General features: G+C 38.6%; 1 protein-coding gene and 1 pseudogene across 1 annotated transcript; one reads left to right on the top strand and one right to left on the bottom strand.

The window, feature by feature from the left end:
- Positions 1 to 14,472: 14,472 nt before the first annotated feature.
- Megf9 (multiple EGF like domains 9) lies at positions 14,473 to 112,037 on the bottom strand. Its single transcript, XM_034502157.2, has 6 exons — positions 111,307 to 112,037; positions 66,647 to 66,848; positions 43,308 to 43,447; positions 29,699 to 29,842; positions 20,837 to 21,106; positions 14,473 to 19,148 (listed from the first exon to the last, which is right to left on the bottom strand). The coding sequence occupies exons 1-6, from the start codon at positions 111,902 to 111,904 to the stop codon at positions 18,697 to 18,699; spliced, it is 1,806 nt and encodes a 601-aa protein (XP_034358048.1). The 5' UTR covers positions 111,905 to 112,037; the 3' UTR covers positions 14,473 to 18,696.
- LOC117708484 (large ribosomal subunit protein eL19 pseudogene) lies at positions 55,744 to 56,342 on the top strand (annotated as a pseudogene).
- Positions 112,038 to 243,793: the final 131,756 nt, after the last annotated feature.

Below are 243,793 nucleotides of genomic sequence, written 5' to 3'. Positions count from 1 at the left end.
TGTTTTCTATTTTACTTAACTAGCTTAAATCTAACTAGGTACTCATATTTCAGCATGAACAGAAAAACACTTCCCTCACTTCTAAAAGCTTTCTAGTGGCCCAGTGGAAATGTTTCCCTATTCATGTTAAGGATTTGAGTGTTCAAGTAACTGGAATGGCACCATATGTTCTCTTTTGTGTTGGTCCCCTGTGAAGAGAAGGGTCTTTTATTTCTTCATCCTAGGGTTTACTATAGTGCTTGGCATATGGTGGGTGAATGTTGATTGAAAAGTGGATGATTCTATCTTAACCAGAAGTACTGATCTTACCCTACAAACAGTCTCTTACTCTCATAAAACATGAATCAGAAACATAAAGGCCCCCTTGAAAAACACCAACTCTGTCTCATGATATACCTTGGGTAAGCTGAATTAGTTCCAGATAGGATCAGTAGTTTGCCCAGGCTCACCACAAACTTAGGGCATAGACCAGACTCAAAGTGTGCAGACTCTCAAGCATGTATCCTCCTCACTTCACAACCACACATGTGTACACACATCCATTCTATCAGGTTAGCCCAGTGATTCCCACAGTGCCATAGGATGCTCAGCCTCTTGGCTCATCTACAGAAAACATAGAAACAGCAACAACTTATCCTGGAAAAGTATCTCAAGCCATTCCAAATGTTTCCCAAACCTAGCAATGGGCTGACTGTGTGTTGGGCTTTCTCATCAGTGATCCAGTTCTTCTCTCACTAGAGAAAGAATCACAGTGTATTTTTCTGTAATGTTCCCCTTGAAAACTTCTTAAGTAGAAGGGACGGGGGAGGGAACTGTTGTGCACTATTGACCGAAAGTCTTCCCATTTTTTTCTTGAGCCTTATTGCAATACATGAAGCTAAGCATCCTTACCCTTCTTACAGATTGACACCACAGGATAAAAGCCATATCAAGATGACTGCCTTAAAATCCTGCAGCTGGCAAGCCTGCATTGGAAGCCGTATTTCTCTGCTTCAAAGAAAATGTTCTTTGTCATGTGGCCTATTATGTAGAACCTAGACAAATAGCTTTTCTGTTAGCATTCTAGGACTCAGCTTTTATGTGCTGTGGTTGCTAGGAAGCTCAGGACAATGCTAGGCATTAATTCATAACAGACTTTTTAGCATGAGTTTTCTTCTTGAAAGACACAGAAACAGAGACAGACACAGGCAGATAAACAGACGTAGAGATTAGTTTTATTTTTGCTTATATGTATTTGCCAGGTTCCATCAGCTCCCATGGAGATGGAATTACAGGTAGTTGTGAGCCATAGAGCCATCTGACCTGGGTGCTGGGTATTGAACTTGAGCTTTCTTGAAAATCAGCAAATTCCTTTAACCACTGAACTATCTTCCCTATTTATCGAGGATTAGAAGGTGTAGCCTTAATGGAAAAAGTTATGTCACTAAGGGGCAGGCTTTGAGATTTCAATAGACTTGTGCCCTCTCTACTTCCTGGTTATGGTTTAAGATGGAGTTGCTCTTTCAGCTGCCTGCCACCTCCTACTTCTGCCCCATCATGAACTCTAACCCTCTGGAACCATAAGTCTCAAATGACTTCTTTGTTATATAAGTTGCTTTGGCCATGGTGTTTTGTCACATCAGTAGAAAAGTAAACAATATAGATGTTGGTGTTGGGAAATGGGCTATTGCTGTGAAAACCCTGACCATGTTGGGTTTTTGGAGGAATGTTAAGACTTTGGAACGTTGGACTAGAAAATGGTTGAATGCTGCAAGCAGAGCTCTAGGGCCTAGAAAGATCTTAGAAGACAGTAGTACCAAGAGCAACATGGACTGTGAGGTCCTAACTCAAGAGATTTCAGGAGGCAACAATATTAACAATTAGGCTAGAGACCATTCTTGTAATATTTTTGGGAAAAATATTACTGCTTTTTTCCCTTGTTGTAGTAATTTCCTGGAGCTAAATTAAAAGGCAATAGGCATTTTTTTTTTGATGGAGGATATGTCAAGACAGCCTAATATTGGCTCCATTGTGTGGTTATTAATAATCACTTCTTTGCAGGTCTATGATGAAAAAGAGTAAATGGGGCAGAAAGAAATACAGGATGTAGTTTGGAGAGGAATAGAACACTAGAAAACAATGTTACTGTCAAGGTTTGTGATGGAAGAGAGGTCGGGATTGCTAAAGATATTATTATATTATATTATTTTATATCATGTTATATTATATGATATGATTAGTTCCATTATGCAGATGGCAAATTATGCAGAAGGAATAATAGGAAAGGGTACCCTCAGTACAAGAACCCACTTAAGTTTCCAACTTGTAAAAGAAAAAAGCCTAAGAAAGGAACAGCAAATAAAATCTGATACAAATGTGATTAAAAGAGGCCCATGTTCATCCCATTTTGGTAGCCAAATTTAACAGCACTGTCAACATGGTGCTAGCTTTGGAGTCAGGACAGATATACAAGTAAAAGGGTCAGGAAATCTTCCTCGATAGTTATGTAGAGCCCCTGAGTCCAGGTGTATAGCTGTGAATTCCATACATGGACTTCCTGAGAGGCAATTGTATGAAGTTGTGAAAGTGAAAGATAATTTGTTTTAGAGACTCCAAGATGTTAAAGGTTCCAGAATCAGGAGACATCTCACACAGGGAGTAGACCATTTCACACAGGGATTAGAATCAACCCAAGGAAGATTTGTGTCTTTCAGGCAACAAAGCCAGAGGGGCAGAGCCATCTATGCCCTTTGATATATTGGATCTGGAGCAACAGGGTTTGGAATTTATCCTGCTGGGATTTTGGTCTTGCTTTGCTATTTCCTCATTGTGCCTCAGTTCCCCCTGTTCAGAATGGTAATGTATTTTATGTGACATTGTATGTTGGAAGTATTTGATCTGCTTTTGATTTTACAACATTATAATTAAGAGGTCACCACCCGGAGTCTTTGAAGAGACATTAGGCTTTCAAACACCTTTGAGACCGTGAAAGACTATGGGACTTTCGAGAAGTTGGACTAAATGCATTTTAAATGCATTTTAAATAATATTTTAATATGGCTACAAGACTATTGAAATGTGTAATGACAATTTTGGAATTTTGGTTTATTTAAAAACACAGAAATATTATTAGAATGTGTTTTCATTTTAATCCCAGGAGTGAGATATGGGTCTGCTTCAAATTGTCCAAAGTGGCTGACACAAATCTGTGGAGGCCTCGTGTTGGGAGCCTGGAGTTTGGGGTTGTGGTTAAACATCTGCTGTCCCTCAGGGTCACTGGGGTTTTCATCCTGTGATTGACCAGAAACCAGGCTGCCTTTCACAGTCCTACAGGGTGGGATATGGGGCTGCTTCAGATTGTCCAAAGCAGCTATGAATGGCCTTGTGCTATAACAGAGGCATGATTTTGCCAGCTGCAGATAATTTCCATGATTTTATGAAATTTGGAATTCTGGGGATTTTTCAAGGGGTACATAAATGCTAGGTAGGCTGTTGGGTGGTTGCTGTTGGCTGCGGTTTGTTAAGTAATAGTCCACCAAGAAGAAAGAACAAGAAGAAATGATGGTGAAGATCAAACTTGCCCCTGAAGTGAGTGATGCCCTTAATCACCAGGAAGGAGTCTACTGATAATGTTGCCTCCTTTCTGACTCCTGACTTTATTCAGGGAGTTCTTTCCCTTCCCTCAGGTCCTTTTTTCTCTCTAATTTAGTATAGGAGGTTTAAAGGGTGGAAGAAAGAAGAATCATCAAAGAAAACACTAGTTACAGAGACTAGTGAATGAAATGTGGCAGTGTGAATAAAATATCCCCCCCCCCCCCATATCTTGTGCACTTGAATGTCTGACTCCTAGTTGGTGGCTGTTTGGGGAGTATTAGGAGGTGTGGCCCTGTGGAGAAAGTATGTCACTGGGGGTGGGCTTCGAGGTTTCCAAAGACTCTTGCCATTTTGAGTTTGAACTCTGCTCCCATTTGTGCTTCCATGCTAGGCAAGCTTTCCACCACTTAGCTCTTACACTTGCTCAAGCCTTATCTTTTATTTTGAGATAGTGTATTAGTAAATTACCCAAGCTGGTATTGAGAGGGATAACTAGAATGACAGGCATTCCTGCATCTACAATTTCACCAGGAAACTCAAAAGGTAACTGCTGCCTAACTCTGATTTGTTCTTTCAGCATTTAAAGTCTTCTGCATCTCAGACAATCCCTCTGGGTATTCACGGCCCATTGGTCTCTATACAATTTGCTTAATTATCTCCAGATTATTATCTCAACTAAAGTAGACTCTTAATCGACGGTCCTTAATGTCTTTATCCTTGTGTAGATGAACCTCATTTCTTGGCAAGAAAATAAAATTTCCTCTAAGCAAGACTGGATAATACCTTTGCCATTGTGATTAAAACAATGGCTCATTTAGAAAATTTTGTGGTGTGTGTGTGTGTGTGTGAGAGAGAGAGAGAGAGAGAGAGAGAGAGAGAGAGAAGAGGAGAGGAGAGGAGAGGAGAGGAGAGGAGAGGAGAGGAGAGGAGAGGAGAGGAGAGGAGAGGAGAGAGGGGGAGAGAGGGAGAGAGGAGAGGAGAGGAGAGGAGAGGAGAGAGAGAGAGAGAGAGAGAGAGAGAGAGAGAGAGAGAGAGAGAGAGGAAGGAATGGAAAGAAGAAGAGGAGAAAGAAGAAGAGGAAAAAGAAAAAAAAAGAAGTTATTATTGTTGTTGTTGGAATGAAACCTGTCCTGCATATTTCTGAAGATAAAGGCATACTGGGGAGGGTACCCAAAGCATCTACACTTCAGAAGAGGTTTGTTTCCTACCTTGAAGTGTGAGGTGTGTGAGGATTCTTAGCTCAGGCCACAGAGGAGGCCTCACTGAGGAGTGTGCTGCATCAGCATCATTCTTCAAGATGGAAGGCTTATACTGTTCCCAGGGTTCCTTACAAACATCTCTATTTACAGGGGACTTAATGACTACCCAAACAACAACCTGTTTGGTCTCTGAATCCAGCACCAGTTCAAAATCCCAGGATGAAGTATATAGGTAGTGTCTACTACATTTACCCAGGATTCCCTTTCCACTTATTAGCACTCTCTGAGCTTCTTGAAAACAAAGGGCACTAGCCCTGTGCTTGGTCATGGGATGCAGAACTGAAAATAGGCCTTACCAACAACTTGCACACCTCTTCTCACAGGAGAAAAAAAAAAGAGTGTGGAAAGACAATTCTGATGCTCTCACAAATTTAACCTCTGACACTGTGGTGGTTTGAATAGGAATGGTCCCTATAGGCTCATAGATTTCAATGCTTGATCACCATGGAGGAGCAATATTAGAAAGTAAGGCTTTCTTTGAGTATGTGAAGCCTTGTTGGAGGGAGTGGGAAAGTCACTGGGCTTTGAGGCTTCAAATATTCAAGCCAGGCCCAGTGTCTAGTTTTACTGCTACCTGCCTAGCTATAGTATTCTCAGCTACCTCTCCAGAACCATGTCTGCTTGCATGCTGCCATGCTTACTGCCAAGATGATAATGGGCTAAACTGAATCTGTAAGCCAGCCCTAATTAAATTGTTTTTCTTTATACGAGTTGCCAAGGTAATGGTATCACTTTATAGCAATAGAAACCCTAACACAGACGCCAAATGTGTATACATGCTATCCCCCCAGTTCTGTGTAGACACCAATAGGGTCTCTCACAATTCATTGCTATCTGACAGTATATATATATATATATATATATATATATATATATATATATATATATATATGGAGGTAGTAATAGATATTGTAGTCTCAGGTTATAGTCTCATTAAAATATGCCCGATGTCAGATATAGATCAAAAGCCCACATCTCCTGTGTTGACTCTTACTGACTGCTTCTATGATTCATCTCTCTGATTTGCTACTGTGCTAGAATGGACTACAGAATTTAGGAAGACCCCCTACTTGTTTTTACATGTTTACTACAGAGGCTACCATTCAGAAGTGCCAAGTGGGTGGGATGAACTGGTTAACGTACAGGTAGCAGGAATTCTAGGAGCTGTCTTGGTGCATTCATCTCTGCATTTCTTCATGATCATGGTCACCAATTTGAAAGCTATCCAAACTCCTCCAGTTGGAGTTTTGTGGAGACATAATTACATGAGCCCAAATGATGAAGTCACTGGCTACAGTTAATTAAAATCATTCTCAGCCTTTTTCCCCTCCCAAGATCTTGAGGCAGACTAAAAGTTCTGACCCTCTGGAATCCTATGTTTGATTCACTTGGGGCTCTATGCCATATTTAAAGACTTTCAGATGCAGATATGGTAGACAAAGGGCTTCTTAGGATTACCAAAAGGTGTTCCTTTTGCCTTTCAAAAGCAAGAGACAAAATCCAAATTTTTCAAACAAGAGGGGATGTCAGGGGTTGGTCTGGTGCTATGTATTCAAATGTTAAATACTGGCTCCTAAGATCTAGTTGTGCCTAAAAGCACTTGCCTCACATACACCAAGTGATGCTATGTAAACCTTGCTCTCCAATTGAAAACTATTGGATAAAGAAAAGTATAGTGGTAAACTGTTAAAAGTTTATTCTATGCTCCTGGTGGGTGCACGACCCTCCTCTGCACCCACCCAAGAGCTCTGGATTCAGTAATGAATGACAGGTACACGCAAACTTTATATTTTAATATGCCTTAACTACCTCAGTGACTGGGCACTTCCAAACCTCCCTGCAGCTAGCACAGTCACCTTCGATATTCCTGAGTTAAATCTTTCTAAATCTATATTTTTGCTTTTGCTGTCCTGGTTCCTTCTGGGCAGCCCTCCCATGGGGTCCGTTTTCCTTTTGCATCTACATTTCAGCTGTTTCATCCTCCTGCTCCTTCTGATGTGGTCTGTCTTATGCCCCTCTCATGGCAGACCCCTGCCTTCCCTCTCCTGCCTTTCTTTCCTGGGTATCTTCAAATACCCTCTGCCCCGATCCTCAGCCATTGGCCATTGACTCTTTTTTGACCAGTTGAAAAACCAATCATTGGCAGGGACCTGCAAATTCCCATGTAAGCACAAATCAAATCCCGCAAATAAAAGTGGCTACAGCCAATTATTGAGGAGACTAGAGGTAGGTGGGGTTTCAGCTAATGGGCTGCGGTCTCATGTAGGGACCAGGAGGAGAGAGAGGAGAAGGAAGAGAAAGAGAGAAGGAAAAAGGAAAGAAGAGGAAGGAGAAAGAAGACAAAGAGAACAGGAGGTCTCCATTAGAAGTAATGGACCAGGAGCATGCAGCCGAGTGAAATGCCCCCTGAGGATGAACTGATAGAGCAGAAATAACCTGGGTGAGACTCACACAGCAAGTACTTGGGGACTGCAGCTGGGGAATTAACAGTCTAGAGTATGGAAAAATAGATTAGGGCAGTAATTGTGTTAAAGCTGATTTTAAAAATTCATAGGAGTCTGCCTGAATTATTAGGGTGCTGTCTAGGTCCTATTAATAGCTAATAAAATTATTAAATAAGTTAAAAATGTCATTTATCAGGTGATATTTCTATAGCTCTTTACCACTATTGTGATTATTAGTTTGTGTTTCTTTGTTTGTTTGTTTTGAGAGAGAATTTTGCCATGTAACCCTGGCTTGCCTGGAACTCCCTGTGTAGATCAGGCTGGCCTTGGACTCACAGAAATCCACTTATCTCTGTCTTCCCAGCACTGTGATTAAAAGCATTCAGTACAATGCAGGGCAATGGTGGTTAATTTTGAGTGATAACTTGATTAAATTGAAAACAAAACACTTTGTGGCTGTAAGATAGCTCTTCAGGTAAAGCGTTCTCATTTGTGCCTGGTGACCTGAGTTCCATTCCCAGAAACAAAAAATGGTGGAAGGGGAGAAGTGTCTCATAAAAGTTGTTCTTTGACTTCCTCACAGAATCAATCTGTCTCTCTGTGACACACACACACACACACACACACACACACACACACACCCCTTTTATTAAAAAGAACACTACTCTGTGTGATGGTGTATGCAGGAGGCCCAGGCAGGCAGATCTCTGAGTTTGAAGCTAACCTGGTCTATAGACAGAGTTTCAGAACAGCTAGGACTACACAGAGAAACCCTGTGTTAAAAACAACAACAAAACAAACAAACAAAAAACAAAAAACAAAAAACAAAAAGAAAGGAAGAAGAAGAACAACAACAGGCTGGAGGGCTCAGTGGTTTAATTTGATTCCCAACACTCACATTGCAGCTTATAATGATCTATAACTCAGTTCCAGAGAATCTGATGTTGTCTTCTGACCTCCTTAGACACAAGGCATACATGTGGTACATAGATATAAATAGGTAAAACATCCATGAACCACGAGAACAAATCAATAAATCTTAAAACAAATAAAACTAATGAATGAATAAAACCACCTTGGGCAGTAGTGAGGCACACCTTTGGGTATGTCTGTGAGGATGTCTGTGAAAGAAAGAAGCATGGTGAAGGTACCATCTTGTGGGCTTGGATCTTGAACTAAATAATAAAAAGGAAGTCATCTGCAGGCCAGTGCTTTCCTTTCTCTGCTTCTTGATCTGCTAAAATGTGAACATGCATGTTACCAAGCACATGTAGAAGGATCTGTTCTTTCCTTTTATCTTTACATAGGTTCTGGAGATCAAAACTAAGGTCATCAGGCTTAGGCACCAAATGCTTTTACCTGGTGATTCATCTTGCTGTCCCTGATTTGATATTGTAAGTTTATTTGATTTTGTTTTACAGTTCAGTGTCTGGCCTATCTTGATAAGTGTTCTATACATAGCGTGCTGTTGATTGTAGTACTCTACGTTATCAAGGGGAGAATATTTTCTAGTTTGTACAACATTACTGTTTTTCTGTCTGCTTGTTCTTTGCATTGAGAGGAATATCATAACCTCCAATCATAATTATGGATTGTCCATGTATTTAAAGATGTGTTGGTTTTTCTTCATCTGTTTTGAGGCCATATTATTAGGTACATTTATCTTAATTGAGAAAATGTCTCCATGAGATCCAGTTGTAAGGCATCTTCTTAGTGATTGATGGGGGAGGGCCAGGTGTATTGTGGGCAGTTCCATCCTAGGGCTGATGATTCTTGGTTCTATAAGAAATCAGGCTGAGAAAGCTATGGGAACCAAGCCAGTAAGCAGCATCCCTCCATGGCCTCTTCATCAACTCCTGCCTTCTGGTTCCTCTCCTGTTTGAGTTCCTGTCCTGGCTTCCTTCAGTGATGAACAAAAATGTAGAAGTGTAAGCTGAATAAACCCTTTCCTCCCCAACTTGCTTTTTTGTCATGGTGTTTTGTTGAAGCACTAGAAACCCAAACTAAGACAACTATGTTACATATATAACAATATCTGTTTTATACTCTGGTGTATAAAGAGTGGTCAGCCCTCCCTGTCCTTAGTTCTTATATCCATTGATTCAAGCATCCACGGGTCAGAAAGCTTTCAAAGACATGTGATGGAGAAAATATGGACAGTGTCCTTGTTATTACCTCCAAACTGTTTAGCAACTATTTACCTTTATATTACAGTAGATATTAGAAGTCAGAGATTGTGGGTGCTGTACACAAGGGTAGGTTATTTGCAAACACAACACCAGTTTACACTAGGGGCAGAAGCATCTGCAGATTTTGACATGCTCAGAGTCCTGAAACCAATTCCCTGTGAGTATGAAGAAGAGCATGAGAACACATAGATGCACGGCTTCTGAAATGAGCATCTCCAATACCTTCACAGCCATCAGTGCAGCTCCCACTTCCTTCTAAAGTTACACATTTGTACTGATCATCACCCTATTTTCATACACATATACTTCTGAACAACACATCTTATTTCCCAATTCTTGGCTCTTTTATAAGACAAATTATACTATATCCACATTCCCTGAGACAAGCTTTTCTTTTCTCCTCCTCAATGTTGTTTTTGGACATACTAATCAAGCTGATTAATAGCTATTATTCATGCATCTCTCACTACTGCATAGAATTCTATGAGACTATAAAGAGACTATAATCTATTAATCCTCATACTGACAGCCATATGGCTATTTCTATTTATCTTCTATAACAATCTTGCAACACTGAATCTGACACTTGGCTTCTGGTGCATATACATACGTGGTTCTTTAATCTAGTTCCCAGAAGTAGAATGTCATACTTGTCTTTAAATTTCCCATTTTTCTTAATCTTTATCCCTTTTTAAACAATTCATCTTAGTCAATTACTGGCTATATATTATCACAAGTGTATGAATTCCTCTCTGTTGTTGAACAAATATAATTTTCTCCGATTTTAAGAAACTTTGCCCACAAGCCTGGAAAATAAAATAATACCTATGTAAAGTCTCTGCTTTTTTGGTCCCAAATTTTGTGCTTTTGTTTTGAGGTCTAGATTTCTAAGAGTGGATATTTTTGTCAAGAACAATTTACCAACTGAACTAATTTACATTCTATGGGAGGTTTTCTATTGCTAAAAAATGTGAAACAATCCCCATCTAAGCAGTTGTTAATCCTTATGAGAGTATAATTAAAGATACTTTCTACTAAGAGAAAAAAAAAAAGAAAAATGAATAAGAAATACTATCCGCTTAGTCCATCTGTGTTGCTATAATAAAATACACAAGGCAAAGTACTTTATTAAAAAAGTTTTATTTAGCTCACATTTCAGGAAACTCAAGAGTATGATTGGCTTTTGCTTGCTTCTAGGGAATGCTTCACAGTAGATGGCATTAAAATGGTGGCAGAACATTCAAGAGTGGCCAGCAGCACCATGGAGAAAGAATAAGAGTACCTGCTCTCTTGGGAGCTCCCTGTGAGAGGAAGCAAATACTCCCATGACAAAGGCATCAATCTCTCTTAAGACCTGGTCACCTCCCACTGGGCCCCATCTCTTAAAAGATTTCACTACTTCCATATTACTAGCCTGGGGCCCAAGACAGTATAAGAATACCTAGAGAAGCCCTATCTGCATGCATGTAAGTTTACCATACTTTTCCTGGAAAGTTCATTAACCAATTATGTTGGTATCATCAAGTACCATCTGTTGTAAACCACCACATAGTAAGAGTTCATGAAGTATCAGCAATATGGCAGATACCAGGTTTCCTTAAAACCTCCAAGTTGTAAGGAAAACAGAGTCTACAAAGAAAGGCAGAAGGTAACATGTGCAGCAAGAAGTGTTCATTAGGCAAATAGAGGTTATATTATGAAACAATAAACTGACTTTACCAAAGAGCTATAAAGAACAAACATTCTCAAGATGTTAGAGGTAACAGAAACAGTACTGGTGAAGGAAACATTCTGAATATGCACATGAAATTTCATATATATATATATATATACATATATATGTGTGTGTATATATATATGCATATATATATACACACACACATATATATGTATGTGTGTGTGTGTGTGTGTGTTTATTGAAAGTGGTAGAATTGAAATGGTAATGAACAGGAGAAAGAGCTGAGAGGAACAGAGGAACTTCTTATTTGGGACAAAATTTAAAGTATCATGCTAAAATCAATACATGATTTTAGCAGTTGATCTGACAGCACAAAGGAAACCACAAAAATTCTCCTCTCAATTTATTGCATGTAGAGGCATGTACATGTGTTTCATAGTTTGTGTGTGCATGTCCATGCCTACAGACATATGTATTCAGGAGTGTGTGTGGAGGCCTAGAGGTTAGTATCATGTGTCTCTACTGTTTTTCCTGTTTTTGAGACATGATCTCTCACTGATCCTGTAGGCCACTGATTTGGCTGCATTGACTGGCCAGAGATCTACTGAGATCTGCCTACTCTGACTGTACAACACTGGTATCACAGACATATACTGCCATTTGTGGCTTTTTATGTGAGTTCTGGGAATCTGAACCCAAGTACTCATTCATGTACAACAAACACGGAAGGAACCATCTTCCCAGCCCTAACACAAAAGTTTTAAAATTATTTATTAATACAACGAAGTGTATTATTAAAACAATACCTTTTAACATTGTCCAATTTCTTTAATTTTATAAATAGAAATATTAGAAAACCTGAAAAGTACTTACTGCTTTTGCTACTTTGTGTGTTCTTCTTTCCTCTGCCCTCTTCTAACCCTTTTCTTTCACCCTTTCAACCCCTTAACATTAGATAGGAGAGAAAAAAAGATAACAGGTGTCAGAAAGGGGGAAACAATGTTATAATCCTGTTGAATTCCTTTGTACAACTTTTCTTCCATGTTAGGATATCTCATTTCTTCTTTGCACATGATTACTTAACAAGTCACAACCAACCACCACCACCACCAACAACTCAACCCACTTCTAGGGGCCTGAACTTTTATATATCCTCTAAATAGAGTCCCTGGAACTCCAAAAACCACAGAATCACAGAAACTATCTGGAGCTGGTAAAAATCCATTCCCTGCTGGAGCATGAGGCAAATCATAGTCAGCTGCTGTGGACAATTTTAAACAGTCCCATATTCCATACCTGGGATTAAATGAAAACATATTCTTATACTATTTGTGATGGTTTGTATAGCGTTGACCCAGAAAGTGGCACTATTTGGAGGTGTTTCCTTTTTGGAAGAAGTATGTCACTGTGGGTGTGTGCTTTAAGACCCTCATCCTACCTGCCTGGAAGCCAGTCTTCTCCTAGCTGTCTTCAGAACAAGAGGTGGAACTCTCAGCTTCTCCAGCCCTACATCTGCTTGGACACTGCCATGCTCCTGCCTTGATGATAATGGACTGAACCTCTGAACCTGTGAGCCAGCCTCAATTAAGTGTTTTACTTTATAAGAGTTGCCTTGGTCATGGTGTTTGTTCAGAGTAGTAAAACCCTAATACTTGTGTGTGTGTGTTAAGAAATAAAAATAAAAAATTGTCATTACATACTGTAATTTTTCTTATGTCTTTAAAAATTTTACAAGTAAAACTGATTTTTAATATTGACATAGATTGCAGCTTTTCTGCCTGTTAGTTTACACTCCTAACACTATCAATTTGTGTAAAAATTGTTTTTAATAAAAATATTATTTTGTGTATGGGTTGGAGTCAAGAGGACAACTTGGTGGAGTCAGTTCTCTGCCTCCATCTTTACTGGGGTTCTGGTGACTGAACTCCAGTCTCCCAGTTTGTGAAATAAGCACCGCTATCAGCTGATTGAGCCATCTCACCATTTCTAGCTTAATTTTGAAGTAGAGATGAAGCTCTAGAGAGTTTGTTTAGCATGTATGAAGCTCAGAGTCTTCTGAAGTCCTCCACCATAAGAAAAATCAGTAAGACAAAACTGATTATAATGGTTTTATTTACAATTATTGTCACATTTTAATTACAGTAGAGCATTTATTTTTTTGTAACATGTCCTCCTTCCCTGCAGAAAAATAATACAATCAGTTGTGATAATGCAATGGAGATGTCTTTATAGACTTTCATCAGAAGTATAAAAATACTTTATACTTTTAGTGGTATTTCTCCTAGTGTGGTTTGTATACATTTTTTCTTGAAACTTAATTTGTTTAGCTTCCTGGCATAATTATTTTGTTCCCTTAACATACCAAATATATACCATACAGACATATATGATGTTAATTATTTAAGGTTTGTTTATAAAGCATATTTTAAATTTTAGCTTAATCAACTGAAATATATTTTCGTTTTAAGATAAGAGTCTCATGTAGCTCATGCTGACCTAGAATTCACTATGTAGTAAGGGATAACCTTGAACTCCTGATCGTCCTGCTTTCACCTCCCAAGTGCTGAGATCACAGGTGTGAGCTATCATGAACAGCTGAGGTAGAATAAATTGACTTAAGGTTCTAAAGTTCTCAGTGCAAAGAGATGACTGACTTCTTGCTGCATATTTTTAAAATACCCCCTTGGATGTTTAATGGGATAATCAGATGGCATCTCATTAAATATGGTTTAACAGCAAAAAGAAAACTTCATCAATGGAACCTTAAAATAATAGCCTTAAAATAATAACCTTAAAACATGCACTTTTTTATGGGTTACCTAATATACATAGAATGTACTTCACTTTCAGAGTTCAGAAAATCTTCACATGTATAAGTTAGAAATCCAAAGGGAATCAGTCTCAACACATTTTGATAGAAATCTCAGTGAATGGCAACACAAATTTGATAGAAATCTCAGGGAGTGGCACAGAAGACAGAAAATGCTGTGAACAAAAATATATGCTATTGTTTATTATAAGTGCTGAGGATGGATCTTGGGGCCTTGGGCTTGGTGTGCAAGTGACCTACACCTAGCCTTATCCCCAGCCCAATAATAAATGCTCATATATACTTTCATCTCTGGTGTGAATCTGCTGTATGAGAATGCATTGTCCCATGTGGTATCTTCTCCCCAAGTGGTAGACACTCTTTTGATGAACTTAACAAAACACTGATCAGTACAGAAAGGATGTAAAGACTTCCATGGAATGAACTGACAAGTGATCTTTAGCACTTACCTGCAGACTTCTAAAATCTCTCACTACATAAAAAATTGAAACAATCTACAGTAGGTACAAATTATATACATTTATTAATAATTTTAAATAACACTCTTGTATAAATTCTTTCATATATTCAAATCATACACAAATTTAGAAATGCATCATGAAGCCTAGTACAGCACACATATGAGACATGTTTTTAAATTTTGGGTTAGGATTTTAGTGACATAATTGCAAGTTTAATTTTTAGAAACATACCCTAATTGATTGGGCTGATATTTAAGAGAAGAAAATGCTTGTGCCTAGCATTAAAAGTGGAATAGAAGTCCTTTAGCTTTGAGCAAGCTTGAATTTGAAGCTCTGGGTTCATTCCAGGGCTGCTGAAGTTTCTGTGTCTGCATAAGTAACAAGGAAGATCCTTAATGTCTCTGAAAAAGTATCATTCAAACCACTAATGTTTTAATGACCCACAATCTTTAGCCATTTGATATTATTTGACTTCTTCAGATTGATCTTGTGTTCTTCCTGCTTCGCCATTTGCTCAGAGTGAAAGCAAACAACAAATTAACCTTCTGTCACCTCCCCCAGCTCTACAACACAGACACCAAACCCCTTTCAACTCCTAAACCATTTGCTATGAAAAGTACCAACAGACTAAAGGTATTTATTTGTTTGTTTGATTGATTGTGTATGGATGAGGTCACAACTTCTGTTGCCCTAATGATTGCACAGGATTCTTTTAACTTATTCTGAATATTGAATATTTTGTTAGCGAGTTTCCTTGAATGATGCAGAGACGCAACTACTACCCACAAACCACTTCAAACTATAAAAAGCCATAGAGAATCATCAGAATTAATTTTATGTTTATAAACATAAAAAAAAACCCCAAAGGACCAGGGCAAATGATGAATAATAAAGCTCTAAGTGTCTCTCTTATTCTAAAACACATCTTGACGATCAGATAACCCAAATTAACTGGTAGATCAGTAAGTATTGCTTGGATGATTAAGAATTCTGGAAATATAAGGACTAGGGAAAAGTCCTATCATTTGGGATTTAGATAGTCTTGTTAAAAAACAAAATGAAACAAAAACAACAACAACAACAAAAACCAAACCAAAACAACAATAAAGACCTATCCTCCCAGCCCATGTCTGCCCTGTTGCCCTCCCTTAGAATCTAAGTATCCCTGGGAAAAAATAATGTACTGGGTCCACAGCATGTTCATATAAATAAGAGAATTTTATTATCATTTTGCTTTCTCTATAACTGGAGAGGCTGTAAATAAGAGAGTCCTTGGAGGCAATGTAAGGGTTAGTGGTGATAAGGGAGGTCAAAGACATGGTTGCCACTGACTACAACATCCACCGATCAGAAATGCACAGGGCTTTTAAGGTGCAAACATCAGTTTCTTCATAGCACTGACATTCAATTCTCATTAAGGTTCATGAATGTAGTATATTTTAAAAACATTTTCTCCTGTTCTTAGACAAAAATTGCTCCAGCATTAGGCTTTGCAGAGGACTTGTGACACTGGGTGGTGATGCCTCCAGAGGAATGAAAACCCTGCAGTATGTTTTACTCTGGTTTCCTACTCTACTTTCAAGGAGAGATCACCTCATGGTCGACCTTTATAGCAAAAATATTTCTACAAGCAGAGCACTGGGGTCACTAAATAATGTTATTTAAAACACATTTTAAGGCTATACTTTTTCTTTATTGTTAAAAACATGATTTAGGAGCAATTAACAGATACTTGATAACTTTGTGGTTTAGTTTCCGTGTTATCTTTTAAGTTCTGTATCATGGAATCTCTATTTAACTGGAATTTTGACTACTTTTGGCTAAATGCAAACATTTAGTTATTGGGTGAACATCTCTTTAACCAATGTTTGGTTTTTATCTCCTTCCCATTATTTTAGCAAGAAATGGGGTATCAAGGGAGGCAGCCCCTGTGCTCAGTGCTTTGGAACTGTGTGATGTACAGTCAATATAAACCTGTGCTGCAACTGCTAGGAAAAGTCTGCCTGCTCCCCTCCTCAATTCAGAAATTCACTCCTTTTAATGAACTTAATAGGCAGTTTTGCCTCCTCATCATTAATCCTGTCTTTAGGTAGAAATACACGTCTGTTCTTTCAACAAAGTCCTTAGTAGCTATGTGACCCTGAATTGTGCCTGTGAGTTACATACTTTCCCTTCTTCCACACACATGGTGGGAGGAGTACACTCGAGAGGACACAAGGAGTCGATTAGAAACATCTGCAAATGGAATGCTCACTCAAGCCTTCTAGGGCTCATGGCTAGTAGATTTATATGTTATCACATAGCAAAATGACAATAAAGTAGAGGTGAAAATTGATTCCGGAAATAATAATAATGATGTGCATTGTATAGTGCTAAACAACTTAGACTCTCTGTGCCACGGTTACTTCATCTATGAAATGAAAACAAGACTACTTCCTAAGGAGGCTACGGTGAGGATCAAAGAACACACATGGAAAGGTGTTTTGTAAATGACAAAGGTCAATAGAATATTAATATATTTTGTAATTCTAAGGATTAAACCCATAGACTCATATGCTAGGCAATCAATCAGCCGCTTGTAAATTGTTTTGGTATGATGAGATGTAATGTCTACCTTTATAAAGACAGCCAAGTATGCAGAGCACACTCAGGTTACATGGATCCTCTAGTGTACAGTCATTTCTAAACCCTGAGAAAAAGGTGGGTCTCCTACAGAGGCTGACCAGAGTCTACATTTTTCTGAGCAAGTATGCAAAGGAGTCTGAGTTTCCTAGGTCTAGTCTCTTGGTTTGTTTTCCCCTAACTACTTCATAGTCTGAGTCACCTTTCTTGGCTCTCAATCCACAACCTGTGATACATAACAAATGAAAGCACTTGGCCTCAGGGAAAAATGGCATCAAAAAGCAAGGACTAAATACACAATCAATCATAGTGACCCTCTGCCCAGAAATGAAGATGGATGAACTCTAGCACTGAAGAAGCCAAACATTCCTCATGATGCATGGGTGACAGGTTATGCTCTAATGTCAGAGGCCTTTATTATGGCAGATATGGGAGGCACATAAATATTTCATGGGCATAAAAAACGCGGGACCCAAAGTGATGTAATGGCTTTTCTTTTTAATTTAAAATTTCTATCCTTTGGAAGACTGTCTTTTACATTCAGGAAAGAAGTCTTTTCCTGAGGATGTTTACACTGGGCATTGTAAAACAGAGTGGCTAATTAGGTGTGTCTGGAGAATGCAGCCTGTGTTCCAGTTTCACAATTGCAGACTTCAAAATCTATTGCTTGAATCTATGGTAAGTCAAAGAGCACATGACTCTAGGTTGAGAGAAGAAAGATTAGAAATATTTGACCTCTTATAAATTTCAACAGTGTCCAAGTAGGGACTAAAATGACTGATGCTCACCAGAGTCCCAGCTCTAGCAATATTGTCACCTATTTTACAGTATTTTAACCAACTTCCCATATCTTCTTTTTACAACACCAGTAACTGCTATACAGATAAAGTCTAGATGATAAAATAGGACATGATTTTTTTACAAATAGATACAAGTACAATGTTGACCAGATAATGCTACATTAATTATGTACACCTTGTTTCTTAGAGGCAGGAACCTCTCCAAGGAGGACCACCAGCTTTCTGCTCTCTGGGTGCTGTGCCTGCCCTCACCATGGAAGCTTATCCTGTGCTTTAACTCCATTCTTGAAGGAGACTCTTGGGAGGAAAGCCAAACCCTTTTACAGAACTTCTTGGGACCTTTCTATCCTTAGTCTATACACAACCAAGATTTTTTTTTAAACTGTGGTATAGCCTAGATATCATCTCTTCCTCAGTTATATCTCTTAGTACAGTAAAATGAACATAATCCCTGCCTCTCTTTTATAAAATATGTTTCCAAAATGGAGATGAAGTCTTCCATCAGTCTTTCCCCTCCACATCAACATTCTGTCATACCTGGTGAGGTTAAGACTTTCTGAGCAGTCCTTTGAGAGGTCAGGTAGACTTAGGCTGCTCTGTGGGAGTCAGCCTTTCCATACACACATGTGGTTTGCTACAAAAATATACTTTACTTCAAGTCCTCAATGATGACAAGTGCTTCAGATCTTCATTGGAAAATTAAGAGCAACAGACAGGCAAAGCGCACTACAGTTTGTACCTGAACATTTGCACAATACCCTTTTCAGCAAACTCTACCCAGGCTCTGTGCTGTTTTAGTGAGCACTGTGTTCTGACAATCCAGGAGGACAACTCAGCTTCTCAGGCTTTGTAGTTATGAATGGGCGTTGTCAGGGTCAGCTGCCCATTGGGAGTCACTTCATTGGCATCATCCTCTAACAATCCCGACACATCTGCATTGGGGATGCTGTCATGGTAGCTGCTGAAACTGATATTGTCTTCTTTCAGCTCGATGGTCCAAAAGGGAGCATTGAGTTTCCGATTTTGGTACTCTCGGTACATGTACACAGCTCCTACAAATCCCATCAGCAGCACTACCACAATGATGATGACTGTCAAAATGATGATGTTAAACTGGGTCCATGATACATCAGCAAGAGCTGAGGTGCTGTTTTCAGAAGAGCTTACTGAAAAGATAGTCTGCAGGGTTGTGGGGGCAAATGTACTATTTATAACAGGGGTGGGCACTGATGTGGTCAAAGAGGCATTGGAAACCAAAATGGTAGAACCTTCAGGAGTTGGAACAATAACTTCTGAAAATAAAAACAGAGAATGAAATGTAAAAGACAAAATTATCTAGTTTTGAGAAATTATAAAAGAAATACACATGAGAGTGAAAGTTGATATGGAATGTTGACATGGTATTCTGCTTACAGGAATGCAAGTTAAAAATAATTTTTAAATAAATTCGATGATAAAAATGAAGTCTGGATAGATCATTTATTACATCGTAATCCATGTCTGATCTTCAATGTGTGTAACACACTAAAACTTTAGAAAAATTCTAACACAGAAGTTTTCCATCCCTTCCTATACATGTATAATCATGAACATTTCTGCAAAGGCTGAGAAATGTGTCACCACCAAATTCTAAACCACATGGTTTAAAATGACAATTATCTGACTTAAAATATATCCAGCACATATGATGCCTTTTTATGAAAGTAAAATTCGCCTTAAAGGAAGTATAAACATCTATTCCAGCAAACAGAATTTAATGCTTAGAGTTGCTGTCAGACAAAAGAGAAAGGAGGTTTCCTTTAATTCCATGTGTGTAGAGAGTTCTTGCTTTGTTGTTGAATTATTTTATAATCAAGGAGCTACATTTTAGACTTCTTATGATAGCATAGCTCAGTGGAAGGATGAAAAGCTTTGGACTAGGTTAGAACTAGGTTTGGACTATAGGTAAGTCAATCTCTTAGAATTTTAGATTCTTCATCTGTTAAATACAAATAGTAATGTCTACTTCACAGAGTTCTTGAAAAACTTTTTGTGTACTTTAGTGAACATTATGGGTACTCAATAAAATTATAAGAAACATAGCTATTACTATTCATCACTGCAGTCTACTACATCAATTAACATTAAAACAGACAAAGCTTGTATTCCTTCATGGCTAAAAACATCCCATCACAATCCTATCTTCTTGGCACTTTTGTCTGGCCACATGGTGCAATGCTAAGTGACAGCACTTTTAGCTAGTGATGTGATTCAATCTTATCACTATAGCAGAATACCAAAATATGGCAGAAAGATGCCACTGGTCAGAGGCTAATGGTACCTCAGTTCAGTAATCAGTGTATACTGGAATTTCAAGAATTTTATACAGAGCCGGATTTAATCTTTTTGTGGAATACTAGTCCCTGAATATCCCTAGCCCCTTTTGAATTCATAACTTAACCTTTTCTAAATTCTCACTGAACACTCCTACAAGAAACACTCAATCATATGCTTTTTATTTTAAAATTCAAAGGGAATATTAATAAGATTTCATCTACCACACATGGAGCCATGTCAGCTCAAAGTGTGAAGAGGCTAGAAAGAACTCCAGTTTCCCAGATGGAACTTCAAAATAGACTTGAATATAGGTTCGTTTCAGAAAAGGTCTTTGATGATCACTGAAATAATGTGTCAAGAAGCAAAAGAAAAGAACTTTCAGGACTTTTCAATTCTAACAGACAGATAGAAGAAGGGAAACATGACCGCACTTGGTCTTATTATCACAATGACTTGGTCTTGGTCTTCAAATTTCTGGAATTGATGCTGGAGGATCAGGAGACAATAAGAAAGGAAAGAAACCTCTTTAGGCAAATACCTATCAAAATTTATTTCCAGAAACTCCTCTGGTGGACAGGAAGGTTTACAAAGCTAACGACAGCTGTCTTCAAACATTCAATGCTAGTCTCAGATAATCAATGTGTAATCTTAGTTGGAGTTTTACCTTGCTTGATGCAGTTTCTCTGAAGGTCTCGAACATAGCCTTCTAGGCATTTCTCGCACCAGAACCCAGTGGTGTTATGAAGGCAGTTGATGCACTCACCACTCTCAGGCTTGCAAATCTTTGGAGTTTTAATTGGGTCCACATGGCCATGACATTCACACCGTGTGCAGATGCTGTCAGAATTGTAATAGCCATTTTCACATTTATTGCAGTTCTGGCCTGTGTAACCATCTTTACACTGGTCACATGTAGGCTCCAACTTACCAGATTCTAATAGAATAACAGAAATAGAAATAGAAAGAACATTAAAATAATTTAGTAAAGTCTCAAGCTACATTTTAAAAAAAAACAGTAAACTATTTGCTCTCCAAAAATTTTTAAAATCTTCCCTGGTATCTTCTCTCAAGAGACATACAGAACCAATAGTCTATATAGTTTATTAACTTTCCAATGTATTGAAGGAATGATGGGCCTGTCCACAAAGCCTACTGAAGTAGGGGATAAAAGAAATATGCTTTCACTAGATGTTTCAATGACGATGATATTACATAGAGTGTGAGTGTGTGTATACTGCACATGCACTGATCCATATGGGCAACACTGTGTGTTTGTATGTCAGAGGACAACTTGCTTGTGTACTCTCCATCCATCATGTAGGTTCTGGGGATCAAACTCAAAGATTGTCAGTTTTGCTAGCTTGTATCTTTACCCACTGAACTATCTCGCAGGTCCTTACAAAGTTTTAGTTTGTTTGCATGTTTATTTGTTATTTTTAAAATTTTTTTCCTTTGAGGCATGAAAGACTACATAAAATATGGCTTAAGAAAAAACTTTATTTCTTGCTTCCCTAAATGTTGATACTCATAGGTGCCTTTTTCTTTTCTGTGGTGCTGGGTATTAATCTTGGACCTCTTCCATGGAGGGCAAGTACCCTCTGTCACTGAGCTACACCCAAGACCATTATTCTCAGAGTGCTATGCTTGGTTTCTTTCACCTTTCATTCTATGTATTTTCCTTGGGTATGTTCACTTGTTTAATCAACAATAGAAAATGTGTATCTCCAGTCCATCTCTCTCTTAAATTACAAACTGCATATGATATACAAATTGCTTGTATAACTGGGTCTACAAACATTTCAAATTAGATGACTGTCCTCAAACAAGTTTCGTGTATTTTAGTGAATGGTCCCAACATCCATCCACTTGCCTAGGTACCCAGACTAAGAAGGAACTCTCAGTCCTCCATCTCCTACCTGCCTTTGGGCAGTTATCAGTTCATTCAGTGATACATTAAAATATTCCTAATCTACTGATGTGTCTCAACTCCAGTGTTATGCTCCTGGTTAAGGGTGTCATCATTTCTTACTTCTAGTTCTCTCAATACTTCCCAAGGCTTCTTTACTACAGTATATTCCTACAGTCTTTATGATCTTCAAAGTAAACCCTAATACACATATTGCCTCCCTAGAGAAGTTGCTACAATTTTAATGGCTTCAGAACTAAGTGAAAATTTAATAGAATTTTCTACTGAAAATTTTCTAAGCCCTGCCTACTTTTCTTAGCTCTTCTCATTTTTCTTCACACTTCATCATTTACTTTGTTTCAAGCTTGTCAGATGACTTAGGACATTCCCAAAGAATGCCTGTTTTCTTCTCTCTAAAATGTCATCTATACTGTTTGCCTACATGGAGCATCCTCTTGCTTACCTCTAGTCATTTTACAGATACAGACTGAAACAATTTAGGTATTACTTCTCAGAAGCGCGAGAGTTTGTACCTGATTTTCTGTTTAGGTTAGAGTTATTCTATGTTCACCCATACCACTTAACATTTAAGATGTAATAATTGGATTAGTTGTTTATTTCACCAATTAAACTATAAGCTACTTGTGTTCCATTACTTTCCGTATTTTTGTAGTATCTGACATACAGTATCTGTTCAACAAATGTTTGCTACTTACATAATTTTATCTTACATAGTGGGAACATACTTGTTCATACTTATCTGCTCTTTTCAAGTCTCTATATGATTTTTGTTTGGGCTTCTCAATTAGATTTGACAAGTGATTTTTAATAGGAAATTGTAAGTTAATTTCTTAGAATTTATAAACTTACTAACAGAATAATAATGTTCTCTAAACACAGTATTTCATTACAGAAAGAATAATTTACAGTGAGGATGAAAGCTGCAGCAAGGACTCCTCCTCAGACTTTGGATAAAACATGAATCAATTTGTCCATGTTATTAAGAGTTTTATTTGAAAAACAATTCATAATTTGTCGTCTAAAGTATATAAGTCAAGTGTTTTGAGTATAAGCCACAAATGTTTTGAGTATAAGTGATAAACTAATTTAGCAATTATAGTCTCAGTTGGTCATGTGGCATCAAGTTAAGCTAATAAACTCAGAACTTTGATTATCTGTATTTCAAACAAGGACTTTAAACCAGAAATTCTTAATTTGCATAAAAACAATGACAACAGAATGAATTCAGAACTCTTGCAACAAATGATATATAAGAAAAATACTCAACAAAAGATTTATACTTTTTTAAAGAAGCTTGTAACTCACTATGGTGCCATGTTCTCACTTTTATAGGTAACAAAAACTCATTTCAAAAAATTGTAGATAGATTGAAGGGTTGAAATTGAGGCTTGTGAGAGTATTTCATTTTCTAATATTTATACTCTGTAGACCTCATGAGATGATATTCAAAATCTGCCTCCTGTTTTATTCCTCTTCCCTTCCCTTTGCTTCTGCCACACTTAAATTCTTTGCTCAGATCAGTGATTTTTAACATTCATGTTATGCTTTTGTTCTTGTTTGTCTGTTTTTAGAGAGTGTCACACTGTGCAATCAATGAAATATACCCTTCTCCAAGTTCCTTTTGGTAATGGTGTTTTATCATAGCAATAGAAATCCTTAGACACTCTCTTAGTGCACTCATTGTATTATAGACTTACTCATTATAGTGAACTTATTTGTATGTTGTTTGAGCATTAGACCAAGTGATCTGTAGTGGTAGTTTAGCTAAACTGCTTTGTGTTCCAATGGGTTGCATACATGTACCTACCCAAGCATTATCTGGATTCTCGGAAAAGATACACACACACACACGTCAGTTAATTTTAAATATTTCTTGACTAGCTCAAATTCAGGTATAGAATTATAAGCTTTTTAGTTAGTATAGGTAATTGAGTACTTTATCTGATTGACAAATATGATGGACTAGATGTTAATTGTATATTATACTTTATAATTTATAATTGTTATAGTTATGTTCAATTTATCTAAGAGAAGAGGCTTTTTAAAAATTTAGACAGAAAAGGTGAGGTGTTAGGGATTGATTCTAATGTATTAATCTGGCCTCCCAAATCAAAAATTTATGTGTTCAAATGCTAAAGGTCCTTGTCCCCAGTTAGTTTTTGATTGCTCAATAAATAGCCAAAAGTAAAACCATGCTTTTGGGCAGTTATCAGTTCATTCAGCGATACATTAAAATATTCCTAATCTACTGATGTGTCTCAACTCCAGTGTTATGCTCCTGATTAAGGGTGTCATCATTTCTTACTTCTAGCTCTCTCAATACTTCTCAAGGCTTCTTTACTGCAGTATATTCCTACAGTCTTTATGATCTTCAAAGTAAACCTGAATACACATATTGTGTATTCACAATACACAATATATTATATTATGGTGGTTCCTCAGGAAATTGGAAATAGTTCTACCTGAAGACCCAGCTATACCACTTTTAGGCATATACTCAAATGATGCTACAGCATATAACAAGGACACAAGCTCCACTATGTTTATAGTAGCCTCATTTATAATAGCCAGAAGCTAGAAACACCCCAGATGTATCTCAACAGAAGACATGGATACAGAAAATGTGATATATTTACACAATGGAGTACTACTTAGCTAGTAAAAACTTCTAGCCTTAGAAACAGTGATCATGGTAGTGTTCATGGAATTGTGTTTAATTCCTTGCTTGTTCTTTGACTATTTGTGTTTATTGTCTTGCTGTTCCTTGACTATTTGCATCTATTGTATTGCTAGAACCTCAACCTAGAACTGACCTTAATACATGCATGTAGTTAAAATGGTATAAAAGCAAAAAGGAGGGTGAATGGGATAGTGGGTTCTAGGGAGGGGAAATGGGGAAAGGAGATGACATCTGAAATGTAAATAAATAAAATATCCAATTAAAACAACAACAACAAAAAACCCCAATGACTTCATAAAATTTACAGGCAAATGGATGGAACTAGAAAATACCTTCCTGAGTGAGGTAACCCAGTCACAAAAGAACACACATGGAATGTACTCACTGATAAGTGAATTTTAGCCCCAAAGCTCAGAATACCCATGATACAACCTACAAACCATATGGAGCTTAAAAAGAAGGAAGACCAAAGTGTGGATGCTTCAATCCTACACAGAAGGAAGAACAAAATAATCACAGGAGGTAGAGGGAGGGAGGGACAGAGGAGGAAGAGAGAGAGGAGGGAAAGGAAAAAGGGAGTGGGGTCAGGTATTGGAAGGGACAGGAGAGAAGTACAAAGGGTCAGGAAATTGAATAGAAATATGTAGTAGTGGAGGATGGGGAACTGGGGTAGCCACTAGAAAGTCCCAGACACCAGGAAAGTGAGAGGCTGCCAGGACCCAACAGGGATGACTTTAGCTGAAATACCCAACAAAGGGGAGACCACCTCCAGTAGATAGACACAGACCCCAGTTGAGGATAGGGCCACTCACCCATCTCAAATTTTTTAACCCAGAAATGTTCCTGTCCAAAGGAAAGACAGGGGCAAAAAAAAAAAAAAAAAAAAAAAAAAAAAAAAAAAAAAAAAAAAAATGGAACAGACATTGAAAGAAAGGCCATCCAGAGACCGCCCACCTAGGAATCCATCCTATGTGCAGACACCAGACCCAAACACTATTGCTGATGCCAAGAAATGCTTGCTGACAGGAGCCTGGTATGGTTCCTGCCAGCACCTGAGCAATACAGATGCAGATACAGCCAACAATTGGACTGAGCCAGGAGACCCCAATGGAAGAGATAGAGAAAGGATGAAGGGAGCTGAAGGGGATTACATCCCCATAGGAAGAACAATATCAATTAACTAGACCATCCAGAGCTCCCAGGGGCTAAACCACTAACCAAAGAGTATACATGGAAAGATCTATGGCTCCAGAAACATATATTGCAGAAGATGGCCTTATCTGATGTCAATGGGAGGGGAGCCCCTTGTTCCTGTGGAGGCTTGATACCACAGCATAGGGGGATGTTTGGGCAGTGGGGCAAGAGTGGATGGGTGGGTGGGAGAGCACCCTCATAGAGGCAAATGGAATGGGGGAGAGGGTAAATGGGATGGGAGGTTTGTGGAAGGGGAACTGGGAAAGGGGATATCATTTGAAATGTAAACAAATGAAATAATAAAAATAAACAAACAAACAAATAAATAAATAGCCAACAGCCAATGGCTAGACAGATAGACTAAGACAAGACTTTTAGATTTGTGTGGGCTAAGAACTAGAAGAGAAGAAGATCTCCAGGGTTTGGAGTGAGGAGGATCAGACTTAGAGCTTAAAAAAAAAAAAAATCCAAAATGTGTAGATGAGCAGGAATGCGGCACCAGAAGAATCTTGGGCAGCAAAGACTAGGGGGCCACCCAGAAGGAGCCAGGGCAACAGAGATAAAATATAGAATAATTAGAGCCAGGAATACTGGAGGGAAATGTGTGCTAGCCTCAGGGAGGATTAAAACTGCTCAGCCTTTGAGCTAGTGAAGATATATTTAAAATTAACTGACATATGAGTGTATCTTTCATTTGTAAATCCAGATAGCTATTGGGTGGGTGTGCACATGCAACCTGTCAGGAACACAAAGCAGTTTAGCTAACTCACCACTACAGTGGTTCCTGAAAGTATCAAACGGAACTGGCTTAGTACTTTCTACCCCTATAGGCACATGCATGCCTAATTGGATTGCTCATGTCCCAATTTAGTCTCCGGCTGTGATCTATTACCTCTACATGGATACATCTCTAAGTGTCCCAGTCCTTACTTTTCAAGGCTCCATTTTGATGTAAGCTGTTCCATAAAGACTTTTCTGTGTTTCCCAGTAAGAACTATAAGGCTCTGCAAAGGTCTCCCAATCCAGTTTTACATATCTAATTCCTCCCTCCCCTGAGATGGTTATCTCCCTTTCTACTCACCCAACACGTACTATTGGCATATACAATACACTGGGACTAGAGATTAAATGATTAGAAATATAGATATCATCTCTATTGTAGTGCAGTGTATAGAAAAGGTATATAAAAACAAAGTCTTTCAAGCACATTACTTTTTACAGGGATTTTTCTTTCTACAGAGAACTTCTATATTTTAAATTCATTGTATGAAAGAGAACCCAGTGAGTCACTCTACTGAAGAATTATAAAACAACTCCAAAAGCAAAGCCCTACGTTTAAAAGAAATATTACTCAAGATGAGCCAAGAACTTGAGCAGCCAATGTTCTGATATACAAATCTTATAAAGGTCTTAAATTGCTACTAACAGCATGCTAATGTAGAGAATTCTTATATTTTCTAGAATTCTTTTATTGCAGATGCAAATTTAGATATTAACATGTAATTTTCATATTCTTGACTCAAAATGACAATGCTAACTTATTCTAAATATTTAATATATGCATACTTATACAGTGATAAATAACAATGTATGCTGTGTGGAAGTATCATCTTCTTCAGGAAAAACAAGAGAAAAACATCTCATCCCAGGGATAATAATACATCTTCACATTCTGTAAGTTCATACCCATAAGTTTACATACTACTTTTGACATTTTGTGTGTTTTTTCTATTACACTGAATGCTAATTAGAATCCATATCTTAGTTTCTAGACTTTTGTATTCTTTGTCTATCATAACAAAAAGCATGTACTAGGTGGTTATTCACCTATTTGTGGAATAAATTAATGATTTTTAATAGTTTCCTATGAAAAGGGAAACATACCAGTTCCTATTACTAGGCATAACAACGGACTTCCCAGATGCTGTCAAATGCTCCCAACTCCTGGTAATCACATGTTCATGCTTGGTAGAATAGGCATGAGTAAGTTAGTGGGGTATTGCAAACAGCTCTACAGCTTTAAAGACTAGATGATAAAATCCACCACGGCTTGCATTTTTCCTGTTTTTGGATCATTTACTTGTAGTAGATGCCAGCTACCATGTTGCAAGAATATTAAGAAGCTTAATGAAGAAGTCCATGTGATGACTGACAGAATCTTTTTGCCCCTAGCAGGCTGTATGAGTTAGCCATATTGAAAGCAGATTCTACAGTCCCAATTAAGCCTTCAAACTGCTGACTACAGTCCTAACATCTTGACTTCAGTCTCATGGGAAATACCAAGCCAACATAAACAATGAAAGAAATTTAAACTGAATGCCTCTGAAATTAAGCAAGTAAACAACAAAAATCATTTGTGATAAGAAGGAGATGAATCAAGGGAAAAATTGGGTCATGGGAATATTTATAAATTTTTAAAAAACCTTTTTGTTTAAATTTTAATAATATTTAAATAGAGATCAAACCTGGGGTGTTCTATTTACTAGGAAATAGCTTTCCCATGGAGCTTTATACTTGTTTCTTACAAATCAAATATCTAATAAGTGATTTGCATATATTACTCTATAAACACAATGATAACAAAATACAACTTTAAGATGAACAAAAAAATACCAAAAGGTATTTTCTTAACAGAAACAGTAAACTGGTCAATAACCATATAATTAGCCATCAGAGACAGACGAATTAAAACCACAATGCAATGAATGCCATTTCATATCCATTAGGATGGCCTTAGGTATAAAAAAGATAGCTAATAAGTGGTTTTTGAGTCTGTTGACAATTTAAAATCCTCATTTATACTTTCTAAAAATAATAATGTCAGGAGACAAGAAGCCATCTTGACCCAGAGGATTGGATGCTCTCTTCTGGTCTCCACCAGTACTGCACTTATGATATACACATGATTATGCACATGATATTCCACAGACACACCTGTATACTCATAATTAAAAACAAAAATATCTTAAAAATATAGGGTGGAGGGAGCCTGAAGACATATGATGTTCATCTCTGCTTTTAATACACAACATGCTTTGTCCACACAAACTCATATACAATATACATATTCTACCCCCACAAAATAATAACATAAAATTATGTTCTTATTTTGGAAAATCATCTGATACTTCCTTGTAGAGTTCAACAGAATTGATATATGACACAGAAAATTCCACTCCTGGTAACATGCCCCAGAGAAATTAAACCCATGTACACACAAACACTGGGGAATGTAGTTCAGAGGCAGAGTGCTTTGCTAGCACACACAAATACGTTCCCAAGCTCAATCTCCTGTAGTGGGGAAGGCATCCAACAACCACTGACTTGAGGATGTCTTAGCAAAATTTCTATACACAAAAATGAACAAAAATGTTAATAGCTGCATTACTTATACCAGGTAGCTTTTAAATGTCCACTAATTTAGGAAAGAATAAATAAAATGTGGCTTCTATTCCATTTACAACAAGAAGTATACTGTTAACTGATACCTGTTTCAATACGCATGAACATTGAAAATATGCTATATGAGAGAATCCAGACACATGCACAGTGTTGCCTAAGACATCTGAATTCTTATTTTATATATGGATTAGAATTTGATTGTAAATTCATAGAGAGTAAACTGTTGTAATTTTTTATAATTCACTTTCACTTATATCCTCTAGAACCTAATTCATCAATACAGTTTATTTCAGAGAAGGAAGTGACCTAGAAAAAGACCTTACCTATGGTGCAATTGCCTGTAGAAGTCACTGCTGAACACGGGCATCGACGGCATTCTTTTGCAGCATCAGGACTCTGATAAAATCCTTCTTTGCACTCTTCACAGTGTTCCCCTTTACTGTTTTCCTGGCAGTTTAAACAAGCACCTAAAAGAATCAAATTATTGTTTCAAAGTTAAGGAACTTTCAGAAATCCTGCATACATTAGGAAGACCATAGATTATACAAAAAAAAAAATAGCAGGAGTACTGTATAGTTTTTATTCTGTGTTATTTCTTAAAAGGAAGAAAGAAAGGAAGGGAGGGAGAAGAGAGGAAAGGAGAGGAGAGGAGAGGAGAGGAGAGGAGAGGAGAGGAGAGGAGAGGAGATTTAGAGATGGAGACAGCTCAGCTGTTAAAAACCTTTGCTGCTCTCACAGACAATCTGGGATCCCTAGCACCTGTGTGCCCCCTCACAACTGTCACTGCAGTTCAAGGGGGCACTATACCCTCTTCTGACCTCTTTGTGTACTAGGCACACATGCATACATGGAGACAAAACACTCATACACATAAACAAATAAAATAAGTAAATCTATTTTTAAAAAAGATTTATTACTTGTGTGTATGTGCCTAAGTGTGTTTCTGTGCAACATGTATGTGCAAGTGCCCTTGGAGACCAGCAGTGGGAATGGGAATAGGAAATCTATGAACTGGAGTTCCAGGTGCTTGTGAGCTGCCAATACAGGTGTTGGGAACCCAACGTGGAGCCTCTGCAAGAAGAGCAAATGCTTTTAATTGCTAAGTCATCTTTCCAGCCCCTCCTGATCTATTTCTATGAATTCAATGTTCTATGAGAGAAAAGTTGGGTATGTGATTCTAGTCACAACATGGCCTCATTGGTTGATTGTCTATATACTATATACCGATTAGCTTTGTGCAAAGAAAAAAATAAGATAATATATATAAATAGAAGAGTAAATAAATTGTGGTACTTTCATAGTTTGGATACTACTATGAACAATAATGAGCTACTCATGCATATAAACATGAATCTTAAAGACAGCATTGGTTAAAAAGAATGTCATATATAGGGAATATTTACTTTGTAGCATTTCAGAAAGCCACAATAGGGGTTGGAGAGATGGCTCAGTGGTTAAGAGCACTCTTAACCACTCTTTCAGAGGCCCCCATTTCAATTCCCATCACCACGTGGTAGCTCACATCATCTTTCTCTAGACCCAGGAGATCTGGCACCCTCTTCTGGCCTCCAAGGGCACTGCACAGACATGCATTCAGACAAAACAGTCATACACATAAAATAAAGTATATATAAAAAAGCAATACTAAGCTTATAGAAAAATACATAATATATTAAACCAAAAATACATACATAGTAAAAACTTTAAATATGGACAGAGACAGTTAAGGAATATTATGGATTATTGTCTCTGTGAATTGGGGGAAAGAATATATGTCTGAGAAAACAAGTGCTCAATTTCTTTTGAAATTTTTCATTTCACATATGTGTTGTAATGGCTATTCTTGTTTTTCACCTTAAGTACATCTGGAATTAACTAAAACTCAAGTGGCTGCATATACTTTTGAGAGATTTTCTTAATTAAATGATTTGAAGTGGGAAGATCCACCTTTAATCTGGACTATATATTCTGGTAGCAACATATATGAAGAACATGGAAGGACTTTTTTCTTCTTTACTTGCTTGCCCTTGCTCTTGTTAGCAGGTCCATTTCTTTACTGCTGTTAAAATCTACTTCTTCAGGATTCTGGTGTATACTGAAGACCAGCTGACACATCCAGCATTGTGGACTTTGCATTAGCGGACAGCCAATGCATGTGGCATTCTTTTCAACTGGACTATAGTCTGTAAACCACTATAATAAATCCCATATATTCATATACATATATATTCATTCATTCATACACATTTATTCCATCAATTATTTTCCTCTAGAGAACTCTGACAAATATAATAATTATATTATATGGATAAATATGAGGCAAAATGGTGGCAAAATATTTACAGGTGGATATATGAGTGTGCACATTAGTGTTTGTTAATTGATACCAGCTAGAGTCATTTGAGAAGAGAGAAACCTCAGTTGAGAAAATGCCTTTATCAGATTAGCTGTGTGGTGGTGTGAATTTCCATTGAAATATACTTCATAGGCCCCAGTGCTTGAATTCTTGGTCTAAAGTTGGTGAAACTGCTTGAGAAGGAGTAGGAGAAATAGCCTTATTTGAAGACATATATCACCTAGTTTTAAAAGACTCCAGCTATTCTCTGTGTGTCCTCTCTGCCTACTGCTTGAGGGCTGGACTGAGATATGAGCTCTCAGATGCTGCTTGCTGTTTGCTACTATACTACCCCAAATCAAGATGGACTCCAACTCCCTGAAACTATAAGGCCAATTAAATATTTTCTTCTATAAATTGCCTTGCTTATGGTGTTTTTACCAAAGAACTAAAAAGAAATCAATAAAAGACTCTAGGCAAGTTTCTATGACATTTTCTTTATTAATGATTGATATGGGAGGTTCCAGCCCACTGTGCAGGTAGCGACCCTTGGAAGTGATCTTGAGTTGCATAAGAAAGCAGGAGGACTCTTTTGAAGGGAAACGGGGGGGGGGGGGGGGGGGGGGAGGGAGAGGAGTGGATAGGGAGGAAGGAAATAGGGGGAGGGACTGGGAGGAGAGGAAGGAGGAGAAACTGTGATTGAAATGTAATATATGAAAGAATAGATTAAAAACAAAACAAAACAAAAACCTCAAACAACAAAAAAAGAAGAAAGCAGACTGAGCAAGCCAGGAAGAACAAACAAGTAAGCAGCGTTCCTCTTCGTTGGCCTCTGCTTCAGTTCCTGCCCCCAGGGTCCTGCCTGGTCTCTGCCTTGAATTGCTTCTCTGACTTCCCTCAGTGACAGAGTGTGACCTGAGATGTGAAAATGAAATAAACCATTTCTTCTTCTCCAAGTTGCTTTTGGTCATGGGGTTCATCACAGCAATAGAAAGCAAACTAGGACAATGAAAAGTGAAAACTAAAGAAACGGGGAAAAAGAAGGCAGAGTCCTGTGTTTTGGGACAACACTCCTTTGGCACTCTATGACAAAGGATTCTTGAAAGAGGCACCGCAGCACCACATCTACAATCAGACTTACAACTACTGCTACATAAGTAAATACACAAAAAACCAGGAATGTGTTGAAATTTTACAACAAGCTAAAAACAGCTGATGTTGACATTCATGAAGTCTTTCTGGATATACTTCTCTAACTTATGTAAAAATTTCAAAACTGAGTGTGGCAGAAAGGATAGGACTATAAGATAAAATGATATGACAACTGGGGCAAGATTTGAAAGTCAAAACATTGAAAATGTTAATAATAATGTGTGCTCTCAATTCTTAAAGGATTACAGGAAATTCTCTCACATCTCATGACTTACTAGGAAAGATATTTTTATGTTATTTGTACACTTAACTTTGATTCAACTGAATTTTTATGTAGATATCATCATTTAAAGTCACATAAAATATATTTAGTTATAAATGATGTTTCATAGCTCAAGCTAGTCTCGAATTTACTATTTAGTTGAAGCTGGATTTGAATACCTCTTGACTCCATCTCTAAATTCTGGGATTATCGGCAGGTGCTATCATGCCTGGGTAAAATCATGTAACTTTTTACACTTATGACAGTGTTGAAAGGTATTTTTCACTATATAGCACAATAGAATGTACTCGCACAGTGATAAAAACACTCTGAGACTGCTTTCTTTCTAAATCTTATATTCTGATGACTCTATAGCTATGAATTCTATAACAGTAAGTTTGCTTTTAAAAAAGTTTGCTTAACACTGGTCCCTTCCGATCTAGGCCAGAGCACTGGGCAGATCTTGGGTGGCAGCTCTGCCCCCAACCTCCAAGAACCCAGAGGAAGCGGGGATCCCAGGCGCTCTAACTCAGGCAGTATCTTAGGTAAGCAGACAGCAGGGCCCGCCCTAAACAGGGAGTAACTGGGACCCACAAGGACCCGGGAAGTCACTCTTGTCCTGGAACACTGGTTCCTTCTGGTCTGGGCCAGAGCACTGAGCAGATCTTGGGTGGCAGCTCTGTCCCCAACCTCCAAGAACCCAGAGGAAGCAGGGATCCCAGGCGCTCTAACTTGGACAGTGTCTTAGAAACTAGTTCTCAGATCTGAGGCCTGGATCAGACCTCTGCCAGGTCTGCTATTGTGTGGACCCCAGATTCCACCTGAGACATACTGGAAGTTCCACTCAACCCAGAGCCACAGAGGAACAACTGAACTCAGAGTGTCAGACAACATATCCTGAGATATTCTAGAGGAGACACTGCACCCAGAACAGCAGACACCTAGCTGGACTACTACCTTGGAGGCACCATATCCTGAGGCATCCTAGAGGTACCACTATAATCAGTGCAGCTGGAAAAGATCACAGAGACATCTGGGCCCCTAGGAGATCAGACACAAGCTAGATAACTGGAAAGACAGGCTTCAGTCAGAGACAGCAAGTACAGGCAGCACTGGAGTTAACCAGATGGCAAAAGGCAAGAGCAAGAACATAAGCAACAGAAACCAAAGTTACATGGCATCATCAGAACCCAGCTCCCCCATCAGAGCAAGCCCTGAACACCCCATCACACCAGAAAAGCAGGAATCAGAATTAAAATCACTTCTCATGATGATGATAGAGGGCTTTAAGAAAGACAGACATAAATAACACTCTCAAAGAACTTAAGGAGAGCACTGGTAGACAGATAGAAACCCTTAAAGAGGAAACCCAAAAATCCCTTAAGGAATTGCAAGAAAATGCAACCAAACGGGAAAAGGAATTAAACAGAACCATGCAGGATCTAAAAATGGAAGTAGAAACAATAAAGAAATCACAAAGGGACAATACCCTGGAGATAGAAAACCTAAAAAAAAAGGATCAGGAGTCATAGACACAAGTATCACCAACAGAATACAAGAGATGGAAGAGAGAATCTCATGTGCAGATGGAAAACATTGAAACAACTGTCAAAGAAAATGCAAAATACAAAAAGCTACTAACCCAAAATATACAAGAAATCCAAGACACAATGAGAAGGCCAAACCTAAGGATAATAGGTATAGATGAGGGGGAAGACACCCAACTTAAAGGACCAGTAAATATCCTCAACAAAATTATAGAGGAAAACTTCCCTAACCTAAAGAAAGAGATGTCCATAAATATACAAGAAGCCTACAGAACTCCAAATAGTTTAGACCAGAAAAGAAATACTTCCCGCCATATAATAGTCAAAACATCAAATGTACAAAACAAAGAAAAAATACTAAGAGCAGTAAGGGAAAAAGGCAAAGTAACATATAAAGGCAGACCTATAAGAATTACACCAGACTTCTCACCAGAGACCATAAAAGCCAGAAGATCCTGGACCGATATCATACAGACCCTAAGAGAACACAAATGCCAGCCCAGACTACTATACCCAGCAAAACTCTCAATCATTATTGATGGAGAAACCAAAATATTCCATGACAAATCCAAATTTACACAGTATCTCAACACAAATCCAGCACTTCAAAGAATAATTGGTGGAAAACTCCAACACAAGGAGGGAAACTACAACCTAGAAAAAGCAAGAAAGTAATCTTCCAAAAACCCCAAAAGAAGATAGTTATACAAACATATCTCCACGAATGTTAGCCCAAAAGCTTGCATTAGCGAAGACTCAACCCACAGACCACATGAAGCTCATGAAGAAGGAAGACCAAGAGGGGATGCCTCAGTTCTACTTAGAACGAGAAACAAAAATGCTCAAGGGAGCAAATAGGGAAACAAAACATGGAACAGAAACTGAAGGAGGGGCCATCAGGAGACCATTTCACCTGGGTATTCACCCCATGTACAGCCACCTAATCTAAACACTGTTGTGGATGGCTGGAAGTGCATAATGTGAGGAACATGATATAGCTGTCTCCTTAGAGGTCTGCCAAAGACTAACACACTCAGAGGACAATGCTCACAGTTAACCACTGACATGATCAGGGGTTTCCCAATGGAGAACTTAGTGAGAGGATTGAAGGAGCAGAAAGGGTTAGTGACACCAGGTGGAAAGCAACAATACCAAACAACCAGAGCCCCCCAGGGTCTAAACCACCAGCCTGGGAACACATAGGGAGGGACCCAAGACTCCAGAGGTATATGTAGGGGAGGATGGCCTTGTCGGACATAGGTGGGAGAGGAGTTTCTTGGTCCCATAAAAAAAAAAAATGAACACACAGTGGGGGGGGGATGTGAGGGCTGGGAGGGGATAGTGAGGGGGAGTAGGTGCAGTCACTGTCTCATAGAAGCATGAGGAGGGGGATGGGATAGGAGGTTTCTGGGTGGTGGGAGGAAGTAGGGTAAGGGGATAAAATCTGAAATGTAAATACTACAACCAATTTTAACAAGCGGAAAAAAAAAAGTCGTCAGAACCAACATCTTTAAAAAAAAATGTCAGCCCCCTGGGGGTGGGAAATTATTTTTTTCTTGATACTAAAACTTGTTCTGAGAATTGTATATTGCAGAATACACAGCCTTGGTGTATCTACTCATCAAGCATACTGAGCAGACCTGCCCAAACCTCTGATGTCCTGGAATTCCATCTGGATTCAGTGAAGACACAGCATCAGAGGCTTATCAACTTACTCTTCCCCCACCCCTCTTCTAAAATGTCAACGCCCTTAATCAGCTTGAAGAAGTTAAAGAAGAGTCAGCGCCCCTAATCCCTGAGCTTGGGGACTAATGTGGTTAATAGTGGTCTGTCTTTCTAGGGAAAAGTAGTGGTTTTGTTGGAACAGGGGGGATTAGCTAGGACTTATTGCATAGCCATAACCTATTGGTAGAAATCTGTATAATTATTATCAAGATGAAGTTATAATTTCTTAAATGGTACAAAATTTACTTTGATTTCAAATTTAAGGTTTTCATTGGTATGAGCCTCTTATTAATATAAAAATGAGATGAATATTGATACTCTCATGGGCATTGTGCCTGTATAACACATTTAGGAATACAAGGCCTAGACTCAGCCCTCTTTTAACTTTTTTAACTGATTTGGGATGGTTAACCTATGAGTTAAGGGACTATAGCAAATTCATGGTTTTGAGTTTATTGTTAGGGTGTTTTCTATATTTTATTTAGAAATAGCTGAGAGGAGTGAACAGACAACAGTCCAGGTTACCTTACATGGATAGCTGGTTTCAGAAGTCCATAGAACTGACGCTACAAATATTTATATATTAATGTTCATTTTGATTAGAGACCTGTCTGCTCCTGACAGCTTCCTGTTGTGGATTCTAAGAAGAAATTGAGCATCCTTGGAGATACTCCAGTTGTGTGGTGACAGCCACTAGGCAAGAATTGCCTCTCTCCATCTACAGACAAATTACTGTCCAGAAAAGGACACACATGCAGAATAGTCGACTGATTATATCTGCCTAGACAGAGTAATCAGCCCTTAATAATCCTGCATCATTAAGGTCTATCAGATGATTCTGGGCCAGAAGGCTGAAGACTTGATGCTCCAACGTTCGGTAGTATAGGGGCTTTTCAGGTGTTCAGTGGTCTCTATAAATTGGCTAAGTTTTAGAAGCTATGCTTAGTGCTTCCCATAACTTCAGTTAACTCAGTCATTCTGGATTTCTGATGGGGTTGAAGACCTATAGTCTCATAACGAATCCTGGCTATTCACTTTGAGAGAAAATATTTGAGTAGATGGTTTTCAGCTGACATTCATTCTAAAGCCAAAAAGCCAGGATCAAAAGTAATTGTTTTAGTTAGAAGAGATGACAGAGGTTCAGGTTAGTCAACAGAATGATGGACTGGGTATTAGGACTATCTTGTACCTCACTGGTACAATTAGGAATAAGTATGCTCTAATTGTATTTTGAGAGAAAAGTTCTACTTTAACAGGAAGAGTGATATGTAGGAGGAGCTAAGTGGGAAGGAGTACTGAGAGGAAGAGATGGAACAAGGAGAGAAGATGAAGAAGAGGAGAAGCTAGGTGATGAGAGAGAGAAAGAGAGGGGGGGCATGGAGGCAGATGTTCACATGTCTCCACCAGTCAAAGATATTTTTTATATCGAGGTTGGGTATTGGGTTCCGATTCTGATTGAGCATTACCAAGCTTATAAATCCTTTGATTAACATTTTAAAAAAATTGTATAAAAGCAAAAAGGAAAGGGGGGGCATGGGACAAGGGTGTTCTAGGGAGGGGAAATGTGGAAAGGGGATGGCATCTTAAATGTAAATAAAATATAAAATAATAAAAAAAGTTTGCTTAAAATATCACAGATAACTGTGAATTTGGTTTTAAAACAAAATCTATTTTAATTTTAGCTTTTATTATTTTTGTTTTAGGCCATAGAAATACCTTTTAATATTACTCCAGGAATAACGTAAGATACTGCAGGGTTTTAGCAGGGAAATGTCATAATTAAATTTTGTAATTTTAAAAATTCTTACATGGAGACTGGACTGTGGTAGGATAGAGACCTAGGGAGGAGGCAATAGACAGGCAGAAAGATCAGGTAAGAAAAGGCCAACTAGTTCATATAGTGATAATGGCTGGGGCAAGGATGCACTATCGGTGGTTGGTTCAAGGAAAGAAGAGACAGCTATTGGTGGGAAATAAGAGTTTTGGATGTTAGGATTTTAATGTTAGTCAAAGCATTCAAACAAAGCATCCTGTTGAATGTTTGAGCATGGAGATCAAGGGAGAAATGCAAACCTGACAATAAACATGTATATCAGTAGCATTTCAACTAAATCTTGGGCCTGAGTGAAATCACTCGAAGGGAAAGTTCAAGTGGAGGGGACAAATATGCTAAGCTCTCTGAGTTCTGAGGAGGCAGCAGTATAGAACTGACCTAGGGAGATGCAGCACAACTGACAGAAAAGGAAATGCATCCACATAGGAAGGAAGCCAGGAAGGAGAGTGTGGCATCCTGAGGCAAAGCAGCCAAGGAGCAGTCAAGGCAGTCAGTGAATCAGGCTGCTGGAGTCTCACTTTCATGGGATAGGACCAAAACACAAAAGCGCGTTGACTTCTTAAAAATAAGTCTGCTATCAGAAGACAAAGTTTGCAGTTAAAAATTAATTGCCTGTCTTACATGTCATTTAAGAAAAATGTGTTCAATAATGAAAATTTGAAAAACATGTAAAGACGTGAAAAGTGCCTTGACAATCTCATTAACATTTGGGATACCTTCCTTGAAGTCTTGCCTTATTTATAAAGATTTGGGTTTTGTCACTGAAACAATCTAATTATATGGTACTTGTCGTTTTAAAGCCTGAATATTTACATATGCCAGTCGTGAAAACACTGTAATGAAATCATTCTAATAGCTATCATTTCAAGACTGCTTATGGTGATCAAGGAAATGTAGAGAAGTACAAATGTTTTTGATTTTACAGCAAACTACTAGGTAGTTTATGGATACAGAAACACAATAAATAAATATCTTGCCCAAGATACAGTAAAAATTTGATTTTCTGGGGTTCTAACCATATATTGTCTATGTAACAGTATTAATTACATATTGTTATAAATTATGGTGTCTAAGTGTTTTTTTGTGATCATAACTATCATTCTGGTGAGCATTTTTTAACATAAAGTTTTTTATGAATTTAGAATTATTTTCTCAGAAGGTTCCTGAAACTAGAATTTCTATATTAAATATTTTTAAAGAGGCTTTTTATATCTACTGTCAAATTTTTCCCTCTGATATTTTCTCCAATATATTTTCCTACAAACAAGAACTTTGAAACTCTAAATCTATCTAAAACAGAAATTCCAGCCATACTGGGAAGAATAACTATGCAAGCATACAAAGTGGCCACCAGAGGGCGATGGTATCACAGCACTCTTGAAAACTCATCTGTGATAAAAATGTATAAGAACTGGTTGTTTTCCTTCACATTTGATTCCACCTTATTATACTTTTCATATGGTAAACTGTTTTTAAACAGAACATGTGCAGGCCAGTGTGATAGCTGCTACCTGCTATGAAGAAAAAAAGTCATGTAAATGGCTTTCTGGTATTTTAAACCACCCAGGGAATAACTGGTGATTTGATGCAATAAAATATTCTTCGTGTTATTCAGTGTTGAACTCACAATTCTTTTTCATATTTTACCATTAGTTTGTTCATTTATCCAACAAAGACTAAGCTCCCTATATGCTCTACCTGTGGTAGAGATTGTATAAACAAGGATGAAGCTGATCCTGTTCTGTCCTGATAGAAGTTACCATGTAGTGAGTGTGCACATGAGAGTAATGGCCACCAGTAAACATATAAACATCAACGGTGACAAGTGCTCTGAAAACTTGCAAGTGCATGTGACAGTGTGTAGCCAGGGCTTTGCATTTAATGAGGAGCAACAGGAAATGCTAATGAGATCACCTTTTGTTGAGGACCTGAAAGAAGTCTATGACTTAATAAGGCAAAGGGGTCTGTGGTGTGGGTGGAGGTGAGTTGGAAAGGCCAGGAGAAAGAGCATGCATAGTAACTTTAGGACACAAACAACAGTAAAGATAAAGAACAATAGGCAAGTAGCTACAGACAGATGACACAATGACTCCTATCAGATTGCTCTCCACACACTTCACTGGAGTGTAGAGAGTTAAGTATAAAGAACAAGCTTCCAGTGCAGATTCTTCTGAGGATCCGTTCAGATTAGATTTATTCTGGTGCTCTATTCTCATAAAAACTTGTGCACTTATCAAAATCATATGTCCTGATTTTTTCCCTGTTGATGTTAAAAGACTTTCCAGAAGGTCCTCTAATCTTACATTTAGGGAATTTGAAGATCAGTGGTACTTGTGTTTAATTTGTGACAATTTGACTGAGTTTGCTTAGATGTGGTTTTCTGTTGTTATATGGCTTGGTGTTTGCTGAGCTTTCCCACCTGTAGGTTGAATTTTTTTTTAAATCATTTAGAAAATTCTTGGCCAAAAATTCCTGAGCTCCCTTACACTTACATTAGATGATGGTTGTACCCTATTCATCTCTCCTGCCATTTTTCTACTACCCTGTTATAAAGATGCTACAGTTTAATTCGATTTTATTGTATTCTATTTGGTTCTTATCTTGCCTTCATTGGGTAAAGCCTGCTCTTAGCTCATGCAATAAGTTATTAACTTCAAATACCATAATTTTTAGCTTTAGGTTGCTTCTACTTTAAAATTTTTACTTATCTATGTATTCTTTTTTAATGCACGAGTGTTCTGTCTGCATGTATACCTGCATGCCGGAAGAGGACATCAGATCCCTTTATGCCATGGTTATGAGCCACCATGTGGTTGCTGGGAATTGAACTCAGGACCTCTGGTAGAATAGCTAGTGTTCTTAACCACTGAGCCATCTCACTGGCCCATTGCTTGCTTTTTTTTTTTTTTTTTTAAATGCATGTGTATGAGTTTGTAGCTTTATATGCATGCAAGTACATATGTATGTGTATAAGTCAGAGGATAATCTCATGTTTCATCCTTAAGAATGCTGCCCAGTTCTTTTGAGAGGACAGTCTCTAAATGGCCTGGAGTTTAGCAATTAGGGTAGACTGGATGACCAGCTAGTCTCAGAAATCCTCCTGTCTCTGTTTCCTGAGCACTCAGATTACAACTGCATGCCACTGGGGCTGGAGAGATAGAAGGTTCCATGTTTAAGAATAGTGGCTGCACTTCTAGAGGACCCACATTCACCTCCTAGCACCTACAATGGCTCAAACTGTTTGTAACTTCAGTTATAGGGGATCAGATGCCCCAATAGACACCGGTACACAGACATACGTGAGATGTATATACCCATATGTATAAAACTATGCTCAACATTTTAACATGGGATTAAAACTCAAGTGTCTATGCTTGTATAGTAAACACTTTATTAACTGAGCTATCTCCCGAGTCCGCATGATCTCCTCCTGCCCCCCATGTGTGTGTGTGTACACGCGCTCATGTGCATGTGCAGTGTAGTGCTATTCTCTAGTGAAATTTTATCTCTTTACTCATTTTGTCTTATTTTTCCTCTAATTCCTGAATATATGAGTTTTAGTTATTTTGAAATTTCAATCATAATTCTAACAGTATTACTTGTTCTGATTCCATCTTTTATATTTTCATTACAAGACATATGTTTCCATTTTTGTAGTCTCTGATTTTTATTGTATATCATACTTGATATATAAAAGAATTAGCTGAGCGTGGTGCTATACATTTTTAGTGCCACCAGTGGAAGTCAGATCTCTGGGGCTTTGAGACCGGCCTAGTCTACAGTTGGTTCCAGGACATCAAGGACTATTATACAGAGAAACTCTGTCTTGAAAAACAAAACTAACTTAAACTAAACTAAACTAAACTAGAACTGAAGAGGGTCCTCATTTCCTCTAATAGGCAAATATGAGAAAATGATGCCTCAATTCAATCAGGTAGGACGGTGGGTTGAAGATAGACTCAGTTTTCTTATCTGCCAGCTCAACACTAGTTCTTCTCTATTTCTTGGCATGACCTTTTGGATTAAGAATGTGGTAGACCTTTGTTTTGACATTGGGAGTTTGACCATTCAGACCCATTCCATGTACCTTTAGAGTTTGGCAGTGTCTTAAGAAAGAGCTGGCTACATGTTATAACAAGCCCTCTTCTCTTTAAAAGGATTTTGTCTCCTCAGCATAAAACATTTTCTGGCCCAGATGTCTTAGTCAGGGTTGGGAAAACTGGCATTGGTGTTGGGCTCTTCTGGTTCCCCCTATCATGCAGCCTCCAGATGGCTGTCAAAAGCTCTCCTTCAAGTACAAATCCTTTCCTTTGGCCAACCCTTACTCCTTAGCCTGTGCTCAGAATCAGCGAATCTCCACTGGAAAGAAAGCATGTGGTGTATAGATGCAGCCTAACTTAAGTGCAGACATCTTGAGCCATAACTTTTGTGACTATGCCTAAGTAATCCTACACCCTTTCCTTACATAGCTTTTCTGCACACTAAAGATTAAAAGAAAAAAGCATGGTACGGTAATGGAACTTTATGACTAGAACTTTTCTACTAGCACCAGAAACATGCTTGACATCTCTAATGTTAGCTTGAGATAAATTAACTACATTCTAGGTTTGATAAAAGTCACTTTTGACCTTTAAAACCACACAATTCTCTATTTGCTGTTTCAAGTTGTGAGGACTGGCCGATGTAGCTAACACCCTTGACTCTAGTTGTGTAAGCAACCCCACAGTAAATTGTACTCTGCAATCCTGGGTCTGCCTCATTCTTCCTAAGTCATATGGAGTCTCATTTCTTTCACACAGGAATTCCCAAGTGATCACGGCTTGCTTGCAAGAGCTCTAATGTACTTTGCAAAGTCTGACACTCCACTTTGTATTGTTCTCCAATCTTCAATTTATACAATTTTTGAAACTCATGAAATATTTTAAGTTGTTGTAACAGTTCGACTTGTCATATGTTTTATTATATCTACTTAAAAGTTCAAGGCCTTATAAACCTTTTGAAAAGAATCAATATATTAAGGCTTCAAGAGTAAAAGAATAAAGAATAATTTCATGATGCTATTAAGAAAACTACATACCTGTGAGAACATCACAATTATCAGACCGGTTGTTGCACTGGCAGGGCAAGCAGCCTGTTTTATCAAAACCATAATGTCCGTCTTGGCATTGGTCACACATGGAGCCGGTGACACCCACTTTGCATTGGCAATTCCCAGAACTGCAAATAAAAACAAAGACAGTGAATAAAAGTGATTTTGAAAACTGTAGTTTAATGCTCCATATATTATGTTAACACAAGCAAAATTTTCTACTAGATTCTACTTCCAAGAATCATAAAAGGGGGCTTGAGAGATGGCTTAGTGGTTAAGAACATTGGCTGTTATTCCAGAGGACCCATGTTCAGTTCCTAGCACCCACATGGCAGCTCACAACTGTCTGTAACTCCTATTCTGGGGGATCTGACACCCTCAAACAGATACATGCAGTCAAACCACTAGTGCACATGAAACAACAACAATATATTTTAAGCATAAAAGGGATTTTTTTTTTTTTTTTTCGAGACAGGGTTTCTCTGTGTAGCCCTGGCTGTCCTGGAACTCGCTCTGTAGACCAGGCTGGCCTCAAATTCAGAAATCTGCCTGCCTCTGCCTCCCAAGTGCTGGGATTAAAGGTGTGTGCCACCACTGCCCGGCATAAAAGGGATTTTTAAAAAGGCTTTTTGTTTGGTTGGTTTTGTTTTCTGGAGTCCTAGTCTCACTTGCCTGGAACTCCCCATGTAGCTTAGGCTGTCCTCAAATTCATAATACCATTGCCCCAGCCACTTAAACTAGAGAAACTTATGGATATATTTCAGCTAATAGTATTGATAACAATTTGTGATAAATTCTATCCCCTGTGCTGGGGAAGTTTAAAACACATAACAGAGGACCCATGGAGAACAAAAGTTCCTAGTGTAAAACCTTTCTTTAGGGAACACTGGAGCTTAGAATATGTATCACTGCTGTGTTTCATTCCAGGATTATCCCACAGCTCTGCAGATATCTGTTCCAATCTAGAGAAAAAGAACCAGACTTCACCTAGTTCCTGTCTCACAAGAGATCCACTTACCTTTGTCTCCTAAATTCTGGGATTAAGAAAATGTGCTACCAAACCGAGTTGGTTTTTTTTTTTTTTTTTTTTTTTTTTTAAATTAGGAACTCCCATTAAATGAATAAAAACAGAACTCAAAAGGCAAGAACATCCATTGCTGTGACCTGTATAAAACAGTCTTCATCATACACAGTAGAACATTCATTGCTGTGACCCAATGTAAAGAGCCTCCCACCATACACAGGCAGAGCAGGGTTAACAGTGAACAAAAGAGATGTCCTGTGGTTGTCATCTATATAAACATTTAGCAGAGAAGGCTCATACGGGTTTCTTTTTCAGTTCTGAGGAATTAAATCGAAGGCATGATATATGCCAGGCAAACACTCTACCATTGAACTACATCACAACCCTTAAAGAAACAGTTCATAGCAGCATATCATGGAATTATTCAAATACACAATCTCTTACTTTATTTCCCTGATGGAATCTAGGTTGCTTTAAACATCTGACTATTACAAGTGTTGGGAACCCCAGTTGGGTCTTGTTGTATTCCTATGGCAAAAAAATAGGAAGGAGGTTCAACAAAGGCTTCTGTGGCTCATGAAGAAATGAAGACATGGGTTTTAGGAAGACCATAACTAATTGGGGCAGAAATATACAAAGTATATTTAACTTAACCCTCTTTCAGCCTTCTGACTGCTGTAAGTAGAGGTGTACACCACAACACTCAGAGGAAAACGCCTTTTTTTACATGGCTTAAATATTTTAAATGTTTCCTTACATGTCCATTCTAGAGCTCACAAGTTTAGACTTTATGCAATCTTGGCAGCAGTCACACTAGATAGGAGATGATTAATTTGAATGCTGCATTTAAAAATATTTTTCTTAAAGATTTAGTTGCTAATAGTGACTCCCTAAAGGACCTGATTCAGTTCAGGAGGAAAAGCTTAAACTATTAATACTTAAATGGCTCTTAACATATCACTTAATGCAATTTCCTGTCATTCCCCACTTTCTATTACTATAATAAAAATAGAAGTTCTAAATTTGAAGATTATTGGTACTCTGAATTGAATTTTGCAGATGGAATAGAACTTTTATCCATGTATACTCTAGTTGCAGTTTGAAAATCTACTTGTATTTTACAAATCCAAGTTTTTTTGTGATTTTTTGATTTTTGTTTGTTTTTTAAACTGAGATATGCTTCACAGTTTACTATACCACTAGTGTAATCAATAAGTTTTATGTTCTACCCCTAAGAAAATATTTCAGGAGTGGATGGTTTCCAGCTGACATTCATTCTAAAGCCAAGAAAAAAAAGCCAGGTTCAAAACTAAGTGTTTTAGTTAGGAGAGATGACAGAGGTTCTGGTTAGTCAACAAAATGATGGACTGGGTATTAGGACTATCTTGTACCTCACTGGTACAATAGGAATAATTATGCTTTAATTGCATTTTGAGAGAAAAAAATTTTATTTTAACAGGAAGGGTGAAGCTAGGTGATGAGAGAGAGAAAGAGAAAGGGGGGGGGGAGCATGGAGACAGATGTTCACGTGTCTCCACCAGTCAAAGATAGTTTATATATTTAGGTTGGGTATTGGGTTATACTTCTGATTGAGCATTACCAAACTTAGAAAGCTTTTGATTAACATTTAAAAAAATGTATAAAAGCAAAAAGGAAAAAGGGGCATGGGATAGTGGTTTTCTAGGGAGGGGAAATGGGGAAAGGGGATGGCATCTGAAATGTAAATAAAATATAAAAATAAATAAAAAAGAAAATGAAAAAACAAATAAACAAACAAACAAAAAAAGAAAATATTTCAGAGTTGAACTTTGCTCTGTGATGGTTAATGTTGACTGTCAACTTGATAGGATCTGGAATCATCTAGAAGGCAAAATTTGAGGCACTGCCATGGGAGATTATCTACAATAGGTTATTTGAGGTGAAAAGATCCTAAAAATGGGTTGAGTTCTGGAATGCAGAAAAGGGAGAAAGGCAGCCATGCATGAGCATTCATTTTCCTCTGCTTCCTGGCAGGTGATGCAATAAGACCAGGAGTCTGCTATCAGAACATTCCCACTGTGAAGGGTTGTACCTTGGAACTGTAAGCCAAAATAAAGCCTTTTGACCATAAGCTGCTTTTGCCTGTGTATTTTATCACAACAACAGGAAGAGTAGCTGAGACAGCTTCCCTCTTCTTTTCCTCTTGGTTATCTGAAGAATTGTCAAAAAGGAGTAAAAAAATCCACTCAGTTTTACATGGAAAGTTATTACAGCTTTACTCAAATAAATCTAATCTAGAAAGGGAAGAAAGGCAGTCTTGTGTTAATAGTATATACTTACCACCTCTAAAATATTGTATCTTAAATAAAAATCATGTACTGCACTGAATTTCTATTCAAAGCTACCTAGTCTATTCAACCATGTAATTTCCTGGCAAATTAGTGTACTTACAGATAAAAAAAAAAGGCTTGAAACGGAGATACCCTAAAAGCAGAAACAATATAGCAATAATAATAATGATGATGATGATAAACAATGAACCTCTGTGTTGAAGAACTATGTTAATAAATAATATCTTCATTAATTCTCTGGATGACTCTTCTAGTGGAAGTCACAATCTTTAATTTGCTATTGGGAAGGTAAGAGTTATTATCTACAGTCAGTGAGTTAGGTTTGTTTTTCATAGCTTACCACTCCTACAGGTTCTGAAAATTGGTTCTTTTCTTCATGATCTAGAATAAATAACATCTGTTTTTCACTGCTGGTAAAAGTCAAATGTTCCCCAAGAGAAGCTGAACAATCTGATAATCTGATAGCTGTCATAGGGTAACAAAGTACAAGGTTCTCAGAGAATACCCCATCAAGTATTTATATATTCAAGTTAGAGTTTAAATTTTGTACTGTCCATATAGAGGGTGAGCACTACTTTTTTAAAAATTTCAATAGACATTTACCAAGCATGCCTCTTAAGTGACTTTGCAAAACAGAAAAGATGCTCTGATAGCTATCTAGTCTTACACAGGAATACCACAAAGCCACTACATGATCTGGCAAAGAAGATGAACATTCTTCATGTCTGAAACAAACGAAAATATTAGGATTCAGTAAGAAGGGATCATAAGTTCTTCTACCTATGGGAAACCTACAAAGAAAATCACTCTTACTGCAGATTGCTAACTGAACTTTATGCTTGCTCTTCACTCCTTTAAATCATTACTTAGTATTCAAATGGGTCAAGAATAACTTCTGAGATCTACCAAGTCTACCATGGGACACTGAATCACAAACACCCTGTAGCTATGCTAGAGCCATGTTTCCTGAGTTGTTGCTGGCTATGTTTTCCCTTTAGAATTCTGTTCTGGGCACTCAAAACACTGATGTCACCTGGCATATTTTTCCCTGAAGAATATATTCCTTAGTTGCTTATTTTAAAACCAACCAGAGTAATTTCAGGAATCCCAATGAAGCCAATGACAGACTCTAGATATAACAATTCACTTTTCCTGAGTACATTTTTTTTTTTTTAAATAACAGAAAAGGAAGTGCTTTCTTTTCACTTAAAACAAAACAAACAAAAAACCAAAACTCCCCAATGGAGTAGAGTGGGAATTTTGCTTGTGATATTGCACTAAAAGTGCTTTTTCATCATGTTATTCATGGTCCACAACCAATTTCAGCATGTATAAGAATTAAATCACTCAGCAAACATAAAGCTTTGCCTGTGTGATTCTTTTATAGGATAAAGCTGTACAACACTCTCTTTCATGGGCTCCCTGTTACAGACTGCTGCTTTCTGAAGCAAAGGTCAGTGATATGGGGGGAGGGGGCTGAAAAAGACTGTGCTCATCCACAGATTTGAAAGGAAATAACTGAGGATTCAGTTTCATCTCTGTAGAGGAAGAGCACAGCACTGCAGTATGAATAGAAATCAGAAATCTGTAAGATATGCTAGAAAGACATTTAAAGTAGAATTTGTTTCTCCGGTGTCATTTCCTAAAGACTTGAAGTTCTAGCAAACTCTGAACACTGTATAGAGCATAAGCTTATTATATGTAGGGAATCTATGCATATACTCCACATTTCTTAAACTATCCAAATGGGTTTTGAGATTTTCTCATAGTGCCAATGTTTATACAGGTTACACAATCATTGGTATAATAAATATTATAAGGCCTTAATACTTAAAAATTTTTTCTTTGAGAAGGCTTAATAATCAGAATCCACATTATACATGAATGATCTATTCAAAAAACAAAGTCAGTAAAAGTGTTATAGTAAGTTATTTCTTAGAGCTGGTGTTATAGCTCAATCTGGAGAGCATGCGAACATGTGCAAAGCCCTGGGTTTAATCTGTACCCCAAAAGTGTATTTCTTTAAAGCAAATGTTGTCTTCCAACATGAATAATTACTCATTTAAAAAAATCCTCACAAGTCTGCCATCTCAAGATATGACACATATCTTTGCAAAAAAAGTGCTATCCAATCTTTTTTTTTTTTTAAGGTTTTGCTCTGCTTTAGATGTATGGATAGAGAACATTTAGAATTTCCATTATTTTATAACCATATTGATTAACTGGGAGGAGTGGAAGAAAGAAGGTATCAGAGTTTATGGAAAAACATCCCAAAGAGCCACACCTTGGTTCTCATCCAGCTTTGCTGGTGAGTTCTTGGCACAAAACATGTACTCTCCCATTAGCCTAGCTACTCTTTATGCAGTGAAGATAACTACAACTTTTGTAGGGTTATTGTGAAAACTATAAATTATATATACGCCCTAAGCACAAACTTCAACTCAAACAAGATAGCAACTGTGACTATAGTAATGATATTCTTAAATCATGTTTTCCTCCTAGGACTCACTAGAATAGAGTAGAATGCACAGTGTTTAAATACAGGAAAGGCTTGGAGTTATTTACTTATTAGATTCTATTTTTAAGATCCTCTTTTAAGAATTGGAATGGATGAAATTAAGGGGTAACCAGTTAATATTTTTTTACTAGTTTGGAGCAACAGCTAGCTAGGTAAAGAACATATGAACACATCTTACAATGAAAGAATATTTTGCAAGTGAGAAGGAAAAAGTCTGGAAGGTCTTACATTATGCAAGATCAAAGCCAGCTAGACTACTTTTATCAACTAGCTAATGATTTAATTTATTTTTAAAATATCAAATATTTTGGTATGTTTTTGTCATTAAAACATTTGTCTAGATGATTCTTAAGATTTGCAGGATATAAATTACCCATTTGTGTACATGTTTAGATATACTGTCATTAACTTTAAGTAAATATATATTAATTGATGTATTTTTGTTCAGTAGGATCTGGAGAGACCTTTCAATGGTTAAGAACATTTGCTGTTCTTGTAGGAGAACAGAGTTTGTTTCCCAGCACCTATATTAGGCAGTTTACAAGTACCTATAATGCCAGGTTCAGGGGATTCAGTGCCCTCTCAGCCTTCATGGGCAGCCTTAAACACAGGTGTATGTATACACACATTCACAACATAAATACATGTTTTTGGCCACTAAAGAGCCTTACTCATGTTTCTTTGTCAGATAGGTTTCTTGTTGGCACTTAGACATAGAGAACAAGAAACAGAAAAATTTCATTAACTAAAAATTCCATCTATCAATTTTCTTTTTTCTTGCTTTAACTTGGGAGAACAATTTAGTTTGGCAAGACACTGAGATGGCTAATTAAAATAAAGTCTGAAGAAAAAACCTTGTTGATTATAATAAGCTCTTTCAAATGATTAAAATAATGTTTAATAGGTAGTAAGGAAGTATAGCCACCAGAAAAGCTTTTACATAGGAACATAAAATGAAAAGTTACTGACAATTCTTCATTTCATGTTTGAGCTATGATTTTGTAAAAGTGATGAAAAATACTGCTTCGTTTCTTATTACCAAGAATACTCAAGAATTGGACAATTTGGCTAAAGACTGTCTGTTCCCTATCTTTCTAGTCATGGAAAAGGCCATTATACAATGAGAAAAGCTCCTTTTTCTTGAGGAAAAAAAGGATAGCTTTATTGTTGAAAACACTGGGCTATTATGCCAAACATTCCTTGTACTTTTTGAGGACATATAGTACACAATACATTAGAGAAAAGTCAAATTCAGACAGAAATTCCTAATAATACAAGAGTATTGCCTAAGTACAAAAATATTTTTGATAACTAATCTTACCATTATCAAATTTAAAAACTTATTTGAAAAGTTAGAAGCAAATTAGAGGCAAATCACAAAAAACTACTGTATTCCCAGAGCTATAACTCGGAAGCTTGACTTATTTCAGATGGGAAAGTTATTTCTCATTCCCTTTACTTTTTTTTTCTTCAACAGAAGAAACAGGCCTTTAAGAATTCTCAGCCTATTCAAATACTCCATTATTTGGACAGTGATTTCTTTATTTTTTTTGAGACAGGGTCTCATTATGTAGCTGCAATTGACCTTGAACTTACTATGCAAACCAGGCTGGCCCTGAATTCATAGAGATCCCTCTGCCTCTGCCTCCCAAGTGATAGAATCAAACGTGTGTGCCAGCATGCTTGGCTTGTTTTCAACCTTTTAACTGTTGTGCATTGCATTCTGTGAACCTCTTATATATCTATTGTGCTCCTGAGTATAATTTTCCCTAAGGAACATACCAAGGACTAAATTCCTAGGCAACTGGCTTCACCAGGCAGCGCATGTTTTGCAATGGAGGAAGGTGCTCTGAGCTTTACCAACACTTGGCATTCTTGTGATTACTAAAGTGATGAAGTATGTATTCATAATTGCAGGTCATGTGACTTTGCTCTTCTGTAAAGGGTCTCCCATGTATTTTTCACATTTATTTCTAGAAACTCTTGAAATGTTTCTAGGAAAGGAGTCCTGCCTTGTTCAAATATGTAATTGCCCTTTCCGAGTATGTAGTTTGTCTTTACCTTTTAATAAGATCTTTTCATAAATCAAAATCTCTACTTTTAATAGCTAAATTGTTAAGAATTTTCATTTTTATATTTTAAAGAACTGTTTAGCAAAATTAAGAACATAAACATCATGACAATAAAGCTTTATACATTTATAAAATAACTAAAGGGGCTGGTGAGATGGCTCAGTAGTTACAAGCACTGGCTGCTTCTCTAGGGAATCCAAGTTCCATTCTCAGCACTTGTATGGTGGCTCACAAACCTCATATAACTCCAGTCCCAGGGAGTTGGATGCTCCCATCTCTGGCCTTGAGAACACTGAATGCAAGTGGTGCATGTATATATACCTATAGGTAAAACACCCATACACATAAAAATTTAATTAAAAAAACTGAAAGAATTTTGAAAAGAATTACCATAAAGAAACAAATATATATTTGAGGAGACATATATTTAACCATATTTAAACAAAAATCAAAGTGAACATGCACTAATATATTACATGTATTACATTAATTTTTATATTTTATATATCAATGAAAAATAATCATAAAAATAATAAAAACTCTGGAATTAGAATGCTTGAATTCAAATCCTCATTTTCTCATTAGTTATAAGTCTATGTAAACTATATTTGAAAGTTGTTTTTTACGAGGCTGGAGAGATGGTTCTGCAGGCATCAGGATGTACTTCTTGTTGCTCTTGCAGAGGAGCTGGAATAAATTTCCAGTATGCACTGGTTTACGAATATGCTTTTGCTCCAGTTCCAAGAGATCCAATATTCTCTTCTAAACTCTATGGAATCTAGAAACACATATGGTGCACATACATACATGCAAGAAAAATATTCATATATATAAAATCAATAAACATAAAACATATTGAAGATTTTATTTTTAATTCATGTGTATACATGCACATGGGTACCTACAAAAGTCAGAAAATAGTGTGTGATCCCCTGGGGCTGGAATTACATGCAGCTCATTCATAGGTGTTGGAATCTAAATTCAAGTCCTCTGGAAGGACAGTGTGGTGGTTTTAATGAGAATGCTCCCTATAGACTCATATATTTGAATTCTTGGTCACTAGGGAGTGGTACTATTTGAAAAGATTAAGAGGTATGGATTTGGTGGAGCAAGTGTGTCATTGTGGGTGGGCTTTGAGGTTTCAAAAGGCCAAGCCCAGCCCAGAGGCTCTCTCTCCCTTCCTGCTGTCTATGGATCCTGATGTAGAACTCTCAGCTACTTCTCCAGCACCAAGTTTGCCTGAGTACTGAAATGCTTCCTGCCATGATGATAATAAATTAAACCTTTGAAACTGTAAACAAGATCCAATTAAATGTTTTCCTTTATAAGAGTTGCCAAGGTCATGTTGTCTTTTTACAGTGGAACAAAGACTAAAACAAACAACAAGTGATCTTAGCTGCTGAGCCATCTCTCTAGCACTAATTATTTAGCCTCCTTTCTAAACTCTGTGTAAATTACTTAACCCCTTTTCTTACCAGTAAGATGGAGAAACATCTCATATGAATGCCATAAAGCTTAATTTAGTAAACGTATTGGATAGGCATGTAAGCAGAATAGTTTCTGACACAGTAAAAAACATATGTGTTATCATTATTTTTATATTGCAGTTGAAGCAATCTCTCTGTGCTTCAGGTCATGAAGATGCTTTCCTACACGTTTATGTTTGCTTTCACATTTATGTCTTTAATCCACCTGAAACTTATTTTGTGTATGTTAAAAAAACAAACAAACCAGTGGTCCAACTATATACTCTCTTCCACATAGTATCAGTTAACCAAAGCTATAGTAAGATCCATGGAGAAGTAAACCCCTTTGCCTCTACACCTGAGGATCTGTTCAGTCACATTTGTTTTCTTGTGTACTTAATCTGTCTTGGGGCTCAGGCTGTTTTATCTATATACTTGTCTCTGGGCCTGGGCCACACTGTTATCTTATTTCTGACCATTGTTCTTATAGGAATCTTGAAAGTATAGCTGCACTATGCAAATATCTGAAATATACTTTCTGAACACCCCACCTCCCTAATGTCTGCTTCTAACTTTCTACCACTGTAGCCACAATGACACTAGACTGCTCAGATACTAAGCACACTCCTTCAAAGACACTGCAATACTCTTCCACAAGGGATACATATTACATACCCCTATTTTATTGTGCTCCTTATTCAAATCCTGTATACTCCACAAGGACTTATCTAAGTACACTAACATTTCTAATTTTTCATACCACTTTACATAAATACATATTTTATTTTCTTTATTGTTACCTTGTTCACTTTCCTCCTCTATAAAATAAGTTTTGTGAAGTCAAGCAGTTCTATGTGCTTTCTCCCTTGGATCTCCAGTGCATAGTTTAGTATGTAGCACCAGCTGGGTATGCAAACTTCATTTGGCTCTAAAATTCATGTAATTTCTTTAATAACTCATGCCATTTTCTAAATTCTTCATGGTAAGAATTGTATCTACTTCTAGCCTTTTCCTTTCAAATGCTTCTTAATATATACTCTCACTACTTTATGTTACCATCTTTGAAATACTCATTTTCATTGTGGTCCAAAAATGATTTCTAAATTTATCTCTCCAATGACCAACCCCTACATCAATGAATCATGCTCACCCACACCCAACCAAGCACTTACATGAGATACCCACACTGCCATATATAGTCTTGCCCTGTTCTATTTCAGTGTACAGTAGAAAGAGCCTCAGGGCCAAACAGAACTGAGTTCAACTATTTTTTTTTAACTGTAAGATTTCATTTATACACTTCAAAAGCAGTTGTCTAACATGAGTAAATCCTTGTTTTTTTCCCCACAGCTCAAATATAAATTCTGCTATTTATTATTTAGTCTATGTTGCTAAATAACTTAGCTTCCAAGAGAATGATTTGAATTGTCTGAAATCAGAGAACGTGTATGTATAAAGTATCAAATGCAGACGTTTAACTACATTCACTAACATTCATCTCTTTATCCTCCTGATGCCTTTCCTGGATTATGCTGCTTCTTTTAACAAATAGGTCAGGAAAGGAAAGTGACATATTTCTCGGTCAAATAGTTGTAGTATTCATTTTGTTGTACATCCTATTCATTTTATGATTTGTTTAAAAATTACTTCAAGGTTAAAAAGTGAAAATGAATAAAACGGTCAAAGTATGTGTTGAAAATGAGACACAGGAGAAAGGGGCTTGTCACGAAATCAGAAGCTATTTCATTATAGTTTTTGACAACATGGAAATTATGTGTATGCTCTCTCTGTGTAATAATTATAATAAAATTTCACCCTTGTTGTATCTTTGAGAATCTATTCAATATTATGAAACATCTCTACTGAAAAGTCTATTTACTCATTCCTACATCTCTTCTGTTTTCTTCTTCATTGAGAACTCTCAGGCTAGAGAACAGAGACACATGCTAACCCAGTATTAAGTGCCATGAATGTCTTTAGGGTTTTGTTACTTTTTTCTTTTTTAGGTTATTGTTACTTACATTTTTGTTGTTCTTCCCTGAGACTGGGGCTTGCTATTTAGCCCAGGTTACCCTGAAACTTGTGGTCTCCTCCTTCATCAGCAACCTGTGTGCCACCATAGCTAGCTAAACTTCACGAGACTTTAAAGTAGTAAAAGAACATGCAATCAGATCGATTCTTTTCATTCTAGTAGTTAATAAACACACAACCTTGGGCTTATATAACCTTTCAATTGTTATTTCTTATCTGTAATTTGCTGTATAATCACACTTACCTATTTCTTAGGGTTGATATTAAATCAAATTAGAAATACTATTAACTGTAAATTACTTTGATGATAAATTAACATTCTTACAAAACCTACTATGATAAGTGGAAGCTTTAACACCTCAATGGAACAAGTGAAGCACTGCATTATTGATGGCAATGTATCCTAATTCAGCTATGAAAAAAGAGTCCAGGAGTTCCTCAAAATACTTTTTATAAAGCAACTATACGATCCAGCAATCCAACTACAGGGTTCATAACTAAAGGAAAGGAAATCAACATGCTGAAGCAGCATCTATACTCTCATGTTTATTGTGGCACCATTCACAAGAGTCAGGAAAAGCAAAGAACTCAACTGTCCATCAGGACAAAGAAGTATGCACAATAGAACCCTACTCAGCTATAGAAATGAATAAAATTTGGTCATTTGTGGCAATATACAAGATCACTATGTTAAATGAAATAAGCCACTCACAGAAAGATAATACTGCATAATCTCATTCATATGTAAAATAAAAGTTGATCTTACTGAAGTTGAAAATAGAATTGTAGTTTCCAGAGTCCTGGAAGAGTAGAAGGCCAAGAAGGTGAGGAGGACAGAATGTGTAGGTGGGTAGGAACTAGAAGTAAGAATTTCTGGTGGGCCACTGCACTGTAAGGTGACTACAGATTTCAAGTATGTGCTTTAAAAAAGGGTTTTGAAATTTTTTACCATAAAGAAATGATAGGCTGCTGCGTCCACAGCCATGAGTATGCTCAAGCTACAGAAGAGGTTTGCCTTCTTCTATAGTGTCCTCCGCTGTGGTAAAAAGAAGGTCTGGTTGGATCCCAGTGAGACCAATGAAATCGCCAATCAATGCCAAATCCCTTCAGCAGATTAGGAAGCTGATCAAAGATGGGCTGGTCATCCGAAAGCCTGTGACTGTCCATTCCCGGGCTCGCTGCTGGAAAAACATGTTGGCCCGACGGAAGGGCAGGCATATGGGCATAGGGAAGAGGAAGGGTACTGCCAATGCTTGGATGCCTGAGAAGCTGACCTGGATGAGAAGGATGAGGATCCTGCGCTGGCCTCTCAGGAGATATCGGGAATCTAAAAAGATTGACCGCCATATATATCATGGCCTGTACCTGAAGGTCAAAGGGAATGTATTCAAAATCAAGCGGATTCTCATGGAACATATCCACAAACTGAAGGCAGACAAGGCCCGCACGAAGCTACTGGCTGACCAGGCTGAGGCTCTCAGGTCAAAGACCAAGGAAGCACAGAAGCGCAGGGAAGAGCGCCTCCAGGCCAAGAAGGAAGAGATCATCAAGACTGTCCAAGGAGGAAGAAACCAAGAAATAAAGCTTCCCTCATGTCTGTACATAGTGGCCTGGCTGTAGCCTCACATGGATCAGTCATTAAATTAAAATAAGCCTTTAAAAAAAAAAGAAAAAAAAAGAGAAATATTTGAGGAAAACATATGTTCAATGTTAATAGAACAATATATACATGTATTTTATAATTTTTGTTTTTATATGAGTAAAAATGTAATAAAGTAAATAATTGCCAAAGTGCATTGTATCATATCAGAGAACTACTGAGCAACTTTTAGATTTTGACCCAACCGTACATGCTGAAGGCCAAAGCATCCTGCTGATGGACTTAAGCTTTTCTCTTGGGGAATCTGAAGAAATGTCAGATCCAAATCCTTCTGGGTTGGCAAATTTAGGCATTTGGAGTGGAAATTACATTCTGGTAGAACAAAAAAGCTCTGCAGCCAAGTATTTCTGCCTGGTAGGACAAATTTTTTTTTCTATGTCTGATGGAAAAAAAAAATCAGAGATGGAAAAAGTCATGCTGCTTTCAGACACAGGGTAAGACAAAGCCTTCTCTGTAGCAACAAAAGTCCTTCTATTTCAAACTAAGTCTATTAGCATAGTTTTAGAAAGTCTTCTTTTACAATCTCAAGGGAGGACACTGAATCAGGCCGTCAGCTTAACTGTATATTCTACCACAACATCATAAGTCTAAACCTGCAAGTGCTCATGCACCAGTGTTTCTCCTTAACCTATGAAGTATCACTAGGACCAATTCTCATGAAAAGGCAGCAATACTACCCATATTGCCTTTTTTTGGCTGCCCCCAATAATGATTTTATTGACTTTTAATCATAAAATGTGAGATTTAAGGAAGAGTCTTTAAAGTATAGAGAGCTCTCATATGGCTTTCATCCAATTTCACCTAATGTTTAACTTTTTATATAAGTACAGCACATTTATAAAAACTGGGAAGGATATATATATATATATATATATATATATATATATATATATATCTGTAATAACTATTCTTGTTTATCAACCTGTGTACTATAAAATTAACTAAAACCCAAGCAGCTGGGTACAACTATGAGGGATTTTTTTCTTAAATAAATCATTTGAAGTAGTAAGATCCACTTTTATCTGGATCTTGTCGGGTGAGAGGATATACCTTTAATTTGAGCCACACCTTCTGCTGGAAGGCTATATAAAGGATATAGAAGAAAGCTCTCTCTGTCTGCTTGCCTTTGTTTTTTTTTTAGCAAGTCCGTTCCTTCACTGGCTTTAGGACTTATTTGTCTTAGCTAAGGTTATTACTCCTATGATATAACACCATAACCAAAGCAAACTGGGGAGGAATGGATTTGTTTGGCTTATACTTCCATATCACTATTCATCATTGAAGAAAGTCAGGATAGTAACTCAAATAGAGCAGGAGCTAACAAAGAAGCCATGTTGCTTATCGGCTTATTCCACAAGACCTTTCATCCCGCTTTCTTATAGAAACCAGAACTACCTCCCCAGAAATTGTCCTACCCATAATGGACACGACCTCCCCCATCAAACACTAATTAAGAAAATGCCCTATAGGCTTACCTCCAGCCTGATCTTATGGATGCATTTTCTCAATTGAGATTTTCTCTTTTCCAGTGACTATGGCTTAGGTCAAGTTGACTTAAAACTAGTCAGCACACTACTTTTTCAGGATTATAGTGAATACTGAAGACCAGCTGAGATATTTGGCCTCATGGACCGAAAAGGTACTGGATTATTGGAATTTCTAGCAGTAGATAGCCATTGCTGGATTGGCTGGACCAGTCAATAAAGCATTCTAATAAATCACTTTTAAATGTATATGTTCTGTAAGTACTGTTCCTCTAGAGAATCCTAACCAATACCACTGCTGTGAACTACAGACTTCACTTAAATTTTCTTAAACTTTCCAATTATCTCCTTCTGTTTCAGGTTCTTGGGCTTGCATTTACTAGTCATATCCCAAAGACATCTCTTCAATTTTGTAACTTCAAGGTCCTTCCTTATCAATTGTGAACTTGAAGCTTTTGAATGGCTTTGTTTAGAAATTCTGTACCAGATTTTGAATTTCTAGACTATGGTTGCTCAAATGGTAATGGTTATAGAAATATCTAATATGTAAAACAGTTTTCTGGCTCTAAGTATTTTAGAAGGGTTAGATGGCATGAAGGTAGTATTTTCTAAGTTATGTGGTATTCTCATTTTAGAATAAGTCAAACACAGATTAAAACTACTATATGTTTATAAGGCTTTAGCCTTTTAAAGTATAATGAAATTGCCTATAAGAAATATATTTACCTAGAAACTTGTTTATAGATTCTTCTTATGCAAGAGAAACTGATGGCTGCTTTGCCATTTAAATACAAATTGAAAATAGCCTTGAGTCTGCCTAAACTGAATTATTTAAATTAGTTTTCCCTGGATGATGTGAATGTGAACTGAACTTGTTCCATTATTAGAAGAAATGAGTCTAACAAAACCCTTTGCAGTTTAAATGTCAATGAAAAGTTCCTCACCCTTAGGGAAGAAAGTGGCTTTCAGGTTTGCTATCGAAGATTCTAAAAAATGTTTTTGACTCTGCCATACAACAAAGGGATACTGCATCATGTGTAAACTGATGAAGCTTATTTTTAAGATCTGTAACTTATGAAGTCCAGTTTAGAGCATCCTTATGAGAGTTTGGTGCTGAGGGAGTAAATTCATCATCCCTCAAAACTATAACAACAACAACAGAAAAATGACTGTTACTTGTAAGAATATAGACAGATGGTAAAGTACCATCAAAGCAGTGAGTACACATAAGACATCCAGATGTTTAGGGACCAGGCTCTCACAAATAATTTCATGTAACAGGAAAATCAGCATTAGTGAACTGATAGAATCATTCCCTTTACTGTCATAGGAGAACTGACACCAGAGTTGTTGAACAATGAGTGACCTCAAAAGGAGAATACTGTACTTTCTCCTACTACAAATGAGGGTCAGAGTAATTAAGTAGAAATATGATTTTATTGAAATTTTATGAAAACTCTCAACTACACAAGCTTTTGACTTCCCCTCAATCTATTATGTTTGTACTCCAAGGGCCTCTTTACAATAACAACTCTTAAAACTCTTAAAAGGTGAAGGGCCCTTGGATTTATACTCAGCAGCAGAGAATGAACATAGGTATGAAAGCTGTTTGATACTCAAAAGCAAGACTTGGAGAGATTAAAATCCCATGGGGTGTAGCCATCCAACTCTTGCAGCTGGCAACAACAGAATCAAAAGCATACACAGAGAGTATAGATCTGAGAAGGAGGCTGGAGCTGCTGCACATTTCTATAAATTCAGTTTTGGAACATGAACTACCCTTACATTTGTTTGAGTTAACGCAAAGCATTAATTTCTAGAGATTATATACAGAAACATGGCTATTACAGCACCTTTTTTCTTTATTTTCCTACTTTTCTCTCATTCCGGTTACACGTATTTTGATCCTTATTAACTCTCACTCTGCCTTTAACAATTTACTATCATATATACCCACATTGGATATTGCTATAATACAGTGCTGATTTTATTCCTGCTGTTGAAAATAGCTTGCTAAGGAGCTGGTGAGAAGGCTCAACAGTTACAAGCAATTACTGTTCTTCCAGGGGACTCATGTTCATTTCCCAGCATCAATGAAGGCCAGCTCACACCCACGTGTAACTTTAACTCCAGGGAATTCAATCCCCTTTTCTGGCCTCTATGAACACTGCACTCCAGTGCCCGAACTACACAGATACATACATATATATAATTAAAAAGATAAGTCTTTAAAAAGTTATATCGTGAGTAAATTTAAATTTATATGGCTTTTAATGTTCTCTATGACTTGACCCCAGGAGAACTTACCAGATTCATCTCTTAATCCTGCTCCTTTTTTACTTCACATCTATATTGAGTGCATCTGTCAGTCATTAATCCTCTTTCCTCTTCTAAAAACGTTTTTTCTACTTTTTTTACCCTGTATGTCTAAATCCTTTCTTTTCTTCAAAACAGGCCAAATGTTACTACCTTGTTGAATTCAGTTCTGGTTTTCATTGGTTTCAGCTATAATACTGATCTCTCCCAGTTTCTCATCTTAAGTTTATCATCATACTTTGTGCAACTTAATTTTACCATTAGCATGTAGATGGAATAGACTATTAGAAGCAAAATAAATGATTATTTAATATTACTAATGACAAAACATTAAAATACTACTTTCAAAAACTGTCCTAAAGTGACTTAAAACTAAACAAGAGAAGTCTATGATAAGATTTAGAACCAGTGACATATTTGTGCAACAACAATATCAACTCACTGTGACTCCTTGTCACAAAGGTCAGGAGTAGCTGGAAAGAGGGTTTTTTTCCATTCATTTGCCTACAGTTGCTATCTAGTTAATAATTAGATGACTAGGAGGGCAAATTGTGCCTGATATGAAATGGAATCTTTAGATACAAAACAGATAACACTTTCCAGACTACTTTAGACATGCTTTATTTCCATAAAAATCTCAGTATTCTCAGTGCCCGTTTTTGAACAAAACCATCTCTGACCACTTAAGAGTCACTGTTTATTCGAAGCTCTCTTTCCATAAGCCAGTTGGTATAATGACCTTAATATACCTTAAGATACAAACTATCTAGCAATGTATACATCCTTATTGCAACAAATAAACCATGATTAAGGCTGAGCTACATGCCTACTTTTGAGCACTATGATTATCTTTAAAAATTCAACTTCTAAGGAAAGGTATATTGAAGGATTAAAAAAAACCTTTAAACTTTGAGGTTGTTGACTTTCAAGAATAATTATTGATATATGGAATCAAATTATAAAGTGATGTCATATTTTTCTATGGAACAGCACAAAATATAGTATTTTAGGTACATAGTTATTTGCAAAGGACCTGAATTCAATTCTTTTTTTTTTTTTTTTTTTTTTTTTTTTTTTTTTGGTTTTTCGAGACAGGGTTTCTCTGTGTAGTCTTCCTGGCTGTCCTGGAACTCACTCTGTAGACCAGGCTGGCCTCGAACTCAGAAATCCGCCTGCCTCTGCCTCCCAAATGCTGGGATTAAAGGTGTGCACCACCACCGCCCGGCCTGAATTCAGTTCTAAGGACCCATGTTACATCATGTGGCCCTGTTCCAACTCCCTGTTCCAACTCTTGAGGATCTTTTTTTAAATCCCCTTTTCCCATTTCCCCTCCCTGGAAACCCCCTATTCCATCCCCCCTCTTCCTTTTTGCTTTTATACCGTTTTAATTACATGCAAGTATTAAAGTCAGTTCTAGGTTGAGGAACTAGCAATACAATAGATGCAAATAGTCAAGGAACAAGCAAGACAATAAACACAAATAGTCAAAGAACAAGCAAGGCAATAAGCAAAGTCCTGTGATCCCTCCCATGATCACTGTTTCTAAGGGCTTATCAGGACAATACCCTTTTCTGAATTTCACAAGCACTTGTACTCACATGAACACAGACACATGCTTACATATATAATTTAAAATAAACCTTCTTTAAAAAAATAACAGAGTATTTCTTGAGCTTGTTAGAAAACATATCAGAATGTATCAACAAAAAATATGAGAATGTATCAACAAGACAGCTCTACCAGTCATTTCAATATCTACATGATTAAAACTGAACACCATCACTTATTTCCTTCAACCTAACTTAAACCATTATTTTTTCATCTCGCTAATGAAGTATTTTTTTTCTTCTAATTCTATGGTCAAGCCAGAAAGACACCTAGTTGTCATTTCTCTCCAATTTACTTCATACACTTAGGGCACCCATTTAACCCTTAACCTGGTTCTCTTTACTGTGCTTTAGATAAGGCCTTATCTCCTCTTGATTAAATTGTTAAGGTTTTCATACTGGTCTCTTTGCCTGAGCACATTCTTTCTGTTCACCAGACAGATGATTTTTCTGTTATCACATCCTAGTCAAGCATATTTACTGAATTTGATAGCACACTGGCCCCTTTATGGTCTGGCTGTTTATTCTTCATTCATCTAGTCTGTTCACTCACCAAATGCTTACCGAATTTCTACTATAGCCAAACTTCCAGATACAACACAAAACAAACACACAAGAGTCTTATTTCCTATTCTCTGTTAGTCCTGCCTCACTGCCATTACTAATCTTTGCCTTCTAGAAACAGTGAACATTTCTTTTCATACAAATTTCTACTCACTTTTCAAACTCCATTTCCAACGTAAATTGCCTCCTAAGAACTTCCTGAAATAACTTGTATACTTTACAAGCTCTAACATTTGGTTTTCACAGGTATTCTTCTTCTAGCCTATGAGTTTCTTGAGAACAGGGATAATATCTTTTGATATGGGTTACAAATGCAATGCCTGAATTACATGAAAAATGAGTGGTTGAAATGACAAAGCTTCCCACATTACTGTTTCTAGCAATTAAATAGCTTTCCTTTTAAATCTTTGAAAGCTGCATTCACAAAGCATGATTTTATACCAGCTGTTGCTCCTAAACACTACACAAAAAAAATTTTTAGTGCCCTATATAGGCAAATGTCTTGAAAGCGTCTGTAATTTTTCTATTTAAGATAAATTTTGGCCTTTGTTTATGACATACTTATAATCTGCCTTCTGATCTGGAACATCATCCAATAACTGAAAAAGCAAAGTAATATATATTCCAAGATACTCTATATTGTACATAAAATGGATTTTCAGGAGAGGAATATTAGATTACCATAGAAATTACCTTATTAACATAATTTAAAATACAGAATTATGTATTCTAATTTATTATGAATATTTTGATACTTTTCATTAATGCATTAAAGTTAGATATGACAATATCTTTTTTGGATATGACAATATCTTAAGAAATATATCTGACATTCAGGACATTGCGAGCAGACTTCTTTTGGGATAAAACATTGTGTCTTTAATTAATGAAAGATCAAAATCTGAATCAGGAAAACACTAGGAATGTGACCCAAAAGCAAAAATATAAAAGTTCAAATGGTGCAGACCAACTTTTTCCAGTTAAACAGACTAGAACACCAAAACTAACACAGGGTACGACCTTCTATCAGTACATAGAGAACTTTGTGTTTGCACACAAAGACATTGCTCAACCCACATCTGGCTCCTAGAGCCAAAATCTACCCTCACAGGAGCAACTCCCACTAAAACATATGGACAGAGAGAATGAGAAAATGAATTTTTAAAGTCAGTTGTTTGTTCAATAGACCTTCAATGTGTGAGTCAGAACAGAACTCTTATTTCTATTCATTTTTAATGAGAACAGAAAGATCAAGACAAAAGATTTTAGCTACCATAAAGGGAAGAGATCTCACATCTTCTTGGATTATTTTAGAAAATTCTCTAGAATTCTGGGCCTCCCTCCCTGCATATGTCTTATTTATCTACTTCCCTATATCATACCCAAAATCACACATCTCAGTGCCTTCGGTAGTTAAAATGCTTTGCTTACAAACCAGGCATGTATTTAGACACTTGTTTGTGTTATTTTCTAGTAGTCTATACCTTTAGTCTTACAGATTATACATTTCCTGGTAAGAGAAAAAGTCATTTTTCTTCTACTCCAAGGTGCTAATGCAATGAGAAAGCAATTAAACATCACATAAGACACACCCATTCACAGGGCTGATCTTTAAGTCCTAACTCTACTAACAACACACTGAGATTAGCTCTGATTTAGCATGAGTTATCTTACCAGGGTCAGGATCTGATTATCAGAAGACAACTGGAAGAAATTCTTTAATAATACAAGTGCTCTGAGTGCTTTAGTCAAACATCAGATCTAACAAACGCTATGCTCACTCTTTTGGTTCAGCACTTGACTTTCTGAGAAAAGATGTATCATCACAGTAGACAGGAATATGTACTCTAGCTCTAGAATGCAGGTATTCTGGCAGCAACTTTCTGTCTTACCAATTACTACCCATGTAAATGTTCCAACCTGCAATGTAATAAGAATAGCAATGTTGTTTACTTCATATGCTTGATAGCATCCTGCCGTTTAAAATGGTAGGTGTGTTGACCTGAGGATGTAACTCTGTGCCAGAGTACTGTTTAGCATGTACAACACCCTGTGTTCAGTTGCCAGTACCACAATAAAAGTAAGTGAATATAACTTGTATGCCTATGTATTTGGGGGATGGTAAGGAAGTACTACATGGGGCCAGGGAAAGTAGCACACAATTTTAATGCTAGCACTTGAGGGGCAGAGGCAGAAGTGGCAGATATAGAGACAACAAAGTCAGATATAGCTCCATGAGTTTGAGGACATCTTGTTTTCAGAGTTCTAAACCAGCCAGGGTTACATAGTGGAATCTTTTCTCAAAAAAAAAAAAAAAAAAAAAAAAAAAGGTACTATAGTCTCAATATCAAAAAAGACTATCAATCCTCTCATTATAGGTGACATATAGCATGGTGGTAAATCCAGGACTTGGACTTGGAAAGCCTAACTTGAAATTCTTTTTCTGCCACTTAATATTTTGGTGACCTATTAACTTACATATAAAGAGTTGCTGTGAAGATTAAGACCAACTTTGAAGTTACTAAAAATCATAAACATTCATCATTGTTTCATTTCAAATTGTAAACTTCTCAGTCAAATTCTTTCTATGTTTTAATTCAAGTACATTATGTAATATTACACAATAACACAATAGGATTTATAAAGCATCTAAAATACCTATTGGTAAAATCTAATGCACTTTACCAATGTGTTTTGTTTTTTTGTATTTCGAGTCAGGGTTTCTCTCTGTAGCCCTAGCTGTCCTAGAATTCACTATGTCGAGCAAGCTGGCCTCAAATCTGGAGATCTGCTTGCCTCTGCCTCCTAAGTGCTGGAATTAAAAGCATGTGCCACCACCACCTACTTACTCTAAAGCACATTTTTAACCAAGGAGCTATAAAAGTTCCTTTAAATATTCCATCACAAGGAGTGGGTGATAAATATAATAAAAATATATTGCATGCATGTATAAAATTTTCCATTAATTAAAATATCTTAAAATTAAATTTTTTTAAAAAAATTCTTACTTAATTCAACAATATGCCTTAGAAATAAAGACAGGTCTCCATTTCTTGATTTGTCTGTGCCACACCCATTTGTAACATATGGAACATTTATAACGTATGTAACAACCCATTCAGCTTTTACAGGTCTCCATCTCTTGATTTGTCTGTGCCACACCCATTTGTAACATATGGAACATTTATAACATATATAACAACCCATTCAGCTTTTACATCAACCTTGAGAAGAAACTGAGTCACTGAAATGAGAGAATCTGCCAATAGCACAGTGCAGTTCAGAAGAGGTACCAGATCTTGGGTCTGTATTCAGGTTACATTAACTCTAAATTTCTTGCCCTTGTCATTATGTAAGGCTGTCTCTTCAGCTTTTTGGCTTGAGGTCCACAAAGAGCTAGGTATTCACTTAGATAAAATCAAAGAATAACTACTTTCATAATGTGGTATGGTACCAGGAGATTAAGTCACTTCCAAATAGAAGATAATTTAATTTGATCTCTCTCTCTCTTTCTCTTGTCTTCCTTCCCTTTCCCCAAATAAAGTTAACTTTCCACTCACTTAAAAAAAAATAGGTACAGTCCAGTAGGTACAGGTCCTTCCCACAAAGCCTTATGACTTAAGCTCAGTTCCCAGGACCCATATGGTAGAAGCAGAGATCTGACTCCTGTAAGTTGTTTTCAGACCTCCATGAGTGCAACGGTAGGCACCCCCCTTCCCCTACATACAATGAATATTTTTCAAAAAGAAAGCAAAATAAAAACAAACAAACAATAAAGAGTATATGAAATTTCAGACTTCTGATAATAGAATAACGTAAACCAAGTATATGTGTCCTTAATATCCAGTCATATGTTAAGAGATATAATAAAGATATTCCAGTGGAAATGCCTGAAAGGGAACCCCTTCCAGTGAACAGAATACTTCAGCAAGATTTATTTCAAAAAAACCTTACAGAACCTATCAAAAAGCAAATAAACAAAAGCTTTATAATCCTGACAATAAGTATAATGTCCAAAGTCACAGAATTAAAGTATACAAAACATTGTATAAATCAATAGATAGCACAGTGGTTTTCTCTTGTAATTAACTAACTGATTCTCCACAGGGTAGCCTTTTTTATGTTCTTTGATATATATGAAGTCTTAGTCATACCACCTTCTATTCTCTTCTTCCAACTCCTCCAAGTTTCCCAGCACAGTTTTTCCTTACGAGATTAGAAAAGACTGACTTCACACCCACACTCTGCTGCTTACCTGTTACAGAGGATGCCAACGGCTCCATGTGGATTGCAGTGACATGGCAGGCAAAGACCAACAGTGTGATTCAGGTAAAAGCCCTCTTTGCAGGTGTCACAGTGAAGACCCTGATAACCCACATGACAATCACACTGCCCTGTGGTCTGGTTGCAGTGCTTTACATCCAAACTGCCAACCTCAGAACAGTTACACATATATCCTGAAAACAAAAGAAAGCCATCATCAAACTCTAGTTTTTGTTTTAAAAAAAAAAAAAAAAAAAAAAAAAAAAAATTTGTGATAGATTGTTAGGACTAGAAAAAAAATAACTCTAGTTTTGGTTTCTTAGACTATGCAGTTTATTTAAATTAGGAAATACATACAGCAGAATTCATAACACATGTATAGTTCATAATTATAAAGCTGACATTCTCAATTTCCTCTCCAGTTCTCTTCACTATCTACTGCTTATTCTAAGCCTGTGTTGTGTGTGTGTGTGTGTGTGTGTGTGTGTGTGTGTGTGTGGTGTGTTTGCAGTGTACTCATGCATGCTTCTGAACTAAAGGCCTCTAAGAGCAGGCTTATTTGCATGGTGCTTGGAGGACATGCTGGAAATGACAACATGGTAAATAATAAATTACCCTACCATGAGCAGCAAAGGCCTATGGTGCAGGTAACTAAATCCAGTAAGTTATACAAGGTCGTATAAAACTGTGTCGCAGCTGGAAGTTCAATGTTCCATCAAAGAAGAAATGGAGAATTAAACTATAAGTGGAGGAAAGTGAACAATAAGCCCAGAGAAGAAAGTACCAGTTCACCCTGATCAGAAACCAATCACAATTCAGTTCTCTTTTCTAAATTAAGTTATTAAGAACCTAAATGTTTTAAGTAGATTTCAAACAGTTTTTTGGATGAAAATGATTTAGAAGCCCCCAGGTTTAGCCTTTGAATGCAAACACTCATTTAGAAGGTTTTTACTAGTACTTCTACTCATATTAGCAAAGAAAAAATATTTTTAACAGAGTTTAATACAATATTAACAGAAGACTTTGCAAGCTTGTACAAAAGATGTCCCTTAAACGAACTGTAGGAGAAAAAAAATGTTGTATATATTCTACAGATCAGCTTCTTTCATTCAAAAATAGGGACAAGCTGGGTCAAAAACAACTTATATTTGTTAATAGTTAAAGCATTAAGAAAATGGCATACTCATAAAAATTTAATTTAGGAAAGTAATCTTAATATTACTCTTAATTATTTCAAAAAAAATTTACCAGGTAGCAGCAAATCCAGAGTCTTACGCAGAGAGTTATAAAGGTGTTTAGTTTTGTACCTTATAGAACGAAATAGAATTTAAAAATAGTATGTCTACACAAGTAAAAACAAAAGATTCCACACAAAAGTCACATTTGGCCAACCTCCCATATATTCTCAGTTTCTAAGCTTTGATATCAGTTCATTTCTTCCATTTCCTTTTAATCTGTAGATGTAATGAATATACTAGTGGATAATTTGTTTTCTTTTTTTATATTTCAAGCATGGGTAGTCAACTATAAAACTTAATAGAGTGTTCAAACATTTTTTAGTTCCAAGATTAAGGAAAGGAATAAGCTTTACCTAAAAATTGGGATTTTTGGAATTTTTACTTTTAGCTTGGGGGTTGTAACTCAGTGGAACATTTTCCTAGCTGGATGAAAGCCACAGTAAAAACACACACACACACACACACTTTGTTATCTGGGTAATCTTTTTATATATAATGAAGCTATATTTAGTGGTTTGCAAACCTATCATGGCAAGACCTCTGCTAGACCGAAATTCAAGAAAAAGCTGAAATTTACTTCAACACAGAAAGAAAATATGACCTACTTCCTGTAACTCTCATACAAATGTAGTTTAAAGAGGCAATAAAACAAAGAGACTGTAGAAGTCAGCTAACATTTAACATATTGTCTAAGAACTTACTAACTTTATGGCCTTAGGCAAGTTAGTTACTCTCCTTTGCTTTTCTTTCTCATCTGTAGACAATGTGGAGTGATTGTGTCACAGTCCCAGAATGGGGTCTAAAGTACTATAAAGTGAATGTAAGAGTGGTGATACCACACAAAATAGCACAAATGTAATTCAGATTGTAAATTCATAGGCCACAGCTTTGATATGCTCTATGGGTGAGATCATTTATGAATAATATCTAGAAAACAAAATTAGTACTTTTACAATATCCTATATATAGTGAGTTACATGCAGCACTCATATGTATATTTATGATATAGTGATGTGAAGAGTAGGATTTAAGACAGAAGTTTCAAGAATAAGAAATGATACACCCTGGATTTGATTAGAAACCCTTGGTATTGTGTTATTAGGTCATCCTAACATTAACAGGGTGAATAAAATATTTGAGCAAAAAAAAAAAAAACCCAATCCAATGATAGGGAATGGCAATGATGTAATATCACGATAATCTTTCCAAAATAATAAAGGAAAGAAAGCTAGAGCAAGTGTGTGTGGGGGGGTATATGCATCTTTTATAGTTCAAAATTTTGGGCTCTATTTCAGTGACAGTCTTCAAATAAAACAGCCAACAATAAATGAGATATAAACAACTACAATAAATATAAAACAGTGTGAGCATCCATTATATTATGTCAAGGTAGTTTGTTAGCTTGTAAGGAAATTCTCAGACCTTTCACAATTCTAGACATTCATGTGGAACTAGATAGGAGTCCATACAGAAATAGTGCAAACAACTTAGTGGAAAATTTTATGAAATGAAAAAAAATGCAATTTGAGTTGATAAACGTAATATGAAGAACTTTTGGATGCCCAAGGCAACAGGGGAAGTACTGACTTTTAATGAGGTGAAATCAAAGACACCAGAACAATACAAAACAATACATTAATAACACATTAATGGTAAGTCACCAGGGCAGACAGTATGGAAGTGAAGTCACAGAAGCTAATCATGAATAGTATGGATGATATGCCAAAAGCTCATTCCACTTCTGAGAACTGAATATAGAATACTATTTATCAAGTGAGTAGCAGGTTATCTTGCAAAGCCTTCAAGTTTTAGGGGAAAAACTCTACACACCCAACAGCATATTTCTTCAAGTGTCCCTTTATCAAAGATCAAGAGATGAAACTTCCTTGGCTTTGCGGGGGTGGGAGGGGTGTCTTGGAGGTCCTGTAACTCTTCTTTTTGTGCAAACACGTATTCTGGGAGGACATTATCCTCATGAATATATAACTGACCTTTTGGAGGCCCACTACATACTTGCATTTTCTTTCTCTCCATTCAACTTTTATCATCTATGTTTTTGTTCAGCTAGAAGTGGTACCACATGCCTATAACCCAAGCTGTTCTACGTGCAGGAGGATCATGAATCTGAGGCCAACCTAGGCAACTTATTGGAACCTAGTAAATGTATGCTCTTTTTATGTGCTTCCTTTTAAAGTCCTTTCTGAACGTTATAAATCTTAGAATTACCAGTGATGTTCAAAGGTTCAAGCAACTTTGTAGAGCAGTGTGTTAGGACTTTATAGAATAGAAATAACTATAAACGCAGTAAATCAAAGATTTGAATAATGAAATGAAGAGCTGCCCTTGGTCTATTTACTATGTAAATTTCTGAGAAAGGAAATGTTAAGTTGATAATAGTAAAATAATTGTCATAAAGTAAACATTTCATTCAAACATAGATACTAAGAAATATACTTGAAGTAAAAAGTCTTAAGTTTTAGATTATAATGGCTAGTATGTAGAGAGAGGATAAGGTGAAAGACAAAGATCCATAGGATTACTGTCCCACTTTTTATACATTTATTTCCTTTTGAGATTTTTTTTAAAAAGTCTAACTCAGTTCATACAAAGACTAGGAAAATCATTTTAGTATAACAACTCAGAGTATATTCAGTGTGTCCTACACACAATGTCACCATTTCCCAAGAGCCTACAATAACCATTTCTCCAGTTTCTCAAACTGAGGAGGGAGGGAAAAGGACTGACAAAAATAAAAAAAATACTACATCCCACACCTGTACATCAAGCGTTTCTTTATTATTATTGTTATTATTAATTTATTTATTCACTTTGCATTCTGATCACAACCTCCCTCCTCCTCTTCTTCAAGTCCCAACCTCAGACCCCTCTTCCCACTTCTCAGAGAAGGCTAGGTCCCCCATAGGTATCAACCACTCTGCGACATCAACTCCCAGCAGGGCTAGGACACAGCCTCTCCCACTGAAGCCAGACAAAGCAGCTGAGCTAGCTGAAAGGCATCCAAAGGCAGGCAAATAAAATGAGAAACAGCCTCCCCTCCAGTTGTTAGGGGATCCACATGAAGACTTAGCTGACATCTGCTGCCTATGTGTATGGGACCTAGGTCCAACTGATGCATGCTCTTTGGTGGTAGTTCAGTCTCTGCAAGCCCCCATAGACCCAAGTTAGTTGATTCCATAGGTCTTCTTTTGATGACTTGGACCCCTCTGGATCCCTCAACTCTTTCCCCTGACTCTTCCACAAGATTCCCTAAGCTACACCCAAAGTTTGACTACAGGTTTCTGCAACTATTTCCATCAGTTGCTGGATTAAGTCTCTTAGAAAAGGCTCCTGTCTGCAAGTATAGCAGAGTATTATTAATAGTGTCGGGGGTTGGTTCTCACCCATGGGATGGGTCTCAAGTTGGGCTAGTCATTAGTTGGCCATTCCCTCAATCTCTGCTTCATCTTTGTGCACATCTTGTAGATAGGACAAATTTTTGACCAAAGATTTTGTAGGGGGGTTGGTGTCCTTCTTCCACTGGCTACAAGAGCTGGCCATTTCAGGCTCCATATCTCTATCCCCCACAGATAGGAGTCTCAGGTAGGGTCACTTCCATAGATTCCCAGGAGCCTTCCTGTCACAGGTCTCTGGCTTCTTCTAGAGATGCACCCCCCACAACTAATTTCCATTCTCTTGCCAGCTCTCTCTCTCCACACATCTAAAGGCCATTTCCCTTCTCTACCTCTGTCTCATCCAGTTCTCTCCCTGCATCCATCTCTGATGTCTATTTTATTTCCCCTTTTAAGTGAGATTCAAGCATCATCCCTTGGGACCCTTGTTACTTCTTTGGGTCTGTGGATTGAACCATGGTTATCCTGTACTTTATGGCTAATATCCACTTATAAGTGAGTACATACCATGTGTGTTTTTCTGGGTCTGGGTAATCTCACTCGGGACTATCTTTTCTAGTTTTACCCATTTGTCTGCAAATTTCATGATGTTCTTGTTTTTAATACCTGAGTAGTATTCCACTGTGCAATGTACCACATTTTCTTTATCCATTCTTTAGGTGAGGAATATCTAGGTTGTTTCCAGTTTTTGGCTATTACAAATAAAGATGCTACAAACACAGTTGAACAAGTGTCCCTGTCTTTTGGATATATTCCTAGGAGTGGTATAGCTGGGTCTTGAGATAGAACTATTCCCAATTTTCTGAGAATCTTCCAAGTTGATTTGTACAGTACAAGTTTGCACTCCCACCAGCAATGGAGCAGTTCAACTCCCTTGCTCCACATCCTTGCCACCATGAACTAGCTGTCCTCTGAGGTTTTGGTCTTAGTCATTCTTACAGATGTACGTTAGAATCTTAGAGTCATTTTGATTTGTATTTCCCTGATGACTAAGGATATTGAACTTTTTTTTAAGTGCTTCTTGGCCATTAAAGATCTCACTATTGAGAAATCTCTGTTTAGATGTGTACACCATTTTTTAATTGGGTTATTTGGTTTGTTGGTGTCTAACTTCTTAACTTCTTTATGTATTTTGGATATTAGTTCTCTGTTGGATGTAGAGTTGGTAAAGATCTTTTCCCTTTCTGTAGTCTGATGTTTTGTCCTATTGGTAGTGGTGTCCTTTGCCTTACAGAAGCTTTTCAGTTTTATAGGTCCCATTTATTAATTGGTGATCTTAGTGCTGGAGTCATTGGTGTTCTGTTTAGGAACTTGACTCCTGTACCTATAAGTTGAAGGCTATTCCTCACTTTCTCTTCTATGAGATTTAGTGTATCTGGTTTTATGTTGGGGTCTTCGATCCACTTGGGTTTGAGTTTTGTGCAGGGTGATAAGTATGGATCTACTTGCATTCTTCTACACACAGCTATCCAATTAGACTAGCACCATTTCTTGAAGATGCTCCTTTTTTCCATTGTAGAGTTTTGTCTTCTTTGTCAAAAATTAAGTGTGCATAGGTATGTGGGATAATTTCTAGGTCTTCAATCCTTTTCCATTGATCAACCTGTCTGTTTTTATGCGAATACCATCCCTATTGTTCTGTAGTACAGCTTGGGATCAGGGATGGTGATGTATCCAGAAGTTCTTATATTGTACAGGACTGTATTCGCGATCCTGAAGGTTTTTTTTTTTTTTTTTTTTTAACTTTTCCATTTGAAAGTGAGAATTGCTCCTTAATGATCTGTAAAGAATTATGTTGAAATATTGATGGGAATTGCATTGAATCTGTAGACTGCTTTTAATAAGATGACCATTTTTTGTTTTTATTTATTTATTTATTTTTACTATGTAAACCTGAAAGCTTATATTTTGACCACAGGCCTGATTTCTTATAGGTATCCTGGGCTTCAAACTGTACTTTTTATTAGGACTATGTTTCCTTTTTGTATATTTAAAAAAAATAAACCTTGGAAAGTCTTCATTCTAAGGAAAAGTAACAATCACCAGATTTTTCTTTAATAAAGTATCTTACTTTAACATAGCACTGATACTCAAATTCCATTTCATGTTTATGTTATGCTAGGGTAGGGTCATAAATATTTGAAAGTCTGGCAAACAATCTTAAAGCTGATGAGTCTCTTGAGTAAAACAGGCGTCACGGAAATGTAAAAGTTTAAAAGCCACTACTTGTAAAGAAATCCTCCAAAATTTCCTTTTAAAAATAAAGATGTAGCCACAAAACTTCCCAACCATAAATTTTTATAGCAAAACATTTAATTTATTTTACTGTAGACATTTGTGAATAAAGGAGTGAACTTTTTGTAGAAATTTTTCTGTTTCATGCTAAGGTTATGTTATTAGTGTGTCTTACCTCTGGCTCACTCTCAGAATTCCACAGTTCAAGGAAAATTCATCTAATCAATGGGACAAGATGACAAGGTCTAAAAAGGTAAAAGCTAGCCTTTACTACCAATAATGAAAATGATATCACCAGTCATTGAGTATCTGCTATATGTATAAGACATAATCTTGGAAATAACACCAATGGTCTCCTTTGTTATCTACTGCAATCTTGAGATATGGGGATTTTGAATGAGAAATTTGATACCATGAAAAAGAAAAAAATCATATAACTATCCAGGACCAGAGAAATTAACAAATATTATTAGAAAAAACCATAACCAGTTAAAGTCATATGTCTAAAGTCATTCTTCCTCTGTGGTCTTTCATAAGTCTTACATTCTCTCTCTCTCTCTCTCTCTCTCTCTCTCTCTCTCTGTGTGTGTGTGTGTGTGTGCATGCATTTGTGTTTATGTGTGTGACCTGAGCATAATCATAAATCATTACAAAATAAGTAAATAAAAGATATTATCTCTGGCTACATGTACCGCTTTTGGACTATAAAACCTTACTATATAATTGAGAAAATGACTTACATAGTAATCCTAGAAAGTCTAAAAATACTGTTATGAAATGCAAATAATTTTATTTCCAGTGTCATGGACATAGACTATTTCTCTTCCTCTGATTGTCTACTTACCTTTATCTGCAGTTTCAGACTGTCCAGCTCCTTCAAGATGAACTAGCTGATTCCTTAACTGTGCTCTTTATCACACTCTCTCCCAGCTCTTCCATGATGCTAGCCTCTCTTCCCTGCCTCCAATTACACATTTCAATCTCTTACTTTTTAACAGATTCTACCTTTAAATATGTATTCTAAGAACCTAAAACATATTTTTGTTAATCTCTCGGCCCATATAACAAACATTTATCTTTCAAATAAAATTTCTCAAACTAAAATACAGACTTGTTTCTTTTTCTTCATCACATGTTCTTTCTTTAATGCTCTATAATCTTTTCTGAACTACTGAAAATGTTCTCTCAAAAAATATTGATGCAAAACATAAGCCTTTTTCAGTCATATACCTCTTTAACCTTTTGTTATTTCTTCTTTTGCAGGGGGTGGATGTGGGTAGTGAACCAAGAATTTCAAGGTTAAGTACATGAACCATCACAGGTTAAGTACATACTAACCTAAATTCTCACACCTGCTCTTTTCAACGGTTCTTTGATTATTTACGGAGGACTTATTATATAAATTCCTACCCTTTCTTTGTGTTCCTATCATTGTAGATCCTTATAATAATGATTCCTAATGAATTCTTCCTGTGTCCACACCTCTTTTGCAAGGTGATGTTGCTGTAATTACTCATCAAAAGACAGAGTCTATTTGAAACCCCTATCTGGCCTTATAAATGTAGTATAAGTAAGGTGACAATTCCAAACCTGGTCTTGGTGCATCTTACATCTTCTCCTTCATTAATTTATGACAGATTAAATTAGCTCAGATATCTGAGCTAAACAATTATCCAATAAGAAATTCTACAAACGGGGGCTATAGAGATATCACAACAGTTAAGAGCATGTGTTACTCTGGCAGAGGAGCCAGGTTCAATTCTCAGCATCTGCAAGGGAAGTTCACAACCATTCCTAACCTCAATTTCCAGGGATCTGATGTCCTCTTTTGACCTCTGCAGTCACCAGTCACACACAGTGCATATACACACACTAAAGCAAAAGACAGATAAAATAAAATGAATAAATCTAATTTAAAAAAAATTAAGAAAATTTGACAGATTAAATAGCTGGCTATCCACTCATCCCTAGTGGGGCACCAAACATGAATAAGGCCATTTTAGACTATTTCTACTAAACTCAACAATGCAACAACATGAGTATACTGTTTTTCATTTGTTTTTATTTTCACACAAATCAGGGAAAAGAGACCCTCAACTGACAAAATGTCTCCTTCACACTGTCCTAATTGATGTGGGAAGACCTAGCCCATTGTGGGAAGAATCATCTCTAGGCAAGTGGGCCTTGGCTATGTAAGAAAAGCAGCTAAGCAAGTCACTGAAGCAAAACATAAGCAAACCAGTAATCTATACTCCTCTATAGTCCCTGATTCAGTTTCTGCCTTCAGGTTCCTAATTGAACTCCTGTCCTAACTTCCCTCAGTGATGGATTGTGACCTGGGAGCTGTAAAACAAAATAAACTCTCCCATCCTTAAGTTCATTTTGGTCAGTATTCTATCACAACAACAGAAAAGCAAACTAAAATATTGAGTAAGCCCAAAAGAAACTAGCAAACTCATCCAGAAACAGAAATAAATCACTAATTATGTTTGAAGACTGATGTTTGTGGTGATTTGCTATCACACAGTAATAGATAGCTGACACCCAGCTATCTAAATAAGATGCTTTCAGCAAAGCCAGCCATATTAAAATGGCTTCAGGTCTGAAGATGTAATTCAGTGGTAGAACACTTATCTCCAATATATAGGTTCCACCCCCAGTACCACATACAGCAATATATTTAAAAGAACTTACTGTTTTTTTCTGGTTATAGATGCCAAACTAGACTCTATGGATTCATCAATTCACTGCTTTCTTAGCAAGGTCAGTATGTCCTGAAATCCCAGGACTAGGGAGATCAAGGCAGAAACTTCACAATTTGCAGCTCATTTTGGACTACATGACAGAATCTTGTACAAAAAAAGAAAGGGGCTTGTAGAGGTGGCTTATGCCTTCAATTTTAGCACTCTACAGGCAAAGTTAAGAGACCACCGTGATCTACATAGTGAGTTCCAAAAAAACCGAGAGCTATATAGTGAGATGTGGTCTCACAAAAGGGGCAAGGAGGGTGAATAATAAAAGAAGTGTCTTAATTACACTTTCTAGGTTTGTTTTCATTTTTATTTTCTCAAAAGGCACCTTATACACTGACTAGTCAGCAACATGGTGACCTGAGTTTGATACCCAGAAGCCACATGAAGTTGGAAGGAGATAATTGGCCACAAGGCTGTCCTCTGGACTGCAGACACCATTACACAGATGCCCACACACATATGAGAGAGGGAGAGACAGAGAGAGAAAGGGAGGGAGGGAGGGAGGGAAGGAGAAAAAGAGAAGGAAGAAGATAAGAAGGAGGAGGAAAAGAAAGAGAAAGAGGAAGAAGATGAAGAAGGAGAAGAAATACCCTTATGGGGCTATATAAAACAATCTTTTTACTATAGAACATCATAGAAAATGAATCACCATGTTATTTAACCTTTATAATACCAATAAATTATACAATACAATTAGAGTTTAACTAAAAATTAATTTGAATTATATTTAGAAAAACCCAAGGCTAAATATTTATTCAAAGTTGATAAAAGTGTAAAGTATAAAGAGGTAACTGTCACTAGATGGATATTAGAGACATTTTTCTTACTTATTGGTTTCTTAGTTCCTTGATATAAAGTTTTTTCTCTAATTGTGGCAAAATAGATATAATAAAACTTGCATTTTAACATTTTAAAATCTAGAATTAGGCAATGTTATGTACAGTTACACTATTTGTACAATTACAAATAACTCTCTCTGTCCTTACTACATTTTAATTTTTTACTGGCTTGTGTCTTTACTCCAAAATCCCAACATATAAAAAGAGATTTGAAAGAACTAGCAGTTTAGAAACAACTAAATGTTACGGGCCAAAGTGATCTAAATGAATAACTAAATAAGTTTTAAAAAATAGGTCGAAGGCAGAGCTCTTGCTTACAGGAAAGTTCTAATTAATAAGGTAGGATGATAGAAAACATCACGATGTGGAACTTGGCATTAGAAGGGGGCTCAGCAGTGGTGGAGAAACTCGGCAGCTGAGTCAGCAGGATAAGTCTAGAGATTCTTTTCTGTGTTTACCAGGAGCTCTTCTGGCAAAAGCAAGGCTGGTACAGTTTGTTCTTACAAGACTAGCAAATTTAGAAGGGGAATCCAGATTGGGGGCTTCATGACTAAACTCAATAGGTACAGTGAGTGCCTCTCAAGGACCTGGGAGGAATATGTGTAGCTTTCTGCCTCCATTCAAGGAAATAGATGCTAAAGATTATATATATATACGTATATATATATATATATATATATATACGTATATATATATATATATGATTCCCCCAGAAGTTCTTTATTGTTGAGAATATTTCTCGCTATCATAGGTTTTTTTGTTATTCTAAATAAATTTGTAAATTGCTCTTTCTATCTCGATGAAGAATTGATTTGAATTTTGATGGGGATTGCATTGAATCTGTAGATTACTTTTGGCAGGATGGCCATTTTTACTAAGTTAATCCTGCCAATCCAGGAGCAAGGGAGATCTTTCCATCTTCTGAGATCTTCTTTGATTTCTTTCTTCAGAGACTTGAAGTTCTTGTCATACAGACCTTTTACTTGCTTGGTTAGATTCACTCCAAGATATTTTATTTTATTTTTGGCTACTGTGAAGGGTGTCATTTCCCTAATTTCTTTCTCAGCCTGTTTATCCTTTGAGTAAAGGAAGGCTACTGATTTGTTTGAGTTGATTTTATATCCAGCCACTTTGCTAAAGTTGTTAATCAGGTTTAGGGGTTCTCTGGTGGAAGTTTTAGGGTCACTTAAGTATACTATCATATCATCTGCAAATAGTGAAATTTTGACTTTTTCGTTTCCTATTTGTATATATATAAAGATTATATATATATAATCTTTACATATATATATATATATATATATATATATATATATATATATTATATTCAGAAGAGCTGGCCATAACACAGAAGGTACCCAGCTTAAAGCATAATACCAATAGTCTTTTGTCCATGGCTTCAAATTATCTACAAAGCCAATTTAGAAATAAACTTTTCAACTTAAAAAAAAAATCACAGGGCCTGGAGACAGCACAACATCAGGAGCACTTACCTAGCTAGCATGTATGAGACTCTAGGTTCAATCCCCAGTATGAAAATTAAAACAATAGAAACTTTATTATTTAGCTAGGGTAATGATTAAAAATAAGAATGGAAATAAAATTAGTGAGTGACAGTTACTTTGACAACTAGGATAGCTACATAGGCTGTGCCCATAAGACTGAGGAAGTCTTATGAATATGAATCTCTGGCCTACACACACACACACACACACACACACACACACACGCACACACACACTTGTGTACACACATGCATACACATAATCTCAAACTCAAATATTGGACAAGTTAGCGATCAGTAGTATTTGAAAATATCTGGGTCATAATAGATAAAGAATATCTCAGATAGAACTATTTCTTATTGGTGGTATCTAAGAAGAGACACATAACACAATGTGAGATGCTGTGTTGGAACTATGACCAAATAAGGAACCTGGTAGGAAACACTAAAATTCAAATAACATTTATAATATTAGTGAATATTGGTAAATATTATTGTTATTAGTATTAATTCTTCATCTCAATTTTAACAGTATTATTATAAAAATAAACAAAAGTAGGGTACTCAGTAAGGGAATTTTTAAATTTTATGTAAAAATAAAAAGTTTCTTTCAAATAATATTTGAAGGTACAGGAAATAACAACTTATAAGTTTAATAATTCAAAATCAGAGCAATCTTCATCATATGATAAGAAAGTCAAATCACATATTGTTCACTCAGGAAAAGGTCAACATTAAACATCTAAAATACAGTTTCTATAGATGCATACTGCTTTCATACCATCATAAAGTCAGAAAGCATCAAGTCAGGGACTATCCATAATATCAAGAGATAATTCAATACCAGAAACCAAACTCTTTTTATATTACTGATCCTATGCTGGACATAGTATCATGTGCATACTGTCTCAGCTACTCTGGAGAATCACCTGAGTCCACAAATGTAGGGTCAGCCTGGGAAACAAACACTACCACCACTCACAAAGACATTAGGAAAGAATACATAATACAAAGTCAACAATGATTCGAAATCAGGTAGACTGGAGAAGTGACTGAACAGGCAAGAGCACTTGCTGATCTTCCAGTAGACCCAAACATGGGTCCTAGCACCCACATTGTGTGGCTCACAACTGCCTATAACTCTAGCTCCAAGGAATCCACAGTCCTTTTATGGTCTTCACAGAACCCACAGAGACATATCCTCTCACAGATACACACATACCTAAATATAAATCCTAAAAAAATATTCATATTAAAAAACATTTTTATTTCCTCATGTTATTAATAAACAATTAGAATTCAATTTTAAGATACTCTTAAGAATAATACCTAATATGTAATATTAGGTATACATTTAATAATGTTCATAGCATTTAGGCTTAAAGCTACAAACGCTACAAACCATAAGCTGTTGGTGTTCTGTTCCTGAACACTGAATGCTCTAAGATCAAGAATCAACAAATGGGACCTCATCAAATTGCAAAGATTCTGTAAGGCAAAGGACACTGTCAACAAGACAGAATGGCAACCAACAGATTGGGAAAAGATCATTACCAATCCTACATCCGATAGAGGGCTAATATCGAATATATACAAAGAACTCAAGAAATTAGACGCCAAACAACAAAATAACCCCATTAAAAATGGGGTACAGAGCTAAACAAAGAATTCTCAACTGAGGAAACTCGAATGGCTGAGAAGCACCTTAAGAAATGTTCAACATCCTTTGTCATCAGGGAAATGCAAATCAAAACAACACTGAGATACCACCTGACACCAGTCAGAATGGCTAAGATCAAAATCTCAGATGATAGTAGATGCTGGCGAGGATGTGAAGAAAGAGGAACACTCCTTCATTGTTGGTGAGGTTGCAAGCTGGTACAACCACTCTGGAAATCAGTCTGGCAGTTCCTCAGAAAATTGGACATACCACTCCTGGGCATATACCCAGAAAATGCCCCAACAAATAACAAAGACATATGCTCCACTATGTTCATAACAGGTTCACTTTTCAACTAATGTATTCAAAATTTTTATCACCTAATACAATTTTGACTAAATATTATCTAAGGTTCACATAAATCTTGTGGAAATTACTTGTAAACAACTTAATTATTATCAGCAGAAGTAAAAACTGATCTTTTCCCATCATACCTTCTATCAAGCATTAGTAAGTAGTAATTGTTTACATAGGTTTTCAGATACTCAGAAACCTTCGGATGAACTTATTCCAGTAACTTCAATGGAGTTATCTACTGATGAGTCACTCAATGGTATTATTGAGGGAGGGTGTCATAGAATATTTCAGAGTTGGGGCCAAAATGGGGATATGGTCTTGGCACTGTGTCTTATCCCAGGCCTCTTTGCTCCTTTGCTGAATATTCCTATGATCATGTATTTTCTTAGCACAGACCACCCCCCCCCAAAAAAAAACCCAGCAGCTAATTGATCATGGACTAAAATCTCTAAAACTAGGATCCAAAAAAATCCTTCTGCCTTTTATTTTACTTCTCCCAGGAATTTGTCATAGTAATAAAAACCATGCTAGCATTGTTAGCCTTATCATTATTAATTACAGTGAGAAAAATTACCATTCACTATTACCAACAATGTTCCAAACTTTGTTGAACATTTTATTTATTAACATTTAGCTCACACAAACTTTAATGGCCAGGATTACAAGCCTAAGTTTATTATCAGAAAAACTGAAACGTAAAGAAGTGCAGTAATTGCCTAAGTCCACAGTTGCAGTAAGTGGCTGACGCAGTAGGCACATTTACACTTGTTTTACTCTGATGTTCTTGTTCATTTCACTTTGCTAGGAAACTTTTTACTTCAGATAAGAGATGGACCATTTACCTAGTACTGTTCAATATATCTCTTTCATTTACTTTCCCTATGTAAGCAAGTGACATCAAGTCGAATAATTACCAAATGGTGGGTGGGAGGAAACAGTTGCTCAAGAAACAAAATTAATTCTCAACTGGTGACACAGAGCATCTTGCATTTGCTTTTGACTTATGAGTCTTAATATATTGTACAGAAAGCCAAAGACACACATTCTTGTTTTACTATCTGTCATTGCTTTATTTTATTTAAATGCATCCTCATTTTATTAGCTGGACTAACAACCTGCTACTGAAACTAGACACTCATTTTTTTTCTACGATTTCTCTAACTGTACACATTTTAAAAGCCTATTTGAAAACTTTTCTATTTAATAAGAATTTATTTTATTCTAGTTAATCTTATATGCCATTATCAAATGTAAAATGCACTAAAAAGATTAACCTAGTACTTACTGCCTGAGGCCTGAAAGAGTATTCAATCTTACTATCTGCAGGGTTACTATTCCATCTTAGTAATCATTTTTGAATGTACATGGGCCTTTTCTTTGACAGCATGATCGCAGTAGTTCTGAGTGTAATGAGTTTGAAGTAGTTGCTGAAAGTAAACACAGAAATTGAATTTGAACAGCAATTCAGACTCAGACAACACTGAAAAGAAATGAGTCTATGAGGTTAAGGGACTTGGGGTCAAATCTGAAACCACTGTTTATTGCTCTCTAATCTTGAGTTTCATGCCTGCTTGTAAGTTAAGATACTTGATACTTAATTGTGGAGTGGCTTGACAACCAGAAGACACAGTCAAAAGAAAATCTACAGTAGTAGTTTTTTCTCTACCTTATATTTTTATTATAAGGAACCTTTCTGAACAGCAGCATCTTTAGTTACAACTATAAACAGCAAGAATTGTAGACTAAAAAGATCACCAGAGATATTTAAATATACTTAAAATCCTCTAAATAATTTCATGAATGTCTTAATCTTATTAACATAACAGAAAATAAACATGACAAAAAAAGAATTTCAATTTTAAGTACTACTTATTGGTTCTGTTATTGGACTGAATTTGCCTTAGTCTCTTTGTTTACAGAAGCCAGCTGAGCAACTAAAGGCCTGGAACTATTTACTCACTGTAATGCCTGGAAAAGTCATTCAGAGGAGTGCAAAGAAAACAAAAAGACAGGTCAATTAAAAGCTCTGTTCTAAAACAGCTGGTTATGTAACCTAAAGAAGACTATATAAGTATAGCTGAGCACTCACATGCAACCAATTGTTAAACTTATTATTAAACGAATAGCTTACTGAGGAAATATGTATTTGATACCAAAATTAGATCATATAATCCTAAGAGACCCCAGGAGTTATAGTGGTAAACAACTGAGCAAGGAGAAAATTTACTTACCATGGCTGCAGCAAAAAGTAAGGAATAACAGAGGGAGAAAGTTACCTGGGACTCTGAATCTAGGATAAGTTTGCATTTGATCATATAATTATTTGCCACTGAAGTTCCCAGCATCACAAGCTAGAGAACACTCCTGGGGTTCATCAGATCTGGTTGAAGTACTTGGGATTATACACGATTACAATATAATCACTAGAAAGTACTTGAAAGGTTTGTCATAAGCAAAGGAAAATTCAAAATTCTTGATCAGTGTAATAAGGTCATGTCTTAGTTTGGTTTTCTATTGCTGTGATGAAACATTATGACCAAAAGAAAGCTGGGGAGGAAAGGATTTATTTGTCTTGCACTAATATCATAGTCCATCATGGAAGGGAATCAGGACAGGGACTCAGTAAGACAGGAATCTGAAGGCAGGAGCTAGTGTAGATGAAATGGAATTGTGCTGCTCACTGACTTGCTCCTCATGGCTCACTCAGCCTGCTTTTTTATCTAGTCCAGGAATGGTACCATTCATAATGAGTCCTTCCCCAAAAATTACTAATTACGAAAATGCTACAGGGTTGTCTATAGCCAAATCTTATGGAGATATTTTCTCAATTGAGGCTCCCTCCTCTCAGAAGACTTGTGTCAAGTTGACATAAAATTGAAACAGGTAGCCAGAGTTCTACTTTAAAAGCAAAACCAAATAATATAAGCAAAAACAACAGGAACTATCTCTACTACTATTTACTATTTTATTTACTCCCTTATTACATACCATACATTGTATTATATATTCTACATGCACTAAGTTATTGTTAATTTACCAGGAAATTAAAAGATGGGAACAATCTTTATCTTAGGATAAAACAATGAAATAGTGTCACAGAGAAAATAATTTTCCCAAGACATGATGGCCACAGAGTCCAGAAGAGATTAGATTAATTTAAGGAGCACTGCAAGGAAAGGACTGGATAAAAGAGACTAGAGGCAATATGTTTATTAGTAAATTACTTCAGCTGTCTAAAGGACAATTCAGGTTTGGATAGAACCAACAGCAAAAAACATTTTTTGAAATATGGATTTGGCACAGTAGTAGTTTCTCTTTTGTGTTATACAATATAATCAAGTCTATTTGCTTGATTTCTGAATGAATAAATACTGCAAAGTGGAAAGGATACCTCTATAGTCATCAAAGTGGATACAAGTTTAATTGCTGTGAAGTTAAGATAAGAAAACATGAGCTTTGAGTCATTACAAAGAACATTTAAATAGATCTACTTTTTCTACTTTTTGGAACTGGAAGAGGGCTATCCTTATGTTGTATTCTCTATCTAATCCTCTTAATTCCCCAAACTAGCTGAAAAATTCTTCCCACTCTGCTGCCACCCTCCAGTATTATCAAACACTCAGTATGATCATTGTTGGCAGTGTTCTACTGTACAAACTGCAAAGTGTTTTGCTTTATCATCATGACTAAGCATTTGGGTAACACTTCATATTAAAAAAGAAAGCCCCTTTCTTACTGCATTACTTGCTCCTCATCTTGCATACATTGATGGAATTCAACCACTTCCTAAGCAACACACACAGAATCTTGAAGAGGAAGCTAAGATTTAAGAAGTCATAATGTTAAGTTTTAGCAGCTAAAACATAGATTACAATAGAATACAATTCAAAAATAAGTAAGAATTTGGAATCACAAAGACATCAAAAGTCTTAAAAAGGCTTCATGTCACCATCATTCTATATAAACTCCTTCAGAGAACAATGCAAAACACAACCCTCAAGCTCCCCCTAATAATTGGTAAGGCACTATCAAAGTTCGTAATTTTAGAAATTCTCAGTGAACAATGGTGGATAACCATAACTTAAAATGGTTCTCTTCCTGAAATAATAGCCCTGGAAACAGAGAATGTTAGAAGAAAAATCAAAAAGAAGTAAATTGGCTAAGTGATATTGTCCTTCATACTAACAAAACTGTCTATTCTTTATTTCTGCTTTCATTTCTCCTATTTTCTATCACGTGTATCAACAGTCTCAGTAGGACTATAAAACAGTGCAACACTATAGAAATAGTATGACAGGCTGGGCATGGTGGCACTGTTCTGTAATTCTAGAACTTAGCAGCAAGAAGCATAAGCTCCACAAGTATAAGCCCAATCTGGGCTACATAGATAGATTCTCTCTAAAAGAGGTTGGGGGCAGGTGAATATAGCTCAGTAATAAAAGGCTTGTCCACTGAACAGGAGGACTGGAGCCATTACAAGGTCCCCTTTAATTACTGGAGGTCAGGCCTCTATCCCCACCTTGGCAAGATTAGAATCATCACGGCCCTTCTATGCTTGGAGAAAGGAGGAGATGTCAGGGGCAGTCCTGCTTATACACTGAAGGCCTAAAATCAGTCATAAGCCTAAAATCAGCAATTGGCCTGGCAAACATGCCTGCCAACACAAAGTCTTGGGTCTCTTTGAAAAAACACTAAAAATGATGGCTATAAGCTATTGTAAACAGGCAGCTTTTGTGGAAACTTACCAGCCCAAGTAGTCATAGGCCTTGTAAATAGGCAGCCTTGGTGGATAGTACCAACTTAGATAAGGACAAGTGAATCATAGGCAGAGTCATAGTGACCTGTCCCCTGAACCTTCACCCATCTGATACCCTGTTCTGAAAGATATCTGTACTCCCCCTGAACACCTATGCTCCTATGTCCTATGTCATCCCCTTCCCCACATCCTGCTTTTTTGTGTTTATAACCCCTGTGTTAAAAAGTAAAAATTATGATTTGATTAGAAAAAAAAGGGCTTGTCCAACATGCTCAAGGCCCCAGATTTGATTCCCAGCATCAGAGAGAGTAAGAGGGAGGAGGAAGAAAATATTATGTATATTAGTTATGCTTCTTTATTTCTATTGTCAAATACTGTCAAAGCAAAGTAAAGCAAGAAGCATTTATTTTGATCTGTTGTTTTGAGGGATTGCAATGTATTATAGTAAGGAAATTGAAGCAGCTGGTCAGCACTACCCTTGCAACAGGAAGCAAAGAGTTGTGAATGGTGCAGCTTAACTTGCCTTCAGTTAGGTACCCCAGCCACCTACCATTTAGAATGGTTCTTTCCTGCTCAGTTAAACCTTTCTGAAATCACCCGAACAGAAGTGTTTCCATAGTGATTCTAAATTCCATCAAGTTGACAATAAAAATTAGCCATCACAGTATGGCAGTTCCTCAAGAAATTAAAAATAGATCTTCCATATGACCATCTGAACAGGGTTCCACAAAGAAGATTCCTTCCCTCGTCACTCTTACAAACTACTTGACAGAAGCAACTTGAGGAAGTGGGGATTTATTTTAGAGTCTGGTTCAGTAAATACAGCCTATCATGGAAAAGCATGGCAACAATGAGCTCAATCCATGGGCACATGAGGCCACATGTCTCCCGATATCTCAGTGGATCAGGAAGCATAGTGTGTGGGCCAGAAGAGGCATTAGGTGTATCCCTAAACACTTATACTACAGTGATCCACTAAGCTCCATCTCTTAAAGGTTCCCAAGACAGTGTATCAAGTCCTCAAACACATGTGACTGTGGAAGATGCTTCACTTTCAAAGCATAAGAATTCAACTGTTCATTGATAAGTAAATGGATTTTTAAAACAAGGTATAAGATGAAAAGGTTCTTGAGATAATACTACTGAATTGTACTTTAGCAAATTCCAAGGGTTTTAGTGGAAAACTAACATTTTACAGTATGTTTATATGCACATCTTAGCCAACCAAAGATTTGAGGGAGTCTCAATGCTGCCACTTGAGTATCTGCTCACCTCTACCACTTTCTTTTTTCCCTACTCTTAAGTGAAGCTTAAGCCAAGAGAATTATGCTTATTTTCCAGACCAGTTTTGAAGCTAGGATGTCTAAAATCCAGACAACATTTCTAACACTTAACTGTGAGCCTCAGTTGTCTTATTTTTACAAAATGTAGAAATTAAACAAAACAATGCAATAACATGCCATGATCCAGGAAGGACAGTTCATCTGGTAGCTAAAAAATTGCCAAATGCTAAGGTAGAAAAGCAGTGTAGGAAAAGGGGCTGAGCAGGGGCTTCCTTCTGTTGCAGGAGTCCAATATTGCATAGTCACAATTTTCCTAAGAAGGCATGGTGGTTCAAAAAGTTTAAAGTAATATTTACTTGAGTAAATGGGTATCTCAGTTTCTTTTCCTGTTGCTATGATAAAATACCCTGACAAAATCAACTTAGAGAAGGAAGGATTTATTTTGGCTCACAGTTGTATACTATGTATAATAGTATAATATGGTAGGGAAAAAATAGCAGCAGAAGCTTGACATAGCTGGTCATGCTGTTTCTGTACTCAGGAAGTGAAGAATGAGAAGCTCAGCTCACTTTTCTTTTTTTTTGTAATATAGGACCCAACCTATGGAATGGTACCACCCACAGTGGGTGGGTTTTTCCATCTCAATTAACCTAATCAAGATAATTCCTTACAGGCTAGGCCAGAGGTTAACCTAGCCTATTAATCAAGATAATTCCTCACAGGTGTGCCTGGAATCTTATTATTTTTTTTTTTATATAGGTGATTCCAGATTCTGCCAAACTGACAGTGAGTGAAAAAATGAATATTAATAGAACATAAGGAAGAAAAGATCAAGAACAGAGGGCTAAAATATTCTCTGCATTTACCAAAGAAAGGATTCTCAGCAAACCAAAAATTTATTAATTCAATCACATTGTGCTAGAAAATAGGGCCTATAATTTCTAGGTAATGTAGATACAACAAAGAAGGTAGACACGGTCCCTGTTCTCCAAACACTTACTGTCTTGTGGAAAAAAAGAAAAACAAATAAATAATATATTCTGTTAAATACCATATGGAGATATTCACATGGTGTTAAAGGAAAGTACAGTATAGCCCAGTCTTTCTGAAGGAGAAACATTTAACTTGGAAACAAAGAATGAGAAGGTATGATTAAGGTGAGGAGACAGCATGTATATGATTTGGGGACAAGAAAAAGTACCCTAGAGATTTTAAAACAGTTTATTGTAACTAGGGCAAGAAGAAAAAGCAGAAGTGGTGACATGTGAGGGCTGAGTAGCCATGGGAGAATTTTATATAAGAATCACAGATCTGCATTATAAAATTATACTTCTGGAGACAATGTGGAAAATGTCTGGGAAAGAATGAAGGCAAAGAAATTTTAGCAGTCTGCTAAAATAATTCACTTAAGAGACAACTACAACCAAAGAAAATGGCCAAGAATATGTTCCTGCTAATCTGGCCACAGGAAATTCATCATCATCACCTGTACCTGAAGACAGCCTGTGTCTTAAAAACCTAGGGTTCTTTTTATGGCAGTAAAAACAAATAAATTGTGTCAGTAAGTTATCAGTGCATCTAATCCAAAAGGTAAGAAGGTATATAAAAGCAAAGACCCTAATATAGCAGCTCAGAAAAATGTTTTCAGATTCAGGCTGCATAATTCACAAAAATCATTACACTTTTTCACATAAGAAAGTACCTTCACTTGTACAGTATGTCAATGTCCAATAACAATTTTCATATTTTCTCTTTCCCAAACAATTTTCCTACCCACTTTAATAGCTTTTGAGACCTGGAGATTCGTGCCTGGCTATGTAGAGGCAAGTACTGCTTTTCAGCTGAATAAACAAAGACAGACAATGAGGGTAATGTGGCAAACAGGCCTGCCCACTCAGATATTTTCCAAAGTAGGAGTTCATGCTGGGCTCCCTCAGTTGGAAAGCTCTGGGGAATAAACATTACAGATATAAAACTGAGCTGATCTCAAAGTCATACTCCATCAGTCCTACATTCTTATTAAATGGATAGTATGCAAAGTGTTGGGGGTAATTATGAGATTCAAGGGCTTGAAAATTCAACAGAAATAAAAAGATAGGCAAAGTGCAAATTTTCTGACAACACCAGACCTAGCATACATAAACCAATTTTGTTTACCTAGAGAGACAAGAAAAAATAAGCCCATTCACAATGAAACCTATTTGTATCTGAGGTTACACTCTAAGATCAATGGCTTTTTTCAAACAAATAGAATACTTGGCTTGGATGATGCAATGTTTGAGGCAGCTTCTCTATCCTTTTCTCTCATTCAAAACGAACAGTACATTCCTATCCAGGTCTGCTCAGACACCCAGGGTGCTAATGAATGGCAGTCCAGACTCTTCTGTGACCGAGCAACCAATATCCCAGACTTTAAAAAGAACATTTTGTAATAAGAAGTTCTTCCACCAATAGACTATTTGCTTGAGTTGTTTTCATAGTTGTGAATGGTTCTCTGTTGTAGATCAATTTTTCTTCTTTATTAGCTCTAAAGTCACTCAAGTTAGAATAAGACAAAGGAAGAAGAACATAAAAAATTAGATATTTAAAGAAAATACATAATTGTAAAAATTTATGTGTATAATAAGCATTTGAAAAGAAATATAAGGGACTGGGAAGATGGCTCCGTGGTTAAGCATCTGGGTGCTCTTATAGAGTACCTGGGTTTGATTCTCAGCATCCACATTGCTACTCACAACCTTCTGTAATTCCAGTTAATGGGAAAACAATACCTTCTTCTGACATGAGGAGGCACACATGTGGTGCTCTTAGATACATGCAGGCAAAACATCTATGCACATTTAGTAATGTCTCAAAAAAGGAATATAAATAGTTTCTCACATTTAATATATATTTATGGATAAGCATTGTTCACCTAACAAATTTCAACAACTATTTAAGTTTCATATTGATAAATCAACTATTTGAAACAGATTCCTTACATTCAGAAAGTGTATTATAATCTGTACCTAACACTATCAAAACAGTCCCAGGGTTCCTTGTCACCTCTATCCTCAATTGGGCTATACTAGATATTTAACAGTCTGAGAGAGACAATGCCATAAAGCCATCAATTTACATTACAAAAGTAAATTAAACAAGCAGCCCAGCTTAATCTTTAGCAAGGTAAATAAGTGGAAGTGTTGATAAGGCAGTGCTCAACATGGGGTAATGGCAGTCCAGATGGGTAGCAGGTACAAGAAGGGTCACTATTTTGTGCATTTTTTCTAGATTCAAAATCAAGTCTCTAAATTTATCCAACAGCAAGCAAACAAAAAAAATTTTTTAGTCAAAAAAAGAAAACGATTTCCTGAATCTCCACTAAATTATATTTAAAAAAAATTGTTAGTTTTTGTTTAAATATGATTTGGAATGGAGAACCCATATCTCTCAATAATACATCCTGAAATATTCATAGATCATAGAATGACTGGCATTTATTTCAAAACAACTTCAAAATAAGGTAATCAGATGGAGGTATCTATGAGACAATGCCTTGTCCAGGTGGCCCAAGTAGACAATAGACACAAAAGAAGTCAGGATCCTATTATGTTAATTTTGGCATAAGCCCGGAATTTTCCACAATAAAGAAGTGTTTAAGCTACTCTCACGCCATAGTTTATTGGATGTGTATTTGTGATGACAAGGTTTCTCAGAACTTGAATGAGAAACCAGAGTTCAAATATGTGCCGATAAAAGGCTCTTTACCAAGATTAATTTGAATATAATAAAACAGTTTAAAAAGATTTTATCATGTTTCCTAAGTGTTTGGAACATAGAAAAGTTGCTATTCCAATGGTGATTCTAACAATTAATGTCTTTAAGGTCTCTCTCTGAGCTCTTACTGTTTAAGTGCTTTGCTAACATTTTCTCATAATATTAGTTTGTTTGGTTGGCACTGGAAATAATTAAGAGTGGGGAAACAGTTACAGCTGAAAGTACAGAAATACTGACTAGTCGGGGAAAGTGATGAAATGTGATAGGAGTAAATGAATAAAAAAGATCAATTATTGAATTGTGCTTATTTACTTCTCATAATTAAGTATACATGACTCTGAGAAACCTCACTATTTCTCCTTGGTCCCCTTACCAGATCCTGCAAGCTTACAATAAGGCTAGAAAGTAAAATGTATATAAAAGAATATAGTAATAATTAAGTACCTAGAATATTCAAATTAGTGTCCAAGCCTATTCCTCTACAAAGCCACAAATGCCTAAATAATCTAACATCTCTCCTCAGCCCCTAACACAAATGCCTGGCACACAGGAGATATTTTCACTTGGCCAGACAAACACCAAGCCCTTGCAAGATCCAGCATGAATTGCTAATTTTATTGGTTTTATTTAATTTACTTTAATCATCTAAGGCTGAAATTATACCAACAAGCCAAATAGGTTTTAAATATTTTTTTTAACAAGAGAAGCTAGACAATGAATTCATGCTCCCTCCATTATTATGTTATAGTATAAGCCCTTTAATCCACAATTAGAGCCAGAAAAGAAGAAAAGAAATAGCCAGTGGTTTCTTCTATGTTTGCTGGGTGTCAGCACACTTTTGGAAGAACAACGCATTTTCCACAATGTTTCCAAAGCAAAAACCTTACCATATCACTTTCTGGCTTATACAGAAACTTGTCATTGCCTTCAGGATAAATATCTGAATATGACCTGGGAAGTAGTTGATGATGTGACACAGCTGACCCATTACAAATTCAGGCTTTACCGTTCCCTGTACCACCCTGACAATGTCTTAGCTATTCGAGCTTCCCAAATGCTCCATCCATGTGCTCTCTTACCTCGACTTTTTCCCATGTACTTTCCCTAGATTCACCTTCTCTATCATCTGAACAATTCCTATTTATTTTCAAGATTCAGCTCATAAAAAATTTCCTTCAGAATGCTTTCCGCATCATCCTTCTCAACCTAAAAGTCTGAGTAGGGAGTCCCTTCTTTGCTCCTCTAATTTCTCTGCCCATACTAGCCTGTGATCTAATTTTCTTTATCCTCCACTGTGTTCTCAAGGACACAAATCCTGTCTTATTTGTCCCTCCAGCAACTAGGTTAACAGGCATTCAGTGCCAGTGGAAAACTAACAGACCCTAATAATGGACAAAAGAACTGCCAAAAATAACTATGAGTAAGGCAAATGTGAAGTTACTAACAAAAGTGACCACTTTATAACATAAATAAAAATAAATGCATCACTGGACATGTAGCTGAATGGTAGAATCCAGAGCATTTTGAAGACCCTGGGTTCAGTTGTCAGAGTGACAATAAATGAGAATGTAATGTGGAGTTTAATCATGTTAATGAAGTATAGCTGAGCATAGATATAAAGAAAGAAAAGAAGATCTAAAAAATTGTAGCTAACAAGCAAAGAAGGAAGATAGCATCAAAAATTGGTTAAATAATAAGGAAACAACTTAATTACATCCTGACGCTTGTGACTTTAGTCCTGAAAAACTAGTGACCACTGACTTTGATTGTATGTTTTTATAAATGCATACTCTGTTACATAGATTATAAATTGAAAGACGTACAGCAAATACAAATGTTGGCTTTCTGATAAGCCACTAAAAGACTTGCTAAAAACTAATCTGGAGTATGCTATGCAAAGTAAGTCTCCAGAACAGCAACAGCAAATTTAAAACACTCTTTCCCCCACTTTTTTTTCTTTTTTCTCTTCTCTTCTCTTCTCTTCTCTTCTCTTCTCTTTCTTTTCTTTCCCTTTCCTTTCTCTTCTCTCTTTTCTTCCCTTCCCTTCTCTTCTTTTTCTTTTCTACAAATATCTAGAATCTACTTGAAATTTGTCAAGTGTCTTGTGCACAAGCTTTAAGAAAGATGAATGCACACAAAATTCCATGCCGAGGTTGCAAAATAAGTAAGTATCTTTATTGGTACTGTCTCCCACTCTGAGAAACTTATGTCTCATCTTTTATACCAGCTAAAATGGCCCTGAGTGCTTGGATGTATGATATTTTTTCTTAATTGACATCCTGGATAATGTATGTTTACTTATCTGACTCATACCAGCTCCTCTGGAAACAAATCCACTATACAAACCAGTTAGGCTAACAATGACAATGACAACAGCAGCAGCAACAACAAGAGGAAAGCAAAATAAAACCAATGTAGTGTTGGACAATGTTTTGTTTTCTCAGATAATGTGCAAATTTTCTACTACAAATACAAAGGATCATGAGAAAAGCCAAAGAGGGTAGTAAACAGATTCTTAATATAGACAGAATAAAAGACTACAAAAATGAGAAAAGAGAAGTAGATATGTGAGGGAGTGAATGAATCATTTAAAACTAACAGGAGTGGAAGGAAGAATATAATAGAGCATTATGTTTAATCTATTTCTAGCATGTAAATTTGCCACAATAGAATGACTTCAAAAATATGATATATCTGCATTTGAATCCCGTAACTAGCACTTCCCAGCCACGTGATTATTGGGTAAGCAACCTAACCTCACTTTAGATTTTGCTCTCCATTGTAAAAGATAGTACATTATTAATCAACAGATTTGGAAGAATTAGAAGTACAGAAAAATTGAGAATTGGAAGTACTAAAGGGAGACAGGTATTCAAAATATAGCAGTAAAAGGAACATCTAACACAGGCCAATTTATGTCAAAAATCATAAGTGCTGTATAAATTATTGTTTAATCCATACAATAACTCCCATTACATCCACTATATAGGTGACAAAACTAGGTATGTAGCACAGCCCAAATTACAATTGGACAGCTTTGATCCAGAGATAGTAGTTGTCATTGACAATAATTATCAAACTGAAAACTCTCTTTCAGTCTAACTAAATTATACTTTTATTCATTATAAAACACTAACAACTAAAATTTCTAGACTGTATTTCTACTATCCCACTACTCTTATGCAAATTAATTTCAGCATTATTAAACTTCCTTTTTTCAAACTGAGTTTTTACTTTTACTGTTTGTGTGTATATACATGTTCTTCTAGGGTGTGTGTGTGTGTGTGTGTGTGTATCTGCCAGAGGCTGATGTTTTGATCACTCTCAACATTACTTTTTGAGACAGATAGTCCCTCTATGAACTTGGAGCTAAATGATTCAGCTAAAGTGCTAGCAGTAAGCCACAGGAATTCTCTATCACTCCTGGGTTTTCACATTGATACTGGGTATCACATTCAGGTTGCATCCTTGCACAGCAAGCATTTTACTGAGACATCTCTCTATTTATTTTTAATTTTCTAATGGATTATTTTTTAAAACACAAAAATCCAAGGCAGTCTGCCTAACAGCTTTTCTTCCCCCCACCCCCCAAAAAATGATAATCACAGATATGTTGGTTATAATGAAGAAAGAAAAAATGCGTTCATAAAGTGCAAATATAGTATCCTCAGGTCATTCTGTGGCTACTCACCATAGTAGCAGATCTGGGGAAGTTCCCAATTACTTTTCTGATTATGCTTCTGGATAAGAGGAAGAGGTGACCAAAGATAAATAAGACTGTTTCCACCCACGTATTGTTTAGAGTCTAACTGGAAACTATGACACAATGCTCTGAACTGGCCACTCATTCAAAAGTCTCTCTGACTACTGTTTCATTCTCAGAGGTAAATAATTTATTTCAGGAGTTTTCTCCTATTCAACAGTTATTGAGGAACTACCACACACTAGGACCTACTCTGGGAGCCTGTATTTGACAGGGGGCCTGCCTTTGTAGAACTTACTTTCTAGAGGTGGTAGGCAGTGCAATGAACCTTTCATACTAAAGATGAGATGTGTCAAAGCACAAACATCAATAAAGCACAAAACTTTAAATAAGAAGACAGAGAGCCAGCACAGAGACAACTGGCACTTAAAACAAGAATCTCTTAAAAGCAAGTAATCACAGCATACATTCAATAATGTTAGAACAAATAATGCGCAATAGCAGTAAAACACAGCATGAATGGTGTTTTCCAAAGACAAATAAGTCTGTTAGGTGGCTGAAAGACATGTTTGATTCTGGCATTCTTTTCAACAGACTGCTATTAAAATTTCTTGGTATTTCAGAATCCCTTTCTATGTAGAGGATTTACGCATACTGTAGCTCCAATTCCTCATCAAATTGTTTAAGTCCAAGTCTTACATCTCTGGCCTTCCCTGCAATCAGGACATGCATAGTGACTGAAGATAAAACAATCAGATGTACTTTCCTTGTCTTTAAATTAGAAATTAAGGGTCAAAGGAAATAGCATAAGGTCCTCTCTGGTGGCTGAGATTGTGATGTAGTATGACAATGGGCAGAAGGGCCTCCTATTATGCTCAGTAGGTACTAGTGTTCTCACCAAGCTCTTTCCAATTCTCCGTAGCAATGTCAGCAGCCCATTTGGTGGCAGCATCAGGCATCACTGCTAGCTTTATGGCCTACATTGGGTTCCCCTGGCAATTTTCTGACTCCCTCTAAATTCTTGCAGTAAACTCAATTTCTGATTAAATCGGTGTGTTAATTTCTGATACTTACAATTAAAACTCCTATTTAAACTGAAAAGAAAGACACTCCAGGCAGAAGAATGGAATAAAAAAAGTAAAATAGTCTAGTTAGCTTAAATGATTAGGAAAACAGGCTTTGAGGCTAGAAAGAGCTGAATGTAAATCAAGGTTCTAAATTTTAATAGCTATGAAATTTTGTTCATTCTCTTTAAAGTCTTAAAACTTCAATTCTAGCATAACAGAGCAAGGATGTTAATGCATATTTCTTATTATACTTTCTGAGTATTAAATGAGGTCACACAACTCACCTAAAGCTTAGTGACTGACATAGAAAAAGACCTTCACAGATAATTGCTTCCTTCAGCACGACTAGTGATCACAGTAAGTATGTATATGCTGGAAAGTATGGCGGTCAGATTCTACTAGAGTCTAAAGCACAAGCTGAAGAATGAAGGAAATGAGGACAAAGATAATGAAGACTTTTAAGTCATATTAAACAACTTGGGCTTTATGGGCTGGGCTGGGATTACTTACTGTGCTTAACAGGACCATTATATTAATCTAAATATTAAATTATTAAGGAGACTGACATGATTAGGTTATTCATTGTATATGTGTGCCCTATATCTAAAGTTGGACCTGACCACTGCTCTTGTCCACTTGCAGGTGTGATAGTGTTATTGCTGAATATGGATTCCCCACACGCTGAAGCTATTTGTTCCTTCTTTTTAACACACAAACCCTCTAAAATTTTACACATCATGTGTCAATGTCCTTTGAGTGGATCAGATTGAGCTGGGTCTATAGTTGAAATAATAATTCTTCCTTTGATTGAGAGAAACTAACTTTCCGCTAAGAAGTTGATTAGATAGGGACAGGGCTGCAATCTAAGGTGATTGGCAGAAGTCTGACTCACATTTGCACATCTGGCCTTTTAGGCCTTTTGTATAGTGTTATTATACATCAGCATCATGATCTTAGAGTTCATATTAAGTTAGTTATGAAAGGTCCTATTGTCAGTCAAGAACAATCAATACTTCCATTTCACAGTGTGTGGTTTCACTTGCCAAATTCTAACAAGCACTACATGGTCATCTGTCAGCCCCAACCATCTGGTGCTAAAGGGCAAGCTCACAGTCACTCTTTGGTTCTATTTTACGTTTCCCATGCTCATCCACCTGTTTGTCCTCATCTTATTCTTACCACAACCTCCTCTCTTTACTCCTACTCCACCCACATCTGCCTTTGAGAAAGACTCTTTGATCTAATTTTGATTTTTGTAGGAGCTACTGAAAGCAAACATGGATCACTATGTACAAATGGATCCAAGTGCTGAAGAAGAAAAAAAAAATATGAGCTTGCTGGAGGAGGCTAGGAAAGGTGAGAAAATCAGAAGCCAAAATGAGTTCTGTGCCCACTGGATGCTCTATTCCATTTTCTGCTGCTCCCATCTGCTTTGGCAATGCGACACAATTTAGTCAGAGGAAAAGTGTATAGCCTTTGGAGTCAGGAAGAGCTGGGTTTCCATGATAGGGCTATTAAGTAAGTATTATTATACTCATGTTACAGGGGTACTACTGAAGGCCAGGTAGCTTGTATAACTTGCACTTGAACATGCATAGTCTATTTGGTATCCTCTACGAAAGAACCATGTACTACCAATACAGAATTGAACACACAGACTCTCACTTTGCTAGGTCATTTGTGTCAGCCTGGTACTGACAAAAGAACCCAGAGGCATGCATATTTAACAGACTGCCCATTGCTATTCCAGAAATTCCTGAAAGTTTGTATTTATTGCTGCTGGTTCTCCCTCTCCCTCTTCTTCCCTCTTTCCCTCCCTCCCCCAACTGGTCATGGCATCCTGATCCTCCTGCCCCTTACTACTGAGTGTTTACATTTGCCTTTTGAAGTGGCTTTCAGGTGGCCCAGTGCTGTCGTGTCTGGTGATGTTTCTCACTTGAACTGGACTCCTCTAAAGGACAGGGCATAACCTTTGCAACAACACTGGTCTTACCCTACATAATAAAAAACACTTATTAGAGAAGTTTGGTCTGTGACAATGTATGTCTTTCTAATTATAAAGTCATGTCAGACTGTCAAGGAAGATGATATGTTTATTAACCAAATTACAATTTTCTTCCGATGTTACTCTAACATTATTGATAGGTAATAAAGCAATATAAATAATAATGACAGCTAATTTGGAGTGTTTAGTATGTGATATCTATTAATTTAAATGCTGACTATTTAATACTGACATACACATTAAATAATTTAATTCTTTCTCAACAGCATTATGATTCACTACAGATTTCACAGTTCAAAATTCAGAAAGTACAGACCATGGTATAGGACACATACCAGTTTTTGGAAGGCCATGGCTATTTTTTAAGCCATGTCCTCAACATAGAACCTAAACATTTTGGCAGTGCATGAGCTGGGCAGATGGGCACCCTGGTCTCTTACCCCAGGACTGAAAATATTACATTCCAGGCTTGGTGCCAGAATGCTTTAGGTTTTCAAGGACCCCTTTAACCCAGAAAAAGCATGTTTGTATTGGAGAGACACACAAGAGCGAGTCACTGATCTGGTTCTACCAGAGAAACCAAGCAAATCATCATAGGTCACTATGTAAAGTAGCTTTGTACTCTTTGTGGAGATCAGATAAAATCATGGTGAATTTTTTCATGTGGATCTGTCATATATTTGACTGCAGAGTGCTAAATTCAACTTGAATTTTTGTTCTCTTAACAAATAAGTGATCTCATTTACTGCTGTGAAAAAGGAGTGATATGCATAGCAATAAAATACTAAAGTTGGTGATAAAAAGATTTATGGGATAATTTTTCCCCTGAAAGTATTAGGAAATGCCTAATATGGTAATTTGAACGTACCAAAGTCTCTACTTACAACTTCAATTGGAAGCCATCCCATTTTAAAATACTGACATCTGTGAAGTCATCTGAAAGAATGGTTTTTATGCATTGTATACATACAGAATTATATTAGTGGCAAGGAAAGGGAGGAAAACAATGTTGATATAAAAATATCTATAATTACCACTAAAATGTCACTTTTATTATGTCTGAGTTTACTTTTTAACTTTGTAATTGTTTTCATATTCTAAAACATATATTTATACATTTGAACATAAAAATGGTGAAGCAGAATCCATTAAAAAAAGCACAACCATGATCCAGGCCTAGTGGCAAAAGCCTATAATCCTAGAACATAAGAGGCTGGAGAAGTAAGATCATAAGCTCAAGGCCACCCTACAATTAAATTTCAGGCTAGATAATGAGGCCCTGTCCCAAAACTGAAATGAGCAAGCAAACAAAAATCAATTAAAATAATATTAAAGATTTATAAAGTCTGGTTTATTATGTTTTATTTAATCAAGGTAATCAACAAAGAATGGCACTAAAGTGTCCAAAATTTTAAAAATAACAGCACAATTTATTATAAAAGAAAGTAAATAAAAAATATTATAAAATATAACACATATAAACTCACATATAAATTTGTGTCTGTTTAAAAAGCTATCTTATTCACAGTATATTATGACCAAATATAAACCACATAATCTGAAAAAAACCATGAGAAAACAGTTTGAACTCTATAAAACCTTTTTTCTTTGAGAAAAACCCAAATTAAGCTATATGTTACTTCCCAAAAACCCTGGGAGACTGGAAAAATATATTTCATTTTATAGATAGGGAATCTGACATAAGACCATTAGAAATTATGTTCAATAACACATAAAATCAATGAAAGAAGAACTGGAATTTAATTCTGAATGCCATTCCACTGATTAGCTGAACCTTTCAGTCCTGTATTTGTGGACAAGTTGAAGCAACAAACTAACAAAGAAATTAAAACCAGTTAAACAGGATAGGTTTACAGGCAATACACCAACAATTCAGTATAATAATACCCAACAGCCAAATTGCTTTGTGTGTTTGGTATACTGTCTAGCTAGTCATTATCCCACACATTGTTAGTGGGTGGTGGGTTTGTACTATTAATGCTGTACACTCAGAACTAGGACTGTAAGGAACATAAAGCCAAATAAAAAATGTACAGCAGTAAAGGCCTGATATCTTTTAACTAATCATCAACAGGAAAATGATACAAAAACAGCATATTGGAAACCATTCCTATTGCCCCTCATTATTCCCAGTAACCCTTCCCACACCTGGACATTTCTATAAATGACTGACAAGAAAACCTAAAAAGCTATTCAGTTCACCCAGCTTTTTTCAGACTGGCCAACATCCAAAAATTTCCTAGAATACACGTGTGTGTGTGTATGTGTGTGTGTGTGTGTGTGTGTGTGTGTGTGTGTGTGTATGTGTGTGTGTACATACACACATATCTTTAATGAGCACTAAAATTAAAAGGAACTCAGGATTATCATGTCCTGCTTACTGCTCACCTCTTTGCTCACATTCATGAGGTAAAAGCAGTAGATTTAAACTAAACCATGAAAATATAAAGATTTCTGGAAATATGCTAGTTGCTAGGAACAACACAATACTAAAACAAGCTTTCAAAATCAGTTATCTCAAGGGCATAACGTTAGCTAACTAAAATTTATTTAACATTCCTCTTGTAAGCTGAAAACATTCCTGCTCCTTATCACTTTCTCTTTGATTAGGCAGAACACATTCCTTCTTCCAAATGAATAAATTTCTCCTTTCCTTAGAGCTTAGCTGTCTCCCTGGCAAGGCATCACATAGAACAGCTGTTCTATTACCAGTATAAAAGCAACCCCATCTGATCTAATTACAAAACATATGGGCAGATTGAAACCAAACTTCTAGTGTGCACTGTGTCTTTAAGGAGAAAAAAACAAATCAGATTTCTGCTGGTAAAATACAGTGAAAAGTGCATGCATTCAAATATTGTTCAGTTTAAACAGTGTCTATTTAAATAAATTAAGTTTAAATTTTTCTTATTTTATATTTTATTATGTATTTCAAAAATGCAAATAAAAAAAGCACACACCAAAATTAACCAGACCTTAAAACTGTATAACTTAATGAACTTCTATACAGTTACAATAGTATTGAGAATGGAAGCTCTGGAGCTTCACTCTGGATTTTACAGTCTTACTACCAAATGTATTTTTATGCATTTATCTATCAAAAATGAAAAATACATGACAAAATCGGAACTAGAAAAACAATTAGCTTTCTATCCTCTTTCATAACTTGTGTCCATTACCTGCATTCTATCTTTCCCCATCTCCTAATATAATATTTAGCCATTCTTGTTTTCTTTTCTACATGGTATACTGAACACACAGCACATTGATTTACATATATTATTGGCTAGATTCTGGAGATGAGGCAGAACATGTTTTACTTTTCTTTCTGAGATTTGTGACCTCACTTAAAAACATAGATTCTAAGTCCATTCATTTTCCTGCTAATCTGTGATTTCAGTTTTCTTTTCAGCTAAATAGTAGTCAATATATATAGGGAATTTTCTTTATACAGTCATTTGTTTATTGACAACTAGGCTGATTACTATAGTGAATAAAGTAGCAATAAACATGAGGGTGCAAATATCTCTATGATAGGATGTGGAATTCTCTGAGTAATATGCCCAGGAATAAAGTAGTGGGATCATGTGGTAGTTCTATTTCTAATTTTTTGAGAAATCTTCAAACTAATTTTTACAATGGTTCCATTAGTTTTTACCACTGGTGAATAAAATTTTTTTCTCCTCACATCCTGTCCAATATTTGATGTCATATTTATTTATGTGATCCATTCTGACAAGGCTGAGGTGGTATTTCAAAATGTAAAGTTGAATTTACATTTTTCCAGTGGCTAGAGATGCTGAGCATTTTTAAAAATAGTTACTTGCTATTTCTGTTTCTTTTTTTGAAAAGTATATATTTTCATTTGCCCCTTTGTTGATTGGCAGTTTTATTTCCTTGGCATTTAATTTCAGCAATTCTTTGTAAATTCTGGATTTTAGCCCCTTGTTTGATGTGCAGCTGGTAAAAATTTTTCTCCCATTATGTGAGTTGTTTGCTCTGCTGTTTCCTTTGTTGTACAGAAACTTTTAATTTTCACAAAACCCCTGTCTACTGATACTTGAAGTTAGTTTTTGTGGTATTAATGTTCTATTAAAATGTTCTTGCCTATATGTTCTTCTAGAAACTTCTTCTAGATGTTTCAGGTTTTAAATTAAGGTCTTTGGTCCATTTTAAATTGATTTTTATAGAAGGTGAAAGATAAGAATTGAATCTCAAGTCTGGAGAGATGGCTCAGTGGTTTAAGCGTGCTAGCTGCTCTTCCAGAGGACCTGGATTCAATTCTGAGCACCAACATGACCCCTCAGGACTCTCCATAGCTCTAATTCCAGGGAGTCTGGCATCTTGATGCCCATGCAGACAAACCAGCAATATACATAAAATAAAAATGAATAAACATTTTAAAAAGAAAAGAATCGAATCTCCTCTTTAGGTACATTAATTAAAATTAAAGGGTTTGTTTTAAATCCTTTAGACTAGATAAAATGGAAAAAAGACACAATATTCTATGTTCAGTTTTTATCAAAGACTGCAGTTAATCTTTTCTAAAGAAAAAATACATTTAATCCATCATCTCTGCCTGCCAAAATTTTGTAGTTTTGTCAGGCCTCAGGAGGTTTCTATCTCAGAGAGTATCTTCTACAGATGCTTTCTTCAGAATGGCATCTCCCTGACACTGAGCAACTATCTCAGATGCTGATCAAACTTTCTAAGCCAATTACATGACTCTGTATCCTATCATCTGACTTAATTTCATGTACATAGAGATTTACCATGCTTATCACAACTTTTGTCCATTGTTTTCATTTTATAGTATGACATAAAAATCAAAATTGGATATAGTAAATGAAAAAAAACTTGAAGTTCAAATACCCAAATAACACAGAGTTCTCATCTCATTTTATAAATGAAATTATTTTCCCAAATCATGAGATTAGTAAAATGACCTCAAAGCCCATATCTTATATACAAGAACTCAGCTTTCTAACTTAGCTATTTTTTCCCCAAATTATCAGATTCTCATTTGTCATTTTTGTTTTTTCTTTTAGCTAAGAAAAATAGAAAGGACAAAGTCATGTAATAAAAGGGAATAATTAGTGTAATATATAAGATCTCAGAATTCCATATGCTCTATTTATAAGGAGCAAAAGGAAAAGCTAGAGAGAAGCTCATGATTATATTATATTCCTCAAGAATTACTGCATGCCTACTCTCGTAATTACCTACCACATTTTCTCCATTTATTTGGTCACTAAATACTGAAAATCTATTTGGGGTTATTCAATGGTGATACAAATGTAGATTACTTCTTTAAAATTGCATGTATTTATTTTGTGTATATGAACTATGGCAAGTGTGTGAGAGGACAACTGTAGGAGTTTATTCTCTCTTCCTCTCTTCTTATGTTTATTACTGGAAAGGTAAATGTGTTGTGTAAGCATGCTTACACATGACAGTGCACTTGCATACACATTTGAAGTCAGAAGAAAACTTATGAGAGCAGTACTCTCCTTTTGCCATGTGGGTTCAAGGGAATGAACCCAAGTTATTGTGTGGTGAGGGACATCTTTACCAGCTGAGTCATTTCACTGGTCTCCTTTCTTCCTAAGCTTTCTGAGTCCCAGTATTTGTCATCTATACAATGGGGATGATGACATTTAACTCCTTCATTGTTTAAGGACAAATGATATATATTTTAAAAGCCTGACAAGAAATTGTCCATATAAGTACTCAGTTATATTTGTTGCCACAGTGTTAAATATCAGACTAGAAAGGAAAGCTGAAATGATTCTCTTTTCTTCCAGCAAATTCAATTGGGGTAAAGCAACTGAAGAGGTAGGTAGATTAAGATATTCCCAAACAGATTCTTACTATACCTATTTCTAAATAAAAAATTTTAAGGTAGCCAGGCAGTGGTGGCGCACGCCTTTAATCCCAGCACTTGGGAGGCAGAGGCAGGCGGATTTCTGAGTTCGAGGCCAGCCTGGTCTACAGAGTGAGTTCCAGGACAGCCAGGGCTACACAGAGAAACCCTGTCTCGAAAAACCAAAAAAAAAAAAAAAATTTAAGGTAAAGAAGAGAAATTTATTTGAGCTTCCTAATCAATTTCCATAGCTTAACTTGTTATTTTCCATACCATTTATTTTTAATTATGACTAGGTTCTTTTTATTACATTAAGCCCCAGGTAATGTCTAGGAAAGAAATATAGACAATCCTAATCTTTAATCACCATCTTTCTGCTATTTAAATATGAGCAGTTAAACCAGCCAAAGGATTGAACTCATCAAATAAACTCCAAGGACAACAGCTAGAAATAAAAATGATCAAATGTGAAACCTACCAACTTACTAATAACAGAATCAATAGAGGACAGAAGCTAAGCCTTTTTACACTCATATAATACACAGAAATTAACCTTGAGGTAGATAGAAAGCTCTAGAAGATTCTAAGAGCACTTTAAAGCCCATACTTGTTAATTATTAGAAGCATTCTGTTCACTATTAACTTTAATTGTATTTCTACAAGGAAAATTCTGTCAGTCGAAAGATCAAAATATTTGTTTCTCAACACAATTAAGTCTCATATACCAAAGTAGTATATCAAACATAGCCAATCTTATTCATAACAGAAAAAGGAAATTGCTTCTTGAAATACTTGATATTTTGTTGCTTAAAATGTATATATACAGGAAAAAGTCAGTTATAGAAAAAAGAGAGGTTTTGTTCTGCATATAAAGCATTCAACTCCATGTACCCTGATACCAAGACATCTTCAAGGACTTTTTGTTCATTAGAAAGATCTTTTGGAAGAATCAGGCTTTGAGGATGCATTGAAGGAGGACAAAGTGGTAAATTGTTCACTAGAGAGTGTAATTTGGCTTCTTAAATAACAGGGAAAGAGGGGTAGGGCTCAAGAATGAGACAGTAAGAGGAACACATGGAGGAGTTTGCAATGGAAACATGAGCAAATACAGAAAGTAGAAAAGTTCTTTGACAGTTACCAGGGGAAGAGTGGCATTACTAGAAAGAGTATTTTGACATAAATTTATTGGATATATTTGACCAAAAAGACATGATAGGTTACTACTTTTAAGCAAACATTTACAGTGATTCAAGCACATACGGATCCTTGCATGGCCTTTATTTTCTTTATCACAATTAAACAAAATCTCTTTTTAAAGTTGCAAGTGCAGATAGTATAGTTGTTTCTACTAAGGAAATGGTAAACTAAAATCTATATGTTAAAAAGACTTAAATGTATCCACAGAAATACCTGTAATATAATGCTGATATTAACAATGTTTTTATATCTAAAGAAAACACACAAAAAACAAGACCAAGGCAAAAGGCATAAAATAAAGGTATATGTAATTTAAAATACCATCTAATTTTTTTTCAACTAAACAAGATCCTCTCTCTCTATTTGCTTCTGCTCTATGAAGTACTCTCAAGCAGTAATCCTCTATCCACAATTTACCCATCAGTAAAATCTGCACTGTAATACTTCGGTCCATTATTTTTAAGAGGGTGCCAGGACGTCTGGAAGGATAATGCACACATGTTTAGAATGCTAAGATGAAAAGTAATGCACTTTAATTTTATGAGTCTTTAGTTAAATCAAGATAAAATGACCTAGTCAGATTATTTCAATATGTAAATTTTCAACTAGCCAGAAGGCTTCCTGGAGACATTATTCAAAAGACTTGAAACTAATGTTATAAAGTTTATGCTATTTTAGAAACTCATCAGACTAAGGAATTTCTACACAAAAGTAGATGCTAAGGCCAGGAATAAGATACATTGAATATCAGAAGTCTTCATGACTGATCTTAAAGATAATTCATATACATACATACATACATACATACATACATACATACATCAAAGCAAGATATGCCTTAATCAAAAGGATAAGCTATAGTTTAATATCATAGTCATAAACCATTATAAAACAAAAAGTTAAATATGGATGAGTAACACACAATACAGGAAATACCAAAGAGCATTGGGCCTCAGTTTCCTTATTTATAAAACAGTGTTGAAGTTACAGCTCAAAGGAGAAGTATGCATCATATGAAAGGGCCTGGATTTAATGCCCAACACCATAAAAAATGAGGATCATACTATATAATAGTACCTCACTGTTCTAAGGATGAAATAACTCAATGCATGTAAGACATTTTGTGCTGCTAGAAGCACAGCATGTTTGCAATTACTATTATAGTAGTCCATAATCCTCAAACCTAATGTGAAATAGTAGAAGAACCAAAATCAAATATTTTTTTCTGCTACTCTTAGTAGCAAAAGATACCATGATTTAGAACAGATACCAAAGGGGGTTTAAGCATTATAAATAAGCCTTAGGTGGACCCCTTCTTACAAAAGCATGGTGAGGTCCTCATCACTGGTAATCTTTTCATGGTGTTAACATTTACTCTCCTGTCTCTAAGGCAGGAGAGACACAGAACCCACTGGACTCTCATATTGTCTTCAGTTAAGAAGGGTGTGTAGGATGTTCTCAGTGTCCACCTCTCTTAACACAAATGCCCATGTTTTCCCTCTAACCTACTCCATTTATTGGGATGCACAGGGGTAAGGAGGGCAACTCAAGTTTAGGACCAAGCTACAACTGATCTAGGGAAGGGACAGGATTTAGGATGGACACCCAAACTGCAGCTCTGATGAGCAGTAACACATAAGCTTTAAAACAGTGTTCACAGGGAAACTCCCAGCTTTTATTATCAGTGGACTAGACTCCATCTCTCAAAACATAAGAGCCTGACCTGGACCACCTAGTTCCTGTCCCAGGCAGGCATAAAGAAATATTGACCACAGGATTCTTCTGTACTCTTTAGAAGGGTTGAGCCAGGACCTTGCTTCACCCTCCTTTTGCTAAATGCCCACAAGCAAAGCTTTGGCTCAAGTGTGTTTTATAAGTACTGACCACCTGATGCAAGGTCTGGACTTAACAAATACTGAAGAAAATTATTAAGAATCCAGACATGATGGTGATTCCTGTAATTCCAGTTACTTAGACTGAAACAGAAGGATGTCTTAAGCCCATGAATATAAAGACAACCTAGGTAACATAATGAAACTTATCCAAGGTGGGAAGGAAGTACTTGTCTGTATCCCAAGATAGGTAAAGAACCAGACTGTCCTGCAAGCCCTACCTTGAATATGCATGACAATAAAGCCTGACTTGATCAAAGGCAAGACCACTCATGATTCTTATCCCACTGAGTTGTTGATATTGAGCATGTTAATATGAATGTTTTCATAAGTCTAATTACTAGATATTCTCCCAGCTTCACCAGGATGGATTGGCTAACTTCCTAAAATCCGAAAAGTTCTCCAATATATCTATACACATAGGTTTTTGATAAAAGACTTTGGACCTGTCTTCTCTTTGGAGCCTACACTGTTTTTATTTCCATAAAATAAATATTAGTTAGTCGCAAATAACTACGTGTAATAAGACTCTGGCTTTAACAGTAGAGAAAGTTGGGCTAAAGAAACCATCTTCTGGTCTAGCTAAGAGGATCATGCATTTCTAGAATGTTCTTTTCAAATGAACTCTAAAGTATTAGGCATGATGGCACCTCCAACCATCCAGGGGGTATCAGCAAGAGGATGACAAGCAAGAGGTCAGCCTGAGCCTATATAGCAAGTTCTAGGTCAGCTTGAGCTATACAGCTAGACTCTATCTTAAACAAATCCAAGCAAATAAAGCAAATCAAATAGAATCTATTTGTAATATTGCATTCATACCTCATAGTAGTTAGCGATTTCAAACTGGATTCTGAGGCTTGCTTAAACAAAGTCTCTTCTTGTAGTCTGGACCACAAGTAAATAATTAAGACTCCTTATAAGGTATAAATTGCCTTGAATCATTCATGTTTAATCATCACAGAACTTAAGAGCTGAAGGAGACCCTTGAGAACTAACAACTATTATCCCTTCCCTTCCAAACTGTTTTAACATCCATGAATTTCTTCTTCCCAGTGAGGCAAGAATAACCTGCCCTGACTTGTCCTTAGACTTAGTTTGTAGGAACACCCTGCAAGTCATGTGAACAACCTGGGTGGAGTACAATTTGAGCTCTAAAAAACATCCGAATTTAACATAATCAATCTTAGAGCATGGCAAAATTTTCAGATATTTTAGAAAAATCACAAACATTTCTAAGTCCAGATAAAAGAAGATTTATTTAACACATATCTTTTAAATACATAAGTTAAAATAGTCAGATATCTTGATGTATTCAATGAGTCAACCACATAATTTGGCTGCCAAAAAAAAAAAAAAAAAAATGCTGTGCTTAGGGGACTAAATACAAAACCAGTACTGTACCTAGAAAGAACAAGGTAGCCACTCTCTCTGCTATGAGGTATACTGGACTATATCTAGACTATTGGGTTCAGCTCGATTCTGTGTTTTAGGGACGTTATACAAAACTGAGAATAGAGGTGACCAGGACAGTTGGGAAATATGAAGCCATGTCAAGTAAGGAAGGATTGAAGAAGCTGAAGTTATTGTTATTGTTATTGTTATTGTTATTGAAGTTATTGGACTCATAATACAACTACATCCCCCAAATTTGAAGACATGCACTGAGAAAACAGATTTATACATGTTTCCAAAGGCCACAATCCACCTAGTCAAATGTTAGCTAAGGCAGAGATGTTTCAGCTAAGCCTACAGAAGTATTTCTTAAAATGTAGAGCCATGCTGGGCTTCAGTGGCTTCTAAGATCCTATTAGTCCATGTTAAAAAACAAACAAACAAACAAACAAACAAAAAAACCAAGGAAGCATTTGTCATTACCTCAGGGTTTTACTTACCGCTGATTATTACCCTCTAGTAAGATCACAGCATTTCGATCCACCCTTTATCCAACCAATCAGTATCATGTTTGTACCAGGTTTGTGAGAGGAAAGTGTTTGCTTGCTGGGTAACTAGTTTAAGTTTGCAGATCAGTGTCCCTATGTAAACAATACGATCCCAACTGACTGGTAGGTAGGAGAGAGCTTTCAGCTAAATCTCTAGGAAGGAAATTTTTACTGATTCATATAGCACTTTCAAAGACCTTCCCAATCAAATGATATATTAAACGGTAACCAGTTCTAATAGAAATGTCGAAATGAAATTCCACAACCATCTTTCCCAATGGAAGGAAATTCAGCTTTGCAAGCCAAATGAGCTCTTTCAAATTCATATAGAAGTTTTTCTCTTTTGAAGAGCTATGCTTACTATCTAAAGTAGGTTGGAGCTCATGCTATAATTAAAAAGTTCCACTTGAACATATCACTATAAGGCTAAAATTGCATACCCAGTGGGCCACAAAGTCAGTCAACTACCGAGAACTAAACAGACAATTCTGTGAATGAATTCACAGAAGACTATAAATTACACACTACTTACATAAAGGTGAATGACCTCAGTTTGATATCCTGAAGTGTTTGCTGCAAAAATACAGCCATACAGATGTTATCCTATAGAAACTACAAGAAACACTTCAAATGGTAAATATTCATAAATCCAATTTTGTTTCACTTAAAATTGATTTGAATTCTAAGTACTGATTTGGTATCAAACTATCAGAGAATATAATAAATACATGATGGATTTAACAAGGATACATCCTTTGTGCTTTTCAACGCAATCTATTTACGTATAAATTAGGAACTGGTTAAATGAATTAATAAGGAACTTTTTAAAGAAGTCTAACTTTCTGTGTTCATACTTACAATGAAAAATACTATTGGAAGGAACACAGTAGATCCAAGGTATTGAAATGAAAACAATTAAGTTTGATGTTACACAGTTAAGTGAATAAATCAAGATGATATATATACATATATGATATATGTGTGTGTATAATTCCATTTTAATTTTTCAAATTACTAATTAGTTAAGTTTTTATGGTGATTGGTGATTATTCACACTAAACAAGTCTCTACCCTTAAGCCTTAAATATTATTTTAAAACAATATTGTGCTGATATATGCCCAGAAAAAGATTTTTTTTAAGATGGAACAAACTGCTCTGAGGAGTGACCTCTAGGTCCTCTAGGAACCAGAATTAGAGAGCAGTGAAGGACTGACTATTGTTCTTTTCTTGTAGGCTTCTGATTATCTCTTTTGGCAGTAAGGATTATCTTTATGTTCTTAAAATGTCAAAAGTGAAGTGACATTAATTGTATATTTATTTATCAGATACTAACAAAAGGAAGCAATTGCTAGATAAATATCATGTGCTTTTTAAACTCCAGAAATTGTGACTCATCCTTTTTCTGTTTACTAAAACAAGGTATAAAAGTCACAAATCCCCACTTGGCTTCTCAATATTTTTCTAATCAGAAAACAGAGCTGATCATAAATAAAACACAAGGTCCAGGTGGTGCTTCTCAAGCACTAGTTAGTTATGCATTTTCTTAGTGAATTTTTTCTTTCCTCTCCTAATGTCTCTTTGCTGTTTTTCTTTCTTTCTTGATAGAGTCTTGCTATGTAGTTCAGGTTGCCTATAATGTAGTATGTAGCCAAGGCTGGCTTTGAACTCCTGATCCTCTTGTCTTTGCTTCCTCAGAACGCCAGTAGTATACACACTCGGTCCATTTTACATAATTTGCACAGCAAACCTGTAAGGACTATGATAACCTTCATCTCGAGGTTGAAGAAAGTGAGATCACAGGGACTCGTCCATACTTATGTTGACAAAGGGAGGCAAGAAGCTGGAATTCAAACCTAAACATGGCCTCTAGAGTCTACACATAGCTACTAGTCTAACTTTTAGTACTATGTCAATCTCTCTTTATAAAAAGCTCAAAAGCACCAAAGGTTTAAAGAATAGCTAGTTAGTACATTCTTTGAAGCTAGAAGAGATCCAACTGTGGCTTTCGGGGGATGAATAATCTGCACTCTTACTTATGCCTTTGCCAAGCTCCGAAATACGATTCAAGACTTAACCATCTGGGAAAATCCTCTACCAACTCAATTATAGTCCAAAGTCCATACCTGACTCCACAGTAAACCACTGAGCCTAATAATTAGGTCAACAATCAGATCAAGCTAGACAAGTAAGTGCTCTGGGCAAAGCTCCACCCCAACACAAAGCAAAAGATCTCAGAAACTTGCTGAATTTCTTAAAGAGGTAAGCCTTATTGGTTGAGTTCCTGGCCTACTTAAGATGCAAAAGGGTGAAAGAACAGCAGTTGTATCTTAACTTTGCTTGAACACTTTCACCAGCAGAAGAGTTGCATTTCCTCTTGTGAGCTCAGACAGAAATTGGCATGTCAGTTATCAGCAGTAAGGAACATCCCAGTTATAAAAAGGGTAAAAATGGCCATTCCTACTTAAATGCCATTTGCCCAAGCACTGACCTTGGAATTGAGACAGAATAAGTGGTGCAAGGAGGGGATTTAACCTAATTTATAAACTTGCTCAACCTAGATAAACAAACACCTGTCCCAAATGACCTACCAGTGAAAACACCGACTACAATTCGGTTTGTATTTTCAATTTCAGGCCTGAAGTGGCCTGTTTGTAAGCAAAATACATTCTGTCTTTTCCAACACACACACACACACACACACACACACACACACACACACACCAGCATCTATTAACTACACCAATAGAAAGAAACAAACAAGGAAACTAGAGCTTTTGGGGAATATCTTAATGGTTTTTACCTGGGCATTGATAAAGCACCGTTCTAGCTTTCAAACTTTCCCCCCAAAATCGCAGGTGGGGTGGCCTTCTGGGCGGATCCAATACAAAAGTTTGCGTCCATTCTGGGACTCTGACAAAGGCCAGAAACCCCTGTTTTAGGAAGAGACCCTAAGCTTTCCATACACCAGCAGCTCCTTCTGGATGGAGCACCGCACTAGGTTAGGGGACAAAAGACTTTCTAGATTTGGAGGGATTGGGGGTTTACTTTAGCTGGAGTTCGGATCTTCCCCTGGGAAGCTCTTGGGCAAGAAGCGTCCAGGGTGACCGAGGCTGGTGTGTAAATAGGCAGTGTCTGGGGAAGGTCCAGAGGACTCGGAAGCTCTGAGACTCACCTGGGAGAGGAGGAGCAGGGGTTTCGGTGACAGGTGCGGTGGGCGGGACTCTGCTGCTGTTGCTGCTTCTGTCCGGGGACTCGGCAGTTGGGGTCCCTGGAGTGCTGGACGCCTGAGCGGTGGTGACTATAGATACAGAGGTGGTCGGCAGCTGGCCAGTTGTGCTCGCAAGGGTGGTGGGCGCGGGTCTGGAGGGTGGTGATTCGGTGGTGGGAGTGTGTCCGTCTTCGGAAGGGGTGGCGGGCGAGAGGTCCAGAACCGGGAAGGAGGTGGCAGCGGTTTGTGCGCTGGTGCGCAGAGAGATGATCTCCGGGGAGCCGGTTGATGGGGTCGCAGCCCCGGTTCTGAGGACTGTGGCGCGCTGGGGACCTGTCCGCGGGGCCTGCGCCGTGGGAATCGCGGCCTTAGGGAAGGGGCTGCTGGCTTGGTCCCGAAGCCCCGGGCTCGGCGACGGGACCACCTGCCCCTCCGCCCCGCCGCCACCGGTGACATTCCCTGCCGAGGCTGTTGAAGCGGCTGCGGCGGCCGCGCAGCACAACAGGGCGAGGCCGCCCAGGCTCGGCAGGCTCCTCATGGCGCGCTCCGCTCCGCCATTCATTCATTCATCCAGTCGATCGGTCAGTCATCTTCTCTTCCCTGCCGTCCGACCAAGGAAAGCGTTGCCGCCGCTGCCGCCACCAAGAGCACCATCGCCACCTCCCTCTGACAGGCGGCCGGCCCCGCGGGCGGGCCTCAACGCGGAGGGAGCGACTGGGCGGAGCGCGCACTGCCCGCCCTCTTCGATAGGCAGCGGGGTCTGACCAATCGGAAGCCGCGTTTGCCCACGTGATCCGCCCGCTTCTCGGCCTCTTTGTAACGGCGCAGACCAATCAGAGGACTCAAAGGGAAGAGGGCGGGACGTCAGGAGGCGCGAGAGGTGGTGGAGCCGGCTGGGTTCGCCGCGGCTCCGGCTTTGTCTACCCACAGAGTGGGGCGCGGGCCTTGGGCACCCAACGCCGCCGAGCAGACAAAGGACGCGGCCTGCGCGGCAGACACCGGGCCAAATCATCTGTTCCACTGGGCTGCGAGCTGGACCCGGGGCGGGGAGTCCCCTATGGGTAGCGTCTCCACCCTTCTGAACAATGGGGGCGCCGGAGCCGCACCCGGATTCGGGCGGGGGCTGGGTTACATCCCCGCAATGGGCGACGATAGTGGCAGCTATGATCTAGATGGAGCTCCCTTCTCATTCTGTTGCTTAAGACTGCTGGCCTCGGCCCTGCGGGCTCGGCGCTGCCGTCCCCATTTCGGAGATGGGGAAACTAAAGCTCTTGCTGACAGCAAGCCAACCACTGTGCCCCCAGTAAGCACCTGCTGATGGCCTGGCCCTGCACTTAGCCGGATGGGACGGCCTGGAGCCCCATCATGAGCACAAGAGGGTATGGAGGAGACTAACTCTTTATGCACACTTTATGCCCAGAACCTCGAAAAGAATAGAATAGGACCAGGTTGAATTTCAGTTCCTTGTCTCTTGCTGAGTGGTTTTGTGGCTCAAGCAGTTTTCTTAACCACTTAAATGGTGAGATTAGACGGCACACCCCATCCCCCTCACAGAGTTGTGAAAATGAAATCATGTACTTGAAGGGCTTAACCCAATGCTTGGCCCCGCCGTTGTAAACCGTCATTAATGCTAACCACTTGGGGTTGCACTGTGTCAGGACAAGTCTACTGTTGGAAAGCAGCCTGCACTGCCTCTGGGTCCCCAGAGATTCCTGCCTGTTGCCAGCATTGGGGCTGGGCTGATAACAGAGGTTGACCCTGGATGACATTAAACTCTGCAGGAAGTTGGAAATCAGGCAGGCAAACTTGCACCATAACCCAGGATCCAGTGCTGCCTGACATTGTAGCCTCAGCCGATCAACTTTTAGGTGTAGCCTGACAGGACAAGTTTGTCATCTGATGGCTTAATTCCATCCCATCAGCCTTACTATAAACCCAGTCCTGGCCTCTCCTAGGATGTTTGCTTGCCTTTGTGCATGATTTCCCATTAGTCATTCTCCTCTAACCAGACAGGCAGGATGAGATTTGTGTGTGAACTCCTATGTGTTAACAAAAGCATGCATTTATTTGCCTGAGTGAGTAGTGGGTGGGGAGAAGATATGTTCGAGCTTTCATATGAAAGCATAAACACATTTGTAAGTCTCTCTGTGAAGATTGTATGTACCTATGAGTCTGCAAATATAAGAACTTGTATTTTCATGTAATATGTTTAGATATTAATGCATACAAACCAGTGTGTTTTGTGTGAATTTTCTGCTTTTGAATTCGAGGTGGTCTCTGGGTGTGTCTTTATAGGCCTACCTATGTAAGAAACAGGGGGCAAAAGTGAGAGGGACATGTAACTGTTCCGAAGACAAATATTTAGCAAGAATTGACCAAGGTTCTATTTTTACTTGTCTTTAGGAAGGGAGTGGACATGGCATGCCCTTCCCCTGTATTCTTTTGGTTCCTTAGCCCTAACCAAAATGCCACATCCTCTAGGACTTGGATTTCTGAGTGGGAGTTCATCCCTCTCTAGTTCCCTACCAGCCTTTGTTTATAGCCCTGATCTATCAACCCCTGCCTCTTCCTTAAAGGATTAATGATGGCTTTTAGACATAAGTACTACAAATAAAATGAACCACCCACATGACTTAATTACTTCTCCTGGGCACTCATCAACCTTAGGACTAGAACTTGTGATTAATACCCCTGCCTGTCTATTTCATCCAGTTCTATGTTCCAGTGCCTAGCAGTGAGGACTAATACATGCTGATTAATCTGAAAGAGATCCTGTTGTGCTCACTGGGAAAGCTTGTGTTTTCAGAGCCACAGACTTGGATCAAGTTTCCTTGGAGGAAAACTTTACCCTCTCTGAACCTCAGTTTCCTTGTCTTTCAAATGAGGCCATTAATTCTTCAAACAGATCAAACAGAATTTTTTTTTTAACAGCCCTTTTGGACACACCAATTATACTCTATTGTCACATCATGCTTCCATTGCTATTGCTAACTCTGAGTTTTGTTAGCTGAAAGACTGCAGCAGAAACCTCTGGCCCAAAAACTCCTGATCAGGTGACATGGCTTGACATTTGCTCTACTGGATATTTCCAAATGGCATCTGAAAACTGCTGGATTGGCCTTAGCTGTGCTGGATCAGAGACTCTTCCCCCGCTAGAGGGAAACGCTGATCTGGCTTTTTTTTTTTTTTTTTTTTTTTTTTTTTTTTTTCCAGGAGGATCCCAGAGCAAAGGCCTAGAAGCCCTTGCAGAGTGACTCAGGGCTGCTGTGCCTCGGACAAGGACATTTCATGCAGGACTTCTCAGGTGGTACAATTAGCCAAAAATAGGTCTAGGAAATGTTACCTTTTTTTAAGATAATATTTTTGAGACAGTCTCCCTTTGTAGCTTAGACTGGCCTCAGCTGGCCTTTCAAGTGCTAGGATCCCAGAAATAACCATCAATCAAGGCCTGTAAGACAACTTAAATATACTATTATTACTTCAACAGTGATTCTTTTTATTACTTTTTAATTTTTTTTTTTAATTTTGCTTGTGGTTGTGTACACATGCATGCTTGGCTCACATGTAGAAGTCAGAGACGTTTGGGGGAAGCTGGTTTTCTCCTTTGCCTTGGGTTTCATATATTAAACTCAGGTTGCCGGGCATAGTAGTGATTACCTTTATCTTCTGAGCCATCTAACCAGCCCAAAGTTTTAAATTCACTGCTTTACTTTTATCTCTATACCACAAACTACAAGATGACTAGCTTTATTGTGTTTTCTGAAACAGTGCTTTATTCTACAAATCTGGGTTGGCCTAAAACTCTCTGTGTAGTCCAGTTTAGCCTAGAGTTCATAACAGTCCCCTATCTTAGCTTCCTAAATACTGGAATTGCATCAAGGCCAACATGACTTATTTTGTAAGTTTATATTTAAAAATGGAAAAATACCATAAATATCTAACATCACAGATAGGAATACATCTGTTCAATTTATATAACATCACTATCAGGATGGCTATCATGGAAGTGTAACAGATATCAATAATAGGTAGTAGAATTTGCAAGTTCCAGGCACTGTACTAAGAAATCCCCATGAATTACTTCATTTAACTCTTAGAACCTCCCACACCCAAGTATATGTCCTAGACTGTTTGGACTATTATAACAAAAACTAGGAGACTTACAAGCAATGCCGATAAATTTCTCACAGTTTTGCTGGCTAAGAAACCCAAGATCAAGATACCAGCTTGTTGAGTGTCTGGGAAGAGACTTCCAAGTGCACAGATTCCATCCTTTTACTGTCTTCTTGTGATTGAAAGGACAAAGCAGCTGTCTGGGGTCTTCTTATAAGGACACTGATCCCATTCACAAGGGCTTTGCCCTCTGACCTATTGCCTTCTAAAGGCCTCCAAATACCATCTAGGCATAGTGTTAGTATTTCAACACACAAGTTATAGAGAGGCACAGATTCACGTTACAGCATTTTATTATCTGTATTTTACAGACAAAAAAAGCTAGGACACAGAAGAGTTAAGCAGCTGGCCTAAGGTTTCTTAGCAAGTAAGAGTGGCTGGATTCAGACTGATATCAAACTGTAAAGGGAAAATGCTCATGGTATTACGTTCTAAAGAGAAGACAAAAGTGATGGCCCTGACATTATGTATCAGAACGAGGTCTGGTACTTTTCCTGTTGCTCCAGAAGAGAGCTGCCTTCCACCATGGGAGTAATGGCAGCTAAGAGTCAGAGAAGGTCTGCTTGCAATCTGTTTAAGTAGTAATCACAAATACTCTAGAAGGTTTAGTCTGATTCCAGTTTGTGCTAGGCACCAGCTCAGCACGAAATCCAAAGAATCAGCTTAGGCATCCTGGAGATAAGATGAATCTTGTGATGGGACAAGCACTTTTTACTGTTTTACACTCTGGAAGCTGAATAGAGTGATTGCTTGCATGCATGGGACTTTGGGTTTGATCATAAACACCACAAAACAGGAACACATTCATTCCTTATGGTTAGAACTATCACATATGCTGGGGAAAATAAAAAGAAGAACAGGAAAGTAAACTTCTAAAAGGTTAAGACTTGCCCAAGATCTGCCTGACATCAAAGCCAGTTCTCGTCCCAATAGTCCAGTCTGTTAATGTGACTATTGGTGTTGCACCTAACAGTGGGCCAAAAGCAAATAATGAAGAAAGGTCAGACACATTTATTCCTCCTGCTAGAACTGCATTTAAGAAAAAAGGCTTTGGGAGTCACAAAGCATAAAAATATGTTAGCAGAGGCTCATCCATACAGCTTCATCCCTATTGTAATAAAGCATAGACACTCTGCCCTTTCTTTTCTTTTCTTTCTTTTTTTTTTTTTCTGAAACATCAGAGCTGACACAGACTCCTATAAATGTTGCAGGAACCTGGTCTCCTATTAGATGTAGCTGAATGCAAGGTTTGGCATCTTTTGCTGTAGGGTTAGCTCGACCTCCATTAATCAAGTCTGCCTAACAAAGAACTTAGGCAGACTACTCCCAGGAAAGGAAACACAAGTGACTAAAAAGCATGAAGTGCTGCCTGTAGTCAGCATTGCAAATCAATGCTTTCCTTTTAAACCTACTGATTTGCATGGAATCAACAAGTTCTACCAGTTATACTTGGTACTCAGCAGAGAGTGTCACTCAACAGCTGTTAGGACTGTAGAAACTGATACATTGAAGCCTTCTAGGAAGTCTTGAACTTGTCCATTCTCTTTGAATCTTATTTCTCACTTTTAAGATTATACTCAAAGAAAACAAATAATTAGATATACATATTGACATACAAAAATGGAATCCTGGGCATGATGGCAGATGCTCATGATTCCAAGACAGTGGGGATAGAGGCAGAAGTTAAGGCCAGCCTAGAGATTCTGCCTCGGGGGTGGGGGGGTGGGGGGAAAGGTTAGTAAGAATTAGAAAAACCTAAATAATTAAAAGGAATAGACTAAGTATGTTGTTCTCTATGCTTCCTTTTTGGAATATGAAGCATCTACAGAAAGCATCTATGGGCTGCAGAAATGGCTCAATAATTAAGAGCACGTGCTGCTCTTCTACAGGAACAAGTTCTGTTCCCAGCACTACCTATAACTTCAGCTCCAAGGGATTAAACATTTTCCTCTGGGCTTAGAAACACAGGAGAAAGAGAGAGAGAGAGAGAGAGAGAGAGAGAGAGAGAGAGAGAGAGAGAGAGAGAGAACAGAGAGAACAGAGAGAACAGAGAGAACAGAGAGAGACAGAGGAATAAAGATAAAAACTGAATATAAAACAGAACATGAAATGAAGTCATTTATGGAAACCATGAATTACATGACTGGTATGATCAAAATTATGTAATACATGTACAAGGATAATACAGAATAAAGGACTAAGTCAAAATACACTGAATTATAAGCATTCTTTGTTTTTACTTGACTGCACTATGGATGTTCTATTTTTTTCTACAGATATTCTGCATTTTCCCATATTTTTTTCAAGGCACATCCACTGTTTTCAATATCAGCTAGCAACCAACAGCAGAATCAGCTTGCACCTAAGGTCGTGTTTTCCCACCATGCCCTAAGTCACAAACCTATATTCATTGAAAAGCACTATCTCTGAATACTGATGTTAAATGTTAAAACCCAGCTTCAAAGTCCCTCTGATGTTAAAATAAGCTCAGAAAAAGCATTTGCTGCACAGTTCTTTGAGATGTTGAAGGACGTCATTCACAGTGGGCACTGAGTCAAACCCTTGCTCGTCATCAGTGTTGGCAGCAGAGCAAAGAATTTGAACCATTTTGAGGAGGAATGGGGTATGAGCTTCTGGAATAAATCTTTCCCGTAGACTTCTATAATTGTAACAAACGGGATTGCTGACAAGCACACAGCAAGTAGAACCTTCCCCGTCTGTCCTTCTGTCAGCTTTGTAACAATCCTGGAAGGAAGATAGAAGTAGTACCAATAGCAATAATACCAACCGGTGACTTTTACTAAGAATTTATTACATGTTAGGTACCAACAGGAAGTGCTTGCTATACATAGTCCCTTAACACTATGCTGTGAAATAAAGATTGATTGTTCTCTTGTCATGAAAAAATATACTGTCACTCAAAGTAGTCAAATAGTTTGCACAAGGTTACCAAGGCAATAAATTGGAAGACTTTACACCTCAGGTCCAAAGTGGTTTCCATCACTTCTTACTGATTCCCTCCACTTTGGTTATTATTATTTTTTATGGCTGTTGCTGTTAATACAGACAACAATTTTATAATAAAGAGTCCTAGATTCAACCCTAGTCATTCCAGCTATGTAGGTTCAGTTAAGGTATTTTGGCTCACTGTCCTGATTTCCTTCTTGGGAGGAAAAGCATCACCAAGCAAAACCAATTTTATAAAGCATTGAGCCAAAACCTTATTAGCCATGACCAGTCAAAAACCATTGTTATACATCTGCTTTTCCTCAACTGTCTTTCTTCATGAAAAGAGCAGGAGAGTACAATGTCCTTGAGACTCCACTTCTAGAATTTCTAGACAGGCAGCAAAGTCACATTCCTTCCACTCTGTGCCCTCTGATGAGTCTCCTCACCACAGCCTGGACTTGCCAGAGGGCAGCACCAGGACTGAGGAGCATTTGGCACAGTGGGCACCTGACTCTGATCTCTATTTAAGGTGCCTTTGAATGTATGTAGTCCTTTCAGACTATGATGACTTCTGATTGACTATTTTATGGTAACTGTATTAATTTCTTGCTGGCTTCTGAGTGATAGGCAAACACCATTTAAAAGAAATAAGCAATTCTCTGAATACTACAAAAGGAAAAAAATATCAAAACAAGACAGGTCACTATTGAATGGTCATTATTAGGAAGGTTTGGCTCAATGCTTTATGTATTTGTTTTTGTTTGGTAATGAAGTAGCTTAACAGAACCTACACAGTTAGAATGACCTCAAGCCCCAGCACCTCAAAACATATCATGTGTGGATGATAAACCAAGAGTTACAGAAATAAAGGGTCTTGATAGGTTCTCACACTGTAAAATAGCAGCTGAATCAGGGTTCAGTTGAATCCCAACTCCCAAGTCACCATCAAACTCAAATCACTCCTTACATGGGAGGCAGCTGTGGGCCAGTAAGAGCCCTTAAGTCTGGCTGGATGCCCAGGGGCCTTCCCGCTTCTGACTTCTGTTTCAGGGCTCTCTTCACATCACCAGAATCATAGAAATGGCTTCTGGCTGCCAGCTTATTATCAGTGGAGAAGGCAGTATTTTAAATGGGAAAAAAAGTGAGGGCTGCTTGCGGGCAGCAGTAGGGGCCTGAGAAATGACAAAACCTTCCAAATCCGGCCACATTGTGTAAAGGAAGTAGAGAAGGTTTTGTCATTCCTTCAGTCCCAAATTAGAGCAACCTCTGAAGAAGGTCCTAAAATACCAGGCCTTCTCTCAAGCTTATGGGTATCCTTTTTTGCCTGAACAATCATGACACTGTTCTGATGATCACTGGGTATTTACCAGTTGTGTGCAATGCCCCAAGTGCAGTCTGGAATTTGGAATTCCATGTAATCCTTAGCCACATGCTGGCAGGACTACCTCTTTAAGAGGTAGGAATACTGGAATCTCTGTCATCTAGTTTTCCATTGGGGACTTAGTCTATTATTCAGCCAAGCTGCATTTGCTGCCCAAAACCATTTCCCTTCAAGATGAAATATTCTGGTGAGGAAAGTCCACAATTTTGTGGGCCCAGCTGTACTGCTCCCAGCCTATGGTGCTGAAGACATAACTCAGTCTCTCTTAATGTATGTATGGAACCTGTAAAATGTCCATTAAATGTCTGGTGGAGGATAATTTGTTCATTCATTCATTCATTCATTCACTTGCTCACCAAAAATGTATAAGCACTGACCTAAAGACTCCTTATAAAACAAGCAAAATGGAACTTTTCATTCATGGTACTTGGAGCAAAACAAGAGTTGCCAGTGATGAATACAAAACCGAGAAAGTAACCCAGTATTCAGAGATGATAGATAGTCAATATCACAAGGAAATAACACAAGATTTTGAAGAGATATCCTTTTACCGTGTTCAGGCAAAGCCTCTCTGAGGATTGACTATTGTTTCTGAAATCAGAGGGACGATATATATATTTTTTTTCACACAAATAAGTATAAACACATATACATACATAAACATGTACACACATAAATATATACATGTTCACATACATGAATATGTACATATACACATGTAAGTTTACACATAAACATATAGCTGTGTGTACACTTAAATATATATAAGTATAAACCCTTATGAATATACATATATACACACATAAACATACACATGCATACATAAAGAAACATGTATATGTACACACATACATATAATATGTACACAGACATAAATATACACATGAACACACACAGAAAACATATGTACATACAAAACCAAATGCATACAAGTGTATCCACAAAATAAATATGTATAAAACCACATAAACATACACACATATACATGCATAAATATACATATGTACACAAATAACATGTACATGTGTACAAATATAATTACATACATTTACACAGACATAAAATACACATGTACACACACAAATATACAAATATATACATACACATGAACATTTATATAAACACATAAACATACATATGAACATACACATAAATATACACATGTGCACACATATAAATGTCTGCATATACACACATAAATTTACAAATGTATACACACATAAATATCTACATATACACACACAAATAAATGTGTACCATGTAAACACGTATATAAAATGTTCATGTCTAAACAGGGATTAATATACCCATGTACACATACCAACATGAGCATACTAATTTGTAAACACACAAAAATATACACATGTCCATACATAAACATAAATATACCCCTGTACACATGTACACATATAAACAGACAATATGCACACATAACATACTAATGTATACACAAATAAATATATACATATACACATGAACATGCACATAAATACACATGTATACAAGATAACAATACACATGTATATACATAATCTGTATGTATACATTTATGATTTTGTGTGTATATTGTTATATTCATCAGTATACATGTGTATATGGGTGCATATGTATATATTTATACATTTTACATGTGTATGGTTTTTGTGTGTGTACATGTTAGCTAACAGTTTTCTCCATGGCTGAGACATTCCATTCTTCAGGGCAGCTCCTCAAGCAGGAAAGTAAACAACTCAAAAGAGTTTCAGAAAGTCCTGGAAACTGACCAGATTCTGTAGGTCCCTTCTTGTCTTAGTAAACAGTAAAAGTAGAGAGTCCCTCTAAGATGAAAGGAAACTGAGCTGCAAAGAGTACTCTCAAAGGAGAAAAGCAGCAAGGAAGACTCTGAGATCAGGTAGAGCTGCCTTGAAGAACCAGAAACCAGATGGGCTGCTGGAGATCAACTAAAGCCCCTGGAGAACACTCTTCAACCTGGTGAGCTGCTTGTAGACTATGAAATGTGCTTCAGGTGTCCATGCTCAGATGGGATTTGGTGATACAGCTGCCTCTGAGTAACTTCTGCTCATGTAAGTAACCCATGTTTTTGTATGTAACCCCAATAAAACTCATGGTTCTCCAAGTTGGACTGTGGTGGTATCTGTACTTTGGTCTGTCATGAGACGCCTAGCTGCAGTGAGTAGACATTTGTATTGTGTCTTGCTAGGAAAAGGTTTGTCAGATAACAAATAGTTGGTGCCTAAATAGGAACCTGACAGAACCAAAGATGGGTTGAAGTGGAATGGTTACACTTGTCCTGGCTATAGGTAGCAAGGCATGTTGACAGGGAAAGGTATCGGCTCAGGATACCCCAAGACAAAGTTCTCATCACAATGGAGATTTATTTGTCTCAGGGGACAAATCACATGGAATAAAAGACAAAAACAGGAGATAAAAGATGAGAAAGAAATGGAAGAGAACAAGGGAGAGGGGGAAGAAGTATTTGTCTAGAAGGAGGTCCAAGGACTGCCTCTGGATAAAGAGAAAGCTGACGTGGCCCATAGGCAAATGGTGGTCAATAAACGTAAAAGGGGAAACCCTGTGTTAGGATGAGGTGTTTAATTTTAATTGGACATATTTTAATTAGGTGAGCCAAAGGGGGCTTTTGATTTCTGGAATTAATACTTTAATAGGTGGACCTTGGTAATTAGCCTCAGGAGGAGGAGGAAATGGCCAAATAAGGGAACAGATTTTGGTGGCTAGCCTTAGGAATGCAATCTAACAGTTTATAGCAAGGCAAGGAAATGAGGGTGAAGGGAAAGGCCTGCAAGAGCCATGTTTGCTATAGTCCCTTCACATGTTACTAATGCTGAGAAACCTGATGTGGGAACATCCATGGAGGAAATTTGGATACAGTTGTCCTTTTCTGTATCGTGTATGTTAATGTGCCTGTGAGCTATGAGAGCAATTGAGTAGTTCATACTATGGGTAATGAGAAACACAACTAATGCTGAGCTATAAGACTAAAGATTATCTGTGGAAGGAATACTAGGATGCAGTATTCATCTGTATAATATAGGGTGGCATACCTGCTTTATGAGTGTGGTCCACCACATGAATACAGAGATGCCCTGACAGCAGTTAAAGGTTTAGAATATATTTTCCTGTCTTTGAGATTAGTGCACAAGAGGCAAGAGTGCCAAGAAGCAGTGATAGAGTTTGCTGGGACAATGTTGTGTGTAGTTGAAAATGCATCTGAGACTGAGATGGAGGCCAAGCAGGAACTTGTTTGTGTAAAGCAGGAACTTGTTCAAGTAAAGGAGAAATTGCAACAATAAAGGAAGATGTGGCTAGCATCCTCTGTGCTAACCTCTCTGGTGTGGCAACTAAATTATATAAACAAGAAGATGAAAGAGAGATGGTGAAAGCAATAAAAGATACCTCTCAAGTCCAAACTTTAGTAGGAAAAGAGGGAAAACCTGTAATCCAGTATGCAGATGAGGCACTAATCATGGGCCAATGCAAGTAACAAGGATGATTAGGAAATACTCAGTGCTTCAACTGCTGAAATTAGGGAAGACTTAAACAAACAATGAAAGAGCGTGTCTCAGCCTGGCTTCTGAAACTGTGGGAAACAGGCACAGATGGGATCAGTCTGACTGTTCTGGAGGCAGAATAACTGTAATGAGTTGTAACTATCCATCCACCCTCAAGGCAAATGCAGGATAACCTAAGAAGGTATGAAGGACGTCCTTCAGTTCCGGAAGGACGGATTATCAAAGCCACTAGGAACACTTAGTTATCAAATACCAGAGGCTGGAGGACCACAGCAGAGTGAAAGGTGCTATTGAGGGGAACTAGGAAGAAGGAAAATTGTGTTCAAACCCCCTGTTCTCTGGACCAGATAGAACTGTGTTCACAGAGAAGTTAAAGAAAAAGTTGCCTTGAGACTGGCATGGAGCTTTAGCAGCTTTGCTGAGCACTTTGTTGGGGTAGGATCTTTATAAAGTAGGAAAAACTTTGACAGTTCTCAGTGATTTAGACCAGCATGTAGAGTGTTTATAAAGTAAAAGACCAAGATAGAGGAAAGACGAAAAAGGTAAAACAGAGGAAGAGGTGTGTCAGGGTTACTTGAAGACAAACATGGGAGGATTTTTGTCATGCTGGTGTTGCTAAGAAAAGAACTGATAGAAAGCCAAACTGTCTGCTAAGGAGCTGGACAATATTTTTTTTATTGGATATTATGTTTACATTTTAGATTTTATTCCCTTAACCCTTTCCTTGCACCACCCAGGAACCCCCTATCCTATCCCCCCTCCTGCCTCCACAAGGGTGTGCCCCCACCTACCCTCTTCTCCCCCCTCCCCACCATCAAATTCCTCCCCACTTGGTGTTCAGCCTTCAAGGGACCAAGAATCTCCTCTCCTACCCATGCCCGACAAGGCCATCCTCTCCTAAGTACACAGCTGAAGTCATGGTTGCCTCCCTTTGTGCTCCCAGGCTGGTGGTTTAGACCCTGGGGAGCTCTGGTTGGTGGAGCTGGACAGTTTTAAAGTAGTAGCTCTCAAACTTCCCAATGCTGTAGCCCTTTAATACAGTTCCTCATGTTGTGGGGACTTAGACCATAAAGTTATTTTGTTGCTACTTCATAACTATAATTTTGCTACTGTTATGAATCCAAATGTATATATGTGATATATAAGATATCTGATATATGACTGTGTGGGGTCTCAACTCACAGGTTGAGAACTACTCCTTTAAAGCTTGAGCCCCTGTTCACAGAGGACATCAATGATAGAACAATACAGGTGAAGACAATCAAGCCTGTTCCATGGGTGTGTGATTATATCTGTGACTAAGGAAAAAATTTTTCTCTCAAAAAAAAGGTATCCTAGGTGTTGAAATGGTTTTCCCAGCCAAGAGCATCTCTAATACCCAGCTATGGTGGATGGCAGGGCAATAGCTTCAAGGGAAGTGCCAATTCAGAGTTTCTCTGACCTAGGGAGCAAGCAGATGAAGCAAGGGAAAGCAAGACCACATTCACTTTTGGTCCTGAGTAGGACTGAACAGTTAGGCTCATTGAATTTATCAGATATAGAGAAATGTAGTGAAGCTCCATGGAAGAGCTCTAGGATATGAAAACAGAATGGCTCAGAAAAAACTGACTGAGGATTACAGGAAGCTATTTAAGTTGGAACCTCTATCCATGCTTTGTACCCACCTTTGATCTGTAGAGGAAGCAACTTATACAACTGAATGGAATCTTTCCATGCTGTATTAACTCTGGCTTACATTTGACTTCTGTATCTTCTTAGTTGTAAACCTCTGGGATTATCTAACACTTGCTTAGAACAGATGACTTTCAGAGTGTTTCAGCAAGATTACCTTTGTGACCCCTATTTGGAATGGCTTCTGGATGTTGCCTTGTCTTGCCTATCCTCTGGAAAAAGTTTTGTTATATAGCTGACATAATGTTAATGAATTCCTTCTGCTTTTTTTTCCTATTGATAATTAATCAGGGGTCAGGAAAGAGGGTGACATTATCCTTAGACTACTTCCTGCTAAGTCATTGGAGTGAGCCTCTGATTCCACAGCCAGGGGCTGATAATCCTGTAATAACAACCGATTAAAGGGGTGGTTAGAAATTTTTTGAATTTGCTGTTGAAGAAATCTAGACAGGAAGTTTATAAGACAAGGAACAATTAGTAACATTAAGAAAAGGAGGAGAAAGGGAGGCTAAAAGGGCCAAATTCCATTCTGTATTAGACCATCAACTACCCACTGGCCAGAAGCATCAAGATGTTTTTGTAGATCTGTCCGGAGTTGTTGGTTCTTGTCCTTTACTATACCCAATTGCTTAACATAGAAGCAACATTTCTCCCCAAGAAAGAAGCAAATATCACCCTTTGACACTGTTAGTAGACTAATCCTTGTGAATTTTATAGTCCTACAGTAGCCCATGTGTCTTTCGGCTCTGAAGGTTGAGGATGGTCTGAGCCACCCATTGAAGGTCTTGGAGGAAGTAAGTAACTAGTAACTGTTCTTCACTGGATATCAGCCCTAACTTAAGAAAGAGGAACATCAGAGCACACGTTCCAGTCTACCTGGCGGGTAAGCAGCAGTAAATCTGAGTACCACAAAGGGTACGGTCATTATGAACTTTCAGGCATAGAGGCTGGGAAGTAGTGCTAAGGATTAGGGTATTATTACAGTCTAAAAAGTCCTGTGTGACCATAAATCTAGTGTCCTCGGGTCCCTGAAAAGTTAAAGCAGTCTAAGATATTTGGTTCAGAGCAATTAATGAGCAGTGGAGTTGAAAGTCTAATAGACCATTGGGTAAGGCCATGAATGGTAGCCATGGGTTTGACATGGGAGAAACACACAACCATCATTCTCCAAAGTGGCCAGAGAGAGTATTATTTAGTAGCTGATATGCAGAGGTTAAGGTCTGAAACAAAAGATGGAGTAGTGAACAAGAGGACAGAGAAGTAGGATCAGTCAGTCATCCAAGTGGGAAGGTATTAGGGAGAAAAGAGACTTTGATGAATGTTAGATCACATCTATTTTTTCTATACCTAGAAGTTTGAACAGTGGGATGTATACTCTTTGTATTTTGATCATGCCCATGAGGCACCAGATGAACAAATCACAATACAGTTTGCTGGTGACACTCTCTTCCCATCAAGTGTCACATGGGTCTTGAATATAGAAGCAGGAAGACCCCTCCTGTATATAAAAAATAGATTTTATATATCAGATTTGTCCTCTATAAGTTTTGGACCACTGTTTACAGTATTTTTTGTCAAGTGTATGATACTTGGCAATGTTATTGACAAAACCCACAACAGTCAGTGCTTATAAATGTAAGGAAGCTACAAACACTGGGGGACTCTTATGATATTAGCAGATCTTCATACCATATCTAGCTTATACTGTCTATCCTCTGCATAAATTGTATATGGAATTGGGACAGAAAAGCTCAGAAGGATTTTGAACAGTCGAAGATTCTTGTAGGACAGGTCAAACGGCTGTGTGTCCCACTGCCCCAGTGTCTCTTCCTGTTAGAAATCAGCAGTTCAGACAGTATAGCTGGGGGCTATGCCTTAAGTAACCTGTTCCACTACTATTTTTGAAAGGAACAGAATCTTTGTATATAGCACTAGAACAGCAATTGTGAGAGGCATATAAAGCATTGCAATAGGTGAAACTCATAACTAGTTCCACCTCAGTGGCTGTATAGATTGGAGGCCTCCGAGCAAAATTACTTTCTGGTGTGACGCAGAATCAATTGTACAAAGGTGGCTTGCATACGTACAGCAGTGAGATGTGATGGAGGCAAGTTCTGAGACCAATGCTATGCAAGCTGTCCTAGGACCAGTGTCCTTTACCACTTCTGAGTGTCCCCTAAGTCCCCGTGAATGAAAAAAAAAAAAAAATAGCTAAATGGCTTTAAATCCAAAGGTTACCTGTGGAGGTTTGAATAAGAATGGCCCTTATGGGCACATATATTTGAATGGTTAGTCACCAGGAAGTAGAACTTGGATAGGATTAAGATTAGGAGGTATGGGCTTGTTGGAGGAAATATTTCATGGGGGGTGGGGTGGGGTTTGAAGTTTCAAAAGCTTATGTCAGGTCTATCATCTCTACCACTCTCTCTGCCTGCAATTTAGAATGTAGCTTTCAAGTACTTCTTCAGCATCGTGTCTGCCCTGCCTTGATGATAATGAACTATGAAGTGGAAACTTGAGAGTTCTTTGGAAAGTCAGTTGTGTTGGATTCCTCCCCTCTTCCCCCCCCCCCCCGCCCCCGGGCAAAGACATGAAGGAACATTTTGCTGAAGCAGACACAGGTGAAAGGTTAAGGCAGACTTTTTTTTTTTTTTTTTTTTTTTTTATGTTTTTAGCTATAGTAATTATGCTTTTTTTGATTTTATTCTTTTTTTCATTGAATATTTTATTTACATTTCAGATGCCATCCCCTTTCCCCATTTCCCCTCCCTAGAAAACCCCTATCCCATGCCCCCTTTTCCTTTCTGCTTTTATACAATTTTTTTAAAATGTTAATCAAAGGCTTTATAAGTTTGATATTGCTCAATCAGAAGTGTAACACAGGTGAGAGGATGTTCTGCTAAAACAAACAAGTGGAAGGACACACAATGAAGGATTCTTCCCTAACAACATGCATATATCGGTCCACCTTACATTGCATAGTGGAGTTCCATTTACCTGAACTCCATAGAGAAAGGAGGCCTTTTTTTTTTTGCAGTTTTTTTTTTTTTTTTTTTTTTTTTTTTTTTTTTTTGCAGTTTTCTCAGACTTGGGCTGATTGGCAGAGTGTTGTCAGAGACTCGTGGAATTTTGCTAAGTCAGACTCACATGCTCAGACGAGAAGCCTGTTAAAAGAAGACCCGTGGAGGACATGTGATGTTTGGAGAGACTATAAAAAGAACTGGACAGACAGTGATGGAGGCTGAGCTTGGCTTGCTTACATAGCTAAATGCTTTTTGGTTTCACATCTTCACTGATCTTCACTTTGGTGAAAGGGACACAGCCAGAACTTCTCCTGGCATTCCTGCTGGTACCTCCTGCTGAGTCATACATACCTTGCCAAGGCTGAGGTCTGGCTGTCTCTACTAGGTTGTGCCACCACTGCTGCTAACCCAACACTACTGATATCTGTATATCTGTGATGTGTTTGAGAGTGGGTCAAGCTGCCACTGCTGACTCCTGTAAACTGAACTACTAATTTACTGGTAACACAGATAAGATTTGCTCCAAAGAACCATTTCTAAACAGGTCCATTTTCCCTGTATCCTTTCCTTTCCACTACCTCTGGTGGATGGGGGGGGGGGGGGGGGGGGGAGGCTAGAAGAGTGGTTAAAACATTTCAGAACCATCATTAAAAGTAGGCCTTGAAAAAAATTAAAGTTACAGACTAGGCCTCTAAAACTGTAAGCAAGTCCCCGGTTAAATGTTTTGTTTTATAAAAGTTGCAATGGTCATGGTGTCTGTTCACATCAATAGGACAGTTGCTAAGACAAAAGTAGGCATCAGGATGTGGTATATTGGTATGACAAGCCTGACCATGCTGATTGTTGGAGGAGCTTTAAAGATTTTGTGGACTTTGGACTAGATAAATGGTTAGACACTTTAAGTGGGGCTTAACGGACCATCATTGTAGAAGCATGGAAGACAATTCTTAGTGTTAATTTGAACTGACTGGGTCAATCTCAAGAGGTTTTTAGCCAGAAAGAATATTAATGAGTGGTCTAGAGACCATTTATGTAACATTTTGGAAAAGAATGTGGCTGTTTTTTAGCTTTGTTTTAAAATCTGAGGCAAAATTGAAGAGTTTTTGGATCAATGGCATTAGCAGAGGAGATTTCAAGACAACCTAGTATTGATCGTGTCACATGGTGGCCACTTGTATGGATATCTACAATGAAAAAGAATAAGCTGAGCAAGGAAAAATACAAAATACACAGTTTGAGGGGAAAAGAAAGCACCATGAACTATATTGGAACTAAGTACAGTGTTCAAGGGGATAAAAAGTTTAAAGAAAAACTTGATGCTCAATGGGATAAAGGGAGTGGTGACTTCAGGGTAAGGTCACACTCAGCTAAGCTTCCAACTTGTGAAGAGGAATTTTAAAAAAAACTTAATCAGTGAAACAAACCACCTCCAACAGAAAGATGATACAAATGTACCTGAATGAAGGGGCCAAGTTCCAGCCCCATCAAGTACCAGAATTTGTCCACTCTGACCACATGATTCTGACTTTAGAGTCAAGAATACAAAAAAGAGATTATGGAATCTCCCTCTGTGGCTAAGGAAAGCCACCAAGAATGGGCATGTGTCAGGAGTGTCTTTACTTAGGGGCCCAAACAGGCCATTTTAGGAAGCTGTAAAAGTGAAGCTTGGATTTCATTGGAGACCCCAAGATGTTGGAGATGCTAGAATCATTGAATATCTGCTGAGGAAAGCTGAAGACTGAGCTTTGAATCTTGGACTTTCAACCAGTGTTGAGGCTATGATAGACACTGGAAAAGGTTCTGTATGTAGATGAGATAATGTGAACTTCCTAATATTTTACAGATTTGAGAGCCATTGGAAGGACAATTAGGTGAAATGGTACTTCCATCTACCCTATAACCCTAGAGAAAGAGGCTGGTTTAATGAAAAGAAAGGAAATATTCACAATATAGTCTACATGGCTGGAAAGGGACACTCTTAAAGGTCGTAAGATTATTAATGAAAACCCCAGTGCCAGGGTTATGCTACCTCCTGGTCCAGCCCCACAAACTCATAAAGGCTATTGTACTACTAGTGGTTATATCCCACGATTTGACTACATGACCCTATTGCCGGAGATACAGAATACTTTGCCTGCAGGAAATTGAGAAATTAAACTTGGACTTCATTGGAAACTCCCACCCTGCTTTTTGGCTTTCATAATGCTGGATGGTGCCCTGTAGGCTACTGGTAGAGAACTGTCACCAACATTCCTGCTTGACTGTGGAACCTGTGGGCTAAAATACTGACATGCAGGCATGAGGTGCCAACTGTAACCACAGGCTTTATAACACCTGTAAGACTGAATTACAGATGAATAAAAGCCCAAGCCAAAAGCGTTGGTTCAGTCCCACTAGCTCATAACTTAGTTATTACATTTACTCTATTTGATGTCCTACCACACAGTTAGTTATCCATCCTCAGGTTTATACAACCATCTTCCTCAGAGTCCAAGGAGAATCATCTTTTTCTATCCCAGAAATCTAATCTCTCTGTCAGATGTCCCACCTTCTGATCCTGCCTCAGCTAATTAGCCATAGGCTTTTCTATTTACAGGTGATGTTTCCACATTGTATGGAAGAAATTCTCTCTACAGCCTACATGTGCAAGGGTGGCTTTGCTATTTTTGGTAACATGAATAACCTTTCAATTGGATTTAAGGCTTACTCCACAAGAGTGAATTCAAGCTTGATACTATAAACCAGGACAAAAAAAACTGTGTCTGGGTAGGTTATAGGTCCTATTTGGGAAGCAGCTTCTCTGGTTTTTCTAAATGGATGTGGTTTGTCTAGCACATTACATTCTAAACATGTGTGTTTGTACTTATAGATCACTGTTGTTATCAACTTCAACTCATAACTCCCTGGAAGCTTCTACGAATAAGTAGTTGTTACTGTGGCATGATGGTCTATTTCTGAGTCAAAGATAGACATCTACAGTCACTCTCTTTAAGGCTCAATGATCACTGTGGAAGAGGGAAACAGAAAGACTGTAAGGACTGGAGGAAATAGGAGGGAGTGGCATAACGACTTCCTTTGATATTGAAATATTCCATCCCACAGGGAAGCTCCTTAAGATAGAACCTAAATAACTCAAAAGAGCTTCAGAAAGTTCCTGAAGCTGACTAGAGTCACTAGGTCCCTCTCTTTCAAAGTAAACAACGGGATATTTGATCATACTGTGAACCACAAGATAGTGTTAATTACTGAAAATACCTGGTTTTAGTTGTGGTGTGGTTCAGTCCTTGGTGAATACCTTTAATACTTTTGGCTGGAACCCAGGCACATCCCAAACAATGAAGATAAAATTAGTTTCTAGAAGGGAGCACCAATGTTTAAAAGCAATGTCCAATTCAGTGGCAAAGTGATGAATCAGAGAAAGATTTGACAGAATAAGATGAAGTTGAAATTTTTCATTTCTTTAGAGACTCAGGTCATAATGTTTTGCTGGGCAGACAGGTGAAAGAATGTTTTGCTAAAGCAGACTCATGAAAGAATGTTGAAACAGACATGTGAAAGCATGTTTTCTGAAGCAGACACAGGTAAAAGGATATTTTCCTAAAACAGACTTATGAAAGAATGTTTTGCTGAAGCAGACATGTGAAAGAACATTCAATATTTAGAAAGAATACAAATATGACCACAGATGGTGGGAAAGCTTATGTTCTGGTTTGCCTTGTACTGCTTCATGAGTCTCTGCTGCTGCTGCTCTGGTACTGGTTGGCCACATTAAATTGGTGACCTTTGCTTGTTGTGACTTTGTAGAGAGTAACTTGCCAAATAACTTCTCATAATATTCCAGTGGTTTCTTGCCACTTTCACAGACTTGCCCAATTGGCAGAGCCTTGTGGTTTCTTCTAGCCTGGACTGCCCCTGCTCATTTGTGTGTGATGTCTATTGAATGGACCTGACACAATTGTAATTGCTCCCAAAGAACTATTTCTAAATAGATCCACTTGCTCTGTGACCTAATAACCTTTCTTTTCTACTACTTCTGGTTGGTGGTGGGCTAGAGGAAGGTTAAAGCATTTAAGAATGCTTATTAAAGTAGGTTTTGAAAAATCTAAGCTTATACGTGGTGCCCAACATGGCTTAGGCATAATGGATAATTCTGTTTCTAATGTGCAAGAAAAAAAGGCAGGTTATGAGGGGGCAGTGTTGTTTTAAGGAGGTTGCCAAAATGGCAGCTACTGTTGCTACATGGTCTCCTTCCATGTTCCCAGACGGAGTTTTCTGGTTTTGCTACATAGTCTTCATGTATACTATTTTGAAAAAGAATGGGGAAAAGCTGAAAACTCAGAAGGTTCACTAAATTCTCTTGTGTTAGAAAGGATTGCAGAGTTGGCTGTCCATGTAGAAAGTTTTTTGAATAGACATTAAAATGCTAAGAAAGCAAAATGAGCTAGTGGGAGAACAACAATGTTCAGGCTTGGTGTCTGATACTGGGACTTTACCACATGATGAAAGCAGGAAGCAAACTAGGCTGGAAGATAAACTTTCACCTTGCCTTGCTCTACTGACTTTCACAGCCAGGTGCCTAATGCACTTCAGTAAGACAAGGGGTCGGGAAGGGTAGGAGGAGGCACAGGTACAATGGGTTAATGTACACAAAGAACAGCATCAGAAGATTTGTTTGGGGCTACAGGACCCCTCAGCTTTCCCAGTCTTTGTGCAGCATATGCCTGCTAATGATAGTGGGCATGATTCTAATGAGTTGATATGGCATGGAATAGAAATGCTATATCTGAAGCATTTAAAAGAGGCTATTGTATTATATGGCTTACATTCTCCATTTGTTAAAGGAAATAATTAAATAAAGGAAATAATAAATGTTAAATAATTGGCCTACTCAGAATATAGTTATTTCTCAAAATTAAAGAAATTGGTGTCAATTGTACTAGAAGCTGCTCAGCAATTTAAATGGCTGTTGTGGTCCAGGCACAAAGCCACAAAAATACGAAACTATAATAAATCAAGGGGGATAACGACCAACTGCTTAAGGAATGGCATTATGCTGACTTACAAGAGCAAATCTGATCTGATGATAGTGTAATTGAAAAATGTCATGTTGCAGCTTTAAGTTCTTGAGATATGATTGAGGAACCTGGGAAAAATTCACCTCATTTATTAGGTAATACAGGATTCTGCAGAAGCTTTTACAAATTTCTTACAGAGACTGGGATTGGCTTTTTAGAAAGCCATATCAGAGTTTGAAACAAGACAGTCATTGGTAGAAATTTTGGCTTCTGAGAATGCGAACACTAAATGTAAGAGAGTAATCAGACCATTGATAGCACGAGGAACCTGATAGACAAATGGAAAAGAGAAATGACTTGTATTGGTTCTCAAGAGCATAATGCCAACATCATAGGGTAAATCATAGTTAGAAATATCAGGCATGAAAATGTCTAATGTTTTAATTGTGAACTTGGTCATTTTCAAAGAAACTGTAAGGCTAAAAGATTCAGAGCTCATAATAACAGGTACACAGACTCTAGAGAATATGGTATTCAGAAAAGAGATAAAGCAGGTCCTGTTTGCTATGAACCTCAAAAACTTCCACCCTGGAAGTATTGTAGCTGCTGTAGAAAGGGCAAACGTTGATCTAAGGATTGTCAGTCCAAGACAGATGTATGAGGTAATGTCTTGCCTATCAGCTCAAGGCCCTTCAGCAGACAATATGAGCCACCTTCCTTTATTCAGCCAGGAGGTTTCAAGCAGGCAAGAAAATATAAATTAAATATTTCTGATATTATACATGCTACAGAACCAAGTGCAGCTTTGGATCTGGCCACAGATACCCCTCTTACATTATCCCCCAAAGTTGCATGTTACAAGTTAATCACTTGTATTTATGGTCCCTTAACTTCAGGGACAGTGGGAATAATCTTGGGAAGAAGTTGATTAACTTTTCAAGGATTTATTGTACTTTCAGGTGTAGTAGATGGGGATAGCAAGGAAGAAATAAAAATCGTGGCAAATGTGAAAAGGAAGTGCAAATTGAAGAAAAGGATAGAATTGCTCAATTATTGTTGTTTCCTTACATCAAGGGCAAGCCTGCTCAAATTGAATGAACAGGGGCTTATGGGAGCACTGAAAAGCATGTGTTCTGGCAAACAATGGTCAATGATCAGATACCCAAATTAATGGTACAAATGAATGGTGTTGACATAGAAGGTGTGGTGTATACAGGAAGTGGTGTTAGTATACTTTGCCAAAAGTCTTGCAATCCAGGTTAGCCACAACAGATTTACACACATTTTATACAAATTGATAAATTATTATTAGTAATACAACATATCCAACAGATTACCTGTGTGGTACCAGAAAGACAAACAGGAAAATTAAACCTTATCTGGCTGACATACCCATAAATTTATGGGGGAGGGATCTTTTACAATATGGTACTCAAATTAATATTCATGCAATTATGCAAATAAAAAAATAGAGATGGTATGGTAGATGCTGCTGGAAGAAGGTATTGAAGGTGACCCAGTAAAATCATAAGTTGTCTCATGGTCCAAAACCAGTACATCATAGGGATCAAATTTCCAATTTTATAAAAGGGGCCAATGCTGATATACCAACAGCCATGACCCTAAAATGATTATCACACAGACCTGTATGACAAGAGCAGTGGCCCATAACAAAAGAATAATTACAGGTACTTGAACAACTGATAAATGCTCAACAGCAGGAGGCTCAACATATAGAAGAGTCTACCAGCCCATGAAATCCCCCTGGATTTGTTATAAAAACTAAACCAGGTAAATGGAGAATAATAACAGATTTATGAGCCATTAACAAAGTAATTCAATCAATGGGTCCTGGACTTCCTTTTCCATCTTTGTCACCAAAATTATGGCATGTAATAATAGTTGACTTGAAAGATTTTTTTTTTCATAATACACTTACATGGGCAAGATAGGGGAAAGTTTGCTTTTTTAATATCTACTCTGAACCACAGTCATCCACTAAAGAGATACCACTGAAAGGTGTACCACAGAGAATGTTAAATATTCCATCTTTATGTTAATATTTTGTTCAATAACCATTAGAAATAATTCATAAGCAATTTCTTTGATCTATCATTTGTCATTATATGAATTACACTTTTTGGCTGTTTTTGACAAAGTTGTTTTAGAGACTATGTTTAAGGTAACACAAAGACTTGTTCCATGCTGAGGGTTACAGATGCTCTAGAAGAAATAAAAAGAGGAGGTATACTTTGTTATTTGGGTTATAAAATCAAGAAAAATTTGACCAAAAATGTTACAGATCTGCAGGGACCAGTTATAAACGCTTGATGATTTTCAAAAATTAATGGGAGATATTAACTGGCTGAGGCCTACAATTCGATTAATTATATATCAGTTAAGTAATTTGTTTCAAATATTACTTAACTGATATATAATTAATTTCAATTAATTATATATTAATTTCAATTTAAACAGTTCAGGATATCTAACAGCTGAAGAAAAAGAATTAACTCTTGTAGAACAAAAGACTGCAAGAGGCATATGTGAATTGAATAGATCCTAACCTTGATTATATTTTGATCACTTTGCCTAACTCATTCTTCTACTGGACTATTTATGCAAAAGTAAGATAGTATTGTAATGGTTTGTATATGCTTGGCCCAGGGAGTGACACTATTAGGAGGTGTGGCCTTCTTGCAATAGGAGTATCCCTGTGGGTGTGGGCTTAAGACTCTCACCCTAGCTGCCTGGAAGTCAGTCTTCCACTAGCAGCCTTTAAATGAAGACATAGAATTCTAAACTCTGCCTGCACCATCCCTGCCTAGATGTTGCCATGCTCCCACCTTGATGATAATGGACTGAGCCTTTGAACCTGTAAGCCAGCCCCAATTAAATGTTGTCCTTTATAGGACTTGCCTTGGTCATGAGTCTGTTCACAGCAGTAAAACTCTAAGACAAGTATTATGGAATAAATTTATTTATCTCATAAACAAAGTAAAAAATTAAAGATATATATTGAAAAGATTTCCAAACTAATTATAAAATGTAGAACAAGACTACATTAATTGTCAGGAACAGATCTGACCAAAATTGTAGTATCTCTTACAAATGCTGAGATTATGTCATTATGGATGATCATTGAAGATTGGCAAAAAGCTAGGAGAAACTACTTGAGCAAATTTAATAACAAGTATCTGAAAAGCAAACATATGTAGCTTATAAAAAATTGGATTTATCCACATAGTGTTGTTGGGGGCTGACTTTTAGCAGAAAGCGGCTATCAGCTTTGCAGCCATCTTGAGCCATATACCCTGACATGAGATTTAAATTACAATAGCCTACAACAGCTGAGAACACTCCGATAATCTTGGTTTAGATACCTTGAGATTAAAGGTGTGTGAGATTAAAGGTGTGTGACTTAATAGTATACTTAGAAGTATAGAGATCAGAGTTAGAGACAAGACCTAAGGGCATGATTAAAGGTGTAACTTAGAGGCGTGGCTTAGAAGTGAGACATATAAAAGGCAGAGACAGAACAGATCAGAATTGAGGCGATAGAAGACATTAGTCAGACTATAGAAGACAGAACCAGAGATCAGAGAATATATAGACGGAGATCAGAGACTATAGAGGGATCATCAGAGACGAATATCAGATATTAGGTAGAATCTGCCGTCACCCTCGCTCTTGCTGAACCCCCGACCTGAAGACCGGAGCGGCAGCTTGGGCCGGGATACAGTGGCCGCCCAAACGTGGGTCGGCCCGGGCCTCAACATTTTGCCTGGGCTGCAACATTTATTTTGGCCACCCCAACTTGGGGCTAGTGCGGTCCCCAACATAGTGTAAAGAGATCACCAATTTTAGAGGCAATAACCTTTCATACTGATGCAAACAAGGTGGGAATGGTAGGTTATAGTCAGATAAAATAAGCAAGGTGATCAAAAGTCCATACACCTCAGTTCAAAAATCTGAATTATATGCAACCCTTATGATATTATTAGACTATCATGAACCTCTTAACATAATTCCTGGTTCTTTACATGCAGAAAGAGTTGTTTTGCATATAAAGACTGCTAAATTTGTACCTGACAAATAAGAATTAGCTTTGTTATTTATAAAATTGCAACAGGCCATCAGAAGAAGAAACTATCCATTATATGTTACTCATATATACATATGAGTTTTATACATGTTTGCCTGGTCCATTATCACGAGAAAATATTGAAATTGACCAATTACTGATAGGAAATGGATTAGAAGCATCAACAATTCATGGAAAACATTATATTAATGGAAAAGGTTTAAAGAAAAAAAATTCTACAACTTGGCAATAAGCCAAAGATATAATAAAAAATGTCCTATGCGTTCTCTATACAACTAAACTCTGTTAACTGCTGGTAGTAACCCTAGGAGTACCAAAAGAAATGACAACTGGCAGTTGGATGCTTTGCATTTTACAGAATTTGGAAAACAAAGGTATATACACAATACCATTGGCACACACTCAGGGTTTCAATGGACAAGTGCTTTAAATTCCTAAAAAGATGATTGTGCAATTACACACTTAATGGAAATAATGGCAATTATGAGTATACCTTCACAAATTAAAACTGCTAATGCTCCTGCATATGTATTGAATAAGATAAAACAATTCTTTGCATATTACATGTTGCCATGCTTCTGCCTTGATGATAATGGACTGAATCTCTGAATCTGTAAGCCAGCCCAAATAAACATTGTCCTTACAAGAATTGCTTTGGTCATGGTGTCTGTTCACAACAGTAAAACCCTAACTAAGACACAAGTTGGTACCAGGGACTCCAGTATTACTGTCATAGGCCTGACCACGTTTTTGTTTGGAAGAATGTAGATTTTGAACTTTGTATTCAGCAAGCCATGGAGTGCATTAAGGGGTGCTTAATAGGGCCATCCTAGTAGGAATATGGAAGACAGTGTTGCTGAGGGTGATTTAAACTGTGTAAGCTTGCTGACCCAAGAGGTTTCAATGAAACCTGTATATGGCCTAGAGATTGTCTTTGTGATATTTTGGTCAAGAACATGGTGGCTTTTTACCATTTTCCAAAGAGTCTGCTTGAGGCTAAGGTGAAGAGATTTAGATTAATTGCATTGACAAAGGAAGTATTAAAGCAGCCTGGTATATTCTGTTGTGTGGTTACTAAGGTTCAATCTTATGAAGAGTATTTTAATGAAAGGAATCAAGCTGAGAAAAGAAAAATATAAAATGTATAATTCAAGTAACAAAGGAACACCAGGAAGTGAAATGGAGCTGAATTCTATTTTCTTTCTTTTTTTTGACAATAACTTTTATTTATGCTTTGACAGTTACATACATGGTCATCCTCACACTCTTGGCCTTATGACATCTCCTAGCACATACCACCATGTCTTCTTCTTCTGTTTTTTATCTATTTATTTATTTACATTTCAGATACCTTCTCCCTTTCCCCCTTTCCCCCTTCCCCCCTTTCTCCCTTTCCCCCTTTCCCCCTTCCCCCCTTTCTCCCTTTCCCCCTTCCCCCCTTCCCCCCTTCCCCCCTTTCCCCCTTCTCCCCTTCCCCCCTTCCCCCCTTTCTCCTTTTCCCCCTTTCCCCCTTTCCCCCTTTCCCCCTTTCCCCCTTTTCCCCCCTTTCTCCTCCCTAGAACCCCCTATCCTATCCCCCTTTCTTCTTTTTGTTTTATACCATTTTAATTACATGCAAGTATTAAGGTCAGTTATAGGTTGAGGAACTAGCAATACAATAGATGCACACAGTCAAGGAACAAGCAAGACAATAAACATAAATAGTCAAAGAACAAGCAAGGAAATAAACAAAGTTCTGTGAACACTCCCATGAAAGCTGTTTCTAAGGGCTTATCAGGATGCCCAAAATATCTGAGCCTACTTCCCTGTCCTAGCCCAAAGTCATTTTCATGTCTGAAGCCTACTTCCTTGTTTTATCCTAAAATCTAGATTCCTGCTTTAAATTACTTTTTTGTTCTAAAGAGATAAATAGATTAAGGGAATGGTTATTTGGGGGCAAGATACCATCCAGCTAAGCTTAGGTCCAAGCTGTAGAGAACCTCGGTGAGCGGTGACAACATTCGCCATTACAAGATGGCGCTGGCATCCGGTGCTCTCGCAAGTAATAAGTGGACTGCGCATGTGCAAGTGGTGAAAGTGCGCCAAGTCATTGCCCAACCCGGGGCGTAATATGAGGCAATGAGCAAGCAGCCAATCAGAAGTGAACACACCACTCTAGGGCGTATATAGGCAGCGCCTTTTCAGGGCTCGGGGTCTTCCTCTTTCCATCGCAATAAACGCTTGCTGCAGAAGGATCCTGATGCCCGTGTGCATTCTTGCTGGCGAGATGATTGCGCGGGTCACAGCTGGTGCCGAAACCCGGGTCGCCCACCATTGCCGGCGCCGAGGAGACCCCCATCCACGGGGAGGATTCAGAACTGCAGGACAAAGGTAAGCTCTGAGAGGCATATTTGGTCTTGATTTGTCTCATCTCTCTCTCCAGTTGTCAGGAGCTCTTGAAGCTTTCGCTATTGTGCTAGCAGCGCTCGTTCTCTCCCTTTTGGTTTCATTTTGCTTCCACAAATATTCTTGTTAAAAGGCTTGCCACCGTTGGGCACGGTTAGATGGACGTAGATAAAGTCGTGGTGCCCCTCTCTGTGTGTCAGCTTCTCTCGTAGATAAGAGAGCAGCATGGGAGCTTCACATTCGGTGATCACGGCGCTTCAGTCGGTCTTGCGACAGCATGAATTAAAAGTTTCTACAAAAACGTTGGAGGGGTTTGTGAAGGAGGTAGACCACGTGGCGCCCTGGTATATATGCTCAGGGTCGTTAACGCTCGCCTCCTGGAACAAATTGGAGGGTGACTTGATTAGAGAACATCAGAATAGGAAATTAAAGCCTGGAACTAGACCACTTTGGAAGCTAGTGAGATCGTGTTTACAGGATGAGAAATGCCGCTCGACTGTAGCGGCTGGCCAGGGAGTGTTAGAGGAGTTGCAAGACAGCATGTCAGAAACAGAGCAGGATAAAAGGTTGGGAGCTCACAAAGAAAAAAAGAAAAGGCATGCCTAAGAAAAAAGACCCTTCCAAAGACGCCCAGTCTGCGGAAGCAAAAGATAAGGGAAAGGATGCCCTGGGAGAGAAGCGTAAGGAGGGAGAAAAGGCCCCGGAAAAGAAACCTCTTTATCTGGTAAAAGAATTGGAGGCCTTAGGGCTTGATAGCTCTGAGTCGGAGGAACTAAGCCCCTCTGAGGAGGAAGACTTAGATGAAGAGGCAGCCCGCTATGAGGAGGAAAGGTACCATCCAGATGAGCGGCCGCTGCTGCAAAATTGAAAGCAAAAGAAAACAGGAGATAGGAACCACACAGTCTCTCAGCCTGTTGCGCCCTCCCGACCTATTGTCCCCAGCGCCCCTGCGCCTTATGCGGACAAGTGCTGCTCAGACTCCTTCCTTTCAAAGGGAGATAAAAGAAAGTTATTACAAGCCTTTCTGGTGTTTGAGGCTGAGGAGGGAGGTCGCGTCCATGCACTGGTAGAATATACCCCTATTAAGAAACTTGCTGAATCAGTTAACAGATATGGAGTTGATGCTAATTTTACAGTCATGAAGCTTGAGAGACTTGACACTATGTCGATGACTCCGAATGACTGGCAAAATACAGTAAAAGATGCTCTCCCTAATATGGGACAGTACATGGAATGGAAAGCCTTATGGCATGATGCTTCTCAAGTACAGGCAAGGGCCAACGCCAATATGAAAGGCAATCAAAGACAGTGGACGTTTGAATTGTTAACAGGGCAAGGACGGTTTGTTAATAATCAGACAGACTACGATCGGGGAGCATACGGCCAGATCTCCGCTGCCGCTATTAAAGCATGAAAAGCCCTCTCAAAGAAAGGTGAGGCTGGGGGACACCTAACAAAAATATTACAAGGCCCCCAAGAGCCATTCTCAGACTTTGTGGCTAGGATGACAGAAGCAGTAGGCAGGATTTTTGGAGACCCGGAGCGAGTTAAACCACTGATAGAACAACTGGTGTATGAAAATGCCTCACCAGAGTGCAAGGCAGTCATTACCCCAGAAGAAGCAAAGGGTTGACAGACTGGATAAAGGTTTGCTGAGGACTTGGAGGCCCACTTACCAATGCCGGCCTTGCAGCAGCTATCTTACAAAGCCAAAACCACCCAAGTCCTGGCGGCCGTAAAGTCTGCTATAACTGTGGCAAACCGGGTCATTTGAAACAAGAATGTCATGCTTCCACGCAAAAAAAAAAAAAAAAAACTCCAGGGCTTTGTACCAAATGCAGAAAAGGTTATCATTGGGGTAATGAGTGTCACTCAGTTAGAGATATTCAAGGAAAGCTTATTCAACATGATTCCCCACCAGTGGGAAGAGATGAAGGTATTCCAAAAAACAGGTTTCTGGGCCCCAGATCCCACGGCCCTCAAAAATATGGGACACAAGTTGGCAACCGGAGGACACCTCTAGCCGCAGAGCTACAAGAGGCTCCACAGGACCTCTGTTCCACCTCCCAATTCTTACTAATGCCACATGTGGGCGTGCAGCCTATCCCGGTTGATTTTAAAGGTCCCCTGCCTGAGGGCAGTGTTGGCCTTATTCTAGGTCGCTCCTCTCTTACCTTGAAGGGGCTTGTGGTTCATCCTGGTGTGATAGACCAAGACTATACCGGGGAACTTCAAGTTCTCTGCTCTTGTCCACAAGGCATATCTCACAAGAGTGTAATACAGGAAGACAAGGTTTGGGTTTTCCCTAGTTGCCATTGAGGGTTCTATGCCATACCCTGGCTTATGGAGGAGGCCGTGTGGGTTCCTCAATGGCCCCTATCCTCTGAGAAATTGGAAGCTGCTACAGGCTGATTAAAGAACAAGTACAGCTTGGTCATTTAGAGCCTTCCACCTCTCCTTGGAATACACCTATTTTTGTCACAAAAAAGAAGTCAGGAAAATGGAGACTTCTCCAAGATCTGAGGGCCATTAATGTGCAGATGCGGCTATTTGGCTCCATGCAACAAGGCCTACCTCTGCTCTCTGCTTTACCTAAGCAATGGAGGATTATAATTATAGACATTAAAGATAGTTTTTTCTCCATTCCTTTATGCCAGCAAGACAGGCAAAGATTTGCATTTACCTTACCTGCTGTTAATCACCTTGAACCAGACAAAAGATATCAGTGGAAAGTTTTGCCTCAAGGCATGGCCACTAGCCCCACCATGTGTCAGCTGTATGTACAAATGGCCCTTGAGCCAGTTAGGAAACAATTTCCCTCCTTGTTACTGATCCATTATATGGATGACATTCTTATGGATGCCATAAGGAATTAGTTATTTTGCAGACCTCATACCCTTTATTACTAAAACCCTGGGACAATGGGGCCTGCATATTGCTACTGAGAAAGTTCAAATATCAGAAATAGGCTCCTTTCTAGGAACAGCCATTTACGCAGAAAAAATAGTTCCTCAGAAATTAGAGATTCGCAGAGACCATTTGCACACTTTGAATGATTTTCAAAAATTATTGGGTGATATAAATTGGTTGAGACCATTCCTGAAAATTCCCTCTGCTGAATTAAAACCTTTGTTTGATATTTTGGAAGGGGATGCTCATATTTCCTCGCCAAGAGCCTTAACACCGGCTGCAAGCCACGCCCTACAAGTGGTAGAAAATGCCTTACAAGATGCCCAGCTAAAACGCATAGATGAAACCAAAGCCTTTGACTTATGTGTTTTTAAAACTAGACACTTACCAACTGCTGTGTTGTGGCAGGATGGGCCCTTGTTATGGATTCATCCCAATGCTTCTCCCGCAAAGATTATTGAATGGTATCCAGATGCAATTGCTCAGCTTGCCCTTCGTGGGCTAAAAGCAGCCATTACCCATTTTGGAAGGGAACCTAAGGTTTTAATAGTGCCATATACTGCCCATCAAGTCCAAATATTAACTGCTACCTCTGATGTTTGGGCGGTGTTGGTCACTTCCTTTAATGGTCAGATAGATAATCACTATCCCAAACATCCCATTTTACAATTTGCCTTAACTCAAGCTATTGTATTTCCACGCATTGTATCTCAGGAACCACTCCTAGATGGAGTGGTAGTTTCTACAGATGGGTCAAAAACAGGGGTGGGTACCTATGTGGTTAATAACAAAGTCACATCCAAACAATACCATGAAACCTCACCTCAAATTGTGGAATGTTTAGTGGTGTTAGAGGTTCTGGAAATTTTTCCAGGTCCCTTAAATATTGTTTCAGATTCCTTTTATGTAGTAAACGCAGTTAAAGTTTTAGAAGTGGCTGGACCAATTAGGACATCCAGTAGACTTGTAGAAGTTTTTCAAAAGATTCAGTTTACCTTGGTTAATAGAAGATTCCCTGTTTTTATTACACATATTAGGGCTCACTCAGGTCTACCAGGACCCATGTCCCATGAAAATGATCTGGCAGATCGAGCCACAAAGTTGATTACGATAGCCCTCTTGCCAAAATTGGACTTGGCTAAAGGCTTTCATAAAAGATTTCATGTGACAGCTGAGACGTTACGTTGTTGATTTGACATAATTAGAAAAGAGGCTAGAGATATAGTGACTCAATGTCAGAATTGCTGTCAATTCTTACCTGTGCCTCATGTTGGAATTAACCCTCGAGGAATCCAGCCACTACAGATTTGGCAAATGGATGTTACTCACATCCCATCCTTTGGCAAATTGCAATATTTACATGTTTCCACTGATACTTGTTCTGGAATTATATTTGCTTCTCCATTAGCCAGAGAAAAAGCAGCTCATGTCATTCAGCATTGTCTTGAGGCATGGAGTGCCTGGGGAAAGCCTAAAATCCTTAAAACTGACAATGGACCAGCTTACACTTCTCAAAAGTTTGGACAATTCTGTCGCCAAATGGGGGTGACCCATCTGACGGGTCTCCCTTATAACCCTCAAGGACAAGGCATTATAGAACGGGCTCATCACACTCTCAAGTCTTATTTAATAAAACAAAAAGGGGGAGTCGAGGAGGCTCTACCCTCAGTGCCACGAGTAACCATCTCTATAGCACTCTTTACTTTTAATTTTTAAAATCTGGACAGTCAGGGCCATACGGTGGCTGACCGTCATTGTTTAGAGCCTGACAGGTCAAAGGAGATGGTCAAATGGAAAGATGTCTTGACTGGTCAATGGAAAGGCCCGGATCCCATTTTAATAAGATCCAGGGGAGCTGTTTGTGTTTTTCCACAGGAAGAAGACAACCCATTTTGGCTATCAGAGTGACTGACACGATGACTCGTGGCACCTGAAGATGACCCCCCGAAGGATTCATCTGCAGATGTTTTCAGTCCTTATTTGAATCCTCCAAATTTGGATCCCTAGTATATGGGGGGAACAACGATGGGCTATGTTATCTGCCTATCCAAAGCCTATGCCAATCAGACATAATTCAGTTGTTTTCTTTAAGTTTTTTATAACTAACAAAACTGTGAAATTGCCATATCTCCCATATGACCCTGTGTGGGCACCTTTAGGAGAGAATCGTTCCCTGATAGAGAAAGGCTCTCTCTGCTTCCAATTTGAGAAAGATGGAGGCTGTATCAAATTAGTAAGCCAGGCCTTGGGAATGTTTGATGACCAACAGGGAGGCTGGTTGCACACTACCCAGAATACCAGTAACTCTGATATAACCATTACAAGCAAAACTTTTGGCAAGAGACAATTTGGATCAATGGTACCTTTATATCGCCTGGAGCCACTTATAAGGAACATCCTCCTCAACCTAGGATAGCTCCCCATTGTAGTCTAAATAATGAGGAAAACATTCCTCCTTGGTCTGATTGTCAGTCCTCTCTTACTAGCTGGGCAAACCAGGATAAGACCTTTTCCTTCTCCCCTAATATGAGGTCCGACCCAGGGGGAGAATGGGATATGAAACAGGGGATGTTCAAAGAAGATTTCGGGACACATCCTTTCCATAAATGGCTACTGTGTGGAATTAATGGTAGTTGTACAGATCTCAGTCCATTGGTTTTTATTCAGGGTGGAACCACAGGAAAGGCCTTCTTCAATGGCATTTCCAAATTTTATCAGTATCATAAGATACTAACTCAGGGACCTGATGGAACCTCAGGTGTACACGTTAATTCTACTACAGAAATTACTGGGGTTAATAAAACTCAAAAGCAAATTGACTTCTCACCTACCCCGGTATGTGTCTATCCTCTCTTTCTGTTTATTCTTTCAAATTCCTCATTTGAAAATTGCACTAATGATTCTTGCATAATGTCTCAGTGTTGGGCTGCCGAACAAGCAAGGCGTGCCATGATTGCTAGAGTGCCACGATGGATCCCTGTTCCCGTGGAAACCCCATCTACTTTGTCATTATTCAGACAAAAAAGAGATTTTGGGATAACTGCAGCTATTATAACGGCGATCTCCATTAGTGCGGTTGCAGCTACAGCCGCCAGAATCGCTATGTCAACCACAGTCCAAACAGGTGCAGTTTTAAGTCAACTATCCACAACAGTGGCAGACGCAGTTGACCTTCATACTTCTGCTAGTGCCCAGTTAAAAGGCGGGTTGATAGAGGTCAATCAGCGCATTGATTTAGTAGAAGAAAGATTAGATATTCTCTTATCAGCCCAATTGCGGTACGAAAGAAGGTTAGGCGCCCTGTGTATTACTAGTGTACAATATGATAATTACACACGAGCAGCTAACTTGTCTAGAAAATTATCTTTGTACCTTGCAGGAAAGTGGTTGGAAGGATTTGATGAGACTCTTGAATCATTGCGAGCGGCAGTGATAGCCATCAACTCGACACGAGTGGACCTGTCATTGACTGAAGGACTCTCCTCCTGGATTTCTTCAGCCTTTTCTTTCTTTAAAGAGTGGGTGGGGGTAGGGCTGTTTGGTGCAGCCCTATGTTGTGGATTAGTGCTTATGCTATGGTTGGTCTGCAAACTCTGAGCCCAACAAAAACGTGACAAGGTCATTATTACCCAAGCACTCGTAGCCTTGGAACAAGGATCATCCCCTGAAATTTGGCTATCTATGCTAAGAAAGTAACTGATGACTGAGACCCTCAGTCGATGCACCCCAAGGGTTCAGCACATTGCACTGGGTCGATGAGAGGTCTAAGTCTAGCCAGCCCTTGCCTGAATAGCTGTGGTACCTGAATAGTAGGTTGACAGCCCTTGCACTCCTGGGAACTATATTCTATTGCACAGGGATGGGTGTCAATTCCTCTTTACATCCCCTTAGCCCTTGCACCCAGAGGATTTGTTTCCATTGCACCTGGTAGGGTAAGGGAGAATCTTCGGGCTGTAACCTCTTGATCGCTTATTCCCCCAAGATGGAGTTTGCTTGATCGGGCTTGAGTTCGAATCTTGATTGGTGCCGTGCTAGATAGGCCAAAGGCAGTTCCATCTTTATAAAACAAAAAGGGGGAGATGTAGAGAGCCGCGGTGAGCGGTGACAATGTTTGCCATTACAAGATGGAGCTGGCATCCGGTGCTCCCGCAAGTAATAAGTGGACTGCGCATGTGCAAGTGGTGAAAGCGCGCCAAGTCACTGCCCAACCCAGGGCGTAATATGAGGTAATGAGCAAGCAGCCAATCAGAAGTGAACACGCCACTCTAGGGCATATATAGGCAGCGCCTTTTCAGGGCTCGGATCTTCCTCTTTCCATCGCAATAAACGCTTGCTGCAGAAGGATCCTGGTGCCTGCGTGCGTTCTTGCTGGCGAGATGATTGTGCGGGTCACACCAAGCATGGTAGTACATTCATTAATCCCAGGAGACAGATGCAGGCAAATCTCTGAGTTCAAGGCCAGGCTGGTATAGAGCAAGTTCCAAGTAGAGAAAAGCTTAAATACAGGTGGGGCAGTATAGTCTTTGATCCTAGCATTCAGGATGTCAATCTACAGAGCAAGTTCCAGGTTTGCCAAGCATAGGCACAAATAAAGTTATAAAACAGAAAGCTGGTGATAATGTAATACAACAAGGGGGGCATGTTCCTTCTCCAGAAAGCAACAGAACTCGGCCATGTGGCTCAGGCTTTACGGTCAAAAATAGAAAGGATTTTGGGGACAATTGATGCTGGTTAGCTGGAGCTAAGAAATTAGTAGTGACTCAAAAGAGACTAGCATCATCTAAATCTAGCTGAAATCTAGCTGAAATCTGGGAAGTGTTTTCTACGAGCACAGAGAAGCTATTTTCAAGAGATAGCTAAGGTCGTTCCTCATGCTGCAGCTGGACTTTCTCAAGTGTAAGAATCATCCAGGTGGTACTGGTTTTGAAAGTACACAGGAGTCATGGAGAACAGCTAAAGCTTGGCACTGTGAGAGGTCCCAGAAGGCCACTGGTGAAGGTGCATCCTGAGTTGCAGTTGATGTTCCAGAACTGAATGGGTCATGCAAAGTTGATGCTTGGCACCATGAAGAGAGCCTATGAGAGGTTATTGGTAAAGCCTAATTGCAGTGGAAGACCATGGTATATTGGAGATATCAGTACCATAGGATGATTACCAGGAACAGCTGCATCAGTGGAGTAGATTCAGCCAAAGCCTAGATTGCTACAGAGGGCGGAGCTGGAGATGTGACTCAAGCCTTTTGGAGGAGCCCAGAAGATCATGTATGGATCCCAGACATTGGAACAAGAAACTGTAACACTGAAGTTGCCTTGGAGACACCAAGATGTTTGAGATGCCAGAGCTATGAGATATCTGCTGAGGAAAGCTGTTAATAGGGAGTAGAACTAGTCCATGAGAATGAAGTTTATTGCAGTCAGCAAAGATGAAAAAGGAGTTGGAGATATAAAGACTGCTTTGACATCAGACATGAAGATGCAGAGTTTGGAGTTTGCTGAGATGGTTTCCTGCTTTGCTTTGAGGATTACTGTTAAGTGACTGGCTGAATCTCTGAGGAGACTTTGAACTTTGGACTTTTAACATTGTTGAGGTTGCTATAGACCATGGGGACTTTGGAAGTTGGACTAAATGTATTTTTATTGTGGTATGGCTAGGTATGGCCACAGAAGACTCATATATTTGAATAAGCCTATGGGACCAGGGAGAGAAATGTGGTTTGAACATGCTTGGCCTATTAGGATGTGTGATCTTCTTGGAGAAAAAGTGTCACTGTGGGGGTGAGCAATGAGACCCTCCTCCTAAACACATGGGAGCCAGTCTTCTCTTAGCTGCCTTCAGATGAAGATGTAGAACTCAGCTCATCCTGCACCATGCCTGCCTGGAAGCTGCCATGCTTCTGCCTTGATGATAATGGACTGAACCTCTGAACCTGTATGCCAGCCCTAAGTAAACGTTGTTCTTAAAAGAGTTGCCTTTGTCATGGCGTCTGTTCACAGTAGTAAAACAAGACAAAAGAGCTAGCCATAATGATCAATCACATAGAGACTTGACAGACAATACAGAGACTGGACAAACAATACAGAGACTGGATAAACACAGAGAATGGGCAACAAATGGTACAGCTAGTTTTTTCAGACTAACCATTTTCCCCCTTGGTCCCCAAACAGGTATTCTTTCCCCCATCCAGCAGGAAGCAATTACAAGAAGACTGTTGTTCCAGTCTCTTAAGTTGGAGTGGATAGATTTGGTTGTTTGATTTATTATGGCTATTATCATCTAGGGTAGAAAGTTGTTATTGGTTATAATCAGGGATTGATAACAATTTAAAGTTGTTTTGTTTCATTATTATATATTGATAAAAATCTAAGGATTTTGTTGAATTATTGTATGTTGGTAGAAATTGAAGGTTTTTGGTAATTATTGCATATTGATGAGAATTTAAGGTTTTGTTTATTGTAGATTGATAGAAACTTACAATTTTGTCTAATATTCATAGAAATATAAGGTTTAATATTGATAGAAAGGAGATTTAAGTAGTTAAGAACTCTAATTAAAGTAGGTTTTGAAAAATCTAAGCCTACAATAGGATATGCTCTACTCTTTAAAGAAGAGAGAGGAAAGGAAAGCTATTTAGAGAGAGCACAAAGGGAGGAAAAAATGGGGAAAGAAAGAAGTTTTACCAGAAGAGTTTCACAGAGACAAGGTGAAGAAAGAACACACTAGACACAGGTGAAGACAGAATGAGCTGGAGAATGAGAAGGAGCCAGAAGATTAATACAGATTGTCAGAGTCAGTTTGAGGTCACCAGAGGAATTCTGGAAAGGCAAAGAGAGTCTATGCATGTGTATCTTTAGGTATGTAAGTATATATGTTAATCTGTGTGTAGATGAGTATTTATGTATATTTATATGTGAAAATTATTGTTTGTACATGTGCATATCTATGTGTGTGCATATTAGTGTTGTACATGTATATATCTGTATTTGTACTTTTCATGTTTATGTGTATATTTATGTATCATGTGTTTCTTTACATGTGTATGAAAGGTCCGGGACTCCCCAAAAAGGGGTCCACTTAAGTCACAGGATAACACGCACCCAAAGGACACACGAGAGACCGTCTTGCTGTAAAATACATGAGGTGGTTTATTATATCAGAGCTCTGGGCCAGCCCATATCCCCATATCTCACATAGGGGATAGAGGGACTGACCTCGTGGCTCAGGGGCATAGCACTTATATATGGGCGGGGTAGGGAAAAATCAAACTTTCGCGCGGGTGCACAGGATTGGTTGTTTTATCTCTTTTGAACACTAGTAGGCCGTACCATGGGGCAGGGTGTAGTTCTTCCCTTGGCCAGTCAGTTTCTGGGATGTTCTTAACAGGCCTTTGTACTGTAACTCCCCCCTCCTCTGTAACTAATTAGATGGACCCAAACCTGCTGGCAGGTGCTTTTCTGCCCAAGGTCTAAGGCGAAAAATTTACACATATTTCATAAGATGGCCTTTATAATTTTTCACTCTACATCCCCACCTCTTCCAATTTGGTTATGTTTTTAATCATAAAAACTCAATTATTAATAAGTCTATTTTCAACTCTATTTTTCTTAGAGCAGCACACAGACTTTTTCCTTTAAGAAACAGCAAATCTAGTAACAACTTAACTTTGTTGCTGACTATTCTAGGGCTCTCAAATCTATATCAGTGGTAGCTCTCAGCTGATGAAAATAATGAGGTGTCTGTATCAATGTAGTTACACCTGTCTCTATACCTATGGCCACTCCTAGTCACAATGTAACAGCTAGAGTCAAGGAAAATAGGCTCTCTGCAGAATCATCTAGGGTGTATCTCAAACTCAGTTCAAGAGTACCTGCCGGAACTAGCTGGACAAGTATATGATAATCTTTGACTGCAAGCTCACCATTTATCAATCTTAGGAACTAAGTATCTGTTAACAGGGCTTCTCGGGCTCTATTTTATTTGCTAGGTGTCTCGAAACATTTCTATTGCTTTGGAACACACTCTCAAAGTTGTCCTCTGACTTTTACACATTTTGTGGCACAAAGCTGTCTACATATATATAAAATCACATATATAATAAAGAGAAATTGTAAAAGGAACAAATCTATATAACTCTAGATTCACATTTCAACTTCAATCTTGTAATTATAAGCTGTCATTTAACCTTGGGTGTATATACCCTAAGCCCTACCCTCTAAGGCAGCATTACCCCAGTGTCTCTAGGGTGGGATGTCTCAGGAGTCAAGGCCTGCAGTTCTTTAGTCTTGTAGGATAGCAGGCAACCTTGAGCTAAACAGCAGGAGGTTGATCTGACATCTGGATGTTCAGGCACGTGCGTTGGTAGATTCCAAGGAGGTCGGATGGTCAGCAGCACCAGGAAGTCTCTTAGTAGCCTGAAGAATCATTTTTTATACAAAAGGGACATTCTGGGCGTGGAACAAGGACAAGGGACACTCTAGCCAGCGCCAGTTCCCAAGGGTAGTTTAATTTTAGGGTCCTGTATATTTTTTCTACCTGTCCTGAGCTTTAAAGACAATATAAACATTGGATCTTTAATTCCTGACTTATCTTAAAACTGCTCTCTGATCTAATTACCTAGGACACTTGAAACCTCGGGAAGGTCCCTATGCTAGGCTGTTTTCTCCTAGGTATTTCTTATCTACTCTAAGTCTTATTATTTTTCTTATACGCTTTAAGTCTCTTGGCTGCTTGGTTGCACTCATATCTTAAGAGTCCATCTGTGTGTTTAGCCTGGTAAATCCTTTGCTTTCTGGGGAGTATAGTTCTCCCTTCTTGTGTGCACCATTGTCTCTTTTTCTCTAGATAGTATCTGGCAGGATGGCTAGCAATCTGAGTTCTTTTTCTTACTCTGTGCTTTAAGTGAGGCCATCTCTTAGGCCCACAACTGGAACAGGCTGCCGTATCAAGACACTTGATCTGTCCGGTTATTGTCTCAGGCCACTGAGTCTCCTCCCTTTTGGTGTCCTGGGCAACGAGTACTCACAGTTGCTGGCTTCATCAGGGTTTCCTCTCTTGGCATATAGCCTTGCAGGCATGGACTGTGGCAAAAGCATACCTGTTGTCCATGCAGATGTTGGTCTTCTTGTCAGCCCCAAGTTCCAAGGTTGTTCTCTGCACCGATGATCTCAGGGGTGGGGAGTCAGTCCAGATGACATTTGTGTCCACCACAGTAGTGCTGGCTTGCCTCTGACCAGCATGGAGGAAAGTGCTCCCGTCTGTAAAGCACGTTACCTCGGCTCCCGGATGGAGTCAGTAGGAGGAGCCTTTCCTCTACCCATGAGTTCTTGTCAGTTAGTTGCAGCCTGTCTGGACCCCAATCCTGGGGAGTAAGTCTCAACCCGACAGAGGGTAGAAACAGTCTAGGATGACCATAAATGAATGGGATACCCAGCCCATCTCTTAGTCCACCATTTTCGGGTAGTCCATAAATATATTTTGGCCCATTGGCCTGGAGGAGGACCCTGTCTATCTTAATCACTGTCTTCACACAGAGCTAATATCTTCACCATCTGGGATGTTTTTCAAGGCCTGGGATTTCTGGCCCTGGCTTCTATTTGTTAGGACCCTCTTGGACTCTGAAGCTGGCTCCTTTACTTGCAATGCACACACTGGTCTTTTTCAAAGAGTTTTATCTCTCTTTGATTGGAATCCCTTTTTTCTGCTTTCTGTAAATTCTTTCCTGTCACCTTTCTCTTTCTTCACCTCTCTCTAGTCTCCTCTATTCCTCTCTATTCCTGTGGACTCACAGCAACTGATCTCTATTCTTCTTCTCTACTCTTTTCTTCTAGACTTACACTAAACCTTCTCTATTCCTCTTCTCTATTCCTTTCTTTTAAATCTTCTCTCACTTGCTATTACCATCAATCATTTTAATATGTAGTATATTTCCTAAATCTTTCAATGACTTATCTTGTAGTCTCTGTAGCCTCTGGAGCCTTGTCTACACTGACAGAATGTCTCTATGAGCTAGTCTAGAAAGGCTGTGGGTAACTTATCTGATCTCTGCTTAACCTCATGTGTCCTGATCAAACTTAGTGGGGTCTCATATAATCTTCTCTCTCAAGACCTATCAGCGGAATCTGGCGTGGGCCTCTGGGTGTCCCTTACCTTCTGTCACATGGAGGTCTCAGTCAAATCTGCTCCAAATTGACCTGCTGCTGACCACGGCCTGATCAATTGGCGGGGTCCCCAATCTGAAGACCAGAACCTGCAAAGGTCTTGTGAAAGCAAGGCTTTTACCTTATTTATTGCTTTGAACTCTGTGTAGACTGATGCATTTGTGAGGCTGCATGACTGCTGTTCACATCACACTAGAGACCACAATCTAATTCAGTCTGCAAACAGTACCTTGTCCACAGGTGTAATGTGAGCTCACCTCTGAAGCTCTAAGAAAGAAACCAAATCAGAATGAATAGCCTTATCTATAGCATTTCACAGCAAGGATTATTAAGATGTTGAAGGTTCATACAGTTATTAACAATTTTTAAAAGGCAACTTGAGTTACATTTGACACTTATTTGAATTTAACTTTTAACAAAATAGAAACTTTGGTCATAGTTCTATAAAAACCTTTTAAAGAGTTATTTCTGATTACAATAAGAACAATAAAGTAAACATTTTTATGTCTAACGTAAGAGCACAAGTCTTTATCACTTCTTTAATTTTATCTTGTCAGAACTCTCATCTTTGAACCAAATCTTAATGAAAATCTCATATAAATAATGAAATTGTCTCAAACAGTAATGGCTAAAAAATTTATCAAAACTGAAGGAGATATATATATATATATATATATATATTCCTGACTCATATATATATATTCCTGACTCATATATATATATTTCTGACTCAGGGCAGCCTATAACTTTTAAGCTGTAATTTTAGAAAAAAGCACTCCTTTATTTATAAAACTGGGAAAAATCATTATCAACTTCCTTATTATATACAGAAGCTAAAAAACTGCTGGCCCCTTTTTTTTTTCTGCTTTCTGCTGGTGTCCTTCTCCTAGCCACAGAGCAGGGCGAATTATCAGTTTTTCTTGTGTAAATCAAGACTGCCTCACAAGTAAGTTTTAAACTAAATTAAGTAAGCGGTTTTAACCAGTTTTTTTCTTCTTTCCCTTTTTTTTTTTTTTTTTTTTTCTACCCCGGCGACAGGGGAGGGGCCGGCAGCCATCTTGGCTGTAGTTACCTAAGCCACAGGGCCTGCTGGGTAACGTAGTTTTTAGGTTGGACACCATCTTGGAAGTGTCTCTAGCAGACAATCACTCGCGACCCGTGACGTGAAGAATGGCCTGAAGGGCCGGCGCAAACCGCCTGTTTTCCCCGCCTATCCGTGTTTACACAGCCTGCCCTGCCCGCGTTCATTGTCAGCCCACTGGTCCTCTCGGCGGCGGGAGGGCGTCTCTCCGTGCCGCACATGCGGTGCCACGTGGCGCACGGTGATTGTTTAAAGCTCGGCTCTTTCTCCCCAGCGTGCAGCTGCGGGGAGAGGCTGCCACATCGCATTAAAAAGAAACTCAAAACAACATATAGACAACATATAGACAAAGGACATTAACATTAAAACATAGTCATCCGCGTCTAGACTTAAACAACCAGCTAAACTCGAGTCACAACGGGAAAAGCGTCCACAACCATCTCCCGTGCAGGGAGCACTCCAGCTCCTTCCTACTGGGACGTCTCCCAGATATTTGCAGCTTCAGGCCATTGGACCTCACGGTCTCACAACGGCAGCTGATAAACACTAGAATCAAACCAGAAAACAGAATCGGCAGCACACCCATTGGACCTCACGATCACACAATGGCAGCTGCCAGAAAAACGGAACCAGAACAGAAAACAGAAGCAGCGGCGGGTGCACCCAAATATATCTCACTCACACAGACACACAGACAGTATACAGACTTAAACCCACCTCCAAGGGGTCTTCGGAAGTCCTGGGGTAGCTGCGTAAGCCTGGACGAAAGTTTCCCGGTCAGGGAACCAAGATGAAAGGTCCGGGACTCCCCCAAAAGGGGTCCACTTAAGTCACAGGATAACACGCACCCAAAGGACACACGAGAGACCGTCTTGCTGTAAAATACATGAGGTGGTTTATTATATCAGAGCTCTGGGCCAGCCCATATCCCCATATCTCACATAGGGGATAGAGGGACTGACCTCGTGGCTCAGGGGCATAGCACTTATATATGGGCGGGGTAGGGAAAAATCGAACTTTCGCGCGGGTGCACAGGATTGGTTGTTTTATCTCTTTTGAACACTAGTAGGCCGTACCATGGGGCAGGGTGTAGTTCTTCCCTTGGCCAGTCAGTTTCTGGGATGTTCTTAACAGGCCTTTGTACTGTAACTCCCCCCTCCTCTGTAACTAATTAGATGGACCCAAACCTGCTGGCAGGTGCTTTTCTGCCCAAGGTCTAAGGCGAAAAATTTACACATATTTCATAAGATGGCCTTTATAATTTTTCACTCTACATCTACATGTGTATATTTTGTGTGTATACATCTGCATATTTACATGAATGTACATGTGCATGTGTATATGTTCACATTTATATAGCTTTATATGTCTGTATGTGTATATTTATAAATATGTACATGAATATATTCATGTATGTGAATATGTGAATATTAAATGGGTATATATGTGTATATTCATGTGCTTTTTTCATGTTTATATTTAAGGCATGTATACTTGTGTTTACATTTTTATGTGTACATGTTTATGTTTGTGTGATTCCATGTGTATGTTTATGTATATACACATGTAAGCATACATGCATATGTTCATATGTGACCATGTGTATATTTTTGTGTGAATATATGTATATTCATGTCTATACATGTGCACATTTTTGTGTGTATGTGTATATTTATGTTTGTGTAAGTATATGTATATAGTTATGTATATGTACATTTATGTGTGTCCATGCACATTTTACTTTTGTGTTTATATGTGAATGTTTATGTATGTGTTCTTGATGTATATACATATGTGCAGGCATATATTTATGTTTGTATATGGACATTTTTGTGTTTGTATGTATATGTGTATATTTATGTGTGTACATATGTATGTTTATGTGGTATAATACAAGTGCATATCTATGCATTGTGGGGTATTACCCTTAGTTGACACACCTCAGGTAGCAAGAATAATTAGCCATAAGTAGAAATTACAGAAGCCAAAAAACAAGGTTATTACATTTAGGGCCTTTCCTAGAACTATGGGCTTTGATGGATTAGATATTTGTTCTGTATTTTGCAGGTATTTCTGCTTATGTGTTGGGTTATAATGACTACCATGGCATAAGTTGTGCTAAGGTCTGGGGGCCCACTACATTCTCCAATGGTTGCCTTGGCATGACTCAAATCATGAACTCATCTGGGGTCAGGGGTTTTATTTTCTTTGCATCACTAGTAGTTTTACTGAATTCTCTGTATTACATTGTTAAGTAGTTAGCTGTATAGGCAGGGTCCTACAGTGAGAGCTAAGAGCAAATTAATTGATAACCTAGCTGTAACCATTCAGACTTTTCTATGCCAAATTTCTTAGTCAAATATTGAAACAAAGATTCTATTTTTATTTATTTATGCCTTTGCCTTAACTTAGGCTTGTTCCCACTAGCTCAATTATCTCATTTATACTAATCTAAGTTCTGCCCTATAGCTGGTTACCACATCTCAGTTTCATTTTTTTTTTTTTTAGGTTTATTTTCTTTACATTTCAGATGTTATTCCCTTTCCTCATTTCCCCCACCCAGAAATCCCCTATCCCACCCCTCCTGCTTCTATGAGGATGTGCCCCCACCAACCCACCACTCCCTCCTCCTCACCCTTGAAATCCCCCACACTGGGGTGTCCAGCCTTTACTTCTTTGCATCTTTGTGGTGAATCTTCCACATCTCTCTTCCCCAGAATTCCTTTCTCCCTGCGACTTGTTCCACCTTCTATTTTACCTTTTGCTATAGGCTATAGGCCTTTTATTTTAACCAATCAGAATGTGTCTTAGGCAGGCAAGGAAGGACTGAGACACATCTTCACACAATGCATTTAAATATTATCCCTCCACCTCACCATGGCTGTGAGCACTTAACCAGAGGGACCAAAAGAACAAAAAATCTGGTAGTTTTTAGATTCTTGATATTTCACTTTTCTGAAAGTTGTTTCTGACCATGTCTAAACTTTCTCTAATTATCCCTGACTGATTGACATAGAAACAACAGGCTTCTCTCATAAAGAGAAGGTCTAGTTCTCTTTGATTCTGAAGAACAGTCTCAGCTATAGACTCTAACTGGGCTTCCAGATGGAAAGAATTTTCTAGGTGGTCCAGATCCACATCTATTTCAGCATTGTTAAGTTATTAAACTTTAAACCTCATAAGTCGTGTTGTGGCCCAAGCTGCCCCACTTTGGGTGCCAAAAATGTTGAGAAATGTTCTGCCCCATGTTTGGGGGCCAAAATGTCACAGACCGCTCTGTCAGTGTTAGAACACACACTGCTAAAAGCCTTGGGAGCTAAATTGTTCTGGCTGTACTGCCCCAAGCTGCTCCAGTCCATGGGTCGGGGTTCAGCAAGAGAGAGAGTGAGGACAGACTCAGAGAATGGAGACCAGACAGTGTGATTCAATCCCATTTATTCTTTAGTCTCTCTTCCTAGTCTAAGTCCCAAGTCTTGAATTCCTAGTCCCTAGTTCCTAGTCCCTAGTGCCTCCAAGTTCCAAGTTTCCCAGTCCTAAGTTTTAGTCTCATCCAAGTGTCTAATCCCTAGTTGCCCGTCTTGAGTCTCAAGTGCCTACTGTCTAATGCCAAGTTCTTCCTCCAAGTGCCAAGTGCCTAATACCTAATAATAATTTCTTCTGTCTACCTCTCACCTTTTATATGTCTTACTTCCAAACTATGCCTTTAAGTAACACCTTTAAGTCATGCCCTTAGGTCTTGTCTCTAAATCTGATCTCTAAGTCACACCCTTAAGTCACACACCTTTAAGTCTCACACACCCAAGGGAAAATCCTGGGTATCTAAACAAGATGTTATCAGAGTGTGCTCAGCTGTTGTAGGCTATTGTAATCAAGTCTCTTATCAGGGTATATGGCTCAAGATGACTGCAAGGATGGCTGCAAAGATGACTGCAAGGATGGCTGCAAGATGGCTGCAAAGATGGCTGCAAGGTATACGGCTCAAGATGGCTGTAAGCCTACTGTCGGCTCCCCACAAGTAGGACTACAGTGCAGCCCTTGATGCCTGCAACAGGGGAATGAGAAAGGGGACAGCTTGCTGTGCATGGAGAAGCCCAGAATATAAATTTAGGTGAGCCTTGCCCTCTTCTCATTTATGAACAAACACTTGTGGTATAACATTCATAAGAATATAAAGGAGTGGGTTCTCCTCTGGTGCAAACAATTCAGAAGATGCACACTTGGTTAAGCCATTAGTGCAAGCAATGGTAGTCTCTGGGATCTGGAATTAATTTAATTAATTTAAATCAACCTCCATTCCTAGAATTGATCTTTTGTGTATGGCTACAGAAATATGTTTAGGGGGAACTAATTAGGGCAGTGGTTCTCAGTCTATGGGTTGTGATCACTTTTCCGGTCCAGTGACTCTTTTACAGGGGTCCCACAGATCAGATATCTTGCATATCGCATATTTACATTCTGATTCACAACTGTAGAAAAATTACAGTTAAGAAGTAGCAACAAAAATAATTTTATGATTGGGGGCCACCCCAACAGGAGGAACTGTATTAAAAAGACCACAGCATTAGGAATTTTGAGAACTACTGATCTACGTGGTATCTTGGTGACATTAAACAGGCACCCTTCCTTTGGAGGTCCTCCAGTGTGAGCTTAGGTTAGTCCTATTTACAGAAGTTAGGGTTAAAAGCGAAGCTTATAGTTTATTAGTTTTACTTAAAACACCATATGGGGATTAGAGCCATATGAACATAGGCATAGGAACAGCCAGCCAACTATGAGAATAACTAAGCTATGAGCATAACCAAGGGACTGATATTAGGCTAGTATTTTTCTGTCATCTTAAACACTGAGAGAGACTGGCTTTGAAGCCTCCTGGACATTTGTCTTTGAGGTTACCAAAGGAATTCTTGAGGAAACTGGAGTTTTTGGATTTCCTATCTTAGGAGGATCATATTCCAATGGTGCCAGGATGAGTCATTTGGGGAAGATGGGGCAGATGACTCTAGGTACAGGTTTCCTTTGCACCTAGAAAAATGATCTAGATCATTTAGGTATAACTTGATTTCCCAGGTTCTACTGGTTTCCCAATGATGATCTTCAACTTCCTGCTACGTCCTAACCTTTATGGATATGAGATTGTATTGCCTGTGACCACAGGTAGATGATGATTAATAAAAATTATCATCAGTGTGTCCTCAATAAAAATGGCATTTTCCTGGCTTCTGGCAATTCAGGGGCTCATCAACTGGGCAGGCATAGTACTGGATAGATTGAAGCCCATTCTTTTAACAAATAGACTCACCACTCCAGTGGCATGTTCTTTCTGGGAGTGGGTGAATCATTACCCAGTAGTCTCTAAATGCAAACATTTACAGAAATCTACTTGGATTGTGTCTCAGTGGATAGATTGGATAGTTCCAGCCTTTCTTAATTCCTGTACCAAAAAATCCTGGGTTATGTTTGGAGACTTTCCTTATGGGATGACAAAAAAGCATAGCCATAATTATACATCTCATTTTGGCCTCATAATTAGGGCATTGGAGGACCTGGTGACAACCCATCTGTCATTATATTCTGTGCCTTCTTTAACTGGATATAGTAGGTCCATGGGGGTAACACGGGGTAACAAGGGGGTAACCTTCACTGCTCTACAGATAGTAAGTACCATAGGTTATGGGACTTTTTAAGACTTTTTACTATGTTCAAGGTTTGGACCCTCTTTACCCATGCAAAGTTGCCAGACTGGAACTTGTGGGCAGACTCAGACATGAGAAAAGGCAGTTTCTCTAACTGTCTGATGAATAGTCCTCTTGGTCTGTTGCAGGCCTACAAGGCCTTGAGGAGGGAGTGGTTAGTAATTTTTGCCTTATGAGTGTCTTGATATGGGATCTACCCAGCCCTTAAGAGGGCAAAAGTTAGGAACTTGGCTCAATTCTCTTTGGTCTCAAGGAGATATTTAGGTAATCTGTTGTTTTACTTGGGGTTTTCATTGTTGTGAAGAGACACAAGGACCAAGGCAATTTTTATAAAACACAACATTTAATTAGGACTGTCTTACAGTTTCATTACCTTCATGAGGAGAAGCATGGAAGTGTGCAGGCAGACATGGTGCTAGAGAAGGAGCTGAGAGTTCTACATCTCGATCTGAAGGCAGCCAGGAGAAGACTACTTCTACTGGGCAGAGCTTGAACTTAGGACTGTTAAAGACCACCTCACAGTGAGACACTTCCTCTAACAAGGTCACACCTATTCCAATAAGGCCACACTTTCCAATAATGTTACTCCCAGTAGGCTAAGCATTCAAATACATGACTTTATGGGACAAACCTATTCTAACCACTAACACTTGTCTTGAGCTTTGTGGCCTCTAGGCACAAAGGAGTTTCCAATAAATATTTAGGATCTTTGCTAGATTTAGGGAAACTTTGGTTCTAAAGGCAAAGCTGTTGCCCAAATGTAGTTCATCTGGAATATCTGGAATATCTGGGTCTGAGTAACTCATTCATTTTTGTTGCTCTCAGATTGCTGACCTGATGGAGTTTGGCAATCATCACTAATGGCAGTGAGTACAAATTTCTCATCTGGCAAGAACCAGCATCCATTGTCTTCAGGTTGGCACCTTCCCTTTTGCCTACTTGTTTTATTGTACATAAGTTGGGCTCTTGAGCAATCTAGGTTCAGGCAGGCTAACCAAGATCTGGAGAGGCATGACTGGTGCTAGGGCTGCTTTCCAGGTGGTTAAGTCTGCTGCCCTGTTCCATTGGCCCTTTTGTGGTGAACAGTGGCTATCTCTCTTGTCAGCTGTATGCTTTCTAGTAGGGCCAGAGTTTTTTTCTGTTTTTTTTTTTTTTTTATTTTTATTTCCTTTCTGGCTGAGATGAGAAGTCCCCTCACCATATAGAGAGAGCACCATGGCCATGGGCTGTGGCAAATGCATACCAACTGCTCATGAATACAGTGATAGCTTTTTTTTTTTTTCCCAGCAAGGTGCCCAGGAAATGCCTGAAGCTCAGGCCTTTGTGTTGGAAGTCCCTTGACTGACAGACTGGGCCCCCACCAGCCAGTCTATACTTACTAATCTTGTGTCAGCTTGACAGAAGCTAGAGTCATCTGAAAGGAGGAAACCTCAATTGAGAAATTGCTCCACATAAGATCTGATCGTAAGGCATTTTCTTAATTAGTGATGGTGGAGAGAGCCCAGTTCATTGTGGGTGGTGCTATCCATGGGCTGGCGGTCTTGGGTTTTTATAAGAAAGCAGGCTAAGCAAGGAATGTGGAACAAGGCAGTAAGCAGCATTCAACCATGGCTTCCAGATCCCTAATCTGTTTGAGTTGCTGTTCTGACTTTTAGATGATGAACAACGTTATGGAAGTATAACTTATTTTGGTTTGGTCATGGTATTTCATTGCAACAGTAGAAACCTATCTAAGACATAGGTGACAACTTTGGCCTCAGCATACCTTAATTGATCTTGAACAAAACTGCTCCTGACAGTATGTCTTCAGGTCTCATGTACTGAACTGCCCAGAGCAGAGGCAGGAGGCTCCAGACCTGCCAGCCCCAGAGTAGACAGTGCAATTTCTGTAGTTGCAAAGGCAGCAACAGTCTGGAATGGGTCCCTGCCTGAAGTGGGGGCTGGAGCTGCTGAATCTGTCCTTCAGCATGGCCACAAGTGCTTCTGCATTGCCAATGCCAGCTTGGACAAGCTGAACTATAAGTTCTTGCTGACTTGAGTCAGACTGGCTAGTGAAGCACCTGGACCACATCTCTCTTTGGGTTTTCATGCCAGGGGACCTTTTCTGTATCCACTGAATCATCACAGAACACCTGCTGTGTCCCACATCTGGTCAATGGAATCTGAAGACCCTAATTTGGCTATTATCTTGGAATCGCTCTGTTGGTTTATCATCTGACAGCAGGCTGGCTGGGGTGATGAATAAAGATTTCCAAAATTGGATATATGGCTGGTCCAAGGGAAGTGTCTAATAATGCATTATGTGGGCATTGTATACCCTCAATAAAGCACAGGGTCGTAGGGTCAGTCAGGTTCGTTTCCTGTTTGTTTTTAAACTAACATGGCTGTAGTAGCAAGTGCCCACAAGTAAACTGGTCAACCAGCAGAAACAGGATCAAGTCTTTTGAACAGATAAGCCACTGGCTTCTTCCAAGGTCTAAGTACCTGATTGAGGACCCCTTTTCAGTCACTTACATAGGACAGGATGTTCTATTTTCCTCTGCTGTTTCCAGAGTCTCTGGCTTCCCCAACTGAGATCTCTCTTATAGTTTGTTTTGTTTTGGTTCTACAGAGTCATGCTTATTGTAAACCTTTTAAGCAATCCACAAATGGAGCCGATTTATACTCTCAAACCATTCTAACTTCTTGTTTTGTTTTGTCTTTGTAAAATGTGAGGCCAACTGAATAACAAAAGCAATATATATTTTTTAACAGCTATCTTTAAGCCTTCTAAAAATGGACCTGGCAAAAATTGTCCAAAGCATCCTCACCTTGGTCAGGGTTTGGGTCCCAGTCAGTTCAGACAGAAGGGAAGATCCATTCTATCCAGGCTGCCCTGTCCAGCAACAATACTTTGACTCAGCCTAGTGGCCGCTTTTCTACTCTTTGTAGAGAGTGATAGGTTCTGAGTTTTCTAATTACATAAATTATTGCTTGAAAACGAGACAAACCATGAAAGGGGAAGGTGAGAAACTTCCTCTTCTCCCCTGGGCCCCAACCAGAGGAACTGCTTTCCCCTCCCCCTGGCACAACTAGCTGCTTAGAGTCAGAGCTGGGAGACAGCGGCTCTGGGATCAGGAGGGTAGGGCAGAGAGAACTGGTGGGTGGTTTGTGTTTCTTGTTTCTCTGGGTGACCTGGCTGAGCCAAAGAGATTTGGGGTTTCCACAGGCCTTAAGCCAAGGGGTCTCTCTCTCACTAAAGAGAACCACTGGTCAATACAGGGAAATTTGTCAGTGTGGGTGGCGTTTCCCAGTCACCGGTGATCTAGATGGCCTGAATTGTCACTGGACTACCTGTCTCCAAAAGAGACAATTTTATACGTTTGACATTTTCTAGGCAGGAAACAAACGTTACATCTGTCCTTATCTTCAAAATTTTTCCTTGGGGTGCTGTGGTCCCCTCTGGCTGTCACTGCTTGGGAGCCCACTCTGACATCACCATTCCAATATCAATCACAGCAGCAACAGCCACAATCACTGCAGAAAGCAGGGTAGGGGAGGGAGGAGCACAGCACAAGTGGGCTGCTCAGCGTGACTCTTGAGCCTGCAGAAAATTGTGCGCTGTGTCTGGGGCAGTAGAATCCAGGGTTCTGGGGCAGCTCACTCCCACTTCCATTTTAGATCAGTTTCTCTAACCAACAAAACTTACAGAAACATCAAAAGATGCATATTAAGGACAACCAGGGGTGGCCCGCACACATTCCTACAGCTGAAAAGACCTGTGGAATTTGATGACTTCTCACATGGATCCTGGACATTGCATCAGCGGCTGTGTCTGGTCTCTTCTTTGTGTATTACACAAGTGGCACCACAACCAGTTTTACCTCTGAGGGTGACAGAGAAGGTGGCATTCAATTTTTTTTCCCTTTTGGGGTGGGGAATGAATTCTGTCAAGCCTTAATCAGTGATTGATCAAAGGGAGTACAAGAGCCCTGGAAAGCCTCAGGTTGCACATCCCTTAGGAGTCTTGAGCGCTACAGTTTTCCCTCCCACAAGGGCTTTAAGCCCCCTGGTATCTTGAGGTCTGGTCTTTGGGGATCTTGCTGGAGTCTCCATAAATGTTGTGAGATATCTGCCAGAGATGATCATTTGGACACACCTTCAAGTCAGTGAAGTCTTTATTAGCTGGCCAGCGGCTACCCTGGGTGCTTGGGTCCTAAGCCTTTTTTAGCATGAACCTTTAAACACAAAACTCCCAGTTCCACTTTTGTAGCTGGCAGACATGAAACCAAGAGCTGTTCCTGGCTAGCTCAAAATCCATACCAGGGCACAGGATAGGCTACTGCTAGGTGCTAATGTCAGGAGGGGGAAAAAAAAATCCCCTATGTCCAGTGTTATCAGGTTACAAACCACGCTACACAAAGACTGGACCTGGAAGAACTCATTCCTCTGATAGCAAGTCTCTGCCCTCTTGTGGCAAGGATCCATATCACAGGCACTGTCGGAGCAGAGGTGGGCAAAGAGAACTGTTCTGAGATGGTCAGGGACAAGGCAAGGAGAGGGCTCTGTCATTTGTAAAGACATAGTTGCAGCTCGGCTGGGGGCTGTGAAATAATAGCAGGGGATTCTAGTAAAGAAATGAAGTGATCCACAAAGCAGGGAAAGGTGCAAGAGAAAGGCATGGTGAGCAAAGGAAGATTTCAAGAGCATGTGTTTTCTGTAATTTAGAATTAGGAATCTGGAGAGATAGATTACCAATTTATGAACACTTTTTGCTCATCTAGACACCTGGGTTCAGTTCTCAGCAACCACATAGTAACACACAGCCACCTGGAACTCCAGTTTCACCAGACCCAAGACAACGTTTTTAAAATTAGAATTTAGAATTAGACACAAAAAATAAAACAAACCACATATTTATATTTAACACTGTCAACCTGAAGCCACTTGTCCACAGGGAGGTAGAACTTTCTGTATATTTAGTGTATACGTTATGCCAGAGCCACTGGGGATATTGCCTTGGAAGGACAGAGTTCTGTGTGCAGGTGGTAGTGTCGTCTGAGAACAGGGTCACATAGCATTTATCATACACTTGTACCATGTGTGCACATCCACACCCCAAATCACCCTTCCACTCCATCCCCATTCCCCCACAGAAATAACAAATTAAAATTAAAAATAAAATACATCCAGTCTTTTTGTTAAGTATTTTTAGATATACTTTTGCTTATCCCCCAATAGTTTAAATACAATAATTGAAGCTTCATCAGCTTGAAACTTTTCCATAACATTAATGGTGGCTTTTTCTTTCTTTTTGCTTTTGCTGTTCAGTAAAATTTATTTTAGGGCACTGTACAGCATGAACTTTACTACTTCCTTCATATTTGCTTTAATACCTATGTATCTAGAGCTGAAGATTTGACTGGCTAGATTTACTTTCCAATGATATGGAGTTATAATAGGAATACTAAAGGAAGAATTTTTTAAATATCAAAGACTGGATTAATTAAGGATCAAAGTGGAATACTCTCAAAGGGTGACAGTGGACAACGGCCAAAGAGATAATTGTACCAACCTACTTTTCTTTCTTTTTATTGAAAATAGATTCTTTTCTCACATAGTATGTTCTGATTATGTTTTTTTAACCACCTCTACTCCTCCTAGTTCCTTCTCACTCCCTCTTTCATCCATATCCACTTCTTCTCTGTCTCTCATTAAAAAAAATAGGCTTCTAAGAGATAATTATAAAATACAACAAAATAAAACATGATGAGAAAAAAAAACAACACCTCAAAGTTGGACAAGATAAACCAATAAAAGGAAATGAGCCAAAGAGAAGGCACAGGAATCAGAGTCCCTCTCATTCATATCCTTAGGTACCCATGAAAACACTAAGCTGGAAGCCATAATATGTATGTGGAAAATCTGGTGCAGACCTTTGCAGACTCTGGGCATGCTGTCTCAGTGTTTGTGAGTCCATAAGAGCTTTCGCTTATGTTGATTTAAAAGAGTTTGTTTTCTTGGTGTCCTTTACCCACCCTGGCTCTGACACACTTTCTGCCTCCACATCTGCTAGGTTGCCTGAGCTCTGAGCAGAGGAATTTAATGGAGACCTCGAATTTACAGATGTGTATTAGAAGGTCTCTCACTCTCTATGCGATGTCTGGCTGTGGGTCTCTGTATTTGTTCCCATCTGCTGCAGGAGGAAGCTCCTCTGATGATGACTCTCCAAGGCACTGATCTATGAATATCATTACCTTTATATTTTATCACTACCGTTTCTTTTTTAGACCAGTAATTTTACCCTAGATCCCTGGGCAATCTAGACTTCGGTTCTTGATCACCCACTCAGTGTCAGGTATGGGTTCCATCTCATGGAGTGGGCTTTAAGTCAAATCAGTTATTGGTTGGTTACTCCCATAAAATTTGTTCCTCCATTGCTCTAGCATATTTTGCCCAAAGTATACTATTATAGTGTTTTAAAAAGTTTGTGGCTGGCTTGGTGTTTATGTTAGTCTTTTGGTAGAGAAGAGAGTGCCTTATACCTAAGGTGGTATCATGTAGGGGTATCACGGAGGCACCAACTCCACTTCTCCATATTCAATGAGTTGTGTGTGTGTTGCCTTCAACAATGGAGCTTTGTTATCAGGTTGTAAATAGGAGCCTATTATCTTGGCAACATATGGGGTTATTTGGGCATTCCCATGAAATGCCTTTGGCCAACAGTTCAATTAGATGTAACTTAGATCCAGATAGATAAATATGGTATATATTCACTTATAAAGGGATATTAGCTGTTAAATAAATGATAACCAAGCTGCTATCTGTAGACTCAGTGAAGTTAGGTAAAGAGTAAAGGACTAGAAAGAACAAATAGATCTTCTTAGAAAAGAAAAATAAAATAGATGGTTATGGATGGGTGGGAGGGATAAAATGAAGGATGCAGTGGAGACAGGGAGGAGATAAGTATGTGAGGGGAGAGATTCAGGATGATTTTTTTCTAGTTCTTTTCATTTGCCTGGATGAAAATGAATTTCATCCAGGATGAAATTCATTTTCATCCAGGCAAATGAAATTTCAGGATTTTTTTAAAAAATCCTGAAATTTCAGGATGTCATTTTTTAAAAGCCGGAGTAATGCTCCAAATATAGCACATTTTCCCTAATTGGTTCTTGATTCTTTCTATAAAGATGGTGGGAGGAGCTAATTGCCGGGCAAAGGAAAAAAAGATTGGATTTTCTAGTTCCAGGTGGAAGAGGAGGGGACAAGACAGAGAGGTGCCTGGTTGGCCAGGCTTTGGGGTGAGGAGCATGAATGCCATGTAAGGCCTGGGTGTAACTAGAACCAGTGGTGGCCTCTGCCACCAGGAATTCCGATATAGGAAAGCTGACAAGTTTAGGGCAATAGATTCTGCCCCTGGCATTTGTGTTATCTGGCTGCTTTTAAAGTGTTAGAACTGTCTAGTGTTTTCCATCCTCAGAACAAAGGTGGACAGAGAATGGGCACAGCCTAGGCAGTTGTTAGAGGATTGGCAGAGCCAGCCATGGGGTGGTTGGCCAGTGGAGAGAAATCTCATTTCCCATTTAGGTAACCAGCTGGCCGTTGGTGGAACTATGTTAAGAGTGGGACCAGTGGCAACATGTTCTTGGAGCCAAGCCGAGAGCAGGAATCTGGGAAGGCAATAGCATGGGTTTTTTAAAATACATGCAACATCTACATTGTTCCAATTTCTAGCTATTATGAACACAGCAACAGTAGAACAAAATTATCATGACTGAGCTTATCTCTAGGGTAGAATATAGTATCAATTAGATGAGTCCAAGAATGGTATATCTGGATCTTGAGGTAGATCAGTTTCTATCTTCCCAAGAAACTACCTTACTGATTTCCATAGTGGCTGTACATGTTTGCATTCCTATCACCAATGGAGAAGTGTTCCTCTCACTCCACATACTTGCAAGCACAAGGCATCACTAGATTTGTTCATTTAGTCATTCTGACTGGAGTAAGATGAAATCTCAACATAGTTTTGATTTGCATTCCATGATACATAAGGATGTTGAACATTTAAGTTCAACCATTTGAGTTTTCTCTATTAAGATTTCTAATTATATCCTTCCACCCCTCTCCCAGATCTGAGGCCTGGACCCAACCTCTGCCCAGTCTGCTCTTGTGTGGACCCCGGATTTTGCCTGAGACATTCCGGAAGGTCCACTCAACCCAGAGCCATAGAGGAACAACTGAACTTATAGCATCAGACAACATATCCTGAGATATCCTAGAGGAGCCACTGCACTCAGATCAGTGGGCACCTTATCCTGAGACATCCTAGAGGAGACACTGCACCCAGAACAGCAGACACCTAGCTGGACTGCTACCTTGGAGGCACCATATTCTGAGGCATCCTAGAGGTACCACTGTACTCAGTGCAGCTAGAGAAGATGACAGAGACATCTGGACCCGAGAAGATCAGACACTGGCAAGATAACTGGAAAGGCAGGCTTCAGTCAGAGACAGCAAGTACAGGCAGCACTAGAGTTAACCAGATGGCGAAAGGCAAGTGCAAGAACGTAAGCAACAGAATCCGAAGTTACATGGCATCATCAGAACCCAGTTCCCCCATCATAGCAAGCCCTGAACACCCCATCACATCAGAAAAGTAGGATTCAGAATTACTTATGTCATGAGAATCACTTCTCATGACGATGATAGAGGACTTTAAGAAAGACATAAATAACACTCTCAAAGAACTTAAGGAGAACACTGGTATACAGATAGAAACCCTTAAAGAGGAAACACAAAAATCCCTTAAGGAATTGCAAGAAAACACAACCAAACAGGAGAAGGAATTAAATAAAACCATCCAGATCTAAAAATGGAAGTAGAAACAATAAAGTAATCACAAAGGGAGACTACCCTGGAGATAGAAAACCTAAAAAAAAAAAAAAAAAGATTAGGAGTCATAGACACAAGTATCACCAACAGAATACAAGAGATAGAAGAGAGAATCTCATGTGCAGAAGATACCATGGAAAACATTCACACAACTGTCAAAGAAAATGCAAAATACAAAAAGCTACTAACCCAAAATATACAAGAAATCCAAGACACAATGAGAAGGCCAAACCTAAGGATAATAGGTATAAATGAGGAGGAAGACTCCCAACTTAAAGGAAAAGTAAATATCCTCAACAAAATTATAGAGGAAAACTTCCCTAACCTAAAGAAAGAGATGTCCTTAAATATACAAGAAGCCTACAGAACTCCAAATAGTTTAGACCAGAAAAGAAATACTTCCCACCACATAATAGTCAAAACATCAAATGTACAAAACAAAGAAAAAATACTAAAAGCAGTAAGGGAAAAAGGTAAAGTATCATATAAAGGCAGACCTATAAGAATTACACCAGACTTCTTACCAGAGACTATAAAAGCCAGAAGATCCTGGACTGATATCATACAGACCCTAAGAGAACACAAATGCCAGCCAGACTACTATACCCAGAAAAACTCTCAATCAATATTGATGGAGAAACCAAAATATTCCATGACAAATCCAAATTTACACAATATCTCACCACAAATCTAGCACTTCAAAGGATAATTGGTGGAAAACTCCAACACAAGGAGGGAAACTACAATCTAGAAAAAGCAAGAAAGTAATCTTCCAACAACCCTAAAGGAAGGTACCTATACAAACATATCTCCACTGCCAATAACAAAAATAACAGGAAAGAACATTCATTTTTCCTTAATATCTCTTAATATCAATGGAATCAATTCTCCAATAAAAAGACATAGACTATCAGACTGGATACGTAAGCAGGACCCAACATTTTGCTGCATTCAGGAAACTCACCTTTGTGAAAAAGACAGGCACTACCTCAGAGTAAAAGGTTGGAAAACAATCTTCCAAGCAAATGGTCCCAAGAAACAAGCTGGATTAGCGATTCTAATATCAAATAAAATCATTTTTCAACCAAAAGTAATCAAAAAAGATAAAGAAGGACACTTCATATTCATCAAAGGAAAAAATGTACCAAGAGGAACTCGCAATTCTGAACATCTATGCCCCAAATCCAAGGACACCCACATACATAAAAGAAATTTTAGTAAAGCTTAAAGCCTACATTGCACCCTACACAATAATAGTGGGAGATTTCAACACCCCATTCTCAGCTATGGACAGATCATAGAAATAGAAACTAAACCGAGACACAATGAAACTAACAGAAGTTATGAACCAATTGGACTTAACTGACATCTATAGAACATTTCATCCTAAAACAAAAGAATATACTTTCTTCTCAGCACCTCATGGTACCTTCTCCAAAATAGACCATATAATTGGTCACAAAACAGGTCTCAACAGATACACAAAGATTGAAATAATCCCTTGTACCCTATCAGATCACTATGGACTAAGACTCGTCTTTGACATGGACAAAAACAACGGAAAGCCCACATACACTTGGAAACTGAACAATGCTCTACTCAATGATAACTTAATCAAGGAAGAAATAAAGAAAGAAATTAGAGACTTTTTAGAATTAAATGAAAATGAGGACACATCATATCAAAACTCCTGGGACTCCCTGAAAGCAGCACTAAGAGGAAAACTCATAGCTCTAAGTGCCCACAAAAAGAAAATGGAAAGAGCATACATTAACAACTTGACAGCACACCTGAAAGAGTTAGAACAAAAAGAAGCTAATATACCCAAGAGGAGTAGACGACAGGAAATAATCAAACTCAGGGCTGAAATCAACCAAGTTGAAACAAAAAGAACTATACAAAATATCAACAAAACCAGGAGCTGGCTCTTTGAGAAAATCAACAAGATAGACAAACCCTTAGCCAGACTAACCAAAGGGCGCAGAGACAATACTCAAATTAACAAAATCAGAACTGAAAAGGGAGACATAACAACAGAAACAGAGGAAATTTAAAAAAATCATCAGATCCTACTACAAAGGCCTATACTCAACAAAATTGGAAAATCTGGAGGAAATGGACAATTTTCTAGACAGATACCAGGTACCAAAGTTAAATGAGGAACAGATAAACCATCTAAACAGTCACATAACTCCTAAAGAAATAGAAGCAATCATTAAAAATCTTCCCACCAAAACAAGTCCGGGGCCAGATGGTTTCAATGCATAATTCTATCAGACCTTCAAAGAAGACCTAATACCAATCCTCTTCAAGCTATTCCATCGAATAGAAACAGAAGGAACACTACTCAATTCGTTCTATGAAGTTACCATTACACTCATACCTAAACCACAGAAAGACCCAACAAAGAAAGAGAACTACAGACCAATCTCTCTTGTGAATATTGATGCAAAAATACTCAATAAAATTCTTGCAAACCGAATCCAACAACACATAAAGACAATTATCCATCAAGATCAAGTAGGCTTTATCCCAGGAATGCAGAGATGGTTCAATATTCAGAAATCCATCAATGTAATTCACTACATAAATAATCTCAAAGAAAAATACCACATGGTCATCTCACTAGATGCTGAGAAAGCATTTGACAAAATTCAACATCCCTTCATATTAAAAGTCTTGGAAAGATCAGGAATTCAAGGCCCATACCTAAACATAGTAAAAGCAATATACAGCAAGCCAGTAGCCAACATCAAACTAAATGTAGAGAAACTTGAAGCAATCCCGCTAAGATCAGGGACTAGACAAGGTTGCCCACTCTCAACTTACCTTTTTAATATAGTACTGGAAGTCCTAGCTAGAGCAATTAGACAACAAAAGGAAGTCAAAGGGATACAAATAGGAAAGGAAGAAGTCAAAATTTCACTATTTGCAGATGATATGATAGTATACTTAAGTGACCCTAAAACTTCCACCAGCGAACTCCTAAACCTGATAAACAACTTTAGCAAAGTGGCTGGATATAAAATCAACTCAAACAAATCAGTAGCCTTCCTCTACTCAAAGGATAAACAGGCTGAGAAAGAAATTAGGGGAATGACACCCTTCAAAATAGCCACAAATAAAATAAAATATCTTGGAGTGAATCTAACCAAGCAAGTGAAAGATCTGTATGGCAAGAACTTCAGGTCTCTGAAGAAAGAAATCGAAGAAGATCTCAGAAGATGGAAAGATCTCCCATGCTCCTGGATTGGCAGGATTAACTTAGTAAAAATGGCTATCCTGCCAAAAGTAATCTACAGATTCAATGCCATCCCCATCAAAATTCCAAATCAATTCTTCATAGAGATAGAAAGAGCAATTTACAAATTCATTTGGAATAACAAAAAACCTAGGATAGCGAGAACTATTCTCAACAATAAAAGAACTTCAGGGGGAATCACCATCCCTGACCTCAAACTGTACTACAGAGCAGTAGTGATAAAAACTGCATGGTATTGGTACAGAGACAGGCAGGAAGATCAATGCAATAGAATTGAAGACCCAGAAATGAACCCACACACCTATGGTCACTTGATCTTTGACAAGGGAGCTAAAATCATCCAGTGGAAAAAGGTCAGCATTTTCAACAAGTGGTGCTGGCTCAACTGAAGGTCAACATGTAGAAGAATGCAAATTAATCCTTTCTTATCCCTGTGTACAAAGCTCAACTCCAAGTGGATACAAAGAACATACCTCAACATAATACATGTATTTTACCACAATCCCATAGGCAACTACCTAAATGGAGAGAAACTCAAATCAATTCCACTAAACTCAAGAACAGGACAAGGTTGTCCACTCTCTCCATATCTATTCAATATAATGCTTGAAGTCTTAGCTATAGCAATAAGACAGTTAAAGGAGATCAAAAGGATACAAATTGGAAAAGTAGGACTCATTGGGTTTTTTATTTGAATATGATATTGAATATGATATGGTAGTATACATAAGTGACAGAAAAGGTTCCATCAGAAAACTCTTACAGCTGATAAACACTTTCAAAAAAAGTAGCTGAATACAAAATTAAGTTTAAAAAAATAAAGAAGGGAATCAAGAAAGCAACACTATTCACAGTCATAACACTCAGACCTTGATTTATTTATTTGGTTCTGGCAGTCACTAGAGTATTACCACTAGTCTAATATAATAATAGCTATTTCTCTAACTGTGCTCCCCAAATACTTACTTTTTGCATCTTCCTGGGTTCTTTCTACTCCACCAGCCTGTCCTCAGCATCCATTTTTCTCAAGAAAATACTCCTGGTCCATCATATCTAATGATGGACCAGGAGTACCTTCTTCCTCCTTCACCCTCATCTTTCACTCTCCCCATGGTTCCTACCTGTGATCCCCCCCACACCCCACCCCCAGCCAGGTAACTGAAAACCTGCCTACCTCTATTCCCTCCAGTAATCAGCTATAGTCTTCTTTATTTAACCAATAGTTTTAAATTGGAGAGCGCGGTTTGTACAACAAAAGCTGTTATACATGGGAATTCTCTCATCTTGGGGTAACCAGATCTTCAGGTATAGAATTTAACATTAGAATATATAGCAGCATCAGACCAGTCCCCAACATTTCCTCCATTTTGTATGAATAAAAAGACACTTTCTCTCACAATAATAAATATCATACCATAAGAATTAAAATGAAATAATTATGAAAACTATTAGGTACAATGTGTATTTATAAAGGCTAGTCCATCTGAATTTGGCAAATTTAAGTAAATTATTCTATTATCTATTATATCTTGATGAGTTTAGAGTTTGGCGTAAATAATTTTCTATCATAACTTGTATTACTTACTCAAAAAACCATTTTTTAGATTTAAAAACATCTTCTTAAATAATAAAACGACTTAACCTTAATTATGAGACTATCATGATCTAGTATTCAACCCCATCAGAGATCTGAGAAGAAATAAATATTACCAGAGTAAGCAGAAAACACAGAGCAAATGGTCTCCAAAATTATAGAAATGGTAGACATAGTTGGGTGCCTGAACAGTTCCCCAGAAATATCTTTATAATATTGCAGTATCCACCTTTAGCCTTTTGGCCCAGTATATCTGACAGACCTTTTGTGAAGTAGAAATTATGAAGGGCTGTTTGCCTTGTCTTGGCAAAGCTTAGTAGTCAACTTTTCTGTGTCAACTTTGTCCTTTCAGACATCATTTTGTCTGCAGTCAGAGTAACGACAGTTTTTGCTCTGTGGAAGCTTGCCACATTTGAAATAACTTCATATGGAGGTTTTTTTTTTTTTATGTTCATCATCTTCTTTGAAGTAGAAAGTCAGGAGATAACATATCTCATTGCCAAAATGACTTAAATTAATAAAAGCATCCTTAAATGGCATATTCTGTAAGTCTCTGAGGTTTTTGAAGAACATGTATCTATCCATAGCAAATCTGAATAGCAAAACTTTATTTTTAGCTACTTCTGTTTAACCTTGGAAACAATTTTGTGATAAACTAATCTAGTATTTAGCATGGCAATGAGTTTGATTGTCTATCAACTTTTGTTTCCTAATTATCCTAAACAGTTTGGAAGATTAGCTGTGACGGGACTAGACCCTTACATTGTGTTTTCAAATGACTTGTATAGGTCCAATGCCTTATATAAGAGTTGAAACATAATATATATAGTATATTGTAACACAAAATCCTCAAATTTTATATCAGTATATAAAGATCTATACAAAAGTAACAAAATATAACCTTAATATGTATCAATATTCAAAAATCTATGTTAATGTAAGATTATGACAATAAAATGTTGTTTTAGTTTAAGAGTAGATTCAATAGTCTATTATTCCTATATTCCTCCCCACTTTTTTTTACAACCCCTACTCCAGAAAACCAAACAACCCTATTAAAAATGGGGTACAAAGCTAAACAAAGAAATCTCAACTGAGAATACTAGAATGGCCGAGAAGCACCTAAAGAAATGTTCAGCATCCTTAGTCATCAAGTAAATTCAAATCAAAACAACCCTGAGATTCCACTTCACACCAGTCAGAATGGCTAAGATCAAAAACTCAGGTGATAGCTGATGATGGTGGCGAGGATGTGGAGAAAGAGGAATACTCCTCCATTGTTGGTGTGATTGTAAGCTGGTACAACCACTCTGTAAAGTAGTCTGGTGGTTCCTCAGAAAATTGGACATAGCATTACCTGAGGACCCAGATATACCACTCCTGGGCATATACCTAAAAGATGCTCCTACATATAACAAGGACACATGCTCCATTATGTTCATAGCAGCCTTATTCATAATAGCCAGAAGCTGGAAAGAACCCAGATTTCCTTCAACAGAGGAATGGATACAGAAAATGTGCTACATTTATACAATGGAGTATCACTCAGCCATTAAAAACAATGAATTCATGAAATTCTTAGGCAAATGGATGAAACTAGAAAATACCATCCTGAGTGAGGTAACCCAATCACAAAAGAACCCACATGGTATTCACTCACTGATAAGTGGATATTATCTCCAAATCTCAATATCTAAGATACAACACACTGACCACATGAAGCTCAAGAAGAAGGAAGAATAAAGTGTTGATGCTTAGGTCTTTCTTAGAAGGAGTAACAAAATACTCATGGGAGCAAGTACAGATACAAAGTGTAGAGCAGAGACTGGAGGAGGGACCCTCTGGAAACTGCCTCACCTGGGGATCTATCCCATGTGCATGCACCAAATTCAGACAGTGTTGTGGATTCCAGGAAGTGCATGGTGACAGGAGCATGATATACCTTTCCTGAGAGGCTCTACCAGAGCCTGACATATACAGAGGTGGGTGCTCACAGGTAACACTTAAACTGATCAAGGTGTTCCCAATGGAGGAGTTAGAGAGAGGACTGAAGGAGCTGAAGAGGCTTGAGGCCCCATACAGAGATCAACCATACCAACCAATCAGAGCTCCCAGGGTCTAAACTCACACTGAAGGACCCATGGCTCCAGCTGTATATGTAGTGGAGGATGGCCTTTTCCAGCATCAGTGGGAAAGGAAGGCCTTGGTCCTGTGAAGGCTGGATGCTCCAGTGTGGGGGAATTCAAAGGCAGGGAGGTGGAAGTGGGTGGAAGGGTGGTGGCACACCCTCATAGAAGAGGAGGTGGGATGGGATAAAAAATTTTTGAGCTGGGGAGGAATGGTGTAAGTAGATAACATCTGAAATGTAAAGAAATAAAACATGCAATAATAATAAAAACAGATAATGTAACTGGCTATTGTAGTTGAGCATTTGAGACTTTTTGTCAAGATTACTTGGATTCCTTATAATCTTCAAGGACAAGGGATTGTTGAAGAGGCCCATGGAACTTTAAAACAATATCTTCATAAAATAAAAAAAAAGGTGGAGGTATATCTCCATACACCACAAATTTATTTCAATCATGCTCTTTTTATTTATTTCTTTTTTAAAAAAATTGGATGCCAATAAAATTTCTACTGAGTGTCTATGGCACCCTACAGACCCTACCTTAGAGTAAAAGGCTGGAAAACAAATTTTCAAGCAAATGGTCCTAAGAAACAAGCCTGAATTGCCATTCTAAAATCTCCAGCCTGAGGGAGAGACTCATGGCTCCACCTGTATAGGTAGTTGAGGGTGGCCTTGCCAAGCATCAGTGGAAGTGGATGGCCTTGGTGCCCGAAGGTTTGGATACCCTAGTGTTGGGGAATTCGAGATCAGAGAGGTGGGAATGGGAGGATGGTGGGAGCACACCCTCATAGAAACTCCCAGAATTATACGGATTAGACATGAAAGAGGCAGGCCAACAGAAGACTAGATTCCAGAATTCAAACAAAAAAAATTATCTTGATACTAAAATTTGTTTTGAGAACTGTATATTGCAGAATACACAGCCTTGGTGTATCTACTCATCAACCAAGTTGAGCAGACCTGCTTGAACCTCTGATATTCTGGAATTCCAGCTGGATGCAATAAAGACACAGTGTCAGAGGCTTATCAATTTACTCTTCCCCCTGCCCTTCTTCTAATATCTCAATGCCTGTAATCAGCTTGAAGAAGTTAATGAAGAGTTGGTGCCCCTATTCCCTGGGCTTGGGGACTGAGGTGCTTAATATTGGGCTGTCTTTCTAGGGAAAAGTAGTGGTTTTGTTGGAACAGGAAGGATTCGCTAGGATTTATTGCATAGCCATAACCTATTGGTAGAAATCTGTATAATTGTTATTAAGATGAAACTATAATTTCTTAAATAGTACAAAATTTAGTTTGATTTCAAATGTAAGGTTTTCATTGGTACAAGTTTCTTTTTTTTTTTTGTTTGTTTGTTTTTTGAGACAGGGTTTCTCTGTGTAGTCCTGGCTATCCTGGAACTCACTCTGTAGACCAGGCTAGCCTCGAACTCAGAAATCTGCCTGCCTCTGCCTCCCAAGTGCTGGGATTAAAGGCGTGTGCCACCACCACCTGGCTAAGTTTCTTATACTGATAGAAAAGTGAGATTAATATTGTTACTCTCATAGACATTGTGCCTATATAACACATTTAGGAATACAAGACTTAGACCCAGTCCTTCTTTAACTTTTTTAACTGATTTGAGATGGTTAGCCTGTGAGTTAAGGGCCTATAGCAAATTCATGTTTTTAATTAATTATTGTTAGGGTGTTTTCTATATTTTATTTAGAAATAGCTGAGAGGAGTTAACAGACAACAGTCCAGATTGCCTTACATGGATAGTTGGTTTTCAAAACGTCAGAAGTCCACAGAATTGATGTTACAAACATTTCTGTAGTAATGTTCATCTTGATTAGAGACCTGTCTGCTCCTGACAGCTTTTTGTCTTGGATTCTAAGAAGAAATTGAGCATCTTTGGAGTTACTCCAGTTGTGGTGCGACAGCCACTAGGCAAGCATAGCCTCTTTTCATCTACAGACAGATTCTGTTCAGAAAAGGACACACTTGTGGAATAGTCAACTGATTATTTCTGCCAATACAGAGTAATCAACCTTTAATAATTCTGCATCACTAGGTCTGTCAGATGATCCTGGGCCAGAAGGCTGAAGATCAGATGCTCCAACATTCTGTAGTATAGGGACTGTCCAAGTGTTCAGCGGTCTCTATAAATTGGCTAAGTTTTAGAAGGTATGCTTTGTGCTTCTCATAATTTCAGTTAACTCAGTCATTCTGGATTTCTGATGGGGTTGAAGACTTATAGTCTCATAGCCAATCCTGGCTATTTACTTTGAGAGAAAAGATTTGAGAGGATGGTTTTCAGCTGACATTCATTCTAGAGCCAAGAAAAGAGCCAGGTTCAGAACTAAGTCTTTTAATTGGGAGAGATGAGATGACAGAGGTTCTGGTTAGTCAACAAAATGATGGACTGGGTATTAGATCTATCTTGTACCTTACTGACACAAATTGGTATAGTTATGCTCTAATTGTATTTTGAGAGAAAAGTTTTAGTTTAGCAGGAAGGGTGATATGTAGGAGAAGCTAAGGTGGGAGAAGTAAGGAGAGGAAGAGGAGGAGTAGAGTGGAGGAGGAGAAGGAGAGAAGGAGCTAGGTGACAAGGGGGTGGGGGGACATTGAGGCAGATGTTCACGTGTCTCAGACAGTCAAAGATTGTTGATATATCTAGGTTTGGTATTGGGTTACACTTCTGATTATATGGCCTTCTTGTTATTGAGCATTACCAAAGTTATAAAGCCCTTGATTAACATTAAAAAAATTATATAAAAGCAAAAAGGAGGAAGGGGTATGAGATAGGGGTTTCCTAGGGAGGGGAAATGGGGAAAGGGAATGGCATCTGAAACGTAAATTAAACATCCAATAAAAAACTCTCTAGTCTAGATTTTGTCCTGTGGTTCACTCTTCTGAGAAGTGTTTTGATCAAGTGTAGCAAGCTTAGAAAGAAAAAAATATACCAATGTCTGTTCAAGTATAAAAAAGTGGAATAGAGTTAAATCCTATGTTCAAGGATAAAATGGAATTAAGGGAGGGATGACCTCTGGACAAAATCCCACCTAACTCTGCTTACTATTTATGCCTGTGCAGTTGAACAAGGGATAATTATATTATGCTTGGCATTATTATGGCCTGGTTATTGTTTTCATTTGGATATAAGGAGATATGATTATGGGTCAAATTGACAAGGAATGGATTATGATGGCTATTTTCAGTTGTTGATTAAACTATATCTGGAATGAACTACAACCTAAAACCCATAAAGATCTTGTGAAAAGGTAAGGAAAGGCTCTGAGTTCAATGTCGGTCTACAGACCATTCAGGACAGCCAAGCTTCAGCAGTGAAGAACTTGAAAAACAGAAAGAGTGTAATGATGTAACAGAAAAATGGTGGGGGCATGTTCCAGCTCCAGCAAGCAGCAGAATTCAGCAGCTTTAGCCATGTGTCTTTGGCTTTAGAGTCAAGAGTATAAAGGGGTACTGGAAAAATTGATGCTGCTTAGCTGGAAGTAAGAAATTAGCAGTGATGAAGAAGAGACCAGAGTTACTGAGGTGAAATCTTGTGGGAAGTGTTTTCTGAGAGAACAAAGAAGCTGTGTTCAAGAGATAGACATCATGCTGGTAGCTCATGGTAATATGTAATAATCATGCAGGTGGTACTGGTTTTCAAGGCATGAAGGGGTTATGGATAGCAGCTGAGGCTTGGTATTATCAGAGGCCAGGAAAAGTCATTGGTGAAAGTGCAGCCTCAGTTGCAGTTGACCCCTAAGACTGAAGGGGTCATGCAAAGACGTTGAGGATTAACACCATGAATTAAACCTATGAGAAGCTATTGGTGTTGCCTAGTTGCAGCAGAAGACTCCAGCATATTAGAGATGCAGTACCATAGGGTGGCCACCAAGAACAGCAACAGTAGTGGAGTGGAGTCAACCAGAGCTTAGGGTGCTACAGAGGGCAGAGGTGTAGAAAGGACCCAAGCTCTTTGGAGAAACCCAGAAGATTTTCTGTGGATCCCAGAAATTGGAATAAAAAGTTGTAAAGTTGAAGTTGTCTTGGATACCCCCAAGATGTTGGAAATGCCAGAGCTGTGGGACACCTGCCAAGGAAAGTTGCTAAATGGGAGTGGAATCAGCCCAAGAAAAAGATGTTTGTTGCAGTCAACAAAGATGAATGGAGTTAGAGATCTGAAGAATGCTTTGACATTAGACTTGGAGATACAGAATTTGGAATTTGCCCAGCTGGTTTTCTATCTTGCTTTGGTCCAGTATTTTCACACTATGATGTTTTGGAATTGTAATGTATATCCTGTGATGTTGGAAATGTGTGATCTGCTTTTTTATTTTGATTTTATAAGAGATTACAGTTAAGAAATTGTATGACTTTCAGAATAGACTTGAACTTTAGACATTTAAACATTGTTTGAGACTGTGAGAAACTATGGGGACTTTTGAAGTTGGACTAAATGTATTTTGCTATGGTTACATATGGTGCTCCCTAAACTCATATGTTTGAGTAAACCTATGGGGACAAGGGAGTGTAATGCGGGTGGTTTAAAAATGCTTTTGCACATGGGAGTGGCACTATTAGGAGGTGTTTCCTTGCTAGAATATGTGTGGCCTTCTGGGAGGAAGTATGTAACTGTGAAGGCAGTCTGGGAGAGTGGAGCTAGGATGCCCTGCTCATGTCAAGATGTAGGGGCACAGTTGGGGAGGTTGGGTCAAGAGCTATGAGGAGAGGAGATGTTTCAGATGGGTCAAGCTATGCCCTCCTCTGGTAAGTGCATTGGTTCAGCTGCTTTTTCCAGCTAGGTTGGCTTGGGAAATGTAGCAGCAACTCAAGTGGGGAGGGAGTCCCCTAGTTAGCTTTCTCTATCTAGGGGTTTGACCCTTTAGAACCATAAAGCTTTCAGCACTATTGAGACTGTCCAATAGCATCTGTTCCACTCTGTGGTAGCTTCAAAGCACTAACCTAGTCTGTTCTAGCAGCTGCATTTTTTGGGGGGAGTGCTGTGTCTCTACCTGATATTGTTTCAGGTTAAATTGAGTTTTACATCCCAAGTAAGATATGTTAACTGTAAATTAGCAGAATTATTTCTATTCCCCTCTAACCGTGGCCTTCAAATGAATGAGATTCAGCCATTTATTCATATGGCTCTGGCAGTTACTGGGATTACCATTAATCTGATTTTCTAATGCTAGACTAGCTACTTCCCCAACTGTGCTCCCCAAATACTTGCTGTTTGTGTTTTCCTGGCTTATTTCTATCCCACCAGCCTGTCCCCAGGGTCCAAATTTCTCAGGAAGATGGGTACCTCCTGTTCTCTCCTTTTCTTTTTTCTTCACTCTCCTCATACACTGTACCTGTGACCTTCAGCCATGTCAGTGAAAACCTGCCTACTTCTATTCTCTCTAGTAATTGGTTGTAGCTACCTTTGTTTAACCAATAGTTTTAAATTGAGGAGCAAGGTTTGCACAACAAAAGCTGGTATTCTTGGGAATTCTCTCATGTGCATCTCGGAGCAACAAGATCTTGGGGGTATAGCATTTAGCATTTGAATACATAGTAGCATCAGATCAACCCCCAACACTGGAATATTCAGTGTCTTTTGTGATAGGGTTGCTGGGCTCTAATGGAGACCAATTGTCCTGGCTGTTATTGATTTTGTTTTTATGCTGGTGTATAGGCATCTGGTATTGGAAAATTTTAATTCTAGGTACTGATGTCTTGTCTTGTCTTTCTGGTGTGGGTGTTTATTTCTTGGTTTCTGTTTCCTCTCTGGTTTTTAGGAGAGTGTGTTGGCTGTGTGTTGCCATTTAGGAAATTCTTCTGCTGTTCCAAAAGGTGTGGCCAGAAGAGGTCAAAGCAGAAACAGTACCATTCACTCCCCCAACCTGTTTAGTGACACTACCATGACCACCTAAGTGGATGATATTTATACATAACACAAAGCTGTGGTCAGAATGGAAGAAAGTAATATTTTAAGCTATTTCATGGGACCCTAATATATCACATAATGTTGTATTAAAAGCATTAACTAATACCTCCTTATATAGAGGCACAAGAATAGAAAAAAAAGAAGTAAATAATTTTTATGTACAGATTGCATAACATTTAAACTTCAAGACCATCAAGTGAAAAACTCTGTTGGCCAAGGAAGCAGGTGGACTAACCCAAGACCTTTATCTCTTCCTCTGCTCCTTGAGATGCAATTGTAGTCTTATCTCTGCAGCATACCACCTGTGAATGTGCATGTCAGATGCAGGTTGCCACCTTGTGGAACTAAGAATTCACTGCACATGAGCCGTGTTTGCAATAGTTGCCTTGCTTTGTCCCAAAACCGAGAACACACACACACACACACACACACACACACACACACACACACACACACACATTTCCTCTCTCAAACAGAAACACAACACTAGTCAAGGAAACTCACACTTGCTTTTCTATGGGTGCCACACCAACCTCTCAGCCTGAAAAAAGTCCAAAAGCCTTTTAGACCAAGGTATGGTTAGGGAACCACAAAGCACTGAATGTCATTCGATAATTAAGGCCAGTGTCTCTTGACTAGTTCAATGGGACCCTGACCTCCAGATACCCAGATAAGTTTTCACTTTACAAACCATGTCAGATGTCAGGTCAGAATCCAGTCATTATCCTGAATCACATGGATAAATAAGTCATAGGAACTTCACCATTTGTGTTTGTGGGATGTCAAAAAAAAATTGCCTGGCATGGTGGTTCCAATACTACTTCCAGTACTCAAGAAGGAGGGCAGGGGATAGCAGATTTATGATAGTAGACCTGTCTCATCTACATCAATAGTTACAGGCTAACACAAACAGAAAAACAAAAACAAAACCTCTTCTTCCAAAGATAGATTTCTTAATAAAGGGACACCCAAGATTATCTTGTCATTGCAGATATTAAGAGTGCTGTGTTACTTCTGAGTAGAGTGTAAGATCAAACCAGTGCAGTACAGACAAAACCTAAGTGAATAAACAGTATAAAAGTGTAGAGCCTACAAAAATTGAACTTTACATGTGATATTTTGTAAGCCACACTAAAAAAAAAATTATAATGATGTCAGGAGAAATGAGTGGGGTAGAAAATCCTCATGTATTTGGCTTAGATACATAACTGTTTACACCCACTTCAGCATTGTTTTACATAGGCACCATTTTTCCTTATGAAATATCCTACTGCATCCCCTGGTTTATAAACTTCCACCACTCTACTTTCTGGGACAACTGATATTTATACGCAGGAGTATAATGCCATTGACTAAAATAGGAGCGTATCTTTGCACACTAAACTAAAAATACGTATCAAAGTTTAAAATTCCATGATTAGACTTACAGGAAGAATCCTCTTGTAGGTTAAGGTGAACAGCATTGCCTAGCATTTCCCAACAAGGTATTCCTGCTGTGTTAATGAAGGTATTTCTCTGTTATTGGGATTAAAGTATTTATGATTAGCTATGTAATTGGGACATACAGTGGCTCTAGTTGAATAAAGAGTAATCCTTACTTTTCTGCCTAGGGAAAGCTTTTTGCACCTTGATTAAAAGGACCTGTACCTGTATTCCATCCGTGTGCATGTATGTTCTCTCCCCACCTAATTTTATTTTATTTTTATGTCTATGGGTATTTTGCCTGTTTGTATATGTGGGTGCACCACATACATGCCAGGTGTGGGTAGAGACCAGAAGTGGAGCATTGCATATCCTGGAACTGGAACTTAGCTAGGTGGTTGTTAGCCTTTATATGGGTACTGAAAAACAAACGCACACACAGTGCTTAGATTAACTACTTAGATAATTTTCCAGCTTCAATCCCCATCCCTAACCCTGCTCTCTTAACCACAACCCTTCTACTACACTTCTTTCTCTTTAGCCTATTTAACTTCACCTGATGTATACTGCTGGTGTTTCCCATGCAGAAGAATGTATGTAACATTCATGATATGTAGGAAGTCTAACAAAATGATTCCCAATGTTACATCATTCACTTAAAAAATGAAACATTATTGTAACTGAGGGCTCCCTCTAGATGTAGCTATGGTTGTGAATATGTACCCATATAATTTTCTTTGTACAAATGACAGGAAAGAGTCAAGTGGAAGTAGTAAGGTTATCTTGCAGGTTAGTGCTCAGGAAAAATGTATGAAGACCCATCTGCCAGGAGAGGTCGCCCAAACCCCACCTTTAGTTTTTCACCAGTTGACTTGGAACATTTTTTTACACATGAAACAAAGCTGTGATCAACACATTTCTGTGAAGTCCCTCTATAAAATAAATAAAATTCATGTGCACATGGTGAGAAAGGGTATTCTATAGTATGTATGTGAAAGTCAGAAGATAAATTAAGATGTCCTTTCTCTCCTTCTGAGGGTCCAGTGGTGTAACTTAGGTGGTCAGGTTCACTGACAAACAGTTTTATTCTGTAAGCCATCTCATCTCATTGGCCCAAGGTGATTTATTTATTTATTTATTTTGTTGTTGTTTGTTTGTTTGTTTTCAGTTTTGTTTTGTTTCAGATATAGATGGTCTATGCTGGCCTGGAACTTACCAGGTGAAATAGTCTGGTCTCAAGCTTATAGATATCTACCTGCTTCTGTCTCCCTAGTCCTCAGTTTAAAATCATGAATCACCATCCTCAGCCCAGGTCCTGGATATTTTGGAACCTCCTTGATAGACCAGGATGGCCATGAACTCAGAGACCTCCTTGCCCCGACCCTTAAGTGCTGGGAGTAAAGTTGTGTATCACCAAACCTGGCCCAAGTACTAGAAGAGTAGTGCACTTTTGTGTTAGTAGATCATTGTACCTCAGTGTTCTAATGTGTCAATGAATATGAATGTACACATACAGCAGCAAAGTCAGATGGGCTGCACCTGTACTGCACATGGATCAATTGGATCTGAGGTGACCATAGATTAAGTAGTAAAGAAGATCAACTGAATAAACTGTTCCTGCCCTGCACACGAACCTACATGTGCTGATACAGAAGGAAAGCAGTTCACAATGATATCCTAATCAACATGCCCACACATTTGCCAGTACACAAGAACATATGGATGTCCATGAATGGCAGTGCATTTGGAAAAGAGGTAATGAAGTACACATTGAATTTAGTATTACAGGAGTAATCATGCATGTTCTTGCAAAGCAGCACATGTAGGTGCACTAGTACAGCTATACCCAGACATTATAGAAACCCTCAAAGGTAATACCTACAGCAGGACTCCTGGATGTACTGCATCAGCATGCATGGAAGTGCTAGACAGGAACACCCAAGACTATACTAAGACATAGAGACATGCAGATGCATCAGTAGACCAGGGATCTATTATTAGAGCAATACACAATGGCATCTTTACAAAAGAAAAAAAATGATATGCCACAAGTGCTATGCAAACTGATGTGCATTTAAAACAAAGGTGTACTTGAGTGGCAGTACATATTCCTGAACTGGAAAGGCAATGAACACCTTTACAGGGGTAGAGCAGTGCAATTGAATTGGTGAGTAGACAGTGCTCGCGGATGTAAAGCACAGGAAACACGGTTGTATTACAAGAGTACCATACAGAGAAATACTGAAATAGCAAGGATCATAGAATTGCCTGAAAATTATGCACATGGGTATATTTGGGGGACATGAAATTATTAGTGCAGGAGGACAGATATGCAAATTGATGATCTAGCACAAGTCTTCACATTTACATACGAGCACAGCAGTGCAGATGGAGATCTGTGAGCATCAGTGTGCATGGGTGTTCTCTCACCACAGCAGAATGGATGCACTATGACATCTATTCACATAGATGTACCATTACAAAAACATACATACATACACTGTTAAAGGACAGAAGGATGTTTTAGTAAACCAGGACACAAGTGGCTACAATGCGAGAGCACACACAGATAAACTATTGCAGCTGTGCACTTGAATGTACTGCTACAAAAGCAAACATCAGTGTGCTAGCTACTACAGTGCACACTAATGTACTGTGACAACGGCGATCACGACTGTGCTGCTACAGTAACAGACTTGACTATAGCTACCTTCATATACTTTAAAAAAAATGGATGAACGAATACAGAAGTATAGTGCTGCACACTGATGTCCTAGTATAGCCCGTTATATGCATCTCTGTGAAAACCAAAGCAAAACAGATATGTAAACAGTTGTATAGTATATGAAAATGCTGACATAAATATATTATTAATGCAGTGCACATGATAGGACTTGTATTCTGCTACACATTGAGGTACAAGTGACAAAGTACAGACAAATATATTTTTACCACACTGTATATGGATGTATTCAGTAATCGCACAGATAGATACAATGTTACACAGTCATGTAGTAACATATAAGTGAACAAGGATGAACTGTGCATATGAAGACATGATTGTACTACAGCAAAACAAAGATTGTACCAACACTGAAAGATATCTGCAGGTCCCACTATGGCAGTGCACATTTATAATGGTTCACATAGATGCAATAATTTTAGAAGTATTCATTGATACACTAGTACAGGAGTGCCCACAATTTACTATAGTATAGAAGTGCACTTGAATATAGTAATACAGCAATGTTCATGGTTGTAATTGTTGGGCTGTACATGCACATGGGTCCTGTGGGTTGAGTTGTGGGTCTCGCATGTCTGCCACCCTAAGGGGCTGGGGCCGTAGCTCAGGAGAACAGAGGTGCAGGAATTCAACTGTGCTCATGCCACACATGCAGGGTGGACATCGGGCTGTGGGAAGCCACAGGACTCTGCTCTGGGGTGAAGAGAACAAAGTCTGAGACCCCATGCAGGATGGGGCTTTTGGGTTGGAAATCCCCGGGGCCAAGGCGGCGACTGGGGACTGATTGGTCTTAAGCTCTTGGGATCTCAGGTGCTGCTGAGAGACTCCAGTGGGGAAGAGAGACGCTTGGTCATGGCGACTAGCTTGGCTGGGTCTTGGCTGGCTCTCTGTAGCTGGAACATAGAGAGGTCGTTGGTGGGAGGTTAGACAGCAGCTCAGTAGTTGAAGACCTTCTTCATGGTTCCCCACGGTGGGCCCCAAAGATGAGAGGTAGTCCATGGTCTTAAAATGTTTATTGTCATGATAGAAAATGGATGAAGCTACACCCCGTATTCTCAGGGTGGGCCTGAGGTTAAATACCTTTTGCCAAGGAGGAGGGTCTGGGAAGAAAAGCTTAACTGGCTATGCCCTCTGGCCTTTAGGTATCATGAATATGGAGATGTCTTGAAGCTCTGTGGCTTGTCAATCATGCCCTCTACCTGTGGAGGGGCTAGAAGGGGCATTGTCCTACATGCCTGAAAGGTGCAGAATCGATGGAGGGTTTCTGCCTCATGTCAGGAGCCTGGAGTGTGGGAGAGTGGTGAAATGCATGCAATCTCTTGCAGGGAAATCTGTGAGGTCTCCAACCTGCTGGGTCTCTGGCCATCTCTAGCCAGTGCTCAACCAGAAACCATGCTGTCCTTTCACGGTCCTATACGTAACAGTAAAGACAGTGACAGTGACATGAATTTAATAGTAGAGCAATGATTAGGGACACAGTCATAGAGCTTCACACATGCATGTACTATTAAACTCTATAAACAGATGTTCTATTATAGAGGCACGTAGAAATATCCTATCATAGCAGGACATAATTAATGTTCTAGTAAATTAACACTAATGGAAGCACTAAATAGGAACACACAAGTACGGCACTGAACATGGTGGATGCAATAGTATTTAGCATACAGGTATCTTTTACTAATGTACTTCATACCAGTGTCTTAGCCAAAAAGAAAATCCTATTCGTGCAGTGTAAATAGGTGAACATTAGCCAAGACAACAGAACATACTGGTGCAGGGGAGCACATGCCTATACAAGCACATCAGTGCACATATTATTTCGTAGTAGATCAGTTCATCTTGATGTTAGACTACAGTACCGAATATGAATGTACTTGTACAGCAGCAAACATGGGTGTACCATTATGGCACCAGACGTAGAGCTACACAAACAACAGTGAAAATCTGTTCAACTGTAAAGAAGTACACTTAAACTTACCATTGCTGCACTGCACGTGCACATAGCTGCACTGATGCCGAAGTAGAAAGTGCACATTGATATCCTGGTCAGTATGTCCATGCATTTGTCAGTAGACTAGAACTCATGGATGTCTGTGGACAGAAGTGCACATGCATATATATATTAGTACTGCGGCATACATTAAGATACACAGAGATTCAATATTACACTATCACAGGAGTGATTATGCTTGTTCTTCTGAAGCTCCTCATATGGCAGTGTGAGTAGAACATGGAAATACAAATAGTAACATGTGCAAAGTTCAACATTACAGTAGTGCCTACAAAGCAGCATACTTGGAAAATATGAGTACAGTCCTACGCAGATGTATTATTACAGAAATGCATGTGGATACGTCTACCTCTCACTCCCCTCACTGCTCCTCTCTTCTCTTCTCTTCTCTCCTTTTCTTTTTGCTCTCTTTCTCAACACATATATACCCATTTTTGTTCATTCTCATGTTTTTCACTTTTCTTCCTCACTTCTCCTTTTCTCACTTTCTCTGCTACCATGTTCTTTACTTCTCTTTTTTCTAGCTCACCTTCCCTCTTTCTCTGTCTCTTTCCCTGTTATCCTTCCTCTCTCTTCTCTCTGACTCTTTCTTTCTCTCTCTCTCTTGAATTTCCCATTGCTTTTGCTCTGTTACTCTCACTACCTTTTCCTGTCTTTCTCTTCCTTCCACCCTCATTTCTCTTTCCTCACTCGTTTCTTCCTGCCATTGTTCTTCTCTCACAGATATTTTCTCTCAACTTATGCCTTTTATTCCCCATCTATCTACTTTTTTTTGTCTCTGTCTTAGTTTCCTTCGCCCCATCTCTCTCCTCTATCTCTCACTATTACTATATCTCCATTTTCTTTTCTCTCCCTCAATATCTCCTCCACTCTCACTCTCATTTTTCTCTCCTACTCACTGTTTCTCTCACTCTTCTACTTTGTTTTTCTCTCTCATCTTCCATTTCTATCCTCTCATGCTTTTTAAAATCACACACTCTCTCTGTCCCATCTCTATCTTTCTCCTCCTATCCCTCTCTTTTCCTTTCTCTTTGTTTTCTCTTTTTGTTTTAGATAGGTTGCATGTACCCAAAGTTACCCTCAAAGTTAAACTTGCTATGTTGCTGAAGATAACAAGCATTCTTTATCTTTATGCTTAATATATATATATGCTTTTTACTTCTTGAGTGCTAGAATTATAGGCACACCACTATGCTAGTTTATGTACTTTCAATTGTGGCCAGAACCCCCTGCTTCTTTCGGGCCAGATTAACAGTCTTGCAAGTGTATTATATCTATCTCCTCTTTCTTTTCTTTAGTCAGTATCTCACTCTATAGGTCTGGTTGCCTTCAGGCTTGCTGAAAACTTTATTCCTCTGGCTCCTAACTGCTGGGCTTATAGTCACACATCATCTTTGCCAGCTGATGGTGTACATTCCTTAAGTAGCCTTCGTGTTGACCTCTGTGTTGTGAATGTAATATAGTGGTTGTGTTCTTGAAATCAGAGTAGCCGTGAATAGCTGCAGATGACTCCTACATCTTGGGCTGGCTAACTCCTCCCTGGGAGGGAGGAGTGGTGCTTACACAGCAGTAAATAATGTTTCTAAGAAGTCTCCACACTCTTCTAGGATATGTGCATATATAACAATTATTTGGAAAAGAGACTCTTTTTAGTTGGTACAGCTGTATATCAGCTGTCCATGTGTCTGTTAATAGCTCATCTATCATCATCCTGAAAGTAGCTTCAATTATGTTAATTGTTATAACAAGCTAGATTTGGGTACAATCATCTCTTTGGCCTGCTCTTTAGTGCCAGAACATGTACCAGACAGTACTAAGCATCTGTTTTTCAAAGACTGTTGTCCCTGATATGGATGATAACACATAAAAGTTAAGTTAAGCTATCTGAGTGTGGGAGTCTGAGGCAGTAGTTTCAATATGGTTAGTTTCCCATACGTAGTGTGGAATGGCATATATTCCTGCTGTATTAGCAGTTGCATCAGCCCTACCAGGAGTGCCACAATGTGTAGTTATGATGCTCTATTGGAAAATGTAGTGTCTGTCATGGGGTACCCAGGATCCCATCCACATAAGTATGGGGGTACCCTCAAAATACAGGTGAATCCATGTTTCAGTGTGAGACAAGACTTTAACAAAGGTTCACTACAGAAAAATAGAGTACCTGGAAGATTTCACATCTGAACAGCTCGAATGAGAAAAGATTTTGATACACAGTGAAGGAGTCTCACTGTGGCCAGCTTGTGATGCTATAGAGACAAGGGTAGATGATATTCATCTGAATGCCATGAAACTGGTAAAAACAAGTGATTTAACCACACACCCCTCCTGCTGAAAAAGGCTGCATGATCTAAGGCAATATGTGGGATTAGTTATCATTAGTCACTTGGTTACTGCTGGCTGAGGTTCTAAAAAAATATTGGAGACTAGAGGGATTGGACATGTGTGAGGAAGCATTTGGTACACAGCTCACCTGGACCTATAAGATGATATTTGTAGGTATTCATAGGTATTCATAGATGGTTAATTCATCAGGTAATTCAGGACCAATATTGACCTTCAATGGATTTGCTGAGCTGTGTGATGGTCAAAGTCTTAATAAGTTAGGAGAGATAGATCTAAATAATTTAAACCAGCACATGAATTGGATTTGTTTTGAGGCAATGGTCCCAATATGGTAGTTCAATATGAAAATTGCTAAAAGCACTCACAGGGAGATGAAAAAGCAAGACAAATGTTGGAGTCTGCCTGGGTCACATAAATAGAAGTGTGGCAAGATTTGTAAGCCCATATGGGAAAAATTGATAGCCGAATTCTTCATTATGAGTCATTGGAAAGCTTTAAAACCAAACAAAAGTTCACCAAAGAATTGAAAAGGGCATCAGTAGATGTATATAGAGCTAGAACAGTGCAGTTAAAAAGTAAAATTTATAGGTACAATACACAACTTCCTAAACAGATCACCAATAGCTCAGGCACTAAGATCAACAATTAATAAATGGGTTCTTATGAAACTGAAAAGCTTCTATAAATTAAAGAACACCATCTATAGGACAAAACACCAGTATATAGAATGGGCAAAGATCTTCATCAACCCTGTATCTAGCAGAGGGTTAATACCCAAAATATATAAGGAACTCAAGGAACACCAACAAACCAAATAACCCAATAAAAAATGGGATACAAATCTAAATAGAGAATTCTTGACAGAGGACTCTCTAGTGGCTGAGAAACACTTAAAAAGAAGTATTTAACATCCTTAATCATCAGGTAAATTCAAATGATGACCACTCTGTGATTCCATCTTACATCGTCACCTGTCAGAATGGTGACGATCAAGTAATACCACGTGCTGGTGAGGACATAGAACAAGAGAGATGTACATACATTGATGGCGGGAATGCAAACATGTACAACCACTTTACAAATCAATGTGACAGTTTCTCATAAAATTGAGAATAGTTCTACCTCAAGACTTAACTATATCACTCCTGGGCATATACTCAAAAGGTGTTCCACCATACCAGAAGGACACTTGCTCAACTATTCTCATAGCAGCTTTATTCATAATAACCAGAAACTGGTAACAATCTCGATACTCCTCACCTTAAGAATACATAAAGAAAATGTGGTACATTTACACAATACTACTCAGAACATCATAAAATTTGTAGGCAAATGGATGAAACTAGAAAAGATAATCCTGAGTTAGATAACTCAGATCCAGAAACTCACATATGGTATTTACTCACTTTTAAGTGGACATTATCCATAAACTATAGGATAACCATACTACAATCCACAAAACCAAAGAAGCTAAGAATCAAAGAGGACCTAAGGGAGGATGCTTGAATCCCACTGAGAAAGGGAAATAAAGTAGACATCAGGGGTGGATAGAGGGAGGGATCTTGGTGGGGCAAGTATTTAGAAAGAAACAGAAGGAATCAGGTGTGAGGAAGACTTATAGAGAGAGAACTGGAATTGGTTCATGAAAGAGGCATCTCTGGGAAAAACTGGAAACCTAGGAAGAGAAACTCCCAGGAACCTATGAGAGTGGCCCTAGCTAAGACTCCTAATAAGAGGGGATATAGAACCTGAAATGCCCATCTCCTGTAACCATGCAAGACCTCCAAAAATGGAAGGATGGGGATACCAACCCACCCTCAAAACCTTTGAACCACAATTTGTCCCTTCTTCAAGACATGCAGGGATAAAGATGGAACAGAAACTAAAGGAATGGCTAACAAATGATGGGCCCAACTTGAGTCCTACACCATAAGAGAGAGCCTACCCTTGACACTACTAATGATATTATTTTGTACTTCCTGACAGGAATGTATCATAGCTTTCCTCTGAGAGGCTTCACTCAGGAGCTGATGGAAACAGATGTTGTAGGTCCATGGAGCCACAGAGCCATGGGGAATTGGCCTGGAGCAAGAGTAGGGTTGAGGTGTTTCCAAACCTTGGAAATCTCATACTGAGATCGGCAGGAATAGGAACGTTCCCCTTACCCTGCCCTGGACCTGCATACCCTGGCCCATGCAGTCCTGTGCCCCACCTTTGCCCCTCAGAGGTCACATAGCCTGGAAGGCTGGAAGCCTGGGTGGACCTCCTCTCCTTATAAGGTTATTAGGCAGAACTCAGAAAATCTTGTGGGAGAAGGGGAGGGAGGGTTGAAGGAGTCAGATGGGTCAAGGTCACCACTGGAAAACCTACAACATCAGCTAACCTGGGCTCATAGGTGCTTACGGAGACTGAAGCACTAACCAAGAGTAAGCATGTGATTAACCTAGGACCTCTACACATATATAACAGATATATCTCTGACTCTGCTGCTTTGTTTTGGATCCCTTTTCTCTAACTGCATGTTTAGGCTCAATAGGAGAGGATGCACCTAGCCTCACAGAAACTTGATGTGGCAGGGTAGGGGGGATACCCAAGGGAGTCCCCACCCACTCAGAGGAGAAGGAAATGAGGGGTGGAGGAAGGACTGTGAAAGGAGAAGGGCTGAAAGGAAGCAGGGAACAAGATGTAAAGTGAATATGTTAAGAGAGAGAGAGAGAGAGAGAGAGAGAGAGAGAGAGAGAGAGAGAGAGAGAGAGAGAGAAAGACAGCAGCAAGGTAAGACAGGGTGGCACTATGTAGTCCTGGCTGGCTGTTGCTATGTAGATGTTATGGAAATCTGTCTGTCTCAGCTTCCAGAGTTCTGGAAGTAATGGTGTGTGGCACCATGCCCAGCTCACACTTGGCTTCCCCTTTTGCTTTCCTGATAAAATGTTTACCTCTATTTCTTTCTTACAGAAATGTTTATCTTCTATTTATACTTCTAGCCATGTGTCCCTGGTACTGTTATTTACCCTGGGACACAAGAAATCCAAATAGGTGCCTGTTGGACTTTGATCTATGTCCATCATATCATCTTCTCACACTTAATAAAGAAATGATAGCATTTTCAATTTAAATATGGGTCAGATTTGCAAATTTCCTCTCTTAGCATTCTAAACATACTGTTTTTCTTTCATAAAAAGAGCGTTACATGTACAACTTACATGACTGAGTTTTCATTTAACTTCACAATTTGAAGTGCACTGTTGAATGAGCATTGCCAACACAAGTGTAGACGTAATGAACACTGCAATCAAGGTACAAAACAATCAGGAGTGGGGGCACATGTCTTTATTCCCCAGCTCTCAAGAGGCAAGCCTGATCTACATACTGAGTTTCAGGCCAGCCAGGGCTATATAGTAAGACTTTGTCTCCAAAGAAATAAGAGAAAATCAATCACAAAACCAAAACCTTTCATCATTCGGAAATTTCACTCAATCTCCTTTGTATCCAGCCTCTTCTCTACCAGCAGCCATTTTTCTCATTTCTGATTCCACAATGTCCCCTGTCTTCTGAACTCTCTTGTTTCCACCCTATCTCTCCTGTTCCCACTGGCCTGAAGCTCACTTTGTCAGCAAACAACAGCAGTGACTTTCACACTAAACCTACAAACTCCCCAGCCACAGGTTTGCCCAAGCTTATAAACTTCCTTTCTGTGGTTACACAAGGTGGAATATGAAAATGCAGCAGTATCCCAGGAGCCCTCAAAATGCCATCAGCTGTTTATATTTATAGGTAAAGTTTGTAACTATGTTAGGTGTCATACATATTTTACTTGACCATAATAGGCCCAATTATCTTGGTTCTTTTGTAAGGAATGATCCCTACCTGGAGGTACACTTATATGTCTAATGGATGCTTGCTCAATCTGTGAGTAATTCAGATGTAAGAACTGATGTGTATGCCATTCCATTACAAATAGAAGCACAAAGAAAGTAACTGACTGTGTGAGTGGATTCAAGGAAGGTGCACTGCTAACATTCCAGGTTAATTTGAGTTGGTTTTGGAATCCAGGAGCTAAAGGAGCACAGGAAAATCTTTATTTGATCAGGATGTATTGTATGAAAAAAGAATATATTTAAAAATATAAAAACCAAACAAACAGAGATTGGGCCTGAAAAAGAAGGAGAGAGAGAGAGAGAGAGAGAGAGAGAGACAGAGACAGAGACAGAGACAGAGAAAGACAGAGATAGAGAGGGAGACAGAGCAAAAGAAGCAAAATGCCCCCACACACTTCCCTACTGGCAAATCTGATGGCCTCTCTTATTTGAGGTTCCTCCCCCCTTCTCAGACATGTCGAAGAGCATGTCAAGTTAACAAAAACAAACACAACAAGGTTTTCTTCTCTACTTAAATCTTTAAGTGCATTGACATTACAGAAAGGCTGTCTCTGTTTAGGTGATGGTTTCTCTCGCATTTCTTTTAAGGGAAAAGTTTAGGGTCATCAATAACACATTTGTGCACCTTAAAACAAACAAAGGAACAAGCAAACAAATAAAAACCAAAAACATGGGTGGCATCATCTGCTGTTGGTCCAGGTTAACGAAGGTCCGAAGAGAAAGTTCTTGCTGTTGACCTGCTTGTTTTCCTGCACAGCTGGTGAGTTCAACTACAGTGGTAATTGATGCAGAGGCTGTTGTCACAGCTGCTTTCTTCTGCTGCTATCAAACTGCAGCTTCTTCACCCTTCCAACATATATGTAATTTTCCTCCAACGCCAGACTGGAACTCCCGAGATACCCAGCTTTGTTGGCCAAAAAATTCTGGACTCTCAGTTTTTTTTCCCCCTCCGGAAAGTCACTGTAAGACAACCCAACTTGTATCATATAAGCTAATATAACAACCCCCATTTGTGGTATAAATTCATTCTATTGTTTTTGTTCCTTTAGAACAAAACACAGGAGCCAAGCATAACCTTGGAATCTTGATTCATCTTTCCCACATTCCACATACTGGCATTACAGGCATCCACCACCATACTCTCAGTTTATGTAGTGCTGAGGATTGAACCCAGAGCTTCATGCATGCTAGACAAGCACTTTATCAACTTAACTATATCCTCAGCAATTTATTTATTGAAATTTGCATGTGTATGTGGTATGAATCTGTGAATACAAGTGCAGATATGCATGCATGTGTATGTGTACATATGGATTGCCAAAGATTGGCATTAATATGCCATATTACACATAATTATACATATGCCAAAGTTTGGCATTAATTATCTTCTTTAACCTTATATTTTGAGGCAGGATCTCTTACTTGATTCCAGGCCTCACCTGTCTGGCTAGTTTATAGGTACCCAGTTTGCACCCAGAGATCACCTGTCTCTGGATCCTGATGTTGAGATTATTAAAAGTAACTTTTGTTCACCAGAAGTAACTGTCATCTCAAAGGCTCACTGTTGAGTGAGAACACTTTTTCAGGTTTTGTTCTGAACTTTGGACTAGTTTAACTCAGCTGTTCTGGCATAAAACTCTCCAAGCTGACTGATTTAACCTGGTTTCTCTTGGTTTCTTACTGAATTGCTTTGTTTGGAAAAACTGCCTCTGAATTCTAGGAACTAAACTGTACTTTGTGAACTGACTCAACTGAACTGAACAGAACTGAATGTAACTTCACAAACTCAATTAAATTTAATTGCATTCAACTGAACTGCATTGAACTGTACTGAACTTAACTCGGCTGCATTCATCTGAACTGTACTGAACTGCACTCAACTGAATTCAACTGAGCTCTACTGCATTACCTGAACTCAGCTGAATTGCACTCACTGAACTGCCTCTCCACTGCTCTTAGTAGCCTCTCTTTCCCCTCTGTTCTCCTGAGTGTTGGCTATATTCAATCTCTGACTTATTCTATCAAACCTTTCTCTAAATCATCACTTTAGTTCACTTCAACTAGATATCTCGTTCAAACATGGGTGTGTCCTTTTACAAACTAACTTTACCTTCATTGTTTGGATTAAAGGTGTGTCTGTAATCCAGCCAGAGTCATTAGAGTCGTGTCATTCCTGCAGGATCATGAATCTTAAAGACTTAGAAGGATTTTAGATGTGATCCTTTGTCAGAGCAGCCATGTTGCTGTATTACAATTCCTCTGCAGGATAAAAAGCATTCTATCAATCACACCTATTCATCATTTATATGGATTTTGGAAAACAGAACTCTGGTCTTAATGCTGGAGTGGCAAATGGTTTATTGGCTGAGCCATCTCCTCAACCTTGTTTGTTTGTTTGAAGTAGTGTCTTGGTATGTATTCCAGGCAGGCCTCAGATTTACGTCAATTCTTTTGCTTGAGCCCCTTGACTGCTGACATTAGTTATGTACTACCTTGACTATCTGAAAACACATGTTTTGGAAAAGAAAATAAACAAAAGTTTTGCCCCTGGGGTCATGCTATCTTCGTAAAAGATGTGGCTAATACCTGATTGTTTTAATACAAAAGAAAACCCTCACCTCCTGACACAAGCAGCATCCGGGAGAAGCAATTAAGTGAAATCCTATACCCACTGCTCCCATGTGTCCCTGGTGCTTGGATAGAATTTGTCACTGATGTATACTTGCTCAGTGATTTGTTAACCTGCCCCCACCTCCCAACACACACACACATACACACACACACCACCACCACCACCACCACCACCACCACCAACAACAACAACTGCAAACAAGGCAGGTATGTGGAGTATTTTAGCAGACCAAGAGAATCTGAATTATGTATGTAATGTAAGAGGGAGGAACTGCCCCTCCCAGGTTGCACTAGGAAGGCAGAAGTATGCTGGCCCTAATAAAATAAGTCCCAAATATTCCTCAACAGACTTCCAAAAGTGTCTGCTCTTTTTTTTTTTTTTTTTTTTTTTTTTTGGTTAAAGGCTGTAATGCCTACTGACAAGAAAACTCAGAGTAAGGTTTCCATTTCTTGAGTTGGTTGTGATGATTTTCAGAATGTTCTAGGACCCTTTGCAGCCTTTGTACCGTGAACCACTGCTCCTGAGTTCATGTGTGGCAATAAAGTTTCAATGCCTTGTGTTGGGATGAGACTTTTTATTCTTGATCCAGCAATAGGGACATATGTACTCATTAAAAACATGTGATATAGGGCTGGGGAGAGATTGCTCAGTGAATTAAGTGTTTGTCATTTTAGCATGAGGATGTGAGTGAAAGTCCTCAACACCACACAGCAAACTGAGAATGATTATAACTTGATATAAGTACAGTGAAGTGGGGCTGGGGGTGAGACAGGAGGACTCGTGGAACATGCTGGCTGGGTGTCAGTCTGACTGAAAAAAACATGAATTCCAGGTTTAATAAGGGACACTGTCTCAAGGGACAGTCTCCACCTTACAGATGGAGAGAGATAGAAAACACCCTTTCCTAGCTGCACACACTGTGTAGTCAGTCACATATATTTAATACACACACACACACACACACACACACACACACACACACACACACACAGAAACACATACACACCACAGCACTCATACTAAGGTGAAGAGTGGGTTGAGGAAGATTCCTGACATAAACCTCATGCATGTACATACACATCCATACCCCTCCTTCAAAAAAATGTGACTTGTAATAGCATGTTTTTGTTTGTCTGTGACAGAAATTAAGTTGAAACCAGTTTCAAGAAGATGAATGAATATTGTTGATATAACCAAAAAAAGTCAAGATATCAGGTATGGCTGAATCAGACATGGCTAGATCAAGACACTCAAGAGTGTCAGGAAGACATCTCTTCTCATCTGTTGGTTATGATTTCTTTGGAGTTAGCTTTATTATCAGGTGAGAGCTTGAACATGTCAGGTACAACATGTGATGTAAAAGATCCCGGCAGCTCAGGATGGTAGTGCCAAGGGTTCAGAGAAGCTGTAAAAGTAATCCTATTCACTGTCCAAGTATAAATTTCAGTGTTTTCGGGGTGTGTGTCACTTGCTTATGTGGTCCTAGGTCAGGTGTGGTTGTGCTTTTCTGTAATGTTAGCACTCAGGAGGAAGTTGAGGCAAGAGGATCAGAAGTTCAAAGATATCTTCATCTACACAGTTAGAGGCCAGCCTATAGGCAATCTTATCTCAAATAAAAAAACGATAGTAAACAAACAAATAAAAACAGCATGGTAACAAACATCTCTGATCTCAGCACTTGGGATGAAGAGGCAGTTGGAGCTCTCTGAATTGCAGACAGGTTTGGACTCCATAGTGAGTTGCTAGCCATGGGCTACACAGTGAGACCCTGTCTGAAAAAAACAACAAACAAAACAAAAAAGAAGGAGATAAGGAGGAGAAGGGAGGCTCCTTGCTCCTATAGTGAGAGTTACATCTGTCCAGGAGACCATGTTTAGATCACATGACTCTTTATGGATTGTTTAATGCTGCCACTACATCTGGTTTTTATAGTGTTTCTTCATCCATGGGGAAGGAACATGCTACCAAATGAGTGAAATCTCCAGCCACCACACCCATTTCTTGTTTTACTTTTCATTACAATTTTCTATCATAGACATGTTTACATGATTCTGTCTCAATACAAAACACAAAAACAAATATTAAACAACCAAAGGCATATCTGTTCTCTCAACACTTCAGAGGTCATGGCAGGAGGATCAGGAGTTTGAGGTCAGCCTAAGCTACACCTCAAATTCTAGGCAAGCTTGGATGACAGCCTTGTCTCAAAAGCAAACAAGAAAGCAAGCCAGCTTGCAAACAAGAAAGCAAAACAAACAGAATACCGCTCACATCACTTATTTATTAAAGCAGCAAAGGGAAAATAGAAGAAAAAAAGTCACATTCCTTCACAAGAAAAAAATGCCAATGATCACTTTGTAACACTGCTCCAATAGTACAGTCTCTTGCTGGCTGATGGATAAGAGTTTGATTCTGCTTCCCTACATCAACTCCAAGACCACAGAAGAAACTGACTGAAATGGCTGGAGGGTAGTAAGGTTAATACCCAATCATTTGAACAGAAACCACCTTTGACAAGTATCAAATGTCTTGTGTTCTTTCTTTTTTTCTGGACATCAGAAGCTTGATAGTTTTATTTATAGACAGCAGGATTGTTAAATTGGTACCATCTGGCTCCTGATGACACCCACTCCTGTTCTTCTGTTAGCACAGTAGAAGCAATGTGGGCATCCAGACACCTGCTGAGTAATGTAATTGTAAAACTAGAGAAATTTAAAGACAAGGCCTTAAAAACTGGCTTTACTTATTTCATATGCATGAATATTTTGCTTGCATTTTTGTATGTATGTAGACCCATGCCGGCCTAGTGTCCTCAGAAGTTAGAAGAGAATACCAGCTTCCTGAGAACTGGAGGCAGGGTTTATGTGTGGGTTCTGGGAACTGAATCCATAGTCTCTGCAAGTCACAGATGTTCTAAGCCAAGAAGTCATCTACCTCCAACCCTGAACCTTTTTAGAGAAAAAAAATCACAGTGTGGCCCTGGCTTGTCTGCATTTTTTTTTTTTCATGTAGACCAGGCTAGCCTCAAACTCATAGAGATCCACCTGATTTTGCCCATTGAGTACTGAAAGGTCTCATGTATCCCAAGGTGTTTTCAATCTCACTGTGTAGCCAAGAATGACCTTGAACTCCTGCTTCTTCTGCTTTCACCTCTCCAGTGCTGGCATCAGAGGCATACACTGTCACACATTACAGACAGTGACAGTGAGAGACTTCATGGCTTCGCGCATGCTAGGTAATACTCTACTGCCAGCTGAGCTACATTTGTAGCCTCAACTATACTTTAATGTAATCAATGGTGCATTAACTCCTCATTTAAGATAAATTCTAATTTTGCAAATGGAATCAAAAAGTTGTTTTTGAGAGGCAAAAAACCAGAAATGCATTGTTGCTATATAACCTAAAAAACAATTATAGATGGATGTAGTGTCATATACCATAATCCCAACACTCTGGGACCTGAGGCAGGAGGACAGAGAGTTAAAATGCAGCCCTAGAAAGTAACTAAACAAACAAGAAAAAAAATAAGGAAAAAAAAATGAAAAGAAAATGACACAACTCTCAGTACAGTGTTTACTTTGTGCTCCTCACCAATGTTTCATAGATAAATAAAACTGAGACAGAAGTATACATTGTGGGTTTAAGACTGTGTTTAGGGACTGAAACAAATGGCTTAGTGTGAAAAAGCAAAGAAACAAACAACCCCAAGAAAACATTGCTGCTCTTTAAGAGGACCCAAGTTTAAATCCCAGCACCTATGCCAGTGGCACACAATGCCTGTAACTCCAGCTTTAGGGGATATAACACCTCATTATGGCCTCTGCATGTACCTGAACACACATTCTCCTACATGCCTCAAAAGTGTATTCTAAAACAGACAAAAAAAAAAAAAACAAAAAAACAAAACAACAAAAAAAAAACCACTGTTGTTATAGTGATTATGGTAGTAAGGCAATGTTCCTCGAAGGAAATTTTACTTTTACCTAAAGATTGGAGGCCTGGGAATCTGGATCAGTTTGCAGCGTGCTTGTCTGGCATGTACAAAGCCAACACTGCAGAACCAGCATGGAGGTATCTACCTGCTAACCCAGCACTTAGGAAAGATCAGAAATTGAAGATACATCTCAGCTATACAGAAAGTTTTGGGCTTTCTTAGGATACAAGAAATCTTGTGTAATAAAAGAAATTTAACACCAGAGTATACATTTTATACTTTTGTCAATCTGCAAAACAGGTGACTGCAGATTACACTTCTTAGGTTCTATTGCCACCTAGTGGTTTATTGATGTTATCTTGCAAACTCTCTCTCTCTCTCTCTCTCTCTCTCTCTCTCTCTCTCTCTCTCTCTCTCTCTCTCTCTCTCTCCTCCCTCCCTCCCTCCCTCCCTTCCTCCCCTCCTTAGATTGCTATTGCTTTGAGAAGATACTATGACCAAAAGCAACTTGGGGAGAAAAATGATTTATTTTGCTTACAATTCCATGTCACATTTCATCACAGAAAGCAGGCATGTCAGGAACTTGGAGGCAGGAGCTGATGCAGAGGCATTGGAGGATTACTGTCTTCTAGCTTCTTCAGTCTGCTTTCTTATAGAATCCAGGACCACCAGCCCAAGAGTGGAACTATTCACAAATTGGAATGGCCCTCCCAAATCACTAAATAAGAAAATTTCCTGAAGGCTTGTCTAATGGAGATTCTCTTCTCTCCAATAGACTAGTTTTATGCATGCCAAGTTGACATAAAACTACCCAGCATAGAAACTAAATAGAAAATCTTGGCCCTCTTTGGGGGTAATTGCCACAGTGCCTCATTTTTTCCTCATACAAGGCTTTTGTGCTTTTAATTTTCTTTGCCAAGAATAATATATCAGTCATGATCATCCCACTGAAGGAAAAAAAAAAGGGTTTGGGTGAGTTTAACTGGAGAACCAATTACTATGTTGCAGACAAGTTATCCACACCCTTGGGCCTTAATTCCCCCTACTTTTCGATGAGAATAATACCAACTGACTAAAGTTTTTTTTTTTTTTTTTTTCTCTTTAAATCAGTTAATAGAGGATCTGGGCAGATAATTTGGTGGGCATGGTGGTTTGAATAGGAGTGGTCCCCATAGATTTATATGTTAGAATGCTTGACCATAGGAAGTGGTACTATTATGATGTATGGCTTTGTTGGAGTAGATATGGCCTAGTTAAAGAACATGTGTCACTGTGGGGGTAGGCTTTGAGGTCTCATAAAGTCAAGTCATGTCCAGTGTGGAGGACAGTCTCCTGCTGCCTGTGGATTCAGATGTAAAACTCCCACCTCCAGTACCATGCCTGCCTGCACCTGCCATGCTTTTTGCAGTAATGATAATGGACTAAACTTCTGAACCTGTAAACCAGCCCCAATTAAATGTTTATTTTATTTATTTTCTTTTATTTTATAAGAGTTGCTGTGGTCATGATGCCTCTTCATAGCAACAACACCCTAACTAAGACAGTGGGTAAAATATTTGTCTCACAAGCATGACCAATAGCACCGACATAATAAATAAGGTGTGACAGACAGCACATGGTTGAAAATGCAGCACTGGGGAACCAAGAGAGGTAGTTCCATAGGAGTCACAGGCTACTCATACTAGGTAAAATGCTGAGCTTAGGAAATAATATTCAGGGCTGGAGAGATGACTCAGCAGGGAAAAGCGCTCATCTTACAAGTCTCCAGAGCTGAGGTTAACACCTCCCTCCCTTACTGCCTCCCAAAGCTGCATAGCATAGAAACCTATGTAGTAACATGCATCTATAATCCTAGCACTTATATAGTGAAACAGGAGGCAGAGATAGGAGACTCACTTGAAGCTTTGGGCTAGGTAGGCTGAACAACACAACACAGCTAGCTGGGAGTACACAGCACAGTAGAAACAAGGGATACTATGACTTAGAAAGTACTTAACCAATTCCTAAAAGCTGTTCTCCTCAATCCCCCTAACACACACACACACACACACACACACAGAGAGAGAGAGAGAGAGAGAGAGAGAGAGAGAGAGAGAGAGAGAGAGAGAGAGAGAATAAGCACTGGTCTGTGCTCACTACAGTATCTGACACAAACATTACCTGGTATAAAACATTATACGCTATGATCACATACTTTCTATCATACAAAAGCATAAGTGCTTACACGGGAGCTCAAGGTTTCAAAGTACTTCATATGATTATCCTATATTTTGATAAAGTCTCTCGTATGCCAGTCCAGACTTAAGTCACTACATAGCTAGGATGATCTTGAACTTTGTGTCCTCTTGCCTCCACCATGACTGTCTTAGTTACAGTTTTATTGCTGGGAAGAGACACCTTGACTGTAGCAACTCTTATACAAGAAAACATTTAATTGGTACTGTTTTACAGTTATCACCATGATGAGAAGGCACGGTGCTGCAGAGATATCTGAGAGTTCTACATCTGATTGGCAGGCAGCAGGAAGAGAGAGTGAAAGCTACTGGGCCTGCCTTGAACATTTGAAACCTGAAAGTCCACTCCCAGTGACACACTTCCTTCAAAAAAGCCTCACCTACACTGACAAGGTTACAGGTCCTGATCCTTCCAAAGGGTGCCATTCCCTCTGAGCCAATGGGGGTCATTTTCATTCAAACCACCACGACAACTGATTTGTACTGCTGAGGATGAACTCCGGGGATTCAAGCTGATCTCCAGTCCATTTTTTCTTTTTTGTTTTGAAACAGATTCTGCTGTGTAATCCAGGCTAGTCTCAAAACTCTCTTTCCTTCTACCTCATCTTCCTGAGAATTACAGATATGCAGCACCATGCCCAGCAATGAATAATGTAAATTTATGTTGTAATGGTGGCACAATGAAGCGATGTGATGGAGTATTTAAGGACTGTGGTATCACTATACTTCAGTTTGGTGTTACAATGGTGGTCTGTGATGTCACAGTTCATCATTGTGATGGCATAATTCAGAATTGTGGTGACACAACTACATGGTGATGACATAGTGGAGCATTGTGTTGGCTCCGTGGAGCACCGAAATGCCATACTCCAGTACTGTAAAGCAAAATGGAGCATTATTTCAGTCCAGTTGAACATGTAATGTAATAATTCTGGTCTGTGGTGTCATAATGGATCATTTGGATGACACAATTCAGTATTATGAGAGCACAACTGAGTATTTTGATGGCACGGCCATAATCTACAGTAGCATGCTGTGGAACAGTGCCCTGTCAGAGTTCTGGTGTTTGTTGGGCATTGCAATATTGTAATAACCCTGTGTTGTCACAATGCCACATGATTACACAGTGGAGCCTTAGTTATCTCAGCTTACCCTTGTGACATAGCAATGAGTCACCACGTGTTGTCACATTTGAGTGTTGTGATGGAATAATGGTACAATGCGATGGCCCACAGAAACAATGAGATGGCAAATGGTTAGTATGATGTCACAATTCAAATTGTGATGGTCTTGTTTAATTTTATATGTGTCATGACCTACTGACATCAACATGACAGGATGGCTGCAGCTTAGACCACAGACATCTGCTTGGCCTTTCATAGTAACATAGGGCCATTGAAATCGATTCCAGTTGCAACAAAACCTTGAACTCATCATGGCCCTTTGTAGCAACACATTCCTTGATATCAGAATGGCCCCATGTGGCAGTCAGTATAGGCCTCTCAGATCAGTATGTCCCCTGGTGGTAGCATGGCCCATGGCCTTCAATATAATCACTCATGGCAACACAGATGATAGACATCCATATGGCCTTCAGGGGTAACACGGGCCATGGGTATCAACATAGACCCCAGCTGCAGTAGAACCATAGTCCCAGATATGGCCATCAGCAGAAGCACAGACCTGGACATCATCATGGCCTCAGATAGCAGTGCAGGCCTCCTACATCAACATGGCCTCTGGTGGCAGCACGGTCTAGGGACAACAAGATGGCTTTAGGTGTTCACACAGACCAAGGATATCTATGTATTTTGTATCTATGTATTTTGTATTTATGTATTTTTGGTGGTAACTTGGGCCAGGGACATTAGTTTTTTGGGAAGGTCCAATCTAGAAACGGAACCATTGTTCAACTTGGACATACTGTTTTTGCTTAGAACTAGGGTGATCATATGGCTGGGCAGATCATGTGGCTGGGCAGAGTGTTTGGGGGCTGAGTCAGAGTATAAGCTCCAGGCTACTGAAGATCCCTTATTGGTCCCACTCAGGAATCCCCAGTTCACCACAGATCTCTCTTATACCTGTCACTGCTGCAATTCACTGCTCATTCACTGTTCCCTCCCTCCATCTTTCCGACATCTTCATTTCATATTTGTTCACCATAGTATCATTAGAAATTGTAATGCGTCACACAGTATACTTTTTGTCCAAACAGTTTTACATGCAAATATTCATTGCAGTGTCATTGGTTTGGTTCAAGGTTTCCAGTTTATGACACACCATAAATACTGGACCACTGCTGAATCTCATCTTAAATATCCTGCTGTTGCCCCAAATCAGAGTGATCCGTGGCTAGACAAGGTATCTGAGGACAGGTTCGCTTCAAGGATGTGCCACATACATCCCTACCATCTATGTCTATGGTACTGCTTTGAGCCTTGTCCAATGACCTTCATGCTTGTAAGCTACAAGTAGTACCACTGCCCAGTGCTCTCTGTCTCCCTGCAGAGAAAGCATCTTGGGCTGAAGTCCAAGATTGCCTAGATTGCCTAAGGTTGAAGCCTGACACATTCTTTTGAATTCTATGTGTACAACCACATCACAAACAGCCAAATAGCTGGTAAGGCCATTTAATACAAGGCACTTAAGCTTGTAATATCAAGCAGATTGAGTAAACCAAAGAGAGCGATGGAATCTGAACAGATATCTAGGACCAGGAGAGAGCAGAGCAGCTAAGGTTCTGATGGCTTTCCTCATGAGTGTGAAGAAATATGTGTTTTTCCTCCAAAACTTGTCAGTACTAGGTGGTTCTGCACCTAGTAATATATAGTAGCCCTTTATAATAAAATCCCATTTTCCTCAAATCTGCCATGCAGAAGGCTTTCAATATCAACGTCTCTGGAAATGTTAAAGTACAACTGGTGTGGAACCCTGAAACCAACAAGTACATTGTAATCCAAGGCTGAGAAAGGGTATCAGGAATGACTACCCAAACATCCTAGTTTTAGGTTGTATTTGTGATCTATTTTAAGCCCAATTTTATGTCTTGTTATGACAACTGAAGACATTGAAGAGTTTAGAAACTTACAAATTCAGTATGCAAATGCATCCTGAAAATGCATATAAAAAAGGTATTAGATGCAAAATTGTTAAATCACTAGTTAGGGATTTACCCAAATGTCTCAAAGCCAGGTATTGTGATGCATACCTTTCATCCCAGAACTCAGGAAGCAGAGGCAGGTTGATCTCATTGAGTTTGAGGCCCATCTGGCCTACAGAGCAAGCTCTAAGATAGCCAGTGCTACATAGGAAGACTGTGTCTCAAAAAACAAACAAACGACAAAAGTCTCAAGGTTTAATCTGGAATCTAGATAGATTGATGGTTTACCTTTGTAACGTCAATTTTCATAAGTGGAGGCAAGAAGACCAGGAGTTTGTCCAGCCTGGCCTAAAATGAATTGTAGGCCAGCTTCAACTACATGAGGTCCTATATCAGAGGATCAAGACCAGAAACCTCAAAAACTTACCCAGTCCTGCTGAATGAAATAGTGGAGACTGCTTTTCTTCCCTTAAGTATTTACATATACATTTAAGCATTAAGTAATTGGTACTTAGAATACAAGAACACACTCATCTGGTTGTCCATTCTTCTCAGGTGACTTAGGAGTATCATTGGAAACTTCCTCCTCCCTTTTCCCACCCCCTTAGGCATAACTGAAACCTTTATTCCTGTGTGAGGCAAAACCTAAAAATAAATGTCAAAGGTTTAATAATTTGCATATTTCTTAGTCATTTGCATATGCTACAGCTGTATGCCTATCCTGAACCTTCACTGGCAAACTGCCATATTGTTCACATGCTAACAGAGTTAAAGAATTTGCTATAACTCGAGTGTGATTGTACATGACTGTAACCCTAGATTTTGGGAAGCCGAGTCAGAAGGATCAACAGTTCATGGACAGCCTGGATGACATATCATACCTTGTCTCATAAACAACTGGAAACATTGCTTCCATGACTGGTAAAGACTGGGACTGGGGCTGTGTGTGCACGAAGTATAGAAAAAGAGGTGACATGTATCTAGATTCTGAGAAAGGTCTCAGTAGATACCATAGCTTATCAACTAATTAGTATTTTGCAAAAAAAAAAAAATGGTGACAAGTTCTACAGAAGATGGAAAACACTTTCAAGATTCAGCAAAAAAGAGGTAAGACCTTTGACAACTCTCACTACACCCTATGATATACTTTATTGTTAACAGTGAAAGACTCCTGTGCACTCCTGTGGTAGTTTGAATGAAAATGTTCCCTACAGGCTCATAGCAAATGACATTATTGGAAAGGATAAGGACATGTGACATTGTTGGAGTAGGTGTGACCTTGTTGGAGAAAGTGAGTCACTGGGGCTAGATTTTGAGGTATCAGAAGTTTAATCCAGGCCCAGTGGCCCTCTCTCTCATCTTGCTGCCTGTCGTCTATATGTAGAACTCTCAGCTACATCTCCTACAACATGTCTGCTGTGTGCCACCATGTTTCCTGTCATGATGACAGTGGCCTAAACCTTTGAACCTGTTAGCAAGGCCCAATTAAAAGCTTTTCTTTGTAAGAGTTGTCTTGTTCATGGTCTCTTCACAGTAATAAAAACTAAGACAACTTCTTTTGCAACAAAGGGAGGAAACTACAAGGATTCCCTAGTCTTATTTCCTGATTAGCAAAAACCTCAGAATAATTTCTGCTAACTTCTTCCTGTTTCTGGGATTGATGTAGTCCAATCTATGCACATCAAAATTATGGACTGGTATTCACTGAATCATTTTGATACAGATTTTACTAATATTTGTGGCTTAAAAACAGGAAACAAGATATTAACTGGAATAGCATAAAAATGAAGATCAAAGTGCTGGAGAGATGGATTAGTGTTTAAGAGTACTGGCTGCTCTCCCAGAGGATCTGGGTTCAATTTGCAGCACCCACATGGTAGCTCATAAATCTCTGTGTATGCAAGCGTGCAGAGCTCAGAGCATAGCCTTGGGTATCCTGCTCTGTCATTGCTTTATTTCCTGTAAACAAGGTCTCTCAAAGAATTGGAAGCTAGGACCTATTACTGTGGAGAGCCACCATGAACAGGGCAACTCTTACAAAGGAAAACATTTAATTTATATCCAGGCATGTTCCTCCAACATGTGCCAGGATTCTAGGTGACCTTTTCTCTTTCTCCTCCCCTCCTCTCTCCCTCTCTCTCCACCTTCTCTTCAGCACTTCTTTCTGTTTCTTCCATTTTCCCCCCTTCTCTCCTAACTCTCACTTTCTTCTGGTTTTCTCTTCTGTCTCCCTTTCTTTACTACCCTCTCCCTCTCTTCTTTTTCCCCTCTCCCTCTTCTTACTCATGTCTCCTTCTATTGCTTTCTTTTTATCATTTCCTCTCTTCAAATATCTCTTTCTTCTCCTGCCTCTCTTTATCTTCCTCTCCTCTCTCTCTTCCTTTACCTCCCACAATTTTTCTTTCTCTCCCCTTCCATTTTAGTCAGTGTTTCATTGCTGTGAAGAGACATCATGACCAAGGTAACACTTAAAAACAAAGCAAAATACTCTGAATATTTAATTGGGAGATAATGACAATTTCAGAGGTTTAGACCATTATCATGGCAGGAAGCATGGTGGGATCATGGCTGCACTCATGTCACTGGAGTAGTAGCTGAGAGCTACATCCTAATCTATAGGCAGAAAGACAGAGAGAGAGAGAGAGAGAGAGAGAGAGAGAGAGAGAGAGAGAGAGAGAGAGAGAGAGAAGAGAAGAGATATAGATAGGTAGACACACAGACAGACAGACAGAGAATGAATTGGGGCTAGCTTGGCCATTTGAATCTTCAAAATCTACCTCCAGTGACACATTTTATCCAACAAGGCTAAACCTACCCGAGAAAGGCCACACCTACTCCAGCAAGTTCAGAAGTCCTAATCCTCAAGTATGGCCACTTTCTAATGATTGATCATTTAAATATAGTAGCCTATGGAGGCATTCTTACTCAAACCACTATATTTTTTTTTAGCGCCCTCTTTCTCTTTCCTGCTCTCTCCCTTTCTTTCAACCTCTCTTGTCTTGTTATAGCCAATCTTCATCTCCCTTTTTCTCCTTTTGTTTCTTTATATCTCTCACTGTCATTCCCTCTCTCTTTCCTTCTCTCCTTTTCTATCTTTAGTCTTCTTCCCTCCTCTCTCCTATTCTCTCATTTTCTCTTTCCCTTATTCTGTTTTTCGCTCATGCTCTTCCCCCTCTGTTCTGTCCTTCTTCCCCCTTCCCCCCTCTCCTGTTTCTCTTCCTCTAGGATCCAAAGCTCTCCTCTTATCTTTTTGGCATTCAAACCAGTGGTGCAAAGATAGATCATTTAGAACATACACCCAGTGTCTTAGTTAGGGTTTCCATTGTTATGAAGAGACACAATGACCAAGGAAACTTTTATAAAGGAAACCATTTAATTGTGGTTGGCTTACAGTTTCAGAGGTTCAATCCATTATCATCATGGCAAGAAGCATTGCAGTATGCAAGCAGACATGGTGGAGGAACCCACAGTTCTACATCTTGATCCTTTAGAAGAAGACTCTCTTCTTCAGGCAGCTAGGAAGAGGCTCTCTTTCCACACTGGGTGGTGCTTGAGCATAGGCCCTCAAACCTCAACCCACAGTGATGTACTTCATCTAACAAGGCTACACCTATTTCAATAAGATGAGACACTCCTAATAGTAGCATATTCAAATCACCACATCCATAGTACATAAAAAATAAGTGAATCTTTGAAAGCAAAAGAAATAATAATGAATTATTTCACTAATTGTATTTTTACCTTGTGGAAGCTTTTAAATTTTATGATATTACATCTCTCAGTTTTTGGCCTAGAATGCTGGACAAATGGAATCCTCTTCAGATATTTCTTCTCCCCACCTGTACTTTCTAGAGTATTGTTGATATTTTTCATATTTTTTGTACCTTTTATTTTACCTTTTGGTCTTTCTTCAACTTAGAGTTAGTTTCTGTGATAAATATATGATAGATATGTGTCTAATTTCTTTCTTCTATAGATAAACATCTATTCTGCCCAACATCATTTGTCAACTGTGCTATCATATATTTGATATATGTTTTCAGCATCTTTTTTGAATATTAGATGGTTGTAGTTATTTTCATGCTGCAGTCTTGAGTATTGTTCCCTCAGCCTACAGATCTGTTTTTGTAACATACTGTATTGTTTTAATCATTAAGTGTCAGTAATATATATTCAAGTCTGGAATGCTATTAGGCTTGTATTGATAAACTAGGGTCTTTTGTGTTCTTTTATGAATTTTAGCATTCTTTCTCTTCCTTTCTTCCTTCCTTTCTTTCTTTATCATGTTTTTTCTTTATTTCTGAGAAGATGAGGTAGGACTTTTATTTGGAATTGAACTGATTCCAGACATGGTTCTCTTGTCTTAGTCCATTTTCCATTCCTGTGGAAAAATAACACCATGCTAAGGCAACTTATAAAATAAAACATTTAATTTTGGGCTTGCATGCCATTTAAAATGATTAGTCAACTCTCATTGCCTCAGGGCATGTGCTCATAGACAGAAAAGCTGTACTGGAGAAGTAGCTGAGAGTTCACAACTGATCTACAGGTTGTAGGCCTAGAGAATGAGACACGGTCTGGCACTGGCTTTTGAAACCACAATGCTTAAGTCCAGTGACACACCTCTAAAAAAAAAAACCCATACCTCCAAATCCTTCCAAAACAGTTTCTCTAACTAGTGGACTAAGCATTTAAATATATGAGCCTATGAGAAGCATTTTCATTCAAATCATCATGTTCTACTATCCTGCCTCCCTAGGGTTGTAGCATAATGCATTCAACCCAACTTCAACAGTCTCCATAGTCTTTCACAGTCTCACTGTTTTTTAAAAGTCCAAAGTCTATTCTCAGACTGAGTAGTCCTCTGTGAAATCAAAATAAGAAATATTAAATACTTTCAACTTACAATGGTATAGAATAAGCCTTACCATTCCAGATAGGAGGAAAGAGAGTGTAGAGTACTGGTTCAAACCAAGACCAAAACCCAACAGGGTAAACTCCAAATCCTATTCCTTCATGTTTGATATCAAAGGGCTCTTATATTGCTATTCCCTTCTCACTTTGCTGGCATCAACACACTTATCTTTATTGGGATAGTCTCATGCCTAGTGTGTAGCTCTCCTTGGCAGACATTTCCAAACACTTGCATCTCCAGCATCTTGGGGTCTGTAATTCAATCCAGGCCTCAGCTTAATCTAGACCTTTTGAAGATCTACTAATCTGGGTCATGCCTTCTGCTGGAAATCTATATAATGGTATAAAAGAAGGATAGTTTTACTTTTTGCCTGCTTGTTCTTGCCTCATTAGCAAGTACATTTCTTTACTGGAAATGTAAAAAATGTATTTCTTTCCATTTTTTACATTTTAATTTCTTTACATTTCTTTAATTAAAACCTACTTCTTTGGGATTCTGGTGTCTTCTGAAGACCTGCTAAGATATCTAGCCTTGTGGACTGAACTACTATTTGATTCTTGAACTTTGTTCATAGGTACCCTCTGTTAGATTCCCTAGACTACATCCTGTAAGTCACACTCTCTATCTATCTCTTCCTCTCTGCTTGTTATTTCATTCTAAATTCTTCTCTTCCTTTCTCTATCTACCTCTTTCCATTTCATTTTTATTTTATACTCATCTTTTCTCCATTCTTCTTTCTGTTCCTTTTCTCTCTCACCATCTCTCTGTCTCTCAGACCTCTCTCTTCCATTTATCTTTCTGTCTCTTCCCCTTTCTTTTCTCTCATTCCACTTCTTTTCTGACTATTCTCTCTCTCTCTCCTCTCTTTCAATTTCTCATTTTTCTTTCTTTCCATCCCCATCTCCCTCTATCTCTTTTGTATTTCTCTTCTGTTTTATTGTTCTCCATAGATGTCAATTTCTCTTAACCCCCTTCTCTCCTTTTCCCTCCCTCACTCTTTTGCTCTTAGTCCCTCAGCCTTTCTTTCTTATTCTCTCCTTCACTTACCTTCTATCTTCTTCTTTGTCATTCTTTCTATTCTATCTTTCTCCTACTTTCTCTCCTCATCTTTCATGAATCATAAAAAAAAAATCCCAGACTAATTCTTCATCTCTTTGTCTTCATTAATTCTTCATTGATTCTTTTTTCCCACAAGCAGAAGCTATTTGGTTATATAAAATTCCTCTGTCTAGTATTTGTCTGACTCCCTGGGCAAATTGAGTCTTCTTCATTAACTTCTTCCTAACACCTATGCAGTGTAGGTAACTGATGATGTTTTGTAGTTGAACTTTCAGTGTGTTTTATTTTACATTTAGGTCTTCTGTCCTATCAAAAATTAATTTAGAATTTATTTTTTTTCAGTGTGATTAATACGTGTATAACATAATTTTTCTACATGTGTATAACTAGTCTTTGCAACACTAGTTTTGAAAATCTATATTTAAATTTGTTTGTTCTTGGCATCTTTTAAAATTTTTAAATGGTTGTAGTATCACCTTCTCATGCTGTTGTCCTGGATATTGTTCTCTCAATCTACATGTCTGTTTTTGTGCCAGTAACATGTTGCTTTCATTACCAAGGCTCTATATTATATTTTTAAGTCTGAAATGCTATCAGGATTGCTTTGGTGAGCCAAAGTCTTTTGTGATTCCATATAAATTTTAAGATAGTCTTTCTTTCTCTCTTTATCTTTTTATTTTCCTGTTTCTGTGAAGAATGAGGTAGGACTTTTGATTGGAATTTCAATCATGACCTTTGGTAGAATCATAATTTCCCCACTACTATTCCAAAAGCATGTTATGTCTTTCCATTACTTTCATCTTTATTTCTTCAGAGACCTAATATTTTCATTGTAGAAGTCTTTCACCTGCTAGCTTAGAGGTATTCCTAGATACTTGATTTTCTTTTAGGGTATGGTGGATAGCTTCATAGTAAGTTTGGGAGTCTTCTTGTTTCTGGAACATTCAAAAAAATTTCTAGTTTGACCCACTCATCAAGCATTAATGAATGTTTTGTTTCATTTCTAGTTTCTTAGGACTAGATGCCCAGACTTGTCCTCTGAGTACACAGGGCAGGGACTTGGTTTATAGTTCTATATGCAGGCAAAACACATCTCCACATAAGAATAAAGACATAAGAAATGAGCCAGTGTTTCTTACCTGTATTCTAAATTTATTAGCATCCATAATATATATGAATATGTGTGTGTATATATGTGTATATACTAATAATTAAGTATCATTATTTCCCTTGCTATATCATATGCCCATTTCTCCAGATGTCTACTTTTGCCAAGATGAGGGATGAAAATTCTTCTCAGAGCAATCTTGCTTTTTGTTCTCTTCTGACTGGGACTTGGTGTCTGTGCTCTTATTGTAGTGTATAAAAATTATAGACTTGCAGCTCCTACTTTTCTGACCCTTGCCTCTACTATGTATGCCCAGGCTAAAACAGGGAACCACTGGTATAACCAAAAATGTTACAAATTGATAGCAACTGTGATAATATTTTTAATACTATAAAAGCTGCTTTATACTACTCAAACTTTTTTTTAAATCCTGAGATTCAAGTAAATTATGTCTTTCATAATAATTTTTTTCTATAAATTTAAGTTGGGCATGTAAAAGTGCCATCACTAGCCCCTGTTTTTGGTTTGTTTTGGGTTTTGTTTTTATTTCTGTGTGTGCATGTCTACTTGTTTTGTCTGTCTGTCTGTCCACCTGGGGTCTTCCTGACTGATAAATCCTAAGGAGGTATCACTAAGATCTTAGTTTGTTAGCCAGATCTGGAACTTCTTAAATAGAAATGTGGGTCTCTTTAACATTTTATGGCTCATCAACTACACACATTATAATATATGGACAAATGAGTCCTTTGATGTATAAATCTATTATCTCAAACTTGAATGAGAGAAAATGGGACTTGCTGGCACCACTCTATCTGAACAGAAATCCAGAGGTGAAAGCAGATGTATTAGAAGTTGATGTGCATCATCCATTTATAGCACTTTGAAGTTGAGCCAGAGACTATAGGGGAGAAACAACAAAGGATGGGGCCACAGCTTGGAATGGGAAAATATGTTCAAGAACACAATGCAACTCCATCATTCTTTAGGACCCTAAGAGTGAACCTGCCATGCTGAAGTCTCCTTCTCCATTTCTCTTTCACTTCCCCTGCAGGGAAAACCTATGTAGCTGCACACAGAGATAAGTAAATGGTAAATCTCACTGCTGTCTGATACCCATTCCTCTTTTTTCTAGAACTTGGTGCTTAAACTTTTTTATTGTTTTCTTCTTCTTCTTCTTCTTCTTCTTCTTCTTCTTCTTCTTCTTCTTCTTCTTCTTCTTCTTCTTCTTCTTCTTCTTCTTCATCTCAGGAATACCTTAATAGGGTTTATTGGTTAGGAAGGCCACAGTCACACACACACACACACACACACACACACACACACACACGGAGAGACAATTACAAACAAACACACAAACAAAGAAAATGCCCTATTGCCATCACTCTTGCATGTCCAACACAAAGTAGTGCATGTCCAACACAAAGTAGATGGGGACAACTTACTAACAAAGAGCTCTACAACGAAAACTTCAGATGTGTAAAGAAAGATATAGACACTAGAAAACAGAAAGAAATAGCATGCATTTGGATTAGTAGGATTAATAGTGTGAAAAATCATTGTTTTACCTAAGACCATGATTGAAATCAGTGAAAAATCAGTGAAATTCCAATGAAACATCCTACTCCATCCTTCACAGAAATAAAAAAATAATAAAAAAAGAGAAAGAAAGACTGACAGACTATCCTGAAATTAATAAAGAACCATAAAAGACTCTGGTTCACCATAACAGTCCTGATTACATTCCAGACATGATATATTACAGATCCTTAGTAATTAAAACAATATGGTAAAGGCACAAAAGCAGATATGTAGATGGAAGAAACAATATCCAAAAAATAAAATGAGAACATGTAACTACATCCATATGACATTTGAGAAGATACACAGAAACACACATTAGAGAAAAGACAGACCCTTCACAAAGTGTTACTGGCAAAACTAGATACCCACATGTATAAAAATATAATTAAGCAGTGTATTACTTGACCTGAATAAAAATTATCTCTCAAGGTATGGAAGCACAAGACACTAAAGAAGCTGTTATATTCCATTTCTCTCCCTCTCTTTCTCTAATTCTCTCTTTTTCTTTTGCTTCTTTCTCTCTCCCTCTTACTCTTTCCTTCAGCTTTTGTCTCCTCTTCTTTCTCCCTCCCTCTCTCTTCAGCACTCTGCATGGTATAATTGTGGGAAAAGACATAATAAAGGTGACTAAATTAACTGTCTTTGTATCAAATGTTTGCAGTATCCTGTGAGGTCAGAAGAAGGTGTTGTATACTAAACAAAGAGACAGAGACATAGACATACACACACACAGAGAGAGAGAGAGAGAGAGAGAGAGAGAGAGAGAGAGAGAGAGAGAGAGAGAGAGAATATACCAGGGAGATAAAAAAGAAAGGGAGAGCAAAGGAGAGAGTGACAGGGAGTATGAGGGAAAATGAAGATTGAGAAAATGACAGAGAAAAGGGTAAATGGATAGGAAGCTAGAGAGATAATTGTGTGAAAGAGGGAAAGTGCTGAAGAGACAGAGAAAGAGAGAGAGAAAGAAGCAGAGAGAAAAGCTAAGGGAGAGTGTAAGAGAGAGAGAGGGAGAAAGGAGTAATAGAGAAAGAGAAAGAAAGAGCTAGAGAAAGAGAAGGAGAGGGAGAGAGTTGGAGTCAAAGAGTAAGATTGGGAAAAAGGGAGCGTGAGAGATGGAAAGTATGATGGAGGAGAGAAACTGAGAGGATGAAGAACAGGTAGAGGGGAGGAGAAAGGGAGAGTAGTAAAGTGAAAGAGTTAGACAGTATGAGAAGGGGAGAGAGTCACAAAGAGTAAGAGGGGAGGGGAGAGGGGTAGAGGAGTATGTGAGAGAAAGAATGGGAGGGGAGAGAGAGAGACACACACAGTGAGACAGAGAAAGTACAGGAGCAAAAAAAGTGAGGAGAGGATGCAAGAGAGAGAAAGGGGAAGAAAGAAAGGAAAAAAGAAGGGAGAGTGAAAGAAATGGAGAGAATGAGAGGTAGAGAAAGATGGAAAGGGAGGTGAAGAGAGCATAAGACAGGGATAGAGACACAGCACATCTCATATAGGTAGAGGGAGAATGTGTGTGTGTGTGTGAGAGAGAGAGAGAGAGAAAGAGAGAGAGAGAGAGAGAGAGAGAGAGAGAGAGAACAGAGAGGAATAATGTGTGGGAGAGAGGTAGAGAAAAACAGAGAGAAAGGTAAAGAAATGGAGAGAGTGACACAGAGTGAGAGAGAGGCAAAAAAGAGAGGTACAGAGAGTGAAGCAGAGAAAAAAGAGGGAGAGAGAAGAGAGAGAAAGAATGAGATGGAAGGGAGAACAAGAGGGAAAGAAAGGCAGAAAAAGCAAGAGAAGAGGAGAAAGAAATGGGTAAGGGAGAGAGGAAGAAAGCAGACAGGGAGAAAGAAAGGCAGAGAGAGAAAGAAAGAGCTATAGAGAATGAGTGAGAGAGAAAGGGAGACAGAGACAGACTAACAGAGACAGGAAAACTGGAAACATTTTGGGTGGAAAAGTGTGGAATGGAAGAGGACAGATAGGAAGGCAGAAAATAAATGAGCATTGTAGAGGGATAGAGGGAGGGAGGGAGAGAGAGAGAGAGAGAGAGAGAGAGAGAGAGAGAGAGAGAGAGAGAGAGAAAGAGAGAGAGAGAGGGAGGAGAAAGGGAGTAGAAATGCATTAGTAGCAGAAAGTGATGGGGAGAGAAAGAGAGGCAGGGAGAGACAAGGAGGCAAAGAAGGGAGAGGGAGAAGGTGGTAAAGAGATCCAGAGAGAGAGAGAGAGAGAGAGAGAGAGAGAGAGAGAGAGAGAGAGAGAGAGAGAGAGAGAGAGACAGAGAGAGGGAGGGAGAGGGAGGGAGAGAGATATCAGAAGAGAGAGATATCAGGAGAGAGATCAGGAGAGAGTGCAGGAGAAAGAAAAAAGCATCAGACATTGAGAATGTGAGGAAGAAAGAAGTTAGATGTAGAGAAAGAGATGTAGAGAAGGAGAGAGTGAAGATAGGACAGGAAAAGAGAATGGGATATAGAGATGGAGAAGGCAAGATAAGAGATAAATGGCTTGAGAAAGGCAGAGAATAAGAATAAGTATGAGGGGGAGATGAAAAGGGAGTGGTATGTTGAGTGGGAGAGGGGAGAGAGTGAAGAGGAAGATTGAGGGATATGGAAAGAGTAGGAGTGATGTGAAGAGAGACTGAGAATCAAGGGACAGGTAGAGAATGTGGGAGACAGAGAAGGAGAGTGAGAGAGAGGAATGAGAGAGAGAGAGGAAGAGAGAGAGAGAGAGAGAGAGAGAGAGAGAGAGAGAGAGAGAGAGAGAGAGAGAGAGAGAGAGCAGGAAAGTGAAAAGGAAGGAAGGTGTCTTTCTTAGTCAGTGTTCTACTGCTGTGAGGTGTGGGCAAATTTATTTGAAAGATAGCATTTATTTGGGGCTTGCTTACAGCTTCAGAGGCTTAGTCTGTTATCATCATGACAGGGAACATGGCTTTGGAAAAGTTGAGAGCTACATTCTGATCTGTAGACAGAGAAAGACAGAGACTCTGGGTTTGGCATGGGCTTTTGAAACCTCCAAGCCCACCCCCTGTGATACATGTCCTCCAGCAAGCCCACACATCCTAAACCTTCTAATCCTTTTAAACAGTTCCACTCCCTAGTGACAAAGCATTCTTCAAACACATGAGTCTATGGGATCCATTTTTATTCAAACTACCACAGAAAGGTATATGGAATGGGAACAAAAATGGGAGAGGACTCTGATGAGAAAGAAGAGAAACAGGTTGAGTTAGCAAGTAAGAAAAAAAAGAGAAAGAATGAGAGGGAGAGAGGGAGGCCAATACAGAAAGAAAAAAGGCAGAGTAGAAAATGCAGAGAGTAAGGCAGAGAGGAAAAGAAAAAGAAAGATCAGAGAGAGAAAGAAAGAGGGGGGAAGGGAGAGAGAAGGTGAGATAGAAAGGGTTATTGAGTGTGAGAGAGAATGATGGAGAGTGAAAAAGAGAAAACAATAGATGGAGAGGGAGACAGAGAGGCAGAGGGATATGGACAGACAATAGAAGAGAGATACAGAATAAGACAGACAAAGGAAGTAAAAAAGTGAAGGTAAGAAAAGATAAAGAGAGAATTAGAGAAAGGAGATAAGGAAGAAAGAATAAAAAGAAAAGGGGAGAGAGGGAAAAGGAGAGAAAAGAAGAAAAGTACAGGAGCCACATCACAGTAAAGGTACCTCTTGTGATGAAACACCATCACCAAAAACAACCTGGGGTGAAAGGACTCATTCACTCACAGTTTGATATAACAGTTCATCATCAGAAGCAGTGAGAGTAAGAACCAAACATGGCAGGAAGCTGGACACTGGAGCTGATGCAGAGGCCACAGAGGGATGCTGCTTAGTGGATTTCTATCCATGGATTTTTTTCACCCTGCTTTCTCATTTTCACTCTCTCCATCTCTCCATCTCTCTTCTTTTTCAATTTCTCAAGAACTTAGAACCCAGGAACACCATCCTAGGGATGGTACTCTCCATAATGGACTAGGCACTTCCACATCATTAGTTTAAAAAAAATGATCTACCTACATTCTATTTATATTAACCTAGACAAATAATTTAGCTTCCTAAATCCAGTTCTTTTACCTATAAAAGAGGAATGCTACATCCCTCTCTACAGCAGACATTTTACTATAAAACTTAATAACCAGACCAAAAAATGACTGTGAAAAGTGCTTTAAAATTAGTAATATAATGAACAGCAATGAAACAAACCTGCCCAACATTGTATTTGGCTGTGCAGTAAAAGTGGACGGGTCCACAACAAATCTGGTGTTCTCCACTATCAGGGTCACTCGCTCAGATGTCCTCACATTGTGAGCCCCTTGTTTTGCATTCTCATACACAAACACCATCTCCCCAGCTGTCTTACAGCTACCATCTGAGCTTGACTGACTGCTGTTCCTGCTGCTGTTCCCAGCACTGCTCATGAAGCTGTTTGGGGATGCTTTTTGAGGACGAGGACTGCTTGGACAAGAAGAACTATGGTCTTTTTCTCATTCTAAAATAAAATATTAAATATTACGAGCATACAAATTTTATTTAAAAAGATTTGACCCAGGAGGTGGTATCGCACACATTTAGTGCCAGCACTAGGGAGGCAGAGGCAGGCAGATCTCCATGAGTTCAAGGCCAGCCTGGTCTACAGAGCAAGCTCCAGGACAGCCAGAACATTGACACCTAATTTGAAAGTTACCTTTGACTGGCTAGCAGGAGGCACAAGTTTACATCCTTACTCTTTGTGGGTAGAACACAATAGGTCTAAATCTACAGAATTGGCAGACAGACAACCCTCTAGGAAACCTGGAGTTAGAGGGAAAGCCTTCTTAGAGGAAGTGACTTAGTACTGCATAAAGCCCCTGGCAAGTAGTGTTTTTTAAGTAGTGGTTTTCTGTGGATCTTGCAAATAGTGACAAGGGGCTCAGATGTTAAAAGAATGGAGACAAAAACTGGAATGCAGTTTTTTGCAAGGTTGTCAGGTAGAAGGGTTTGAAGTTAATGCCAGAATACCAAGTCTACAATTTAGGGAAGGAACATTTATGTAAGTTTGTAAATGTGAGGATGCTACTCTGTGCTTTGTGTACACTTACAAATGCTGGCACACATTGCCCACAGCAGCCAGAGTTGTGTCATCCATAACTCTTTTATTGTTTTCCTCTTGACCTGGGGTAATGGGTACAACCAGTACTGTTATAGTATACAGAGTGTCAAAGTTATAGGTGTGAGATATGTGAAATTTTCAAATTAAACTTCTGATATTTTATGTGAAGATAAAGCAAATAGAAAACTATCACAGGCTGTTGTACAACAAGGTGAACTTGATGATTTACAGAAAACCTGAACTGTTACGAATGTTAGGCAGGCTGCAAAAGAACTTCATCAATAGTTGTAGTTCCAGATGAAAGAACTTTGTAATACTTTTACAATTTTCCCTATGAAATGTCCATTTATTTATTTTGTGCGTGCACAATTCTGTGACAGCATGTGTGTGGAGGTCAGAAGACGACTTCTGAGAGTTAATTTAATCCTTCCACTTTTTCGGTCATGGAGATTGAAATCGGTTGGTCTGCCTCAGGAGGAAAGCCCCTAATCTGTTGAGTCATCTCAAAAGATCCTAAAAGCTCCATTTGTGAAAAGTAATATTGGTTGTTGTTTCTGCTGTACAATATGAAGTGATTGGACCAGTACAGGGCACCCACTGCACAAGTGACACCTCATTTTCTAGTGTGCGGGGTTTCCCCACAACCTCCCATAACTAATTTTTTTGTTATGATTCATCTCTTTTCATCATGTCTAATCTAATTATCCTCCTTGTATGCCAGTGTCATTTTTTTCTTCTCTATATTCTGACAAAAATAAAACCCTTCATATTTGATTCTTGATCCATTTTTAAACTTTTCCTTTTAAGATAGAAAAATAGGCTTGAGAGATGTTACATAAGTTAAGGGCTCCTGTTACTTTTACAAGGACCTAAGTTTCATCTCCAGCACCCACATTCAATGGCTTATAGCTGTCTCTAATTCCCGCTTCAGGGTATCTGATGCTCGATTATGGCCTTGATGGAGAGGTGCAACCATGTGGCATAGACACATATAGACACACATGCATGCACTGGTTTTTTTTTTTTTTGTTTGTTTGTTTGTTTGTTTTGTCTTTGGTTTTTTTTTTGTGTGTGTTTTGTTTTGTTTTATGCGTTTTTTTTTTTTTTTTTTTTTTTAACATCATGGAGACTAGAGAAATGGCTTGGTATTCAGAACATTTCCTGCTCTTTCAGAGGACACAGGTTTCATTCCCAGCACCCACATTGTGGCTAGTAATTTTCTGTAACTGCAGTTCAAGAAGTACTGACAAACTCTTCTGGCCTTGCTGGCACTGAATGCACATGGTATATAAACATACATATAGGCAAAATACTGATACAAATAAAATAAAAACAAAGTATGAAGGCTACATTTATATATATATATATATATATATATATATATATATATATATATATATATATATATATATAAATTTTTTTTGAGAAAGAGAGAGAGGGGGATACCTGGGAGGGAAGGAAATGGAACCGGAATGTCATGTAATTATAATTTCAAAACATAAAATTACTATAAAGAGGAAAAATACCTTAAAGATAGGAAACAAATGCCAAGAGAAATTTGAGGAACAAATTTAAATTAAGTCTAATTTCTACTATTTAGTCTAATGGTTCTGCTATTACTATGGATTAAAATATAGCTAAACCAAATGTACTATAGTGGTATATATTATTTAGCTTTCTAAAGTCTTGTAGTTCAAAGAATATGTTCAAAGCATTTATAATAGACATTTCCCTTCTCTGCTTCCTGGCCTGCAGAGATGAGCGCAAGAAGCCCCATTTTTCTGCTGCTGCTGACACAAGTTGCTTTTATGCCACAACTTCCCTATCATAATAGACTTTACCTTCAGATTGCGAGCCAAGACAAATCCTCCCTTTTAAAAAAAGAATGTCAGAAAGAAAGAACAGATAGAAGGAAGGGAGGGAACAGAAACAGAAGTAAAGAAATAAAAGAGAAAAGACAGAAAGGAGGACAGAAAGAAAAAAATGAAGCTAAAGCAAAGGATAGAAACACAGGACAAACAAAGGAAGGAATATACAAAGACAGAAAGAAAGGAAGAAAGATAGAAATAAAGAGAGGGAGAAAAAATGAATAAAAACTGGTGGTCATATAATTGTGAACCTCTGGGCTAACTCAGGAATGCTAGTTAGAGGGCATGGACTTTGAAGAGAAAATACTTCAGATTAGCTGATATCAGATGAGACCCAGATAGCTCTGCTGTGGGATAGTACTCATACATGACAAAAGAGAATATTTTGTTTAATGATCAATGAAAGGTATGGCCCTGGGAGAGTCAATAAATGATTCAGTTGTTTACATGGTATCTGGGACTAATGTATTGTAGCCTAAAGGATTATTGCCTTTTATATTTTTTGGTCAGTAACACAATCTGAGTACTGTTGTTTATCTTAGAGAACTTAAAAGTTTTCATAAAAACAAAAGGCATATTGTTTACTCTGTATCAAGACTTGCTTGAGAATAATGGCGCAGGTTTCTTGTGTGAGCATCTGAGATCTCTGATCAGCCTCCTTCACCTCCCTTTCATCCCAAGCACACCACCCCTGCCATTACAAAGGTCTACTGTGTACTCCATATATGAGCCTTTTCATTATAGAATCCTAGACACCCATTCAATTATTGAAGAATGCCCTGTTATATTTATTGCAGAGAGGACTGATATTGAGGCCAATTGTTGATTTTCATGTATGAGGAACACGACATTGTTGGGTGGCTGCCAGTGCTCTATCAATCTCTCCAGGCCACTCTGACCTTGGGATATGTAAGACTTGCAGATAAATTGGAAGATCAATGACTTGTTCCTCTTGCTACACCCGATGCTCTTGAGAAATTAATATGAGGATCATAATAAATAAAAGATGATATGGATTGTAGTGTAAAATATTAAGGATGGACAGAATGTGCTCAAGGAATCTAAACAAAAGCCAAAAAAAAAAAAAAAAAACCCTAATATAAGGGCATCTACCACCAATCTAAAAATCTAGATTTTGAAGGTGATCAAGCTATTGCATATGTATCTCTTTACACTATCGAATAAAGAGAGTGCAGAAACACTGTGAAATGGTGTCTCTTCTCTTTCTCATCTCACAGAGCTTAGAGGCCTTCTGGAATTAAAGGGATCATTTGCCCATTTTACAGGAGAAATCCAAAGACAGAAAACGAATTGCCTGGTTGAAGTTTTTGCAGTTAGCTACTAATGGGTGTAATTGGTAAGGTTTGCTTCTTAATTAGGGTAACGCCTATCAGAATGATGCGTAATAAAATTATGGGGTTTCCTCATTCTTTTTAGCGAGTCTTTTGGGGTTATCCTTGTTCATGTTGGTGAGACTTTATGAGTGCAGCTTCTGACATATCTAGGAGACATTGCCTCACAGAAAACTTCCTGATTCTTTGCCCATGCTTCTGCAGTGCTCCATGAGGCATAGGTGATGGAGTATTTTTATAGATGTATCCACTGGAACTGGGAAACATGACTATTTTGATTTGTTTTGGTTTTCCTTGGTGCTCTCTGTCTATTACAAAGAAAATACCCTTGCTGAAGGTTGAAGAATACACATATCTGTGAGTACAAGGGCAAATGCTTACATTGTTGCTCGTGATTATGCTGGTTTAGTAAAGAGTAGTTGTAGGTTCTTCTCCACTACTCATGACTTCATTAACACTGAGTAGTGAGCTAGGTTTCCAGTACCAGACATGTTTTCCTTCTTGTTGGGTGGCCTCAAGCCTACACAAAGAACTAAAGGTAACTCTGGAAAGTTGAATGGAGAAACAGCCTTCTCCAAAGAAGAGCAGACAAATTGATTTTCCTCCATGAAATGGTTGTGCTAGAAAACATATATGTAATTAATGGTTTATGGTCTTAAAAGGTTACATTTAGGAACGAACGTGTTAAGACCAGACACACATGTTCATCTAAGCAACAAATAACAATTACAAAAAGACCATGAATTTGAAAAAGAGCAAGCATAAATATGTGTGGTGAGGCTTGGAGGGAGAAAAGGGGAGAAATGCTGTAATTGTCTTATGATCTCAAAAAAAGAAAATCACTCACTTCTAGGGAAAAAAAATCCCAGATATCTCTCTCTCTCTCTCTCTCTCTCTCTCTCTCTCTCTCTCTCTCTCGTGCTCTAGGGTATTTCTTAGAGGAGAACATATTTGAAATCACACTGGAAGCTGTGAAAACCTGTGGTCTTTCTCAATCTGCTGTCAAACCAAAACCCACATACGACACTATAGAAATTCTTGGCAGATATCCTTAGTGGAGCAAATTGATTCTGAACATCAAAGAGGGTCTTACCCATACTCCTCTGGGAATCACAAAACCAGAGACTATTAGAGACCAAAAGAAAATTTGGAAATGCAAAAGGAAAGAGCTGGTATATCAAAGAAATGGAGAAAATGAGTTTTAAGGAGTAACACCTTGGCCTGGAAATGAAAATAAAATTGAGTCATACTTAATTTTATCTAAATAATTAACATCTTTTGGATACAGCTTGGTTATCCATTAGTCTTGATATATCAACTCCAAAGTGACTCTGTTCTCTGGGACTACCTGGGTTCATGTTCTACTTTGCCCTTTCTGTGACATCACAACAGTAGAGACATGTCTGTTACTGAGATCAGAGAGACAAATCCTATCCACACCTTGATTCATAACCTCTTTTGGCTGAGCCTCAGATAAGCTATTTGGGTTCTATTTTTTTTGAAAGCAAAGATACACTTGCCCTTGACTCTAAGCTCTCCCCATACATTCAATTTGTACTTACCAAAAAGTTTTTAATATCTCATCTCTGACATCATTTGAGCTTATGTTTTGTGTCTTCTCACTGCTACCTGTCAATAATCAAATGTGATCATAAGACATTCTATTCAGATGCCAGTCTTCTGGAGGAAAATACTAAAATATGCTTGAAGCAAGAAAAAGGAATGATGATTTTATTTAAACAGGTGCAACTTACTGGGTGACAAAGACTGTGTCTGTTTTTAGCTGGTGAAAAAAAATTTCCATTCTCACACTTTTATTTTTCTTCTTAATATAACGTCTTCTGTCAGCGTTGATTCCTGAGATTAAAATGAATGTGTTACAGAAAGGGAAAGAAGATTAGCCATCAATGCCAATTTGTCCTGTAGTACCTGCCTCACATGAGAAATGAGTATGATCACCATACATAAAAGATAATGGATGATATGGCTTTGGTAATAGAATACTAAGGCATTCACAATTTGATGTATCAAATGAAACCAAATTACACCTTTACAAGAAATGGGGGTTTATTGTTTTTGTTCTCAAGAAAAGTACTAGTACAGAAAAAAAAAAAAAAAAAAAAAAAAAAAAACCAAACCCACACTTTTAAATGAAGAGTCATCCAGGGGCTCCAAAAGGAGAATTTCTTTCCTTTTTTTTTTTTCAGATAATCTCTTCCAGACCCCTGCATGGTCTGGTGGATTTGCAAAGAGCTTTCCCCAGGCAACAGAGACAGAGCCCTCTACTACATGCAGTAACTATTCATACTGGTAGATGTGTTTGCTGCCATTTATGTTTAGGGGATGAAGTGGTGTTTGCATTTTAATCTCAGAAACTTTGCCTTCTCTTAGTATCTATACAAATCATTCATTAGATTAATGTAAGTATTAATGCGTTAAGTGCATATGTATCCCAGACATTCTTCTAGGAATGCATTATATAACACAGGAGCTTCCAGTTTATACTGACAAAGGCTTCAAATTCTGGGCTTCAGAGGAGACCTTATAAGCTAGATACTTACAGTGAATTTCTCATTTCCTTGCCCAGACAGTCTTCCCCAAATTATGTCTGTTTTAGGAAACTAAATATAGATAAAAATGAAAGTCTCAGTTCAAAGGCAGCAGTTATTTTGATGTGCAGAGATAGGCAGCCCCTTTCTCTAAGTTGATTAGGCACAGATTTCTTCTCCTGAATTTTTAGTCTTCTCTCTAACCCTGAAAGAACATAGAAATGGATTGAGTGACTTATTTAATTTTGGAATAGTGCAGTGAATTATTTAGCAGAAGCAATGGAGGGGGGGAGTAGTGAAGTAAGAGGGGAGAAGTAATTTTAAAATATCTTTAGCTAGAGGAAGCTTGGCTCACCTACACATGAGCAGCTATGGTATGTACAGTGACATTCAGAGAGGTCTGCATTAGTAAGAAGAAAAGGTCTGGACACCATCACTGGCAGAGGCAGACGTACAGCTGCGCATCTACTGTGTAGGGAGAAACAGATGTGTGTCAAGACCTTCTAAAGTGAGAGCTGTAAAGAAAACTGCAGGTGAACAGACAGAAATTCAAGGCCTCCTGTGTTGCACTTCTGGCAAAATAGTCCTCTGAGTGATCTCTAGCCAATTTCTAGCTGTGATACACGAAGCTCACATCATAGACAGGCCACAGTGTTTGTTTTTCTTGCCCATATTTTAGAGTAGATATTAGACATGCCTTTGAAATGTTTACCAGTGTTTTCCAGAGCTAAAGCTTCTGAAAATGATGTTATGAGAGCACCAGCATGGCTCGTGGAAGGAAGCTTCTGAGTTCAGGTTCCTATACCACAAGGGGAACAGAGATGACTGTAACCTTTGAGTTCAGACCCCTATACCACAAGGGGAACAGAGATGGCTGTAACCTTTGGGAGGGTTGTGCTCTTGTCAATACAACCAGCATTCCTAATATGATCTCAACTGGATAATTTTTTTGAATAAGAATTATATCTAACTCACTATAAGGAAATAGGTATTCGTAAAGTTGGGAACCAGTTATTATGCCCTCGTGCATTTTTCAGAATGTAAGCCTTTAGCTTCCCTTCCCTTAATCTGTAATTAAGCTCCATCTTGCCTGGCATTCTTAGCACTTATACCTCCTGTTTTAACTTGCTTATTATTTCTGTAAAATTATTTCACAAATACTTTTATATTCTTTGAAATGAAGCTTAAATATTACCCTATGTTGCATTCTAAGGAGGTTTTGCTCCTTGTCTTTGTTGTAGAAGAGACAGGACATAGCTCTGTCTACATGGCACAGCTGTCCATATTTCTCGTTATGGAGCTAGCACAAAGTTGTCACATGGGTCATCATGACTGATGCTATGACCAATTCTTTGTTAGTGGTTAGAAATAATTGACTTTTGTGTTCTGCATTCTATTTGAAAGATTAGAAAAGGTGAAAGAGCTCAGCGTTCTGTCACAAGCCCCCAAGCAGCCATTATAGGGCTTATGCTATGGAGACTTAAACACCATAGTACCTGCCACAATGCAGTAACAACATGGAACACTCAATGCTCTTTGATAGGGAGAATATTCCTTTTGGATATTTCTCAGACAGTTATGGAGAAAGCAGAACTGTATTCTATAACATAATGATGGTGTAGTTGCATTCCTCTGGGACATAGAAGATCTACCTTTATACATAATAGTTACATAAAAACTGGATATTTAAACCCCACTGTAGCCCCGTGGAGCCTTTCACAAACATTCACTTACACATGGGAAAGAATTGGAACCCTATTGACTCTGGCTTACCAGAACTCCTTTTGTTTTCACTAGTACAACAACATAAGGAAAAAATCCTGTAAAACAACATTGCTGGATTTGGCAGAAATCTTTAATGAAATGTAGAGACTATAGAACACAGAGAAAAGGCAGTTGGTCCTGATGGGAAGGAAGCCTTTTCACTAGCCAAGTGATGACAGTGAGAGTAATAGGAGCGATTACATAAGCTTGGACAAACATCGAGCATGTCCCCCACACTGACTGTTTCCATATTATAGCCTGCAAGCTGGGTAGTCATTATTCTGGTATTTCCAGTGAACAAACGAGATACAAGGAGGTTAAGTGACTCTCCTGAGATCAAACTACTAGTAAGTGATACATGTGCAAATGACCTAGGCTAGCTCCAGTAGAGTTGATGCTTTGAGTTAGTGGGTTGTAACTATATATGTCACTTACACATTTTGAAAATATTATTTTTAACTCACAAAGTGCACAGAGACTACTTAGAAATTGATACTGTAATTATTTTGGTATTTTGTAGCACTCTGTTAAATCAGTGCTCCTCAATACTTCATAGCGCTTTCATCAAATTTCATCTTCTATTGAAAAATAAGGAATTTCTGGGACATTGAGTTCCAAAGAGCAAATAAAACCATATCAACAGTTAATGTATAAAAGTGAAATGAAAACAAATAAAAAGGCAATAACCCAAGCCCTGTGTCTAAGCTAAAGGAGCATATGGGGTTCTAGTGCTGCCTTGCCCCCAAGCCTCACTTTATAGAAGCCAAACAGCTTAGACTGTAGAATAGAATCCCTGTTTGCTCTGGGCAGGATAATTTTCCTTTCTATTCCTCTAGGTTACTCTATGATAAAGTGGGGGCCAGAGAGGCAGGAATGACCGCTATCCATTTGTACCACTGTGTATGCCATTAGCATGCCAGGTTGGTTATGCTTTCTTTCCTCAGACACTTCTAGGTCTTCTATTTAAATAGGATCTTTAATACAGAGTAGAAATTAAAAAGAATCAAACTAAAAATAACCCTCATCTCATTCCATCTTTCCATTTCACTGACAATTCAGTGATTTAACAAAGTGCCCTTTGTGGTAGTCTGGTGGGGATTATGAGGCACATCTCAAGGCCTCCAGAGACTTTCTCATTTGGGCTAGCTCATGTTTTTTTTGTTTTTTTTTCTTACAGCTCTAGCCTGGAAGGTCATCTTCAGATCTTTTAAACAGAGAGAAAACAATAGGAAATCTCTTCCCCATGGTACTGTGGAAAGAAATTATGGGGTTCAACTTCCCTTACTGTTGGAAAGTAAAACCATATGCCAATAAAAAATACCAATCGTTTCCAGGCTGCATATCCCATAGAGAGGAGGACAGATGACTTACATGCTAATATGCATGATATGTGTATCACCACACATGCAGTCCTATCTGGCATATCTTTAAATACACTCAGAAATCATAAGAAGATTAAATTTGTGGGCAATGGGACATCTTTTCCCATAACTGATATAGCTATTTAGGCTTTATACCATCTGATCCCATGGCCCAGGTTTACCTCAAACTCACAATCATCCTGCCTCTGCTTCTTAAATGCCAGATATTGAGGTGTGACCCACCTTTTGGTAAACTTTTGGGGTGTGACATATTCAACCATCTCCACATATGTCCTCTATTCCTTTTCCATGCTCATTGTGGGATAGTAAGAGCCAAGGTTAACCTGTAAGCAGTACTTGCCCATGGAGAATATATATTTCTGGAGTGCTGGGATTTTTAGTTCTTGGGAAACAACAAAGGTGCATGATTTTACTCCCCTAAACATGTTTGTCTGAACCAACTACATCAGATGTATTTAATCACATGTAGGCTGAAGGTAATCAGATAGAAAATATGTCAAGACAATGCTTGCCCCTAAATGGACCTAAAAGAAAACATAGTGAATTATGGGCTCCTTTTAAAAAGCCCATAAAACATGACTTGTAGCTACTCTCTGGGTTTTTAGAGTGGGTCTGACTAGACTCTATCCTGGTCAGTATTTAATTAATGCTTCAAATTTGGCTCAAAATTGCTCAATGGAATTTGCTTTCATCAACCTCAGGATTATCAGGATGAATGAGATTGGATAGGAATTCTGAGAATTGTGCTGACATGGAAGTCTGCTCAGAAGTATGCATACAAACTGAAGGGAAAAACTGACAAATACTGACCAAATTAGCAACTGCATATGCTAGAGAATTGGTTACATTGCATCAATATAAAGAGAAAGGTATTTACTTGTTAGAAACCAGTGAAGATTTTTCTTGGCAAGAAACTTAAAGTTTACCAAAATGAAATGCAAAGAAAGTGACACTGTAGCCCAGGAAAACTGCACACTACATGCACATAACCCCTAGCCATCCCAAAGAATGTTCTTATGATCTTTAAGCTCTCAGTAAGTCTCTAAGTCTGGTAAACAAGCTATCATTATTCTCCCACAGGTGCCTGTCCAGCTTCCACGTCTGTTCTGTTAGCATACTCAAAGAAGCCTCAGATGTCTAGTAAATCATGGGTTACACTAACAAACTCAGTCTTCTAAAATAAGTAAGTTCAAGGCATATATTCAAAACATGAAACTTTTTGTTTATGATTATTTCTCTTCCATTGTAAAATCTAGCTGTCTGTAACACACTACAAATTAAATGCAATAATGTACATTAATAAATAAAAATATAAAGAAGTAATATTTGAAATATATTCTTAACATTTTTATTATCTAGAAGATTTTGGCAATCATATTTATAACCCCATTCTTGGATCTGTTAAGACAATACTATCAACGTCTCATTTGGGTTTTAATTTGAAAGAATGCATGAAGAAGCATAGTTACAAATGCTCATGGCTATCTTTGTAAATAATAAACAAAGGCAAAATTAGAATCTGATAGAAAGGCTAATACAAAATAATAATGTATGTGAAAGCTGATTATATGTAGTGCTCAGTTTCTTCCAGGTCTGGACAAGGTTTTTAGTTCTATGAGTTTATACTATTTCCTGTTTTTGTGAGTTTATGAGCAATATTCGGAATGCAAGTCAGGTGTTTTGTGCAGTGACACAAGTTTAGGCAGGTTTCTGTGGGACTTAAGGACAGAACCTCTTTGTGCTCCACTATGCGGCTCCTTTGTGTTACTGGCTACAGGACCCGAAACAGTCCTTCTAGTTATCTCTCCTTCAAAACATTTAGAAAGCACATCAACTTCCAAGTGTCTGAGATATCAAAGACTGTAATCAGAAGTATCTGAATTTTTGTATCTACTGATTTTCTCTTGAGCATGTGGTGGTAATTTCATAGAAACTACAATTGTGATCACATCATTGGAGATCCAAATTCTGAAAATATAAATGAATAAAAATCAGGCTTAAAGGTAAATATTTCTTGTTGCTAATTCTTAGTCTTATATTGAAATGTTATACCTTTTCTAGGTCCAGTTTGCTCAGCTGGCAAAAATTTAAAAGTCTTTTACCTTTCTGGGGTGTGGTTCATGTTTTCTACAGTCTACCTAGTAGCTGGCTAGACCACCAGCGGCTGAGTGGTCAGTTCTCTTAAGGTTCTCATTACTGGAAACTAACTCATTTCTTTTTGCTTTAGTTGAAGCAGATAAGTAAGTGACTGCTGTTTGTTTAATTCATCATAACTAATTATTGCCTACAAATCTGTGGCATAACTGAAAAGGGATTTTTGAGAAAAAATAATCAAAAAGCCTTAACAGAATATAGCACAGTTAGAGCTTTCTGATACATGCTCTCTTTTAGCCATGAAGCTAAGCAGTTAAGATTGTTACTATCTTATTGAGTTCTTTGTAAATATTGGATATTAGCTCTCTATTGGATGTAGGATCTTTTCCCAATCTGTCGGTTGCCTTTTTGTTCTATTGACAGTGTCCTTTGCCTTACAGAAGCTTTTCAATTTTATAATATTCCATTTGTCAATATATACAAAGAACTCAAGAAGTTAGACTTCAGAGAACCAAATAACCCTATTAAAAATGGGGTACAGAGTGAACCAAAGAACTCTTAACAGAGGGATCTGGAATAGCCTAGAAGCACCCAATGTTATACATCCTTAGTCATCAGAGAAATGCAAATTAAAATGACCCTGAGATTTTACTTCATACAAATCAGAATGGCTAAGATAAAAAAAACCTCAGGCGACAGCAGATGCTGCAGAGGACTTGGAGAAAGAGGGACACTCCTCCATTGCTGGTGGGATTGCAAGTTAGTAAAACCATTCTGGAAATCAATCTGGCAGTTCCTCAGAAAACTGGAAATAGTTCTACCTAAAGACTCAGCTTTACCACTCCTAGGCATATACCCAGAAGATGCTCCAACATATAACAAGGACACATACTCTTCTACTGTGTTCATAGCAGCCTTATTTATGATACCCAGAAGCAGGAATCAACCCACATGTCCCTCAACAGAGGAATAGCTACAGAAAATGTGGTACATTTACCCAATGGAGTATATCTCATCTATTAAAAAATGACTTCATGAAATTCTCAGGTATATCTAGTTTCATATCTAGTTCCCTATCTAATTCCAATGGATGGAACTAGAAAATATCTTCCTGAGTCAGATAACACAGACATAAAAGAACACATATAGTATGTATTCTCTGATAAGTGGATATTAGCCCCAAAGCTCAGAATACCCACAATACAACTCACAGACCATATGAAGCTTAAGAAGGAAGACCTCATGGGAGATAGAGTGAAGTAATGTCTTGGAAGGAAGAAAGGATGGGGAGGAAAAAAGGGGAAAGATCAGGTATAGGAAGAGACAGAAGAGAAGTATAAAAGTTCAGGAAATTGAACAGAAATATGTAGCAGTAGGGGGTGGGGAACTGGGGGTAGCTACTAGAAAGTCCCAGATGCCAAAAAAAGCAAGGTATTTCCAAAAGAGAATGGGGATTTCATTAGCTGAAATACCCAACGAAGGGAAGATACAACCTGGCATGGTTGCCAGTTGAGGGATGGAGCCACTCATCCATCTCAAAAATTTTAACCCAGAATTGTTCCTATCTAAAGGAAATGCAGAAACACAAAATGGAGCAGAAACTGAAGGAAAGGCCATCCAGAGATCACCCATTCTACCTAGGAATCCATTCTACCTGCAGATACCAAACCCCTACACCATTGCTGATTCCAAAAAGTGATTGCTGACAGGAGCCTGATATAGCTGTCCTCTGAGAGGTGTTGCTAGCACCTGACCAATAAAGATGCAGATACTCAAATCTCATCATCGGACTGAGCTCATGGACCTCAATGGAAGAATTAGGGAAAGACTGAAGGAACTGAAGGGGTTGCAACCCCACAGGAAATACAATAATACCAACTAACCTGACCACCTAGAACTCCCACGTACTAAACCATCAGCCAAAGAGTACAAATGAAGGGACCCATGGCTCTAGTTACATATGAAGCAGTGGTTTTCCTTATCTGGCATCAATGGGAAGGGAGGCCCTTGATCCTGTGGAGGCTTGATACCACAAGTGTAATGGGATGCTAGAGTGGTGGGCCAGGAACGGGGTATGCAGGAGCACCCTCATAGAGGCAAAGAGGACAGAGAATGGGATGAGGATGTTGCAGAGGGGAAACTGTGAAAGAGGACATCACTTTGACATGTAAATAAATAAAATTACCAAAATTAACAAACAAACAAACAAACAAATAAACAAACAAAAATGTGGTGAGTAAAAAAAAAAGATTGTCACCATTACTTTCTTTTCAATATACCCAAGCTTTTCTTTTCTGTTTATTACTTAGGTCAGTTGTTCAGAGATCAGAACTGAAGAACAGATAAGGAGTTATCAGTTAAAATTCATCTCTATTGTTATATAAATGATAGAGGATTCAACTTTTTCTCTAATTTTATCAAGATATCATTGGCATGCTATGAACCATCTGTATGTAAGATATAGGAGTTAGGGCACTTGCAGGTACTCATGAAACCATCTTCACCATCAGAGCCATCTCCCATGCTGGCATCTTGTGGGTGGCAGGGCCGGTGTCTCTGGCCGCCTGAGCAGATTGCCTATGCTGAGCATCGGTGGTAGGCTGCCTCCACTGGTGGCCGCAATCCAAGGCTAGTCAGGACATGGCAGCTGATTAAGAAAAGCCAGATTGAATGTGGCCAATTTTAAATATTTCCTGCAGCAAGAATCATACTTAATACCTCAATACCTCAACAGATACTCTCAAAACCAGAAGAACCTGGGCAGATGTCTTGTAGACACAGATGCCAGCCCAGATCAGTATACCTAGCAAAGTTTTCAAATACTATAGATGAAGAAAACAAGATAGTCCATGAAAAAAAATATGTATCTGAAAATCCATCCCTATAAAAGATACTAGAAGAAAAGCTTCAACCCAAAATGGTTAACTCCACCCAAGAAAACACAAGAAGTAAATAAAAAAACAAAAAACAAAAGAAGCGCTACACGCGCACGTGCACACACACACACACACACACACACACACACTGCCATTACTAATATCAATATAACAGAAATTAACAATCATTGGTTTTTAATTTATCTCCAAATTAATGAACTTAATTTCCAAATAAAAAGACTCAAATTATCAATGTTGATATGAACACAGGATCCATCATTCTACTGTATATATAAAACATACCTCAACATCAACTATAGATATTACCTTGGAAAAAAGGACTGGAAAAAGGTTTCTAAGCAAAGGGACCCAAGAAACAAGCTGGAGTAACTAACTATTCTAATATCTATAAAATAGACTTCCAACCAAAATTAATAAAAAAGAGATGCATACACTTCATACTCGTTAGTGGAAAAATCCACCAAGATGACATCTCAATTTTAAATATCTATACCCCAAATGAAAGGATGTGGGGAGCCGACAGAAAGCAGCTATCATCCTTGCAGCCATCTTGAGCCATATACCCTGACCAGAGACTTGATTATATTAGCCTTCAACAGCTGAGCACACTCTGATAACATCTTGTTTTAGATACCCAGAATCTTTCCTTGGGTGTGTGAGACTTAAAGGTGTGTGACTTAAGGGCATGACTTAGAGATCAGATTTAGAGACAAGATCTAAGGGCATGATTAAAGGCATGACTTAGAGGCGTGGCTTAGAAGTGAGACATATAAAAGGCGAGAGGCAGACTACAGAGAATCAGATACTCCAGAAGAGAACAATTTGGAGTACAACTTAGAGTACAACTTGGAGTTAGTTATTAAGTATTAGGCACTTGGCACTTGGAGGAAGAACTTGGAATTAGACATTAGGCACTTAGCACTTGGAAGAAGTAACTTGGAACTTGGAGGCACTAGGCACTAGGGACTAAGAACTAGGGACTAGGAACTCAAGACTTGGGACTTGGATAGAAGAAGAGAGACTGAAGAATAAACGGGATTGAATCACACTGTCTGGTCTCCATTCCTCATCCTTCCTCACTCTCTCTCTTGCTGAACCCCGACCTGCAGACCTGAGCAGCTTGGGGCAGTGTAGGCTCTAACAGTTTAGCCCCCAAGGCTTTTGGCAGTGTGGGTTCCAACACTGACAGAACGGTCAAGACATTTCTGGCCCCCAAAAGTGGGGCAGCTCGGGCCGCAACAAAAGGACCTCCATATTCATTGAAAAAACATTACTAAAGCTTAAGTCATACATAAAACCCCACACATTAATAGTGGGATACTTCAACATTTCACTCTCACCAATTTACAGGTCATCTAGACAGAAGCTAAACAGAGAAATAATGGAAATAACAGAGGTTATTAATCAAACAGACCTAATAGATATCTACAGAATGTTTTCCCCAAACACAAAAGAATATAACTTCTTTTTAGCACCTCAAAACTGACCATATACTAGGTCATAAAGCAAGTCTCAACTGGTACAAGAAAATTGTAATAACTCCCCTGTATCTTATCAGACCACCATGGATTAAAACTGGATTTTAATCCCACCAACAAAGGAGGACTGTTTCTCTGTCTTTACATACTTGCCAGCATCTGCTATCACCTGAGATTTTGATCTTGGCCATTCTGACTGGTGTGAGGTGGAATCTCAGGGTTGGTTTGATTTTCATTTCCCTGATGACTAAGGATATTGAACATTTCTTTAGGTGCTTCTTGGCCATTCGAGTTTCCTCAGTTGAAAATTTTTTGTTTAGCTTTGTATGTACCCCATTTTTAAATAGGGTTATTTGGTTGTCTGAAGTTTAATTTCTTGAGTTCTTTGTATCTATTGAATATTAGCCCTCTATCCATTGTAGGATAGATAAAGATCATTTCCCAATCTGTTGGTTGCCTTTTTGTCCTATTGACATGTCCTTTGCCTTACAGAAACTTTGCAATTTTATGAGGTCCCATTTGTCAATTCTTGATCTTAGAGCATAAGCCATTCATGTCCTGCTGAGGAACTTTTCCCCTGTGCCTAGGTATTCAAGGGTCTTCTTCACCTTCTCTTCTATTAGTTTCAGTGTATCTGGTTTTATGTGAAGGTCCTTTATCCACTTGGACTTGAGCTGTGTACAAGGAAATAAGAATGGATTGATTTGCATTCTTCTACACACTGACCTCCAGTTTAACCAGCTCCATTTGTTGAAAATGCTGTCCTTTTTCCACTGGATGGTTTTAGCTCCTTTTTCAAAGATCGAGTGACCATAGGTGTGTGGGTTCATTTCTGGATCTTCAATTCTATTCCATTGATCTTCCTTCCTGTCTTTGTACCAATACCATGCAGTTTTTTTTTTTTTTTTTTTTTTATCACTATTGCTTTGTAGTGCAGTTTTAGGTCAGGGATGGTGATTTCCCCAAAAGTTTTTTTTTTATTGTTGAGAATAGTTCTTGCTATCCTGAGTTTCAGTCTGGCGGTTCCTCAGAAAATTGAACATAGCATTACCTGAGGACCCAGCTATACCACTCCTGGGCATATACCCAGAAGATGCTCTAACATATAACAAGGACATATGCCCCACTATGTTCATAGCAACCTTATTTATAATGGCCAGAAGCTGTAAAGAACCCAGATGTCCTTAAACAGAGGAATGAATACAAAAAGTGTAGTACATTTACACAATGTAATATTACTCAGCTATTAAAAACAATGAATTTGAGAAATTCTTAAGCAAATGGATGGAACTAGAAAATATCATCCTGAGTGAGGTAACACAATCACAAAAGGACATACATGGTATGCACTCACTGATAATTGGTCATTAGCCCAAAATCTTGCAATATCCAAGATACAACTCACAGACCACATGAAGTTCATGAAGAAGGAAAACCAAAGTGTGGGTGCTCTGGCCCTTTTTAGAAGGTGTAACAAAATACTCATGTGAGCAAATATGGAGACAAAGCATGGGACAGAAACTGAAGGAGTGGTTGTCCGGAGTCTGCTCCACCTGAGTATCCATCCTTTGTGCAGTCACCAAAGCTAGATGCTGATGTGGATGCCAGGAAGTGCATGCTGACATGAGCTTGATATAGCTGTCTCCTTATAGATCTACCAGAGCCTGAAATATACAGAGACAGATGCTCACAGCTAACCATTGAACTGATCATGTGGTTCCCAATGGAGGAGTGAGAGAGAAGACTGAAGGAGCTGAAAGGGTTTGAGACCCCATGGGGAAGAGCAACAATACCAACCATTCAGAGCTCCCAGTGTCTAAACCACCAGCCTGGGAGCACATAGGGAAGGACCCATGGGTCCAACTGTATATGTAGAGGAGGATGACAGTGTCAGGCATAGGTGGGTGAGGAAGTCCTTGGAAGGCTGGATGCCACAGTGTGGGGGAAATCATGGGTGGGGAGATGGGAGTGGGAGGGTGTATGGGGGCATATCCTCATAGAAACAGGAGGAGGGGGATGGCATAGGGGGTTCCTGGGTGTGGGGGGCAATGGGGAAAGGGGCTTACATCTGAAATGTAAATAAAATATCCAATAAAAAACCCTGGACTTAAAAAAACAACAGAAATAACAAAAACCTACAATCTCATGGGAACTGACCAACTCTCTACTCAATGACCACTGGGTCAAGACAGAAGCAAAGAAAGAAATGAAAGACTTCCTAGAATTCAGTGAAAATGGATGCACAACATACTCAAACTTATGAGATGCAATGAGAGCAGTGCTAAGAGGAAAGTTAAAAGTACTAAGTGCTTTCGTAAACGAATTGAGTGATTTCTTGTACTTAGCAGTACATGTGAAAGCTCTAGAATAAATGGAAGCAAACATACCCAAGAGGAGTAGATAGTAGGAAATAATCACACTCATGAATGAAATCAATAAAACAGAAACCAAGAAAACAATACAAATAATCAATGAAATAAAGAGTTGGTTCTTCAAGAAAATCAACAAGATAGCTAAACCCTTAGTCAGTTTAACTACAAGGAAGAGAGAATATTCAAATCAGCAAAATCAGAAATAAAAAAGGGGGACATAACAACAGACACCAAGAAAAAGAGAGTCATTAGGTTTTACTTCAAAAACCTGTACTCAACAAAATTATAAACTCTAAATGAAATGATTTCTTTGATAAATACAACTTACTAAAGCTAAATCGAGATCTAGTAAATAATATAAACAGACCTATAATTCCTAAGGGAATAGAAGCAGTCATTAGAAGTCTTCCAACACCCCCTCCCCCCTAATTATCCACCCAGAGCCAAATGGTTTCAGTGCAAAATTTAGTGCAAAATTCTACCACAACCTTCAAAAAAGTGCTCATACTTAAGTTATTCCACAAACTAGAAAGAGAAGAAACACTGCAAAAGTCATCTTGTGAGGCCACAATTACCTGATACACAAACCACTCTGAGATTCAAAAAATAAAGAAAATTACAGACATTTTTTATTGAGCATGGATATAAAAATTTTAACAAAATATTCACAAACTAAATCCAATAACACATCAAAAACGTCATCAGCCAGATTCATGTAAATCTCATCTCAGAGATGCAGGGATAGTTCAACATATGAAAATCCATCAACATAATCTACCATAGAAACACAATGAAAGAAAAAAACCCCACAAATCCACATGATCATTTCATTGGATGCTCAAAAAGCTTTTCACAAAATCAGCACCCCTTTATGATAAAAGTCTTGGAGAAATTAGGATACAAATTATATACCCAAACACAATAAAGGCAATATATAGCAACCTGATATCCCATATCAAATTAAATGAGAAAAATTAAAGCAATTACAATAAAATTCAGGATAAGACAAGGCTTCCAACACTCTGCGTATCTATTCAATATATTATGTAAAATTTTTGCTACAGTAATGAGACAACTAAAAGAGATTAAGGGCATATAAATTGGAAAGTAAGAATTCAATGCATTGCTATTTGCAGATGATGTGATAGTATATTTAAGTGGTTCCCAAAATTCTACTATGGCACATGTACAACTTATAAACATGTTTGAAGTGGGAATTTCTGCTTTCATTGGGGATGTTTTTCTGGAGACTGTCTTGTGAGAGAATGTTTGTCTAAGAGTAGACATGTTTTTCCAGAAGCTTTCTGGTGAAAAGGACATGTGATGTTTTGCTGGAGCAGACATTTGAGAGGACATGTGATTTTTGGAAGGAGCATAAGTGTACCCAACAGACAGTGGACAATGTTATGGCATTGGTTTGCCTTGCCGGTCTTCCTTGGGGTTTTCCTTGCTGGACTTCACTGATAATGATCTGACATAGGTTCACCTCACTTTCTTCACTAATCTTTGATTGTTGTGATGTTTTAGTGAAATGTAACAAAAAAATTATGGTGATATTCTGGATGAGTCTTGTTGCTTCAGAAGACTTGTGCTGACCAGCAGAGTCTCATGGTTTCTTCTGGATTGAGCTGTTGTTGTCGGTTGATTCATGTTTGGTGTTTTGCTAGTGGATTGGACTGCTGAGAACAATGATTGGAATGGCCCCAAAGAACTACTTTGTTTCTTCTTTTTTTACAGTCCAGACTTTATCACCCTCCCAGTCCACCCTCCGACTGTTCCACATACTACATTTCCACTCTCCCAAACTGTCTCCAAGAAGATATACCCCCCCCCCACACACACACACATACACCAGAACTCCCCACACCCTGGAGCCTCAAGTCACTCTAGGGTTAGGTGCATCTTCTCTGACTGAACCTAGACCCAGCAGTCCTTTGATACATATGTGTTGGGGGCCTCATATCAGCTAGTGTATGCTGATATGGCTGGTGGCTCATTGTCTGAGAGATCCCAGGGTTCCTGGTTAGTTGAGACTGCTGAACTTCCTCTAGGGTCGCCCTCTTCCTCAACTTCTTCCAGCTTTTCCCCAATTCAACCACTGGGGTCACAAACTTCTGTCCATTGGTTGGATGTAAATATCTGCATCTGACTTTTTTAGTTACTTTTTGGGCCTTTTGGAGAGCAGTCATGATAGGCCCCTGTTTATAAGCACACCATAGCAACAGTATTAGTGTCAGGCCTTGGGGCCTTTTCTTGAGCTGGATCCCAATTTGGGCTTGTTACTGGATTTTCTTTTTCTAAGGCTTTTTTCCACTTTTGTCCTTGCAGTTCTTTGAGACAGGAACAATTCTGGGTCAGAGTTTTTGACTGTGGGATGGGAACCCCATCCCTACACTTTATGCCTTGTCTTTCTATTGGTGGTATGCTCTACAAGTTTCCTCTCTCCACTGTAGAGCATTTCATCTAAGGTCTCACCCCCCCCTTTGAGTCCTGAGAGTCTCTTACTTCCCAGGTCTCTGGTACATTCTAGAGGGTCCCCCCCACTTCCTACCTTCTGAGGTTGTCTATTTTCATTCTTTCTGCTGGCCCTTAGTCCTGTTCCCTCCAATACCTGATCATCTTTCCCTCTTTCCCTCCATGTTCCCTTACCCACCCAGGTTATTCCCCCACCATTCTGTAATTGCTTTCTTCTCTTTCTCAAGTAGGATTGAGGCATCCTCAATTGGGGTCTTTGGCTTGTTAGCCTTCTTGAGTTCTGTGGATTGTATCCTGGTTATTCTGTACTTTTTGGGGCTAATATGTATTTATTAGTGAGTACATACCAAGCATGTCATTTTGGGTCTACGTTACCTTACTCAGGATGATATTTCCTAGTTCCATCGATTTCCCTGCCAAATTCATGATGTCGTCATTCTTAATAGCAGAGTAATATTCCCTTGTGCAAATGAACCACATTTTCCAAGCAGGCCCAAAAGCTCTCCACATCTCCCCCTTTTTTTATTTCATAAGCAAAACTGAGACTGTTTTAGATCATTCTGCCAAGAGTCATTATAACATTTCTTTTAGAATCTTTGTCCCACAAGGTCTAAAAACTTGAGGCACAGCAGCTTGTCCCATCTGGGATATAGGAAAACAAAGGTGGGTCAGGAATATAAGTCCAGTACATCTTTCCAGTCACCATTTTCAGGGTACTCAGCAAGCTCACAAGTCAGCATTATTCTTTGTCCCAGGATCAGCATGTCACACCAATCACTCTGGCAGCCATGATGCCCCTTCAGCATCCTGCAGAAAAAGAACAAACATGTTTTCTTCCCCATATTAGATATCTGATTGGGATCATGCTATATGCCAGTAAGTGGATCCTTCCTTTTCATCTAGGCATAAGTATGCCTAGTTGTAGGGTGCCACAGACACTCAGCAGAAATTTCATTGGCATCCAACTTTTTAAAAAATTTAAAATAAAAAGAACATGATCTAAATAAATTTGTGGTGTACAGGGATATACTTTCCCCTTTTTTATTTCATAAAGATATTATTTTAAAGTTTCATGGGCCCATTCCACAGTACCTTGTCATTGAGGATTTATAAGGAATCCCAGTAATATGGGTAATATTAAATTGTTGACAAAAAGTCTCAAATGCGCAATTGCAATAGCCAGTCCAATTATTTAGTTTTCTTTATTGAATATTTTATTTATTTACATTTCAGATGTTATTCCCTTTCTCTATTTCCCCCTCCCCAGAAAATCCTTATCCCATCTCCCCTCCTCCTGCTTCTATGTGTGTGTGCCCCCACCTATCCACCTACCCCCGCCTCCCTGCCCTCGAATTTCCCCACACTGGGGCATCCAGCCTACATGGGACCAAGGACCTTCTCTCCCACTGATATCCAACAAGGCCATTCTCTATTACATATACAGCTGAAGCCATGGGTCCCTCCATGTATGTTTCCAGGGTGGTGGTTTAGACCCTGGGAGCTCTGGTTGGTTCGTATTGTTGCTCTCTCCATGTGGTCATAAGCCCCCTCAGCTCCTTCAGTTTTCTTTCTAACTCCTCCATTGGGGACCTAGTGATCAGTTCAATGATTTGTTGCGAGCATGAGCATCCACCTCTGTACATGTCAGGCTCTTGCAGAGCCTCTCAGGAGAGGTATATCAGGCTCTTGTCACCATGCACTTCCTGGCATCCAAAACAATGTTTGAATTTGGTGACTACACATAGGATGGAAGTTAGCTGCAGTTCTCCATGACGTTATGTTAGCAAGACATAAAGTTGGGACAGGATTTGAATTTCAAACAAGTGTTAATGCAGTGTTAAGTCTGTTTTAATTGTCATGTTAAATAATTACTTTTGTTTTCTACAGCATTTAATGTAACTTGTATTGATTGTACACTTTCTAATTGTGTTAGTGCATTTAAACCTGGAATGTCTGTTACAGAGGTCTATCAACCAGCTTTTGTTCTATTGCCCTGAGTATTATAGAAACTTGGTATTCTGAAAAAAGCTTGCAAGTACTAGAAGAAGTGAGTCAGGCTTTAAGTAGAATCAAGACAATAGTGGGCTTGATTATTGTTGGTATAACAGCTTTAATTGCATTAGTTGCTAGCACCACTGCTTCTGCAATTGCTTTGACACAGAAGTTAAGATAGATATTTTTGTTAATCATTTAGAAAAAAAATGTTACTAATGTGTTGAGTAAATAAGAGGATTTCAATAGGTGTTTGTAACAATGGTTTTATGCTCTTACTCAAATTTTTGGAAAAAGGTTCAGAGAGTTTAATAGTAAGGCACCATCTTGAGTATTATGCCAAATGCCAATGGATTTGTGTTACTGCTAAAATTTACAATGATAGTCATTATAATTAGAAAAATACTTGTAGGGTGTTTGACATAATTCTAACACCTCTCTGGATGTTTTAGTGAGATTATAAATTTGAGGAATGTTGCTCTGCTGTGCTTTGATGCTGCAGATAATGCTGATAAAATTACCCATGGTCTGAGGTCAGTATTTCCACTTAGTTAAGCTTCACGAATGGCATATATAGCTTGATCATGCTAGCCCTTTTGTCCTGGGAATTCTTTTATTCCTGCCCATCATGTTAAAGCTTGCCTTTAACAACATCAACATGTTGGTAGCCAAAGTACATGGTTTGAAACTGAAAATGGATCCCCAGTGTTATTAATTTAGCAAACTAGCAAGTCATGGATGGGTAAGATTCTGCACAGAGTTTTACCAACCTAAGACAGAAGTGCATTGCTTTTGATAATGCATATTCCACAATGGGTAAGGAAGGCATTTTTGTCAGAATGAGCTAAGACAGGCTCAGTCTTGTTTATGAAATAAAAAATGGGGAGATGTGCAGAGCTTTTGGGGCTGCTTGGCAGGAATCTGACATTGGCCAAGGACAAGGAAATAAGCTCCTTGGCAGGAATCTGACATTAGGCTAGAACAAAGAAGAAATTTCAGGTAGGAATCTAAATCTTAAGCTAGAACAAAGAATTAGGCTTCAGGTATGAAAATGACTTTGGGCTAGGATAGGGAAGTAGGCTTAGATATTTTGGTCATCCTGATAAGCCCCTAGAAACAGTGATCATGAGATTGATCACAGGACTTTTTTTATTCCCTTTCTTGTTCTTTGACTATTTGTGTTTATTGCCTTGATTTTTCCTTAACTATTTGCATCTATTGTATTGACAGTTCCTCAACCTAGACCTGACATTGCATGTAATTAAAATGGTATAAAAGCAGATTGTGAAAAATAAAAAATAAAAAATAATAAAAAAGTATTGATAAATTGGACTTCATGAAACTGGAAAGCTTCTGAAAGGCAAAAGACATAGCCACTAGAATAAATTGGTAACCTATTGATTGGAAAAAAAATCTTCACTAACCCTACATTCAATAGAGTGCCAATATCTAAAATATATCTCAAGAAGTTAACCACCAAGAAACCAAACATCCTAATAAAAAAAATAGTGTATAAAACTAAATAGAGAATTTACAACAGAAGAATTTCAAATGGCTGAGAAGCACCTAAAGAAATGTTCAATGTCATTAGTGATCAGGTAAATGCAAATAAAAATGATCCTGAGATTTCACCTTATAACAATGAGAATGGATAAGATAAAAACCTCAGGTGACAGCACATGTCAACTGGCAAGGACGTGGAAAAAGAGGAACACTCCTTCATTGCTGGTTGGCGTGAAAAGTGGCACAACCACTCTGGAAAAGAAGGTTCCTCAGAAAATTGGAAATTGATCTACCTGAAGACCCAAAGAACTACTTTTAAACACATCCATGTCTCCCTTTTCCTATTATCCATCATCCTTCTCTAAATTTGAGTAGTGGGCTAAAAAAGAGGTTGAACTATTTAAGAACCCTTATAAAAACCCACAATTTGTCCTGCCTATAAGATGTACAGGGGTAAAAGATGAAGCAGAATTTTAGGGAGTGGCCAACCAGTGATTGGCCCAGATTAAGACCCATGCCATGAAATGGAGCCCATCATGAACACTATTAATAATACTCTGCTATACTTGCAGACAGGAACCTAGTATAAAGGTCCTCAGAGAATGTTCACTCAGCAACTTAAGAAAACTGATGCAGAGCCCCCCAGCCAAACATTCAGTGGATTTTTCGGAATCCGATGGAAGAGGTAGAGGAAAAATTGAAGGAGCCAGAGGGATCAAGGTCAAGACAAGAGTAACTACAGAACCAACTAACCTGGGCTCATAGGGGTTCATAACAACTGAACTGCCAATCAGAGAGCATGACTGGGATGGACCTAGGCCCTCTGTGTATATGTAACAGTCGTGAGGCTGGGTCTTC

Source organism: Arvicanthis niloticus, chromosome 5 (assembly GCF_011762505.2).
Source record: "Arvicanthis niloticus isolate mArvNil1 chromosome 5, mArvNil1.pat.X, whole genome shotgun sequence".
In the NCBI taxonomy this organism is placed as follows: Eukaryota; Metazoa; Chordata; class Mammalia; order Rodentia; family Muridae; genus Arvicanthis; species Arvicanthis niloticus.
Note: the sequence above shows the minus strand (reverse complement) of the source record. Positions and strands in the feature narration are given on the sequence as shown.

What these genes read in the sequence shown, in the direction of transcription:
- Megf9 (XM_034502157.2), bottom strand. Translation starts at nt 111,904, where the DNA reads ATGAATGGCGGAGCGGAGCGCGCCATGAGGAGCCTGCCGAGCCTGGGC. An exon ending in TAATTGTGATGTTCTCACAG is followed by an intron (nt 29,843 to 43,307) that starts GTATGTAGTTTT and finishes TGATTCTTTTAG; the next exon opens with GTGCTTGTTTAAACTGCCAG. An exon ending in TACAGGCAATTGCACCATAG is followed by an intron (nt 21,107 to 29,698) that starts GTAAGGTCTTTT and finishes TTATTCTATTAG; the next exon opens with AATCTGGTAAGTTGGAGCCT.